This window comes from Magallana gigas, chromosome 7 (genome assembly GCF_963853765.1).
Source record: "Magallana gigas chromosome 7, xbMagGiga1.1, whole genome shotgun sequence".
NCBI lineage: Eukaryota > Metazoa > Mollusca > Bivalvia > Ostreida > Ostreidae > Magallana > Magallana gigas.
The window spans coordinates 19319926-19566386 of NC_088859.1; the positions used below are offsets into that span (position 1 = coordinate 19319926).

The 246461-nt window shown below is 33.7% G+C and overlaps 11 protein-coding genes and 2 long non-coding RNA genes across 14 annotated transcripts; 5 read left to right on the forward strand and 8 right to left on the reverse strand.

Annotated features, from left to right (window-relative positions):
- Positions 1–2719: 2719 nt before the first annotated feature.
- On the reverse strand, positions 2720–6421 carry LOC105324569 (uncharacterized). The gene is made up of 5 exons (XM_011423690.4): positions 6250–6421; positions 4041–4259; positions 3593–3752; positions 3375–3490; positions 2720–3047 (listed from the first exon to the last, which is right to left on the reverse strand). Exons 1-5 carry the CDS (start codon positions 6284–6286, stop codon positions 2824–2826), a joined length of 756 nt encoding a protein of 251 aa, XP_011421992.3. The 5' UTR covers positions 6287–6421; the 3' UTR covers positions 2720–2823.
- Positions 6422–15054: 8633 nt separating this feature from the next.
- Positions 15055–20984, reverse strand: LOC105324570 (uncharacterized). The gene is made up of 4 exons (XR_899584.4): positions 20779–20984; positions 16553–16724; positions 16175–16293; positions 15055–15385 (listed from the first exon to the last, which is right to left on the reverse strand). It is a non-coding gene; the product is annotated as an uncharacterized lncRNA (long non-coding RNA).
- On the forward strand, positions 17694–20095 carry LOC117686452 (uncharacterized). The gene is made up of 4 exons (XM_066066773.1): positions 17694–17935; positions 18349–18594; positions 18720–18956; positions 19062–20095. Exons 1-4 carry the CDS (start codon positions 17924–17926, stop codon positions 19323–19325), a joined length of 759 nt encoding a protein of 252 aa, XP_065922845.1. The 5' UTR covers positions 17694–17923; the 3' UTR covers positions 19326–20095.
- A 6568-nt stretch (positions 20985–27552) lies between the features above and the next one.
- On the reverse strand, positions 27553–34633 carry LOC105324572 (uncharacterized). The gene is made up of 7 exons (XM_066065907.1): positions 34571–34633; positions 33821–33934; positions 33416–33610; positions 30880–31092; positions 29868–30323; positions 28075–29774; positions 27553–27900 (listed from the first exon to the last, which is right to left on the reverse strand). Exons 1-6 carry the CDS (start codon positions 34623–34625, stop codon positions 29533–29535), a joined length of 1275 nt encoding a protein of 424 aa, XP_065921979.1. The 5' UTR covers positions 34626–34633; the 3' UTR covers positions 27553–27900; positions 28075–29532.
- Positions 34634–35649: 1016 nt separating this feature from the next.
- On the forward strand, positions 35650–55136 carry LOC105324573 (very long chain fatty acid elongase 4). The gene is given in 8 exon segments (XM_034457157.2): positions 35650–35732; positions 36145–36204; positions 36395–36582; positions 36868–36948; positions 37221–37277; positions 52001–52115; positions 52329–52456; positions 54729–55136. Coding segments are annotated over 7 exon segments (810 nt in total). The 5' UTR covers positions 35650–35732; positions 36145–36149; the 3' UTR covers positions 54915–55136.
- Positions 55137–55702: 566 nt separating this feature from the next.
- On the reverse strand, positions 55703–95538 carry LOC105327947 (uncharacterized). The gene is made up of 15 exons (XM_034457158.2): positions 94781–95538; positions 85695–85832; positions 84802–84971; positions 84562–84667; positions 84241–84341; positions 64418–64579; positions 64053–64146; positions 63717–63786; positions 63460–63575; positions 63047–63321; positions 62491–62548; positions 62001–62215; positions 60831–60921; positions 60561–60678; positions 55703–59288 (listed from the first exon to the last, which is right to left on the reverse strand). The coding sequence occupies exons 2-15, from the start codon at positions 85825–85827 to the stop codon at positions 59111–59113; spliced, it is 1887 nt and encodes a 628-aa protein (XP_034313049.2). The 5' UTR covers positions 85828–85832; positions 94781–95538; the 3' UTR covers positions 55703–59110.
- Positions 95539–100887: 5349 nt separating this feature from the next.
- On the reverse strand, positions 100888–103783 carry LOC136269962 (uncharacterized). The gene is made up of 8 exons (XM_066065910.1): positions 103604–103783; positions 103261–103354; positions 102952–103021; positions 102684–102799; positions 102276–102550; positions 101690–101747; positions 101197–101411; positions 100888–100980 (listed from the first exon to the last, which is right to left on the reverse strand). Exons 1-8 carry the CDS (start codon positions 103721–103723, stop codon positions 100936–100938), a joined length of 993 nt encoding a protein of 330 aa, XP_065921982.1. The 5' UTR covers positions 103724–103783; the 3' UTR covers positions 100888–100935.
- A 726-nt stretch (positions 103784–104509) lies between these two features.
- On the reverse strand, positions 104510–131402 carry LOC136269963 (uncharacterized). Its single transcript, XR_010707570.1, has 3 exons — positions 131225–131402; positions 105396–105533; positions 104510–104673 (listed from the first exon to the last, which is right to left on the reverse strand). It is a non-coding gene; the product is annotated as an uncharacterized lncRNA (long non-coding RNA).
- Positions 112108–127198, reverse strand: LOC136269961 (uncharacterized). Its single transcript, XM_066065908.1, has 14 exons — positions 126996–127198; positions 126094–126263; positions 125854–125959; positions 125532–125632; positions 120575–120736; positions 120205–120298; positions 119865–119934; positions 119608–119723; positions 119199–119473; positions 118643–118700; positions 118151–118365; positions 116978–117068; positions 116708–116825; positions 112108–115357 (listed from the first exon to the last, which is right to left on the reverse strand). The coding sequence occupies exons 1-14, from the start codon at positions 127126–127128 to the stop codon at positions 115180–115182; spliced, it is 1887 nt and encodes a 628-aa protein (XP_065921980.1). The 5' UTR covers positions 127129–127198; the 3' UTR covers positions 112108–115179.
- On the forward strand, positions 121195–123483 carry LOC117692838 (uncharacterized). Its single transcript, XM_066067492.1, has 3 exons — positions 121195–122017; positions 122186–122407; positions 122545–123483. Exons 1-3 carry the CDS (start codon positions 121357–121359, stop codon positions 123213–123215), a joined length of 1554 nt encoding a protein of 517 aa, XP_065923564.1. The 5' UTR covers positions 121195–121356; the 3' UTR covers positions 123216–123483.
- A 6143-nt stretch (positions 131403–137545) lies between the features above and the next one.
- LOC105341077 (uncharacterized) lies at positions 137546–155407 on the reverse strand. 2 transcript variants are annotated; one of them, XM_011447376.4, is made up of 15 exons: positions 155305–155407; positions 148305–148442; positions 144939–145108; positions 144704–144809; positions 144382–144482; positions 143451–143612; positions 143092–143185; positions 142549–142618; positions 142281–142396; positions 141874–142148; positions 141374–141431; positions 140884–141098; positions 140571–140661; positions 140295–140412; positions 137546–139007 (listed from the first exon to the last, which is right to left on the reverse strand). In XM_011447376.4, exons 2-15 carry the CDS (start codon positions 148435–148437, stop codon positions 138830–138832), a joined length of 1887 nt encoding a protein of 628 aa, XP_011445678.3. In that variant the 5' UTR covers positions 148438–148442; positions 155305–155407; the 3' UTR covers positions 137546–138829. The 2 variants fall into 2 exon arrangements, with proteins under 2 accessions (XP_011445678.3, XP_065923112.1); XM_066067040.1 differs by lacking the exon at positions 155305–155407 and adding an exon at positions 150138–150211.
- A 32753-nt stretch (positions 155408–188160) lies between these two features.
- LOC105341081 (uncharacterized) lies at positions 188161–216793 on the forward strand. Its single transcript, XM_011447380.4, has 14 exons — positions 188161–189051; positions 204665–204806; positions 205838–205905; positions 209280–209360; positions 209720–209893; positions 210322–210428; positions 210667–210769; positions 211556–211817; positions 212302–212372; positions 212644–212718; positions 213119–213274; positions 213492–213589; positions 213934–214042; positions 214308–216793. Exons 1-14 carry the CDS (start codon positions 188997–188999, stop codon positions 214520–214522), a joined length of 1716 nt encoding a protein of 571 aa, XP_011445682.2. The 5' UTR covers positions 188161–188996; the 3' UTR covers positions 214523–216793.
- Positions 216794–225709: 8916 nt separating this feature from the next.
- On the forward strand, positions 225710–241412 carry LOC105341082 (uncharacterized). The gene is made up of 15 exons (XM_011447382.4): positions 225710–225959; positions 227227–227385; positions 228311–228526; positions 229798–229990; positions 230859–230963; positions 231077–231113; positions 231623–231898; positions 232440–233179; positions 233562–233784; positions 235193–235296; positions 235381–236685; positions 236791–236827; positions 236941–237221; positions 239682–239709; positions 240027–241412. The coding sequence occupies exons 1-15, from the start codon at positions 225760–225762 to the stop codon at positions 240305–240307; spliced, it is 4185 nt and encodes a 1394-aa protein (XP_011445684.3). The 5' UTR covers positions 225710–225759; the 3' UTR covers positions 240308–241412.
- Positions 241413–246461: the final 5049 nt, after the last annotated feature.

Here is a 246461-nt window from a genome sequence, read left to right on the forward strand (position 1 = left end):
TTATGAAGAGTAGCCAGGCGTGACGGAGCCCTTTTAAAGCCCATGATAACAATGTTGGGTGACTTTTTATTTTTTTCAAATGCGTAGGCCCCTAGGATCCTCAGATGAAAAGAAGTTTTTTTATTTCAGGTTTATTTTGATATGGGTTCAATGTTTAGATAATTTTTCAGCTCCGTTTAGCATTTTGAATTACTCTCCATTTATAGTTTTAAGATCATGTATACATAGGATATTCATGCATAATTGTTCTATCTAAATTCTCTCTTGTAGTTTAATAAATTTTCTACTAACTGCAAAAATTCGGGTAACATTTTTTACAACCACGTAGGATGTACATGAATAAAAACGTCTGACAGTATTGATTTCTCAAGACAAACCGACACACACACACACACACACACACACACACACACACACACACACACACACACACACACACACACACACACACACACACACACACATATATATATATATATATATATATATATATATATATATATATATATATATATATATATATATATATATATATATATATATATATTTATATATATCTATCTCTCTCTCTCTCTCTATCTATCTCTCTCTCTCTCTCTCTCTCTCTCTCTCGAAGAGAGTAAATTTTGGGACGAGGTCGACGCATTTAAAAAAATATTGGTCGAAATACTTGATACTTTCTAATACAATTAATAATTAATTACACATTATTTAGCTCAAAAAGATATATCAAAAAGAGATCCTAGGGGAATATAAGCTAACTTGTTTCTTTCATATTTTTATCTTGTTAATTTTTATGCGACAATTATATTTATTCATTTAAAAAAGGATCTCTTATGCAAGAAAATAAATGGTTGTGTTATGAAAATAAATTTTTAACCTATTTCAAATGGATTTAATTTAAAATTGTTTTGAACAAACATGATGAGAAAAAATATACGTCATAAAGTTTATTAAACTTAAAATGATCGTACAGAATATCAGTGCAAGAAAAAACCATCCCCTACAGTAGTGCTTATTTTTTAGTTGATCATAATTATTCTAGTTGAAATCTCAAAAGAGAGTTTATGTTTAGATACCTACATATAATTTAACATACCACGGGGGAAACTATTGTGTGGCCAGCTCGTCATTTCAATCTCACTGTACTTTACTTAGAGCTGAATAATTCCTTTTTTCCATTCAAGTTTATTACAGTTTGCTAAGTATATACTTATGAAGAATAGATGAGGGGCATGGAGCCTTCTTGATTTAATCAATTTGAATGATGAATGGTAATTGAACTTTATCTTTGGGTGCCCCTTTCCCACTCTCAAAGACGGAAAATCATTATCATTACGTTTACAAATCACTATACTATCAACTTACTCAGTATAGAATCCCGGAATTTGATATTTATACATATTTTTTCAAAGTATATTAAGTGTCTCGATAATGAAAAATGTTGATGTATCTTCATAACGCGCTTTGAAAATTTGTATTCAATGCGCGTTAACTTGGTCCCAAATTTAACGCACTTTGATGCAATATTTAGAAAAGTAACGAAACATTTTGTGTTCTGTGTATTATTTATATTGAAAAGATTTTTCAAAGTGCCCTCCCACGTAAAATGTGAGAATAGACCAGCGCAGAATAAATTATGCTGTTAATCATAAATATTTCATTATTTATTGTAAACTCCTATACATGTATATAAGCTATATGAAAACTTGGATTAAAAAGGTGAATTGTATTCTCATTAAACATGATGAACGTATAGAAAAAGGTTTGTACTATCACAAAGGTGGTGGGGGTTTTTTTCACAGAAAAAATACCCTTCCAGATAAATATGAAACATAGAAAAAGCACAACATTTTGTACAAACATATGGCACCATTGTTGTGATGGACATAAACATGTACATGTATTATAATAATTAATGGAAGATTTTTGTCTAAAATTAGATATAATATCATTGTGATGAGGAGATATTTGTTGGTATAACATAGACCACTGTGCCCGATAATTATGTCAGCGCCAAGGTGGCATTTTTGCACTCGCTCAAAATGCAGTTTCGTATAAATTTATATCAACTAAATGATACTAGACTATTGTCTTAGAGAGTAAATAACCACTTTTGTTTTTATAGTGTGTCTCACCTGACAGGCAAGATATTTACCTTTAAAAACTAATATCCCATTGGAAATTAATAATTCCCATTGGAGAAATAATTTTCCTACAGGAAATATTGATAAATCCTAAGAATTTCTTAAAATCCTATCTGAAATAAATATCCTAAAGGGTAAATGCATTTCCCATGCACAGAAATTGAAATTAGACAGGTAGTTTTCCTGTAGGAAATTGAGATTTTCGATTGGATTTTAAAATCCTATGGGGATTTTGTTCAAATCTTATTGATACTAAAGGTCCTACAAGAGGTTCTTTTATTCCGGTAGGAAATTTTAAATATCCTATCGGAAAATTGCTTCTACTATGGGAAAAGTTATTTTCTTGTTGGAATTTTTTAAAGGTAGATCTCACCTGACATGTGAGATACACGTACCTTAACAACAAAGGTTGTTATAAGCTCTTTAAGCAATGAGCTATCATATCGATACAAACATTATGTACAGCAAAGACGGGTGCAAAAATGCCACCTTCGCATTGGCATAATCATCCGGCACAGTGTTATAGACGAAAATATTGATGATACAGAAATTCACAATCATTTGAAAAACTGAGAAAATCTTATATACAGTGTTTTGGTTCATATCAGAGTCTCTCTCTCTCTCTCAAAAAAAAGTGAGCCATTGAGATATTTTTTTAAACAATATCTGTTAAGTACTATATTTTCCAAGGATGTTGACCCCCTGTGTCGTCCTTTGTTGGGTAGGGGGCATTCGCTGTGGGTGGGTAGGAAGGATTAGAGTACCCCATCATATCACTGGTTGGGTATGGAGTTTTCCCGTTGGAATCCACACAGGACATTTCATAGGTAGGCGGTGCGTAGGCTGGTGGATAACTGGCATGCCCATTCGATGTGTTGGATATGTTGGATGTATAGGGACCTAGTTAAAACAGTCAGACGTGTGTGATAATGGCACATTAAAAAATAACCCCCAATTTTTTTTTTTTTAATTATGCAAATTACCCGACAACTTTTGCATTTTACTTGGTAGAAAACTTTGTTCTCTATAATTAGTAACACACACGTGGTCTACTTTTTAGAAAACAGGGTTTGTCCAGATAATATACATGTAACTATGAAGTAGAAGAAACATCACTGTCAAATGTCCAAAAAAGTAACTTTTCTCGATCGACAATATTATAGGGAAAGACAATCTTCTAAGATATGCTGTTACAGTAACTTATAAGTGACAATCAGTGAAACTTACGGTTGTGATTTCTTGATTTTGTCGTCTTCATGTATTTAATCACGCAGAAAACAACGACGAACAATGCTACAACGCCGGCTATTATCCCAAATACCACACCCACAATATGACCAGGTCTGGAATAAACAGTTTAACCAATAATTGTTAACAAATTGTTATAATAAGTGATAGAAAGAAGAATTGAAGAAAAAAAGATTCGTTTTATGTTTTAAACTTACTTGTCCCAGAATGTACAACAGTACTGTTGTCCCTCTTCTCCACAACAGTACCGATAGTCCTCGGACATGTTCTCATCAAGTGGACAAAAGAACCGGCCTTGGTACGATACGGTGCCATTAGTACTCCTGTTGTAACTGTCGTTGTAGCATACCTCTGGCACTGCAACAAAACAGGAAAGGTTACTTTCACAAATTTGTAAATTTCAATTAAAAAACAAAAGTTTTGTTTTCATTTAAAAAGGGCACAGCAAGGAATCTTAGACTACAATGTCATGCTGATTTTGTTCCTTGTATTTTTTACGGTATTTTTGATTAATTGTTTGGTCAATAGATAGGTGTGATTATGGGAATGTAAATGTAGCTGATTGTCAAATAAAACTACAAACAGTACTTTTTTTCTAGATTTTTTCTCAGCTCGAACTCATCAGACAAGTTACTATCTACTTACGTGTGCCATCGGCGATGTATCTGGCTCTAGAGCGATACCGCGAGGCTCCATAGACTGTCCCTAGCAGCAGGGCGGAGCGGATACTGCTGGAACTAGAGAGACGGTTACCGCTGAAGGAGGAACGGTATGACGTCGATCTACTTGAGCTACTGTAGCGACTCCTGCCGGAAAAACGCCCTCCACCGCCGCGCCCCCCACGAGCACTGACCAATGAAATTGCTTAAAAGGAAAATTAGATCAATACATTTACCATATTATAAAGTATAGCAGTTTCATGAATAATTTTTTTTTGTATGGGTGGTAACAGGCTTTAAAACACATCACTGGGTCTAATTAAATTAATTTAGTACGTTTGCTATATGTCTGTTCATTTCATTAAGTCTGTCTTCGACGAGCTGAATATTGTATATAGCCTAACAACAATCATCACTGTATGACGGGTTACTGAGCATGTTTTCCTTCGTTTTATTACAGCACAATTATAATTTGATGACATTTTATTCGAGGTTCACTGGCTACTAAACTGGGTTTCAAAAGCTTGTATTTGACACTTTGCAATTTATCAATATCATTAAGACTTAAGAGGATGGTATGGTCATGGCCCATTTTAAGCTATTATAATGAATATTTATCTTCTTTAAGTGAAAAGCTCTGTCTGAAGATAACCTTGAATGTTCTTAAGGTAAAATACTTTAATTTTGTTTAATGTAATAATAGTCAATGGCCAAAAATATCATATTTAAAAATTTAAAGCAGACCTGGTGGTTAATATGTTGACCATTCAACTTCCTTACACGAACAATAATTCAATAAAACCGATGTACAATATTCTTAATTAACATCATTTTGCAATGCACTGGTTGTAATAATTCATATCCGAGAAAAAAATTTGAAAATCCCCATTAGTCTCGAAAAAAATACATTTAGCTTACGCATTATAAATGACACAACTCCATAAGAACAAGAGGAGAATGAGAGGTAAACAAGTTAATATTTATTTAGTGTAAATATTATTTGTGCGTTATCTTTTTATTTTTTTTGGAGGGGTGGGGGTGGGTTGGGGGCGGTGATGGTAATTTTTTTTTTAAAGCGTGTATTAAGAAACTGAATTTTCTTCAGAACATGGAGGTGCCCCAACATTATAAGAGATGAATACTTAGCAAGTATAGTTAGTAAGTGTTCCAAATAAAACCCCCACAAAATTACAACTGTTATCTATTTTAACAATTTGGCTTGGAATATATAATTTAAGACTTTATTCATAAAATATTTTGTGTATTGTGTCTTCATGCATGGTTAAACATGCAAAGAGCAATAATAAGGACGTCGAGTAGGTGCTTCTGCACTATATTAAATGTCCTACTGAGGATACTATAAAAAATCATGGTGCTTCTGCACTATAATGTACTACTGAGAATACTATAAAAAAAATCATGATGCTTCTGCACTATAATGTACTATCCTATAAAAAAAAAACCCCATTCCCATGTTTTAGTTGAACTCAACTTCCTTGTGTAAACTTTTTGTGGTTGGGAAATTCCATGGTAGTTAAGCCTTTTCAGTAACTTAAAAGCTTGCACACGAAATGCCTGTAAACTACGAATATATAAAATACACTGTCCCTGCAGCTATTTATTTAAATAAGCAAACACATAATACCCTTTACACACATAAATATATAAAAGCTTTAAATATTATACTTTGAAATTCCTGTGGATTTTACACAATGTCATAACATTATCCATCCTTTAATATATCATATATTACATTGTAACGAACGTCATAGATAAAATTGACTTTTAACTTTGAAAAAAAAAATATTTTAATATATCATATAGTTTACTACAGTCTTAAAATGTTTAAACTTGAAAATTCATGTCATCCAAGTGTAAGAAAATTATAATGTATAACTGCATAATTCTAATTTAAAAAATGTCTTATAAAATATGAGGCCGATCATATGGTTTGAATGTGGGTATTGGGGTAATGTTAACTGTAATCAGGCGACTGAATGCACTTAAAAATGACCAGTGGTCACAAAGAATTTTCAAAACCTGACATATATACATATATACGTATGTCTTAATATACAAGTACATGTTGTCAACAAGAGAAATCAATGAACTCGAAGATAAACAATATCGCCTAGTCTCCATCTACCTGACAGTGTATTAAATCTTGCTTAATCAAAAATTAAAACATAACTTACCTATCGCAAGGACCACAATTAGAGTCCACCATTTCATCCTGAAATGTGTGTTATGTGGTCAACAGCTGATCAATATAGCGAGTTTGAGGAATGTACACAAACAGATCAAAATTTCGAAATCGCTGGTCACGACACACTGCGCTTTATCACAGTCAACCCGGATACGTATGTTGACAGTCACAGACAGTGGTATATCCTATTTGCTGTCGGAGCAGTCGTGATATTTTTCTTCGCCGTAGCAATTCGGGAGTTTCCGTACTATTTTGATTTTACCTTGTCTCAGACTGGAAGAAAAAATTGTGACGCCAGGTCAATTTCACTGAATATGGGTAGCCAGGTGTGACTGCGATCTATTTTAATCCCTTTATCATATTATGCAAAGCTTTACCTATATACGCTACCACTAATTTGATACATAATCTGCATGTATATACAATAGCCCGGGGTTGTCCCTGTAAAGACCCAGCGATATAAAAATTTCAAAAAATTCCATTCGCATAGTTTCGTTGCAGGTAAATTGATTATTGATCCACTGTTTAGATTTTATTTTCTTTAGGAAACGAGCTATTTGCAATGCCTGTAGCGTAGCTGTTTAGAGCACGTAACACATGAATGGTGTTCTGTATAATGTATTGTTACTTGTTTATTTTAAAAACAAATCCTAAACATCAAGAACCAATCAAAATAGCGAGCGCAGCGCCGGCGCGAAGCGAGCTCTACCGGCAAGGCGTGTGTGAATAGAAAATTCGGACTATTTGCACATTCATTCAACGGATTTTTTTGGCGTCAGTAAATCGGACCAGTAAATAAATGCCTTGTTTTAATCGTCCCAGTAGTTCCCTGTAATTATGGTTTCCCATTTCACACTCTCACGAGAACAAGATAATAACACAACGCCAATTTCCATTACTTTTAAGACTAACGGAGTTATCGTCCTTTCGAGTGACGTCACAATGGATTTCTTGCTCATTGATCCGACAGAATTTTTCGGAGTCAGTAAATTTCGACCCACAATGCAATTCCTCAATGTCGGCCGATCTCACTAGACTGGATACCATCTCGCGAGAATCAAAGTAAAACTTTTGAGAAACAGATAAATTGTGTAATTTCCAGAACATCATGCTTTTTAAGTAAACAATCAATATTTTTCGCGTAGTTTTTTCTAGTGTGTTTTCAAAGAGACAGACTACACTTGACCGACGTGAACTTTGACGTCACAATAAGGGGAAACAACTCTAAGTAGTTATTGTAAATCTGCTGAAATATAAATGCCAAAATCTTCTCAAAATCTTTCAGAGCTAACGAATCGAGACATTTCTTCAGAGATAGGAAACAGCTGTAACTTGCTCTCATTGGGATGAATGCTCACATTTATTTTATTCACTGTATTTACGGTAATTTCCAGGAACGTTTTTTTAAATGGGGCGTGGCAACATCATTCAAAAAATCTTCACAAGCAAAAAGAAAAATAAAATTCTCAAAATCAGGAAAATTCTAATCGGGGTGAGGAATGGGGATTGCGTGGTATGCCTTTAGCTCTTTAGCTGCTCAAAAGTGTCTTTATTTTCACTACTATTTACGGTATTACATGCTACCGGGGGATCCATTTTCCTTATGTGATCAACAAATTTTTTTATACGTAAATTTAATTTCTTTTTAAACGGGGGAGGGGGGATTCTGTGATAAGTCAATTTTTATTTGTTTAAGAAAAATGTCTGCTGCAAGAAAAGAAAAATATTATGCTAAAACATTATGTTAAAATCTTTATTATTCAACAACATTTTATCTGAGATAAATTCTATACTGGCGTGCGACCAGTATATAAACAATCTGATCAAAATCAGATTTTTGATCCGCTCCGACAAATTCTGATGTCGCTACACTTTGTTCAGCGGCTATCAGAATTTCGGAGCGTTATTAAGATCTGATTTTAATCAGATTGGTATATAAATAAATAAAAAATCTTATGAATTATGAATAATAAAAATTTACTGGAAAATTGGTATATTTATTTTATTTTGCATTCTTCATTTATGTGTACTTGACGTCACTACTTTTATTTTTATTGATTTATCATAATTCATTTTTGATCACCTGCTGCGCTCGCCCCAACGGTCGCACCGTAAAACATATTAATATGTTAAGTGTGGGGGGGGGGGCGATTTTGGTCGAGGTGAAAATTCCAGTTTTAGACGTAGAATGAATGCGTTAAACGCTAAGAATTATTTAATATCTATGCTTCAAACGAATAGAGCAGAGAGAAATCAGCTTGAAGAGGAACTTTAACAGGTATACTGAACCATTGTAAACCACAGCAGGGCACGAGGCCTGTTTACATGACAAAAAATTCTGTAAAAGTACAGAAGAAATTATTGTAAAATTTACATTTTAATTACTATGAAAATTCCAGTTTTAGACGGAGAATGAATGTGTTAAAAGCTAAGAATTAGTTATTTATGCTTCAAACGAATAGAGTGGAGAAAAATTCGCTTGAAAAAGAACTTTTACCGGTATACTGAACCAATGTAACTAAAAACCACAACAGGGCTCGAGCCCTGTTTACATGACAAAAAATTCTGTAAAAGTACAGAAGAAATTATTATAAAATTTACATTTTAATTACTATGTGCCCATAATAGCCTCACCAAAAGTCTGAACCTAAACAATTTATGGTCTTCATGAATATTATAATCATACATTCACTTTATGCTCCACTACTGTGAAAGTAGAGAAAACTCTTTCGGTGAAGTGATGAACTCTAAAGAGTATCGTCACACTTCGGCTTGTGCTCGGTGTGACAACAAGTGCATGTATATACAGCGCAGGTGAGGTTGAAAACTGGATAAATGATAATGGTATACTCTAAACTAGACTGCATGCCAGGACCTCATGTCTGAATTCATCCAGGGAGGTACTGTTTATTGCTCTACATGTGGCAAGTTGTTCTAGATCCTGGCACCATCTGGGAAAAAGGAATGCTTAACGGTATATAATAAAGTCCTAGCATAGGGAATTAGGAATATGTTGGTGTGGTTTCTGGCTGCAGTCATTCTTGGATGTAACCGGTTGTTGGAATAGCTATCAGTCCATGCACTGTCATGTACGTCATAACAACTTTGTTCCTGACTCGGCTTTCTTTTATATATGTCAACTGGAGAGTTTCAAGCATTGATGTTACACTGCTAGTCTGTGAGTAGTTGTTCATCACAAATCGAGCGGATCAACTTTGTACTGCCTTCAATTTCTAGATGTAAAGGGCTGTATGCGGGTCGCACAAAATAAATGCATACGCCATTTAGGGTCTTACAGTACCAATGTTGAATAGCGTGAGACCTGCGAATTACACTGGTACTGCTGCAAGTTACGTTGGATAAAAGCTTTGATGGAATTTGCTTTCTTCGTAATGTTGTCAATATATCATCTAAGATTCTTGTTGATGGTACTAACTGCAAGGTATTTGGCAGCTTCCACAACGTTTACCTTGTGTTCACGGATGAGTTTAAGAATGTAAGAGTTTACGTTTGTTGGTAACTTTCTGCATTTGGCATTTGCTGGGGCGGAACTCCATCTGCCAGCCTGTTTCCCAGTGTAATTAACGACAGATCTTCTTGTAGTTTTACGGTGTCTATATCAGTGCAGATGGTACGAGAAAGTACACAGGCTTCGTCAAAATTGGCATATCTGAGTAGTGGACATTCCGGGGGGGGGCATTAATGAAGAGGAGGAACATCAGCGGTCCAAGAACGCTCCCTTGAGGAACTTCTGACTAGACAATACAATGTAGCATTGCTTGAACTCTTCTCATCCACCAATACCCGTTGATTGCTTCCACAGAGGAAATCTATAATCCGTTGTAGACTGGACCCTCTAATTCCATAGTACAGCGCCTTATAAAGCAATCTCTCATTGGGGACCGTATCGAAGGTTTTGAGGTCCAAAAGGAGAAAGTCTATCTGTTTTTATACTCTTGGCTGTCAGAATCTCCTGGGACTCGCATGAACTATTCTTCTGGAATTCGTGTTAATTAAGTATCAGTGAAAAATCTATGCTCTTCCAGATGTTTTGGAATGCTACTGCATAAAACATGTTCTAGGATCTTGCACGTAACTACTGTAAGTGAAACAGGCATGTGATTTGAGCTTACATTTTTCTCCTCTTTGAGGATTGGAATTACATTTGCTTCTTTCCAGTCGACGGTAGTTTTCCTTGCGTAATGGAGGTCTGGGAGAATGTTGTAAACATGTGAGTTAAGTTGTCTCCTTGTTCCTAAAAAGGCGAGATGGTATATGATCTGGGTCACTTGCTTAATGGATAATCAAGGTACATAGCAGTTTACATACTGTAATCCATAGCAGAATGTGAAATTGGCCCTTTGTCTGGGATGGTGCCCACGTCTTCGTCGCTGTTAAAGACTGAAGAGAACTTTTGGTTTAAGATGTTCGCCCTGGACTCGTTGCCTGAGTATATAGGTTTAGCCATCTGTGTCTCTGAGTAATGCAATTCCCGTTGTTTCATATCTTCAATAAAGGTCTTATAGGCTAGTTACATTCTTTATCTTTTAGTTTTTAAGACATTGGTATCTTCTGCTGTCCGTCTTACTATCCCCTCGCGCAACTCTCTTTTTCGTCCTGATAATCCTTTAATAGCTTTTGTTGTTCATGCTTAGTGAAATCTGGTTGACGAGAGTTTTTATGTTGCAATATCCTCCAAGATCTTCAGTAAGTTCTTTTTAATAAAGTCTTACATTGCCTGGATAGGGCCCTGTGAGTGGAATTTTGAGTGGACACCGGGATTCATGCTTATCGTCATCTCTTCCAGTGTAGAGTTGTCTGCAATTTTACAAGTATTTTTTGCGCTGTGGTGGCTTGTTGATCTTTGCTGTTATGTTATTATCTATGTAAACGATCTCATAGACAATGTCATGATCATTCATTCTTGGTAAAGGCTCATCTGTTGACAAGTGTTGGTCTAATAGTAAAGAACAAGTCTAGCACATGATCTTTCCTAGCTGGACAGGAGACTATTTGTTCTAAGTTATAAAGTCCAGGAATTTCATATTAACCGATGTTGGATAGTAATGGTTTGTGTTGTCCATTGTATAACTGGTAGGTTGATGTCATCGCCTATCCAGAAGTCAGCTCCTTTACTTTTCTTATTCAATTTGTCCACTTGTTGCTTTATGTTCTCCATGCATGCCAAATCACTATTGGGTGGACGATAATACTTCCCACTATGATTGATTTATTGCTCTGAAATGAAATTTTCACAAAAATGAATTCAGTATCACTTTCGTTGTCTGGGTTCACTTTTTCACTGATGTAGGACCAGACCAACCAGCACACCTCCATAACCATCCCCCCTGTCCTTCTGCTGCCTCACCATTTATTTTTGAAAACATGTCACATGTATACGACAGTGTTATACTTGTGTTGAGATTGCATCGGTACAAGAGAGGTACCCCTTTGGGAGCCTCCCGCCCATCATTTTTACAATTTCAATAGCCGGATACCCTGTTAATATAAATGTTGTCCCTTAAAATGTTTTACATACCGCAACACATCTAATATCTGCACTTATGATACAGTTATGAATCTTCTTTGGATATTTTCGGCAATTGCAACTTTTGATGATGTCATGAGTGAGTCACGTGTTATACTTTCTTAATATGGCTACCAGTGAAACCGTTAGTATGCATTTTTGAAATGTTGTCAATTGAATTATCTGTAACGAACATTATTTTCTTTATTTTTGTAAGTAAATCTCCATCAAACCAACAGTTATAAACGTAGATATTTTATATTTTTCCCCATCTCTATTCCCTTTCTCTCATTTTTAGGCTTTAGTTAGTAGCAATCTTTTTCTCTTGTTTCTTTTTAGCTAATGTCAACAATCTGTGTGATGTAATTTGTCTTTTCTTTTATTTGTGTTGTTTTGGAGAAAAAGTATCTTTGATGTCTGTGCTTATTGGCAAATCAAAGTTAAACACTCACACAAGATGAAAAGATCATCAGTGGTAGCAATGCTAAACTTTCTATCTGTCGAATTCGGATCAGCGGACTGCAGAGATACTTCTGCCATCAATGTTCCAGGAGGGCTGTCTATGGAGTTTGTCAAATCAGATGATGGAACAAACAAGTACAGAATGTGGGAAGGGCTGATAAATTTAGAAGCAGTTGAGACACTTGTATGCTGAGGGTAAACAGAATTAGATTGAATCTCAGAATATGTGGTGAAGGAGGAAGAATGAGAAAACTCATCAGACGAGGAAGAGGATATCGTACAAATTGCTGGTGCATCTGAACCTGAAGTTGTTGCAACCAGTTGATGAGCCTCTGGCATATACGGCAGCAGTCTGACTATGAGATATAGGATTGCCAAATGGAATGCTTGAATGGAAAATTGTAATTTCACTCGTTACTATGAAATATCCATCATGCCTTGAATCCAGGTATGATGTTGTTCGGAGTCGCAGAAGATTCCGAAACAAAAAGTATAGCTGGCCATTTGGACTGTCTTTTTTTTCACGTTGGGGGGCTTCTTGCAAAGATACTCTAAGCTGAGCAGACTTTGTTGTAGAATCAAAATAGGAAACCATTGACAGATTAATAAGGTGTGTGAGGAGGAAGTGCAAGAATGCGGATTCCATTTGCTTGGGTCATCTGCAGTAGGCCGAGAACCTTCGGCGGGAATCCAGTGTCAGCAGTTACGGGTGATAAGGCCCGCAGTATTTGAGAAAAGCCTCTTCAGACCACTGCTCTCCAAGAGCATTAGTCAACAAGGCCTTTTTCTGGAATATTCTGACAGTATGGAGAGGAGCATCCGCTGTTTAAAAGAACTCCAGACTCCTTTTTGTCTTTCCTTTCAGGACAACTAAGACAGGCATTCGTTCACCAACAGCATTAAAAGAGGTAAGAACAAAAGTGATGATTCCCGAGAATTAGAGATGCGTCCAGGAAGAGAACGAGACTTTTTTGGCACAGACATAGGGGAATTGTTCAAATTAGAAACCTTTTTCATCACAGTTCTAAATGCATTATTGCTTGTCATGGAGATGAAGATATTGCTTGTCATGGAGACGAAGATATCAAATTCATTGTACATTGTGTAATGGTATGTGAATGTCTTCATTTTCGTAGAGTATGAAGTTTCCCGTCATATTTCAGCAGGATATAGGAATATGATGTCTTATATTTACTTGACTTGTCTTTGTTGGTTAATTTTCGAACAAATCTGTTTAAAAATCTAGTCCATTTCTACTAAATCTATACTGCCTTCTGAATTCTACATCTGACCAGCCTTGTAGGGGATCAGCAGCTGCTCGGGAGCAGCGCTTTTTTTTGTCGATGTGGCTGAAGTCCAAAGCAAGCTGCCATACTAATCACTGTTTGAAGTGTTTTAACCGCTTCGTGAAGTTTAAACACATATGCTGGCTTTCAGCATCTGAAGGGGGGGGGGATGATTGCCACCCCCTTCACTTTTTTCTATAGTAGCATGTGAAAATATAAAGTAAATATAATAAAGTTCCTATAGAATTATTTTAAAATCGTGGGGCCGAACTTTCGATTATGGTGGTGTAACGTGCCCGAGAGCCCTTGTATTACAATAAAACAAAGATGAATAATTTTAATGAATTTATTGGTGATTATGTTAAATTAATAACTTTTAAATTATGAAGACTCCTGGCACCCAACGTGTATAGACTGGTATAGTTTCCAATGTAGTGTTTGTTTCTCAACTTATATTCTGCTCTCCTACTCTGCTTCTCTCAATCTGCTTCTCTCAATCTCAGTCTCTATCCCCTGCGGACTGACCCTCGATCTCTGGATCCGCCTGATTTATATAGCACTTTGTGTCACCAATGTAAATACCGGTAATGACATAGTACTCAACTAACGTCACATTTTTGGTGACTTTACCAAAATCGAGGTAACCGGAAGTATGGTTTTCTTAAATTTGGACGAAACGCGAAATCTGATAAAATGTGAAAATTACGAGAAAATACAAGACACTGGTGATTTTAACAACATAGGGAGACAAGTAACCAAGCTATGTTTGAAGGTATGAGTTGTTTACCGAACCGAAATAAGCACTATTTTATTGACGTTTTCTACTTCACCAAATCACCAACTATAGAATCACTAACATCATACCAATACGAATAAACAGCAATCACCCTCACGTTCTTATATTATAACTAAGGTTTAATAAATATAACACACCAATCATCTGCAACACAGGCTTTTACACAGCATTCAAGATTGCGCTTATTCGGTAAACACAAGGGAAATGATAAATAAGAGCGATAACTCTAGACCGATATATTACTGTCATGTTGTAAATTTTGAATTTACTGGGTGGGTGTAAATACAAAATTTACAACATGACAACTTGTCATGTTGTAAATTTTGTATTTACACCCACCCAGTAAATTCAAAATTTACAACATGACATTACAGTGGGTTTATATTTGCTTCTTTGTAGGGGTGTAATTTCGTACAATGTAGATCCTCGTTTTCAGTTTCAGTAAAAAAAATATTACTCTTTCGAAATGTATATACCAGGGAGTGAGCTACCAACAAATACCATTAAAACTGAGCCACCACGAATTATAATGCGGACTCCACAGAATAGTAGCTATTCGCACTGCATTCCCCCTGCTCCGGCGATGAACATTTTTTTTTATGATTTGAGGACTTTAATTTTTAATTGCTTGTTTAGTATTTTAGGATTACTCTGGTCCTCCCACTTAGATAAGTGTTGATTTTGTACTTAATCAGACTTCAAGAACTAGTAAATAAGACAAAATCAAGTTCTAAAGGCATTTATTTCATGTACAATATACATACAATACATGTAGCTGCTAAACATGTATCTGGTATTTGTTATCCTTTCTAAAGTCGGTACATTGACATACGAGTCGTCCGTTGCTTGACCAGGAGCAGATGCTGTAGTCTTTGAAGGAAAACTATGGTGATTTCTGCAGATTCCTTCTTAAATCCCATTGGCTCATTTTAATAGCTTGTGGTGTCGCGCTTAAACTGCATGGTGGTTCACTGAAAATGACAAAATGATGCTTTTTTCCGCACCCAGGGGATAACTGTATCCTTGGTTGAATATGGCGGATTTCTTCTCAAGCCTAAGAAAGAGCATACTTTGTGAAGAAAATGTTTTATATTGAGAAAAAATAAAGAGATAAGTTTTTACGTACAATTATGTAACATTTGAGATATTTCATTTTTGTACAAAATTAACATTGTACATGGTTTTCCTTTCATGTTATTTATTTATGTATTTATCTATTTTCATGTATTGTAATTAGCCTTTACATTAGTGCAAAACTAAGCATGTTACTGAGTATATAAATTATATTGTTATACTTTCATGTTAAATACTGAAATCTGATTGGTTAAGACGCAGTTAATAATATTTACTATTACCCTCAGCGTTAGCAACGCACTTGGCAACGGGTAACATTAAAAAATGTTACATGCGCGAAAATTATGCGCGTACGGTTCGCTGTAGAATTCACGTTATTCCTATATAAAAGCAGTAAAATTTTCTTAAAAATTTTAAAAAAGACATTCAGTATAACAAAATAAATAGTGCCTGTTTGGGAGGATAACAGTTGAAATTGACACCCCTCGAAAACCATTGTCAACCTCCGCTTCGCGTCGGTTGACAATGGTTTTCTCGGGGTGTTAATTTCAACTGGTACCCTCCCAAACAGGCACTATTTATATATTATTTTTCTTGATATCAAAATAAATATTAACGACGTATTATATAATTAATGCATGTGGTTTTTTTAGTGAGTAATCGATGTTAAAAATCAAGTTCTATACAATAAATTAAACCGATTTAGATTTGTTTAAACAGTTGAAAAAAATATTAAAGATGACAATAAGGAGTAGTTGTGATTACTTACTGGTTCCATTGCTCAATCATGTCGACCTCATGTGCCTTCTAACACAGAAACCAATAAAAGCCAATACCGACAGGCCTGCTATGACGCCAAAAATGACGAAAAATATGATGTCATGAGATCTGAAATAGACAAGATGATACAAGGAATTTCGAAATTTTACGAGTAATGCAAACTCGAAAATTAAAAAATGTAAAAAATGTCATTTAATTTTCGGGCAGATACATGTACTAGTATAAACTAGATGAACTTCAAACTTTGCTAAAGTTCGCGAGTTTATGTTACGAAAAACGGTTGAGTCGTAGAATTAAGAACTGGCATAAAATAAAGGAATCTACACTGTTCGATTCATGTTTCGAAAGTTTCCAAAAGAACGTTTACCTTGATGAACAGCAGTATTGATGACCCTCCTCTCCACAGCAGTACGGATTGTCTGAAGACGTGCACAAGAAACTCTTTTTATACAGTATGGTGCCATTCCCACTTATATTGTAGCTAGTGCATTTTTCTGGCACTGGCTCAGCAGGATCCAAATCTTGACTATCTATAACTGCTAAAAAGAAAAAGTAAAGTGTAACATCAAGAACAAATACCTTATTAACTTAAATTCATGACACTTATCTGTAATATACATGTAAGAGTTATCATTATTGATAAATATACATAAAACGCAAGAACTTCCGAGGGTGTACAATATAATATTTTTGATAATTTTGCACATTACCTGGAAATACCAATTCCATCGTTTTTCTAAAAATATTAGTCCTTTTAGCATAGATCTAGAACTTTACCTATATTTTGGATATATAGTGATGAGCAGTTCATCAGTGCACTTCTCTTTTTTTTTTTTAAACTAAAGGTATTTGGTACATATTGTGTAGTGTGTTTACAAGTACGTGCATAAAACGATGCTTGGCAAAAATCTTTAGCTTTGAAAAATTATGTTTTTAGCTGTGACCAAAAACGTATAAGGAAAGGAGAAAATATTGATACCCGTACATAACCCATTTGAACACCATTCAGCCCCAGGGGGATCCTATCCCATTATCTCCACATATAAATTCTAATCGAAGTTTTTAAAATTGAAAACGCTTTACATGTATTTTGATTCACGCCTTTTTCTATTTCTGGTCATCTGATATACGAGCAAGATTTCAAGATTAAATCTTCTAATATCGTTGTCAATTCGATCAATTGGGCGATTTCATTCATCTGGAAAAGGGTTTCACTCGCGTGTACAAATGTAAATGTACATCAAACAATTGCTAGTCAATTAAGTGTGTATGTTAATTGGATAGATTTCTTCTAAAACATTCAATCCAAAGTATAATATATGTAGTTATATGTTCATGTACGTTTTAAGTAATAATGCACGATTAGCAAGTCAACAAATAGTTTGCATGGTTTTATGCAGCCTGATTTTTATTTTCTAGATCTATTATTTTTATTTTATTATTATCATTATTTTAGCATCGATTGTACAGGTAAACTACAGGAAATATGCAGAAAATGCACACTGGTTAAAGGTATATGTGGCGTATTTGGATTAAAATTTTTGACATGAGTTTGAGTAAATATTTACATCATGCTTGATATAATTAGACGTTTCACCAACTCTGGGCCCACAAAACATGTTCTTTCTTCAGTTATTTGTCTCTAAACTTTGCTACACTTCTGATGAATATTAATGTTATCCGCCATTTTTTACGCCACTGCGCATGAGAGCGGGAAAACCCAGCATTGAAAAACACGATGGAAGAAGAGGTAAGTGTAAAGTTTGTTTACAATATAGAATCACCTTTATCATGTCACAAATTAGATAATTCTTATATCAGATGTCACTTGAACCATTATAAGTCCGTGATTGATACATGTAGAACGATATGAATTGTTGGTTATGTGTAATAAAGGCGAAACACGATTTTAGCGTCATCGACAGTTTAAACAGAGTTAAACTATGGGGCCCCCTGAGGGATACATGTACTGAAAGTTTTTATCGGTCATTATTTTCAGAATTTAGATTTAAAATTGCTTTTTTAATATCGAAATAGTATTGAAACTGCGGAGTAGATATTTTAAATACATTCAATATTTATATCTATCTGGATTAATACGCTTTTTCACAATACGTACTGTATGTTGAAACTGAAAATGATATATAACTTTGATGTCTATAGATAAGTAGTGGAAGTTCAAGTCCTGTCAGACGACCAGGTTTACGCCAGATAGCTGAAAGGTTGGAAAGCGATACCAGTTCAACCTCAAGCCCAGTCAAAAGAGGGAGGGGGAGAGGAAGGGGGAGAGGAAGGCCAAGAGGGAGTGGAGCAAGAGGCAGAGGCAGAAGAGCAGACACACAAGAAAGAAGAAGGCACAGAGGGGATGAAGCAGCTGATGCTCTCTCTGAAAGAGAACGTATTTTAGAGGTAACACACACAATGCAGTTTAGTTTTTTTTTTTTTAGAAACAATGTTATACTGTACTCCTTTGCACCAATAACCATGATGAATTGGGAAAATTTGGTTTGATATTTATCAATCCCTTTTTTTAGACTCGGATTGAAGGAATGACTGATGAAGAGAGGAAAGATCTCCTCCTTAAAGCAGGAAAGAAGCATCCCAGTCTGTTTATGGAGCTGATTGAAAGAGTTCCACATGGTGGATATCACCCACAGCCTGGAGCAACTTCTCCGAACTGGTGTTCCTACATGAAATGCAGAGAAATGCCCACAGCAGTAGAGAGGGTCTGTTGTGGACGCCCCCCCAACAGTTGTCAATCTGACTTGCCGGTAATTTTTTCTATGAGTTAAATTCCATAAGACATAACAGATTTCATTTTTCACCTCCCTCCTCTTTCTTTACATCTGTATAATTGTCTAGTTTTTTTTTTCCAGGACTTTCGCCTCTTGGTTCTTGATGAACTAGTCCTGCAGATGGCACAGCTATATAGACAGGATGTATTAGCCCTTCCTGTAGATGATGATTATAACAAAGGGAAAAGACACGCGGCCTATCGACAATTTATATTGTGGCACCATGGGCGATTAGGAATTGGAGTAAGAAGAGTCATTCCAAGTTGTTGTGTATGGGCAATTAGGGACAAATTTCCGGACCAATTCGGACAGTATCATGGGTTTGTCCCATCACGGTTAGGATAAACCAAACTTGTGTATATACTGTAGTCCTTAATTTATGAATTTTATCATGTCCCTTGAAATTACTTCTGTGTATAAATCAGAATTGGTCCTTTTACTACCACAGGGTCCAAGCCCATTTTGACATTAATTTCATCTTTATTTATGGTTACATTGAAATTAATGTCAAAACATGCTTGGCCCCTGTGTTTACTACTATTCTTGAATCTTTACAGGGCTTGATGGTCATGGCTTGGTTTTTTTTTCGTCTTTATTAACTTCTTTAGAATAAGAGCTCTTCAGAAAGATGTAGAAAAATAACTCTTAATTTTTAATAATAGAAACTTTGGCATTTTTAACAAGCGTTGATAGCAAAAAAGGGCATTTCAATATCTAAAGTAAACGCTATGAGTTATACATTGACCATCCAGCCTGTAGGATGTTTGTGCATACTATGAAACTTCATGTTCTATTTTGTTTAGTTTTCATACTGTTCCTTTTTTAATAAACTATGTTGCATTGACATGGCATGTATGCATATATTATATTTATGATTCAATGTGTTTAGTTCTGCAACCAGTGTTCTTAAAAAATATTTGTCCTACATAAGTATATCTTGGTAATTTCATGTATCACTTTTCCATTTGTTTACATCTGCTGAGGCATATTATTGTCATTATCCATTTTCTTGCATCTGTTCTGCATTTGTTCAAATTGCATTCATTTGTCTACTATCTTAATTAAAAATTAGAATAAAACAACAAGTCTAAATAATACTTTCATCATTATTTTCATTATTTGTTATGATTCATTCATTAAACTGTACAAAAGCAATACAAGTCATACAACTTCAGCTGCAAGTCTATGAACTTTGGTCAAAGCGGGATTTCTTTTCGGCAGCTAGTTCAGCAGTAGGTGGTGGTGGCACGAGTGCAATATTTCCTGCCAATCTTCGGGATCCCCCTCTTCAAGATCCTGTTTTTTGTGAAAACCCTCTTTAAAAAAAAACTTTAAATTTGGCCAAACATTTTCGAAGGCATACGTGTTTTACATGCGAATGACAAAGTAGGAATATCATACTAGCGTCGATATCGGGGGCGAATCTTACAGGGGGCGAACCAACGCGTAACAATTTGTTTTGTAAACAAACGTTCCAAACAACAATCGGGAAAGATAATACATATACGATACCCGTCGTTTTATAGAATACATGTCATACAGATAAACAATCGAACCAACATTAATAAACTCGTCAAAAAATTATGACTAGGTAATTGTTTTTTATCTGCCATATGTCCTAAATAGAGCATGTTAATGTATGTAAACGTAAACAGATTGAGAGGGTTGATAAGATATAGGAGAACGATAGACACAATATAACGAAGGTAAGAGAAAAAAAATGTCGAGTAAACAATGAAAACAAGAGTGAACTTTTTACGTAACCTAAGTTTATTACATAGATTAGCATTATACTTACCTATGATCACAAAAGTTACAATCAATATCCACCATTTCATTCTGTAACGTGTCCAATATAGCTGTTAATGTCCGAAAATGTAGTCTGTTATTGTTGTTTAAATCTACTGACAAGCTGGTCTGCCTATATAGGGCGAAAGCGCCTTAGATGAATACCCCAACTTGGCCAACGTATACATGTAGAATATATATAGGTGTAGTGGGGTTATAATACAGGTTGGGAAAAATTCAGGTAAGCTATCGACTTTTATTTTTTACATCTAGATATCTATTGTAAAATTGATACTATTAGTAATTTAAATATATTCTTTAAGTACTAATCATGCATGTAAGTAGGAAATGCTAATTGTCAACAATTCATCATAACTTCTAGGTAGATAATCTGCAAGAATTGGGCCTTATTTTTAGCCTATGTGTAAGTTCAAACTGTACATGATAATTAAGTACTGGTGGTATAGACTTACGAGAGAGAGAGAGAGAGAGAGAGAGAGAGAGAGAGAGAGAGAGAGAGAGGGGGGGGGCTGAACCGAAAAAGTTTGGTCCTCCGCTTCTTAACTCTCTCATATGTCTGATACTCTCTCTGACAACAATTTCAAGATTTACTGTATACAAGGAAATATTCGCCCCGTTTTATTTTCGCCCCTTTCGTCCTCGTTTTCAGTGGGCGAATTTAAGACTGGGCGAATTCCAATTGTTCCAAGGTATTTCTTTAGTACACATGCGAGTCTGGACGAATTTAAAACGGGGCGAAACCATCCGCAAAAAGTATTCCTAAACAAGAGATATTTGTGAAACACTCATGCCTTCATAAGTTGGTGGTGGTAATTATAAAAATAACGGTAAACACGAGCCGCAGACATTAGGAATGTTCATGCACAGGAACTCGCTAATCCGGGCATTTGGACAAATATTAAAACACCGAATGGTTACATTCAGAACTTGTATAAATCTGAGAGCGTCAGAAACAAAGAAAACATAACAAATTAAATAAAGTACTAACGTATTATAAGTTTTTTAATTTTTTAACTGCTTTATTTCCACTCCAAGTGCAACCTACATTATGGCGGGTGACTGTAGACGCTGCTTTGGCAGAAAACAAAATCTGATTTTGAAAGAATTTGAGTCCAAAATATCGTCTATACAAGGGAGATGTAACCATATTGCTTTTAAATTAGAACACCACAGAGAAGGGCACAATATTTGATGACATAGTGGCCGACTCTTACGTTATAGAAACACAAATTCATCTTTTTCAATTGTGGATGAAGCTACACTAAAACACTAGTGAAAAAATTGATCGAACTACACACGTTGGTGTCCAGACAGTATTGCGACTGAAAACAACCAAAAACATTGATATTTATTACTTTTGTACATAGTTTTTGTTCAGCAAATAGCAGAATCGGCAGAGAAACGCCTGACGATAAGTTTGAATTTTGTTCAATTTGACGTCATTTTAAAGGACTAATGACCGTTTTGATAAGGCGTAAAATTCCCCAAACCATTTTATATCGTATTAACAAATGAATACCTATGAAATTCAAATAATCATAAATTTATGATCCAATCCCAAGAAATTGTGAGCCAGTACATGCTGTGTAGCAACCTCTAATGATACAACGTCCACTAATGATATAATGTTGCATTAGTGGTCAGGATGTTGACCACTAATGATATAATTTTATCATTAACGAACAACCTAACCGTCCGCTAATGATATAATTTTAGATTTATATCATTAGCGGTCAAAAACCGTAGCCTCTAATGATATGGGAAAAAAATGAGAAATAAGGACTACCTTGACCACTAATGATACACATTTGCACACATTTTTAATTGCATTAGTGGATGGATTTGCAACCTTTAATGATATAATATGATATAAATTAATATAAAATTGTGTATATATATATATATATATATATATATATATATATATATATATATATATATATATATATATATATATATATATATATATTTGATTTGATTTTCATACGATACTGCATAAGAATTGGTTAATTTTTTTATTATTTTTTTTTGGTTGGGGGGGGGGGGGCGGGGCGTTATTTGATCATATACATGTATTTTGTCCGTTATTGTAAAATACACCATTCTGACATTACCCTGATATTTTGCCTTTTTACTTGAACTGAAATAGTCGCATACAGACAAAATACATACCTTTTATGACTTCGTCTGTTTACTTGAAGATCCAAATTGATTATCATTAATCAAAAAGGAGTTGTGCTAAATATTTTTAGTTGAAGAAAGTTTGAAGAAAAGCAATTTTACGATATTAAAACATTATTGATAAACTTTTAGCGGGATTTTATTAACATGAAAAAGGTCCAATTCATAAGACTTATTCTGCCTGGTGCAGGCAGATAGCTATTCTTGCACAACGCAAACAAAAGTCACACGGGTTTCATATTTTATTTTGTGTGGAAACGTTGCCGTCATGAATAATATTGGTAAAAAACTACAACAAATAGAAATAACAAATTACTAAATAGGAATATATAGAATTTAACTTTATACCTTTAACTGTAAATTACTTTAAAGACCATAATGGTGTGCCATACTTTTAAGAATGTTTTATCTGTAAAATAAATTTCCATCTGTAACTATACTTCAAAAATACAATTTAATACTAACAAATTTGAGCAATTACTTCAATAAAAAAGACTTACTTAGTGGTTCGAGGCACGCATCTAACAAGATTGAAGACGATTGACAAAGTGAGATCGGACTGGTCAGTAAGGCTGACATGAAGTGAGTGATTGACCAGATATAGTTAACTTGTACCAAAAATGATTACCGGGTATATTAAACTCAAAGTGGTTAGCTTGTAAAAAAAATATTTCTGAAGAATTTTAAAATTAAACCATAGACAACACAAGACTATTTGCTATTATGGTCTGTAGCACAATTGAATCACTAATTTATTGTTAAGTTGAATATGTGGGTTTGTTAATTATACCTTAGAACAACAAAGAATATGAAATAATGTTGGTTGAATTAAAACTACTTCAACAATGGTGATTATGTCGGTGTAACAAAAAATGTTAACCCGGGTTAAAAATTGACCCGGGTTTGATAAAATTATATCATTAGTGGTCAACATTCTGTCCACTAATGCAACATTATATCGTTAGTGGACAGTGTATCATTATATAAATAGTGCCTGTTTGGGAGGTTAACAGTTGAAATTGACACCCCGAGAGAACCATTGTCAACCGACCGCTTCGCGTCGGTTGACAATGGTTTTCGAGGGGTGTCAATTTCAACTGTTATCCTCCCAAATAGGCACTATTTATTTTATTATACTGAATGTCTTAATTTTAAAGAAATTTTTCTGCTTTTGTATAGAAATGACGTGAATTCTACGGCGAACTGTACGCGCATAATTTACGCGCATGTAACAATTCGTTGTGTTACCCGTTGCCAAGTGTGTTGCTAACGCTGAGGGTAATAGAGCAAATTATCAACTGCGTCTAAACCAATCAGATTTCAGTATTTAACATGAAAGTATAATAAAAGAGGTTGCTACATACCACGTTTTCAGTCAAATGAAATATTAAATGATTGAAGTCAGAAAAATCAACCTTTGAAATGTCAAATTACCCAAGACGGCAAATATAGCGGATAGTATGAAAGAGTTAAAGTTTTGAAACCGAAACTTTTAAGTACACACATGTACAATTAAACTGTGAAGAGCAAGTTACACTTCTGTTCAAAGACAGTTCAAAACTCTGAAGTCGGAGTCAATTTTCAACAGGGTCAGTTTTCAACGTGTCGATGTCCTTAGAAGTTTGAAAAATATTTTTCAAGCTGTTGAAAACTGACCCCAGGTATAATTTCACGACTTTTGGTATCAATTTTTCAACGTTGAAAAATGATATCCGGGTCAAATTTCAACCCGGGTCAAGATTCCTCGTTACGCCGGCGAATGCGTCATAAATGTCCAATACTCCCTAAACACACCCACGAAAAAGTTTCTGTGTAGTGTTTGTATCTGTATTGAACACAATATTTTTTTCTGTCAAATCAAGATAAGTAGCTTATTAATCATAATTTTGTTAATCTTGCAAGTTTAAGAAAAGTTATTGCTAAGTTGAATTAATTAAATAATCACTGATCGCGACTTGTCTGATAAAAATATGAAAACTGCTCATTATTGTGCTGTCAGTTAATTATCATGATTTCTCAAAATAAATTTAAGTTGAAGCGATTTACCGGAAATATAACATAAACGGCCGGTATTGGTTTGACAATCTTAGCAAACCACGGTCAACATGAACGATCATGGTGGAGAGAGATATATATATAAACAGACACCGGACCATGGCTTGAGACGATGTTGTTTGACATATATTCCTTTTAGCTCTATCTACACAGTTTAACAACAAGAGACAGAGTTCTTAGTCTTAATAACAAACTGTTGCTATCGGGAAAAAAACCCGAAACAATAACAAACAAAAACAAAAATCCATATCAGCATGAATATCGGACAATATTAGGAATTTAAACATGGAGCTGAATTTTTTTATCAGATACAAAATAATTAGGTAGAGCAAGTTCCATTTCAGAGACAGTTCAAAAACCTGTAGTTGGTCAATTTTCAACGTGTGAGGTCATCGGAGATTAGAAAAAAAAAACTTTTTTGAGCGTTTGGTCGCAGTTTTAACGTTAGAAAAGCCCCCGCCCCTCCCCCCCCCCCCCCCCCGCCCTCCAATATCCCAAATCAATAATCAATGTTGAAAAATGAAATCCGGGAATACATTTCACGACTTTTGGTCTCAGTTTTCAACGTTAAAAAAGCCCACCACCCCCACCCTCTCCCCGAATCAATAATCAATGTTGAAAAATGAAACGCGGGCCAATTTTTAACTTGGGCTAATATTCTTTGTTACAACGACATGATCCCTATTGTTTAAGTAGTTTTATTTCAACCAACTTTAATTGATATTCCTTGTTGTTCTAATCTATAATTAACAAACCCACACACACACACACACACACACACACACACACACACACACATATATATATATATATATATATATATATATATATATATAATTTTTTATCATGTTATATCATTAAAGGTTGCAAATCCATCCACTAATGCAATTGAAAATGTGTGCAAATGTATATCATTAGTGGTCAAGGTAGTACTTATTTCTCAGTTTTTTTCCATATCATTAGAGGTTACGGTTTTTGACCGCTAATGATACAAATCTGAAATTATATCATTAGCGGACGGTTAGGTTGTTCGTTAATGATAAAATTATATCATTAGTGGTCAACATCCTGACCACTAATGAAACATTACATCATTAGTGGACGTTGTATCATTAGAGGTTGCTACAATGCTGCCATTTGGCAAAACAATATTTTACATTTTGCTTCGTTTAATCAGTCAATAGAGGGTTTTGGCAAAAACAAGTGTAAAACCATATAAGCACATCATAGTTTATCCTAACACAAAACTTTAGCTGTTTGAAACCTTTAATGGAATAAAACAGTGTACATGTCAGGGTGTTGAAAAGACATAATATCACAGAAATTTAACTAAACATGACTCAACAACAAGATATCTCATGCAAGACTTAGGAAAATTAAAAATAGATCTAGAAGAATGAAGCAAGTACAACACATTTTTTTTTGCATATAGGGAAAAAGAAAATAATCATGGTTACACAACCAAATATATTAGAATTAAGAATAAAGATTCCAAATGTTTTGTTGCTTTGATATGCTATGAATGTTCTGAGCTCGCATCTAGTCAATGAGTGCACTTAGCAAAATGATCGTTTTACACGTAAACAAATTTATGTTTTCATTTAATAAATATATTTTTTTATTGAATCAAATTTCAAATTCCTAGCAATAAAATTTTTTAAGGATCAATGCCTACTGCAAATTTTCTAAATCATTAATTAAGGTCAAATCAAAGTTCTCTCAAATGCTTTTCATCCTTGTGTGCATTACATAAGCGGACTCCGAGTAAATAAATACGCCCATCCCAACGACGTGTACTTTTCTCCTTATTTGTCCCAAGTTGTTTTTTCATAGCCTCTTTCTCATTTATTTATTTTCTCATAGTATAACCCTATTTTTTGAGTATTCAATGGTAATATAAAATCACTAGTAAACGTACAATGTCTTTTACATTAATTATTGCTCTGCATTTTTCGATTTGTATTTCGTTTTATGGATTTTTGAGATGGTTGACAGTTTGTTATTATTGTCATTTTATCATTGTATACAGGTACATGTAATTCATATATCTGATACCTTTTCTGTAATCAGTACTTTGACCAAATGAGTCGCCCGTTTCTGGAGCAGGAGTAGATGATGCAGTTTTTGAAGAAAACGGACGTTGCAAGTTGCAGGTATCCAAGATGATTTATTTATTATTTTTATGCAGATTCCTAATGACATCTTTTTTGATTCGTGTGCTTACACTGCAAACTGGAGCAATAAGATGAAAAATTGATGCTTATTTATATATACCCACATCTAAAGGAATAGTTAAACTGTTTCATATAAAGAAGAATATGTATCATAATAAAAACAAAAATCGACAGATAAACATAATTTTATAAGCAATAATTTGGATTTTAATGTGCATTTTAAAAAATGGTTATAAATATATATATATTATTATCTATGTTTGTATTTTACATGTTGTTGAGTAGAATATACCTTACTAAAAAACTAAAAATGCTTAAAAGAAATTTAATACATGTACAGTCATGAATTTAGCTTTACAAATCACATTTACTTGGAAATTTAAGGTAGATATGTTGGGTAATTTGTCGACCAACCATCCTCCTGAGTGATATCAAATTCAAAAATGACTGTCTTTACAAATCGATCAATGAGGTAACTTTTATAGAGTAATACATAATCGATGAAAAAAATTCATGTTTTATACATTTTTATACCAATCTGTCGTCACGATGAGGGACGATTGTAAATGCACGTAGTTACTGGTTCCATTCAAGCCCCCTTTCTTTTGCACATGTACCACCTAATACCGCAACCAATCATAATAAGTGTCGACAAGCCTGATATGACGCCAAAAACGGAATAAATTATGATCCTGCTAGGTCTGAAATAGTTCATGCCAAGAAATTAGAGCAGTATAATTACTGGATTGACTTTCCAATGGACAAAATTACATTTTTACGGTCATACAAAGACTTATAATTTGAATTATATTCGAAATATAATCAATTATTCCTCAATTTCCTGTATAATAATTTTAATTAAGACCAATGATAACCTTTCTGTACAACAGTAATGCTGACCATCCTCTCCACAGCAGTACGGGTAGTCATCAGTCGTGCAAACGAAACTCCATCAAAAACGACAAAAACTCCACGTTTGACGACAGGGACATAAGTTTGATTTCAGTTCCAGTTCCATTTCAAACTGACACAAGATATAACATAACGACAGTGGGTTTTTTAAACACGAGTTTAGGCAACGTCTGTAGGATGTGTGTACGACACTTTCTTCAGAATCGATAATTTTCTTTTGAGAATGTATGATCTCATGCGACTGTAGTCGCCACTTGCACGAATCCCTGCCGGATTGTGACAATTGTTCTACGAGAAATGTACGATAGTAGACGACGTAAATTACGACTTGGCTTTTCGTTTGTTTGATACTTATCTTAATGGCTCGTCAAGGGCTCAGAAACCTGTGCAATGGAGGTAGATGCTGCTAACGATGATCCGATGATCATCCACGTAATAAAGTGAAGAGATTTTTTTAATTTTGATCTAAAGAATAACTCAATCATAATTACAATGTCGAAAAAATGTAGAACAGAACACATACAAATTCTTTAGTTACAAAACTTTGATACTCGTTGCAAGTCGGGCGCATGTCAAGCAGAGATCGTAAAATGTTCTCAGAACTTGCATTAATGCAACTCATTGCATGTCGAACTTCTTTCTCACACGGCAAGAAACCATACGATATACTAGGCTATACGACATATAAATGCGAATTATCGCCGACATGCACACGGGATCGATTGTACGACATCAATTCAACATGTGCATGCATTCGACATTTGTTCGAGACTTAAACTCGCGCGAGAATCCAAAACTGTTTGAAATTCTGCTGTTTGGCGAGCACTGTCACATGTAGTCGAATTAGTCTGTTTTAAAACGGCTGAAACTTCAGACCATTCAGAAACATTTTTGGTGAAATAAGGTAACCAAGAAGACACCCTGTATTTACTCTAGAAAAAGGTTTTTCACTTTCTTAGAGGCATCCATGACGACATTTTCACTTAATTTCATGGAATTGAATATCATTACCAGATTTTATTGAGTTCAGAGTTTGGTATATTTCCAGTCAAACGCCGGTTAAAGCCTACCCGAGGTTTCAAGACTATTGATATAGTATTTCTAGTTAAAACATTGAGTTGTGGTCCTCTACGTAAAAGTTTATCCCGTTCTTACTTGTAAGTTTTGATATTTAAAGGCCTGTAACATTTTTTGTTGAAATAAATACATGTATTTACCTTATTTATCTTTTTCTTTTTTTCTCTTTAGCCTCTTCTTGCCTCTTTTATTCAAACATCAAATACCACACGTTTTTTAATTGAAAAATTCGACTATGGTCGAATACTTCAGTCCGTACATGAGCGATGATATATATAGAAAAAGTGGATTCTTGAACGATGTTCACGTATTATCTTAATATGTGTGTGATGCTTTTTTCCTAATTAGAAATTACTGGCATCAAAAACAATCAATTGCAAATTAAATGACTTGTTGTAAATGAAATAATATCGAATCATTTGAAAGTGTTCTAACTTACGTTTAAGTAATGCTTCGAATATTTGTCCGTTACAACTCCCGGAACGGAAATCGCAGGATTCTAAACAATACGGACCAATTTTACCAGGACTGCACTCAAAACAGTGGCCATTGTCCCTATAGCATGTTTTATTTCCACCGCATGTGTCTGGAGAAAAGAGTTAAGATTTTTATGTCAATGACAAACAAATTTTCCCAAATTTTGAAGGCGGTTCGTCATAGGTTGACGTTACACAGTTACCTTTGCAGGGTGTTTCACAAGTGTCTCCCAAAAATCCATCGTTACACCCGTCTCTGCAATGTCCAGAAATCCGATCACATTTTTGATTTCTGCAACCCTGTGGACAAGAAAGGTTGCAATCAAGTCCGTGGAAACCAGAAATGCATTCCTTACAACCCAGGACAGGATCACAGTTTTGACAATTTTTACAAGTCAAACTACAGTTTTTGCCATAAGTATTTCTTTCACACAGTTCGCAGTCAGGTCCACGGTGGCCAGACAAGCAGTTAGTACATCCTAGAACTGAATCACAAAACGAGGTTTCACAATTAGAAGAACATTTCCTATCACATTTTTCTCCATACCACCCATGGTTACAGCCTGATAGACAGATACCTGTGTACCCATCACATCTGTTGCCTTGACAATTTCGGCACTCATTCTCACATAAGGAGCCATATGTCCCTAAGCTGCATTCTATATAAAATAATTTATATATAACTGATGAAAATTCATCTTTTATTTTTGGGTTTACACAAAAACTATGTACGCCAGTGTTTGCATCATTTACATTTGAAAGTACAAAATCCGATTTCTTGTACATCATTACTCAATGAAAGTTGGAAAATCAAAATGCAAATAAATCAAATTAGTTTACACAGAATTTTTTTGCAAAAAGAGGTATACACATGTAGTGCACTTGATATAATAAAATTTCGCTTATAATATAGCTCTTGTGCAAACAATTGACATTAAATTGTAATGATAAACAAATTTGTCTAAGATGCGTAATTTTGAATTTTGTTCATAATTTTCACTTCTTTTTTTTTAAATTGTTTTCTATTGAATTTTTAATTCCTAATTTAGATCGCTTTTCGGAGCTACATCCATGTATAAACCGTAACAGAATACACTTAGTATAGGTTAACTAATTGAGCGAAGTTCTGTCTTAACCAATTCAAATTTGTTGAATGAATTATATATTTTTAGATATTTTTTCACATAACGGGTAAATATCTTTATACAAACTTACGATACACTTTAATCTCAAACACCTGAAGCCTTCCATTGTAGGTATCTCTCATAATTACAACTTGGTTCCCAGTCAAAATTCTGTTGTTGTTACATTTCAAGTTGACGTTGTATCTATTCCTGGTAGTCCTGTAGAACACCGTACACAACATGTCGTCAGACAAGGATAGTGACGTCGAATTTGTGACGTACACGTAGTAAGGGGAAGTAGCCTCTACAAGAAATTGATTCTTCATAAATAATATACACACTTATACACTTATTATATAATACAATCCACTTCCATTAAAACATTTACAAAACTTTGTACAATGTAAGTTGCAGGGGATGGAGAGTTATTAATGGTTGACCGTCCTTAACTTACACGTGTATCACACATCAAATGCTATTTTAAAGCAATTCATTATATGTATTATATTGACGTGTATGTTGATTATTTTGATACTTCATAATATCTTTCACTGCTTTTAAATTAACCTTTTAAAGAAGCCGGGGAAACAAAATGAAAATACTTTCTCTTTACTCCGAGTACCCAAACTCCGGCATCAAAGGCAGAAAGCATCTCGTGTTGCTCTGTAATTTTAATCTTTTTAATCTTCTTTTTTTTTCTTTGGGGGGGGGGGGGGTTATTTGCAATCATTAAAAAGAACTATTTTACATTATTGGGAGTTGATTTTAATCAACTCTCCTATGCAGTTACTCTGGCAAACCGAAAGTGAAACAGTGTTTGGACCTAGGCACAAATCATCACCGCTGACAAGACTTAGATCTTGAAAATAACAGATGAATTCGGTTTACTGTATGCTGAACCATTAATTTTCAAGGTAACCTTGAAAATAGTCAGATTTTAAATAATACGAATAATTTAGATATTTTTTGTAGTCGTATGTATTCCTACGCCAGAGTTCAATTTAGTCTCGTTCAACCAGACGCTCGGCTGTATCCGTAAATCTCAGACAAACAGAGTCTCTCTTGGTAGTCGGATTAACGGAGACAGTCGAGCATCTGGTTGAACGAGACTAGAGTTCAATATTTCTTGGATCCAGACATGTGTACAATTTTTAACTGGGTTTTCCAGCGGAAAAATCCGGTTATTAAAATGGTGAAAATGGCGGGCGGGCGGCTGCCAAAAGGGTACCCTCATTGTACGGATAACTCCTCCTACAGTTTTCAAGATAGTTCTTTGCACGCAAGTTGTTCTTTTGCAGATCAATTGTACATATATCACATGTGTGCATATTGCTAGGATTTAGATTTCTGATGATTTATGAAAAAATACCAGCTTTTGAACTTGGTCATTTTTTGACAAAATATTGCATATAGGGTACCCTCATTGTACGGATAACATCTCCAACAGTTTTCAAGATAGGAAATTGTTCATTTGCAGATCAATTGTACATATATCAAAGGTGTGCATATTGCTAGGATTTAGAATTTTGATAATTTATGGAAAAAAATACCAGCTTTTGAAAATATTGCATATAGGGTACCCGCATTGTACGGATAACTCCTCCTACAGTTTTCAAGATAGGGAGTTGTTCTTTTGCATATCAATTGTATATATATTAGAAGTGTGCATATTGCTAGGATTTAGATTTTTGATAATTTATGAAAAAAATACCAGTTTTTGAACTTAGTCATTTTTTGACTAAATATTGCATATAGGGTACCCTCATTGTACGGATAACTCCTCCTACAGTGTTCAAGATAAGAAGTTGTTCATTTGCAGATCAATTGTACATATATTAGAGGTGTGCATTCGCACATTTCTAGGATTTTGAATTCTGATAATTTATGAACTCATTTTTTGGCATAATATTGCATATAGTGTACTCCATTTCACTGGATACGGTCGGAAGTGTTTTTCAATTCAGGGTTGACATGGAATATTGATACAGTTCAAATAAAAGAAAACCCGGTTTGCTGTCACATTGACAGCTTTTCACTTGTTAGAAATATTTCGATTACTGATAGTTTGATGGAATTAATTCTATCTTTAAATATTACACAACATGATTCAAATGGGGTTTTCTCGAAATTCTTGTCGGAAAAGTTCGAGAATTCATTTTATTAAAATGTGTGTAATTGAAATACAGATTAGAAACTACTTGCCATGCAAAATAACATATCGTTGATTTTAAAATTAATAATAATCGATAAAATCAACTCCCGTCAGTACTTCAGTACTTTGATTATATATCAATAATTAAATTATTATAGCAAAAATATTTTATTGAACTAATAACGACACTAAAAGCAACGTTTATCGCACTTGCTCAACATATAAAATGAGCCTAACTCCGGCACTAACACAGGATCTATGATGTGTCAAGGATTAAAGATACACTTTAGTGCGCCCAAGATAGTTAAAAACTCAAGACGTTTTAACACATTCATTTGTTGAATTTGATCGTTGTAAATTGCTGACCAATGATTGCAGATTTGTGACATGCGCAAAAAAAAAAAAAAAAAAATCGCACTTGATTTCCCGAAAGTGTTGGAGTACTAAAGGGTTGTGAGAATTTTATGCGATATACCTATTGTTAAGCTGATGTAAATGTGTCCTATTTTGAATGTATCGGCCAATGTCACCGTCAGCTGAGGGTTTGTTTCGGATTTTGTCAAAGCATATGTATCAGAATCTTCGTCCACGGCGTTATTTGCAGGCCTCTCTATTCCCTGGTATGTTTCGGTCGACGTTGAAATTGCTGATATTCCATAGGCGATGTTTTCTAGAATTTACATTATTAAACGTTCTGTCTATAAATCAAACGAGGAACATCTATCCAAATTTTCTGTTACAATTGTAAAACAAAATTCAAGTTTTTTTAAGAAGGAAACATAATGTTGCCATAACCCATGGACCAATATTTTTATTGTTATTTACAAGTTGATGTCCATATGTAATGTAAATGTAAGCATTCAAATGTATAGGTACTTACTTCTCTGACAATAATTAGATGTTGTGCCGCTCCACCCCATTGCACAACTCGAACAAGTGCGCGAACAAGGAAATTGACAATGGCAATTACAACTGTCCTCGTCAGTGCATTGAGCTATTTGAAATGTTATTCTGTATCATTTCACATATACACAGTACATACATGTACAACAACACTGGTGAAAAATGTTGTTGAAATTAATGGGTTTTTAGAAGTTATAATTATCTTCACAGTCATTTTTTTTTACTTGTTAATCTTTGAAAGATAAATATTACTTTTTGAAAAATATGTACGAAAAAAAAATAATTCACTTAAAGACATCTTTTGTTACTGTAAATATTCTAGTATGTAGTCAAATTTTATTGGTGTGACAAGTTTTGAAATTTCGTGAACTTTTACCTCGAAATTACAATCATGTATTTATTGATATAAGTTTGCTGAATGCTGCAGGAAATACAAATTATGCATACATGTAAATTCATAATTTATTAGTGATTACTGTCACGTGTAAAATTATGAGTGAAAAAATAGAATTATTACATTGGTTTTTTCATCTCAAAATTGGACATGGCATACATGTATGATTGTGTGCTTGTTATTAATAACATTTTTGTAATTATAAGATTAAATTGTTCGTGTTTAGCATTTATAAGCATTGATAAAATTGAACACTTCCTTGCATTAATACCTTATGAATTTTAATAATAATATATATTCAAAATGAATTTTAATCTAAATTTAATTACTTACATTGAATGATCTTTAAAGACGAAAATATCGCTAAAAGTTGCAGCAAATGAAACATGGACTCCATTACGATATATATTTTATTTCCCGTTTTTTTATTTATCCAACTTTTAATACTTCCGGGTGTTTAAATTATTAAGATTATGTTCCATTATTAACACTTAAAATGAATTAAAGTGGTTTATCTGGTCCCATCAGAAATCGTTATCTCCAGGAAAAAACCTACACTATGAACAGACTAGAGAGATACAAAAACTGTTGAACCAAAAAATCCAAATGATAACAAAATCATAATTGAGTCTTGCATTTGGTAATAAATTTTCATTGTGATATAATTATCATTTATTGAGCATTTATTAAAAAAAAGTTTTATATGAGCACATTTTATCCATACATTTGTAATTATACATTCAGTTGACTAAGAATTCTCAAGTACATGTACATGTACTCTGAATCAACATAGCTACTAGTATGTAAAAAATATGTTTAATATGATTGATAAGTATCAACTTATTTAGTTTGTTATTGCTTGATTGAACGCAATTGAGGATCAAATTAAATTGAATTTAACACTGTCACCGAGATTTATATGGAAATCATTCTCTTTCCTAAATTAACCTAGATTACAATACCCCATTTTGTGTTTTCGTTGTATGAACTTTTAGTGTAGATCGGCACAAGTACATGTATATCATGCGAACAAATAATAAAGATTAATTTGAGGATTGCATTTATTACTTCCCGGCCGACGTGCATTGTTTTTATTTCATTTAACAGTAACATATAATTAAAGGATAATTTTGAACAAGGTGATGAGTACATGGCCAGTTCAAGTTATCTATTTTTCATCTCAAATAAATGGGTTTGATGCATTTCGAATTAAGTTCATGAAGGAATCTTCACAGACCACCGAACATCCTTATTTATATTATTTCCCCTTTACCTTACAAGCCCTCCACTGTCAAACTATTAAAATATTCCGGTAAAATAAATAGCTCCCATTTAAACCTGCTTACATATGTATATACTTGCATTGTTTTTTTACTCGAGGGGTAGACTGTTATCATTTGTCCAAACGGTCTTCCGTAGATGATAAAAAAAGGTTTAAAGGTCAACCAAACTTCAATTTATTTACCTGTATACGGAGCTAGCTTCAAATTATAAGGTAAGCAACATGCACATTTTGTTTGATAGCGAGAAAAATAAAAATATTGACATTCATATCAAATTTAAATCTATATAATAACTTATAATGGTTTGATTCTATTCGCTATATTGACCAGCGAGTCCTCGTGTTTAATGTTTGCATGCAGTTGTTCTCCAAAAGTATTGTTTTGTAAGTAAACGAATCAACGATCCTGAAAACGTGTGATTTTTTGAACGGGTTTAGTTACAATGAAATTTTATCAGTTATTATTTTTATATGGTTTCATCCATTTAAAAGTACGTAGGTAACATTTATGACAGTAAAGAAAGTACATGTATGGAGAACCGTCTGTGCGTGTAATTCTCTCTCTCTCTCCCTCTCTCATGAGATTGACAATAATCTAAATTGATAAATGATTACTCTTTGACAGAGAATATGGACTTCTTTGACTCTGCTAAGGCCTACTATTATGAAACGTTAGCCAGAGGAGGTATTTATATATTTTGTTTTTAATGGTATTGTTGACTAGATGTTAACTATATAGATATTTTTCGTTGAAGTTCGCTTTTTTTCGTATATGTTTCATAATGAAAGTTTCTCCATCATGAAAATCCGTAATTGTTGATGCAAAAAACAAAAAAACAAAAACGAACTGTGGAATTCTTGTGTTTTACCTTCAGACAAGAGAGTCGAGAACTGGTTACTAATGGCAACACCAATCCCAGTGACTATGTTTTTCTTGGCATATATCGCTATAGTTTTGATTGGGCCTCGTTTTATGGCAAATAGGAAACCTTTTAACATCAAGACATTGTTGTTTCCGTATAATGTCGCTCTTGTGATTTTGTCTGTGTACATGTTCACAGAGGTAAGAAAATATATATCATTTTAAAAATTCTCTAGAACTATTAGATGCAAATTACCACTTCTATCTTGCAAAATACCAGTAAACATATTAGTGCTGATTATTGGTAATATTTAAAAGCTTTTGCCTTTTGGTACTATGTAGTATTTACTTTCTTCTTTTCTTTTCTTTTTTTTTTGAGGGGGTGCACGTGGATATATGTTTTTTTAAACAATGGTAGTTGATTTAATTTTCGTATCAAAAATCGACAATCATAACCTGTTTGATATGACTGATAACCATTTTTAGTTTTTAGTAACCTCGATCAAGTCCAACTACAGCTATTTATGTCAGCCTGTCGACTATTCAGAAAGTCCATTAGCAATGAGGGTATGTCAGAATTCAGACTAACGGTTCTTTTAATAAATAGTTTATCTACACTTTCAGATACAAATCATAATAATAGTAAGAATTTCATGAAACTTATTTTTTTTTAAATGTGCATAGATTATAATCAAGATAATAATCAAATTACTATATTGATAACACTTTTTAAAATTCTTGTATATTGATATCTTCAATCTTTTGGTTGATTCGATCGCTTACGCAAAATATTGTCACTTATCGCTCCTGTTTTGGGGGTGGTTTTTTTTTGGTTATAGATGGCAAATGTCTGCTGGTGGTTTTTCTTCTCGAAAATAATTGAGCTGCTCGATACGGTAAATATTTTCAATTATAGCCATTGGTGCTGATATCAGTACCATGGTAGGTGTAACATAATTGAAATATAAGAATTGGTTCAAGAATTATTGTCATAGAATTTACAAATTTTCACGAAAATTATTAATCAATGAATTTAATAGAAAGAGCGTATTAAGATTCAATTTTAAAGGGCGTGTGTCTTAAGCGTTTTTTTAGTCCACACAATAGAGTGTGGATATGACAGGTACATGTAATTTATAACTTCTTCTTAACCAATATTTCACATATTTGGACCTGTTTATATATTAAGCATTCTTTACTGCAGTCCTAGAACTATTTACAGCGAATTACAGAATACCGGTAGAGTTTTCAATAGCTTGTTGGATTGCTCAATAGGGTATTCAATTTGGTCAGCAAGGTATCACATCAGGTTTAAATCTAGGTCCTGTGGTTACCCAAGTGTAGATTGTTATTTTGCACTCAAACAATTCATTTGGCACAAAGAAAACCTCTAGAACACTCTCTCCTATTGTTAGCTATTCTATTCATAGACCTTTAAAAAGAATGTTCACCTGGACAGCACTGGATTCTATAGAGCATCAATTCTGCTTGGAGTAAATTGAATTTTGTTTTTCAAAAAATATAATTCAAAAGACATTTCTGAAGAAACAAACAAAAGAGAAAAGCATAACTTTAAGAATTACGGAGATATTTTTTTCCTTTTTCCTGCAAAAAATCATTAGAACAGTGCGACATTTAAGTCCGGACATGACAAAGTCCGGGCTTTTAGCTACCATTTCCATTGGACATAGCTTACTTTTGTTTATATATCTTGGTGGGACATTTTCCTTTGATCCTATCATGTCAGCATGAATGTACACATCGCTCTAGTTTTCTTGTAATTGTCTCTCAAATATCAAAATCCCATGGGATTTTGGTGGGATTTTTCATCCCATCTCAAACCCCACTAAAATCCCATGGGAGAAAAAAATCTTTGTGGGATATAAACTCCCGTGGGATTTTTTCTCCCATCATTGGTGTTTATAGGATAAATAATCCTCTAAAAAGCTTTTATAGGATTTAAAATCCTATGAATCACCATGTTGGGATATTTTATCCCAGAGGATAAAAAGTCCTCTAAATATATCATCTTGATTGATTGTATGTTGGGGTTAACTAAACACTTATGATTCAATTGTCTGATCATATAGTCTAGTAAAAGCAATATTCAAACAACCAATGTATTAATTTATTAGATAATGTCATTATATCCATCTAATGAATTACACGTGCTAAATTATATGTACCATCAATAACATATTCTTCTTGAAATGACTTAATAGAGCTTATAACAATAAGATCTAACAAATTCTGAGAAAATAAATACCAAGAATTACCAATTCTATTGAATATTAAATAAAGTATTTCTGTTTATGTAAACCCACAAACTCTTATGATTCAATTGTCTGATCATATAGTCTAGTAAAAGCAATACTAGTATTCAAAAAACCAATGTATTAATTTATTAGATAATGTCATTATATCCATCTAATGAATTACATGTGCTAAATTATATGTACTATCGATAACATATTCTTCTTGAAATGACTTAATAGAGCTTATAACAATAAGATATAACAAATTCTGAGAAAATAAATACCAAAAATTACCAATTCTATTGAATACTAATGAAAATATTTCTGTTTATGTAAACCCATAAACTCTTACTTTTCACTGCTGCAAGGAGACTCATTTTTGTTTAAAATTTTGATTGATTGATATGATTTGATTTGATACTGTACATCAGGTGAACCGGCATGACCCAAGGAACAAGAAAATATATGATTAATGGGCGGGGATCTCGACTATTTTCAAGATATTTGGGCACTTCCTGTTCAAAGGGGGGGGGGGGGGGGGGAGGGGGGTCATGACCACCCTTGGGGCCCATGACCTATATACTATTTGATGCTCCTTAACACAAGGAACAAGAATATATTTAGTTTAGGGGTGGGGATCTCAACCATTTTTGAGATATTTGGGCACTTCCTGTTCAATGGGGGCCAGGAAAACCCCCAGGGCCCATAACCTACATACCATTTGATGCCCCTTAACACAAATGACAAGAATATAAGTAGTCTGGGGTTGGGGATCTCATAGGAATTTAATGAGATATTTAAATTAGGGCACTTCCTGTGTCAGGGGTAGACGGAACCACCCCCATATGGCCATAACCTATATACCATATGATGCCCCATTACACAAGGAACAAGAATATTTATGGTTTAAGGGTGAGGAGTCACGGTTTTTCAAATATTAAGTAATTTCCCATTAACCTGGGGGTTGGGGAATATATATAGTCCCCAGAGATCATATCTATAATGTACCATGTATTGACCATAATTAACACTCAATATATTTAGCATTTGAAAAATCCATGTCAATATCTTTAACGGTTTTCAAGTTATAACCATTTACAATATAGTGTATAATTTTTCCCTAAGGATTCAATGTTAGACCCCACCCCTATTTGACCCCCCAAAACTATGGTTGCCCAACCCCAATTTAAAAACAATAAATTCAAAATTTAAAACAGGGTATGCAGGCCTATCATATCCTTGAGTTGTGTACAACTCTGTTCAACCATCTCTGAGAAACGCGATGGACAAGTTCAAAGGCAAGAAAGAAGAAACCGCTTTCAAAAACAATGTCTCCAAACTTCTTTTGGGAGACTTAATTACAAAAGGTACAATGTAAACAATTATTTTTATATGCATACAGAAGGAGAGTTTATAAATACTCCCTCTTCGGTTACATGTGTAGAATGGCCACCACTTGAGTAAAATTTGGCCTACCCAGAAAGTTGGAATTTCCTATCCTGATGACAATTTATAGGCTTAAGTTAATTACTGAGATAAGCGATAAAAACAGTTTTTATCAATTTAATCATTAAATTTATAAATCTGCAGTGAAGTTGCTCTCTGGTTTTATGAAATAACATTAAGAAACCTGACTAATTATAAATACCCATTTTTTTTTATAAGAATATGTCTCTTTCAAATGTAGTAATTACATGTAAACAAATGTAGTTATCATAGTATCAACCTTAAAAACCCAAGTGTATGTATCCTGTGCAAAAGTGATATTTAAGATGTTTTTACATTAGTTAAAAAATCATCTCTCTTCTTTTATTACGCATATACATGTATGATATGTAAAGGTACACTTGACCTTCAAATAACATCTAGCTACTATATTTATGGTACTTCTATTGAATCGAACAAGAATCAACATATTTTTACCCTTTTATTGTATATATGCGTCAAAAATGTAGAAATACATGTAAAAATTGAACATTTTTCATGAAATTCTTATCCATCTCCAGCTACCCTGGTGTGTTTGAATTTTATTTAAATTAAAGGTAGGCATATCATACTTGCAGGTCCTACTGTTTTAGCATGCATATGGTTTATCAAAAGGAGACTAGAAACCAGAATAGATAAGATAAAATATGATTGTTAAACTTCCATTTTCATGAAAAAAAAAAAAACACATGCAGGATGGCATGTCTAGTTGTGAATAAAAATGCTGCAAATCATCCAATTTACCAAAAAAAGAGCAATTTCTGAGCATCAGTCATGCGCGGATCCAGAAAATTTTTCCAGGGGGGGTCCGAAGGATAATTGTGTTTGCCAGGGGGGGTCCGAGGCATATTTTCGCGATAATTTTACTATGTAAATTTAATAAATTTTCATTTTCCAGGGGGGGTCGGGACCCCCCCGACCCCCCCTCTAGATCCGCGCATGTCAGTGATGATTATTTCAAATATGTGTAAGAAATGACCCTAGAAAATTGCCACAAATTTCATAATATTAGGTAAAATATTTCAAACTATAAATGCTTTTCATGACAATCAAAATAGGGGGAGTGTAATACATGTAAGAGTATTTCTAAGTGATTTGATGCTTTTATCATGGTAATATTATGTAGATGTATGTAGTACTGTGAATAAGGTTTCTTATTCAAGGAGGTTGAACAACAATTGATGTCTAAAAGATTAAGTTAATATGTTTTACTAAAGGAGAGCCCCATGAATCTGTGTTAAATAGAGGAGTGGGGAAATGGTAGGTTCACTTAAATGGCTATATTTTTCTTAGACCTCAATGGAATTGGCAATATGATGCATATTTTTTCTCAGAATTGCATAAGCTTTCTAATTTCATCTTTTCATAGAATTTTAGTGTAAGTTAAAGAGAGCAAGTCACACAGTTTTGGATAATAATGAGAGTAACTCCCTCCTAAATGATTATTTTTTTAAAAATGAAATATGTTTAAAGATTTTAATTGTTCCTCTTGAGTTGAGAATTGTAACTCATTTTTAAAGAAGTGTTCATTCCACGGGTACCTAAGGAAGTTTTTGTCCCATGCTTTTCCTTTATGAAAAAGTAATTGTCCCATGCCTGTTAAATGAACTGGGTCCCATAATAGTGATAAATTTAAGGTTCTCAAAAATTATAGCTCGATCATACAGCCTCAAAACATTAGATTTGCTCATCTGATCGACTTATATTGGCATCATTATACCCCCGCAAACGAAGTTTAGGGGGGTATATTGGTTTCACCCTGTCCGTCTGTCCGTCTGTCCGTCTGTCTGTCCGTCCGTCTGTCCGTCTGTCCGTCTGTCCGTCTGTCTGTAGACGCAACTTTGTCCCCCCTATAGAATTTTTTATTACTGCATGGAACAGTTTGAAAATTTGTACATATGTTGAACACCATCTGAAGATGTGCACCTGCAATTTTTTTTAAGATCAGACAAGATTTAATGATTTTATGACAGTATTCATTTTCCTTATTCTATATATTGTACACTAATGTTGAAAAGTAAGGGAGGTAATCCTTACAGATTTTATTAATTAATTAATAGAAAACACTCTAAAATATATTTATATAAATACATCCAGATGGATTTTTTTGTCTTTATGTCTTAATTAATAAAAAAATAATTATTTTTTATAAGTATTCTATCAACTGACAATGCAAAGTTTTTGTTTGTCAATGATAAATTCTTAGGAGCTAATGAGAACATCAAAGACAAGTTTGGCTGAATTCATTTGTCCCAAGGGAGCCATTATCTGAGCCATGGCTCAGATGGAGCATGTGTTTAGGGGAAATTGATAATCTGTAAAATGGGTGATGGTTTTGGGGCTATTTTAAAACTGTTTCATGTAAACCAAAAGGTCTATCATTATAAGGAAATAAATAATATAATTATTAATAAAGAAGTTAAACTATTTTTAGAGGTTGTTTAAATTTATTTGTCAAGTAATTTGATGAAGTGACCCTATTGGGCATTAATTTAAATGAAATTCAAAATTACTGATATGATTGTAGTGTTTTGGCAATTTTAAAATTGTTTGTAATATTAAATTTTCTTTTTTACATATTTTTACATAGTATGGTAATTATGGTAATGTTTTGGGAGTTTATTAAATTTAACAAGCTCATCAAAGAAAATCATAGTCCTATGGGATCAATTTTCTGATATGGAGTTCAATTGTGCCATAGGAGAAAGTGAGGAAAATTTGAAACAACTAATTGCATCTGTCAAGACTCTTATTAGAAAGATATTGAAAGTTTTATCAACAGAAGAGCATTGCTTGGCTACCGGTATTTCTATTCACTGCAAAGGGAGGGGTTATTGTCATTTTGTTGGTTTTTCTTTAAATCAATTAAATTAAAAAAATATATCATCAAATACATACATTTGTAAATGTATTACTGTTATAGATATGTATTTACAGTGAAATTCTGACAATTTTGATTTTAATTTTTCTTTGTTAACTATTTTTTTTTTTTTTACAATTCTAGAATTTTTTTTTTGTATGTGTTCCAAACCTTAATTATTATTCAATTCAATTATTTGTCCCATTTGAAATTAGCCTAGCGGGGGTATTAGTCCCATTAGGACAGTTCTAGTTATTATATGACTGACATTTATTAGTCAAGATTGTTTTAAAATATCTACTGAATGGCGGATCAGAAGCTGGAACCCATTAATTTCTTAAATAACATTTATTTATTATGCAGTTGTATTATGTTGGTCTCAGTGGTACTTTTATGGATATTGTGAGGTTATACTATAAACACTTAAATGTTTATTCAATAGTTATGTTTCATATTAAATTTTTCCTAATACTCTAATTTAAGCATATTTTATTGAGTAATCAAATGGATTAGGCAACAGGCAAAGCCTATATAAACCCTCTCCAAAATAAAAAGTCAAGAAGTGGTGTTATAAAATAATCATAGAATATAGTATATAGTATGTAGTATAATTTACCAGTTTACAGAGTGATATGTTATTGATATATTTGTATACAAAACAAAGGATAATTGGATAATAAATAATAAGCTTGACTTTTGTCATATGATGATAAATTAACTTGTTGTTTAGCATATACATGAACACATTCATTCCTACATTTATAAACCCATCACCTCATTCATTCATACCGACAGACAGACATAGAATATTGGTCCTAATACTCTGCTCAATGAGCTTAATAAAGCTCTGAATACATACATGTATTTTTAACCAGTGAACCCTAATGTTCAACAACTCTCTCTCTCTCCCCTAATGAATGATTTCGGTTTGTTTCAAAGTTAATTAATATGAACATGATTATATATACCGGGTTTGTTTTCTTTCTCTCGATTCTCTGAAAATTTTTGGCCATAGGTTTTAAAGGATTAATTCTGATTTTTAACTTGCAGTTACCTACATGTAGTACTTAATTATTTCTGATCGACTTCTTCTATTCATTGACAAGATGTTTTAGTAACTAAAAGCCTTGTATTTATGTTACTCATTATTTACTGAAGTTGTTGTCTTTCTGGGCAGTCATATGGTATATCATGTAGATGAATATTGTTGTTTGACAATACACTTATTAAAATGTACATGTAGTAGTGTAACAAGGACTATTCATAAAACCACAATGTCTATTCTAGATGATGTAGATATACTGGCAGCCTATGGAAATATGCCCCCATGTACTTCATGTATATATTAACTCATATCAGTAAACAGCAGTTAGAACATGAACTAAGATGGCAAATGGATATCCACATTAAATACTCCTAAATTAAGAACATAAAAGCTATCAAAGGAAAATTCTTGCCTAGAAAATTATACATCTCAATGAACATTCCTAAACATATTGTTAGCTAGATCAACAATAGCACAGTTTCGATGTGGGGTACTACCCCTGAAAATAGAGACTGCACCATTTCAGGGTGAACTTGTCTAGACTGAGTGCACATGAAAACTCTGTAGATGAAATACATGTAGAGGACACATTCCAATTTCTTCTGAAATGAACTTAGATTACAGTCTCAGAAGAAAACTTTTATTTTAAAAAGAAAAAGAAAATTTTTATACACATGTATAATTAATATTATTCGAAGAATATAAGTTGATATATGAGTTTACTTTGTAATAGGAGTAGTAAAATAATTTGACTATAACAATAGAAACGGTTCCTAACAAAAGTCTTCACTCCCCCCCCCCCCCCCCCCCCCCCCCCCATGAGAGAATACAACAGTGCACAGTCTATAATAGACATGATGCCAGACTATATAATGTTTTTTAAAATGTTGCCAATTGTACTAATGACAAAATTAAAATATGGTTCTGTTCATATTACTTATAAATATTTCCTTAAAATGAAAACAATACAAGTATAGTAACAAAACTGTATTTAAACGTTATCAATTTAGATCAATGCATGTAGTTTTAGGAATGCAATGATTTGTATTACATTGACTATATATGATAATATACTTTTTCAACATTTTATTACTTGCACATTCATTTCATTTATAATATCTTTTTAATAACTTTTAAATATTGTGTTGATGTCAATTACAAATAAGCTTTACATGTAGCATCAAAAGTCTTTGTTGTGTTCATTATGAATTCCTTATAGATAAGTCAACTGACCAAGGAGACACATTCTGTGTATACCTAATAACTATCCTATTGTCCTAAAGCATCTACCAATTTACATGGCAGTATCTACAGGTGTCAGTCTGTGTATATTAATTAGCACCCTATTGTTCTACAAAGAATGGAGATATACACGTGTAAGACACGTGCGAGCAGAAACCAGATTGAACAGAAACACGTGACACAGGTGAACTCGCTTGGGGCTAAAATTGGGTGAAGAAAATAAATAAGAACAAACATGTACTTACTGCTCATGATAACAAAATTATTCCCCTCGTTTTTCTTCACTCCACTTCCGAGTTTTGGAAACTGTGAACCAGTTTATCAAGTTGCATGATAAAATGGAAATTTGGCACATACAAGGAGTGAATTGTGAATCTTTAGATTAATTTTGGAGTGTTTTTCATCCATTTTTAAGGTTCTTATTTTTTTTTTTACTGGAAGTTCAGAAGCGAGAAAGTTTTCACCGAACACTGTCTTATCATTAAGGTCTTCCGTCTCCACGAAACAAACACAGTTTTTATTACGTGAATGTAAACATTATTAACCAATTTTGTTAACTTTAATCGTTACTAGCAATATTAATGAATTATTTAATTTATTAATCAGATAGCTTTTGGCATAAGATATTTACGTGGATCAATGCGACATATATCATTTTAAGTAAATGGTAGTTGTTTTGCCATTGAGACACCAACGTGCCTGGTTTTGCTAATCCCGTTACAATGCTATCCCGAAACGAAGATTATTATATTCACATTTTGCCAATCAATACAAGTGTGCGTAAGTTTTAAAACACTGTTAATTATCGGGCTTCTTAACCTGTATTAAACGGGATCCCACAAACTTGGGCTGATCATTCAATTAAATTATTTCGTGTAAATCCAAGTTAAATGCAATACATGCGTGATTTTGAGCATCATTTTCAAGACATGAACAAGTGCTTCGGCTGTAATGAAAAAATATCATTGGTTTCTAATTAGAACGTATAAATGATCATGAATTTCAAAGCTAATGCTAAGCTGAGTATCAAAAGTAAATCTAAACCGGCAGTGACAAAACGCGTATCATTGACCGGACGGACCCCCTTGAAAATTTAAATATACATAAAGAAATATCGAAAATATGCCTCTGACCCCCTGGCAAACTAAATTGTCACTCCGAACCCACCCCCCCCCCCCTCCCCAAGGAAAAAAAGCTGGATCGGTGCATTCCGTGTCCATAGCACCGGTGATACATATATATACATAAATGTCCCTGGTAGTACATGTACTATAAAACATCGAAATGTAATTATTCAAGTTTTGAATAAAGAATCATAACAAGGGGTGAAATACTCTATATTTTTAAGAATATATTATTCCGAAGAAAAAATTAGCTTCACTTTAATCGAATTTCAGTTTATTTCCTTTTTAATAAGATAGCCTTACCTTATATTTAAAATAAAAGCCTTTCCAATTAAAGCGGGAGTGGCGCAGTGGCTGCGCGGAGGGCGGTGTAAGTAGCACTATTGTACTAGCGTGGGATCAAATCACGTTCGCAGCGCTGATTTTTCCCCAAAATTTCTTCATAATTAATACTTTATAATTTAGAGCAAATTTAATCACAAAATTATTCACTAGCTAATCAAGTTGAGAGAAAACAAAAATCTAGACAAAATCCACTGACTTGTGATTGACTTGTGATGTGTACACAATGACCTTCTCGATATACATGTACATACAAAACGACATGAATACAAAAAAAAAAACCAGATATACAAAGCAAATATATAGGAAATGGTGAATAATATATTTACTAATTCAGCATCACAAATAAAGATCTATGAAATGGAGTATTTACGGCATGAATGCTATCAGTTTGATATTATTGAAAATTATTTGTTCTACTTACATAATATAATTATAGTTAAGGCGACATATTTAACATTATTTGATTAATTTGCTTATTCAACATGCGGAAAAGAGGTTACGAGATCAACAGGAAGGGAATTACCTTAAAAACTTTACAAATTAAATACCATTTTGCAGTAAAAAATTACAAAAAATTGATAGAGCTCTGAAGTTTTGACGTATCTAGTTATTTTAAGTATTGTAGATTTAGAAATTTGTATCCGTAATTATTTTGGCACAATCAAGTTTCTTTATAGGGATTTTGGCTATTCTCGTCGCCTTTTTTACCGATGATTACGATATCTTAAATGCTTGCATGGACAGATTGATGTTCATTATTCAGTTGCTGATTACATAATCTCCCTTCACACACGAATGACCCGAGACGATGTCACCGGTAAACTAACGAAGCTACTGCTCCAGACACGTGTGTGTCTGGGGTATGTATACACATGGTACACGAGTCTGGAGAACAAAGAGGAGGTTTCACACCTCTAGACTGGTAAATTGATTTGTGTATAATAAGCTACTCAATCATTATCAGCTAAAACATAAATTAAATTAGACTGTGTAAAATAAGCATTCATTAGCTAATACACGGGTATAGTCCGTCAATCAGTGGTTAAAGAATCATGCATGAGACTATCAAAAAGAAACTAATGTTCAAAATATGCCTTAATTGTTACTTATCTTATCATTTAAAAAATGACAAAACTCACAATTCAGCAATTTAAACCTTGTTTAAAAAATGCAATCAAGTAATAATGAAGTAATAATTTCGGAAGTAATTACGTCCCTGGTCTTAATTTCTTGTCCAATAAAGAACTCCTTTCTTTCGAGCGCTATAGTCAGCAATTTAACTCCAAATAGCTTAAATTAAATTGTTATACTAACACCGAATCATTATTAAAACTGAAAGAAACTTTAACATATCTTGACAAAGGATGTAAATAAGTGTAAAATAAAATTCCATTATCGTATTTTCAAAGAAGTTACGAGACAAACTTCATCATGCGGCCATCTTGGACTTAAATTTCGCCTTGATCCATTAATAATCCCTCGATTGTTTGTTAAAATGTGCATGCTATTTTGATTGTTAATAGTCCGAAATCAATATTAAAATGAATAATCGGGCAATATTGATGTAATATCGGGCAGGTAGCATCGTTTTTGATTGCCCCCCCCCCCCAATTCAAAAAGGATGCTACCTGCCTGAAATTACATCTCAGACTCATCCAAAAAATCTTGACAAGCAAGCAAAAAAATAGAAAATAAAGGGGAAATTGAAATCTTAAATATCCTTATTCGTGGGGGGGGGGGGGGGGGGGGGCGGGAGCTGGCGTGGTATATATCTGTAACTTCGATTTCACTCTTAATTTCCTTAATTAATACTTACATACTCCCCCAAAAAGTGGGGGGGGGGGAGGCTCCATGATAATTCAATTTTTTATATGTAAACATGGTAAATGCAAGCTCCCCCCCCCCCCCCCCCCCGATGCTACGTGCCTGAATTTTATGTCTCATACGAGGAATAGACCCCCCACGTTACCTTTTACAAAAAAATATTTCAAAAAATATTTCTTATAACAACAGTGCCTTGATTGATTGTCAATTTGCTACATAGGATACACATGTGATGCAAAATGTGTCACACATTTGACTAAATTCATGAAGCAAACGTTAACAAGTTTCCAAATTCGGCATTTTTGTTCAATAAAATATGGGTTTAAACTCAAACGACATCAATTTAGTCATTCAGGGTCGATAAAAAAAAAATGTTCATATATAGAAAATGCAATGCAAGAAAACAAACAGTTTTCATACGATATTCTTGTTTCTCATATTATAGTAGTTGACCCAGTGACGCCACAGTTCATTCCGCGCCAAATCGGCTTGATTAGAAATCGTTCTGAAGGTGTGAAATCGGGTTTCCCCCAAATATCTCGAAAAGTACTCATGCGACCGCAGTTAAATTTTCAGGATGTTTTCACATATAGATCTCCATCATATCAAAAATTGACCGCACTTTACACGTAGGTAGTCTAAATACCGTTTGTCCCTGGTGTACTTTAAAGCAGTACTTAAGCAAACAAATAATGTGAGAGAGAGAGAGAGAGAGAGAGAGAGAGAGAGAGAGAGAGAGAGAGAGAGAGAGAGAGAGAGAGAGAGAGAGATTTCAAAAAATAAAATGAAACATTTGGTAAATGGTTAATTCATATATAATTTCTTTTATAGGGAAATAATATTGTAACCCGTTAATTGAATTTGAAACAAAAATTTCACTTTTGTGTTATCCTAGAACCGTACATCTCGGATTTAATTACAGGTAACAAGTCTTAAACAGTCGGGGATATAATTACATGTATATATAAAACGAACCACCGAGGGATAAGAATTTTAATCAAGGTGACAGTCTGGCAATTAACGGGTTGATGTATGCAACATTGCCACCTTTGATCTTCTGTACTATGTATGTGCATGTATTTTTAAAATACACTTATTTGATATACTGTTACTTACACGTATGCAGGTAATGTACACAAGTACAGAAACTCGCCCAAGCTGAACTCGGTGCAACCAACCAATAGAAATAGCGTTTGTGAAATTTATTAAACTTAGCGACAATTTGAAGTCTTGTTACCTTCTTACATGTATCAAAACAACAACAATCACATTGAAAAAAAAACCCCAAACAGTCTCACTATAATGACTTAATCAAACTACAAAACTTGATACAGTTATTTAAGCATGATTTTGAACTCAATATAAAACATTTTTTTTCAAAGGTTATATTTTACTCTCTTTTATTAAAAAAAATCCGTACAATGGGTAACAATGCGGCGTAGACAATCGCCGTTATTGACGATGTGGTTCTTGTTCTGTGCACCTGACTCCATGAAACATGATATGAGATTGTCCTAGTATTCCGAATTCTTTTAAAAGGGGGGGGGGGGGGGGAGGGGGGGGGGTGTATTTAACAATCGGGTTCGCAATTCAACATAATTATTACACTCCAAGATGGAAACTGGGAACATTGAGAAATGAGTACATGAGAAATATGAGAAGTTTATGAGCATTAGATATGAAAAAAAACGTCATCATTGGGTAAACATTTCGTTGTTTACAATCTGCATGAGGTATTTTTTTAGCGTTGCATTAGTACTGCACAGCAACATTTACAATGGTCATTCCTATCTGCTGAGGTAAAGAACTGCACCTGTTAGACGCTCACTATCTATACATCATTGTGCGAAATCTTCATCTCTTTTCGGATGGATTTTTAATACACTGATTTTAGGTGGGAAGCGCCTATGGTAATTACCAGAAAGAGCTATATAATATGTAATGAAATTATTAATTCTGTCTTCCCACAAATGTTTATTTAAAAATAAAATTTGGTGTTATGACTAGTCATAACACCAAATTTTATTTCTAAATAAACATTTGTGGGAAGACAGTTCCTAAGAAATAGGTAACAAGAAAGTCTAATTAGATGGATTAAAAATGAAGAACCAAATAACTATTTATTTAGGATTAGAATCTGCATTTTATAGCAAACATGCACCTACAGTATTTTGAAAAATCGACACAATACAATCTCACATGTCTTTAAAAGATTGATATCAGATGAAAATATGAAATGTCTGTACAGTTGTTGATCCAATCAATTGCCATGAGACAGAGTTTAATGTTATGTGCAAATTAAGGTGAAATAACAAAAGAAAATAATTTATTATGAGAAATCATGAGAAAGATATCTGTGATATATGGGAAAATTTATCCTATGTGAAAAATCATGGGATATATCCTATTTTCTTTATTATGTGGGATTTTTTGTCCTATATGGGAGAATTAATCCCATCTTTTATGAATGATGGGATTTTTTCCTCCCACATGGGACAATTTATCCCACAATACTTTTTCTCCCATGGGATTTTGGTGGGGTTTGAGATGGGATGAAAAATCCCACCAAAATTCCATGGGATTTTGATATTTGAGAGACAATTTCAAGAAAACTAGAGCAATGTGTACATTAATGCTGACATGATAGGATCAAAGTAAAATGTCCCACCAAGATATATAAACAAAAGTAAGCTATGTCCAACGGAAATGGTAGCTAAAAGCCCGGACTTTGTCATGTCCGGACTTAAATGTCGCACTGTTTTAGACATTTTGGTTCCCCAATTCCTGGTGCAACATACAGCACTAAGAGTATTTTTGTGCTGTGACTGCTTAATTAGTTCAGACTTTTATAGCAGTAATGTAGGACAACAGGGAGAAACAAAAAAGGCCCAAATGTGCAAATGTTTACTAGATTAACTCACTTTATCGCTGTCATACCTGAGTAATCACATGACCTAGATTTAAACCTCATGTGATACCTTGCTGACCAAATTGAATACCCTATTGAGCAATCCAACAAGCTATTGATAACTCTACCGGTATTCTGTAATTCGCTATAAAGAATCAAACAAACAACTATCTCGCAATTAAACTAAATTCGAACAAACTTGTTTAATTTTTCAGTGAGAGTTTTAAGCGCTTTCCAATTAAAATAATAATGTTACTGTAAATTTAACCCAGTTTTACTCGCGTGCGACAAATATTCGTGATATTCGCAAGAGCCTTGTCGTCACATATATTTTTCGCCGCAAACTGTTCGGATAATCTGCGTCTTGATCGCAAAAATTAGTTGCCAGGAACCAGTTTATCTCCAATAAACCGCAAAATAAAATCGTCGCGAAAAAAAATTGTTTACGGTATCTTTTTGAAAAAAAAAAGTTATTCTGAAAATTTCCTGAAAAAAAAACATCATTTATGAAGTTTTATTTTTTTTTAACAGGTGTTCTTTATCATGCGCAAGAAGTTTGATCAGGTGACCTTCTTACACGTGTATCACCACAGTACTATGATATATAATTAGTGGTTCGGGGTCAAATACGTCGCAGGGGGTCAATGTAAGTGTTGTACACAGGAGTAATATTATAAACTGTCAGTGTAAAGCATAAACAATGAAAACAATTGATAATTTAATTGTTTGTTAAATTTAAAATTGTTAAATTTTTAAGATTTAAAAAAAAAACTTTCATTCTCTCATTGATATTAAGTATTTTTTCCACGTGACTGTATAGTTAAGATAGCATTAGTACACGTATGTTTTGATTTTTTAGCGTTTTTCACTGGTATGCTGAATTCGTTTGTCCACATCTTTATGTATTCCTACTACGCCCTCTCACTTCTTGGACCAAATGTTCAGAAGTATCTTTGGTGGAAGAGATATCTAACGAGGCTTCAACTTGTGAGTAAACACCAAGCAGCATCTTAATAATAAGCAAAACATATAATTATAAGTATATTATATCTTTTTAATGCTAGTATTTCATTTGTAAAATTACATCGAATAAACATGCTATCCTATTCAACCGTGAAATAGTAAATTATAACCGTGCTATACTACCAAGGTGGATAATCAAAACTATTCACTGGCGGCATTCGATTACCCTCGTTGTGAATTTAACATAGCGATTCGGATCACATGTAAACTCGGAACATCTCGGGTTTACATGTAATCCGAGTTAACTCTTAATATTTGTTTACCATCAAGAGTATCTATACATCGCCGATATGCAAAGTTTTCTTCGGTATATTATAATACCTATCTTACTCACTATTCATACGATAGCTAGTTTATTGACCCCTCGAAAGCAATTATTTCACTCGGCGACGCCGCGTGATATTGCCGTTGTCTCCGGAGGGGGGTGGGGGAGGGGGGAGGAGGGGAATAAACTTGCTATCGACCTCATACACCCCTACGAATGTTATTGTCATTTAAATTTTAGACCACGTGGTTTTATTTGACTCTTTCTGTTTCGCATGCGCAGTAAAAATCGTGCCTCGTGTTTATCTAAGGTAGTACAAAACAGATAAGCTAAATTTTTCCTATTATTCAATTTTTCTGAAATTTTTATATTTTTTCTTTGGAATGAAATCTTTTAATATGTAATATTTTAAAAAAATCCGACCTCACAATTTTTGCCCCCATCGTCCCGAACCTACCATTGGGATCTCCTTTCAGTGGAGTGTAAGTGGAGTGTAAAATGAAATAGTCACTGTTATAATTTTATATGCCATTGAGTTATTTTTCAAGATATTACACATATCTGTGCTACTATTTAGACAGGAGACCTTATCGTTTTTTAAAAATACTGAAATAAAATCTAACTGGTAACTTAAGATAATTTTCATGCAATATAATGTAAAACTAGTGCTTGTGAATACTCTTTTAAGAAGAAAATTTGCAGCACTTAACGGTATCTAAAAAGAAAATGTATAATTCAAATTTGAATAAAATTTAACAGTATGATTGGCATGACCCTGTAATTAAAATATGTCAAAATAAAGAAAATTTAACCATTGGTTTTAGATTAAATAAGGTTTAAGTATGTTTGACATAAAGCTTAAACACTGGTGGTGGTTGTGTCTAAATTTCAGGTCTTTACTTTGAAAAGAACACAAGTTACGCATTTTTAAATGATATAAGGCTAAATTGCACAAAAATCATATGAACACCATCCAAATGTATGTTTCAAAATAATCGAAATACGTTGTATCCTAAATTGATTTGGCCTTGAGTAATTGCTGGGTATGATTTATATTTTTTTCTTAAGATAATGGACTGAAATAAACTTTTACATCATATTTAGTCATTATGTTGTGTATTTCAGAAAATATTTTAAATAAATAATTTCAGGGGTGTTTCGTACTACCTTAATAGTCTATTTAAGAGAATCTAGATAATTGTAGTCAAATATTAATTTTTGAGGTTTATTGATTTTAAACTTTATTTTCATTAATTGGTGGATAAAATATGTTCTACAAATAAACGAGACAATACAAAAAAGTGTTATTTTTCTGCTGTTGCGACAACTAGCATGCGTAGTAGTGATCCCCTCTAAGAATTAATTTTCGATCTGCGCCTGACCTAGTAATAACATCAATAGTGAAACAGACTATATTGCACACCACAAGCATCAAACATGGCTATGATTTTATTAAGCAACCCAATGTTTATATTATCAACCACTCTACACGTGGTTCATCACGAACGATAACTCTGTTCTAAATATCATCGTTTAATTTAAAAACCGCTAGATGGTGAAATAAGACATACATCTTAAAAGATGTTGATGTTTAACATAAATCAAAGTAGAATATGATATAAAAATCGACCAGTACTTACGTATTTTGAGAATATTATCCGAACACTTATACTTCCGCTCGAAATTTCACAGGAACTGAACAAATCTCAGTAAAGTCTCGTGAACTTTCATTCGAGCACCTCTGGATTTATTACATACTTAACAACGATAAAGAAAACATTCCGAACACATTCGCAGGGGTGTCATAGCCAGTAAATAGGTACATGATATGGTATTTCTAAGACGTAAAATGACGGCATGTCTTTGTGATTATCTTTGGAATTTCGATATGTAAATAAAGAGATTTTGTAACCGGCTGTAAACTATCTGCATAATAGATTAAAATTTATTTGTTTTGGGGTTTTTTTTCAGACTCAATTTTTCGCTTTTGTGGTTCATACCGGATACAATCTTGTGACAGACTGTGATTTTCCTCAGACATTTAACATTGCTGTTTTCATCTACGCGATCTCCCTCATTTTGTTATTTGGAAACTTTTACTATAGAGCTTACACGCTGAGGCAGCGGGAGAGCAGGGCAGACAAAAAGGCATCATAAACATTTAACATGTATATATTCAGACAATCATATATCTTAGATACCGGTAATCATTAATATGAATGTTTGGTCAGAATGTTATAATAATTATACAACAAAAGAAGTTGTATATAATTGTGTTGATTAACGTATATACATGTAGTTTATAAAATATCTTTTATTAGAAATAGTGAAAAATTACAAAACCTTATAAAAAATAAAAACATCACAATTTAAAACTTTGTTGGTTTTATTTAAACAATGATATGTTTTTTTTGTGATTCATGCGGTTTATGAAGGTGGCGACATTGCAGAAAAAAATACATAACTCGCGGTTATGTAATATTTTTTGCAATGATCGCTACCTTCATAACTCATATGATTCACAAAAGAAAGCATTATAATATTTATAATTACATCTATCTTTCAACAAAAGTAAGAGAAATTTACTAAATTATTGTTAATGTACATCAGTAGGTTAAAAGAAACGGTCATGTCGTTTTTTATTGGAATTTGAGTCGGGCATCATCATAATTATTTCGTACAGTCCGTGATTTTGTAAAGGTCGATGACGGTTTCAACCAATCGATAAAAGGGACGTGTAGAATTAAGTCCTGCATGTTTCTACAGAGCATAACTGTACAGTCAATTTTCGTAAGAAATAGAGGAAAGCATAATCGGTGGATGTAAATATTTAAACAAATAAAAACTTCTTTCACGCGGAATATAAAGGTGGCGACATTGCAGAAAAAATACATAACCCGCGATGATCGCTAGCTTCAGAACCTGCATAAATCATCTAAGAAACATTTCATTGTTTATATATTAATTACAACTTTCTTTTAACTAAGTAATAAATTCCAATAATTATAAAAAGTAAATGAAATTAACTAAATTACTGTTGTTGTACATCAATACGTTAGCTAAATGTAACAGACAAATCGCCCACTATGGTTTAAGTCTGACTTCATGATTATTTCCTGCAGTTCTTGATTTTTCTTAGGTCGCTGTAAGTTTTGACCAATCGAGAAACGGGACCCTTCCACAAACCACACTAACTCACCCTTCTCCCTCCCTCACTCAACTCTCTGTATCCCCCACTCACACGCCCTTCTCTTTTCCCCTCCCACTCACTTGTCCCTCTCCCTCTTCTTTTGCATGCCGCTCTCGTTCACTCCTCACTCGCCCCTTCTCTCTCAACCAACTCACTTACCCTGCTGTCTTCTTACCCCACTCTCTCCGCTGTCTCTTACCCCAGTCACTCACCGTAATCGTTCTTACCCAAATTATTCAAACCCCTCTCTCTTACCACAATCACTCACCCTGCTCTCCCAACTTACTCAAACCCGCTCTCGCCTACCCCATTTACTCTCATTCGACTCACCCACCCCGCTTTCTATCACCTCACTCACTTTCACCCCACTGATCTCTCAACCCGTTCTCTCTTTCTCTTTCTCTTTCCCTCTCTCTATCTCTCTCTCTCTCTCTATCTCTCTCACCCCACTTTTTCTCACCCCACTTTTTCTCACCTCACTAACTTGCCACACGTTCACACGCCCTTTCTCCGTCATTTGCCCTCTCTCTAACCCCACACTATCGCCCTCTCTCAGCCTGCTCATTCGCCCAGCTCTCTCTCACCACACTTACTTGCCCTACTCTCCTACCCAACTCACTCGCTCCACGCTCTCATACCTCTTTCCCAAATTACTTGTACTACTCTCTCAACCGCTTCTCTATCTCTAACCCCAATCACTCGCCCCATCTGCACTTTATCTCTCTCATCCCACTCACCCGCTTATCTCCTTCTCTTACATTAATTTCTCTCACCCCACTTACTCGCCACCTCTCTCTCTCTCATCCCAGGCACTCGCACCACTCTCTCATCCCACTCACTTGCTACAATCGCTTACCCCACTCACTCGCCCGTCTCTCATCCTTATCACTCGCCTCATTCACTCACCCTCTCTCTCTTGCTCCACTTACTCGTTCCCCTCTCTCTCGCCCATCTCTCTCTCTCTCTCTCTCTCTCTCTCTCTCTCTCTCTCTCGCCCTACTCTTGCTTGCCCCACTCTCACTCGCCAAGCTCTCACTCGCAACCCACTCCTACTCACACCCTCATCCGACTCGCAACCCACTATCTCTCTCTCTCTCTCTCTCTCTCTCTCTCTCGCCCCACTCCCTCGCACCCACTTGCTCTCTCTCGCCCCATTCTATCTCTCTTCCTCGCCCAACTTACATTCCACTCTATCTCTCTCGCCCAACTACCTCGCCCAACTCACTCACACCGGACTCTCTATCGCACTACCCACTCGCACCCCACTCTATCTCTCACACACCGCTCCCTTGCACCCCACTCACTCTCTCTCTCATTCTCTCGCCCCACTCACACACACTACACTCTCTCAATCAAATCTAAATAAGTTTGTAATTTAAGCATTCCAACAGCATACAATTGGATGTACGTAAATGACTTAATCTAACAAAAGAACAAACAAAAAAACAAATAACATATTTAAGTAAACAAATACATCAATCTGTTACATGTACTAAAAATTTAAAATGAACACATAATTATATGATCATATATAACTGAAAAGTATATGAAATATTGCCTATCAATGAAATATGACCAAGAGTTATAATTAATATTAAGTATACGTCTTTTATTCTCAAAGCGTCTAGCAAAAGTGAAGTGCTGGGCTTTTAAACAATAATTCCTCTTGGTCAACATAGGGTACAAGATTTATAATATATATTAATGTTAAGAAGGGAAATAATTTTCCCTATCGAGGGTCTCATACCCGAAAGGACTGATGTAGAGTGGAGACAACAAAAGCAGCCGGACCGTCACTGAGTACAGGGAATATCAAAAAGCTTTCTCAATTGATTTTCATTTGATTACGAAAATGTTTTTGATTGGTAAATCATCTCAAATTACTCGTGGCATCGAATTGTGTTAATAGGGTCCTAACATCAATACGTGTCCAATTTAAAAAAAAATATATTTATGCTTGACACAAGTTTCACAGAGACTTAGTTAAGAAAAATAGTAAAAATCATGGAAAGAAAAAATACTGTTCTTGAATAACTCTCAGTAAAGATATTTAATATGATATATTTATTCTTACATCAGATGGTCAGTGAGACTTGATAATTGTTAGAGGACAACACAAATGATATCAGCATGTAATGGACCTCTGATCAGCAATAAATCTAGCTTTGATGATAAGAATAAGGCCACCCCTCTAGATCTAGATATGGGAAAGACATATGTATAGCACCCATACATGTATTGATTATTATTTTAATATCTTATGTCATTTAAACATAAGTATAAGTATTTACATTTTATAAATAATGTAAAACCCTAAAAATGTAGGTAGAAACAGAAATTAAATTTTTCCTGACTTGCATAGAAAACCATTTTATGATTAAAACCATGATTCAATCATGATGACATAGTGTATACATGACGATTGAAGACCTTCGAAACTGAATGCATGAAACCTATTTCCTAGAAAAATAAATATTAAAATATCGGAGCGTTAAGCTTCTAATTTTATTGTTTTATTAGAAAAGGAAAGAGAGAGAAACTTTGGAGAACAACGATGTCCTTTATAGTTTGTACTTTGACGTTGGAGACAGAAAAACTTGGGGCTGAAAATACCCTAAAAGAAGGATACACAAAGTAAACCATTATGTTGACATCTATTTTAATTCCATCAATAATGGTTAATGTTTTGTGTATTCAATTTATTTTAATGTTATAAAACAAAAATCAAATGTTGGACGTTAGAGTTCAGGGCTCCTGGCCACAATTACTCAGGGTGCAGGGTTTTATCCGAAGAAAAATCAACTAATGTGCAGTAGTGCGCCCGAGTAAATATAGGTATAACTCATCAAATTAGAGTTGATACAATTTATTTAGATAAACTTATCTAACACAGCAGTGGGAGAAAGGTAAACGTTCAGGCGGACAACATTCCTCTTTTGAATTTTCTCATTATAGTGTCTGTTATTTACCATCAAACACAGTTAAACTTTCATCAAGCATGCTCTGTTATTTGTGCGGCATACAAACACTCACAGAAAGACTTAAACTGCAGACCAAACACTTACATATGAGATACTGGTATAAAACTTTATCTTTAAATTAGAAGACGTCATATTTAAGATCTCTCTCTCTCTCTCTCTCTCTCTCTCTCTCTCTCTCTGTTTTACAATCTGTATTTTAAAGCAAAATACCCCATGATACGTAATACCACAACCAATACAGCCATCATTCCAATGCTACAATACACAGGGATGTCAATCCCCAAACTGTGCAAAACGTCACTTCCGGTTACAAGTTCTGTTTCGTTTTGGCACTGTTTGAACGTTTGGGAGGACCCACAACTGCAAAAAATATTAAAAGTGCATTTAACATTTTTAGAAATTTTCTAGCATTCTATTTATAAACAAAACTTCATGGCTCATCGCCTATTAATTATTGTCATACATTATCATGTAAATTAAAATAATCACCCTCTGCATGCGCGGATCGGAAGTGGAGGAGCTCGGGCGGTCGGGACCACCCCTCCCCAGGAAAATTCAATCAAATGAAATTCCCATAATAATAGCCTCGAAAACGCTCCCCAGGGTAACACACGATATCCCCCATCCCCCGAAAAAATGTTCTGGTTCCGCGGATTTTTTGTTTATTTATGTGAGAATTATCTCTCTTTTTAAAGGGTGTTTGAATTGGTTCTTTACATAACTGCTTTTTCTTTAATGCATAGTGTCGCAACACCATACCACATGTAACGATTTGTTTCATATGTAATGGTGGTGTATCCTGATAAGGTTTATATCTTATTTTTCATAGTTCAAAAAACATGTAACATTGAGTTATTTTAATTTATTTTTCAGACAGTATCATAAACTTTGAAAGAATAAATGTTGTAAACATTTACAACATAATTCGCGTATGTTATGTACAATGAAATAATGAAATGATAATTTATAATGAAATAAAAAAATATAATGAAATAAATCATTCACATACAAAAAAGTCAATTATCATTAAACTTATTTATGTTAACATGCGAGATAATAATGTAAACAGCGACTTATTTATTTATGTGAGATATTTATGTCAGCGTGCAAATATTATGCAAACTCATTACTCATGAATTATTTATGAAAACATGAAACATCAATTATGTCTACATAATTTTCTTTGACATAGGAATTGTTTATTCTAATGCTGCATTTCAACATACATGTAGTTATATTGTATGTAGACGTAAGGAAGTTGCATGTTGACATAAATAAGTTGAATGTATCTTGCATGTAAACATATCTATTTTGCATCTTGCATTTTGCTCGTTGTCAGGAACTTCGTAAATTTTTCAGGTTTTAAAACAGATTTTCAGAATATAAATAACTTGCACGTCAACAAATAACTATATTGAATGCAGATATATCTATCTTTTCGCCATATTACCACACTACTGTCAAGGTTTTTTTAATCACAAACATAAGCTTTCAAAATTTGATTTCCATTAATAAATTGTTCCCTTTTAACGAAAAAAAGTCACAGGAAAGAGAATGGGATAACAATAATTTAGGAATTATACTTTGCATTACTATTTTAAGATTAAAACCACAAAATACTCAGTATATTACCTGAAAGGCTCAATGTCTCCAAATAACAAGGTCACAATGGCTGCAAATGGATAGTACAGGAAAGATATATATTTAGCCCAGGCAAACCAGCTAGGAAAATGAGTGTTGAAAAATCCACCTAAAACATAAAGTCAAACTATAGCATCTTCTCGTAATCTTAAAATGGTGTTTTGGGATCATGGATTATATAAAATTCAAGTTTTGCTGTAGTAGGTATGTGACGCGTTTTATGTATCATTAACGCGAATCATTTTGTCACAGGACAAATACCTAAAATGAAGAATAGGACCATTATTGTGTTTACGGCTGTTATGCTGTATTTGAACTTTGGAACACAAGCACCAATAATATATCCAATGCTCTGAAATAAGAAGACGTGATTCAGATTTATGTGGAAACATGACATTGCGTTACTATTTGCATATTCATGTTTTATCTCAACCTAAATTTCAACTCAACATATTTCCGGAAATTGATTTCTGGCATGTTTGAAGAAGTTTTCGTTTAATACTGCAAACTACATTGAAGCGTTTAATAGGCACTTACTCCAGAAAAGTTTCTACGTAATGTTTTGACTGACCTTTGTCCAATCAGATCGTAGTAGGCGGAGTTGAGACATTACCGCTCGTGACTTAATTTGAGAGAGAGAGTGAGAGAGAGAGAGAGAGAGAGAGTTAACTGGTGAATGGGGTAAATTATAGATGACAGAGATGAGAGAACTATCTATCACCAATAGTTATCCTATAAAGTGACAAATCACGGTCTAGTATACCTTTGTATAAAAACTTCCTTAATGGTTACTCAGTGTGAAACATTCTTTACCTTAGTACAAATTTGTCTGCCATTGTTTTACTTTTCCAATAAGCATCCGCCTGCGTTGCCTTTCCTTTACACTACATCTAAATTCATCATGTTCATAAGTGATCATTCGCTCGCATTTCTAAATATTTAATGTCCGTATTCTCGGACTCCATGCTAGGAAATTTAGTTGGTTAGCTACGTCATTCTCATCCATGTACATGTTGTCGACGGCGCGCGGCCAAAGAAATGTTCACAATCGTTCTTTAAAACGCTTTAAAGTTATACAATATAGGATATACATGTAATTTTTATATACAGACCTTAATTAATTTGTTTGCAAGTTTAAAACTAATGATTATTCCTTCATCGGCACCACTTACGATTTACTCAATTCACTCTCCCCCTCCCTCTCTCTCTCTCTCTCTCATTCAAGTCACGAGCGGCAATGTCTTGACTCCTCCAAGCTACGATCTGATTGGACAAAGGTCAGTCAAAACATTACGTAGAAACTTTTTTGGAGTAAACCCCTATTAAACGCTTCAATGTAGTTTGCTGTTGATAATTTTTATAACTGTATTCTAAGCACATTTGTCAATACAACATGCAAAACGATAACCAGTTAAACAAATCCTGACTCACCTGATTAGTAAAACAATTTAGAAGGTTGATCCCGATGAACATTACAAATGCTATAGGTCCTCCTATTCCAGCCATCCAATACATGGCAGAAAGTTGAACTATAGGGACTATGATGAGCATTGGCAGTTCGCTGACCATCTTGGCTATGTAGTACGCGGACAATCGGTATGCCCCTGCTTTTCTCTCCTTAACCACCACTTCGCGTTCTCCTATAACTGTTCCAAGATGTTTATTTATATGAGTCGGAATTTCATTGATACTTCGTGTCATTTTTTTTTAAGTCAAAAATTAAAAAAATTCTTTTCAAAGATTGACATTGTATTATGAAGGTTACAAAAAAAAAAATTTAAGAAAGAAATTATCAATTTATGTGATAATTCATACTTTAAACATTTGAAGAAAAAACCGGATATTGGAGATTTTGATAAAGAATAATGCTAATATTTTCTAATGGTGTAGTCATGTTAGTATCTAAAATGGTAACACTTACAACTAGTCACAGAGTCTGTCACCATAGCAAATCCCCAAAATAGTAAAGGAAAGAAAACCTGCCAAGTAAAATTTTTTTTTTCCTTAATCAAAAAAATGAACACTGACCAAAATTACTTGAAATCGAAATAAGAACTAGATTTTGAATATATGATATGGTCAAGTATATGCACACTCCCCTTCCCTCCCCGTTGTGAACAACTTTTAAATTGTATCTTATCAAAGTCAAATCTTTAAATTTGTTCAGAGGACGTCTTATCATAGTCATCATTGTCTAATGGCTGTTTATCTAAGACGTCACCAAAATTAGCTATTTCCCGTAAATTTGCAAACAAATGGATTAATTTGACAATCTTCATGAAGTCATGTCTACATAATGACGTCACTGGGATGAAAACGTTTAATATAAATAAATACATAATTTCAATATGAGTTTAACTATCCTTAATACTATTTTTAAAGCTCTCTATAGACCTTTAACTTGGAGGGCAAGAATTGCATAATACCGCATATAGTCCTTTTTGTCCAATAGTTCTCTCTAAAAGGATGTTACTTACGGCCCCCATTCTGTCGCGAAGCGTCTCAATTGTGCTGGGTATCTGGTAATACAAAACACAATACGCAATAGCAACGATTGCCGCATGCGCCAAGATGCATTCGTCAAAAATCCGCCATCTTGATTGTTTGGCATTTCGCCAAGAAAGCATTTTGCACTGTGTCCAAAACGAGGTTGGCCATTTATTGTTGTGCAATGGTCCTGTCGTGTCCACTCTTGCTTGAACACCTTTTTCCAAAGAGGAAATATCCAACACTATTTCGGATGTACATGCATCTAGCAAGACAAAAATATTTTGATGAAATATAACTTTAACCATTACATACATGTATATTGGACTTCAAGCTATACCAGGTATATTTGATTTTTTTTTAAGTTTTATTTATTCCAATGCATGTTCCTGTAAAAGCCTACCTTTTTTGTAGTAACCAAGACCTAACACGGAATCCTGGGCATTTCCATTTCCTTCTTTACTGTGAATACCGTTAACTACACCATTACCTATACAGTTTTTCTTCTCCGAGTTTTGTCTAAATGTGTTAATAAATTTACAGTTGATTATTGAACAGTAAGTTTTCATTACTCTATCGTCAAAACTTCTTCTTTAATAACTAGTGATAAAAACGAATAATGATCGATATTCTTGACAGTAAACAATACTTTAATATTACATTTTGCCTTTCAATGTCGATGCTTTTATAATTTTATTAACTACTTCTTTGTCTGTTGTAAGTAGTTCTACTGTAAAAAATGGAAAAAAAAGAAAAAAAAATGCAAATTAAAATCAAAGATACTGGTTGTTTCAAAAGCAATAATAATCAGTAACCTTAAATTTTTAGAACATCTTATGATAAACAGTCATGCTTATTTAAAAAAAAAATAACGCATATCATGTCTTGGCATATTTCAAAATCGTTTATCGTTTTATATTTTTGGAACTGAACTATAAATGATCAGAGGAGAAAAAGCAATCAAAGAATATGTAACGAAGCTATTGCTTAACATACACAGGATATCAGATGGATTATATTGGTCTGGAAAGTCAAGGCCGAGGTCACTAAAGTATTTCAATGCCATTTGCGCACCCCCAAAGTAGGCTGCCTGTAATATGAAACCAATCTATATTAAATTAGTTACAATCAAATGTTAAGCACAATTTTACTGAAAATGAGTTTTGATACTTTTAATATAATCTTTCCATATTGAAAAATCTATTATGCGCATTTACTTAAAAACTGAAAAATTACATGAAACATTCAATTTTAAGTGATTTGAGAAGGAGAATTTATACTAGACTTTTGTCAAAGTTATCACGTGTTTATCAATAAAATGTGTTTTCATGACAACCGATCATATTAGAAATAATACTCACGTGACCCCTGACAAGTAAGAGTAGTGTAGAGAACATGTGGAAGATTTGACTGGAAGGCTGGTGTATGGTAATCAGCAAAGTTTTGTTGTACTGAGAGGCAAAGTCCTTCAGTTCTTCCATCAGCACGTGAGCAGTGCTAGAATCAAGACCGGAAGTTGGCTCCTGAAAACCGGAAATCAGTTATTATGTTTAATAGAGCTTAATACCTTTTTCCGACATGCCGACACTTATTGAACATTGTCTTAAACCTGCAGCGGGTCGCTTCTTAGTAGAGATATTTTTCATAAAATATAATACATTGTAAGCTCTACCCATTCATAAAATATCAGATAACTACTGAATTCAAAATCCACTGATATTCCCAAAAATTGACAGTCATTGTCTGACATCCACTGTATGTTCACTGTACCCTACTGTATATCCACTGTACACCCATTGTACAGAGCTACTGTATCACACTGTACACCCATTGTACAGAGCTACTGTAGCACACTGTATCACACTGTACACCCATTGTACAGAGCTACTGTACCACACTGTATCACACTGTACACCCATTGTACAGAGCTACTGTACCACACTGTATCACACTGTACACCCATTGTACAGAGCTACTGTACTACACTGTATTCCACTGTACACCCATTGTACAGAGCTACTGTACGACACTGTATCACACTGTACACCCATTGTACAGAGCTACTGTACCACACTGTATCACACTGTACACCCATTGTACAGAGCTACTGTACCACACTGTATCCCACTGTACACCCATTGTACAGAGCTACTGTACCACACTGTATCACACTGTACACCCATTGTACAGAGCTACTGTACCACACTGTATCCCACTGTACACCCATTGTACAGAGCTACTGGACAAACACTGTACACCACTGTAACCCACTGTACCAATTTTTTTTTATAAGTTATTTTATATGGTTGAGCAATGAATTGAATATTTACTTTATTTGAGACCAAAATCTGGATTTGTTTTGATTATTTCTTATTGCTTACAGGAAAGAAAATGGACTTATATTTCTTTAAGTTCATATAAAATTACATGCTAGGTCAGGATCTTTTTCCAGGGAAAGGTTAGGGATATCATCGATTTCTGGGGGAGCTTATACATATTTTGAATACTAGTAGTTGTACAATGTAAGTTTTAAAAAAAACTAAACTATCGTCTGCCCCCCCCCCCTCCCCTATCCTCCGATCCGTGCATGTATTAAAAACCCAGAATCCAATTATCATACAAAATAAAGCAAATTATCCAATTTAAAGGGGAAAGTATTTATATATATTTCAAAATCAATTTTCTAGTAACTAAATATTTAGTTGTTTTTGTTTTGTTTTTTTTGTTTGTTTTTTTTTACAATGAATTTAATTTTATCAATATGTATTGTCAAATGAATATTAGTTTACATGTAACATTAAAGTTTTAAAATTCAGAGAATTTAAAACTATGTATTACATTTTATAGATAAAAAAAATCCACCATAGTGCTCAACATACTGATTTTTTTTTCAAGTGAGAGAACATAACTTATTGGTCTATACTTTAAAATGTCTTTGAAGTTTTACTTCAAAGGAAGATCCGTGAGTCAGTGTCTGTGTATAGTATACATACTTTCAGTAGATCAAAAGGTGTGAATGTCGCAATATTCAACCTTGTAAATTGTCGGTCTGACACCTTGTTCAAGATATTATGTAATTCCCTTATAGATCTTTAGAGTATTAAATCCAGTTGAAATATATAACATGGATGAATAAACGAAATTATCTTTATATTCATCATTTTAGATGCGTTTTTTATTATTTAAATCAAGTCGGATATTAAACATGTTAAATATTTATAAATGCCTCCCCCTTCCCTCAGCAGTTGCTGATATCAAAATAAGTATAGTGTTAAATTAAAAATGAAATGTGGTGATAACGAACAGTGTTCAATTAATATTTCACTCTGTTACGATACTTTAAATTATATACTATTGAATTCTAACACTGTTTGTTGTATCTTCTCTTGCACAGCTAAGAATGTTGCCATGATATAGATGATTTCTCTCTCTCTCTCTCTCTCTCTCTCTCTCTCTCTCTAAAATGTTGTAACTATCCTCCCAAATGTCCGGTGTCGTATAATTTAAGGTCCGGTCCGTAAAATGGTCCGGCCGGATCTTTAATGTTAACATTTAAGGTCCGACTTTCCTCTAAAGAAAAAGGTCCTACCCATAGTCACTTATTGCAATTTATATCAGAGTTATTATTCTTTTTGCTCATATGCATTTACATGTATATAAAATATGTCTTTGTTTATATAAACCAGTCGGCCATTAGCGTATGGTACATCACAGTATAGCCGTATCACTAAATTATTTTGTGGAATATTAAATATTGATAGCGGATTAGATTTTGACAAATTGTTTACGAATCTGAGTAAAAAAAGAAAATAAAAACATAAGTATTTTTACAATAATTTGAACACCCTATTTAGTCGCTTTGTTTTTAAATCTCTTTCTTTGTTTAATATAGTTTATGTGCAAGTTTCTTATTTTCGTATATATCATTTATTTTATTTTATCGTAATAATAATTCTATATCATGCAATAACAGTTGTAAGTTTTGTATAATTTTTCTATTTAATGGTAAAGACCTAGTAAGTTGTCAGAACTTGTGTCCAAACCACTTGTATATGTATTTTATATATATGTATAGAATAAAATAATTTATGTTCAAATCAAATCTCTTTTGGTGTATACGGATTAGCGGAGGTGTAAGCCTTCTGTCTTACAGGATCCTATTGAGGGTCAGCTCAAGCTTAGTGATGACAAGTCCAGTATTTCTTTCTCAAGCGGTTTTATTAAGCGTGATCGTATAGTTACAATTACATCAGCTAATAGCAGCCCAAATCAGGAGTCTCTGAATCTCTATAAGCGGAATCTATCTAAATCTAAATCTCAATCTCTCTTAATCTGTTCAACATCATTTTACATGGGTATATATAACATTTTACTTATGATAGACAGTTCTGACTAGTTCGGCCCATTTACGGCGATCATGAGTGAACATTTAGTGTTCAAAATTAAGATTAATATTTTATTTCTAAATAAAGTAACAAAACTGTCAAAACTGCCAATCAAAGAGTCTGGATGCAGGATGTGAGTCTCCGAGTCCTGGGTCTCGGAGCCCCCCCACCTAGTATGAGGCATCACTTACTCACAATACGTTCATGCATACACGGCATAAAAGGTTACAAAGGTTAATATATAGAATACACAATACATGACTCAATATAGAATACTAGAGCATTCGTTGCAGACACAGAATCGCCAAATATGACACTTGTTGTTAAACTCTCAATTTGGATATTATTATGCCCGTATTATGCACCTGGTTTCATAACATCATTTAGGAATACTACGCATTGCTACAAGAGTCACAGAGTTCATTCTGTCAATTATCATTAACACCATTCAGTGCGCAGCATCTAGGTACACATAAATATCATAGTGACCATTATGTAATACTAGCAATTCAAGGTCATAGCATGGCTATCTGTTTACATACGTCCCCCAAACAAAAGAAATATCCCGAAGGGAGATTTCTCATGCCTGGCGCCCGGAATAGGAAAGCGTCCTTGATCTACCCTTGATCAGACGAACTTCCTAGTGACATACCAGTCAGAACATCTATGTTAAGAGATAGTAACAAGTGACATGTTTCCACCTCCGGCTTGGAACACCATTCATCTATAAAAACAAATCTATACCCAGGATGTATACATGTTCATAAAATCATATAGCTTGATTATATCGCATTACAATCATGAAAACAATAATGAATAAAGTATGACAATAATGATCAAGATGAAAATAATCGTTATTCATCATCAAAGTAATACTAAGTATGGTTAAGCTTGATGTCACATATATATACAAAGTGCATGCTTGTAAGTTCACAAAATATCTCTTCCTTCTTAGGGGTGAGGTTTGCGTCATAGGTTCGGAGTCCATCGGTTTCTTCCTGAAGTTCTCCAGAGTGAATCACCAAATACAAAATTTATATTAGCACAAGATAACGCACATTTCTACTTTAACACATTTCACATTTTTTGATTTTCGTTAAATTTCACAATCCTTTCATAAGGAATACACAACTTCTTCGCGGCTGTAGCTTAATTATTCATCCATCATCGGCACCCGTGGATAGAGGGTCGGCGCGGATGGCGAGGCGACTTCTCGCGGAGCGTCTCCTGCGTTCCTCTGTTGCGTAGACATCGCGGCCTTCTCTTCCAGGTATTTACGTGCCAGCTCTGGGTCCGGTCGATAGTATTTGGTCCATGGATATTCTTCATTTTTCTCCTCTTCAAGTAATTGTTGTGCTAATTTGGTCGAAATTGTCCCCAAGTTACTGGTCAATTTGCGAGTTTCAAGTCTTCCGCTCCGTCGGGGTTTCTCTTGGATCCTAGTGTCTTTCGGGATTGGTTCAAGTTCAATAATGTCACTAGAGGTCCATTTCTCTGGACTCACACAACAAAACACAGTGTCTTTGGAAGAACCTTTCTTATCTCCGTCACTACCCCTTTTTCGACAACCTGTCCAGCAACCACGACAGCATATACCACCCCACCTTTTAATAGTTTTACGTTTCTTAATACAAAGTCCTATCGTTATTGTTACTGCCAAAGTTAAACACACATAAAACCAGGAGCTTCCCACCCAAGACGAGGATTTCATGGGTTGCAAATTAGTTACTGGCAATTCCGCCATTAGTGCATTCATAGGGAAAATTTTGATATATTTTAGTCTTAAGACATTAAACCATGAAAACCTGATCAACCTTGTCTTATAATCAAGATGTCGATAGCAAAATTAGATTGTTTTTACCAATAATCTTCAATCACATACAACAATCACACTTTAAAAAAATAATTTCTTACTTAGTGGCTGTTTCATGTATTTCGAGTATATGTTTTTATCTTTTTAACTCCGCATATGCATACATATAACCGAGGTGCTGAGTCCGCGTTTGCTAGTCGGCGTATCTCAATACATGTTTTATGTCACAGGGGGTCATCCTGTAATATCTTTTTAAAAGCGTGCTATATATATACAAAGCTAAGCTTATTCAAGATTATTTACATCTACATTATACATGTACGATAAATTTAACTTATTTATCCTACTAAATTGAGTAATTGCTTCATAATAGCCAAACAATCCTCAGTATGCCTTTGTTTGCTATTTTCCTTACGGGGCTTAGGGATTAGTTTACGCGGTTTAGGAATTGGTTTGAAGCCTCGACCTACTTTAGGGACTATTTCATCTATTTCCATATTTTCTTCTAAGGGTACATTTGGATTATCTAAGGGTATTTCATAGTCTTGACCACTATTTTCACCACATTGATTTGACTCATGGGTCTCATCCGATTCTGAATCTACGGTCTGATCATTCTCGTGTTTATACTGCTGATCATCCATGATCTTCTTAGCTCTTATACGTCTTTGAAGTTCTGCTAGGGGAATATCCTCTTCATCTGAAGATCCTTCTCTTTCCCATTGTTTGGACTGTATAGCTCTTTCCAATGGGTCTGGTTGCATGTCTTCATTTTCTGACGACGATTCATCTTCTGGTGGCACCACATAGTTAGTTTTTCTTAGAGTTCTTACACCATCTTCAGTAGTTGATGAAAGGGGCCAGTGCGAAATGTCTGCCAGTCTTAATTGTCGTGCGTGGCATTTGGTGGTTAATCCAGTCAATTGATCTCTCACCACGAAACTAACTGGTCCTTTCTGCTCAATGATTCGATAATATGGTAGCCACTTTTTATCTAATTTATTTTGTTTCCTGTTGTTCTTAAGGTAGACAGGGTCACCTACCTGAAAATTTTCGTCTTTGCTTTTCTTATCGGCCTGAGCTTTCTGTTTCTTCTTGGCTTCCTTCATATTACGATGTACTAGCAGGAAAGCTTTATGTTGTTCTTGTAGGGCGATCTTATGTTGATCTTCTCCCGCATATCTCCTTCGAGGTTTCATTAACGTATCAAGAGGTAATACGACATCTCTGTTGTACATAAGGTAGTATGGAGAAAACTTTGACGAATCGTTAGGATGGAAACGAATGGCTGCCAACGTCTGATTAAGATGAATATCCCATGTTTGAGCGTTGTCTGTTGTTTTCTTAGCCATCACGTCATGTAGAGTTCTATGAAATCGTTCTACTTTACCATTACCTTGAGGACTGTAATAAGATGTTTTGATATGGTTGATATTCAATTCTTTTAAAGTTTCTTCCACTTTCTTATTCACATTTTCTGTTCCGTTGTCTGTGAGGATTTGGAGAGGACAGCCATATCTTGGATATATTTCTTCTAAGATAAGGTGTACTATGTTGTCAGCTGACTTATCAGGAACGGGAAAAGCTTCTGGCCAACCAGAGTAAATGTCAATAAAAGAAACTATGTACTTGTTTCCCGACAAGGATGTTGGATATGGTCCTGATAGATCAAGTCCTACTTTAGCCATTGGAAAAGGTGGTATATCTGTCTCTTGAAGTGGAGGTTGATTTTTCTTATTGCTCCTCGTTTGGCATACTACACATCCTTCTATATAAGAGTATAACCTTTTGTACAAATTTGGTATGTAGTACTTTTGTCTGATTACGTCATATGTTTTGTCTACTCCCATATGTCCAAGTCCGTCATGATATTGCTGCACTACTAAAAGTTCTAACTCACGTGGTACATACAGGCGAAGTTTTGGGCCTTCTGAGTCTCCATCTGAAAGATAGTACATTAAACCATCAATTTCATAAAACTTCTTTTCTTCGGTTGCCGTTGCTGTTCCTTTATTTAACCGATTCTTCAGTTTCTTGATCTGCTCATCGTGTTGTTGACTTTCTTTGATGTTGATTTCTTCTGGTAGATCAATAAAGGGTTTGACCAATTCGTCGTGTTGTTTAACTTCACATCTGGCTAATCTCTTAGGCGAAAAGGCATTGGAGTTAAGTACGTTCACTTCAAAGAAATTGTCCTTAACATCTGGTTCATCATGCTCTGATTGTTCTTCCTCTTCACACTCCAGGTTGACTGTCGGTAATCTGGATAAGAGATCTGCACAGCAGTTAAATCTTCCTTCTATGTACTCTACTTTACAGTTATATCCTGCAATACTTAATGCCCATAGTTGAATTTTCTTATTTTGCATTGGAGATTCTAAGATATACTTGAGCGGCTTATGGTCTGTTCTTATAGTAAACTGAGCACCGTGTAAATAATGGTCTAGCTTCTGAAGGGCGTAATGGATTGCAAATGCCTCCTTTTCTATGGTTGACCACTTTTCTTGAGTTTTACTCAGCTTGTGTGATAAGTAATATATTGGCTTATCTTCTCCTTCATCTGTCTTTTGAGTAAGGCACGCTCCAATACAATTGTCGCTGGCATCGGTGTACAGGATGTAAGGCTTATTAGTATCTGGATATGCTAGTAAAGGCACTACCGTTAAACTTTCTTTAATAAAGTCCAACGCTTTTTGGCAACATTGCGTCCATTTGAACCTTGCATATTTTCGAGTTAAGTCAATCAATGGTTCCGCAATCTTAGAGAAGTTCGGTATAAATCTCCTGTAATAACTACACATACCTATAAAGCCACGAACTTCTCGGACTGTAGTGGGTGCTGGTAACTTTCTTATAGCTTCGACTTTCTTTGGATCAGGTGTAACGCCATGTTCATCAATGATGAAACCAAGATATTCTGTCTGTTCCTTGAAGAAACTACATTTCTTTAGCTTCATTTTAAGTCCATGCTTCCTTAGGCGGTTGAAAACGTCTTGAATATGCCGAAGATGATCTTCCGGTGTCTCTGAGAATATAAGAATGTCATCCAGGTATGCGATGGCAAACTCCTCTTGTCCTTGAAGAACTATGTTCATCAGCTCTTGAAAGACTGCTGGTGCATTACTCAACCCAAATGGCATCCGGTTGAATTGGAATAGTCCTTTGTGACATGCAAAGGCCGTTTTTTCTTTACTTGAATCTTCTAATTTCACTTGCCAATATCCACTCTTTAAGTCTAGTGCAGTGAAATATTTTGCCTTACCTAGTAAACATAGGATGTCATCAATCAACGGTAGCGGGAATGATACGGGTTTCACTATCTTATTCAAGCTTCTAAAGTCAACGCACATCCGGTCTGATCCGTCCTTTTTCTTCACCACTACTAAGGGAAATGACCAAGGCGATTGTGATCTCTCAATTATCTTTGCGTCCATCATTTCCAGTATGGCCTTGTCAATTATCTGTCTTTTACTTAAGGGTACACGGTAGGGTCTGTTCTTTATTGGGTGGTGATCTTCAGTTTCTATCTTCATTTTAACAGTATCAGTCACTCCAAGGTCACTGTCTTTCTTTGCAAATAAATCATTGTTTTTGCTCACAAGTCTTTTGATTGAGTGTTCAAATCTTCTAGGTACATCAATTTCTTCTTTTGTGTCTTGAGTAGTCTGTATTTCTGAGATTTCCTTCTGTTTTAATGCGGTAATTCGTCCTACTATGTAGCCTCTTGGAATTTTATAATTTTTGTTAGTTTGGTTAACGAAGATCATTGGAACTTTCTTATCCTTCCGAACTATACAAACGGCGTCTTTTAAATATAGTCCTGGATCTTCCATAATGCAGTTATTGTCTATGCTGTTCACTTCAACCAAGTCATTTTTTTCCAGAGGAAAATTGTTATTTATTTTTCCATAGAATACAGTCACCGTGTTTGGTCTCATAATAAGTTTCTTAGGAGTTCTTACAATAGTTGAGATGTGTAAATCTTCTTTAAGTTCCGCGTATACTTTGCCATCAATACGCATGAGTCCAAGATCAAAGTATAAACGAACATTGTTTTTCTTGAGCCAATCACGACCGAGAATCATGTTTCGGTTGAGTCCCTTTGTCACATAAAGTTTGTGGTCTAAAGTTAACCCTGAAATCTTAAAGGAAATATTTACATACCCTATCGCAATTAAAGAATTGCCATTTGCTGCTTGTAAAGAGGGGATGTCATTATTAAACAACTTGGGGCGGGGAAATAGATTATCATACATTTTCTTACTAATTAGAGATACGGCTGCACCTGTATCTACCAAAGCTCTAAATTTATTTTTTCCTACTTTTAATAAACAGCTACTGGGGTTGTTAGTAAAATTAATTTCATATGTAGGTCTTTGTTTAAAGTTCTTTCTTCGGGCTTCAACGAAGGAAGAACGTCTTAGTTTTCCTGTTTTTGTTTGTCAAAATAAGAGCGCGATTTGAAATTTTGAGACGATCCCCTATTTACTTGGTCGCTAGATTTATATGTTCGGCCTTGACGATTTGATGGTCTGCCCCGATTTTGCTGCGCTCTTTGATACATATGCGAGCTCCAACAATCTGCACGCACATGACCTACTTTACCACAATTCCAACATTCCACAGGCGAACGGGGTTTCTGCTCTATATTATGGACGGGTTTGTTTTGACTGGGTCGTTTATTTATTTGAGGACTGGACCTGACTTGGGGTTTATTTTGAGTACAAAATCGAGCTCTATGACCCGCCTGTTTGCATTTAAAACACCTACTATTACGCGCATGGTCAATTTCCATTGGTTCTACATGCCTTGTTTCTACTGCGGTAAGATTATCTGCTCTATCCTTTAATAAGGGAAGAGTAGTATCAAAATTTGAAAGAGTTCGCTTGTTGTCATTACTTTGTACAATTTCTGTCATATTTGACCCTCTTATCGCTAGCCTCTGTCTCAGATTTTGTTCTCGCATTGCTATTTGAATTGCGGATTCTAAATCTTTAGGGTTTTCTCGCAAAATTTTCATTCTGAGGTAGTCGAATGTCAACCCGTCACAAAAGATATCTACTAACTGTTGTTGTATCAAAGGGTCTTTTAGTCTGTCATTACTGTAGGCGTCTTCCGCGATTTGCAATAGTCTCTCGGCGAACAACTGAACACTTTCATTTGAATGTTGTCGAGTCTTACGCATTACTGCTAACGCGTGTTGGGGGTCTGTTATTTCTGCAAATCTATTTTTAAGGGATTCCTTAAGATCGTTCCAAGATGGGATTTCTTCAGACGCATCTGTTTCATCTAAATACCTTTTAATATAATCCCCAACTGAACCCTTACTCGTTATGTATGCAAGCATGGGGATCTCATGACCTTGTTTCCCAGACATAACACTGTACTTTTCAACTTCCTTTATCCACTGTTTAAATTTTTGAGCATCTCCCTCAAAAGGAGTTATCACAGAAGATAGGGGCACTGAGAGTGCGGCTGTTATAGCTTTAACTTGACCAATAAAAAAATCTTTTTCATCATCCTGATCTGGGACTCGGTGTCGAGTTTCACGAGTTTCATACGGCCTAGCATCATGATATGTTTCAAAAGTATTTTGTTTAATCTGCTCTTTTTCTGGGGATTTTTGACCTGTTTCTTGCCCTTTATTTTCATTGTTCTGACCCAACCCCGCGAATTGTTTTTCTAATTGCTCCATTTGATTTTTAAATTCTTTTTTATCAAACCCATCACCTGTCGCCATATTGGTTGCTTAGACAAAGTTGTTTACTTCGAGATAGCTATAAGAGACATATAGAAATGGTTCTTACCTTACTCTGTATTGAACTTCGCTCAATCCTGGTCACGGCACCAAGAAAGTTCATGTAAGCCTTCTGTCTTACAGGATCCTATTGAGGGTCAGCTCAAGCTTAGTGATGACAAGTCCAGTATTTCTTTCTCAAGCGGTTTTATTAAGCGTGATCGTATAGTTACAATTACATCAGCTAATAGCAGCCCAAATCAGGAGTCTCTGAATCTCTATAAGCGGAATCTATCTAAATCTAAATCTCAATCTCTCTTAATCTGTTCAACATCATTTTACATGGGTATATATAACATTTTACTTATGATAGACAGTTCTGACTAGTTCGGCCCATTTACGGCGATCATGAGTGAACATTTAGTGTTCAAAATTAAGATTAATATTTTATTTCTAAATAAAGTAACAAAACTGTCAAAACTGCCAATCAAAGAGTCTGGATGCAGGATGTGAGTCTCCGAGTCCTGGGTCTCGGAGCCCCCCCACCTAGTATGAGGCATCACTTACTCACAATACGTTCATGCATACACGGCATAAAAGGTTACAAAGGTTAATATATAGAATACACAATACATGACTCAATATAGAATACTAGAGCATTCGTTGCAGACACAGAATCGCCAAATATGACACTTGTTGTTAAACTCTCAATTTGGATATTATTATGCCCGTATTATGCACCTGGTTTCATAACATCATTTAGGAATACTACGCATTGCTACAAGAGTCACAGAGTTCATTCTGTCAATTATCATTAACACCATTCAGTGCGCAGCATCTAGGTACACATAAATATCATAGTGACCATTATGTAATACTAGCAATTCAAGGTCATAGCATGGCTATCTGTTTACAGAGGATTTCACGACACGTATATACACACGGGTAAATGAAGCCCTGCAGGCATTCACACCTTACCTAATCAGAATACACCCTTAATCTGAGAGAGAAAAAAAGGTGCCACTGTAGTGTTCTGCACAGGCAATGATATGCTTATTCTCTCTCTCTCTCTCTCTCTCTCTCTCTCTCTCTCTCTCTCTCTCTCTCTCTCTCTCTCTCTCTAAGATTTCAAAAAAAGATAGAAGGTATATAATTTGTGATAAAATTGCTATTATACAAAACGTTTTGATGCAGAAATATATTTGTACTCTGCCTTGCAATTATCTTCAGATTGCTGTCCGGGCGCCTTTAAGGCATCATTTAAATTTGTTTTACTACTTCACATTTCAAAACCTCACAAAATTAGATGCATTCCTTTACATAAAAAATTAAAGAATGATTTAGTTTAAAGCGAAAAGTGGAGAAACATTATGACATTCTTTAATCGGAGCTAGTAATAAATGAACACAAAATTATTTTATCAGTCAATTAATCTCTACATCATTCGAGCTTGACGTTAACGAGGCCGGGTCTAATTTGTTCTGCCCTAGATTTTTGAATTAAAATTTTCACATAAATTTCTACTGATACAATGATTATTTTAAGATAAATAAATAAGACATTTACCACACCGTTTGTTTAAGGGTTCATCTCAAAGTTTGTTAATTTTTAACATAGGACTCTATGGGATTTTGCTTGAAATGTATCAATTTTGCATATTTTTTACAATTTTTTTTAAACTTCTGCCCTAGGGATTTCTTTTTCTGTTCTACATATTAAAGTTATTGCTAAAAGGCATCAAATGGTCAAATAAAAAAATCCTTTCACCTCCTGGTTTGTTCCAGGGGTCTTATCAAAGTTGTTTTTTGTATGCCCAATTTCCCATTTTGTCAGAAAATGGTAATTTATTATTTGACAAAGGCGGAAATGATGATCTTTAAAGTATTATTAAAACATTCAGATATATTAAAGTAATAAAATTAATATATAACATCATATATTAAGGGTCATTAATATAAAACATATGGTTTCTGTCTTGAAATATATGAAATAAGCTATATTTAGGCGGGTTAAGAAAACGTGACAGAGGGCTAGGCTTGCTGAACCCTCTTCACGTTTTCGACCCGAGCCCAAATATAGCTTATACTTCGAGACATTTATGTTTAATCCACAATATAATATTAATTTTACGCATCAAACGAGCTATTTTCAACAAATTTCGCTGAATATCTGCAGTTGAAACTATCACGCCATGGCGTCAACAAAGCAAAAAGATGACGTCACAATACAAATAAAACGCTGCGCGAAAGCGTGCGTACTCGTTCTGTACTCGGCCTCGTTAAATGAGACTTTCACATGAATAGCATTCGGAGACATTTGCACTTTCCAGAACACCAAATACACAACACTGTAGGATTGATACGAGAGTTGCTCCAAAAGTAGTGTCACAGTTGCAATAAAATCATGAAAACTCGCTGTAATTACAAAATCTCGAACTGTATTATATTTACAAATATTTATTTAGATCTCAAAATTTTAGTGCAAAACGATATTTGTTTCCGAAGACAACATATATAGAGTTTTAGGTACATGTAAGGACAGTCGCCGCACGCCTGCGACGTTGTTTATGTATTTTTGACGTTTTGTTTTAAAATCTTACTTCAGAAATGGTTGGGATGCTATTATAATATCCACACTTTATTGTAATTTTTTCTATTACATGTAAATATCAATACAGTGTATTTTATCTGTAGCATCCGGTCGTGACGGTACCAAACAAAATTCTATGTTCTATTATTGGAATTTTCAATAGAATTTTTCAGATTGTTTTTAAAATATTACACAGTATTGAAATGGCAAATACTTGAAAAGTGCATTTCTTCTGTTGAGATATTTCAGATCTTATTGAGATGTTAATTTCCTGAGTTTGTCCGCGCGAGTTCTCAATAAAGTCTAGTGACTGAACAACCAAGCATTGCTATAAAATAGACCTTAACATGTTAATGTGCAGAATAGATACGGTATATACAGTGTATCAGTTATTAGTCCATCACTTCAGTAGTCACCGAAGGTGACACCAAAAATCGGCTTTTAAAAGATTTTGCTTTTTCAATGAAAATTTTATCTATTTTAGATCCTTTCGAATAAAATATACGTTATCCCCATTTGAGGTATTTCATATATCTATTTGATATGTTTCTTTTCTGATTTTGTACGCGCGATATCTCAAAAACAGTAAGTGATTGAGCAACCAATCTTTGTTTTACGATAGACCTTTTCATGAATGTGTGCAGAATACGTATCAATAACTTGTCTGTCAGTTCTGGTCGTAACCAGAAGCAAACAAAATTGTACTTTTTACTTTTATAATTTTCGATATGAATTGTCCAGACTCTTTTTTAAATTTCATCGCAATATTGTAATGGTATATACATGAATATTGCTTTTTTCTACTGAGGTATCTCAGATATTTTCAGAATCTTTTCTAATTTTTTCTGTGCAAGACTCAATAACGGAAAGTGATTGAGTAACTAAGATTTGCTATATGATAAACTTCAAGATGCAGATGTGCAGCAAAGGTATCAATGATTTATCCGGCATGTCCAGTCGTCACCGGAACCAAACAAAATTGTATTTTTTTAAACTTTCTAATTATTGATAGTATATTCCAGATTTTTTTCAAAAATTCAACCCAGGATTAAAATCCCATGGTAAATCATCGTGATGATAATTGCGTTTCTTATGTTGAAATATCTCGGGAAAATGTTTTTATTATTCAGTTATTGAAAATACGCAATTTATATTTGAATCAAGTTGAATGTTTGTGACATAATAAATTCCACGAAGATGAATGAGCATGCAGCCCAAATCATGCGTATAAAATTTTCTTTTTAAAACAAACTTATGAGCTATTAAAGCTGTATTTACTGGTTATACAGACAATTGGAACTTGTTGAACGAAAACGTCACTCCATTGAGAACGAACCCCATTAGTTGTCATCGTATAATGGCTGCTTTTATATTCAACATTTTGACTGATCGTATGGTTTTCTTACACAATTATATATGTTAAAATTAACGTCTTAAACAATGTCAAGTGCTAAACAGAAAGTACCAAATTAAATATTTGAGGGCAGAATTACATGTACACATGCAGTTTACTGAATTTTGCTTTACACACTTCGAGACGAACCACACGTAACATTTCCGTATAAAATCACTTCGTGTTGTCTTTAGAACAATAAGATATTCAAACAAAGACCAATTCTGACTAATCATTTATATCTTGTGTAATATTTGCTTCCTCTGTATAGTGATTAACAGCGTTCACGACCGCATACGGGTAGACTTCCAGCCCGAAGGTTTTCTAGAAATTAAGCCTCGCCCTCACCTGAGATTTATCTATGACTACAACTTCTCACTCTTTCGAGATAGATTTAGGAACAATTATCTTTGCTGCGAGAAAAAGTGGGGGGGTTGAACCCTCTATGATGCTATGTACCTAATGGTTAGGTCTAACTTTGCAAAAAAAGTGGGGGGGGGGGGGCTAAGCCCCCCCCCCCCCCCTCCCCGGTTCCGACGCCTATGGAATGTCCTAAAAATTCTTAATGAATGAAAGTCAACGCTAAAAAGTAATTTTTTATATCGACGATGTACTGTCTCCTTCTTTGTGTATGTCTACCGATAAAAATCTTGTCTGTCTGAGAACAACGGAAAACTCAGAACTAACAGAAAAAGGCGCAGACTATACACACGACCGGCTGACTGCGTCAAGGTGTGAAAGCTGACCACCTGTGTATATGTGTTGTAGCCTAGATATAAACAGATGTAAACGTCGGCGAAATACACTGTCAAAACAAAAATCTGAATTTTCACTTTTGATTTAAAAAACCATTACGGTTGCCGGGTTCCTAGGATCATAATCATTTAGAATCTCTCTTAAAAGATTATTTTTATTTACTTAAAGGTCGAACATTTTTACCGGGTGGTAAATCTCAGGTGAGGGCGGGGCTTAATTATTAGAGGTGTGAAAGCCTCCGGGGCTTGCAGTTTACCTGTGGTCGTGAACGTTGCTAATCGCTATACACAGGAAGCAAATTAATACACAGGAAATAAAGAATTAGTCAAAATTGGTCTTAGTTTAAATATCTTATTGTTCTAATGACCATACGAAGCGATTCTATACGGAAATGGTCTGTGTCGTCCGAATTTTCTCTAAGCACACGTGGGTAAAGCACAATTGAAATAATGCAGTAAATTAATTCTGCTATAAAAGTATAACTCAGTACACTGTGTTTAGCACTTGACATTGTTTAAAAAGTTAATTTTAACAATTTATTATAATAGTATACGAAAACCATACGATCAGTAAGAATGTGGAATGTAAAGACAGCCATTACACATCGACAATTAATGGAGTTCGTTTTCCATGGAGTGGCGTTTACACGCACCAACTTCTTACCAGTAAATATAGCTTTAGTAGCATATTATACGTTTGTTGTAAAAAGAAAATTGTATATATTTTGGAGCTGTCCATGCATTCTCGTGGAATTTATTAGGTCACACATATTCAACATAATTCAAATATAAATTTTTCGTATTTTCAATCACTGAATAATTATTTTTCAAAATTAATTTTAATACTGGTAATGTTTAAAAATCAATTTTCAATTCCCCCCTTTAATACATGACGGAAGATATCAAAGATAACGTTGTTAATTGCTAGTAAACAGAAATCCGCGGACCTGGCAAAATCACGCTCGGACGATCACGTCAATCAAACTGGGTGCTATTGTTTCAAACTTGATTGACATGCGGCATCATTTTGAAGTTTGTACAGACAAAAAAGGGGGCGTTTGTAAAATGTTCGGCCTTTAAAATTAGGACTACTTGCATGTAATGCTTACAAAAGTGGGATGGATTTATTATATCTATTTAATAGTTATTACACACCGAGGTCAAAATTAAACAAAAATGCATTAATTTTATTAACATAATATTCATGCTTAACATATTTCGTTTCGACAAAGCACAGTACTGCAAGGGGTATCAATTTGCAAGTAGATGAAGAAAACAGGGAAGTGTATTAAGCGTACTAAATTTTATTTTGCGACTTAAAGTTTGCAGATTTTTTTTTTAACCCGGAAGTTAGTTGAAAGATATAAACTTGAGACTTAAGAAAAATAATCAGTATGTAAAATAAGCACATTAATAGACAATCTTTTTTTTTTTACACCAATCGATTTCTGATTGATCTCTCTCTCTCTCTCTCTCTCTCTCTCTCCCTCTCTCTCTCTCTCTTATGAATTTTCTAGTGCTAAAAATTGAAGCCCGGACTCAGAACGGAATAAGCACGTTAAAATCCCCCTTACGGCATCACAACCGCCAGTTCCAGCATAGATTTTATTATGAGCTTTTCTACGACTACATATGATACCAATACAATGCAGTCAGAAAGTGATATACATGTAATCTCTCTCTCTCTCTCTCTCTCTCTCTCTCTCTCTCTCTCTCTCTCTCTCTCTCTCTCTCTCTCTGTTTAAAATTTAAAATGCATTCTGCAGTATACGTTATTTTGTAAAATTAAAACCCAACATTTGCAATGTATTTTCAAATATTTTAATCAAAAGAAATCAACATATGAGGTAGAAACTCGCACGCTTTCTTCAAAATGTACCGGAGCAGTCAAGCGCGCAGTCATGATTCATGGACATGTGTACACGAACAAGCATGAATATATTTTGTGGATTCAGTGTTTTATTGACAGTTTTTCAGTGGGTTAAAGACAGCTCATGAGACACAGAGACTTAACGACCCGATCATTTAAACGAGGGATTGTCGTATATCATCAATAAGGAATGATAATTTACCTTGCTGGTTGGGGGGGGGGGGGGTATTTTCCAATGACTGGCAGAATAAACATATTGACATGCACTTGTTTGATAATCAGATTCACCATGATAAATTCAGAACTTTCACCTGATAGCTAGGAACATTATCATAATTTTGTGATCGTAACATTCAATAACAATAGACGTTAATAAGTAAAACATAATAAATAAATTTAACGACCTGTTGCATTCTTCTGTCAAGTTGTATCAATGCATAATGTTAATGCTATATACAGCATAATTAAAATAAATATTGAAGAAAAAAAATATACTGAAGATTTAAAAATCATACTTTTTTTTTCAAATTAATAGTACAGTGGGGTACAGTGATGGTCAGTGCCCGGTACAGTGGCGTACAGTGGATACAGTGCTGGTCAATGCCCTGTACAGTGGCGTACAGTGGGGTACATTGGAAGTCAGTAGGACTGTACAGTGATGTACTGTGGGATACAGTGTTGTTCAGTAGAAATGTACAGTGGGGTACAGTGGGGTACAGTTGAAATCAGTGAAATGTACAGTGAGGTACAGTCAATGTACAGTGGATGTCAGACAATGTCAGTCAATTTTTGGGAATATCAATGGATTTTGAATTCAGTAGTGTTTTTTAGAGGAAAGCAATGAATCATGATAAGACCGCGGAACATTAACTGGAAAGATCGGAAATATACAGCTTACGTGTGTTCACTTGTTACAGTTAAAATATTTGAAATGGGCGGAAACAAATTGACACGGATGTCTGAGAAAACATTGGTATAGGAAATGTATTTTCAATCCACCTCAGCATTTCTAACTTGCATACTAATGTAAAGCGATCGAAAAACATTTTAATTAGTATCAGAAAAGCGGTTGAAAAACATTTTATTTTAACAATAAGTATATAATCAGCAAATGTGAAAAAATACCAATTCGAAGATATCATACGCAGGGCAAAGCATTGTCCGATGACTTCTTATATGAAACATTTTTAATTATATATTCTATTATTGGTTATAATTTTAATCTTATTAATGGGAACTTTGATTGTTCTTCTCTGGGAATAAAGCCCACTTGATATCAGACTTGTGACGACTGATTCGATTCTCTGAAGTCATCGGACAATGCCTTGCCTTGCGTATTATCTCTCCCGAATTGAGGTCTTCTCATATTTGCTGATTATATACTTATTGGTAAAATAATTTTTTTAATCACTTTGCTGATACTAAATATAATGTTTTTCGATCGCTTTAGTTAACATGTATATAGCAAGTAAGAAATGCCGAGGTGGATTGAAAATACATTCCTATAACTACTTGTACAGTTTCAATCGAATGTTTTCTCAGACGTCCGTATCAATTTGTTCCCGCCCATTTCAAATGTTTTGACTGCAACAAGTGAAATTGACGTACGCTGTATATTTCCAATCTTGCCAGTTAATGTTCTGCGGTCTTATTATAGCATTGAATCATGATTTTTTGAAGTATACACTCTCATAACTGCCGCGGTGTGTGCATACAAATTGAGTAACGCGCGTTAGCGCGTTATGAAAATTTGTATGCACACACCGCGGCAGTTATGAGAGTGTATACTTAAAAAAATCATGATTTAATGCTTATATTTACATTTTTTAACTTCTTGCCTTGTCTGCAAATGTGAATTATACCTTAAAATTCCGATCTTATCCTAAGGGTAAGTTAACATTAATGGAAGAGCCACAGTAACAGCCACAAGCGTGAACTTTGATTTTCGCTTGTGACGTTGCAGTTTACAGCGTTCAACGTTTGTGACGTCATAATAAAACTCGTCAATTTGACCTTTGACTACTTGTTGCATTTAGAGGCATTTAAACATCACGGAATTTAATGTAAAAACACAGTAGAATGTAAATATAAATACATGTTCATCCCACTTATTTTACCAAATGTTAACATAGCATTCACAAAAGTGCCGAGCTGTGCCAAGCTGTGTGAAGGAGCCAATCAAAACAGAGCATGAAGTAATACATGTAGCTGACAAAAAAAATTGTGATTTCGCAAAAGGACTCAGCGTTTGGGTTTACGATAATGTTTTTCTATTCTTTTATTTGGGTTTTTTTTATTATTTCTTGGTGGAAGTGTGTGTTTTTCAAAATAAGTAATTTTCCGCCATATATCCGACATATTTTTTTTTTAATTTCTTAGAAAACTAAGATTCATCTCTGTGTTAAAGAAGTTTCATTGAGTTTCTTGACATCGGTCTCCAAAGCGATAAACGTGCTTTACTGTAATTTTGTAAATCAAAAATGGAAGCTTACGGTCCAAAATACCCATTTCAAAAACGGACAACTTTCGCTTAAATAACAAAATATAGAATGTTCATTACACAACAGTATATCAAGATGTATTGTACAAGTAATCCATTAAGTACCGGTTAGCGGGTATATGATATTTGTAAGGATACGTACATCAATTAACATAATGTTAGGATCTGTGAGAAGTTCACACGCTATGTTAGCTCTCTTTTTCTCTCCTCCACTCAATCCACGATGCATGAAGTCACCAATGACTAAAATTAAATAATTTCATATAATATGATAATAGTACTGTCCTTTACAAAAGTTATCATGAACAAATTTTGATTTCCGCTAATCTAAATTTTTGTAAAGGACAGTACGACATATCTTCTTTAGAAAGATTAGTATAAAATGTCGCCAAAGTCTTTTTTATTTTCATCATACGTACATACATAGGTAAAACCAATACAAAAACCATTAAGATTGTCTTACTTGTGTCCAGACAATTTCTTAAATGAAGCGCATCCACAATTTCATCGATTCGCGCCATTTTGTCTGCTTTTGACACGTGATCAGGAAGTCGAATCATGGCGGTAAACTTTGAGTCGCATGAAAAAAACAAGGAATCACCTCTTAAATCTACACAAAATCATTCATCATTCATTTATTTTATATCTTTGAAATACATGTACATGCATTGTATGAAACGAAATACGACGCCAAATAACTTACGTATAATGTCTCCCTCAGAGTGAGTTTTGTCAAAAAAATGTCACTCTGTATTACGTAAGCAAGTTTTCGCTTTTGTAACTTTGTAAAGGGCTTTCCATTCACGGTTACAGTTCCTGATGACATTGGAAGATCCCCTGCCAGAATGTTGAGGAGAGATGTTTTTCCTGAACCTTGGACGTAATGAAATTTATTTTAACATTTTTGTATACAGTTTAATCCCTAGAATGCATGGTGGCTTAAATTTCAACGAATTTACACCCTCAACCCTAAATAAGCCCCCCCCCCCCCCGAAAAGAACACAATTTGCAAGCATTGGCCCCAACGAATCTAAATAATTTCACACTGTAATATTCTTCCGATTTAAACTTTTGGGACAAAAATGTACACATCTTGTACATGCATGTAATTTTGTGACACGAAATGTCGTCTACACCAGTTACAATGTAGGTACTTTGATGCAGTTTGCATAGTCTAAAACATCAAAACCACTTCTAACGTTTGTTTAAATTATCAGTGTATTACTAATACATTTACCAATTGCTAAATACTTATACTACAAAATTCTACATAACGAGTTAATAACTCGCAATAACGAAATCTTTTCTCGTAAAAACGAGATAATATACTAATAATAACGAGATTTTTTCTCGATTTAACGAGATATTTTCTCGTAATAGCGAAATAATTAACTCGTAATAGCATAACGTGATCTTTATGTCGTAATTACGATATCTTTTCTCGCTATTACGAGATAAACATACTTTTCTATATGACCCTATTCGTCTTTCGTATGTACGGGAAAAACCCTTTTAAAAGTTTTGAAACAGTTCCTACATGTGTTGTAAATCATTAATTATTTATAGTTTATCATTTAGAAACTTTTAGATTCTCACCTGAGGGACCCATGATCGCCAAAATCTGTCCACTTTTGGCTTCTCCATTGATGTTTGTGAGAATAGCCTTTTCTTTTAAAGTCAGGTTAATGTCAGTGAAAGTTAAAAGGGTGTCCCTCGCTTTCGTTTTCATTCCGACTGAAAAGAATATGATTTTTCTAAAAACTCAAAAACGTGATTCAATAACCCTAAAGGTTATAACAACATACAAAATGATATATTGCATCATACATTGATTTGAATGTCGGATGTCCAGTTCAGTGCTCTCATAATTAATTGAAATTTTATTTCGAGTTACAGTGTGACTTCAAATTTAATATATACGGCTAAATACGTGTGCATTGAAGAAAAAAAAATTTCAGACTAAATATGCAAAGGCAGGAACTTGCTACAGCATTATTGTAAATATTGTAATATTGTAAGATTTTCACAGTTCAGAAGTTAACTGCTGTGTATTATAATTGTATCTGATATGCATTGTTTGTGTTTTTAATTCAATGCATAGATTTGTTGTATGTCAAAATTCAGTTCTCATCACAATTCCCTATCATTTGTCTTATATTGGACATTATTCAAAGTGTGATTCATGTATAACATTTATCTATACTATGTGCATGATGTGGTTACACATAACATAACACAGGTCAGAAGTAAACTGATGTGTTTATATGCTGTATAGTTTGTTTTGTTTTTTTAACCATTGTTTCTGTTGTTTGATTTTGTCATTTGAGTAACATATGTGCCTACTGGTTCATCTGAAAATGTTTGATTACATGTATATCTGTCTTTAAAACATGTTTGATAGTATAACAAACTTTTAACATGTATATTATATAGCGGCTGTTATTTTAACACAGGGCAGAAGTCAACTGATGTGTTTATACTTGCAAGGTAATTAAAAATAAGATGTTCCTAGTGGTATTCAAACTGGTTTGGTTAATCTGTGCCTTCATGATATATTAATATCTATATCTCTATATAAGGCAGGGGTTAGTCATTGCCATATGTGTTGTATGTACTGCCATATTTCATTTTGTTGACTACCATGATCTGGCTAGTCCACTTTGTGTGGGGTCTTTTTGTGCAAACCTGCTGTTTGCTTTTGGTGGCTGTTTTTGTTCAACAATATTTTTGTTGCATGTATATTTGGTACATGTTATAATGTATACATCTTTGTTTAATATGGGGGAGGTCATTTGCTCACCTTTTATAACTTACATTCAATGTCTGGTAATGGATATTATGACTGTTTGAAGACCTCCCCTTATTGCCTAATTTTTCTTATTAGCAAAAATAAATGGCAGTACATACACACAACCAAGTTTTATATTTTTCTATCAATCCTAGACATATCAACAATATTACATAATACAGCATTATTGTAAATAATAGCATTTATGTAAATTGTGATATGTTATTTTTATGCTGGTACCAAAAATAGTAGTCTAGTCATAATATAATTGTAATTCTAATTGTTGAGTACTTTTGAGTATTTAGCTGATCTTCCTTTTTGTCTACATTAGCCAATCAGAGTGCGGCATTTAGTCGCGCGATGTTTTGACTACGTCACTTTAACTGTCAGCTGTCAACAATTTTGTAAACACCGCAGTCAACCCACCCTCCTTCCCCTTCATCACCAGTGTAGTTGGGGATTTATTTTGCAATGTATTATACATGTTTGTTGCTGTTGATGTATGAAATGCTGTTTTTGTTCAACAATATTTTTGTTGCATGTATATTTGGTACATGTTATAATGTATACATCTTTGTTTAATATGGGGGAGGTCATTTGCTCACCTTTTATAACTTACATTCAATGTCTGGTAATGGATATTATGACTGTTTGAAGACCTCCCCTTATTGCCTAATTTTTCTTATTAGCAAAAATAAATGGCAGTACATACACACAACCAAGTTTTATATTTTTCTATCAATCCTAGACATATCAACAATATTACATAAATGCTTATTATATTTTGTATGCGAGAAATACAATCGTTGATCGAAAAATAATGTCAAACAAATCCCAGTTAGCCCAACCTTACACACTCTCCACTAACGTGTGGAGTCCTAGTTAACCCAACCTTACACACTCTTCACTAACGTGTGGAGTCCTAGTTAACCCAACCTTACACACTCTCCACTAACGTGTGGAGTCCTAGTTAACCCAACCTTACACACTCTCCACTAACGTGTGGAGTCCTAGTTAACCCAACCTTACACACTCTCCAATAACGTGTAGAGTCCTAGTTAACCCAACCTTACACACTCTCCACTAAAGTGTGAAGTCTGTCACAGTTAGCCCAACCTGACATTACTTTTGGATGAACTCTCATACGTGTTTGTACAAAGACCGCATGCTGTGGCATAAAGAACAATTATGCAGAGGAAATGAACTTAGTATAGGCATACAACGCACGCACATGTAGTGTTAATTAATTTTTTGGCACAAAAACAATAATATATTACAAAACACAGTTAACAATGCACAAGGAAAAAAGTAGACTTGGCTAAAATATTTCAAAATCTTTGGTAAGTACATTCCATAAAATGCTAATATGTTTTATTATACTTTCATGTTATATACTGACATCTGATTGGTTAAGACATAGTTGACAATCCGGTCTATTACCCTCAGCGTTAGCAACACACTTAGCAACGGATAACACAACGAATTGTTACATGCGCGTAAATTATGCGCGTACGGTTCGGCGTTGAATTCACATCATTTCTATATAAAAGCAGTAAAAAATTCTATAATATTAAGACTTTCAGTATAATAAAATAAATAGTACCTGTTTGGGAGGATAACAGTTGAAATTGACATCCCTCGAAAACCATTGTCAATGTCCGCCTGGCGTCGGTGGACAATGTTTTCCTCGGGGTGTCAATTTTAACTTTTACCCTCCCAAACAGGCACTATTTATATATTGCAACATCTATCTAAAACTTTTCATAACGTGTAGATTTATCCCAGCACAACCTTGTCCAATGTTTACGAAGGTTTGGTGGCCGTCCCCGTTAACTCAAATTTTAATCAAAACACAATCTAAACAAAGAAGGATATTTCCACTTCATTGTAGTTTTTGATATCCTGTATGAGTAAGCTGAAAATCTGTTTTGGTTGCAAGTAAGAAATTGTAAAGTTTGAATATGTTAATAAATTCAATACATCAAATAACGGTAATATACATGTATTTAGTTAATTAGAATTAATTTGTCTAATAAATTATGTCTAGTAGTGTCAATTACACATTTTTTTAAAAATTGGCATCTATGAGAACAAAAACATTTTTGAAAAGAACGATAGATAGTTTTAAGAGCTAGGGCTCGATTGTCGCTGTCATTTTTAGACTGTTAAGATTTCTTTTTTAAGAAGAGCTCTATGTAAAAAGTCGTGTAGGAGTATTTCCAAATTTAAAAGGTAAAATAATCATATGATTTTTTCTTATTAATTAATAATTATTAATTAATGCCTGAACAAAACATTTCTGAAAGTTTAACGTAGATTTGATGGTTAATTTGTTTACTGGCAAGCATCCTTATCTTTTTGAATTCAAAAACTTTAATATAAATTATACTAGTTTTACATTTTGATTTCTGCAAGCTTAATTAAAAACAATTAAGAAAGAAACAGAAAAAAATAACATAAAATGATTGTAGTGCATTACCTGCATGTAACACTCCTTGTTCCTTTCTGATGAATTTTTTTTTTTGGGGGGGGATTGTTTTAAAAAGCCCAAGACTGCAGTGTGATTCTAAAAGGAAGCACAAGTTTAGCTTTTTTTTAAAAAGCTTACCGTTTTTAGAGCAAACCCTAAACAGAAATTAGTTATCAAAGACAGTTTAATTTTTTTTCATATAAATGTCATCTTCCTCTACATAGCATGGCGAGTGAAATATTTTTATGGCATCATGTGTCTTTTAAACCTGCATGTCTAAAATTGAGAAATGCATACCCAAACTTGTAAGCTGAGGTCAACTATAGTAGGGTAAAAGAGATCTTAGGAAGAACCGTAGACTCGAATTATTTTGATAAAATCAAAGTTATACCACTGCATTCATCTCTTATTTAGCTGATATTAGTTTAACATATCTAAAGTCTAATAACTTTACCGATATTAGGCATATCGCATCATTTTTTATTTTTTTTTACATTTTTGAATTTATATTTGAATAAACAATACTGAAAGAAAAAAAATTCAATCCAAGGAAGACGGTAATTATTTCATGGAAAGTGTCTTCAGAAACCACAAATGAAAGAATATGTTTCTTATGATACTTAAATGGTGTAGAAAATTAATTATATTTTATATCAAAATTTCAAGGGGTGTGGCTTGTATAATTTTAATGATAATTAATGTAGTGTCTTTCAGTGAATACATTTGTTACTGTTAAGTGCTCAGGATGTCACAGAAATGTTTTGATTCGCGAGCGAAAGACATTTTGTACTTAACGACGATAGTAACTTAACTAAAGGAACAAGGAAGCATTCTTTGAGTATTATAATTATGAGGTGATCAAATACGGCCGGGAGTGATCAAATCCAATAAAGCCCGAAGGGCTTTATGGTAGATTTGATCACGCCCGATCGTATTTGATCACTTCATAATATTCAAAGAATGATTCCTTATTGCTTTCATGTATATTTATATAATTTTCAGTAATTGATCGGTTAAATATTGAAATACATTGATGAAGTCATAGTGGACTATACATAACAAAATCTATTCGTTGTGTTATCTCAAAGACACTGGAAAAAGTAAATATATCCATGGTACACCATGTTCAAAGAATTACTTCAAAGCAAAGGCCTAATAGATCAACCAGCTAGAATTTGGAATGCAGATGAGACATTTATATTTCACATCTCATATCATACGTTTAGATGGATTTAATATGGATGGCAACAAGACCGAAGCCCTACTCGGGAAGACTTAAATGTTCCTCGTATTTCCTGTGGAAAGCAACGCCTAAGTGTCATGTTCTGTGGAGTTGCTGCAGGTCAAATAAATAAATAACCACATTTTGTATACCCTGATGAACCAAGCCCAAAAGGATATAACCCTCCGAACGGATCTATTGAGGGGTCTCAGATAGCATATACACCTAAGGGATGGATGGATAGAAGTACATTTTCACAATTTATGGACCACTTCGACAAACATGCTGGAATTGAACGTCCGGTTGTTCTATTGTTTGATAGCGTCAATATTGATTAGTAGGTGTTAATTATAATAAATGTTAAAACAGTAGGTCACTGCCTTTTCTGTTCAGCTTTTCATATAATATGATTTTAATGTGCGTACTACAAATAGCAAAGAGTACTAGAACATTTTAGAAAAGATGGGTGAATAAGGAGTGTAAAATGCATATATGAGGTGAGATAAGATACTGCAAAATTAAAATGTCAACAAATCTAATAATTTTTTCTATAAATTAAATTGTAAAAAAGGTATATTCAACAAAAGATCGGTTTGTAACACTGAAGTATGTTAAGTAGAAGGGTTGATCCAAAAGAAATGTCACTCTATGTACCGTGCTTCTTACTGGAGTTGTATTGTCAAAAATGATACATCAACATTTTCCGTATCTAAATTCTAATTTGAATTAAAATTTCTATTAAATTTTGTTGAACTCTTAATTAACAAGATATTGATGTTTTTAGTATGATATATACGTGACAACGCCGCGTCATGAATTTACGTCTTTTTTTAAGGTTTGTATTTTTCAATAAATTACAGCAAAGTACATTGAAGCGTTTAATAGGGACAAACTCCAGAAAAGTTTCTACGTAATGTTTTGACTGACCTTTGTCCAATCAGATCGTAGCTGGGCGGAGTTAAGACATTGTCGCTCGTGACTTGAATGAGAGAGAGAGAGAGAGAGAGAGAGAGAGAGAGAGAGTGAACTGAGTAAATTATAAGTGGTGCCGATCAAGAAATTATCATTAGTTATTAACTTGCAAACAAATTATTCAAGGTCTGAATATAAAAATTACATGTATATCCTATATTGGTATAACTTTAACGCGTTTTAAAGAACGATTGAGAAAATTTCTTTGGCCGCGCGCCGTCGACAACATGTACCTATATAAGAATGACGTAACAAACCATCTAAATTTCCTAGCATGGAGTCCGAGAATACGGGCATTAAATATTTTGAAATGCGAACGAATGATCACTTATGAATTTAGATTAAGTGAAAAGGAAAGGCAACGGAGGCGGATGCTTAGTGGAAAAATAAATCAATGGCGGACAAATTTGTCCTAAGGTAAAGAATGTTTCACACTGAGTTAGTATCCATGATGAAAGTTTTTATACAAAGTAAATTTACAACCTATGTTTAATTCCAGGAAGATTTGGCAAACTTTGATGAGGATACTAACGGTAACACTTGTAAGTAATAAATACAGTTTCTTAAATATTCGCACAGTCTTCGATGTTTGACATTACCTCCTCACATTACATTGTATCTATATATAGACATCGTTGTTCCCCGGTTAAAGAATTTAAAAATACTTCAAAGTTTCATATACTAGACCTTCATTTGTCACTTTATAGCTATTGTCGATAGATAGTTCGCTTATCTGCCTCATCTAGACTATAATTTTCCCCATTATAACTCTCTCTCTCTCTCTCTCTCTCTCTCTCTCTCTCTCTCAAGTTAAGTCACGAGCGATAATGTCTCAACTCCGCCCAGCTACGATCTGATTGGACAAAGGTCAGTCAAAACATTACGTAGAAACTTTTCTAGAGTAAGCCCCTATTAAACGCTTCAATGTACTTTGCTGTACAAGCTTCAAAATTTGAAAAAGCTCCAAACAACAAAATGTTTTGATATAATATAGACTTCTAATTGTTTAAAAAAATAATAGGGAACACTACCGTGCATTTTAGATATCTACGCAATGCCTTTTGCCTCTAGTTCAAGGAATAAAAAGGCTGAACATGCGAATAGTGATACGACCTCTGTGTAGTTCCAATATCTAATAAAAGCATATGTCATATAAATAAATACATTGGATAGAATGAAGACATGCTCTGAAGGAACGTACTGGCTAGGTTCTTGCATATTGAGCTATGTTATAAAGCTTCATTCATGACTTCTTGAAGGGACTGATCGCACATTAAATAATTCAAAAAATGTAAAAAGAGCTTCTTGGCCAATTTATACAGAGTACTAAATTATAAAATTCTACCAGAACGCCAATGTCTACTATTGAATTCGCTCACGCTCTACATAATATATGATTTTCAGAAAAAATTATCACAATGCATTTAAAATTTAAATTTTTATTTGAAATAGATATCTCAAAACATGAATTTTTGTCACTTTACGCCAATTTTTCACGATGTTATCGCATCTGATGAAACATTTAAACAACACATTTTCTTTGTGAATGAAATGGTTCAGTGGTTAGAGCACCAGATATAAGGGAACTTATAGAACTAGGGTTTTTTAGTTGTGGGTTCGATACAATTAAAACTGTATGATCTTTTTTCTTATCTTTAGTTAAAATATTCTAAACTGAATATAGTTAGGAATTTTCCCTTTGTAAACTTGTATTATAACATGTCAAATATACTTAAGTTAACTTATACTTAAAAAAAATAATTTTGAAATTGTATTTTACGACTAAACCATTTAGGTGTTTGCGCTACCTTATTCCCCCATCTTCTTTATCATGTAAAGACAAATAATGTGCTGTTGATATTAATGATTATTTTAATTTTATACAGGGCACAATGTTTGAATGAAATGAGCGGTTCCGAAAGCATTGTTACGAATACTGTTTTCCTCGTTAAAAAAGAAATAGGCGTGTCTTATGTAACACTTGACGTTCGATACAAAGTTTAGGACATTCCATTCAAACGAAAACTGTTTTCATTTCAATGCGCTTCATTGTATCATTAAAACTGAAGATGAGTCGCTTGCTGTAGAATAACATGTCAAAAAATATGCGTATTTCGATACGAGTAACCGGTTAATCGGTCTGAACGAATTGCGATTAACCGATTAGCATTTCTGCAATCGATTGCCATTCCTAGTATATTTATTATTGTAAAATTGAATGAAACTTTCAAATTTACATAACCAATATGATATGTACATGTACTTATAAAAAGTGACCGTTAAATCATACATACTCGTTATTTTTCTCTACAAAGTTTCTAGCACTATATTTTTAGTCGCAAACGCGAAATAAATGACATGTTTACTTAATATAGCTGTTTTCTTTTTCTTTTTTTTTTGTATGATTTACATCCCTGACTAAGAATTAAATAAAGGCTTCACTAAGAACGTAAATGAAGGCTTTAAAGCGACGATACAAATACTAAATGGAAATAAACATCAATATTAATATAAATTGAAGCATTAAATGCTTACTTTTGGATGTCGTCTGTCCTATAACACACCAAGGTTGTGCAGACAATTTATCATACCGCGCTTACTCTATTGTTTTTATTTTAAACTCCTCCTTAAACAAAACCATTTTCCGACATATAGCCAAATCATCAATATTCTTAATTCAAACTTACTTTATCTCCTTCGAATAAACACTTACCGCCATTGATTTTATTTTTAATTATTATGTACATCTTTTTAGTTTTTTGTTTAATGAAAACTCTGTTCATGACAATTTCTCTCGATATGTGTAACGTTAATACTGTCGCATACAAAGTCGCTCAATAAATTTGATAGCTGAACTTTTCTGCATTTTTTCTTCAATTATTTTGACGGTGTAATACTACTTGATATGCAGTTGGAAACGGTGCTACAACCGTTGCAAATTGTTTTTGCGCAACATTTGTTAACGTATCTTCTTGACAATACTGAAATATTCGCCCAATCTTGCTGGGTATATCTTTTTATTTGGATTATTTCTTGACGGCCATGGAGTCAATTTGCATTGTTATTATTTTATATAGTAAGTTATTACCCAATTTGGAGATACATGTACAGTGCATAGCAAAATATATTCTATCTATAATACTGATCAGTTTAATAATAATAAAAACGATGGTTTTATAACATTTAAGATAAGAATGATAATAAAAATATTTTAACATACATGTACTTACATTTAAAAAGGCTTTTACACTGAAATCTGAATCTGGACGTGGATCACCACACAATCAACGTACAGTTATGATTCGAAATTAAAACAAAACAAAATAGATTTATCCGAAGTTCCAACTTTATAACATCCTTTCCTATGCTACTTGTAATACAAGTATTTAAAAGCAATGCGCATTTTGAACTGCATGCATACTTTTCACAGCCTGGTAATTACGGGTACATCAAGGAAGGTAAAAAAAAGTAGGCCTTTCGCTAAAAATAACTTTTTTAGGCCTGCTAAAAATGTGCAAGGGTTAGAAGTTCAGAATATTAAATTATCAAAGTTTGAATAACAGTCAGTCACCTTTATGGTCGAAGATGATTGTAGGAGAGGAGTTCAAGATATTAAAGCAGGGATATACTGCAATAACCTCTGATTTTAAGTTCCCATTACCGAACACTCACCTCCTATTCCAACTGCCTACCTATACATTTTATCAACCTAATGTATAATTTTATCCAAAATATTTGATTGTAAGTATGTAAGAAGAAAACTTACGAGTTGAAATTAAATTGTTTTGGTGATTTCTTTTGTTGCAAAGGAAATTGGGTGTTTGTATTACTGGAGGTTACTCTACATGATTTTGTCAACAGGTTGAAAACAGATCTAAAACCTGTGTAATGCGTAAACACAGAGGTTGTAAATACTCAACCGGCTTCCTTCATCATACCAATTTAAGACCCAGCTGACATATTTAATGGTGTTTCTTTATTATAACCACGATTCGATTAGTTTTCTAAGAGGCCAAGAAGAACAGAGACAATATATGGCCAAGCTGTATGTCAAGGTCTGTTTACAGTTTTAATCGGTTAGCATTTTGAATGAAGTGTTGGTATATGCCCATATATGTTTGTTTACGTCTTGTTGAGAAATAAGCTTACAATGAGGTACCAGCTAAAAATGAATCCCATATTTGTAACGTGTAAATAGTGTAAAAATTAGTATCAAAAGACTGGTTTTTGTGTTAATACCCTTTTTTTTTTAATTTGTGATGATATAATTTGAAGTAATTAAACTTCCATTTTTTATATAATTATTATTGTTAATTTTTATTTCAATTGCTATCTACTATCATTATCTTATATTATTATTCATTTGTATACATAACAATTCAAATTCAAATAGTGTTCATCAAACTAGTATAGACTGTCAGCCATAGCAGAAACATACTTTATTTGGAAACTCTTAAAATTAAGTGATCTATATAATTTCAAACTCACGCAAAGAATATGTGCAAATGAAATGGCCAATACCACACTTTATGTTTATGTAGCTTTATAAAGTGGATTTGTAAAGATGTTAATCATTGAATAATTGAGAATAAATAACTAAATTAAATGAAATCTTGAGTCCACTTTTAACAGGTTCTTTAAGAAATTTTACGAGCCAATACCGGAAGAGAAACAAGTACAGACAACTCTAGTACATGCGCAGCTGGTAGAATTATTATTGTCAATATCAGCAGCTGATCGGAGAAGTAAGAGAAAAGTATTTTGCATGAATGTTGCATTAGTGTTCGAGTACGGTACGATGATTGTATATTGCATAATACACCGCAATTACTGTATACTTTGTCATTCCAACCGGAAACTTGTTTAGAAACAGACTTATGTTACACGCGGTAATTCATGATTTAATTCATATTAACGGTCAGCAATTTGTTTTTCCTACTACATATATAAATATTACAATAATTGTTTGCATCATCAGAAAAAAATTGTTAAAAGCATTTTAACACCGCATGTAAATAGACATGTATACGAGCGTGTTTCCCTCGGGGCTTCACACTTTATCATCTAGGTTCCATCCCCATCTGAACTAACCGGAGGTTAATCGACCGATTGAAAACCTGAAAATTATATTCATTACTTAATTTTGAAGATATAAGTTTTAATACGCTTAAAGGTATAATAAGTTTGTAACGTGCGTTTCACATATGGACTTGAAAAAATAAAGGTATTGAAATCATTAATGCGGAATGCAAACACACACAACATTACTGTACATGTATTTTGATTAAAAAGATAAATCAAAATCATAAACCATGCAATGATAATTAGTCCCAGAATAAATTACAGTAAATATATGTTTTTATGAACATATATCTTATTCCATTTAATTATCAAATGTATAGTATAATACTCAGTAAACAGTGCTTTCCCTATATTAAGTAGAAACATTTTCAAATTTGGCGGAAGCAAACTCGTATAAACAAAGCTCATAGTAAATTAAAACCGATCATGTGGCACTTCAACTTCCGGAAAGTGTTGTATAAAAATAATTAAAAGGGTAATTTCAGTATTCAGTTAAATCTAACAAAAGTCATTTTAGATGTTCCAATAAGATAAGATATTCAATCAAATCTAAATACGTTTGTACATTTAAGCATTCCAACAGCATACAATTGGATGTATGTAAATGACTTAATCTAACAAAAGAACATAGAAAAAACAAATAACAAATTAAAGTAAACAATTACATCAATCTGTTACATGTACTAAAAATTAAAAATGAACACATAATTATATGATCATAAGAATACATGTATGTACAATACAAATATAACTGAAAAGTATATGAAATATTGCTTACCTATAAAATATGACCAAGAGTTGTAATTTATATTAAGTATACGTTTTTTTTCTCGGAGCGTCTAGCAAAAGTGAAGCGCTCGGCTTTTAAACAATAATTCCTCTCGGTCAAGGTAGGGTACAAGATAGGAAATATATATTAATGTTCAGAAGAGAATGTTATTTCCCTATCGATAGGGAAAGGTGTAGAGTGGACAGAACAAAAGCAGCGCTAATCGTTATCAGGATCGGCATAGACTACAGGGAACATCAAAAAGCTTTCTCAATTGATTTTCATGTGTTAGTAAATCATCCCCAATTACTCGAGGCATCGAATTGTGTCAATATAGACCTAACATTTATACTTGTCTATTTTTTTTTATTAAAATATATTTTTGCGCTTGATACATCATAAAGAGAGACTAAGTTGAGAAATATAGTAAAAATCATGTAAAGAAAAAAACTGTTCTTGAATAACTTTTAGAAAGGATATTTAATATATTAAATTTCATATCAGAGGGTAAATGAATCTTGATGATAGTAACACAAGACAGAGCACAAATGATATCAGCATGTATGGAAGCTCTGATCAGCTTTGATAACCATGAATCTTGCTTTGGTGCTAAGAATAAGGCAACCCCTCTAGTTCTAGATATGGGAAATACATATACATTGCACCCATACATGTAACATAATCTGATCCCATTCATTTATATTTCATTTTATACAACATATAAAATATTACCGGTATTTGTGTGTTGGGGTTATCATTAAACAGATCTCAATACATCCTACTATATATTTTAACATTGGTTATTATTTTGATATCTTATGTCATTTTAACATTAGTATAAGTACTAGTATTTACATTTTTTAAATAATGTAAAACCCTTAAAATGTAGGTAGAAACGGAAATTATTTTTTTCCTAACTTGCATAGAAAAACATTTTATGATAAACTAAAAACCATCAATTCCTAAGGTTAAAACCATGATTCAGTCATGATGACATAGTGTATACATGACGTTTGAAGACATTCGAAACTGAATACATGAAACCTATTTCCTAGAAAAATAAATATGAAAGTATCGGAGCGTTAAGGTTCTAATGAGAGGGAAACTTGGGAGAACAACGATGTCCTTTATAGTTTGTACTTTGACGTTGGAGACAGACACACTTGGGGCTGAAAATACCCTAAAGTCAGTAATCAGAAAACAATGCTAGACAAAGTAAATCCATTATTTCAATTGCATTAATTATGGTAAATGTTTTGTGCATTCAATTTATTTTAATGTTTCAAAACAAAATTCAAATGTTGGGTGTTAGAGTTCAAGGCTCCTGGCCACATTTATTCAGGGTGCAGGGTTTTATCCGAAGAAAAATCAACTGATGTGCAGTAATGCGACCGAGTGAATATTTTATACTAAAAATGGGTATAACTCATCAAATTAGAGTCGATACAATATATTTAGATAAACTTATCTAACAGAACAGTGAGAGAAAGGTAAAGGTTCAGGAGGGCAACATTCCTCTTCTGAATTTTCTCTGTATAGTGTCTGTTATTTACCATCAAACACAGTAAAACTTTAATCAATCATGCTCTGTCATTAGTCCTGCATACGAACACTTACAGAAAGACTTTAACTGCAGACCAAACACTTACATATATAACTTTATCTTTAAATTACAAGACGTCATATTTAAGATCTCTTTCTCTCTCTCTCTCTCTCTCTCTCTCTCTCTCTCTCTCTGTGTGTGTGTGTTTTACAACCTGTATTTTAAAGCAAAATACCCCATGATACGTAATACTACAACCAATACAGCCATCATTCCAATGCTACAATAAACAGGGATGTCAATCCCCATACTATGCAAAACGTCACTTCCACTTACAACTTCTGTTTCGTTTTGGCACTTTTTAAACGTTTGGGAGGAGCCACATCTGCAAAAAATATGAAAAGTGCATTTAAAATTTTTAGAAATTTTCCAGCATTCTATTTGTAAACACAACTTTATGATTCATCGCCTATAAATTATTGTCGTAAATAATCATGAAATTTAAAATTAAGAGGAAGAGGAGGGGCTCAAGTGATCGGGACCAACCTTCCCCAGGAAATAGCCTCGAACACCCTCCCCAGGCTAACACACAACATCCCCAATCCCCCCAAAAAATGTTTTGGTTCCACGAATTTTTTTATTTATTTATGTGAGAATTATCTCTCTTTTTAAAGGCTGCTTGGTTCTTTACATAACTACCTAAACAATTTGTTTCATATGCAATGGTGTTGTATCCTGAAACGTGCATGTTGAGATGATGGAAAGATAATAAGGTTTTTATTTTATTTTTCATAGTTAAAAAACATGTAACATTGAGTTATTTCAATTTATTTTTCAGACGGTATCATAAACTTTCAAAGAATATTGTTGTAAACATTTACAACACACTTCGCGTATGTTATGTACAATGAAATTATAAAATGATAATTTATAATGAAATAAATATATATAATAAAATAAATTATTCACATACAAAAAAAGGTTATTAACATGAAACTTATTTATGTTAACATGCGAGATAATAATGTAAACAGCGACTTATTTATGTCAGCATGGGAGTTATTCATCATTATGTTAACATGTGAGATATGTATGTAAGCATGCAAATATTATGCAAACTCATTACTTATGAATTATTTATGAAAAAATGAAACATAAATTATGTCTACATAATTTTCTTTCACATACGAATTGTTTATTCTAATGCTGCATTTCAACATACATGTAGTTATATCGTATGCCGACGTAAGAAAGTTGCATGTTGACATAAATAAGTCGCATGTTAACCTAGTTATCTCGCGGGTTGACATAAATATCTTGCATGTAAATATATCTATTTTGCATCTTGCATTTGTTTGTTGTCAGGAACTTGCTTCGTAAATATTTCAGGTTTTAAAACAGATTTTCAAAATATTAATAACTTGCATGTCAACAAATAACTATATTGAATGCAAATATAGCTACATGTATCTTTTTGCCATATTACCACAGGATTGTCAAGTGTTGTTTACCACAAACATGAGCTTTTAAAATTTGAATTATTTCCTTTAATAAATTAATCCCTTTTAAGGAAAAAACAAGTCACAAGAAAGAGAATGGGATAACAATAATTTAGGAATTATACTTTGCATTACTATTTTAAGATTAAAACCACAAAATACTCAGTGTATTACCTGAAAGGCTCAATGTCTCCAAACAACAAGGTCACAATGGCTGTAAATGGATAGTACAGGAAAGATAGATATTTAGCCCAGGCAAACCAGCTAGGAAAATGAGTGTTGTAAAATCCACCTAAAACATAAAGTCAAACTAAAGCATCTTTTCGTACTCTTAAAATGGTGTTTTGGGATCATGGATTATATATAAAATTCAAGTTCCGTTGTGGTAGGTATGTGATGCATGTTACATATCATTAACGCGAATCATTTTGTCACAGGACAAATACCTAATATGAGGATTAGGACCATTATTGTGTTCACGGTTGATATGCTTTATTTGAACTTTGGAACGCAAGCACCAATAATATATCCAATGCTCTGAAATTAGAAGACGTGATTCAGATTTATATGCAAACATGACATTGCGTTACTCTGCATATTTATGTTTTATCTCAACCTAAATTTCAACTTAATATATTGCTGGAAATTGATTTCTGGGATGTTTAAAGAAGTTTTCGTTGAATAAGGTTATTTTCGTAACTGTATTTTAAGCACATCTGTCAATACAACATGCAAAACGATAACCTTACTCACCTGGTTAGTAAAACAATTTAGAAGGTTGATCCCGATGTACATTGCAAATGTTATCGGTCCTCCTATCCCAGCCATCCAATACATGGCAGAAAGTTGAACTATAGGGAGTATGATGAGCATTGGCAGTTCACTGACCATCTTGGCTATGTAGTACGCGGACAATCGGTATGCCCCTGCTTTCCTCTCCTTAACCACCACTTCGCGTTCTCCTATAACTGTTTCAAGATGTTTATTTATATGAGTCGGAATTTTGAAGAATTTCATTGATTATTCATGTCATTTTTTTATTTCTAAAATAAATTTTTTTTCAAAGATTTACATGGTATTATGAAAGTTACAAACAAAAATTTTTTAAGAAAGGAATTTTCAATTTATGTGATAATTCATACTTTAAACATTTGGAAAAAAACGGATATTGGAAAATTGGATAAAGAATAATGCTAATATATTCTAATGGTGTAGTCATATTAGTATCTTAAATGGTAATACTTACAACTAGTCACAGAGTCTGTCACCATAGCAAATCCCCAAAATACTAAAGGAAAGAAAACCTGCCAAGTAAAAAAATTGGGTTTTTTTCTTAATCAAATAAATGAACACTGACCAAACTTACTTGAAATCGAAATAGGACTAGATTTTCTATACATGTATATGAAATGGTAAAATATATGCATCCCTCCCCTCCCCTCCCCTCCCCGTTGTAAACAATTTTTAAATTGTATCTTATCAAACTCAAATCTTTAACATTGTTCAGAGGACATCTCTCATTAATCTTATCATAGTCATCATTCATTGTCTAATGGCTGTTTATCTAAGACGTCACCAAAATTAGCTAATTCCCGTTATTTTGCAAACAAATGGGTTAATTAGACAATCTTCATGAAGTCATGTCTACATAATGACGTCACTGGTATGAAAACGTTTAATATAAATAAATACATAATTTCAATATGAGATTAACTATCTTAAATATAATTGTTAAAACTCTCTATGGACCTTTAACTTGGAGGGCAAGAATTGCATAATACCGCATATAGTCCTTTATGTCCCATAATTCTCTCTAAAAGGATGTTACTTACGGCCCCCATTCTGTCGCGAAGCGTCTCAATTGTGTCGGGTATCTGATAATACAAAACACAATACGCAATAGCAACGATTGCCGCATGCGCCAGGACGCAGTCGTCAAAAATCCGCCATCTTGATTGTTTGGCATTTCGCCAAGAAAGCATTTTGAACTGTGTCCAAAACGAGGTCGGCCATTTCTTGTTGTGCGAGGGTCCTGTCGTTTCCACTCTTGCTTGAACACCTTTTTCCAAAGAGGAAATATCCAACACTATTTCGGATGTACATGTATCTAGCAAGAAAAAAAATATTTTGGTGAAATATAACTTTAACCATTACATATATTGGACTTCAAGCTATACCCGGTATATTTAATGTTTTATTAAGTTTTATTTAACCTAATGCATGTTCCTGTAAATGCCTACCTGTTTTGTAGTAACCAAGACCCAACACGGAATTCTGGGTATTTTCATCTCCTTCTTTACTGTGAATACCGTTAACTACGCCATTACCTATACAGTTTTCCTTCTCCGTGTTTTGTCTAAATGTGTAAATAAATTTACAGTTGAATATTGAACAGTTAAGTTTTCATTACTCTATCGTTAAAACTTCTTCTTTAATAACTAGTGATAAAAACGAATAATTTTCGATATTCTTGACAGAAAATATTTAAAAACAATACTTTAATATTACATTTTGCCTTTCCATGTCGATGCTTTAATGATTTTATTAATTACTTCTCCGTCTGTTGTAAGTAATTCTACTGTAAAATGAAAATTAAAATCAAAGATACTGGTTGTTTCAAAAGCAAAAATACTCAGTAACTTTAAATTCTTAGAACATCTTATGATAAACAGTCATGCTTATTTTAAGAATAACGCATATCATGTCATAGCAATATTTCAAAATAGTTTATCATTTTATAATTTTGGAACTGAACTATATATGATCAGAGGAGAAAAGCAATCAAAGAATATGTAACGAAGCTATTGCTTAACATACACAGGATATCAGATGGATTATATTGGCCTGGAAAGTCAAGGCCGAGGTCACTAAAGTATTTCAATGCCATTTGCGCACCCCCAAAGTAGGCTGCCTGTAATATAAAACCAATCTATATTAAATTAGTTATAATCAAATGTTTAGCACAATTTTACTGAAAATGGGTTTTGATACTTTTAATGTAATCTTTCGACATTGAAAAATCTATTAAAAACTTGAAAATTACATTAAACATTCAATTTTTATTGAGAGAGGGAATTTATACTGGACTGTGTCTTTTGTAACGTGTTTATCAATAAAATGTGTTTTCATGACAACCAATCATATTAAAAATAATACTCACGTGACCCCTGACAAGTAAGAGTAGTGTAGAAAACATGTGGAAGATTTGACTGGAAGGCTGGTGTATGGTAATCAGCAAAGTCTTGTTGTACTGAGAGGCAAAGTCCTTCAGTTCTTCCATCAGCACGTGAGCAGTGCTAGAATCAAGACCGGAAGTGGGCTCCTGAAAACCGGAAATCAGTTAATATGTTTAATAGAGCTCACCTTTTTCCGACATTCCGACACTTATTGAACAATGTCTTAAACCTGCAGCGGGTCGCTTCTTAGTACTATTAGTTTTCATAAATATAATACATTGTGAGCTCTACCCATTCAAAGATATCAGATTTTCTTACCTTTTTTAGAGAATTGAAAAAATTGAACCATGATATCAATACATGTACATCCGACGTATTTTACCAAATGTTAACCTAGCATTCACAAAAGTGCCGAGCTGTGCCAAGCTGTGTGAAGGAGCCAATCAAAACAGAGCATGAAGTAATACATGAAGCTGACAAAAAATTTAGTGATTTCGCAAAAGGACTCAGCGTTTGTGTTTTTCTATTCTTTTATTTGGGTTTTTTATTATTTCTTGGTGGAAGTGAGTGGTTATAATACGTATATTTAGAAAGAGGGGCTGGGTTTGTGGATATGTCTTTTTCAAAATAATTATTGTCTTACTTGTGTCTAGACAATTTCTTAAATGAAGCGCATCTACAATTTCATCGATTTGCGCCATTTTGTCTGCTTTTGAAACGTGATCAGGAAGTCGAATCATTGCGGTAAACTTTGAGTCGCATGAAAAAAAATAAGGAATCACCTCTTAAATCTACACAAAATCATTCATCATTCATTTATGTTACATCTTTGAAATCCATGTACATGCATTGTATGAAACAAAATACGACGCCAAATAACTTACGTATAATGTCTCCCTCAGAGTGAGTTTTGTCAAAAAAATGTCACTCTGTATTACGTAAGCAAGTTTTCGCTTTTGTAACTTTGTAAAAGGCTTTCCATTCACAGTTACAGTTCCTGACGACATTGGAAGATCCTCTGCCAGAATGTTGGGGAGAGATGTTTTTCCCGAACCTTGGATGTAATGAAATTTATTTCAACATTTTTGTATACAGTTTAATCCCTAGAATGCATGGTGGCTTAAATACACCCTCGACCCTAAATAAGCCCCCCCCCAAAAAAAAAAAACACAATTTGCAAGCATTAGCCCCAACGAATCTAAATAATTTCACACTGTAATATTCTTCCGATTTAAACTTGGGACAAAAATGTACACATTTTGTACATGCATGTAATTTTGTGACACGAAATGTCGTCTACACAAGTTACAATGTAGGTACTTTGATGCAGTTTGCATAGTCTAAAACATCAAAACCACTTCTAACGTTTGTTTGAATTATCAGTGTATTACTAATACATTTACCAATTGCTAAATACTTATACTACAAAATTCTACATAACGAGTTAATAACTCGCAATAACGAAATCTTTTCTCGTAAAAACGAGATGATTTACTAATAATAACGAGATTTTTTCTCGATATAACGAGATTAACAACTTGAGATATTTTCTCGTAATAGCGAAATAATTAACTCATAATAACATAACGTGATCTTTATGTCGTAAGTACGATATCTTTTCTCGCTATTACGAGATAAACATACTTTTCTATATGACCCTATTCGTCTTTCGTATGAACGTGAAAAACCCTTTTAAAAGTTTTGAAACAGTTCCTACATGTGTTGTAAATCATTAATTATTTATAGTTTATCATTTAGAAACTTTTAGATTCTCACCTGAGGGACCCATGATCGCCAAAATCTGTCCACTTTTGGCTTCTCCATTGATGTTTGTGAGAATAGCCTTTTCTTTTAAAGTCAGGTTAATGTCAGTGAAAGTTAGAAGAGTGTCCCTCGCTTTCGTTTTCATTCCGACTGAAAAGAATATACTTTATCTAAAAACTCAAAAACATGATTCAATAACCCTTAAGGTTATAACAACATACAAAATGATATATAGCATCAAACATTGATTTGAATGTCGGATCAGTGCTCTCATAATTAATTAAAATTTTATTTCGAGTTACAGTGTGACTTCAAATTTAATATATACGGCTAAATTCGTGTGCATTGAAAAAAAAATCAGACTAAATATGCAAAGGCAAGAACTTGCATGCTTATTATATTTTGTATGCGAGAAATACAATCGTTGATCGAAAAATAATGTCAGGCAAATCACAGTTAGCCCAACCTTACACACTCTCCACTAACGTGTGGAGTCCTAGTTAACCCAACCTTACACACTCTCCACTAACGTGTGGAGTCCTAGTTAACCCAACCTTACACACTCTCCACTAACGTGTGGAGTCCTAGTTAACCCAACCTTACACACTCTCCACTAACGTGTGGAGTCCTAGTTAACCCAACCTTACACACTCTCCACTAACGTGTGGAGTCCTAGTTAGCCCAACCTTACACACTCTCCACTAACGTGTGGAGTCCTAGTTAACCCAACCTTACACACTCTCCACTAATGTGTGGAGTCCTAGTTAACCCAACCTTACACAATCTCCACTAACGTGTGGAGTCCTAGTTAACCCAACCTTACACACTCTCCACTAATGTGTGGAGTCCTAGTTAACCCAACCTTACACAATCTCCACTAACGTGTGGAGTCCTAGTTAACCCAACCTTACACAATCTCCACTAACGTGTGGAGTCTGTCACAGTTAGCCCAACCTGACATTACTTTTGGATCAACTCTCATACGTGTTTGTACAAAGACCGCACGCTGTGGCATAAAGAACAATTATGCAGAGGAAATGAACTTATTATAGGCATACAACGCACGCACATGTAGTGTTTATTACTTTTTTGGCACAAAAACAACGATATATTACAAAATACCGTTAACAATGCACAAGGAAAAAAGTAGACTTGGCTAAAATATTTTAAAATCTTTGGTAAGTACATTCCATAAAATGCTATTATGTTTTATTATACTTTCATTTTAAATACTAATACCGACATCTGATTAGTTAAGACACAGTTGACAATCCGTTCTATTACCCTCAGCGTTAGCAACACACTTAGCAATGGGTAACACAACGAATTGATACATGCGCGTAAATTATGCGCGTACGGTTCGGCGTTGAATTCACATCATTTCTATATAAAAGCAGTAAAAAATTCTATAATATTAAGACATTCAGTATAATAAAATAAATAGTACCTGTTTGGGAGGATAACAGTTGAAATTGACACCCCTCGAAAACCATTGTCAACGTCCGCTTCGCGTCGGTGGACAATGGTTTCCTCGGGGTGTCAATTTTAACTTTTACCCTCCCAAACAGGCACTATTTATATATTGCAACATCTATTTAAAACTTTTTATAACGTGTAGATTTATCCCAGCACAAACTTGTCCAATGTTTACGAAAGTTTGGTGGCCGTCCCCGTTAACTCAAATTTTAATCAAAACACAATCTAAACAAAGAAGGATATTTCCTATTCATTGTAGTTTTTGGTATCCTGTATGAGTAAGCTGAAAATCTGTTTTGGTTACAAGATTGAAATTGTAAAGTTTGAATATGTTAATAAATTCAATACATTAAATAACGGTAATCTACATGTATTAAGTTAATAAGAATTAATTTGTCTAATAAATTATGTCTAGTAGTGTCAATTACACATTTTTTTTAAAAATTGGCATCTATGAGAACAAAAACATTTTTGAAAAGAACGATAGATAGTTTTAAGAGCTAGGGCTCGATTGTCGCTGTCATTTTTAGACTGTAAAGATTTCTTTTTTAAGAAGAGCTCTATGTAAAAAGGAGTGTAGGAGTATTTCCAAATTTAAAAGGTAAAATAATCATATGATTTTTTTTTATTAATTAATAATTATTAATTAATGCCTGAACAAAACATATCTGAAAGTTTAACGTAGATTTGATGGTTAATTTGTTTACTGGCAAGCATCCTTATCTTTTTGAATTCAAAAACTTTAATATAAATTATACTAGTTTTACATTTTGATTTCTGCAAGCTTAATTAAAAACAATTAAGAAAGAAACAGAAAAAAATAACATAAAATGATTGTAGTGCATTACCTGCATGTAATACTCCTTGTTCCTTTGTGATGAATTTTTTTTTTTTTTTTTTTGGGGGGGGGGGTGTTTTAGAAAGCCCAAGACTGCAGTGTGATTCTCCATAAATGTTTCCTAAATTACCTTGTATCTCATTTATCTACGGTGATTGAAAAAGAAGTTTAGATTTAAAGTTTACATTCTACACGCAGGTTACGTTATATTTATGATAATGATTCAAAAGGAAGCACAAGTTTAGCTTTCTTTCTTTTTTTAAGCTTACCGTTTTTAGAGCAAACCCTAAACAGAAATTAGTTATCAAAGACAGTTTAATTTTTTTTCATATAAATGTCATCTTCCTCTACATAGCATGGCGAGTGAAATATTTTTATGGCATCATGTGTCTTTTAAACCTGCATGTCTAAAATTGAGAAATGCATACCCAAGCTTGTAAGCTGAGGTCAACAGTAGTCAATAGTAGGGTAAAAGAGATCTTAGGAAGGACCGTAGACTCGAATTATTTGGATAAAATCAAAGTTATACCACTGCATTCATCTCTTATTTAGCTGATATTAGTTAAACATATCTAAAGTCAAATAACTTTACCGATATTAGGCATATCGCATCATTTTTTTTTTACATTTTTGAATTTATATTTGAATAAACAATACTGAAAGAAAAAAAATTCAATCCAAGGAAGACGGTAATTATTTCATGGAAAGTGTCTTCAGAAACCACAAATGAAAGAATATGTTTCTTATGATACTTAAATGGTGTAGAAAATTAATTATATTTTATATCAAAATTTCAAGGGGTGTGGCTTGTATAATTTTAATGATAATTAATGAAGTGTCTTTCAGTTAACACATTTGTTATTGTTAAGTGCTCAGAATGTCACAGAAATGTTTTGATTCGCGATCGAAAGACATTTTGTACTTAACGACGATAGTAACTTAACTAAAGGAACAAGGAAGCATTCTTTGAGTATTATAATTATGAGGTGATCAAATACGGCCGGGAGTGATCAAATCCAATAAAGCCCGAAGGGCTCTATGGTAGATTTGATCACGCCCGATCGTATTTGATCACTTCATAATATTCAAAGAATGATTCCTTATTGCTTCCATGTATATTTATATAATTTTCAGTAATTGATCGGTTAAATATTGAAATACATTGATGAAGTCATAATGGACTATACATAACAAAATCTATTCGTTGTGTTATCTCAAAGACACTGGAAAAAGTAAATATATCCATGGTACACCAAGTTCAAAGAATTACTTCAAAGCAAAGGCCTAATAGATCAACCAGCTAGAATTTGGAATGCAGATGAGACATTTATATTTCACATCTCATATCATACGTTTAGATGGATTTAATATGGATGGCAACAAGACCAAAGCCCTACTCGGGGAGACTTAAATGTTCCTCGTATTTCCTGTGGAAAGCAACGCCTAAATGTCATGTTCTGTGGAGTTGCTGCAGGTCAAATAATGCGACCACATTTTGTATACCCTGATGAACCAAGCCCAAAAGGATATAACCCTCCGAACGGATCTATTGAGGGGTCTCAGATAGCATATACACCTAAGGGATGGATGGATAGAAGTACATTTTCACAATTTATGGACCACTTCGACAAACATGCTGGAATTGAACGTCCGGTTGTTTGATAGCGTCAATATTGATTAGTAGGTGTTAATTATAATAAATTATAATAAATGTTAAAACAGTAGGTCACTGCCTTTTCTGTTCAGCTTTTTATATAATATGATTTTAATGTGCGTACTACAAATACCAAAGAGTACTAGAACATTTTAGAAATGAACATAGTTAGGAATTTTCCCTTTGTAAACTTGTATTATAACATGTCAAATATACTTGAGTTAACTTATACTTAAAAAAAATAATTTTGAAATTGTATTTTACGACTAAACCAAATAGGTGTTTGCGCTACCTTATTCCCCCATCTTCTTTATCATGTAAAGACAAATTATGTGCTGTTGATATTAATGATTATTTTAATTTTATACAGGGTACAATGTTTGAATGAAATGAGCGGTTCCGAAAGCATTGTTACGAATACTGTTTTCCTCGTTAAAAAAGAAATAGGCGTGTCTTATGTAACACTTGACGTTCGATACAAAGTTTAGGACATTCCATTCAAACGAAAACTGTTTCCATTTCAATGCGCTTCATTGTATCATTAAAACTGAAGATGAGTCGCTTGCTGTAGAATAACATGTCAAAAAATATGCGTATTTCGATACGAGTAACCGGTTAATCGGTCTGAACGAATTGCGATTAACCGATTAGCATTTCTGCAATCGATTGCCATTCCTAGTATATTTATTATTGTAAGATTGAATGAAACTTTCAAATTTACATAACCAATATGATATGTACATGTACTTATAAAAGCAATGCGCATTTTGAACTGCATGCATACTTTTCACAGCCTGGTAATCACATGTGCATCAAGGAAGGTAATAAATGCAGGCCTTTAGCTAGAAACAACTTTTTTACGTATGCTAAGAATGTGAAAGGGTTAGAATATCAGATTATTGAATTATCAAAGTTTGAATAACAGTCCATCACCTTTATGTTGAAAGATAATTGTCGGAGAGGAGGTCAAGATATTAAAGCTGGGATATATTGCAATAACCTAGCTCTGACTTAAAGTTCCCATTACCGAACACTCACCTCCTATTCCAACTGCCTACCTATACATTTTATCAACCTAATGTATAATATTATCCAAAATATTTGATTGTTAGTATGTAATAAGAAAACATACGAGTTAAAATGAAATTGTTTTGTTTGGTTATACTCTTTGTGACAAAGAAAATTGAGTTTTGGTATTATTGGAGGTTACCCTACATGATTATCTCTACAGGTTGAAAAAAGGTATATAACACCTCTGTACTGCGTAAACACAGAGGTTGTAAATACTCAATCGGCTTCGTTCATCATACAAATTTGAGATCCAGCTGACAGATTTAATGGTCTTTCTTTAATATAATCACGATTCGATTAATTTTCTAAGAAGCCAAGAAGAGGTACCAGCTACAAATGAATCCCATATTTGTAACGTTTAAATAGTGTAAAAATTAGTATCAAAAGACTGGTTTTTGTTTATACTTAATGTATTGTAGTGAACATATTTCAATTCATAATGAATGTTTATCAATATTTTAAATTGAATGGACATATTTGTAAAAAAAAAAAAAAGTTTTTAAATGTATAAAACTGTTTTATTCTTTTTATTTAAAAATACTAATTCCCTGTATAGATTGTTTCAATTTTTTAATAACTTAAGATATAATTGAGAATCATTGTTATCAGTTCATAAATTATATTCATTTTCTTATGAATTTGATAGAATTTTTTGAGCAGCATAAAATATTAATTCTTAATTTCAAAAATACTGCAGCCATTCTCAACTCTAATAGAAATTGAAAATAGGAGAGGGGTTTATTATTTCGCGGCCATAACATATTGAGCCTCCTCTCAAATAGCAAAGGAAAATCAAAGGGGAGGGAGAGGGGGGGGGTCAATATATCCCGGTCATAATAAAATGAACAAAGGTTCAATGTTTTTATGGGGGTTCAGAATTTTGCAGCGACATTTTGAACCTGGGTTCAATATTTCGCGGGATTTAAAGTATTATATGACACCAGTATTAATCAAAATCAGCTTTATAAAGGGGCTTTGTAAACACGTTTCTTATTGAATAAATGAGAATAAATAATTAAATAAATGAAATCTCGATCCACTCTTAACAGGTTCTTTGAGAAATTTCAGAAGCCAATACCGGAAGAGAAACACGTAAAGACAACTTTAGTACATGATTGCGCAGCTGGTAGAATTATAATTGTCAACATCATGATCAGCACCTGATAGGAGAAGTTAGAGAAAAGTATTTTGCATGAATGTTGCATTAGTGTTTAAGTACGTTACAATGATTGTATACTGTATAAAACATTGCAATAATACATAGTCAATCCCACTGGAAACTTGTTTAGACAAAACAGACTCTATCCGTGTGGCAGGCGGTAATTCATAATTTTAATTCATATTAACGATGAACAATTTGTTTTTCCTAATACACACACACAGATATATATATATATATATATATATATATATATATATATATATATATATATATATATATATATATATATATATATATATATATATATATATATATATATATATATATATATATATATATATATATATATATATATATATATTACAGTAATTGTCTGGATCAACCGACTAAATTTGTTAAAGCATCTCAACACCCCATGTAAATAGACATGTATACGAGCGTGTTTCCCTCGCGGCTTCACGTGTTTCCCTCGCGGCTTCACACTTATCATCTAGGTTCCCCCTCCCATTTGAACTGACCCGAGGTTAACCGACCGATTGAAAACTTTAAAACTATATTTATTACTTAATTTCTAAGATAAAAGTGTTAATAAGCTTTTAAGGTATAATGATTTTGTAACGTGGACTTTGCGTTTCACATATGAACTTGAATTAAACAAAGGTATTGAAATCATAAATGCGAAATGCAAACACACACAACATTGCTGTACATGTATTTTAATTAAAAAGGTAAATCAAAATCAGAAAACATGCAATGATAATATGTCCCAGAATAAATTACAGTAAATATATGTATTATTAACATATCTCTTATTCCATTTAATTATTAAATGTATAGTATAGATACTCAGTAAACAATACTTTCCCTATATTAAGTAGAAACTTTAACAAATTTGGCGGAAGCAAAATCATGTAAACAAAGCACATAGTAAATTAGATCCGATCATGTGGCACTTAAACTTCTGGAAAGTGTTGTATAAAAATAATAAAAAGGGTAATTTCAGTATTCAGTTAAATCTAGCAAAAGTCATTTTAGATGTTCAAATAAGATAAGATATTTGTTCAAATCTAAATACGTTTGTACATTTAAGCATTCCAACAGCATACAATTGGATGTATGAAAATGACTTAATATAACAAGAACAAAGAAAAAAATGACATAGTAAACAATTACATCAATCTGTTACATGTACTTAAAATTAAAAATGAACACATAATTATATGATCATAAAAATACATGTATGTACAATACAAATATAACTGAAAAGTATATAAAATATTGCCTACCTATGAAATATGACCAAGAGTTGTAATTAATATTAAAGGGGCATGATCACGATTTTGGTAAAAAGAAATTCAATTTTAATGTTTACGATGCTTCCGTAAGGCATTTTTAACATGTAACCAAAATTTGAGTGTCATTTGTTGAATTATAAGCGAGTTAGAGCTTAAAATTCTTCGCTATGTAAACAAAGCTTTTGTTTATATTTCGAATGTTGAAGTGAAAATTACAGATCAAATCAAATGCATGCGTTAAACATTAGAAACTGTTTATTTATGCTTAAAATGAATAAGAAGATAGACAAATCAGCTTGAAAAAGATTTTAACTGGTATATTGAACCTATGTAAACAAAAACAGGGCACGAGCCTTGTTTACATGACGAAGAATTGTGAGCCCTGTATCTTGCTTAAAACTCATCGACTGGCACCCAAATTTCATTTGATCATTAAAAATACATTCCTAAAGAATTGTAAATAATAAAAACAGAAAAATGAAATTTTACCAAAATCGTGACCATGCCCCTTTAAGCATACGTCTTTTATTCTCGAAGCATCCAACAAAAGTGAAGCGCTTGGCTTTTAAACAATAATTCCTCTTGGTCAAGGTAGGGTACAAGATAGGTAATATAAAATAATGTTAAGAAGAGAATATATTTTCCCTATCGAGGGTCTCATACCCGAAAGGAGGGTTGTAGAGTGGAAAGAACAAAAGCAGTGCTAATCCGTAATCTGGACCGCCACTGAGTACAGGGAACATCAAAAAGCTTTCTCGGTTGATTTTCATTTGAATACGAAAATGTTTTTTGTTAGTAAATCATCTCAAATTACTCGTGGCATAGAATTGTGTTAATATGATCCTAACATTCATACGTGTCAAATTTAAAAAAAATATGCTTGACACAAGTTACACAGAGAATTAGTTAAGAAATATAGTAAAACTCATGTAAAGAAAAAATACTGTTCTTGAATAAATCTCAGGAAAGATACTTGATATGATATATTTAAGCTTATATCAGATGGTCGGTGAGACTTGATGATAGTAACACATGACAACACAAATGATATCAGCATGTAATGGAGCTCTGATCAGCTTTGATAATCATAAATCTTGCTTTGATGCTAAGAATAAGGCCACCCTCTAGTTCTAGATATGGGAAAGACATATGTATTGCACCCATACACGTAACATAATCGGATTCCATTCATTTATATTTCTTTTTATACAACATATAAAATATTATTGGTGTGTTTGGGTTATCATAAAAAAGATCCCAATACATAATTCTATACATTTTACCATTGATTATCATTTTAATATCTTATGTCAATTAAAATGTTGATTATTATTTTAATATCTTATGTCATTTAAACATTAGTATAAGCATTAACATTTTTTAAATAATGGAAAACCCTTAAAATGTAGGTAGAAACGGAAATTAATTTTTTCCTAACTTGTATAGAAAACCATTTTATGATAAACTAAAAACCATCAGTTCCTTAGGTTAGAACCATGATTCAATCATGATGACATAGTATATACATGACGTTTGAAGACCTTCGAAACTGAATGCATGAAACCTATTTCCTAGAAAAATAAATATTAAAATATCGGAGCGTTAAGGTTCTAATTTTATTGTTTTATAGAAAAGGACAGAAGAAACTTGGGAGAACAACAATGTCCTTTATAGTTTGTACTTTGACGTTGGAGACAGAAACACTCAAGGGGCTGAAAATACCCTAAAGTCAGTAATCAGAAAAGAAGGATAGAAAAAGTAAACCATTATGTGTTATCTCTTTTAATTGCATTAATTATGGTAAATGTTTTGTGCATTCAATTTATTTCAATATTACAAAACAAAAATCAAATGTTGCATGCTAGATTTCAAGGCTCCTAGGCACAATTACTCAGGATGCAGGGTTTTATCCGAAGAAAAATCAACTGATGTGCAGTAGTGCGCCCGAGTAAATATTTAATATTAGAAATTGGTATAACTCATCAAATTAGAGTTGATACAATTTATTTAGATAAACTTACCTAACAGAGCAATGGAAGAAAGGTAAAGGTTCAGGAGTACAACATTCCTCTTCTAAATTTTCTCTGTACAGTGTCTGTTATTTACCATCAAACACAGTAAAACTTTCATCAATCATGCTCTGTTATTAGTCCTGCATATGAACATTTACAGAAAGACTTAAACTGCAGACCAAACACTTACATATATAACTTTATCCTTAAATTACAAGACGTCACATTTAAGACCTCTCTCTCTCATTCTCTCTCTCCTCTCTCTCTCTCTCTCTCTCTCTCTGTGTTTTACAATCTGTATTTTAAAGCAAAATACCCCATGATACGTAATACTACAACCAATACAGCCATCATTCCAATGCTACAATAAACAGGGATGTCAATCCCCATACTATGCAAAACGTCACTTCCGGTTACAAGTTCTGTTTCATTTTGGCACTGTTTGAACGTTTGGGAAGAGCCACAACTGCAAAAAAAATATTCAAAGTACATTTAAAATTTTTAGAAATTTTCCAGCATTCTATTTGTAAACACAACTTTATGACTCGTCGCCTATAAATTATTGTCACAAATAATCATGAAAATTAAAATTAATCACCCTCTGCATGCGAGGATTGGAAGAGGAGGGGCTCAAGTGGTCGGGACCAACCTTCCCCAGGAAAAAGGCCTCGAACACCCTCCCCAGGCTAACACACAATATCCCCCATCCCCCGAAAAAATGTTCTGGTTCCGCGAATTTTTTATTTATTTATGTGAGAATTATCTCTCTTTTTAAAGGCTGCTTGGTTCTTTACATAACTGTTTTTCTTTATTGCATGGTGTAGCGACACCATAATACATAAACAATTTGTTTCATATGTAATGGTGTTGTATCCTGATACATCCATGTTGAGATGATGGAAAGATAATAAGGTTTTTATTTTATTTTTCATAGTTAAATAACATGTAACATTGAGTTATTTCAATTTATTTTTCAGACGGTATCATAAACTTTCAAAGAATAAATGTTGTAAACATTTACAACACACTTCGCGTATGTTATGTACAATGAAATTATAAAATGATAATTTATAATGAAATAAATATAATAAAATAAATCATTCACATACAAAAAAAGTTAATTAACATGAAACTTATTTATGTTAACATGCGAGATAATAATGTAAACAGCGATTTATTTATGTCAGCATGGGAGTTATTCATCATTATGTTAACATGTGAGATATGTATGTAAGCATGCAAATATTATGCAAACTCATTACTTACGAATTATTTATGAAAAAATGAAACATAAATTATGTCTACATAATTTTCTTTGACATACGAATTGTTTATTCTAATGCTGCATTTCAACATACATGTAGTTATATCGTATGCCGACGTAAGAAAGTTGCATGTTGACATAAATAAGTCGCATGTTAACCTAGTTATCTCGCGGGTTGACATAAATATCTTGCATGTAAATATATCTATTTTGCATCTTGCATTTGTTTGTTGTCAGGAACTTGCTTCGTAAATTTTTCAGGTTTTAAAACAGATTTTCAAAATATTAATAACTTGCATGTCAACAAATAACTATATTGAATGCAGATATATCTAGTATCTTTTTCGCCATATAAATATATTACCACGGGATTGTCAAGGGTTTTTTTTACTACAAACATGAGCTTTCAAAATTTGAATTATTTCCTTTAATAAATTAATCCCTTTCAAGGAAAAAAAAATCACAGGAAAGAAAATGGGATAACAATAATTTAGGAATTATACTTTGCATTACTATTTTAAGATTAAAACCACAAAATACTCAGTATATTACCTGAAAGGCTCAATGTCTCCAAATAACAAGGTCACAATGGCTGCAAATGGATAGTACAGAAAAGATAGATATTTAGCCCAGGCAAACCAGCTAGGAAAATGAGTGTTGAAAATTCCACCTAAAATATAAAGTCAAACTATAGCATCTTCTCGTAATCTTAAAATGGTGTTTTGGGATCATGGATTATATAAAATTCAAGTTTTGCTGTAGTAGGTATGTGACGCGTTTTATGTATCATTAACGCGAATCATTTTGTCACAGGACAAATACCTAAAATGAAGAATAGGACCATTATTGTGTTTACGGCTGTTATGCTGTATTTGAACTTTGGAACACAAGCACCAATAATATATCCAATGCTCTGAAATAAGAAGACGTGATTCAGATTTATGTGGAAACATGACATTGCGTTACTATTTGCATATTCATGTTTTATCTCAACCTAAATTTCAACTCAACATATTGCCGGAAATTGATTTCTGGCATGTTTGAAGAAGTTTTCGTTTAATACTGCAAACTACATTGAAGCGTTTAATAGGCACTTACTCCAGAAAAGTTTCTACGTAATGTTTTGACTGACCTTTGTCCAATCAGATCGTAGTAGGCGGAGTTGAGACATTACCGCTCGTGACTTAATTTGAGAGAGAGAGAGAGAGAGTTAACTGGTGAATGGGGTAAATTATAGATGACAGAGATGAGAGAACTATCTATCAACAATAGTTATCCTATAAAGTGACAAATCACGGTCTAGTATACCTTTGTATAAAAACTTTCTTAATGGTTACTCAGTGTGAAACATTCTTTACCTTAGTACAAATTTGTCTGCCATTGTTTTACTTTTCCAATAAGCATCCGCCTGCGTTGCCTTTCCTTTACACTACATCTAAATTCATCATGTTCATAAGTGATCATTCGCTCGCATTTCAAAATATTTAATGTCCGTATTCTCGGACTCCATGCTAGGAAATTTAGTTGGTTAGCTACGTCATTCTCATCCATGTACATGTTGTCGACGGCGCGCGGCTAAAGAAATGTTCACAATCGTTCTTTAAAACGCTTTAAAGTTATACAATATAGGATATACATGTAATTTTTATATACAGACCTTAATTAATTTGTTTGCAAGTTTAAAACTAATGATTATTCCTTCATCGGCACCACTTATGATTTACTCAATTCACTCTCCCCCTCCCTCTCTCTCTCTCTCTCTCTCTCTCTCTCTCTCTCTCTCATTCAAGTCACGAGCGGCAATGTCTTGACTCCTCCAAGCTACGATCTGATTGGACAAAGGTCAGTCAAAACATTACGTAGAAACTTTTTTGGAGTAAACCCCTGTTTAACGCTTCAATGTAGTTTGCTGTAGATTATCTTTTAACTGTATTCTAAGCACATCTGTCAATACAATATGCAAAACGATAACCAGTGAAACAAATCCTGACTCACCTGATTAGTAAAACAATTTAGAAGGTTGATCCCGATGAACATTACAAATGCTATAGGTCCTCCTATCCCAGCCATCCAATACATGGCAGAAAGTTGAACTATAGGGACTATGATGAGCATTGGCAGTTCACTGACCATCTTGGCTATGTAGTACGCGGACAATCGGTAGGCCCCTGCTTTTCTCTCCTTAACCACCACCTCGCGCTCTCCTATAACTGTTCCAAGATGTATATATTTATATGAGTCGGAATTTCATTGATACTTCGTGTCATTTTTTTTTAAGTTAAAAATTAAAAAAATTCTTTTCAAAGATTGACATTGTATTATGAAGGTTACAAAAAAAAAATTTTAAGAAAGAAATTATCAATTTATGTGATAATTCATACTTTAAACATTTGAAGAAAAAACCGGATATTGGAGATTTTGATACAGAATAATGCTAATATTTTCTAATGATGTAGTCATGTTAGTATCTAAAATGGTAACACTTACAACTAGTCACAGCGTCTGTCACCATAGCAAATCCCCAAAATAGTAAAGGAAAGAAAACCTGCCAAGTAAAATTTTTTTTCTCCTTAATCAAAAAAATGAACACTGACCAAAATTACTTGAAATCGAAAAAAGAACTAGATTTTGAATATATGATATGGTCAAGTATATGCACACTCCCCTTCCGTCCCCGTTGTAAACAACTTTTAAATTGTATCTTATCAAAGTCAAATCTTTAAATTTGTTCAGAGGACGTCTTATCATAGTCATCATTGTCTAATGGCTGTTTATCTAAGACGTCACCAAAATTAGCTATTTCCCGTAAATTTGCAAACAAATGGATTAATTAGACAATCTTCATGAAGTCATGTCTACATAATGACATCACTGGGATGAAAACGTTTAATATAAATAAATACATAATTTCAATATGAGTTTAACTATCCTTTATACTATTTTTAAAGCTCTCTATAGACCTTTAACTTGGAGGGCAAGAATTGCATAATACCGCATATAGTCCTTTATGTCCCATAATTCTCTCTAAAAGGATGTTACTTACGGCCCCCATTCTGTCGCGAAGCGTCTCAATTGTGCCGGGTATCTGGTAATACAAAACACAATACGCAATAGCAACGATTGCCGCATGCGCCAAGATGCATTCGTCAAAAATCCGCCATCTTGATTGTTTGGCATTTCGCCAAGAAAGCATTTTGAACTGTGTCCAAAACGAGGTCGGCCATTTCTTGTTGTGCGAGGGTCCTGTCGTTTCCACTCTTGCTTGAACACCTTTTTCCAAAGAGGAAATATCCGACACTATTTCGGATGTACATGCATCTAGCAAGACAAAAATATTTTGATGAAATATAACTTTAACCATTACATATATTGGACTTCAGGCTATACCCGGTATATCTGATGTTTTTTTAAAAGTTTTATTTATTCCAATGCATGTTCCTGTAAAAGCCTACCTTTTTTGTAGTAACCAAGACCTAACACGGAATCCTGGGTATTTCCATTTCCTTCTTTACTGTGAATACCGTTAACTACGCCATTACCTATACAGTTTTTCTTCTCCGTGTTTTGTCTAAATGTGTTAATAAATTTACAGTTGATTATTGAACAGTAAGTTTTCATTACTCTATCGTTAAAACTTCTTCTTTAATAACTAGGGATAAAAACGAATAATGCTCGATATTCTTGACAGTAAACAATACTTTAATATTACATTTTGCCTTTCAATGTCGATGCTTTTATAATTTTATTAACTACTTCTTTGTCTGTTGTAAGTAGTTCTACTGTAAAAAATGAAAAAAAAGAAAAAAAAAATGCAAATTAAAATCAAAGATACTGATTGTTTCAAAAGCAATATTATAATAATCAGTAACCTTAAATTTTTAGAACATCTTATGATAAACAGTCATGCTTATTAAAAAAAAAATAACGCATATCATGTCTTGGCAATATTTCAAAATCGTTTATCATTTTATATTTTTGGAACTGAACTATAAATGATCAGAGGAGAAAAGCAATCAAAGAATATGTAACGAAGCTATTGCTTAACATACACAGGATATCAGATGGATTATATTGGTCTGGAAAGTCAAGGCCGAGGTCACTAAAGTATTTCAATGCCATTTGCGCACCCCCAAAGTAGGCTGCCTGTAATATGAAACCAATCTATATTAAATTAGTTATAATCAAATGTTAAGCACGATTTTACTGAAAATGAGTTTAATACTTTTACTTTTAATATAATCTTTCCACATTGAAAAATCTATTATGCGCATTTATTTAAAAACTGAAAAATTACATTAAACATTCAATTTTAAGTGATTTGAGAGGGAGAATTTATACTAGACTTTTGTCAAATTTATCGCGTGTTTATCAATAAAATGTGTTTTCATGACAACCAATCATATTAGAAATAATACTCACGTGACCCCTGACAAGTAAGAGTAGTGTAGAAAACATGTGGAAGATTTGACTGGAAGGCTGGTGTATGGTAATCAGCAAAGTCTTGTTGTACTGAGAGGCAAAGTCCTTCAGTTCTTCCATCAGCACGTGAGCAGTGCTAGAATCAAGACCGGAAGTGGGCTCCTGAAAACCGGAAATGAGTTATTATGTTTAATAGAGCTTAATACCTTTTTCCGACATTCCGACACTTATTGAACATTGTCTTAAACATGCAGCGGGTCGCTTCTTAGTACAGATATTTTTCATAAAATATGATACATTGTAAGCTCTACCCATTCATAAAATATCAGATTTCCTGAGCTTTAACTACTGAATTCAAAATCCACTGATATTCCCAAAAATTGACAGTCATTGTCTTACATCCACTGTATATTCACTGTACCCTACTGTACACCCATTGTACACCCATTGTACAGAGCTTCTGTATCACACTGTACACCCATTGTACAGAGCTACTGTATCACACTTTATTACATACTTACTAATAAATACAGTGTTTTTGCATACGCGATACAGCTAACTTTATAACACCAGTATCAGCCTCCGGGGCTGATACGGATTCTGCAGGGCTGATATCGATCTAGGCCTACAGGGCTGATACGGATCCGTATCGCACCCCTTGCGGAACCACTCTGGTTTTTACTCTTTCAGAAATGGGCCGTATTACAGTTACTCTTTTCGGAACACCTCTGCTTTTTACCGCTTCGGCGTTTGTGTACATTTGCAGACGGTAAAACTGTAAAATGGATCTCAATGAAAGAACATTCGAATTGCTTGGAAATAGACTAAGTGAATTGGAATACATGTCTGGACTTAACGACACTGTAAGTGAAAAAACTGATTATGTTACGCTGGATTTGTTAGATTCGAGTCTAGGCCTAAGTGTAGAGTCTGTAGATGAAAACCTCGAACTTGTAACGTCAGCTGGTATGCCCGATGTTGAAACTGAAAGGGAAAACGTGACAGACACACAAGAAGATTCTACATTTGAGTTTGTAAGGGGCCTTCAAAATACCAATACGCGTAGAAAAACTGAATCTGACTTGAGGAAATTTAATGATTACCTAACGAAGAACGGTGAACACAGAAACCCGGAGGAAATTCCGGTTTATGACCTGGATACGCATTTGGCAAGGTTCTTCATGAATGCAAAAAAAGCAAGCGGCGAGGATTATGAACCCGACACGTTAAAGTCTATCCAAGGGAGTGTGAACCGTTATTTGGCCGAGAAGAAGTTGAACATAAACATCATTACGGATAAGGAGTTCAAACATTCTCGCGATGTACTTTTGTCAAAACGAAAGTTGCTTAGACAGCTGGGAAAGGGAAATCGTGAAAAACGAGCAGACCCCCTAACGCCAGAGGAAATCGATCTTCTTTATGAAAGGAATCTTCTTGGAACTAGTAATTTATGATTTAGTTCTGACTCACTTAAACTTAATTTTTTTTATGTCAGATAAAATGTCAACAAGAAAAATACAAACTCATCAATTTGACAAGAAAAACTTACAATGTCTTTTTCTTTACATGTAATAGGCCAACAACTAATATTGTCTTTGAAATTGTTTTCAGGAGATCCCAAGTCACTGATAAATGTTTTGTATCTTAACAATACAATGCATTTTGGAATGAGAAGCGGAGCTGAACATGTCAGTCTTAGATGGGGTGATGTGCAGCAAAAGGTCACCTCGACTGGAGAGGAATATTTAGAATATAGAGAGAGATCAACAAAGACAAGAACTGGGGTCACAAGTGAGAGTCGGAGTTTTGCACCAAAGATGTTTGAAAATAGAGGTACATATTGCCAGATTTATGAAACCTTTATTTGTTAACCTGAGATTTATTCCTGAAACCTGAGTAGTTTGAATGTTGCATATAGATTAGTATATGGCTCTCTATACATAAACTACATATATGTTTTGTCATTTAAGATAATCCCCGATGCCCTGTGTTAGCGTATAAGGAGTTTTCAAGGAGAAGACCAGAACAGATGAACAACCCCGAGTCGCGATTTTACTTAGGAGTTTCAAGGCACCCTGAAAAAGCTTGGTATGTCAACCAACCAATGGGAAAGAATACGATTGGCAACATTGTGAAGGTCATGTGTGAGGCAGGGGGAATCCAAGGAAGAAAAGTTAACCACAGCGCAAGAAAGACAGCCATTAGTTCCCTAGTACATGCTGGTGTCCCCCCAACCATAATTCAGCAGCTGTCCGGCCATAAGAATGTTAACTCTATTAATAATTACAGCATTGCCTCCAATGAACAGCAGAGGCACATGTCTTCTATTCTTACAAACTATTCATCTAGTTGCTCAGAACCACCAGTCACAGAATTTGACAGTTCCTCTTCATCCCTTGATAAATGTAGCTCAGCTCTGCCATCCACCAGTGTGGTGCCTTCATCAAACACTGATGATATTATTCATCAAACACTGACTGAAATAAGTTCCTATGAAAATCAACCCATAATGAAAGAGCATGTCTTTGGCAATTTTAGGGGGGCCAATATTTCTGGCAATGTTATATTTAACTTCTCTTCCAAACAACCAAAATCCCTTAAGAGATGTAGAGTCATCTACAGTGATTCAGAGTCAGATTAAGAAAAAGGAACTAGATCTGTGATATCTTGTAAATATGTTCAAATATTCAAAGTGAAGTTGTGTTATAGCTAAAATAACTGTGATATTTTCTTTGTTATTAAATTTTGTTATTGTTAAAAAATATATATGATTATTTGTGTTTAAATTATCTGTTAAATTTACCAGTAATGTGTTAAATTTTGTCTTTATACATGTATCATATTGTTTAAAATGAATTTTGAATCATTTATGTTTATAAGAAAAAGGAACTGCAGGGTCTGTTATATCTTGTAAATATATATATATTTATGTTCAAATATTAAAAGTGAAGTTGTTTTATAGCTATAAATGTGATATTTTCTTTGTTATTAAATTTTGTTATTGTTAAACAATATGAAAGTTTATGTGTTCAAATTATCTATTAAGTTGTTGTTTGTTATAATTGTGTTAAATTATGTCTTTATACATGTATCATATTGTTTAAAAATGAAATATCATTTATGTTCATATTCTCTGTTGAAGTTGTTGTTATTAAACAAACTACATTGTTAATCTAAATTGTTTTTGTTTTCTGTATGTTATTAGTAAGTATGTAATAAATTTAATAATACATACCCTTTTCCATATCACACCCTGTATCAGCCCTCGACCAATATCAGCCCTCGGGCCTTCGGCCCTCGGGCTGATATTGGAATCTCGGGCTGATACAGGGTGTGATATGGAAAAGGGTATGTAATATTCTCTATGTATCACACTGTACACCCATTGTACAGAGCTACTGTATCACACTGTATCACACCGTACACCCATTGTACAGAGCTACTGTACCACACTGTATCACACTGTACACCCATTGTACAGAGCTACTGTACCTCACTGTATCACACTGTACACCCATTGTACAGAGCTACTGTACCTCACTGTATCACACTGTACACCCATTGCACAGAGCTACTGTAGCTCACTGTATCACACTGTACACCCATTGTACAGAGCTACTGTACCACACTGTATCCCACTGTACCCTACTGTACAGAGCCACTGTACTCTACTGGACAGCACTGTACCTACCCACTGACCAGCTATGTACCTCACTGTACACCACTGTACAGGGTACTGACAAACACTGTACACCACTGTAACCCACTGTACCAATTTTTTTTTATAAGTTATTTATATGTTTGAGTAATGAATTGAATATTTACTTTATTTGAGACCAAAATCTGGATTTGTTTTGATTCTTTCTTATTGCTTACAGGAGAGAAAATGGGCTTCTATTTCTTTCAGTTCATATAAAATTACAAGCTAGGTCAGGATCTTTTTCCAGGGAAAGGGCAGGGATATCATCGATTTCGGGGGAAGCTTAGACATATTTTGAATAGTTGTACAATGTAAGTTTTAAAAAACTAAATTATCTTCTGCCCCCCCCCCCTCCCCTATCCTCCAATCCGTGCATGTATTAAAAACCCAGAATCCAATTACCATACAAAATAAAGCAACTTATCCAATTTAAAGGGGAAAGTATTTATATATATTTCAATATCAATTTTCTAGTAACTAAATATTTAGTTGGTTTTATTTTTGGTTTTATTTTTACAATGAATTTAATTTTATCAATAAGTATTGTCAAATGAATATTAGTTTACATGTAACATTAAAGTTTCAAAATTCAGAGAATTCAAAACTATGTATTACATTTTATAGATAAAAAAAATCCACCATAGTGCTCAACATACTGATTTTTTTTTCAAGTGAGAGAACATAACTTATTGGTCTATACTTTAAAATGTCTTTGAAGTTTTACTTCAAAGGAAGATCCGTGAGGCAGTGTCTGTGTATTTTATCAGTCAATTAATCTCTACATCATTCGAGCTTGACGTTAACGAGGCCGGGTCTAATTTGTTCTGCCCTAGATTTTTGAATGAAAATTTTCACATAAATTTCTACTGATATAATGATTATTTTAAGATAAATAAATAAGACATGTACATTTACCACACCGTTTGTTTAAGGGTCATCTCAAAGTTTGTTAATTTTTAACATAGGACTCTATGGGATTTTGCTTGAAATGTATCAATTTTGCATATATTTTACAATTTTTTTAAACTTCTGCCGTAGGGATTTCTTTTTCTGTTCTACATATTAAAGTTATTGCTAAAAGGCATCAAATGGTCAAATAAAAAAATCCTTTCACCTCCTGGTTTGTTCCAGGGGTCTTATCAAAGTTGTTTTTTGTATGCTCAATTTCCCATTTTGTCAGAAAATGGCTATTTATTATTTGACAAAGGCGGAAATGGTGATCTTTATAGTATTATTAAAACATTGTAAGATACGTACATCAATTAACATAATGTTTGGATCTGTGAGAAGTTCACACGCTATGTTAGCTCTCTTTTTCTCGCCTCCACTCAATCCACGATGCATGAAGTCACCAATGACTAAAATTAAGTAATTTCATATAATATGATAATAGTACTGTCCTTTACAAAAGTTGTCATGAACAAATTTTGATTTCTGCTAATCTAAATTTTTGTAAAGGACAGTACGACATATCTTCTTTAGAAAGATTAGTATGAAATGTTGCCAAAGTTTTTTTTTATTTTCATCATACGTACATACATATGTAAAACCAATACAAACACCATTAAGATTGTCTTACTTGTGTCCAGACAATCTCTTAAATGAAGCGCATCCACAATTTCATCGATTCGCGCCATTTTGTCTGCTTTTGACACGTGATCAGGAAGTCGAATCATTGCGGTAAACTTTGAGTCGCATGAAAAAAACAAGGAATCACCTCTTAAATCTACACAAAATCATTCATCATTCATTTATGTTATATCTTTGAAATACATGTACATGTATTGTATGAAACGAAATACGAAGCCAAATTACTTACGTATAATGTCTCCCTCAGAGTGAGTTTTGTCAAAAAAATGTCACTCTGTATTACGTAAGCAAGTTTTCGCTTTTGTAACTTTGTAAAGGGCTTTCCATTCACAGTTACAGTTCCTGATGACATTGGAAGATCCCCTGCCAGAATGTTTAGGAGAGATGTTTTTCCCGAACCTTGGACGTAATGAAATTTATTTCAACATTTTTGTATACAGTTTAATCCCTAGAATGCATGGTGGTTTAAATTTCAACGAATTTCACCCTCGACCCTAAATAAGCCCCCCCCCCCCCCCGAAAAAAACACAATTTGCAAGCATTGGCCCCAACGAATCTAAATAATTTCACACTGTAATATTCTTCCGATTTAAACTTTTGGGACAAAAATGTACACATCTTGTACATGCATGTAATTTTGTGACACGAAATGTCGTCTACACCAGATACAATGTAGGTACTTTGATGCAGTTTGCATAGTCTAAAACATCAAAACCACTTCTAACGTCTGTTAAAATTATCAGTGTATTACTAATACATTTACCAATTGCTAAATACTTATACTACAAAATTCTACATAACGAGTTAATAACTCGCAATAACGAAATCTTTTCTCGTAAAAACGAGATAATTTACTAATAATAACGAGATTTTTTCTCGATATAACGAGATTAACGAGATATTTTTTCGTAATAGCGAAATAATTAACTCGTAATAACATAACGTGATCTTTATGTCGTAAGTACGATATCTTTTCTCGCTATTACGAGATAAACATACTTTTCTATATGACCCTATTCGTCTTTCGTATGTACGTGAAAAACCCTTTTAAAAGTTTTGAAACAGTTCCTACATGTGTTGTAAATCATTAATTATTTACAGTTTATCATTTAGAAACTTTTAGATTCTCACCTGAGGGACCCATGATCGCCAAAATCTGTCCACTTTTGGCTTCTCCATTGATGTTTGTAAGAATGGCCTTTTCTTTCAAAGTCAGACTAATATCAGTGAAAGTTAGATGGGTGTCCTTTGCTTTTGTCTTCATTTCGACTGAAAAGAAAATTATATTAATTTTTTTTAAAAGTACATGAGCGAGCTAACTTACCGCACTCTTATTCCCATTACCTGACAATGTTACACATAATGAATGACAAGGTACGCATTAAATACACACGGTTATATTTCGGTCGGAACGAAGGTAACGGTGTCTGATTTTCATTTTGGACGGCGTTGATACATGTATTTGTGTCATGTTATTTATGGTTGAATAAATTATACTGGCACTGTACCAGTTATCGGCTAAGACCAGTTATCGGCTAAACTGTGGGTTCGGGTTTATCACACGCAAATATCCGAGATTTTTTAATTCAGTCGTCTGTTTCGAATAAAGAAAAGGAAGTTTGCTTGAAAACTTTCTTCAATATGTTTTAAACATGTGCTTTAACGATCATTGTTTACCGCTGATTTACATCTTTGAACTTTCAGCTGTTGGGGAAGTGATGTAATAAGTTAAAAATAGAATATGACCTCTTTGTGATACGTAATTATATCCCTTCTTTGATTTGGCATATAATATCATTACATATAACATTTATAAACAAAAGGAACTCACTGTATTCCGAGAGATTCATGGCGCAGTTGAATGCCTGATTGTATAAATATGTATTGATTAGCGTAAGATTTTGTGTATTACCGTATGATAATAAACGAACAATTTTATGAGTTTTGTTTACGTATAATTACCCCTACGACCTTTAGGCTGACCCCGCAAGGGACATAATTCAATTTACACTTTGCAGAATATAAAATCAACATGTACAAGGATTATACTATGGTATTATCACGAAGCCGATAACTGGTACAGTAAATCATAAAACCTCGGCAAATTCGGGGCGTGCTAAAAAGCACAGAAACAATATGCTTTGGCTTCTAAATGATGATTTAATCTAACCGATGGATAAATAAAGAGTTCACAATTTAAAGTATGAAAAGTTTTATTCCAATATATCAAGAAATAAGGAAACACGAAAAGAAAACGTAAAATTATAGCCGATAACTGGTACAGGGCCAGTAAACTTTACATAGTTTGTTCTCAACACAAGGCAAGCGTTCCGAGCGTTACAGTATATTCAACAAAACATCGGTTTGTAACACTGAAGTATGTTAAATAGAAGGGTTGATCCAAAAGAAATGTCACTCTTTGTACCGTGCTTCTTACTGGAGCTGTATTGTCAAAAATGATACATCAAAATTTTCCGTATCTAAATTCTAATTTGAATTAAAATTTCTCACAGGATGAATCTCTGCCATTCCGTCAATTGAAAGGTGACTGAAGGGTAACTTAAAGGTGACTGAATGGCATATCTGTGCCATTCAGTCACCTTTCCAGACCATTCAGTTACCTTTCAATTGACGGAATGACAGAGATTCATCCTGTGTCTATTAAATTTTGTTGAACTCTTAATTAACGAGATATTGATGTTTTTAGTATGATATATACGTGACAACGCCGCGTCATGAATTTACGTCTTTTTTTAAGGTTTGTATTTTTTAATAAATTACAAGCTTCAAAATTTGAAAAAGCTCCAAACAACAGAATGTTTTGAAACAGATATAATATAGACTTCTAATTGTTTAAAAAAAAAAGTAGGGAACACTACCGTGCATTTCAGATATCTACGCAATGCCTTTTGTCTCTAGTTCAAGGAATAAAAAGGCTGAACATGCGAATAGTGATACGACCTCTACGTAGTTCCAATATCTAATAAAAGCATAGGCCCCTATGTCATATAAATAAATACATTGGATAGAATGAAGACATGCTCTGAAGGAACATACTGGCTAGGTTCTTGCATATTGAGCTATATTATAAAGCTTCATCCATGACTTCTTGAAGGGACTGATCGCACATTAAATAATTCAAAAAATGAAAAAAGAGCTTCTTGGCCAATTTATACAGAGTACTAAATTAGGAAATTCTACCAGAACGCCAATGTCTACAATTGAATTCGCTCACGCTCTACATAATATATGATCTTCAGAAAAAATAATCACAGTGCATTTGAATTGAAATAGATATCTCAAAACATGAATTTTTGTCACTTTACGCCGATTTTTCACGATGTTATCGCATCTGATGAAACATTTAAACAACACATTTCCTTGTGAATGAAATGGTTCAGTGGTTAGAGCACCAGACATAAGGGAACTTATAGAACTAGGGTTTTTCAGTTGTGGGTTCGATACCATTTAAACTGTATGATCTTTTTTCTTATCTTTTGTTAGAATATTCTACTTATACTTAAAAAAAATAATTTTGAAATTGTATTTTACGACTAAACCAAATAGGTGTTTGCGCTACCTTATTCCCCCATCTTCTTTATCATGTAAAAACATAATGTGCTGTTGATATTAATGATTATTTTTATTTTATACAGGGTACAATGTTTGAATGAAATGAGCGGTTCCGAAAGCATTGTTACGAATACTGTTTTCCTCGTTAAAAAAGAATTAGGCGTGTCTTATGTAACACTTGACGTTCGATACAAAGTTTAGGACATTCCATTCAAACGAAAACTGTTTCCACTTCAATGCGCTTCGTTGTATCATTAAAACTGATGATGAGTCGCTTGCTGTAGAATAACATGTCAAACAAGCATTCTGAGAGTATTGCATAAACAATACACGTCCCCTACCGGTTTGTGGAAATTGTGAAAACAATACACTGTTATGTAGAATATCGAACCCGAACATTAAAAAATTGGAATATAAAAAATTATTTTTCTCGAAAATATGTCAACCAGACGCTACAAAAGTGTAAACTTGTTCTGTAGTTTGACATTTTGAAGCTGTTCAGCAAATTTCATATTATTCCTCAAACGCATAAAGAAAAAAAGTGTGGAAAACTGAAGTGGGACAGACATACGGACGGACGGACAGACGGACGGACGGACGCAGAGCAAAGCTATAGTCCCCTCCGGTGAAAACCGGTAGGGGACTAAAAATATGCGTATTTCGATACGAGTAACCGGTTAATCGGTCTGAACGAATTGCGATTAACCGATTAGCATTTCTGCAATCGATTGCCATTCCTAGTATATTTATTATTGTAAGATTGAATGAAACTTTCAAATTTACATAACCAATATGATATGTACATGTACTTATAAAAAGTGACCGTTAAATCATACATACTCTTTTTTTTTCTCTACAAAGTTTCTAGCACTATATTTTTAGTCGCAAAAGCGAAATAAATAACATGTTTACTTAATCTAGCTGTTATCTTTTTTTTTCTTTTTTTTTTGTATGATTTATATCCCTGACTAAGAATTAAATAAAGACTTCACTAAGAACGTAAATGAAGGCTTTAAAGCGACGATACAAATACTTGATGGAAATAAACATCAATATTAATATAAATTGAAGCATTAAATGCTTACTTTTGGATGTCGTCTGTCCTATAACACACCAAGGTTGTGCAGACAATTTATCAAACCGCGCTTACTCTATTGTTTTTATTTTAAACTCCTCCTTAAACAAAACCATTTTCCGACATATAGCCAAATCATCAATATTTTAAATTCAAACTTACTTTATCTCCTTCGAATAAACACTTACCGCCATTGATTTTATTTTTAATTATTATGTACATTTTTTTTAGTTTTTTGTTTAAAGAAAACTCTGTTCATGTCAATTTCTCTCGATATGTGTAACGTTAATACTGTCGCATACAAAGTCGCTCAATAAATTTGATAGCTGGACTTTTCTGCATTTTTTCTTCAATTATTTTGACGGTGTAATACTACTTGATATGCAGTTGGAAACGGTGCTACAACCGTTGCAAATTGTTTTTGCGCAACATTTTGTTAACGTCTCTTCTTGACAATACTGAAATATTCGCCCAATCTTGCTGGGTATATCTTTTATTTGGATTATTTCTTGACGGCCATGGAGTCAATTTGCATTGTTATTATTTTATATAGTTACATGTAGTCATTACCCAATTTGGAGATACATGTACAGTGCATAGCAAAATATATTCTATCCATAATACTGATCAGTTCAATAATAATAAAAACGATGATTTTATAACTTTTAAGATCAGAATGATAATAAAAATATTTTAACATACATGTACTTACATTTAAAAGGCTTATACACTGAAATCTGAATCTGGACGTGGATCACCACACAATCAACGTACAGTAATGATTCGAAATTAAAACAAAACAAAAAAGATTTATCCGGATTTCCAACTTTATAACATCCTTTCCTATGCTACTTGTAATACAAGTATTTAAAAGTAATGCGTTTTGAACTGCATGCATACTTTTCACAGCCTGGTAATTGCGGGTACATCAAGGAAGGTAAAAAAAAAGTAGGCCTTTCGCTAAAAATAACTTTTTTAGGTCTGCTAAAAATGTGCAAGGGTTAGAAGTTCAGAATATTAAATTATCAAAGTTTGAATAACAGTCAATCACCTTTATGGTCGAAGATGATTGTAGGAGAGGAGTTCAAGCTATTAAAGCTGGGAAATATTACAATAACCTCTGATTTTAAGTTCCCATTACCGAACACTCACCTCCTATTCCAACTGCCTACCTATACATTTTATCAACCTAATGTATAATATTATCCAAAATATTTGATTGTTAGTATGTAATAAGAAAACATACGAGTTAAAATGAAATTGTTTTGTTTGGTGATACTCTTTGTGACAAAGGAAATTGAGTTTTGGTATTATTGGAGGTTACCCTACATGATTTTGTCAACAGGTTGAAAACAGATTTAACACCTGTGTAATGCGTAAACACAGAGGTTGTAAATACTCAACCGGCTTCCTTCATCATACCAATTTGAGACCCAGCTGACATATTTAATGGTGTTTCTTTATTATAACCACGATTTGATTAGTTTTCTAAGAAGCCAAGAAGAACAGAGACAATGTATGGCGAAGCTGTATGTCAAGGTCTGTTTACAGTTTTAATCTGTTAGCATTTTGAATGAAGTGTTGGTATATGCCCATATATGTTTGTTTACTTCTTGTTGAGAAATAAGCTTACAATGAGGTACCAGCTACAAATGAATCCCATATTTGTAACGTGTAAATATTGTAAAAATTAGTATCAAAAGACTGGTTTTTGTGTTAATACCCTTATTTTGTTTAATTTGTGATGATATAATTTGAAGTAAACTTCCAGTTCTTATATAACTATAATTGTTTATTTTTATTTCAATTACTATATCTACTATCATAATTATCTTACATTATTATTCATATGTATACATAATGTTTTATATTATTACATAATTATTTATATGTATACATAAACAATTCAAATTCAAATAGTGTTCATCAAACTAGTAGAGACTGTCAGTCATAACAGAAACATACTTCATTCGGAAACTCTTAAATTTAAGTGACCTAGATAATTTCAAACTTATGCAAAGAATATGTGCTGCGCTATCTGATTGGTTAGGTCAATAAAACTTCATATTTCCATGTCATCGACGTATTTTCCATTATACTAGTATTCAACCTTTTTCATTTTCATTTTTTAAAAATCCCGAGGATGAGGATACGATGTTATCAAACAATTCGAAAACATTATCAGATGATATCAACATTTTAAATCCCTTTTGTATTTAAAAAAAACTTACACAGAAAGAAACAGATAAACATTCACTACTTTTTTTGCTTTACAAGAGTTAATAAACAATTTAAACCTGATGTATTCTATATAATCACATGCCGTTCTGTATGATATACAATTTATTGCATGGTCGTTAAGGAGATATGTAGATTTATTTCCCCAGAAGATGATATTTTTCCCTCGGGCGTTGCCCTTGGGAGATATGATTTTCCTGGTGGAATAAATCTTCATATCTTCTTCACCATCAGCAATAAATGTATAAATATACATAATGTATTGTATTGAACGTTAAATATTTCAATTCATAATGAATGTTTATCAATATTTTAAATTGCATGGACATATTTGTAAAAAAAAAAAATAGTTTATAAATGTATAATACTGTTTTATTCTTTTTGTTTAAAAATACTAATTCCCTGTATTGATTGTTTCAATTTTTTATAACTGAAGATATATTTAAGTATCATTTTTATCTGTTTGTAAATTATATTCATTTTCTAATGAATTTGGTAGAATTGTTTGGGCAGCACAAAATATTTCTTCTTAATTTCAAAAATATTGCAGCCATAATATCTTGAACCCCTATCTAAGGGAAATTTGTAATTTCAGGGGGATCAATATATTCCAGCTATAATATCTTGATTCCCTTTCTCCAATGGAAATTGAAAATATGAGAGGGAATTCAATATTTTGCAGACATAATATTCTGAACTCTAATAGAAATTGAAAATAGGAGAGGGGTTTATTATTTTGCGGCCACAACATATTGAGCCTCCTCTCAAATAGCAAAGGAAAATCAAAGGGGAGGGAGAGGGGGGGTCAATATATCCCGGTCATAATAAAATGAACAAAGGTTCAATGTTTTTATAGGGGTTCAGAATTTTGCAGCGATATTTTGAACCCGGGTTCAATATCTCGCGGGATTAAAAGTATTATATGACACCGGTATCAATCAAAATCAGCATTATAAAGTGGCTTTGTAAAGACGTTTATTATTGAATAATAGAGAATAAATAATTAAATAAATGAAATCTTGCGTCCACTCTTAACAGGTTCTTTGAGAAATTTCACGAGCCAATACCGGAAGAGAAACAAGTACACACAACGCTAGGACATGCGCAGCTGGCAGAATTATAATTGTCAACATCAGCACCTGATCGAAGAAGTTAGAGAAAAGTATTTTGCATGAATGTTGCATTAGTGTTTAAGTACGTTACGATGATTGTATACTGTATAAAACATTGCAATAAAACATGATTGTCAATCCCACCGGAAACTTGTTTAGACAAAAACAGACTTTACCCGTGTGGCACGCGGTAATTCATGATTTTAATTCATATCAACGGTCAACAATTTAGTTTTTCCTAGCACACACTCATATATATATATATATCGACAATGATCTCAACTCAACATTAGATTAAAAAATTTCAATATCATGCGAGGAAATTCAACATCATATTAAATCATTATCCAAGGGAATAGCACCTGGTCCAGATTTTCTCACGAACGAACATATCATTTTTTGTGGCGATAAAATTGTTGATGAATTATGTGTTTTGTTTAACTCGATACTTAGATATGCACATGTTCCCGAAATGTTTAAAGTTGGAAAAGTTATATCAGTTTTCAAAGGTAAAAACAAAGATAAAAGTAATCCTACAAATTAAAGAGGTATAACTCTAACATCAGCACTTAGTACAAACTGTTTGAGAAGGTTATTCTGTCTCATATTGAAAATGATTTATTAGATAGACAAATCTTATTTCCACATCCATTACAATTTGGTTTTAGAGCTGATCATGGTGCTGTCCCTGCCTGTTATGTTATCAAAGAAATCATTGGTAATAATAATAGTAGAGGTTCACCAGTTTTCTGTACATTTCTTGATAACGAAAAGGCTTTTGATAGAATATGGCACAATGGTCTCTTGTATAAGTTATATGAACTTGGAATTGACAATTCCTTGTGGAAAATTTTGAAAAATTGGTACTATGATAGCAAATGTTTTGTATCTTTTGCTGGAGTCAATTCTGAACTCTTTAAAATATCTCAAGGTGTTGGCCAAGGTAGGGTGCTCAGTGCCTTTATGTTTCTTGTTTATATTGATGACTTATTGTATGAACTATGTACATCTACCAATTGTATACTGATGGGCAGTTTGCATATTCCAGGGATTCTGCTTGCCGATGATACAGTGCTAATAAGCAACTCGCCTCGATCTCTTCAAGAATCATTATATGTTTTTGAATTATATGCTTACAAATGGAGATTACATTACAATCCAAATAAAAGTGTTTCTATTGTTTTCAACAAACAGTCACATATTTCATTGAAACTTGATGTTCAACTCTTTGACAATGTGATACCCAATTGCAATGATGTTATTTATGCTGGCTGTTTATTGCAGGCTAATCTGAAAAGTGATAGACTTGTAGAACGAGCTTGCAAAAATGCAAGAAGTAAAATTCATTCACTCTATCCTGTTGGCGTTAATAATTCCCAAATCAACCCAGCTGTGTCAGCCAAAGTTTGGAAAAGAATTGTTCTTCCTTCTTCTCTTTATTCATGTGAACTTTGGACTGATATCACAAAAAAGGACCAGTCCAATCTGGAATACACCCAACGTCATTTTTCAAGAATTGTGCAAGGACTCTCGAAATACTCACCTTCTCTATCCTGTACATCAAACCTGGGCCTGTGGTCAGTAAAAGGATATACAGACAAAAGCCGCCTTCTATTTCTCGGTAGACTAATGAGAGCGGACAAAACCACTGTTCATGATAAAGTTTTTATGTTTTTATCTTCCGAGGATGTTTCAGATAAATATATTGTTACGAAGACTATTCAAAAGACAGCAATTGAGTATGATTTGTCTCTTAATGTTAATACAGATTATGTGTACAACAAAGCTATATTTTCAAAACAAGTGGTCAAGAATGTGTTTATTGAAGAGGAAACAAAATGGAAACAATTGTTGTACAGCACTCCTGAAATGTCAGCATATAGAAATATTCATTGTAAATTAATGCCAATTCATTTATGGGCAACTGTTAAAGAAAACCCTGGTCTGAGAAAATATTTTAATCGTTTTATTGCATTATTGTCTATGAAAACGGTTCCCAAATTGTGTAACCATTGTAAAAGAATGGAAAACAATTTTAACATACACATTATGCTCAATTGTTCATTATTTATGAATGAGAGAGACAAACTTTTGGAAGATTTATTAGATATTTTAGATGTATTTGAATGTTTCTTTTGATTTGCAAGATACCGAAATCCAATATTTGGCTCTATTAGGGTGCATTGCAAATACCAGTTTTGCCCAAATTACATTTGAAAAGTGGAAAAAAAATTATAATATGTGTATCGAAATTCGTATTTTTATTGTGGGATCATTTTGTTATTGATTGTAGAAAAATTTAAAATAATACTGTTTTCTCCTGAACTGATTGTAAATATGTTTGCATTTATGTTTATTTTTCTCCTATTGTTTTTTGTTATCTAGTTTCATGTTAAACATCATAATACTCTCCAATAATGTGGAGGAAATAAAGAATACCTTATCTTATCTTATCTTTTATATATATATATATATATATATATATATATATATATATATATATATATATATATATATAATTGTCTGGATCAACCGAAAAAAATTGTTAAAAGCATCTTAACACCCAATGTAAATAGACATGTATAGGAGCGTGTTTCCCTCGGAGCTTCACACTTATCATCTAGGTTCCACCCCCCATCTGAACTGACCGGAGGTTAACCGACCGATTGAAAACCTTAAAATTACTAGTATATTTATTACTTAATTTCTAAGATAAAAGTTTTAATAAGCTTTAAGGTATAATAATTTTGTAACGTGGACTTTGCGTTTCACATATGAACTTGAAATAAACAAAGGTATTGAAATCATAAATGCGAAATACAAACACACACAACATTACTGTACATGTATTTTAATTAAAAAGATAAATCAAAATCAAAAAAATATGCAATGATAATAAGTCCCGCTAATAAGCATATAGTAAATTAGAACCAATCACTGTGACACTGACTTTAACTTCCGGAAAGTGTTGTATAAAAATAATAAAAAGGGTAATTTCAGTATACAGTTAAATCTAGCAAACGTTATTTTAGATGTTCAAATAATATAAGATATTCAATCGAATCTAAATACTTTTGTACATTTAAGCATTCCAACAGCATACAATTGGATGTATGTAAATGATTTAATCTAACAAAAACAAAGAAAAACGAATAACATATTAAAGTAAATAACTACATCAATCTGTTACATGTACTAAAAATTCAAAATGAACACATAATCATATGATCATAAAAATACATGCTTATGCAATACAAATATAACTGAAAAGTATATGACGTATTGCCTACCTATTAAATTAGACCAAGAGTTGTAATTTATATTAAGTATGTCTTTTATTCTCAAAGCGTCTAACAAAAGGGAAGCGCTGGGCTTTTAAACAATAATTCCTCTTGGTCAAGGTAGGGTACAAGATAGGTAATATTTATTAATGTTAAGAAGAGAATATATTTTCCCTATCATGGGTCTCATGCCCAAAAGGATTGATGTAGAGTGGAGAGAACAAAAACAGGACCGTCACTGAGTACATGGAACATCAGAAAGCTTTCTCAATTGATTTTCATTTGATTACGAAGATGTTTTTGTTGGTAAATCATCTCAAATTACTCGTGGCATAGAATTATTATTATTATTTATATATATATATATATATATATATATATATATATATATATATATATATATATATATATATATATATGCTTGACACAAGTTAAACAGAGACTTGGTTAAGAAAAATAGTAAAAATCGTGTAAAAAAAAAATAACGTTCGTGAATAACTCTCAGGAAAGATATTTAATATGATATATTTAATCTTATATCAGATGGTCAGTGAGGCTTGATAATAGTTACAGGATAACACAAATGATATCAGCATGTAATGGACCTCTGATCAGCAATAAATCTAGCTTTGATGATAAGAATAAGGCCACCCCTCTAGATCTAGATATGGGAAAGACATATGTATAGCACCCATATATGTATTGATTATTATTTTAATATCTTATGTCATTTAAACATTAGTATAAGTATTTATATTTTTTAAATATTGTAAAACCCTTAAAATGTAGGTAGAAACAGAAATTAATTTTTTCCTAACTTGCATAGAAAAACATTTTATGATAAACTAAAAACCATCAGTTCCTAAGGTTAAAACCATGATTCAATCATGATGACATAGTGTATACATGACGTTTGAAGACCTTCGAAACTGAATGCATGGAACCTATTTCCTAGAAAAATATATATTAAAATATCGGAGCGTTAAGGTTCTAATTTTATTGTTTTATAGAAAAGGACAGAGAAACTTGGGAGAACAACAATGTCCTTTATAGTTTGTACTTTGACGTTGGAGACAGAAACACTTGGGGCTGAAAATACCCTAAAGTCAGTAATCAGAAAAGGAGGATAGAAAAAGTAAACCATTATGTGTTATCTCTTTTAATTGCATTAATTATGGTAAATGATTTGTGCATTCAATTTCTTTTAATGTTACAAAAACAATCAAATGTTGGACGTTAGAGTCCAAGGCTCCTGGCCACAATTACTCAGGGTGAAGGATTTCATCCGAAGAAAAATCAACTGATGTGCAGTAGTGCGCCCGAGTAAATTTTTTATCCTAAAAATGGGTATAACTCATCAAATTAGAGTTGATACAATTTATTTAGATAAACTTATCTAACAGAGCAGTGGGAGAAAGGAAAAGGTTCAGGCGGGCAATATTCCTCTTTTGAATTCTTTTATTATAGTGTCTTATTTACCATCAAACAAAGTAAAACTTTCATCAATCATGCTCTGTTTTTTGTCCTGCATACAAACACTTACAGAAAGACTTAAACTGCAGACCAAACACTTACATATATAACTTTTTTTTTAAATTACAAGACGTCATATTTAAGATCTCTCTCTCTCTCTCTCTCTCTCTCTCTCTCTCTCTCTCTCTCTGTGTGTGTGTGTGTGTGTTTGTTTTACAATCTGTATTTTAAAGCAAAATACCCCATGATACGTAATACCACAACCAATACAGCCATCATTCCAATGCTACAATACACAGGGATGTCAATCCCCATACTGTGCAAAACGTCACTTCCGGTTACAAGTTCTGTTTCGTTTTGGCACTGTTTGAACGTTTGGGAGGACCCACAACTGCAAAAAATATTAAAATTGCATTTAAAATTTTTAGAAATGTTCTAGCATTCTATTTATAAACAAAACTTTATGGCTCATCGCCTATAAATTATTGTCAAAAATTATCATGTAAATTAAAATTAATCACCCTCTGCATGCGCGGATCGGAAGTTTAGGGACCAACCCTCCCCTTGAAAATTCAAACTAATGAAATTCACATAATAATAGCCTCGAAAACCCTCCCCAGGGTAACACACGATATCCCCCATCCCCCGAAAATGTTCTGGTTCCGCGGATTTTTTATTTATTTATGTGAGAATCACTCTCTTTTTAAAGGGTGTTTGGTTCTTTACATAACTGCTTTTTCCTTAATGCATAGTGTCGCGACACCATACTACATGCAACGATTTGTTTCATATGTAATGGTGGTGTATCCTGATACGTGCATGTTGAGATGATAGAAAGATAATAAGGTTTTTATTTTATTTTTCATAGTTCAAAAACATGTAACATTGAGTTATTTCAATTTATTTTTCAGACGGTATCATAAACTTTGAAAGAATAAATGTTGTAAACATTTACAACATAATTCGCGTATGTTATGTACAATGAAATAATAAAATGATAATTTATAATGAAATAAAAAAATATAATAAAATAAATCATTCACATACAAAACAAGTTAATTAACATGAAACTTATTTATGTTAACATGCGAGATAATAATGTAGACAGCGACTTCTTTATTTATGTGAGATATTTATGTCAGCGTGCAAATATTATGCGAACTCATTACTCATGAATTATTTATGAACACATGAAACATCAATTATGTCTACATAATTTTTTTCTGACATAGGAATTGTTTATTCTAATGCTGCATTTCAACATACATGTAGTTATATTGTATGTAGACGTAAGAAAGTTGCATGTTGACATAAATAAGTTGAATGTATCTTGCATGTAAACATATCTATTTTGCATCTTGCATTTTGCTTGTTGTCAGAAACTTCGTAAATTATTCAGGTTTTAAAACAGATTTTCAGAATATGAAAAACTTTCACGTCAACAAATAACTATATTGAATGCAGATATATCTATCTTTTCTCCATATTACCACACGACTGTCAAGGTTTTTTTAATCACAAACATAAGCTTTTAAAATTTGAATTTTTTCCTTTAATAAAATAATCTCTTTTAAGGAAAAAAAATGTTTCAAGAAAGAAAATAAGATAACAACAATTTAGGAATTGTACTTTGCATAACGATTTTAAGATTAAAACCACAACATACTGAGTATATTACCTGAAAGGCTCAATGTCTGCAAACAACAAGGTCACAATGGCTGCAAATGGATAGTACAGGAAAGATAGATATTTAGCCCAGGCAAACCAGCTAGGAAAATGAGTGTTGAAAAATCCACCTAAAACATAAAGTCAAACTATAGCATCTTCTCGTAATCTTAAAATGGTGTTTTGGGATTATGGATTATATAAAATTCAAGTTCTGTTGTGGTAGGTACATGTTTGTGATGCGTGTTACATATCATTAACGCGAATCATTTTGTCACAGAACAAATACCTAATATGAGGAATAGGACCATAATTGTGTTCACGGTTGTTATGCTGTATTTAAACTTTGGAACGCAAGCACCAATAATATATCCAATGCTCTGAAATTAGAAGACGTGATTCAGATTTATATGCAAACATGACATTGCGTTACTCTGCAAATTTATGTTTTATCTCAACCTAAATTTCAACTTAACATATTGCTGGAAATTGATTTCTGGGATGTTTGAAGAAGTTTTCGTTGAATAAGGTTAACTGTATTCTAAGCACATCTGTCAATACAACATGCACAACGATAACCAGTTAAACAAATCCTTACTCACCTGATTAGTAAAACAATTTAGAAGGTTGATCCCGATGTACATTGCAAATGTTATTGGTCCTCCTATCCCAGCCATCCAGTACATGGCAGAAAGTTGAACTATAGGGAGTATGATGAGCATTGGCAGTTCACTGACCATCTTGGCTATGTAGTACGCGGACAATCGGTAGGCCCCTGCTTTCCTCTCCTTAACCACCACTTCGCGTTCTCCTATAACTGTTTCAAGATGTTTATTTATGAGGCGGAATTTCGAAGAATTTCATTGATAATTCATGTCATAATTTTTTATTGTAAAAAATTATTTTTCAAAGATTGACATGATATTATGAAAGTTACAAACTATTTTTTTAAAGAAAGGAATTATCAATTTATGTGATAATTCATACTTTAAACATTTGGCAAAAATACGGATATTGGAGAATTGGATAAAGAATAATGCTAATATATTCTAATGGTGTAGTCATATTAGTATCTAAAATGGTAATACTTACAACTAGTCACAGAGTCTGTCACCATAGCAAATCCCCAAAATATTAAAGGAAAGAAAACCTGCCAAGTAAAAATGTTTCCTTAATCAAATAAATGAACCTAGATTTTCTGTATATAACATGGTCAAATATAAGCACCCCTCCCCTCCCCATTGTAAACAATTTAAAATTGTATCTTATCAAAGTCAAATCTTTAACTTTGTTCAGAGGACGTCTCTCATTAATCTTATCAAAGTCATCATATGTCTAATGGCTGTTTATCTAAGACGTTGCCAAAATTAGCTAATTCCCGTAATTTTGCGAACAAATGGATTAATTAGACAATCTTCATGAAGTCATGTCTACAGAATGACGTCACTGGGATGAAAACGTTTAATATATTAACTATCTTTAATGCTTTTTTTAAAGCTCTCTATAAACTTTTAACTTGGAGGGCAAGAATTGCATAATACCGCATATAGTCCTTTATGTCTCATAATTCTCTCTAAAAAAATGTTACTTACGGCCCCCATTCTGTCGCGAAGCGTTTCAATTGTGTCGGGTATCTGGTAATACAAAACACAATACGCAACAGCAACGATTGCCGCATGCGCCAGGACGCAGTCGTCAAAAATCCGCCATCTTGATTGTTTGGCATTTCGCCAAGAAAGCATTTTGAACTGTGTCCAAAACGAGGTAGGCCATTTCTTGTTGTGCGAGGGTCCTGTCGTTTCCACTCTTGCTTGAACACCTTTTTCCAAAGAGGAAATATCCAACACTATTTCGGATGTACATGTATCTAGCAAGAAAAAAATATTTTGGTGAAATATAACTTTAACCATTACATATATTGGACTTCAGGCTATACCCGGTAAATTTGATTTTTTATTAAGTTTTATTTAATCTAATGCATGTACCTGTAAATGCCTACCTTTTTTGTAGTAACCAAGACCCAACACGGAATTCTGGGTATTTCCATCTCCATCTTTTCTGTGAATACCGTTAACTTCGCCATTACCTATACAGTTTTTCTTCTCTGTGTTTTGTCTAGATGTGTACATAAATTTACAGTTGAATATTTAACAGTAAAGTTTTCATTACTCTATCGTTAAAACTTCTTCTTTAATAACAAGTGATAAAAACGAATAATCTTCGATATTCTTGACAGTAATTATTTAAAAACAATACTTCAATATTACATTTTGCCTTTCAATGTCGATGCTTTTATAATTTTATTAACTACTTCTTCGTCTGTTGTAAGTAGTTCTACTGTATAAAAAAAAAAGAAAAATACAAATTAAAATCAAATATACTGGTTGTTTCAAAAGCAAAAATACTCAGTAACATTAAATTCTTAGAACATCTTATGATAAACATTCATGCTTATTTAAAAAATAACGCATATCATGTCTTGGCATATTTCAAAATCGTTTATGATTTTATAATTTTGGAACAGGCCTCAGGATCATGAAGGAATTTCAGACTTAAGTCAAAAATTCAGTCGGTCATAAAATGATTGTTTATCATAATATGACAAATGAAATTTGTAATTAACAGCATTATATTAAGATACTTTTGATAGCCTATGAATTATGTCCGAATTTTTATTCAATAGACACTGTGACAGTGTACAATTTTAGACTTAAGTCTAAGATTCTTTCATGATCCTGAAGCCTGAACTATAAATGATCGGAGGAGAAAGGCAATCAAAGAATAAGTAACGAAGCTATTGCTTAACATACACAGGATATCAGATGGATTATATTGGTCTGGAAAGTCAAGGCCGAGGTCACTAAAGTATTTCAATGCCATTTGCGCACCCCCAAAGTAGGCTGCCTGTAATATAAAACCAATCTATATTAAATTAGTTATAATCAAATGCTAAGCGCAATTTTACTGAAAATGGGTTTTGATACTTTTAATGTAATCTTTCGACATTGAAAAATCTATTATGCGCATTAATTTAAAAACTGAAATATTTCATTAAACATTCAATTTTTATTGAAAGGAGGAATTTAAACTGTTTTTTGTCAAATGTATCACGTGCTTATCAATAAAATGTGTTTTCATGACAACCAATCAAATTAGAAAAAATACTCACGTGACCCCTGACAAGTAAGAGTAGTGTAGAAAACATGTGGAAGATTTGACTGGAAGGTTGGTGTATGGTGATCAACAGAGTCTTGTTGTACCGAGAGGCAAAGTCCTTCAGTTCTTCCATCAGCACGTGAGCAGTGCTAGAATCAAGACCGGAAGTGGGCTCCTGAAAACCGGAAATCAGTTAATATGTTTAATAGAGCTTACCTTTTTACGACATTCCGACACTTATTGAACGTTGTCTTAAACCTGCAGCGGGTCGCTTCTTAGTACTATTATTTTTCATAAATATAATACATTGTAAGCTCTACCCATTCATAAAATATAAGATTTTCTGAGCTTTTTTAGAGAAAAAAAATGAATCATGTTATTACCAAATCTTATCTTAACATTCACAAAAGTTTCGAGCTGTGCCAAGTTGTGTGAAGGAGCCAATCAAAACAGAGCATGATGTAATACATGAAGCTGACAAAAAATTTAGTGATTTCGCAAAAAGGACCAAGCGTCTGGGTTTACGATGATGTTTTTCTATTCTTTTGTTTATTTTTTATTATATCTTGGAAGGGGTGAGTTGTTATAATACGTATATTTAAGAAGAGAGGCTGGGTTTGTGGATATGCTTGACTCAAAATAAGTAATTTTCCATATATTAGACATGATCTTTAAACACTGCAAGAAAAATAAGACTCATCTCTGTGATAAAGAAGTTAAATTGAGTTTCTTGACATCTCCAAAGCGATAAACGTGCCCTACTATTTTTGTTATAAATCAAAATGGAAGCTTACGATCCACAACGCCCATTTTAAAAACAGATAACATTTGCTTAATTCACAAAATATAGAATGTTCATTACACAACAGTATATCAAGACGTATTGTACTAGTAATCCATTAAGTACCAGTTAGCGGGTATATGATATTTGTAAGGATACGTACATCAATTAACATAATGTTAGGATCTGTGAGAAGTTCACACGCTATGTTAGCTCTCTTTTTCTCTCCTCCACTCAATCCACGATGCATGAAGTCACCAATGACTAAAAATAAGCAATTTTATATAGTATGATAATAGTGCTGTCCTTTACAAAAGTTGTAATGAGCAACTTTTGATTTCCGATAATCTAAATTTTTGTAAAGGGCAATACGACATTATATTGTTTAGAAAGATTAGTATGACATGTCGCAAAAGCTTTTTTGATTTTCATCTTACGTACATACATAGGTAAAACCAATACAAAAACCATTAAGATTGTCTTACTTGTGTCCAGACAATTTCGTAAATGAAGCGCATCCACAATTTCATCGATTCGCGCCATTTTGTCTGCTTTTGACACATGATCAGGAAGTCGAATCATGGCGGTAAACTGAGGGTCGTATGAAAAAAAAAACCCGATTCACCTCTTAAATCAACACAAAACCATTCACCATTCATTTAATTTATATCTTTAAAAAACATACATTTTATAAAACGAAATACGACGTTAATTACTTACGTATAATGTCTCCCTCAGAGTGAGTTTTGTCAAAAAAATGTCACTCTGTAGTACGTAAGCAAGTTTTCGCTTTTGTAATTTTGTAAAGGGCTTTCCATTCACAGTTACCGTTCCTGATGACATTGGAAGATCCCCTGCCAGAATGTTGAGGAGAGATGTTTTGCCCGAACCTATGACGTAATGAAATTTTCACTTCAACATTCTCATGTACTAGTATTGTTTTATCATTAGAATTCATGGTTGTTGCTGAAATTTCAACCAATTTACATCCTCCACAAAAACATAGGTAATCACAGATTACAAAGCTCACCGAGACAAGACATCACCCTTATGAGACTTCACCTTTATGAGACCACCTTTATCATATTAAATGAAAATCATACTTTATGATCTTTGATATTCATGGAATCTGTTTTGACACAATATCGTATATCATCTGTTAAAAAATTGTATGATAATCATATGTTCATATGATAATCAATACAATAATATAAAATTAAATATTGCATCCTATCATATTTACAACATATATCATATAATACAATAAAATACCATAATAAACAATGATGAGATATGATATTGTAATGTATGATATGAAATTGTATTGAGTTATACATTATTGTATTTGATCACAAAATACAATATCATAATATATAAAACAATATAGTATTATATTACAATATTATATTACATAATACATCATAACATTGGAACATATAATATTATATTGTATAATATAGTATGATATTGTATGATTTTTGATACATAATATGATATTATATCATATGATACAATATAATTTGATACAACATTGTATCATATCAAATGATACAATATTATGTGATAAAGTAAAATACTATATTATACAACATTATATTATACATATTGTATCATATGATACAATAATATATTTTACAATATCATACGATACAATTTCATGTGATGTGATAATATATCATATTATAAACCATAATCATATTATACAATATCATATGATACGATATTAAATAATATTACAGTATTATATTATACAATTTCATGTGATATAATTCTATATTACAGAAACTAATATCATATTATACAATATCGTATTATACAATATTATAGAATATACTATATTGTATCATATAGGATACAATATTATATTTTGCAATTTCTTATGTAATAGTATCATGTGATAAAATAATAAATTAATAATACAATATAATATTATACAATATTCTATCATAATATACAATACTACACATAATGATATCATGATACAATATAATAACATATCAAAAAAATTGATACAATATCATATCGTATCATATAACTTTTTATAATATTACATATAATATTATATTGTTTCATATTAAACAATAGTGTTTCATACCATACAATACTATCTCATAAGAATCATGTTATATCATTTATCAACAAACACATCTATCTATCGAGCAGGTTTGAGTGAGGTAGGAGATTTCTTTAGCATCCTTGATAATGGAGATCAGGCTCTGCATATGAAGCAACCTCTGCGTTTCATTTATAATATAGTTAAATCAACTATGCAAGCTATCATCTATAAAACATGTGACCTGTTCCAAAAAAACTAAACCTCATCCAGCATCCGAAACCTATGGCTCAGATTCAGCATTCAAGCCTGTCAGGTGCATAAGTATACATAAGACGCATCTCCATGCAAGTTTGGTGAAGTTCAGACCAGTAATAACTAAGATATCATCATCAGAGGGCACTAGCAATCAAAACCTTAACCTGCTCCAGCATCCGCAACCTATGGCTCAGATTCAACATCCATGCCTGTCAGGTGCATCTGTATCATAAGACACACCATCCATTCAAGTTTGGTGAATTTAGGACCTGTAATAACTAAGATATATTTTTTAGCATCCTTGATAATGGAGATCAAGCTCTGCATCTCAAGCTTCCTCTGTGATTCATTCATATTACAGTTTAATCAACTATGCAAGTTTGAAATAGTACTATTATCTATTAAACATGTGACCTGTTCCAAAAAACTTAACCATATCCAGCATCTGAAACCTATGGCTCAGACTCAGCATTCAAGCCTGTCAGGTGCATCAGTATCATAAGACGCACCATCCATGGAAGTCTGGTGAAGTTAGGACAAGTAATAACTAATATATAAACATCAGAGGGCACCTGTTTCAAAAACTTTAACCAGCTCTAAAAACCTTAACCTCCTCCAGCATCCGAAACCTATGGCTCAGATTCAGCATTTAAGCCTGTCTGGTGCATCAGTATCATAAGACGCACCATCCACGGAAGTCTAATGAAGTTAGGACAAGTAGTAACTAAGATATAATCATCAGAGGGCACCTGCAACAAATACTTTAACTAGCCCTAAAAACCTTAACTTCCTTCAGCATCTGTAACTTATAGCTCAGATTCAGCACCCAAGTCTGCCTGGTGCATCAGTATCATAAGACCCACCATCCATGCAAGTTTGGTGAAGTACGGACCAGCAATAACCTAGATATTGCTATCAAAGGGCACCTGCAACAAAAACTTTAACCTGCTCCAACAACCTTAACCTCCTCCAGCAACCTTAACCTCCTCCAGCATCTGAAATTTAGGACTCAGATCCAGCATCCAAGTCTTTCAAGTCCATAAGTAGGTCCAGATGCATCATCAATGCAAGTTTGGTGAAGATAGGACAAGTAATAGCTTAGATACAGGACCTGCAACAAAAACTTTAACCAGGTCCGGACGCCGACGCCGACGCCGACACCGACGCCGACGCCGAGGGTATAGCATAAGCTCCCCCTGACTTCGTCTCGGTGAGCTAAAAAATTAGAAAGCGTTATCTTTCTTACCGAAGCTGAAGAACTGAAGCATCCATGAAATAACATCCCCACAAATAAGCCCAAGAAACCTACATGTTTTCTTTCAGCAGACTACAATTTTTGCTAATTGAGGCTTAGAGTGAAAATACATTCTTTTGATACCTTTAATAATCAAATTGTGAATTGAAGAATTTATGTGAAAATTAAATAGTTCAATCTAATTAAAATTAGATCCTTCACGCTCTCGTATTTGATATGTCACATCGACATATCAAATACGAGAGCGTGAAGGGTCTAATTTTAATTAGATTGTTAAATAGTTAAAACTATCTTGGTAACTGGTAGTGCATACCTTTTAAACTGTCAATTTCGCTATATCCGTGTTCGTACTAAACGAGTTTTACTGTTACCGTAATTCTATCCGTAGTAAGTAGGGTCGACAATGATCATGGACTAATTTTCTGTACGTGAAAAAACGCTTTTTAAAAATCTTGAAATAGTTCCTACATGTGTTGTTACCCATTAATAGTTTATCACTCAGAAACTATAAGATTCTCACCTGAGGGACCCATGATCGCCAAAATCTGCCCACTTTTGGCTTCTCCATTGACGTTTGTGAGTATAGCCTTCTCTTTCAAAGTCAGGTTAATGTCAGTGAAAGTTAAAAGGATGTCCCTCGCTTTCGTTTTCATTCCGACTGAAAAGATTATGATTTATAAAAAATTCAAACGTAATAAAAAAAGCCATAAAGGGTATTACAACATACATATGAATACATGTATGGTTTGAATGTTGGATGTCAAGTTCAGTGCTCTCGTCTTTAATGGAGTTACAATGTACATGTAAATTTAAATAGAGTTCACGACTAAAGTGGGTGTGCATTGAAAATTGTGGATTTTTTTTTTTTGCAGATTTAATATGTAAAGGCAGGAACTTGCATTCTAATTATAATTTGTATGCCAGAAATACAATCGTTGATCGAAAACTAATGTCACACAAATGACAGTTAGCCCTGCCTTACACAATCTCCACTAACGTGTGGAGTCCTAGTTAACCCAACCTTACACAATCTCCACTAACGTGTGGAGTCCTAGTTAACCCAACCTTACACACTCTCCACTAACGTGTGGAGTCCTAGTTAACCCAACCTTACACACTCTCCACTAACGTGTGGAGTCCTAGTTAACCCAACCTTACACACTCTCCACTAACGTGTGGAGTCCTAGTTAGCCCAACCTTACACACTCTCCACTAACGTGTGGAGTCCTAGTTACCCCAACCTTACACACTCTCCACTAACGTGTGGAGTCTGTCATAGTTAGCCCAACCTGACATTACTTTTGGGTAGACTCTAGATCTCGTGCGTGTTTGTACAAAGACCACATGCTGTGGCATAAAGAACAATAATGCAGAGGAAATGAACTTATTATGGGCATACATTGTTTCTAATTCAGCGCACGCACATGAAGTGTTTATTTAAAAAAAATTACACAAAACTATAATATATTACAAAATACAGTTAACAGTGCACAAGAAAACAAAGTAGACTTTGTGAAGATATTTTAAAATTCTTTGGTAAGTATATTCCATAAAATGCTATATATTTTGCAACATCTTTTCAAAACTTTCCAAAACGTGTAGATTATGTTCCAGTTAGTGCAACCTTGCCCAATGATTACGAACGTTTGGTGGCTGTCCCCGTTAACTCAAATTTTAATTAAAACACACTCTAAACAAAGAACGATATTTCAACTTCATTATAGTTTTTGGTATCCTGTATGAGTAAGCTGAAAATCTGTTTTGGTTGCAAGTAAGAAATTGTAAAGTTTAAAAATTAATGTTAATAAATTCAATATATCAAATTACGGTAATCTACATGTATTTAGTTAATTAAAATTCATTAGTCTAATAAATCATGTCTAGTACATGTAGTGTCAATTACACACATTTTTTTTTTATAAATTGGCATCTATAAGAACAAAATCATCTTTTGTAAATATTTTTCAAACGTATGAATAAAATCTTTGAAAAGGACGATAGATAGTTTTAAGAGCTAGGGCTAGATTGTCGTCGCCATATTTAGACTGTATTGATCTTTTTTTAAGAAGAGCTCTATGTAAAAATGTAGGAGTATTTCCAAATTTAAAAGGTAAAATAATTATATGGATTTTTTCATTAATTAATAATTATTAATTAATACCTGAACAAAACATATCTGAAAGTTTAACGTAGATCTGATGGTTAATTTGTTGACCGACAAGCATCCTTAACTTTTTGTATTAAAAAAACTTTAATACACTTTTTACATTTTGGTTTCTGCAAGCTTCTATTTAAAAACAATTAAGAAAGAAACAGAAAACAAAATTACTATAAAGTGGTTGTAGTGCATTACCTTCGTGTAATACTCCGTGTTACTTTCTGCTGTTTTGATTAAATTTGTGAAAAAAATGTTTTAGAAAGTCCAAGGCTGCAGTGTGATTCTCCATAAATGTTATCTAAATTACCTTGCATCTTATTTATCTACTGCAGTAAGGTTATTGAATAAGAAGGTTAGATCTAACGTTTACTTTCAGCACGCAGGTTACGTTACATATAATTATGATAATGATTCCAAAGGAAGCATATTTTCTTGGTAAGTGTCGTCAGAAACTAAGGGTTGGAGGAAATATATATATGTCATCGAAACTACAAATCAAAGAATACATAAACGTTTTAATGTTTACAATGGTTTAATAAGGCATTTTAAATAGGCAACCAAAATCTGTTTATTTATGCTTAAAATGAATAAGAAAATAGAAAAACCAGCTTGAAAAAGAACTTTTACCGGTATATTGAACTAATGTAAACAAAAACAGGGTACGAACCTTGTTTACATGACAGAGAATTGTGAGCCCTGTATCTTTTCTTAACTTCACTACTGACTCTCCAATTTCATTTAGTCATTGGAAATGCATTCCTAAAGCATTGTAAGTAATAAAAACAGAAAAATAGAATTTGACCAAAATCATGACCATGCCCGTTTAAAACATAACCCACTTTTTCATTGGCCGATCAAAGGTTCTGCGCCAATCAGACATTATCTCTCTATTGTTTTCGGCTCTCTTAGCTGTCAATCGAAATGTTTCATTCATTCATTCATAGTTTATATCCTCCTTAAGGAGATAATGAAAATGCATACAAGTTATAAATTTTCAGAAAACATCAAATAATAAGGAAAAGGGTGAAAAGAAAAGAAAAGATGACTAACATAAACATATATACATAAAATATACATGATTGTATACTGCACTATTGTTCACAAAAAATTCGTCAGAACTGGAAGTTATGAGTTCACATTACACTTGAACGGAGGTCTCTGAAGTATCGGGCGGCACATGAATGCACTAAACGAAAATTGGTCAGGTAAAAGGACGAATGGAGTGACTTGTCCAGCGGAGTAGATGTATGGCGACCAATAAGAGTCATATATAGGTCAACTTCAGAGAGACCACTTATTTTTGCAATTAGTGGAATATCAAAAGAATTAATAATTACGCTCCACCACCTATTACGAAGATCGGAAGTAACTGGACACGTACATGAGGAGTGACAGAAGATATATAGATTTTCTTGATAATTACAATGCATATTTGCACACAATTCGGCAATAAAAAAGATGGGGGAATAAGATGGCGCAAATGCCCATTCGGTTTGGTAGTGAAATACAATTTTGAATTTATTTTTCCCCAATTAAATCTATTCAAATATATTATAATAAAACTTTGCAAAAGCAAAATTTCTAACTATAGTCAGTTTTTAATATATTTAACAAAATTAAGAAAAAAAAATATTGTCGGAAATTTTGGTGGTATCGAACCCGTTACATAAAAATCCTAGATATATAAGGATAGCTTATGCCAGGTGCTCTAACCACTGAGCCATTTCAGACACAACAAAGTGGGCTTTTTAAATATTATGTGTGACTAAGGCCACGAACTACCGGACTACGTTCAATTGTTGGGATACAAAATGATATTTTTAATGTATAGTGGGTCATCTCTCCACGTTTTTGTTGATTGAAATCGGTTTGTTTTCCAATAGACCTTAATTAGACTATGAGAAAAATATGGAGCACAGACCCACTCTATAAAAGAAAATGCCCCGAAGTTCTAAAAATGACAGTATTTGCAGGTTTTGATACGTACACGCCTGTTTGAGTCAACATATTCCAAGTATTGAACATACCTATAGGTTAAAAATCAATGATTTGTTAAATATATATCGTTTTCAATGATTTAAAAAAAAAACCATCAGATTTATTGATACTTCAATTTTTCAGTAGCCTGTCCGACCGCGTATGGGCATTTTACACGCCTTATCCACCCATCTTCTTTACACAAGTTGATTTCGTCGGAAGTTGATGGTAATTTCCATACAGATGAAGGTATAAACCTGGGAAAAAATTCTAGGAAGAAGGAAAAGTCTGAATCATAGGACATGGGAAAGTACCATAAAACAGCCAGTTTTATAAGTAGTCTGCAAGGTCATAAAGATGAAGGATTGTTATGATGTCCGGGATAAATCCTTTTTGCTTGTCCGACAAACCTAGCATAAAGGACATCAACCGAGTGAGAAAGATTTTTTTCGGCAGGGCATCGTAATCCAAGCGGCAGAGTCTTCCGAAGAAAAGCAGTTTTCTTGTGTCAATTTCTGTTGATATAGGTTGAACGTTGAAAAGTGATTCGGATATATCAGATCTGCATAGTTTGGGAAGTGAAGTTCCAGGGCATTTTTGCATACAAATGTTGAAATGTATTAAGTTGCTGTAGATCTGAAGAGGTCTTATTACTCCACAGTTCACAACCATAAAAAACCGATGGAAGAACTACACATTTATAAAGGTGAGACACTGATGCGGGGTTAAAGTACTTGGATCCAATGTCAGATAATGCAAAATAAGATTTTTTGCCCTTTTTACACGCATCAGATATCGCGACCGATAGTTTGCATTTAGAGTGGATGGTAATACATAGGTGGTTGTACGACTCCTCCTGTGGTATTTCAGTTTGTCCAAGATGCCATAAAAATTCACTTTTTCGATTTTGCACTTAGCAGAGAATGTTAATACGCAGGACTTTGACGCGTTGAATTTAAAACGCCACTTGCACGAATATGAGTACGCACCATCCAATAATCTCTGAAGCTGCGCTGGCGAAGTGGAGATGAACGATAGGTCATCAGCTAGCGAAGGACAGCTGCTTCTTACGCCAAGAACACCAGAGTTTGGACTGTTGAGTTCCAAGTCATTAATCAGATCATTGATGAATACCAAATACAAAAATGTAGATAATACCCCACCTTGCCGCACGCATTGGTGTACAGAAAACCATCTCGATCGTGTCTGATTGACAACCACTGAACTGACCGTGTTGGAATGGCAGTTTTGTATTAATGACCAGGTTTTGCCAGTGATTCCAAGATTGAAAAGTTTAAATAGAAGTCCATTTCTCCAGACAGTATCGAAAGCGTTACTTGTATCAAGAAAGCTGACGTAGACATTATTTTGTTCAAGGTTATGGAAAACTGTTTCCTGTAAATCAAAGGAAGCTGTTAAGCAGCCGAGATTTTTTTGGAAGCCTTGTTGCCATGGATTGGGGAATTTTGAGTGTTGTAGGATCTGACTATTTAATATATATGCGTGATAGAATTATCTTTTCGAATATTTTGAAAATGCACGGCAATAGAGCTACTGGCCTATAACTCTTACAGGAGTCTTTTGGTTTCCCTGCACCTTTATAAATTGGAATGATGAGTCCTTGTTTCCATTCAGTGGGGATTTTGCCGATGTCAATGATTGCATTAAACAGCACCGCAATACAGAGTATTAGAGAATTAGAGAACATCTTTTAAAAAAATATTTAGCGATCGATTGTTGATTGGATGAAAAAGTGGGATATGTTCTAAAAAATCATATAACATCTTTCTACATTATTTTACCTTCCAGTTTCATATCATAATATGTGATTACGGGTTCTAAATTTTGTAATGATGACTTGCAGATCGTTTGAAAGTTTGTGAGAACAAATTTCCTTGTCCACATTCTATATTCTTATAACCGGCAATCGGTTGTTGGAACGCAGTTTGCAATTCGTTATTTGCAATTCAAATGTGAACTATATTCCAGAATGCAGTTTGCAATTCAAACTTTATTTTTCATAATTGTGGGCAAAAAATTTTCAGGATCATCAACTAGTGGTAAACCACAACCACTGTAAAAATATGGTGATGTGGTCATATCTAGTTTCTTAGATATGGGCCCCTAAAGAAAATGCATTATTCATTATAATAGGATTTGCGGGCTGCGTTCCAAAAACATTACCTGTTTCATTGTCTAATACCGATTACTAGTAGTACGTCGCACATGCATGCATAATACTTTAAAGTGGCTCACTACACCTCGAAATATTTTCACAAATCAGCAGAAAAATACTAGATTATAATAGATGGCATGATGTATAAGAAGTATATTGGCCAAATAGGCAATAACATATGCAATGTTGGATAACAATTGGGATTTTTAACAATTTAAATTCAGTTAACATGAACTAAAGTCCCAGGCGTATTCGAACTCAGTATATGCGGTTCATAAGCCCTTTATTTTAACCACTGAGATATGATGATAAACAACAAAATGGATTGATCCAAACATTTTTAAATTCGCCATTTTGTGATGTTATCTCTTTAAAAAATATTCATATTTTTAAATATATTTATATATTTTTTAAAAAAAGGTATTGATGTAGCGTAGAGGGAGAAACCAGAAATATGGTCATATGATGCAAGTTTTCCTCGATTTATTGTCTTATATTTGCAATACCTGGACAGAGTGATTGGGTCTACAATATGATGAACGCGTCATGTACTCAGTGAGAACTGCATTCAACTATTTTAGTGTGCACAGGACATTAAAATCTGTGAAAGAAATATGGCATTTCTTGCAAAAAAAATAAGTTCAGAACTTTGTGTTGTTTCTTTATCTATTTTCCTTTTATTTGAAACATTCTTTCGTTCAAAATAAAGTGAATGTAATCAGAATTTCCCCACAATCTGCATGCAACCGACCGTAACCATCCCGACCGGTATATATATCTAGCACTTGAAGAACAATTGAAAATGATAACCCCCCCCCCCCCCACTTTTTTTGCAAACTTAGAAATAAGTCAAATAACCATAACCATATATTCCTTTTTTGCGTTTATCGTGACATTATATTAAAACCAAACTATCATAAATAAGCAGTCCAGGAAGGTAAACAATGTGTGCAAAGGGGGGGGGGGGATATTGTATTCGGACGATGGTTGGTATAAGCCTTTAGCTGACCATGACTAAATGTGCAAAGAATGGCAGTAAGCTCGACGATGGGTTTACAATGTCGTCGTTGCTAATCAGCCCTAAAGTATACATACAATGTCAGCGTAATTCGGGAAAAATATTTTACATACATCATATGATGATAATGATAAAACGATGTTTTTTATAACTTCAAGATAAAACTTAAGATTCTACATACGTGTACTTACTTTTACAAAGACTTGAGCGGTGATATTTATATCCAGTTGTTACGATTAATTTCAACGTAATAATCCGAAATATTAAAAGTAAAAGCTTTTAGATTTATCCCAATCTGCTATATGTACACCATTCAATAGTCCATGGACATATTCACGTGTTTGACCACATGTTGTTGTTTCGGTTCAATCCCGCCATTTAAATATCAATGGAAAAGAACCTTTGATACCCGTTTTGTTAAAGCAATGACCCATTCAAACTGCGTCAATGGTTGTCACGGTCTGGTAAAGGGATTCAGAGGAAGGTCACACAAGCCATTAAAAGTATTTACATTTTTTTAACGTAACTAATATGCTAAACTGTACAAGAATTAGAATATATAACTACGACTATTTGTGGGTTTTTCTTGGGGGTGTTGGAGTTAGGTGTGCGTTGTTTTGTTTGTTTGTTTGTTTTGTTTGTTTGGGTTTTTTGTTTGTTTGTTTGTTAGTTGGGGGTTTTGGGATTTTTTTTTGCGGGGAGGGTCCTTTTTCATTTCAGAACTGAAGTCCTGTGAAGAGGGTTTTTTTTTTGGGGGGGGGGGGGGGTTGGAGATGGGTCATTTGTTTTGTGACACTATGTAACATTAGATCTTTTTAAATATTTAACCCGAGTTATCTCTCTTTAACCTTCCTTCAGCAGCGTTAGACAACTCTACCATAAAAATATGATAATCCAGGCAAGCACGGGAAATCACACTTTACACATTAAGAGGACTCGATGATTGTGGCCATTTTTTTAACTATTTTATTTTCTTAATAAAGAAGAGCTCTGTACAAAGATAAAGAAAACGGTTAAAGCTAAAATATTTAGAATTGTTCTTTCCTAAATGATCGTTTTTTATGACCAAAGATATCATATTTAAAATTGTAAGAGAGATCTGGTTGATAATTGAGTGACCATTCAGACACATTAATAGGTTTAAATTTGTATGTTGAACTTTTTTTCATCTTTTTTTTAAATTTTGTATGTACTGTGTACAAATTTTTTCTAAAAAAAAACAAACGTTTTTTTTTAATAGCACCTTGCAAGTAGGTGGTGATGATAATTTAAACAAGCTGAAATTGATTATACATGTAGGTGGCCTAAATTCTTTTTCTTGTAACTGACTGAAATATTACAATCCTTCTCGGTTTTTAACTGGTTGTCTTATATGCAATACCGGTATATTGTCTCAAACCTTGTCCTTTTTTGCTTGCTCTCTCTCTCTCTCTCTCTCTCTCTCTCTCTCTCTCTCTCTCTCATTTTAATACATAATCTTGCATTTTGACCAAACCATCAGTATGCCAGTGTGCCAGTATAAAGTTAATGAGTGCGATTTCATGTTAAAATCATTCACCTAAAATTAAAAGCCTTTAATTACATACATTTATTCTTTCAAATAAATAATTCTTTTTTAACAAAGAAATCAAATGGAGATTATATTCATGCAAGTCAACTATTCCCAATTAAATATAAAATTAGAATTTAAATAAAGTATTATAGTTAAGTATAAAGTATAAAATCAGTCATACAGAATAGCAAGCTTGAACGCATGACAACCCATTTAATTCACATTGAAACAGGATAGATATTAGAAAATAATATAACTTGAAGATGTTGGAAACATTTGGTAGCTAATGAATAATTAGCATTCATAAAAATTTTTAAGATCTTTTATAAAATGAGCCCTAGAGTCGAACCAGCAACACTACCCAAAACTGAATAAAGGTTTAATCAATTTGATCATTATGTATGTCATTAATATTGCTTAACGAGAGAGAGAGAGAGAGAGAGAGAGAGAGAGAGAATCGTTTACTGAACAACTATATCCAATTCCCTAGACTCCATTAGATTCACGACTCTGTGATGCTATTTATAATGATGGCGTTGTGATCAAGCATTAGGTATTCTTTGCACCCAGTGTCTTCAAATGGATATAAAAACGGGACTGCTAATGAACTAAGTGATTTCGATAAAATTGTGGTCTAGAGAGAATGGAGAAAAATTAGGCACAAAACGAGTTTGCTTAATGACAGACTTAAGAAACTATAAATAATTCATGTAGCATATCCTTGGACACACGACCTGTTAGTTGGCGAAGAATGACAAGGTATGTCAGAAGATGAGAGTGATTTTTTATCAATCATCCACGTGATTTGAGCAGCAGACGAGCAAAAAGAGAGAGCTGATTGAAAGAGATCGCTTATGGTGCCAAAAAGACAAACCAGAGATGTTTTAAAACATGTATACCGGCTTTATTCCATGGCATTTACTAAAAGTTACTGTGATCTGCTCCCGTGGGTAAAGGAAAAAACATCGGGTTTTAACAACATTTTTTTTTTCACTATTTTTGATCAGTATCTGTATTATAATCTGTATTATAATCTGGTGCCCGGTAAATCTATGGTGCCTCATATTTGAGTCAGGAAATGATTTTATTCTCTTCATCATTCAACAATTCGTTGACTTGTCTTTGATTACTTTTGTAATTTAGAAAACTCTGTGTTGAATAAAAGAAAGTTAACACGTACAGCTTGTGAAGTGATTTTTTTCGAAGTCCAAAACAAACATATATTTTTGATGATTTAAGAGAAGAAAAAGGATGGGAAAGCTTAAATATGAATGTTTACATGTTTAGTGGAATAAAATAATAGTATAAAAGTGGAGATAACGGTAGAGATTTTGTTGATTTGCAAAATTGGTTTCGTTTTCCGAGCACCAAAGAAAGATTCGAATAATGACGATTATGAAAATTTTGCAAAGTTGGTTTTTCTTCTCTGAAGATCAAAGTAATATTGGGAAAAAAAATGACGTTTGTAAGAGATGTTAATGATGCACATTTTCTTTTCTGAACATCAAAGAAATATTTTCTTATGATTTTTTTTTTGTTGGCGTTTTGTTACAATTATCTCTCATCCATGGTCAAATTAATGATTTAGATCATCATACACGTCATTGAGACTCTCTTCTTCTTCCCTGTGAGGGAGGACCACCAAGTTTCTAAGATGACAGATTTAGTAGACCACGTGCAGCCGACAATCCCCCACCTCCTGCTGAAGACGCAGAAACCAATCTGCTCATTTCTTGTAGAAACGGGTTGGAACAGAAAATGATTTACAATGGTAGATACCAGTCTTCAACAGATTTCTTTATGATAACATTTTAAATTATGAATGACTTACGAGGTAAAGATTCTTATCCGCTCAAAAACGGAAACAAAACGGCCTCATCTGATGTTTTGAATTATGACGATTCTCCCTTCACAAGATTTGTGTGAAGGCATGCTGCTCGGTATTGTATTGCACTTAATTTATGATGGATGCTGGTAAATAATGATTTAAGATAACCGTGACAATTCGGACCGCTGTGTAGCAAGGGTGTAATATGCAGATAATTAATGATCGCGCATGGAAGACGATGCGATGAGTGAGCTGATGATACGATGGACGATAGCAGACGATTAAAACCCCATGTACACATATATTGCCATCAGTCAAAGTTGTCCGTTGTCCGAGGTTTTCCCATGATTCTTATTTATGACAGATTCGGGTTTAATCTGTGTGTGTCTGTGATAAGAGCACATATTAGCCAAAGTATGGCGCAGCTGCTTTTTTATGTCAACATCTCGATCTCGTCTGATGCCCGAGATTTGCATCACATATGCCGGTGGTGTCAAGAAATTTACAGTGCGATTTTAAGGTTTCTACCATGTAGGTTTTCTGGTACTACCGAATCTGTCTTGATTTATTGGTGCTGGTAAAAATCTTTGTTGCAAAACACGTGCAGTCATACACATATACATTACTTCAATGAAACTGACAAGCTGACAACATGATTTTAACGACAGGAAATAAAAGAAATAGACAGGGTTGTGTTTAGCAATAAACAAGATGCAATCCACATGTTAAATCTATATAGATGCATAAAAGTAAATGCTATTTAGTACAAGGTATCCATGTCTAACATAAAATGGTACCATCCTTCTCCCTGACCTGCAATGTATAGACCAGCTGACTTCTAGAAGAAGAAATGCATTTTGTGTGTTTTGATTATGCCAGTGCCAAGGTGCCATTGTTGCAACTGTCTAGGCTGCATGTATCGAAAAATTCATACTAGTATGCCATATGATAGACCATTGCTTAAAGAGTATATAACCACCTTTGTTATCATTGTATCTCACCTGCCAGGTGAGGTATTTATCTTTAAAAAATATATTCCAACAGGAAAATGATTTTTCTTATAGGAAAAACAAATTCCCAATATAAAGGATATTTGGAATTTACTACCGGAGTAAAAGAACTTTCTAAAGGAATTTAAATTCCGATTGGATTTGAAGAAAACTCCAATAGGATTTTAAAATCCGATAGGAAATTTTAAATTCTTATATATTGGAAAACTACCTATCGGAATCAAATACCTGCAAGAAATACTTTTTCCTATAGGAAGTATAATTCCCATATGATTCTCTAAAAAAATCCTATGGGATTTTTAATATTTCCTGTAGGAAAATTATTTCTCCTATGGGAATTATTTTTTCCTATGGGATATTTATATTTAAAGGTAAATATCTCACATGTCAAGTGAGACTTACTAAAAACAAAAGTGGTTGTATACTCTCTAGATAGTGGTCTATCTTTTAGTGTAAATGGATTTTCACGAAACTGCATCTTCAGCGGGTGCAAAAATGACACCTTGGCACAGGCAAAATTATCCGGCACAGTGTTATTTGTTCATGCATACCAAAAGTTTTTCACACTTGTATTGTCTTATATGGAAAGCTTCTTGTCATAAGAAACTATAAACAGACTTATCATGTCATTTTCAAAATAATTCCGGAAAAACAAATCATTGTTCCACTTTGAAATTGTTACCTCAGTTTATATCTAGTTCATGGTCTTGGGGCCAGATTGGATGAACCCCAATGTTGTAAAAAGAAAAATGAGTGAAATATGATTTATGGTTAGATATACTTTTGTATCAAAGTCTTTACATTGCATTCCAGATGCCGTGTTTCCGAAAAACCTTACATTCTTTCCTCGTAGATATTCTGGATTTTCATGTACATCCACTCAACCTATGACATTACCTGTTCTCCAAAAAATATTTGCCATGCATTCTTCATTAAGTCATCCTTTCAAAGCTTAAAATAAACTGCGTGGTATGAAACATGATGACAAGAAATAACTACTTGATTAACTTCAGTTCTGTTGTGCATGTAGATTCAATGTGTATACATTTTATTGAAAACTTTAAAAAAAAATTAATCAAATTAAAAGCCGTTACATCTATGGCAAGATTAACAAGTATAGCCAGATTTCAGGTCTATTTAAGGAAATTAATTTCCCTAAAAGGCTAAAAATGAAATTTCCATCTGTTAAAGAGACATTTGATAAAAGAGGAAGATTCTTCAATGTATTCCGGATAACCAAGGAAATGTGAAAGGCAATTAAGTCCAGGGGAACGATTCAATTTTCTTTAAGTAGCCTCAGCACAAGTAAAACTAATGTAAAATTAGACATTGTAAGAATTCATTTAATTCTGAAAAACATCGCCTCCAGAAATAGATGACTAATACTGGAAAAGACGAGACAATGAAACCAAACCTCTCTTTTTTGGTCCATCCTGCAATTTCTTGCCTCTGCAAACTCCTACTTCTAGCCTTTAATGAGATACGAAAAAAAATCTGCTTTGAAGAAGTAAACTATATTTTTTCTCCTTTAATTAGAAGACCCTGCTTTGTAAAGATTCTAAACTATCACCTGAGGACAATCCTTATGCGGACCCGTTGTCTTGGTTACAACAGAAACACTATTATTAACATAGATAATTTGAAGAGAAAGCAAAGGATTGAAAAAAGCCTTTATTTGATTATATGTGTATTATTACGTGAGTCTTCCTTTTCCAGTTCTAATTACGCTCAACGTGCTTTAATAGCGTTTCATAATGAATATCTTCTTTTTTTCTCTTTTTTCATTTGCGTTGCAAAAATAGATACATGTTATTACGCAAAAAGAATTTTGAAACCTTTGAAACTTTTCGGAAGGTATTGCGAAAGGAAACACAATACATGTACATACATCTATATAAATAAATCTTTAATGGACCCATGTTTTTACCGTTAGTCTCCATTTTGATAGAATGAATGGAGGGATAAATATATATAGAAAGAAAGTAGGAGTAAAACATTTTTACATGTATTCTGGTTTCTAGCTTTTTTTTTTAAATATATATTTTTTTCAACTCGGTAATCAGTATTCACATGTAAAACGGAAATCACTTTTACCTATATATAAAGTATGCAGGCGAATTTTAGACAAAATACGACTAGACCTACCTAATCCAATAAGATTACTATTTCTTCAAAAGTTTTATCCTTTTTAAAGTTATGCTAATTTCCTTTAAAATTTCTCACACTTTATTTTTTAATTTGCAAAACTGTATAAAAAAAGAATATGCGTTGATTTCTTGTATAAATCAGAAACAAGAATAGAGCTTGGGAAGAAATATCTTCAAATTACAATCTTATTTTTTTCAATATCCTTTATGTTGTCTAAAAATTGTACTGTCTTTAAAAGGATGTTCAAGGCTTTCAGAAAAAGACATATGATTTGCAAAATTACAGAAATTATAATCCTACCAAAGGAAGAAGATTATCAGAAACCGGTTCTTAGTCTCCAAAAATTCAATAAATTTCTCCTGTTTCTTTTGTGTCCTTTATCATCATTGAAATCTTTTGAAATCTTTTAATCTTTATTCATCTCCTTCTTTGAGACGGTTGCTTGGATGTTTTTTTTCTAATTAACTTTGTTAATGGTATAGGAATTGGAGGGAAAGATGAAATCTAGACAATGTAATATACATTGAAATCAATATTATCATAGGTCTATTGAAAAGTATCATTTGTTTGAAAATCCTCTTAAGGTACAGTGCTCTTTGTTTGCAGAAAATCAAAGCTGCATTATACTTGGAGGTTATCAAAACGAATTAGAAATGTTCGATTTTTCTTTTCTTTATTTGCATTTGAATATGAGATTGGTGTATCCAGGAGTGAAACTGTGGTCTTATATACTTATCCTAACAATCCACTGAAAAACCATTAATATAATGTCTGGTGATTTCAATGTAAAGCTCGGATTATTTGGTCCCTATGAATTAACATGGCCTTGCCATCCTCTGTTTTATACCCCCACCCCACCTCAAAATCAAAGACATGAGACATAATGTGTTATTCTTACATTCTGTCAGTCCGTGTACTAGTATCAACATTTTTTTTTTAAATATTTCGTTATAACTCGAGAACCACAGTACGAACACTCCCAAAGTTGCCGTGCCTTTTTTCTTCCTCATTAATAAGGGAAACAGCATCTTTAGAGCTATGGCACCTTAAATCATCATCACTCCGTATCCGGATTTGGACCAACGGTTCCATGCATATAAAATTTCAACGACATTTTGTAAGGCTTCGTCGGCAACAAATTGATAGAGATCGAGAAGACAAATCATATTGAAAATGGAGATGAGAAATGTTCAGATGGAAATTGTTATAAACTAAAAAGCACCTTCAAGAAAAGGCAACAACATTTTGCCCATCTTAGGGGATATCGAGAGCAAATATATGTATTTTGCTCCCGTCGTTTGTAATCTTTTTAAAGGAATACAAAATAAATGTATATCTACATGTATGTCGAAAAAATGTACGCAAAAAGAATTCGGAAGCCTTTTAGAATATATTGCGTTAGGAAATCAATGTAAAAATGTAAAAAGGATGTTCTGAATTCATTTCAAAGAAATATCGGTGCTAAATGTTTATTGTTTTGTGTTTTTCATAAATTTATCTGAAAATCAAAGTAATCAAGTTTTATTCCTTTTCTGTGTGAATTGTAAAGTAGCGATACATTAAAATATTTCAATATTATATGCCAATGTCCATTTCTAAGTGTTTTCATGATTTATTCATATTTATTTCATAAAATTTTAAAGCATAAAGCAGCAGTCCTAATGACTGAATGACTGATAATATTGTTAACAAACTTCTAGGATATTTGAATTTAAATGCCTTACATGCATAAAACCTTAGGCAACAAGAGCGTATGTTATATGTTTTTGCAACCAAAGAATGTCCCAAAAGAATATTGGATGATACACACTCGAGTTGAAAAGATGAATTCAAAGGGACAACAAAATAACCGTTACAAAATTATGATATTTAAGTTATATGTTCCTCAACTAAATTGTTACTTTTTTTGTTCTGCCTTTTAGGTGGCAACAAATGATGTCATTTTTAACTGGTTTTCGATTGCTGTTGAAATTGTTATTATCCCATCGCGCAACTTATTGCAAAGGGGATATGACATCGCTGCTGTGCGTGTGTGTGTGTATGTGTATCCTTTTCAGCCGTTTAAGCAAGATTCAAAGAAAACTCTCGCGTGCATGTTTATCAAATTTCGTACACTTTATAAGCATGGTTAAAGGACATACCCTATTCATTTACATGTGCTTTTGTTCAATGTTTAGTAAAATGTCGATAATTATAACACTTAAAATAGAATTGTAATGTACTACTTGACAATAGACATTTCCGGTTCGCAAATGTAAGCATTTCAAATCAACAACTGAATATTTTGTTGAATTTAGGCCTTGTAAAGCTAAGAAACAAACGGGTTTTTTTAGAAATGGGGAGTTAGAAGGATGTCCAAAGTGAAAAACTAAAAATAGCCTATAAAAATTTCCACGACCATTCAGCCTTCTTAAGATTTATTTAAAATAAATTAAAGTTGAATAACACGTTGTAAATGGTTTTTTCGTAGTGGTGTTTTTTAGTGGTTGTGACTTTAGTTATAATAGTTGGTTTTAGCTGGTTTTAGTGATGCCTGTTGCTTTGTGGATGTATCTTGCTGGTTCTTGGATATGGTAGTGTAAACCTTGGTTATTTTAATAATAAACAACAAGGATTATGTGGCTCAGCAATCTTTTATCTTTCGTGGTAATTCAATCATGTTATCGATCAATAAATAAATAAATGGCCCTGTAAAATATATTAATACAAGGAACATTGAATATAATATATAAATTATCTGATGTATAAACCATAAACATCAAATATTAAATAAACTGTGATACATGTATATACTAATACACTATACAACACTTGGATATTTCACTATATATTTGCATATGAATTCGATTCAAAGTGATCTCTGCTGAACCTACTTTAATAAAAATGAGATATTTACATATTTATTTACAAATTAATATATTGAAATACTGACTTACCAAAATTATGGAATTTAGGCTCTGACAGAAAAATATAAGTTTTTAAGGCCAGGTAGGTGCACTGCTGTTGTAAATGAATTAACCATGCAATTTGTTAAATATCAATAAATAAGCTATAATTAAATCCAAATCTCAATGACTGAATAACTGAAATAGAAAACTATATAGACTAAAACCAATAAAACCAAACATAGCAGATCTTGAAATCCTTCAGACAATTAATTAACACACCTTCTCCTACCTGGACTCTGAGCAAATATAAAGAACTACCTGGACTCTGAGCAAATATAAAGAACACCCTCAGAGTCAAACCAGTCTATCCGGTCAGTCATGTCACATGATAAATTGGCCAATCGCTTACCAAACTTTTGGCGGGAAAATATTAATTCAATAAAATTACAAAATACTTGATAAATGCCCTTAACAAACTCTCGTAATTAATAATCTAAGTAAAACTTTTATCAACACACACACTATTTTCTATATTAGAAGTAAATACAATAAAAACATAACTTTTAAAGTTTAAACAGATATTTTGCTATGTTACAGTAGTAATTGTGGTGATTATTATGATTGTCTATGATTTCTGTAGAGATTGTGACACATCTGATGCCATTGTTTGTCATGTTTAGTAAGTGGGAATTGTCTGTTGACGATGGTTTTGTAGTTGTTAAAGTTGGTTTTTTTAAATGTATCTTGTTGGTTTTTGTTATAATTGTTGTTGTGAAAGTGTGATACAATTGTCCATGGTTTTTATGGTTGTTGTTTCTGATGGATGTGACTATAGTTGGATAGCTGTGGTTTTATAGCTGTGGTTGTTTGATTTAGGTTGGTTGGTTGTAGTTGGTTTTTTAAAATGGTTGTGGTTGTGTCGAATGATCTGCTGTAGGTGGTAGAATTTGTAACGATGGTAGGAATGTGGTTGGAACTCGCTTACTGTGGATTGTTTTAGAGTGGTTGTGGTTGTGTCTGTTAATTCAAATGGTTGCCGATGGTTTGTGGAGTGTTTGTGACTGCATGGCTTGGGTTGGTCGACTGTCAATGGTTACATGTATATATGAGTGCCCGATGTTTTTGGTTATGAACTGTTGTTTTTGGTTGCATGGTTTGTCGATAGTTTTTGTTTTGGTCCTGGTTGTGTGGTAGGGAGTGGTTGAGCTTTTGTAGTCAAGATGGCTCGTATTAGTTTGATGTCAATGGTTTCTGAGGTCACGTGGGTTGTATATATTCATGTGATTGGTTGTGTCTGGCGACTTGTTGGTTTTGATATTCAATTATTCCGTGAATAAATGCTGTTTATGATTATTTGTTTATGAAATTTAAAGAATGCTGTATAACGACTTATATGATTGGTATATAATTTGAAATTTATTGAACCCCATAGTTAGAGATTTCGCATTATATCTATTAAGACATTTTAAAACCTTCACATTTACATTATATTAATATATTGATATAATTTTTCACTGTCTGCATGAAGAAAACTTGATGATAACGAAACACAAGGAGAAAACTGCCTAACGATTTTTTAACAATCATATCAGACCTCCCCACAACTAACGTGACGATTGTTGAGGGGTTAATGCAGGATCAATCAAATAACATTTTAAATAGTATTCGAAAAATATGTTCTGCTAATGTTTTTGTTGACAAAATGTTACTGTGAAAGCAAGATGCTTTTATATGGATTGATTCTTGATGAAAATAACGTGAACTTTTTTTTAGATTTATGCAACAGCTGCAGAATTTAAGATAATAAAAGCACTTTCATAAACTGGTTCACATATTTCATTATTCTGGAAATCAGTGCCGCTGCACTTATTTTCCATGAATTTTCCATTTTATTTTATTTCCTTTCTTTTCTTGAAAATTTCATTAAAATGATTCACGATACATATGAAACTTGCAATAATAATTGCGTAACATTGGTGATGTATATTTGTAATTTTGAGGACGTCCCGCTTGGTTTAGGAAATTAACACATTACCTCACAATCTATATTGTCTCTGAGAATACCATTCTCGTCGTAAATTTGCAGCCAACTTGCTGAGTTGATCAATTATGCATGGAATTTTGCGTTGAAATATGTAAGTCTGTGATTGATTTAAAAGAGAAATCGGGGTGAAATTACAGAAAGCAATTTTGAAAACAATTTAAAATGCCTTGTATTCGAAGACTGCAAAATATGAAATATTGAAATCATTTTTCAAAAATACCATTATGTGAACTTTTATGTGACGATTGGATTCATAGTATCAAAATACATTTCCAATAAAAACAATGTCCAAAAAATATATATATCTGTAGAAAACAAAATGTTTTCTTCTAGATCTTTGAACTTATTACGGGATTTTTTTTCAATTCAAAAGTAGGCAAGCTATTTATATTAAATGAAGTAAAAGTGTGATATCTTTATCATATAAAAACTAGACTAAATAACATCATTGCTGTATGAAACATGTTTCCAATGTAAATACATTTAAATAACATGTATTTAAGTTCGTTTTACGTAGCATAATTTTAAAAAAAACAATGGAGAAAATACCTTTTTTGAGGGGGGTATTTATATTTGGGGGATTCGGGAATTTGTAAAGGGGTAAGTTCTGTCGAAGAAAGCAGAGTTTGCTCGTTTTATTTGTTGACCGTTCGGGCGTCACCTTACGGTAAAGAAGCATTTCTACTGTGTAACAAGTCTGATTTTGACCTTTGAGGATACAATTGGAACGTACAATTTATGAAATCAAAAGAGGAAAACTTAGTTTTCACTTATCTTCAATAACAAGAAAGATTACAGATAAAAGCTCTTCTCTTGTAAAACTTAATCGCATGATGGGTTGTGAAAAGGGTGTAAGCAAGCGGATCAAACATTTGTTCTAATTAGATTGTATTGCTACATGTACATAATGGGTTTTCAAAAAATCCGGGAGAAAAATGCAGTCAAGTGTGTCCATGATTATCAACCGAATATTGAGGGTTTTTTTTTTTTACTTTTAAGTGCATCAGATTATCGTTTGAAGCAAATGAAAGTTGAAATATTAAATAGAATTTTGCAATGAGAAGTTTTTTTTTGATAGATGATTATTGGATTGACGATAATAATTTTTCATCCGTATTCAATTGAATTTGAGATTACACTTTGTTCAGTCGTATTCGGGGGCCCATAAACATGGACGAGAGAAACATGAAATCAAACTTAATCAATTATAAATGATGTGAGGAGTAGATTCTATATTTATTATGCAATTAAGAGTCGACCCGGCCCTTTTATTAAACAATCAATCCCAAGTAACATTACCATAGATCATAACGGTAAATTTGAGCTATACGTAATCATAAATTCAATTCAGGTTGGATAGACGGATGTGGCTAATGGTAGCATAATCGTTGTTAATTGCTTTCGAATGATTTCGCATCGTTTTTTCTCTATTCCATCATCGTCGCATAAAAGGATGACACTTCCATTGAAAAGCATGGCTAAACATCTTTGACATCAAAAGAAAACAAACAGATGGTTTCGGGACAAACATCTGAAGGAATGTGATCAAATGCAAGCATGCAGCGGAGGAAGATCTAAAAGGAAATATCGACAGAGATCACCATTTGGAGTGTTTATTTCCAATAAAAGCGGACGCCTTTGAAACATTTCTATCCGGATGCCTCTGGTACTGCAAACGGCCTAATTACGGGGTTGTGATTTTGGTGACAGTCAAGCCCGACGCATTTTGATTGAGAGGGACAGGGAAAAACACCGGTTCAGGTCTATCTCGGAATATCAAACAATTTTGACGGAGGCATGACCGGGTCAACTGCTGAATGAACCTGTCAAACTCGGGGTAGCTGGTCAAGAGAAAGGAAACTGAAGACATGGAAGGGAAATACTGATGGACAATTGGGACAAACGATGCTTTTGGCTGAAATTCGACACTAACAGCGATTGAACACCTGTAATGGTCATATATGATATATCTCCAACCATGGACATTAGTTCTGTCTTGTTAATCTGTTATCCAAAATAAGCGAAACCCAAACCTCTATTTAGCGAGTGGGAAAAATAATTACCAAATTATAACTAATCTGGCATGGTCACTCACAAGTGTCATTCAATTTGAATGTATCAATTTCATTTCTTATAACTTGGTACACGTGATTTACTCAGAGCAATTGCTTCTTCAATTTTTTTTTACCAAAATTTGTATTTGCTATTTAAAGTAAATGCATTCCTTTTTTAGACTGCATTAAACTAACATCGTACCCTTTCTTTTGTCATCACAAACAATCTTAAATCTTATCAAATCTCCATGAAGAAAAAAAAGGTTATTATTTGAAGTTTGACCTTATTTTTTCATCTCGGGCACTTGCTGAGAGAAGGTTTAATATATTTTTAAAGAACAAATAATGACTGCAGCAGAAGCGGTTTGATACTGTAGATGTGCACAACATGTGCTGTTAATCGGGTTTGTCTAATTGGTCTCCAGATCGCGAACAAGTATGATTACGTTTCCAACATTTTCTTAGCACGTGTTCGAGATTGCTCTCTCGGTGAGACGCGTTCCTCGGCAACACTGGGAAAATATTTTCTTATATAACTCCACTAGAAAAAACTACGGGGTATGCCAGAGATCTCTCCAGGTTTTTATGGCTGGGAATGGTTTTTCCCTGTCAAACTTGTTATTATACCAAGAAAATTCGTTAATTTTTTTTCCTCGTAATCATTTAGCAACATAGGAACGCTGTTAGCTGTTATACTTGAACAAAAGTACAACAATGTATAATTTTCTACGAGATATTCCACCCCTTTTTCAAGTTCAGAAAGATTTTCATGATGTAATGATAATTTAACAAAGTCTGTAATTTTTTTAAAACTGTTATTGCCTTCAGATCAGCTACAATATAATCGGGTTGGTTTTTTTTTTAGTATTATGATGGAATTGATCGAGCTCCTCATTCATATCTGATAATTCAAGCAATGTAATAACTGTTGCTTCTTGAAATTGCAAAGCCAGGGATGATCTCTCTCTGATCTTGTAGAAAATATCGCCGCCATGTACTCGTCATTAGAAGCGTCATTAATCACAGAGCAGGAAATAAAAGATTCGATCGTATACCGAGACAACAGAAAATGGCGACGGATTCTTGCTCTCCGACCAGCCGCAGAAAAGGAGAGGTTACATATGTGACATCTTGCAATCTGGACATTAGTGAAAAGGGGGACTGCTGCATGAAATCTCTCTAAGCCACGATGATCTCCGAAGCGTAAAACACCTAATCAAACCTTTTCAGAACCCTACTTATGTGTATTCCACTTCGAGAGATATCTATAACCGTACGGCTAATTCTGATGGCTTGGTCGCCCAGGCGTGGTCGTGTGAGCGGGCATCTGGATAATGCGACAACTACTGGCTTTAAATCTCACTTTTAATTATGTTTTGAGGTTGAGCATCTCTCACTTTATGATATTGTTATTGAATTTAACGTTATCTTCATACATCCTTGAATTTCACTTTGAAGATGATGCTTCTTTAAGTGTAACATTGATTTCGTTTTTAAAATTGAGGGGGGTTTTAATATCTGGCAAGATTTTGATCACGGGATGTAGTAATCGTGACCGTCGTTCTATCATTTTATTTTCTTTTTACATAAAGTGGAGCAAAACGGTGCATGAAGTTTTAGAAATATGGAAATATTGCACAAAACGTCTACAAATAAATTTCTGATTAGCTTGAACTGTTTGTAATACCAGTATTTATGCCCATCTTCCAGCATGACTCGCACTTAGAGTTGATCTGTTTGACGTTGTACTATATTATCATCAATATATCTGTATAAACCAACAACAAAAACAAAGTTGAAGTTGAAAAAAGATGAATATTAATTAATACCAGTTAATAGTTCAAAAATTCTGCTTGAATTTCAAAACGAACAATTTTTAATGAACATTAAATGGAGTTGTATAATCCTCTAACTATTTTTAGAACCGGTTGGACAACAAAATAGTTCCTATACTTGCAGAGTGTATATACATTTATTGGGACTTTTTAAATCAGAATGCTTGACACATGTCAGAAAAGAGGATTTGCAATTCAAAAAGCAAGTGTCAAAATTGAATTATCATTTAAAGAAAAGAATTAAAATTGTTTGATGTACACCCTTTCCAAAAATGTGAAATTAACTACTTTTACTTTCATTTTCAGAGTTTTTCAATACAGACGCATTTTGCCGGAAAACGGATCCGACTTCACACCACGAAATTTTAACAGGAAATAGACAATTCGATGAGCTTTCATTCAAGAGGTCCCGCGTTGCTGAACGAAAATTAGGGCCGGAGCTATGAACCCTAACCTTAACATGACCGCCTATGAAAAGTGCATAGTGGCTTATACCCAAACACTTTTAAATGCAAATAATTGAATTGAATGGAAATCATCCTACGCGTTATACAATATAATTACTTAGTAAACAAAGCAAACATCGTTTAAGTAAACACAGGCAGCTAATATACAATTCATGGATATAAATGTAATTTTATATCTTAAGTTTGTATTTTGTATTTAACAGTTAACGATGTAGAGAAATTCGATATAAGATTGTAACTAAAGATCCTTTTACATATACGTTAAACATTTACATGACTGACTCTCTCTCTCTCTCTCTCTCTCTCTCTCTCTCTCTCTCTCTCTCTCTCTCTCTCTCTCTCTCTCTCTCCAATTCTTATGACAATAACCACCAAAGCATGACAGAAGTTCTAGTATATAGTATATCATAAAGTATGAAACTGGCGTGTGTTGGAAATATTTTAATGGCTATTTTCTAACATATATTCACTCCCCAAACTAATAATGAGTACAGTAAATCTTCTATGAGAAAGCAATATCATCTTGTAAATTGTGTTGCCCGTGATAATTTAGCCTTTATAATAACGTGGAATTGATTTTCATAAATCATTGAGAAACATTATTAGTATCATAAAAATCTCTTTTGAAGTCTATCATATCATATACCTACATGGTTTTTATTTCAAAGAAGTTAAAATCAATGTTACCCTTTAAGAAAAAGGGTTATTTCATGAGACATGCGAGTGAGATATAGAAAGTAAATATGTTCTTGTTAATAATGTCCAGTGATAGGTTACAAATACAATCATGATTTCGAGATGGTTATCAATTTAATAATTATAAATTTTAGTCAACCGCGAATTTTAACGAAATAACTGAGCATGTGCTTTTTTCTAGTGTTTGAGTTGCTTAGTTCGTCGTTGAAATCTTTTGTGTTTCTAATTGATGTATACTTGGGGTACATATTCATTAATGATCACACGAATGTTTTGAGCTCGACTAAAATGAATGGTCCAATATTCGGTTATATTTTAAAGACATAACATCTTTCCCTGAAAAACATTGGTTCTTTTCTTCTAAAATGTGTTCAATTATAAAGTAGCCTACTTTAAAGCTATACACGCTATAATTTACGTCAATTTTGAATGACAATGAAAACGCATGTGTTTGTCTACTTATAAAAGTTATCCTTAATCTGTAAATTACAAGGGTGAATTCCATCTCGTTACAAAGATATAGATTTTTAATTGTTTATTTTCCTGCCAGGAAAATATACCTTTTCATGAATATTGATGAAGGAAGAGCAAACCGACCTCATTGCGCATGTCCGCAGAGAACTAGGTGGTCGTTATTGTTTGCCTAATTAAATATCCAACTTGATTTTTAATATGCTTAACAGTTGTTAATTTGAAATACATACATGTATAATGAGTAAAATACGTTTGTCATTCACGATACCCTTACTTCTGCATTAACACTTCAGGCACGTAGCATCAGGGTGGGCCAGGGGGGGGGGGGGGGGCCTGGCCCCCCCCCCCCACTTTTTCTCGCAGGAAGAAATTTTTTAAAATTTACATATAAAGAAATGAATTATAATGGAGTTGGCCCCCCCCCCCCCACTTTTTTGGAAGTTAGTAAAATATTGATATGAAAATAAGGAAATGAGTAGTCAAATTGAAGTTACCTCCCCTCCCCCCCCCCCCCCCACGGATTGGGAATTTCATGATTGTGAGGGAAAAAAATTTTGGTAGGGAAGAATTTTTTTTTGGAAGTATAGTTGTTGAGTTCCCCCCCCCCCCCCCCCCCCCACGGATTAGGATTTTGAAGATTTTTGGAAAACTTTAAATTTCCCTTTTTTTTTTTGCTTGTCAAGATTTTTTGGATGGGTCTGGCCCCCCCCCCCCCACTTTCAAAAACGATGCTACGTGCCTGCGCTTATAGGATCTATAATTAGCACATAGGGGGAAAACACAGGTCTACGTCATTTTTTTAAAGGAAGTATTCATATCTACTCACAGGCTTGTATTTTTTCTTTTGTTTGTACTCGTATATCGGACAAATTTATGCTTTACTGAAAATATCCTTTCCTTTGTGAAACTATCACAATTATGAAGATGTTGACCCTTCACCAGTTTTGGTATGATAGGCTAAATTTAGCTGTCGATATCACGTGATAGATTGATATTCACGAGGAGGCATTACTTTCCTGGCAGGAAAATAAATATTTTTTATTGTTTAATATTTGATATATTTGTTACGTGATCGAATTGAGCATTATAATTAACAGAATAAAGGTAACTTTTATTAGTAATCAAACACATACATTTTCCCCTTTATTCAAAATTGACGCAAATTATAGCGTGTATAGCTTTAATAAAAATGTAGATTCCAAAGGCATTTTAAAAGTTGTGTCTGTGCGATTGCATTGTTTCAATATGCAATCAATAAAAATCTAAAATCTAAAGATAATATCAAACTAAATTTTATCTTACAAAAATAAAAGATATCAAAGAGAGAAGAAAAAAATGTGAACTTGTGAACCATGGTACGTTTAAATGTCATTTACCTTTCCCAGGTATGCATGCAGCTAAATATTAAAAGACAAATCGCTAATGAGTCTGTAGGGATGTCCTCAAAATAACGTGACAATGGCAGACTACCGGAAGTACAACGGAGGATGACTTTACATATCGCTTCCTTTGGTGGTCCAATTTTGCTTTTTAGATTATTTGCTTTTTAGATTATTTGGATTTTAGATTCTCATTTCCTGAACCATCATAGTATTAGACGATAAAATGATCCTTTCTCTCTAAAATTCATTAGAAAAGCTCCATCCTCATTTTCATTTTTTTTTTTCAATATTGTACAGGGCCATTTGATGCTCTTTTGCGGGAAATATGATAACATTGGCAAGTTGTACGTTTAACTGTCGTTTTATTGACGACGAGTTGTGCTTGGATCGGTTTAAAAATATGAATATTGTATTTCGAATACTCAAACACTCAACAATTTCTATGCTTTATTGACACTATCGGGGATTTGTCTGATTTACTAATATAAAAAGATAAAATCTTACTATCGTTTTACATAGAGTTATTTCTTCTCTAGTATGACAGAGCTTTCAACGTAGGACTAAAATCATTAGGCATTAACGATTGTTTGAACTAATTATCTTGAGATGTCAACTGCTTTATCAGCAAATCTTTGTAATAAAAATAATCCTACCATTTGATATGAGAGAGCAATTAGCAAACTTTTTTTTTTCGTTTTGCAAGATGTACTGCATCAATCTTAAAGAAATGGATTTATAATCATTATGAATAAATCTTTTATCACGTACATCTACTACAAACAACACAATAATTTGAATCCTTATCGATTAGCAACTTCAAAATGTCTGATATTGATGGAAATTGATTTTTAAATTGGATGACATCCTCTATCAATTATTGATATGTCTTTCCTTTGTAAATCTTTGAACTGCGCGGGGGGATTATCAGAGTTTCTGCAATTACCAAACCTTGTCGAACAAATGCATGTAATTCCTTGCCTTTTGAAATGAGACTTTCATCGTTTATCACTGGGGATCAAATTGATATTTTATTCTCATAGAAATTGGAAAAAAATACAACTCAAAAGAGTTATTTGGGAACATTAGAAGGCGGCAGGGTGTCTGTCCACGTGTCCACAGAAGGAAACATAGAACACTTACTAACTGTCACAAGTATCCCACCTTAACTTCCAAAATATGCTATATCAAACGAAATCTTGAATAACAGAATACTCAAAATTATGATTTTTCTTCTCCTTCTTCTTTTTCCTCATGGCTTTGTGTGCAAAGCGGAAACGGGAAAACAAAAGCAGAGGGTTAAAAATAAATGTTTGAACCTTTTTGGATATCATTATACATGTACAGTTTTTGTAATCTAAAATATCGGTTTTCATGATCATGTGGGGGTTTGCGTTGGTAGGGTAATGCTCAGAATCTGAAATTGTACTTTGGATTTCTGAAAAAAGCTTTTAGTGATTTTAAAAATTTCTCAACAAATGATCATGAAAATTATCCAGCATGCACTGATCTGGACTGAATAAGACATACTATACTGACATTTTCCTTTTTTTCCGGTAAAATGAGCAAAAATTGACAAATGAGAATGAAGCATTGCTACAACAATACGTAACAAAAAATCCAATGTGAACCGCGTGAGCAAAATGGATAATACATGTATCTACAAGCTTATTTGTCTATGAAAGAAGATAAGATGCTCTCAGCTAGTATATGGAACTGTTATAGGAAATGAACCGTCGGAAAGATAAGGGTATTTTCCGTTTAGTTGAAAAGTGAGATGTGTGATGATTTATGGTCGTCCGGCGGCGATAATGAAATGTCGGACAGCTACACTGTCCATCTCTGTCCGCGAACTAATCAGCTTTAATGCTGAATTTGAGCCTCTTTCCCACCTTTTCCCCACCCATATCCGGTGTCAGAAATAATTAGTTTGTGGCCGTCATCTATAATATCACAGCATTTGTTTCTAAGATGATGTATACGCGGTTTTCTTTTAACAATTTCCATGAAATTTTTTCTTTAAATCCCTAATATAAATTATAAGGAGTCATCAACAAAAATTTTTAAAATTGTTTTTAAAAACAGTGTATTAAAGGGGAAATGATAAGAAGTGCAATCGAACAAAGAGCAAAATTATAAAGACTTTGTATAAAGACCTTTATTAATTTTATGAATCGTAGAAAAATTAGTTCGATTATTATTATTATTATATTAAAACATATGATTTACATTTTACTATGCATGTGTATTGTATTTCATTTTAAAATGATTGTCTAATTTAGCTGGATATGTGATGAAATCATTATATTTAACTAGGATAGTTATAAAACTTGCACTATGACAAATAAACTATAACCTTATAGTAGTGTCCTACACCAAAGTTCTTTAATTACATGTACCCTTGATACCCAACAATAACACGTCACTCACTGACCAAAATACCTCCGTTTTTTATTACAGGACTAATAAAGGTAGTGAACTTTAAAGACATTCCACCCTCCTTAATTGCTAGTTACTTTCTTCATGTAACGTTTTAATATCCTTGGGGTTTTCCTCTACCGGATCATATTCGAGATCATTAAACTTGTTAAGCAAACCTGGGGGCAGGTATTAATGTTTATACCTGTGTATAGTTTTAAAGTTTTTATATAAGTATATAAATGAATCACTTCACGTTTTAGTATTTCCTTGTGACGTCATAAAAGTCAGAAATTATAGGTGCCAATCACAGAATGACTTACTGCAATAATATTTTCACGCCTCTTTAGGAGGGATTTTAAAAACACCACAGGTTTAATCGTGAAAATTATACGCATAAAGTCCACGGTCGATTTTAACGAGCTTTAAATAAACTTAATAAAATATTTTTCTATTTAGGTAGTGGGCTATAAGAAGACATTAACCCGTATCTTAACAAAGATGCGCATAACTCACCAAATAATAAAACCGGTGATAAAAAGGTGAGACTATGAAATTCAATATCGATGCATTAACCTCAGATAATAATCTTTACAAACAGATCTTACCTTAGATAATAATATTACGCTTTGCCAGTACAAAATTAAATATTGAATTTCATCCTCATTATGTTAAAAGCGTCTTCGCGAAAAATGTACCAGAATGGTTAAGACCTTATTGAAAGGGGTGAGCACCAAGGGATGAAACATTTAGCATATGCTTTGAAATTTAAAGCTTTTTTGGCATATTTTTTGTCACTAATGTTTAATTGATATTCTTTTAGTGTTCATGCGAGAAATGTGCGTGGTTATCAATTACTATATTTCAAAATGTTAATAAGAATTGTATGCATATCTTACATAGGCGAGGGGTTTTTAATTTTGAAAGCCTTAAGCTGAGTCAAATTCCGGTTTGAAAGATTTATTATTAAACTATGTTAATCTCCATGACACAGGTATTCATATATTTCCTATTCAGTTTTATAGGAGACTTATTTTATGAGTATTGCTTTTGCTGTAGTTTCCATTTTTTGAAATTATAATTTTTCTCAAAAATCCACCTCAAGTTCATGTACATAATATACATGCGTAAGAAAATTCCAATTCATATTTTGTGCATATCAAAAAAAAGTACCAGTGTAATCGTTGTTAAGTGATGAAAACGTAGAAAACAAAAGGATACTGATCAATTTTATTTGAAAGTTTGAACGTGCATTTTGTAAATTTCGATATCAAAGCGTTATCACGACACTTTTTTCAATTACACCCACCTTTCAAGTGCAATAGGGGCGGATCCAAAAGAGAGAGAGAGAGAGAGAGAGAGAGAGAGAGAGAGAGAGAGAGAGATCAGTAGCTCTATTGTACCAAACTTACGCAATAAACCAAATGATAAAGGATCTCTTTACGTAAATTCATTAAAAACTGGCCGATATTATTTCTTTTGAACTGCTAAAAAGTTACAATTACAAATAACACAAACTTGATTTCAAATCGATTCCTTGTGACTATCAAAAAAGAAGTCTTTTAATAATTTTGCATCCGCTCATCGTAGTTTCTAATTATCTGCTCTTGCGCAAACATTCGTTATGAAGGGAATATTTTTATCTGCCGCGATTGTCAATATTTGCTCATTCCTGTGAAGTTTTTTTTTTTCATAAAGCCATTCTATCTTTTTATTTCCTCACTGCCCGTATGCAGTGTTGGGTTGCAGGACCCACTTCTTCAGCAAAAGGATCTCAGTTTGTTTTTGTATTCTCTCTCTCCTCCCGATCTCTACTCCTTAACTGTTTGGCTTTGTTTGTTTAAAGTTGTCTTCTCAGCGTTGTGATGCAATCAGATGTCGACATAATCACGCTGGTTTTGTTGAATGGTTTTTTTTAATTTTCTTTTGATGCTTTACAAGCCCCCTTCTGTGCTTAGAACCCACTAAGTCTGACTACCACGATGAGTTGATCAAAATTCATACAATGTTTTCCTTTGTTTCTCCTCTTGGAATTGGTAACTTTTTATTACTATTTTTTTTCCGTTTTCTATTGAAATAAAGAAAAAGGCCCGATGCATATCCACCGGATGTGCAATAGATGGCGTGTTGTTCTTTGGGGAAAAAAATATTAAAACCCCCCTGACTCGAAAGGAAATAAGCATTCTACAAACACTAGGCAACATTTTAGCAGGTCTGTGTTAAAAGCGACCTTTTATTCTTAATTACAGACATTTTTGAGACTTCAATACGCTTCCAACAAAGCAAAATCGTCATTACATAATGTCAAAAAAAAACTTTGAACCTAAATGTCATGATTCCGCGTCCTTCAAATCACTCTTATCTTTTCAAAAGATCTCAAGTTGTCTCTAACTGAATATCATTTAATGCTAATTAAAGTCAAAGACTGGGTGGCAAGTTAAAAAAAACACCAACCCAGCAACTCTCCATACTGACATCTTGAAACCTCAGACATGCATCAACCCTGGCGGCCTTCTTTGGATTATTTTTTCTCTCTCTCTCATCTCTCTCTCTCTCCCTAACCTCTTAATTCTTGCTTTTTGGTTCTTCAGTTTTGGCTTACAACGATCTGTTGAGTTTTGAATTATGATGAAAGGAATGTCAAGAGCATAAGGTTGTGCAATACGAATAGAAGTTAATAACGATTACTGCCTCTTCAAGTGGTTGTTGGTTTGGAAAACATCAATGCCTAAAATTCGAAGAGTAAACACTCGTGGTCTTCAAAGATTTAATGAACAATTGAGGTACAGGTTTCTCAGGTGGAAAAGCAGTCCCTTAACTCTGTGTTATACCCTGGTTTAAAGACTTGAATTTCATTTGAACTTATCATCCATAGAGTGAATTGACTCTCGAGTATAAATGTCTTGCTGTTAAAGTAAATTTTCGATTGTGGAAGACGAATGCTTTTGTGAAGATTATTTTATCGTTACAATGTTTAGTGGGGGATTTTCAATGATAAGCTAAGCTGTATGTCATATCTTTTCAGCTATGAATTCAAATGCATGATTAGAAAGTAGATGAAAACGGTAGAAGTATATTGCAGACTTAGTAATAAAACAGTCATGGGCGCAACGGCATAAGGGGCCTTTGCATGAAATGATACGATAAAAGTCCTCTTGAAAATCCATTTATCACACTTCAAAAAAAAAGATGTGTAAAACTCTGATGGATTTGTCATAGATAAATTAATTATTTTCTAAGATATGTCGATCAAATTATCTGATAAAACCCCAGTGAACTCGTGTCAGTACCAGGGCAGACATCCAATACTAAGCAGACGATCGACTCGGAAACGTGTGATACTGAATCTGTGATAAATTCTACACTGAATATTAAACCACCTTTTATTATAAATTTTATGGTGTGATATGCGCTTGACGACTGTGATAATGATTTCTTCTTCTGGGTAATACAGCCGTTAAAAATGTAGTTGTTGATTTATTTGATTTTTATTTCTCTTCCGTTATGAAAAATTCCTTTTCCGTTTAAAAGAAAAAAGAAATACCCCTTTTTGTGCACTTTACGATGAATTAAAATAATCAAGAAGCATTTTGAAAGTTTGGAGTTTATAAGAATTCCATTTGTATCGGGGGAAATTGATAAACTTCACGGCGCTTTCGTTTACATAATACATGATTTGTTTCAAAGTGTTCAGCAGTGAACTCCCTATACAAATGAAAGATTCCATCGAAGCTCAATAACAAACCTAAAAATTGAGCTCTTTTACAAAAAAAAAAACTAGCTAAGTACCATGCTATTTTCATAAAAAAATAAATAATTCTGCATTTCCTTAATTGAGACCGTGTTGCGGAATTAATACAACATTATCACATATTTATAATACGATTTTATCTACCCACGAGGAAACTCGAAACCCAATAAGACCCAAACAGGTCCATAAAATGGCCTTTTTCTCAGGTAATAATTGAACCTAATTAACCATTTTTTCCGTCAACCTCCTGGTTTTCTTTTTCTTTCTCTTTTTTTTCAAAAAATAAATTGTTCTACGTGGTCTGTTCAATCTATTATCAGTCTCATTTATTTTCTTATTTCGTTCTGGCTAGTCATAAAAGACGCTGGAATCCAACCAGTAATTGCATACTTTATTATTTTTCTGTCCAGTTTTAATGACATTGAAAGATGAAAAAAATAAAAATATTATTTCATTTTCCGATGTTTGTCACATTGCTGTAAGAGGCAACTTTCTTAATAAGGTAAAATGAGATATTTCTGAGATAAAATAAAGTTAATTAGAAGGCTATACATCTTGAAACCATCTGTATATCTATCTAGTTAGCATATTTAGTATGGTTTTATGATCTGACAGTTTTTCTAGGTTTTTCTAATTCCATTAGAAAAAAAAAGAGTTTATTGAAATCAATATAAAAGGATTTTTTTATATGAGAGAGAGAGAGAGAGAGAGAGAGAGAGAGAGAGAGAGTTTTCTATTCAATTTTCTAGACAAAAACATGCGAATCTTGTTAGGAATAAATTAATATGAAATCGCGAGTCGGCTATGTAAAATAATACCCACTGCTATAAAATCGGTACAAAAAACACTAAGGTTCACAGCAGATATTGGTTCTGATATTGATGGAGATATATGACATCCATCTCGCATTTATTGATATTGGGCAACCAATTTCGGGCCACTGAGAACTGAAGACGATTTATAGGCAGCTGACACGATATCAAGATCTATACGTAGGGGAACAACAAAAAACTTGTGGGGGAGGGGGGAGATGGAAGGAGGGTCCCTTATTATATGGTTCTCGCAATCTCGCTAAAATGATGATATACTTGTAAATATAGATCATAGTCAAAAACGATAATACATTACAAATGTAGACATGTTATTATTGATATTTGTGCGTAAATTGTTTGAAATATCAGTTATCCAGAGACGAGAAATGATTTTGAATTACTGTCCAGATGAATTTAGAAAACTATTTTTTTTTTCGAAATTGTAGAGGGCGTTAGATCAAATAGGTTCAAAAATTGTGTTCGATAAGTTTCAGAGTAAAGCTATGGCAACTTGATATTAGTCGGAATGAATTGTTTTATGTGGGTAAAACTGATAAGAATGTAAGTAAGTGGTCGTTGTTAAAAGTGATTTAGAATGGTGCCCTTAAATTCACCTCCAATTTTTCAACCAATTATCCAGAATATTAATTTTCCTCTCGATGCTTCTAACAAATGAGATGAAGGGAGAAATAAAAGTAACACATAGTAATTGGATACTCAAAACGCAAACCCTAGAGCTGAAAAAAAATAAAGGACTTTCTAATTTTCCTCTAATTGGTCTTGTAAAAGCGTTTAAAATCTATACGATATGCAGCTTTGCTTTAATATCTCTTTGATGCGTTAACCCCAGGTTGTGAAAAGCTTCCTTTTTTTTTTACTCCTACCTATCTTTTTCGGTATCCATGGTGACATCATCACTTATTATCGGAATCATATTTTGCTGTGAAAAGTAGTTCGATATGAAATTCTCATTTGTACCCAGTGTAAATGTCAGGCCTTGCATAATGCGCGAAAAATAACTTTTTTCTCTAGTGTCATGAGACTGAAACAGCAAGGGTTGTTTTTTTTTCCTTTTTCGTAATCAGACTTTTTGCAACTGTTTTATGATTTAAGAAAAAGCAATCAATACAAATTATATTCATCTACATTAACCAGCATACAAACCAGTGGGGATTTTTAATGTTGGTAAGTGAGATAAAAATAAAAAAAAAAAATTGTCATTTGTTTATTTTCTTTTGTTTTCGGTTTTAGTTTTTCATCAGTTTTTTCAGGGGATGGGGTTGTTCTCTTTGGGATTGCTTTTTTTTCTTGGTAAGCCATTGCTTTTATATATAGTCGTTGGTACCTGTAATTTAATCAAATACTTGTACATAAAAAAATCTAGATTTGTACCATTTTACTTACATTCGTTGCCATTTCATAATGAGATTTATGTTCTATATATTTTCAAATTCAATTTCAAATTCAACGAAGAACTATAACTTTCTATTGCCATTTAAAAACTTGACAGTTTTAGTTCACTTGCGGTTTATTTAGTTGTGTACGTCATAGCATTCAAACTTCTAAAGAAACCCATTCCTGTCGCTTTTTGTTTGGTTGCAATGTTTCATTAAATTCTTGTTTTGTACCAATTAGCTTGCATGGAAATAACTTTAAGACGTACCAAAAAATTGACATTTCTTGTACTTTTCTTTTTCATTAATATCCTCCTCAGAATATCAGTAACAGAAAAGAACACTGGGTAAATTAATACACCACTAATTCTTGTCTTCGGTGCTTTGACGTTTAATTCCGGTAAGGCACGTGCGCGCCATATATTAATAATCATGTGACAGGTGCCCCTTATGACTACATAGCCAATATACCCATTGCTAAAGCAGTTCATCGAAACCATGCAGAGATTTAATCAGTCTATTTATTGGTAGATCTTATCTTTATCAATTAACAGAATTTAACCTCGTGCACATTGTAAGGTTAGTGGTGGCCACGTCTGTGAGAAAGTCCCGGACCGGATCAACAACAATGGTGCAAATTTAACTTCCGGTTTCCGTTTACCGCTTTTCTCTGCTCATTTTTAAGACTCAATAACTAAAACAACGGTGATGACTCATTCAAAATATAATTCACAATGTTCAATGTGCTGACCGTCTCAAAGAGAAAAAGATATCTTAATTTTTTAGCCATGTCAGCTTCGTGGTACATGTATCTCTGCTTCTGAGACCAACTTTATAATGTACATTTGGCCGACTCACTTGGAAGTAGAAATGGTTATATCTACCAAACAACACGCTTCCAGACAAAAGACAAAATCTTGTCATCAGACTGTATTGGGAGTTTCGAAAAAAGGAAATCGTTATTGTAAAATGCTGGAAATTGCCTATGTAATGTGATAATGCCTGTATTTTTGGGCGTCTTCTAATGTAAATATGTTTGTCTCAGTCTGTTCATTGTAAATGGATGACGATATGTTAGTCACAAAGTATATAGTGGTATTCCTATGTGACACATAGATAAACAGAGTACACAAATCTCTCTCTCTCTCTCTCTCTCTCTCTCTCTCTCTCTCTCTCTCTCTCTCTCTCTCTCATATTGTGTAACGTGGCGATTTAATGATCAGATTACATTATCGTACAATTTTATTTTTTGTAATAGCATCAACCGTACAAAAACAAAAAAAGCACTTGGAAAATGAAAAGGGAAAAGGCAGGTGTTTTAAAATTCTTTATAAAAAAAAAATAAAAACACAAAACGAATCGGAGTCTTCTCAACAACTAGATACTATTCTTGCTCTGGCCCCTAGGCTTAAATTACTCTCTGTCTAAAAGACAGGGTACCCTGTGCCCTGTAATTCATCTGACTGTTTGCAAGAGATCAAATGTTTGAACCTCACAATGGCTAGGACTTAGTCGTTAACCTACCGCGAAATTACTGCAAAATGGAGAATTGGCCATATATCTCCATTAGCTTAAAAACGACGATTTAATGTAGCAGAAAATTTTTCAATTTTTCAAATCGGTTTGTAATGATTGTTATTGACAAAAGATTTTTTAAGCTCATGCTTGCCGGATTCTCCGACTCTGGAAAAAACCCCGTCTGTTTGTCATCTGTTGAATAATTCTGTCAAAAGAGCAAGTTTGACGATCAAAATTATCTCAAAATATTCATTATTGATGGTAGAAGTTGCTTTGCGTTTTAAGGTCGATTTATTAGTGAGGGGAAATTACGGGGATGTGTTCCTGTATTGATGTCTTTAAACGCCCCATAAGCTACAGATGCACAGGCATCTGGTAAAGACTAAAAAAACATCGAAAACCTGAAAACATCCAACTTAAGATTAGTCGTAAAAATATTTTTTTTTCTAACTACATTATTACGTGGCACGACATAAACAAGGTTAATCAAGTAACCATGTTCGGTATGTGGGAAAAATTATACGCGAGAGGGTGATGAAAGGTGTGTGGCAAACAGTGATTTCAACAAACCTGTCAACCGCATTGCACCAAGAGAGAGGGGTCAACCTTGTTATGGGGGGGGGGGGGGGAGTTTTCAACTTATCCCCGTCTAAGAAGATTATCGTTTATATACCATTTTTTCTTCCCGTCTTCCTGCCCATTAAACAAGTCATCCTGCCCCACGGTTTGTTAACATCATGATTTACCGCCTTGAAGTAATAATTACCGAAATGGCCTGAACGCGGCATTAATTATTACTTCAGCAAGAGCATGTTTTGGGTGGTTCCAATCGACTTGCTCGGTTTCGGATTGCGTGAGGCCAAGCCCGACCTTTTCAACGAGGATTGATAATTGGTACTTCAAAATATAAAGACTGGCCAAATCTTTTCTCTTTCGTACCTGCGCGTAACAGAAAATCACCTGCTGAGAGTACCTTCATTATTTTCCTTATATACCTGGGATAGGGTGACCAGGTAATACCAGGTAGGGATGCTCGGACAATCCCGATACCGGGTTTCGTTTTATTCATTTCCTATGTCAAATGATCGTGGTGTGGAATATATTACCTTTAATCTCCTTTGTTCGCCCCTCCATGCAAGTTGATTTTGTTCAGTTCGTAGTCAAATGACATCATATTTTTTTCCGTTGTAAAGTAGAAATTATTGTGGCTTTCTACGTTTTGTACCTCCTTCGTATAAAAGGGAGAGAGAAAAAATCATTAATAATGACCCGTCTTATTCATAATTACAAAGAAGGGTTAAATTGTATCCAATAAATCATTCTAAATTATTCATATACGGCTAGTATGGTGAGTCAGGTGAATTCATTTGCCATATTTGTTAATATGTGTTAGGATCACTGCTCATTCAAAACAGAAAAGGGTGGGGTTTGGGGAGGGGGAAGCAAATTGTGATGAATAAAGTTTGGATAGAATTTTTTTTTACTTTAGATTAGGAAAAACTCTTGAAATCCATCGCAATTAGATGCAAACAAACAAGCAGCGATCAATGGGGCTTAGCTCGGTGCGCGTTTCCGCTCTCTGATGTCTGATCATGGAAGTGAAAGAGACTCAAACATCAAATCCTATTATTTCAGATTTTCTTCCCCCAAATTGGAAGTCCATTTTGTCTTTCTTAAGGTCCAGCTTGATGACCAATAATATCGGAACCCTCGACTGTGAGCTTGATTTACACCGTGTGTTGTAGTATTGGTGATTCCATTTCACCAAACACCTGTCCTTCTGAACTGGGTCTATAATTATTGACCGAATTAGGATTTTTTCCTCTATGTGCCAGAAGATAATATTAACCCCCATTTTGTAAAAGATTTTTTGAACTAAAAATGAGCTTCTGTTGTCAACTGCTTCCTTTATTAAAGATCCTTAACAAAAGCAATGGCGATCGGTATCATGCATCAATAGGCCTGATGAAAGTTTGGATCAGCCAAATCTGCAGTACATGTTTCGCCTCAAGGTATATAGAAAAATGGGATTTTTAAAATTTGCCAATAAATCAGTCAATATTAGGCTTAATCTTATTGAGCTTCATCCATCCTTCGCTATTTAGTCTAAATTATAAATCTATTCAAAAAAGAGTATATATCAATATTTCTCTTTGAGTGACACAAAACTATTAAACAATGTGGTCTTTGTTGCCGTAAAATTCTTTGATATTGACAAAAACCACAAGCGATTGATGATTTTCAGAGTTCATTTGTCTGAATAACAAACAAAATATAGAGAATTTATGAGAAGGTTAGGGTGTAGATTAGAAGTATGTACAGTCTGTTTTATTTCATCGTTTAAAAATGATCTGGTCATATTATATTGCACTGTGCACTAAAATAATTGATGGCAAATACAATGGAATTAAATAAGCATTTTTCTTCTCAATCTTTAGACAGGTTAAGGACCTTTTTCTCAATGTATAAACATCGTGGTCGGTCTGATTTTAAGGTAGTTCCAAAGCCATCAATCAGTATCAAGTGTTAACCTTCAAAAGAAAGGGAAATATTTTCCTGCAGTGAATGGCAGCTTTCGCAAATGAATGTTCAAAAAATGTGCGAAAACAAAGTATACACAAGAAGGAAAACGTCAACTTGTCAAGATCAAATCGACGCTTGCAGGAGCCAAAGGCGCTTTTCTAGGTAATCGGCTTCATCTTGGTCATTTGCGAGTTTGACGTTACGTCACCTACATTATTTCGAAAACGATAGCAAACAAATACCTGTCTCTTTTTATTATTGCAAGAGAAGATTCGATTGTCAAAAATAATTCTAACTTGCTTTCAGAATCAGTATATCGTTTCTGTCGAAAATTATTATCGATAAAGCACGAAAATGTTCATGAGTTTTCGGGGGGTTTTTCACATGTAAGTGATATAAATATAGAGATATTTTTCCACTTAAGCAAACGGCGACAATGAACAATCATAAGGACATCGAGTATATCAAAACCACATAAATCCGCCATGTTTTAATTCAGTCCTATACATGATAATGGTCTAGTACACAAAATCTCATTATCGTTAGAAACCCCTTAATTCTAACTTCCACTAATTATAGGCAAGGCTTTCCCAGGGTATTAACTGAGCTTGTTAATTTTGAAATTTAAGAGACCTAGCAAGATGTAATTTTCCATGGCAAAGTCTGCTTTTTCTGTTCAATTACTGATATTACAGTGTCTGACTTTGACTTTGCATCTGTCGCAGTAATTACACAGCCACGCTTTTATAATTCTAAACATGTTGGTTTGCAGGTGAATTACACCGGGGGCGATTTTCACTTCTGATACGGTAATATATTGATTTTTGTAAGGAAAAGGACATTTTGTTTGTTGAGTAACATGTTAAGATCACTGTCACAAAACATATTTAATTTTTTTTTATGTTATGAACTGTGACATTTCAACGTTTAAAATGTAACAATATTAAATGTGACGATATTTAATGCAGTATCCTTTGCACATGCCCAATCCAAGTTATTCTGGAGACGATGTCACCATGAATTGCAATCCCCTTTTTTCTCAGGGTCATGCTAATTGACGAAATGACGTCTTTATCACCAACGTTTATCACTTTTTCTCCCAGATATTGAACAATAAATTCATCACCCGCCTTCCATTTCACCAAATATCATCACGTTGCTTGTTTAACAATGGAATATCGGTCTAAATCATAACAATCTTTTTCTCCCATGATGTAACAATATTTTTCGGCTTTTAGGGGGCCACAAAGAAAATTAATGTTCTTTCTCCCCCAATGCCCAGATGCGATCTGTCCTTCTGGAGAGTTATGATGTCAGATGCCTGATATTTTCTCTCTCTCTCTCTCCTTCCATCTTTCATTCTATGCACTCACAAGCATGCTCGACTTCTTCCCAATAATAATTAATGGGTGTTTTACGAAGCTCAACCTGACCTTTCATAAAATTATGGTCATTTTTGTCGACCAAAATAAATCATATTATTTCAATAATTCTGATTTAAGAGACAACCGTGTTAGGTATAACAAGGGTATTTCTATTATTCGTGGGCTTTAGTATGAGAATCTATTCAATTATTAAGTTATTATTTTCTTAAAAATTGTTTTTGTGAACAGCAAAAGAACAGTGTTAACCCTCCCACTACCTTTTCAACGTCAAGAACTTCACACTATTAAATCTTCAATAACTAATCTATCAAAAATGCGCTCTGGTATGAAACATTTCATTGAGAGGTTTTTTTTTCCTTACAGTAAAATGAACATCTGTCGACATTGCAAGCATATTTATACATCAGATTTATAACCCTAATTTGCATAATGAGCGACGTACATTATTCATCGTATTTACAAATGACATTTTGATTCGGGAGAAAAAAAATTGATTTCTTGCATGGTTTTTTGGATTTTGCTTTGTTTAACCCCCACACACGTACGTATTTCAATTCACCAGAGAAGAAATGGAAATAATTAAAAAAAAAATAAAAAAAAAAATAAAAACACAAAATAAACCCCCAAAAAGCAAAAAAAATATTTTTTTCAAAAAAACAACAAAGACAAAGAAAACACAAAATGTTGAAATAAGGAAAACATACATGTATTTATCATTTTTTGTATACTAATACATGTACTTGTGGATAGAAAGAAAGAGAGGACAACAATTGTGAAAAAAATATCTATATACATAGATAACGAATGATGTATTATTTACAAAAGCTTGGGTGATATAACAAAGGATACTATCGCCATTGAACTCTCTGAACCCTGAAGGGTGAAGAACAAAAGGTTGGGAAAAGAATTACTGCAATCACGGCGAGAAAAATGCTTGATTGAATTTTCACATCCCTGGAAATAGCGCTTGGTTGGTTGGTTCAGCCTTCATATTTGCTTCAGACAACGATACAAGCGCATCGGAGCGCGCGCGGTTTGATAAAATTTGTGCTGCCTAGGTCTTCGCATCGATAAGAGGGGAAAAAAGTAATTTGGCCGTTCAGTCGCGTTTTATAGCTGCTAAATCCAGCATCTTATCAGAGACCCCTTGTATCAGATATATACCTACAGTACAAGTGTTATTGTTTATGCAATGGACAATCATCGATGGAATAATTTCTGGTGAAGCTGAAGAACTCGCCCGCTCTCTTTTACTTCTGTGTCCAATCGCTGCGAAGAGATTGTGGACTCTGCCAATTTGCACTTTCTGCCTGAGGCGAGGAAGAGTTTTCAATGAAATATTTCGCCGTGTCGCCTGTACTCCATTTGTAAAAACCGAATGTGAGAGAGAAGGGACAGGCGCATAGTCTCTGTGTCATCGCTGAATGTGGAACAGGGCTAGGATCCCCCAGTTCATCGCATTGTTTGGGGTACACAAAAGCGTGCTTTTGTCACATGGTTTAAAAGACACCTCTTCTCGTGTGCGCTGATGTGTGGCGGCTTAAACAAAAATGTGGAACACACCTCCAAATGTGTGACAGAACTTAGACGTGTAGATTTCACTGTGGGATATATATTTATATGTTGTTAATTTTTTCTGATTTCTCTCAGTTTCAAATTCGACCAGTGTGTATAGCGTTGTGTGAACTGAAAGTACAGTGTTAAAACATGGAGGTCCCCTTGTGGAAGTTTATTTTATCCATACTCGTGTTCATTACTCAAGGTAGGTTTTGTAGTTATGTTCAGTGGTTTTGTTAGCTATTAATAATTGTTTCTGTTATCAGGGGATATATCTGCATGTCGATTAAATAATATACACTTGTATAGATAAAACATTTGCATTGTATCGCATGCATTACACAGGGACCGCGACATGGGGTTAATGGGGGGATAAAACATTAATCTACATCGATGTATATAAAATGAAATTAGAACTGAATGTCTATGCGGATGTTTCCCTATCTCAGAATTCGGAAGAATTATCTAAATCAAAAATGCTCTAGGGAGTTCGTAGTCGGTCATAACAAGACTGTTATGCCTTACAATATTAATGAAATATAACGGGATAATAAATATTGAGTTGATTATAAAACTTTGAAACAACATCCCGATGCCGGAACTGATATCAAAGTCACTTGTGATGAAAAGGAGAGATAGAGTTTTCTAATGTTTTTTCAGCGATTAAAGATTAAATTTATCTGAAAATTATAAGCGTATGTAACCACTGACATGAAAAATCACCAAACGGATTTTTTTTATTATTGAAAAAAAAGAAATAGGGGTTAAATGAACCAGTAGTAGTCTTTTAATCCTGTTATTTCGGTTAGTTTTCGACCCACGGATTAATCAGGATTCAAATGAAATACACCTGGAAAAGACCCCGGCTCGTGCATTTGTATTTAAACACAGTGAGTTCATTAGAAATGTGGGTGTGTAGAAGTTTCATCAACAGTTCAATATTGCCACTTAGATGTCGATATTTTATCTGATGAGAAAAACGTCAATAATACACAGGTAGAATCATCGAAATTACGACAACCGACAGCGGATACATGTATATTACGACATCAAAATGTCCACCCAATACCGTGTCCGTTTATATATCATGTAAATTGTTTTCATTTCTGAGATTTATTTTGAGTGATAAAAAACAACAGTCGACACTGCCATCGGAACTCATCAACTATTTATGCTAATTAGGTATTAGGATTGTATGAAAGGATTCACAATGTACGGACGCTGTATATTCCCCCATTATGTCATCGAAAACCTTCAATCTGACACTTCATGAATATGCTAATGGGAGGATGTTTTTCAACGAAATAAGACGTTATTATGAATTCCTCTTTATGTCAGGACACGACTGTATGAGAAAATGTGGACCAACCACAGAAAATTCCTATGCAGTATTAGTATTTTTTCTAATTATCCTACCTCCGAACTTCAAAGGGCTTTATTAAGGATACCAACGGGTGCATTGAAAGGTCAATTTTCCTTTCAATGAAAAAAAAAATCATTTGACTTGTGCAGCTTGTACAATAAAGCGATGCCAGTAGTCACACCGCTAGCTTTTTAATAGGGTCTTAGTTTAGAGTATTAGGAAAACTAACCTCGCCGTAACAGTTACAAAAGAGTGCACTATAATCCTATAGTCCCAGTTCTATTTGGAGGGACAAAAAAGGAAAAAATAATCAAATGAAACCCCGTAGTAATCTGGACCGTGTCTTTATTTAATTTTTTTTTTTTGCTGGTTCCATTGCGTGTATTACTGACAGGTTAATCAATTAATAATGGTACCAATACATATTCAACTAAGAATAATTTTTGTTGTGAGCGATCGATTTTTCTCTCGGTTTAGATGGCCAATTTTGGCTTCTACCATTTGCCAATCTGCAGAAAATCTCTTTCAGCCACTTTACAAAACGTAATATAACCAGAAAGCATTGATCACCCAATGTGTTTATTTTCCTACAATAGCAATAATTCATATGAAATATGACTTGCTGAAACAAAAAGAGAAATCGCGAATTTCTCGCATTTCTCAAATGGAAAGGAATTAAATTTCGAAAGTTCATTTTTTGAGCAAATTGGAACCAACGAAGTCGGGATATTTTAAACCCGAAAAAGTGAACATTGTAATAATTGATAAAGTAAAAAGATAGGGCAATCATGCAAGGAAATAATTTATCAGAAATATGAAATAAATGGCTAACAGATATGAGCTCTAGTATTACTATGCATCCTGTCTCCAGACATTTGCAGCACGGCTCTTATTCAGAGAGAAAGACCATTCCATAAATGAAGTTACATTGTATTGAGTAAACTCGTTGTCATTTTCTATCTCCATTTGCCGTAAAAGAAAGGCCAGCACGAACTAAGCTCTAAGTATCCTCTTGTGTAATTAGTACGACCAAAACATCAAGTAGCCTCTTGGTAGGTCTAATGACGCGAACAAGGGCTATTGATGGGAAAATAGACCAGATATAAAATGCTTTCACGAAAAAAACTAATCATAACAAAGGGAAGGGAAATTTGACCCTCCAAGCGCGTTTGCTGTCCAGTGGGGGAACAGAACATGGAGGGATATTAACGTGATGGTTTATGGTAGTTTCGCTAATTGTCGTGTCAGAACAGCTAATTGAATATCCGTGGTCACAATATGCTCGTTGATTTCACACCTTTCAGGTAACAATGTTGTCACTAGACAGATTTCGCCGACCATGAACAAAGATGGACAGATACACTTGTTAGCGACAATTGCTGTCATTAGACACAAATACATTCATGTCCTTTGTGGTTTATCATACCCCTCTATGCTTTTTTGCCTTCTATTTTTCTCTCTCTTTATTTTGAAAACAGCTCATAGGAATCCTAGTGCATTCAATGAAAAAGACTCCAAGATTGAAAACTTATCCCGTGCATTGGTAAATCACGATAAGATGAGTTTTTTTAAAGAAAAAAAAAGTTTCTTCTTTTTTTCGCCCTGAACTCTCTCGTGTTCTTTGGCTATTCTGATCGGTTGCACGCACGGAAAATCAATTTCAGACTTCCAGAACAATGCTTTAATCGACCTGAAACAACCAAGATCAACCTTTAATCGAAATATTTTTTTTGTTCGTTACTTGTTTTCAATTACAATATCCGCGATTATCATCTTTCTGATTGTTTTTCTTGCCTTTTGTAGCCCCTTATGTCAAAACGATCTGTGCCCCCCCCCCTTACCAATTTCCCCCCCTCTCCGACATATTTTCACGGCTGCCAAAAACCACTAACCTCCCAGAAATTTTGTTTGTTTAGTTCATTAAAAAAGAAATATTTGAAGGTAAAGCGCGCTCGTTTTTGCCTATACTAATTGTAATGCACGGTTTCTTAGATTTGATTTTGCGATCTCTCACCAAATCCTAGAGCATTAATAAAACGTCTGCAGAAGAAAAAAAAGAAAACATGTCAACGGTCAGGCAGTCGATTCCATTGAAACAACAAGCTTTTATTTACCATCTACATTTGTGGGCAAACATCAATGGATGCTTCGTATTACTACAGCTGGAATTTATTAGGGCCGCTGGAAAATTTACTCCCAATATCCCCGAAGTTTATTTTACATCTCTTGTTTCTTGTACGAAAACACAGTTTAGACATTCTTCGTAAAGTTGTACTACTTCTAAACCTGTATCATTGCGCGCGTGATGTCAGACACGAGATTTCCCCTGATTTATTATAGTACCATCCTAATTCGCTACACACGATGACAGTATTTATGTTAGATTAAAAGAATTATTTTTCTCCGACTTCCGATAAGACGAGTTTAATATGTCAAAACAAACCGGGGATGTGGTAACATTTAACACTTAATATTTGGCCAAACGATTAAGAGGTGATAGAAGCAGAAGTGTAAACACACGCGTGTTTGGAAACTCCCGAATACTCTTAATCTGTGAGCGACTCTCATTAGAAGTCAATAATCGGCTTAAGATCTAGCCTGGTACCCTGCTGTTCCAATGTTACGCGAAACTAAGTAAGTTGAAAACAAAAGCCAGCAGACCCCTACGCAGTGGGTACAAAAAATGTTAATTCCCCCGACTGTATTACAGAAGGTGGCTAGAAAAAAGAATTTAAACTTTTGTTCACATGAAAGAGAAGAAAAATTCTATCGACGTGTGAAAAGGTTTTTTTCTGTAAATAGATACTACTTGCTTTGTTAAATGCAAAACATTTTTTTCTATGGTTAAACTATTATGACTTTTGTATGTTAATCAAGATAGGAATATACTTTTTCTTATGAAAAGGCTTCTCAGAATCTTATATGGGCATTAAATTATGATTTGTTATTCTAGTAATGATAAACTATGACCGAAAAGATACATTTGGTGGGAGATGACTTGTGTAAGAAAAGGTATAAATCTTTTTTAATCAGGCGAAGGAATCCTCAATGAAAAGAAAGGGTCATTTGTAGAATAAATCAAGCGAAGCCATCGCAGGAAATCAATACACGTCAATGCTCGCTATCTGGTCTTTCTGGAGCTTCTTGTCAACAAGACGTCCATAAAAAAGACCGATTTTCTGTAATGGAACTTGTTTAATCAGATTTTTTACGAGTTTTCTCTCCGAGGTTTACCTACTTGGTTTATTGATTCACCTAAGCGCTTCATCTGCTGATCTGGGTCTTTTGAATGTTTGTTTGAGAGTATACATTGTCTTTACCAATGACGTTTCAAAGTCTTGCCTTTTTTGGAGGGAAGCGTCTCGGAGGAAATCGATAACTTTAATATAACATTGCTTTGTGTAGGATCCCTGCACGGACTTTTCTTGTCAAACAGGGAAGGATACGATGGAGGGAGACAATATGAAGACCGAGCGTCCCCTACCTGACTAAATCCCCGACTAATGCGAATTTGATTAAGATATTTTTCCCTCGCTGCTCAAAAATCCCAGGATATTTCAACTCGGTATCAGTACCTATTGTACTCTGCGAGAGACAGTAATTGACAATCCATGATATAGAGACGGGATAAAAAAAAATAGAATCATTTCATACAAGGGATTTATCATTGCGGACTAAAAGCTTCTCTACTCTTACTTTCTTAAAACCTCTAGATGTCGATTGTCAAATGGATGATGTCGTTGCGGTAGAGTGACAATAGAAAGAGAGATTAAAACTTCGTTGTTGGGCTGATATTACTGTCAAGAAATCTTGACAGAGAATTAGGGGAAAGATTTATTGAGTATAAGAGTCATCCCAAAGCTTGGTGTCATGGCTGGTGATTCACCCCCTCCCCTTGCTCCTCCATCCTGTAGGTAAAATAACATAGACCTTTTGTCATACTGTTGCGATACAGTCATTTTGCTGCAACCTTTTCTTTGTAATTTCGCCAATTTACCACTGTAATTTGTTAATAGCTGCTTTCAACGAATGTTGTTTTAGCTATAGCAAGGCTGTGGTCATCCAAGAAAGCTTCTTCTAGCATCCAAAGTAAGCAGACGACGACCCCCTATGCATGTTTCATTTCTCGCCAATGAAGACAGCTGCAAGAAATTCTTATATTCTCTACATCTTTCTTGTTCTCTCGCACGCCTATTTAGTTCTGAAAGTAGTGGCGATGTTTTAGAACATTTAAATCCATTTTCCTTGCGATAATGATTCAACGCTTCATTCAAGATGATGATAAACAGGTTTTTTTTTCAATTTTCTTCAATGTTGATTTTTATCATTGCTTTAAGAAAATGAAGGGGAAAAAATCTATATGCTTCGCTCCGATAATGAAGATTACAATGTGTTTTCTGTTGATAAAACTTTCTAGTCACCCAGACAATATACTAACGCAGATGTGATGTAAAGAGTTGTAATATACAGGACGAGCAGTGAAAAGATTGGAAAGCTGTTATCATAAGTTATTAGATTCAGTCAATCAGAGCTTTCATCTACCATTACGCTGGTATATGGAGAAAAGGATAATCAATATTTATTTGAAAGGAAACTGTGAAATGTACATCAATCCAAATAAATCCCTTGTTGTTTTGACAGATTTATAAGCAGACTATACACACATGTATTAGACTTTGCTTGGTATAAGAGAGAGAGAGAGAGAGAGAGAGAGAGAGAGAGAGAGAGAGAGAGAGAGAGAGAGAGAGAGAATTTTCAGAAGCCAAAGAATAATTAGACAATATCTTAAGTTTTCTGATTTCAATGTCATTTTTTTCCACTTTTTAAAGTTATGCAATAGAAACTCAATTAGTACGAGGGTGTAGCTGAGAATCAGTTTTTCTTTTCACAAAAATGTCAAACTGTGTGGTTAATTTGGAGTGGACTGCCATTGGCTAATGTCCCCGTTCTCTTTTTTGCCCGGGTTCTCGGTTATTTGTAAAAGGCAGAAATGGTGATGAAAGATGGACACTCCGGGTTCCCATCACTGCCATCTGTCTACTGTCACTCCAGTGAAATAGGGACTAATTAGATTCTACCTGTGGTTTACATTTAGTCTTAGCTAATTAGGTTTACTATCAATCGATGCCGAGTTGTATAATATCCTTTAATAAGCCCGGTGGCACCATCTGTCTTGAACTTCCCTTTCGTTTCCTCGGAGACCCCAGCCAATCAATGCTCTCTCCACAATATACTGCATCTTTAATTGGCTTAAATGGGCCATAAAGAAAACTTAGTCAGAGAAAATTCGGGACATATGCGGGTATGTAAGTATGATTGGCTGGGAGTTTTTGGTCTCTGTTTTATTGAAATGGCGGTCTGAATATCGAGAGAAGAGTACACTGTAATAGGCTTCATGCAGACAGTTCTTGGGAAGTTGGTAAAAACCAGAGATCGTAGAATCTGTATGTTTCCCAAGTGACTACTCGGATTAGAGAAAATGGGGGCTCGCCATTTAAGAGTATTATTACATCGAACCTAAAATGCCATCAGCCATTTGGACTATTCTTATCGTTTTCCTGAATTTTCCTTAGCTGTCATAAAAGCTTTGGATCAGACGAAGAAGTTTTTGGGGGTTTTTTTATATCTCGAGTACACATGTTTCAAGGACGATTTATTCATGCATCTTAATCGACAGTGTCGCTTTTTACATGGTTAATTAATAACAACGGATTTAGCAATAAATGTTTCTAGATGGTACATTTTACGACATATGCACGGCAATCTCGTCTAAACATGAAACTAATAAGATGGTACATTTTACGACATCCGCACACCAACCCTTAACTGCCAAACGCGTCACTCTATTTCAACACATGTTTTTCTTTCTTAAGATGAAGTGCGAATCTAAACTTATCAAAATTTCTTGAGGGAAACAAAAATATGTCTTTCTTGTCACCTCTTTTTTCAACTGTTTTGACAGTATTTTTGTATTCTATCGCAATGCTTTGTCACCTCTAGCGCCAGCTTCACGTTAATAAAAACATGTAATTAGGGACAGACCTATATACGTTTATGGGTAATTGGAGGTGGCTCGCGCTATCAAAGCAATTATTCCATCTGACATTTATTTACATTGCTTTTGTAGGCGATCTTTCCATTCATAAGTATGCAACTTTTTTTTACCTCAACAATAAGACAAAAATGCAACAGTTAAGAGTACATTTGATATGTCTATTTCATTGCATGCATAGGAGGAATTTTGCTTTTATTTATTTTTAATTACTGAAAACCTTCGTCTGAGGAACCTTTAAGAAGAAGAAAGCCCTCAAGGAATGTCTGTGTTGTTCTGTTTTTCTTGTCCAAATGGACTGTTTTCTTGTTAAATGTGTATAATCTTTGAATGAGAATGAAAAGACTATTTACTATTTAAATGAACCAATCGTTGGAAGATTTTCTTTCGGTTAAAGTAATAAGTATGTGTTGCTCTATTTAGCCTTTTACTTGGTATATGACGTCATAGCTTCTCATTATTGTCTACGAGACTTGATTGCGGTATTGCTTATTATATGGCTTCCGCGACAGACACCAACCCTGATATTGAGAAACCTAAGTAAGAATTGATGAACCACACAAAGAAAGAAAGAAAGAAATGAAGGGAAAAAAATCACATATAATCAGTGCAGGATAATTCGGGATCTCTTATTTCTGATACAAGAACGGACCATCTTTTTGCGAAAGCCTCATAAAAACCTTCTCCATTATATCCTGTGTATTATTCCATCGGTCGTACGATATTGAAATTAGAACCCGCCTGTGCATTAGCGATACTAGAAACCTTCCGAATACCAGTCGTCTTTACAAATGCAAATTAATCCAATTTAGACATGTATATTATGACCAACATTACGGGCGTACTTTTTGTTGCAAATTTTTTGGTTGCACTGTATCGCCAATGTTACGGAATACATTTGCGCAGGGGATGGTTATTTCCAGGGGTACTGACGTCATAAATTTGATCCTTATTGAAATTTTAGTTCCTAATTAAAGGACGATTAACAGACGCATATCCTCGTGATTAATTTTTTTTTTTCAAGAACGGAATCTTTAGGCTTGGAAGGCTTTTATTATTGGGTTTTAATGAAACATCGGAGTCGGCTTTTCAAAGCCTAGTGTTTCTGACGGCTAGGTTACCATAACTTGCATGGTTTTTGTTATGCTGAATTCTTCATAACTCCAGGCAACAACAGACATCTCAAAAACAGCATGGCTTCGTTTGTTGTAAGTGGGAGTTTTTTTTAGACTGACAAAGAAATTTAAAATTGTGTAACTTTGTTTCTCAAACTAACGACAGCTGATTAAGCTGGTTGGGGTTGAAGAAAATTTTTCTTGCCACCCACTGGTACCGTAATGAATACCAAGAATATTACGGAAATTGTTTTTTGTCATCTACAGAAACTTTTTTTTTAATCTTATTTATCGGTCAGATTTTTTCCCCTTAATTCTCTTTCCCAATAAAGTTCTATGAAGACAGATAAAAGTGAAAACGAAAAGTTTCGAAATATTTTAAAATAAGGTCAGATACAGACTCATCGCCCCACCTCAACGTGTTCAGAACCAGGAGAGACTCATAAATACCCAATTGACTGGTAGTTTTCTTAACATAAAACCCCCGAGAGATAATGGGACTTTCTCAGTCATTTTACAACAAAGTCTATTTTGTTTTATATTTATCCTGGATAGTTGGTAATCTTGCGGATAACAATCGTTTTTCTTCTTCTCGTATTTTACGACCACCGTAGGATTCCAAAGTTCGTTTTAGGCGCACTCTAAATTCTCCCAATTCGCTGATTGATGATATAGTTAGATCCCCATTTGCCGAGTGCGGTGATTTTCAGCGTTATTAGTTTATTATAACTCGCTGAATTTTTAAGTCGACATTGGGAATGAACAATGAACATTCATTACGGAGCACAACCGAATGTCTTAACGTTTAATAAAATCTTTTTTTGTTAGCGAGGCCTAATTCCCCTGATTTAAGCCCCGACGATACATCTCTCCAGCGAGATCCCTCGGATTCATTTGTGTAGATCAATCAACGTTAAGTCCGGTTTTGTCACGCTCCTGATAACCTGGCTACCGGTTAGATACTGTATCTGGCAGAAGCACTGTTCTCAGCACCAAAAATGCTCATTCGCTTGTCTTTATCTTATTTATCACCAAAGACATACAACAACGACCGCCCATTGATTGGTCTTCGGGGAAAATATTGATCAACAGTCCAATGCGTTTGTGAATTTGCCAAATCTTCTTTTTCAATTTATCTTATCTTGTCCTTTTAAAAATTGTTTCCACGTACGTAGATAGAGAATGTGCTGGAATGAAGCAGAGAGGGGAGGGAATGGATAAGCAATTTTTAAGCGGATGTGTTTGCGCGTCCCAAAGGAACGTATGTTATGTTATGCAGCCATATTCCTGCATGCTTATTACCAATTTAATAAGAACTCTGATAAGACCAGAAACTGGTGTTCGATGTTTTTTCCCCTCGGCTCGATTCCTCTTTCGTTACGTTATTTGGCCAAATATTCCTATGCTTCAAAGACGCAGACTCTCTCATTAAGCGCTTCTAGATATCAATTAAAACATACAGCTTGTCCTTACACAAACAATCTCATTATCTAAACAAGCTTTGATTTAGTCAGGCTTTGGGGAAATAAAAACAGGGTGTAAAGATACAATGGGCTGTCTTTTTGGAACAATGTACTCAGTTAATACGCCTACAATTTGGTTTATATCCCAGATTTTTTTTCTTCATGCAACAGCTATTCGTTAGAGGTAACATGTGTGCTTCGTCATCAGATCTCTTCGGATCTTATTTTAGGCATTTTGTCATTAAATCTGTATTCGTGTAACGTAAATCACGTCAATAATTCATAAGGAAAAAAAAACCTTGTCAAAAATTGAATTTGGCTTCTATGAGATTTATGTTAGAATAATTCAGTCAACGCTATTTGCTTTTGAGAAACACCGCAACTCATTCATAGCTCATCTGATAAGCATCTAAACAGATTCCTAATTAATTCAAAGGTCTTTGATGTTTAGCATTTTATATTCTATAAGATACATGTATGATGATTGAGGACATATTTAAAGGGTTTTTACTCGCTTTCTGCACAACGACATAGTCGTCTGAAGCCAAAGTGAGAATGAAATGGAATTTCGCTCACGCGCGCGACCGGTAGACTCAGCTTTCCGATCGGTGAAGCAAATAAGAGTTTCTAATTATTATAATGACCCTTCCAAACCCTTGTTTCATCGGAAATAGATAGAAAGCAGGATTGTGATTATTATGGCGTGTCTTGGAGTTTTCAGCATGATTCACGCGCATTTTCCCGATCAATATAGCATGCATCAGGTAGTGCTTGCTACTATCATCGAAAGCAGACGACAAGTAATGGACACAAATCTGATATTATTCGTGACATAATTGTTCCAAAGCAGAAAAGATATTTTTGATGATACTTTGACGAGGCTAGTATAGATGATGGATGCGAAATAAACATTAGGGCAACGATAGTCATTTGCTGGAGTAATTTATTGAGAGCGACTCTTTCTCTCACAGAACTAGGCCTTTTTGCCTTCGATACGTGGAATTGATTGGCACAAGATGACAAATTGGAAAACGACCTTCAGCGAAAATTACCACATTTTTCATACACAGCTTCTGAACTCGTATTTTATGTCTGGTAGAATAATCAAATGAAGAATTGTGTATTGAAAAGACAGATTTCCTCTCCTAAAAAAGTCATTTACAATCTACTTAATTATCTTGCTGTGCTAATTGCCCGCAAGAGTTGATATCTAGATTTGTTTTTCCTTTATAGTCTCCGCTGTGAAGCATATCTGGTGGAGAAAATACAGTCAATGCTGCGAAAAAAGATATATTTGTTTCAATAAAAACTCAATACTCTACCCCATTGCTTATATCGAACGCAAGCAGGGAGATAGCCGAGAACATTTTTGATATGTTTTTGACCTTTTCAGTTCTGGTAAAGGGAAACATATTACCATAATTGAGCTGCCGTACTATAAAATCTGTTCTTGAACTAGCTATCTCTTATTTGACTTTTAAATAGTTATCATTCCTGACTTAAGATGGTTATGCAATATTTTTCCAATGTAATGTTTAATTTCCAAGATAGTATAGAAGCATTTAATGGACACGCATGCTATGATAATTCAATGGGGAACATGATAATTCATTTTAGACCTCTCCAGAGATTTTTGTCTGAAAAGTGTTTTCATCCGCGTTTATCCGATTTTTGCGGTTCACAACAATATGGTTGTTCCGTGTATCTGTTTAACGACATTGCAATATAGCAATTTTTCGCCATTATTCATCCGATCATAGCATTTTTCTCATTACTCAACGCATGGTCGAACTAAATTATAATCGTTTTGTACCAGCAGCTGGTGCCGTTTTTCGTGTAGTTTTCAAAATGGAAACACACATCAACAGCCGGGTTTGTCACAATTGCAAATGTCTTACAAGAGTGTTCGAGGCGTATTTCCATAACTTTGCGCTCTCTCACCCGAACGCTTGGGTGAGGCGCTTGAGTAGTTATTACTTCTGTTATAAATAAAACAGGGGCACTTTGCAAAAGTTAAAAGAAGCGACATCGTGACTATGAGCAATATCTGCAAACAACGGGCTATACTGATGACATATAATCATGTCAGACATAACGTTACAACCCATATGACGATATGTACAATCCCAAGAGACTGCTTGGAATTTTAAACGAAATTATGTTTTTTTTAAAGTACGTGCACTTTTGTTTCAATTATGGAGAACAAATACACCGATATTTGCTTGTACCAATGATTGTAACGCTTTCATAAAAATACTAATGCAATACTAATGTTAAGATTTCACCAACAAAATGTTCCTTAATAAGAGCACACGCTTTACGCCGCATCTGCGACACGAAAAGTAGTTCTGGTGTGATTCGTGTGAAAAAACACGTGTATCCACGAAAAATACACTGTTTTCGCGGCACGTCTATGGAGGTTGTAGTGAGTTGGCTTCTAATCAATGACAAGACTTTGCCTTGGGGGAGTCGGAGCGGAGACTCATCAAGGGCCACAGACCCTCTCTTCGTCGCAGCCAAAACGTAGCTGAAACATTTTCCGCTTCCTTGAAACTTTTAATCATTTTATTGATTATGTCACGGGCCCTATCGTTATAAATGATTTTTAATTGACTTTTTTCCTCCCCACTTGTAAGTGAAAATCTTTAATGAAACTTTCTAATTTTGTAGAGGTTTTTTAATTTTGTGTTTCTGTCTCTGTTTCATTTACTGAAATATCCAAAGACACACACAGGCATGATGCTCTGCTAAATTTGCTTGTCAACCACTCAAAATAAATAGACACTGCCATAAATCTATGCACTTTTACAGATTAATGGCGTCACAAGAACGTGAATACAACTATGGAGGTTGCATGACGTGCATGTCTGAATATTATATGAGAGTTCAAAATGCATATCGAATGTCATCTAACCATGAGGATATGTCAAAACCATAGGGGATTGTGGGATATTGTACAACGTCTTCTTACTGTACTAGAAAGTGCGCAGTATACGAACTTTTATGCCCACCCCTCAGTCTGAACTTAATAAAAGTACTGTTAATAGGGAAATATAACGACTCAGTCGCGTTCGTAATTTTCGTTGCGAGCATCAAAAATAACAATCATCAACTTTTTATCGTTGCATGTGGAATGCATAATTTATGAAATAACAGTTCATTAGGAAACATCTATATGCTTTCTTTTGGCAGAATAAACGGGAATTGGGTATTATTTTTCCGTTTCAGTCCGACTTTGATTTTCTCTAATATGATTTATTTATTGGATTTACTGAGCAGGACCCAGGTAGATTCCGTGATTTCCTCTCAATCAATCCTCGTCTCCTCCGCCATTACAGGAAGGGTCCATAATCAAGTAAAAGTCAAACCGACACGGGCGCTAAATATTTGATTATTTCGTCTTTGCAGGACGCGGGTTCTCACGTGTACAGACGGAAGCTCTCGTTGCAAGTGTATCAGCTAAACAAACTCGGTAATTCTCCCAAGATGTCGACCTATCGTCACAATGTCATTACTGTTTGGCGGAATCGCGCAAAAAATGTTGATTATGGGGAGTAAGGCTACTGCAATATTAATCGATTTCATTTGCTCCGGAATTGCAACATACACATTTCTGGTATGATCCAATTATTGGTCAATCAACACCCGATTGGTCAATATCAGAACACATTATGACTTTGATTACCGGGAATCGATCCTCGTTCCTCTAAATAAACACAATTCAATCAAAATGCCTTACCGAGACTCTTTTGAATTGGAGGAGATGGCAAATACCATAATCATAATAGTATTTTTAATACTTGAGTAATGTATCCTTTCATACTCATGGAGACTTTTTTCTGCAACTGCCAAAAGATGCTTTGTGTAACAGAGAGCACACAGAGGTATTCATTGAATGGCAACAAGACTTGAGGGTTTAAGTAAGGTTCATTTTGCTCTTTGAGATTTTTCGTCTGTCCTTTTTTGCGGTATGGTTGAGATTGTTTACAAAATACATCGCAAACCTGTTATTATCAAAGCACATCGGTTATATATTGCTTCGTTCCATTACGAACACTCTCATCAAAATTTTTACGCAATGTGCTCTCTTCTCTTCTCTTTCAAACGTTAATTATGTTGTAAAAAGAGTTTTTTGTGTTGAAATTTGAATGCAGTATATCAGCTGCATGTTATCATCAATTTTTCACACATTGCACATAATGCTGCATTTCAAAATGATTGGTAGTTAACGTGCTATGGGCGATGCATTGAATAAAGAATGTATAATATTCTCATTAATAAGTAAATAAAGACTGGTCTAAATGGCCTTATTCTCGGTTTTAAATGACCAACTAGTAGCATTCATTCAGCTTAAAAAACCAAAACTGTCAGTCGTTTGATTTATTTCTTTCCAGTATGTTGTTAAATCCGAATAAAAAACAGAAATAAAAAATACTAGGTTTCAAACTTTTTTATCGGTGTGGTTGTTCTTGTCGAAATCCTACACGTCCCCGAACAATTACGGGAAAAAATTCAAACTTCGGAACCATCTTAGTTGTTTGCAGACGATCGGATGTCTGTGGCGGTAAAACGAAGCACCTGCTTCCTTCATTTTTTTCTCGCTGGAGTCACTCATCTTTAAGCAGACGTGGGGGTGACTTTTAGTGAAGAAGTCGGAGAAGAGTTTCATATGCCTTACTCAATAAACGTCCATCACACTGAACTCCTAGAACAAATATCCGTTACGTAAATTGCGAAAATATTTTTTTTTTTAAATTTCAAGAATGTTTGACAGAATGAAGGGACGATTTTTAATTGCGTTTTATAGTCTGTTAGATTGAGTGGATAGTTTGTGAGTCTTGCTCAATTTAATACTTATAGCTCGGGATCTGGCATCGGTGTTCGCGTGTTAAACATTTAAACGAATCTCAATAATATAATTGCAGGCATTTGTTCAGGTCTAGTATCTTTTACAGTTGTCTTTAAATGCTACTTCTCTGCAAATATGTAACTGAAAAGTATACTGAGATTTTCTTTCTTTTCCATAAATCAAGTAAGGCTCAAATTCAATTTAAAGGACTTTTTATTTCGAAGACAAAAAGTATGCACTTGTGTTTTGGAGCTCTGCAAACTTATTAACTGTAAATGAAATTCTGAAGGACGAAGGCTATATCGAATATCAAAGCCGAAGGCCAAATTAAGGACGGATTCTATTAACCTAAAAATCAGATTGGAGAACGCGACTCTGGCATTGCATGGCACGGTCACAAAAGAGATTTGCAATACTCCATGCACTTTATGACACTTTGAGGGACTTGAATGTCTTGGTCTCAGGTTATGAATTGTCCACAATGCAATAGGTTGATACTTAATGGGTAACCTTTACCTCACTGATAAGAAAGCTCGATTTTTTAAGAAATGTCAGTTACTATTGATAATTTTGGTCGGTATGTATCTTTAGCCCACAAAGAGGTGACAAAAAAGCCCAATTGCGACTAAAACTTAAACATTTTAGATTATTTGGTTTTTAATTTCTGACATTTGCTGGAATAGACATAACAATGAAAAGAATAGAGTGTCAGTTTTGTCAATAAAACATCTGTTACAGTGAATAAAAACGGAAGTCGTCCTGCTCCTAATTACGAGCGAAAATGGCGGACGTTTCATCATACGCCATCTTGCTTAATTCTTTTGTCAAGTTTAGATGTCTTTGCGTATTACATTTTAATTGTTATGGATGTAGTTTCTTTGTTTTGTCGCCGGCATTATCTCTTGTAATACCTCGCTCTCGGTCTAAATTGAATTCCCTGTCTGTGACTATTAATGATTCCTCTTGTATTTTGTAGCCTGGGCCTGCACGTTTCCGAAGGACTGGCAAGGGGCCTGGTACCAGAATGTGTTTGGGGAACTGACCATATCCGAGACCGAAATTTCCAGGAAAGGAGTTTGCACAGCAAACGTGGGAAATAAATACGTTGTCTATAGCAGGTATTCATCAACGAGTTGTGATTTCTGTTAAGTAATGTCTTCTGCGTTCACTGTGTTAGTTAGCTGGTCCCCATAGGTCGGAAATCAAATAAGGACCAGTAATTGAATGTCAGAGAAACGAATGTATACGTTGCCTTCGTTTTCCTTCAGAATCTTCAACTCTCTAGCATTGCTTTTTAGACACACTAATTGAGTTCTGATGTAGATTCTATTATTGTTGACATGCAATTGCTCTTTTTTTAATAACACATATTTGCGGGCATGAATGCAGCTTACTGCAAACAAATCGCTGTGGCGATAATGTTATATATAAGATAAAGTTCTTTTTCAAAAAAAAAATCTAATGCAATTTGTTGATCGAATCCTCATTTTTTTTTTACAAAAAAGGACGGGATATGACTTTAAAACAATCACTATAAATATATTAATTTTATCTTTTTATTTTTGCTTTTTCACACTTGCAAGGACATGAAGATTTGGACGCCAAAAAGGCATTTGTTTTCTATCGAAAAATGCTATTGTGGTCTGATAGGTTAGATTTGTAAGATGGATACTGGATGTGTTTATTGTGGCAATCGTTTGATTACATCTCGAAAGAAAACACATTAAAATGTTTTATTAAAATAGACGTTCGATAAGAGGTGTCGATTTAAAAACCAATTTAGATATGATTCCCCGTTTAGCCATTTCTATTCGTCCTAGTTAAGGCATTAATTGCACTCAATTTTAACATTTACCAGATATCTTTCATATTCTCAAATTATATTATTTTTGCAACTTGCAAACATACCTATTTCTACGGCTGGCTGGCACAAAACGTCTACTATATGCAGCCTAAAGGATTATTTTAGGGCAGCTTGTTTTTCGATAACTGTTTTATGCTCTGCATTTTCTCGTAAATGTCAAAAGCAAAAGTTGTTCATCCTTCTTATCTTATTGCCTGTGTCGTCTTATCTGATTGGTCAATCTAGAATTCTTGACAGGTTATTATTTTTATCAACTTTTTCATTATTATTTTATTTATTTTCCAGGGAACAAGAATGCTACAGGTGTCTCGTAATCTTTCCGTGGCACCAAAATGTGATCCAATATAAAGAGAGTGAGTAGAAGATTATAAACGCCATTTTGACGAAATTCGTATTGAGAATACGTATGTTTCATGATTATTGAGAGTTTTGGGTTTTTTTTTAAATTATTACCTTTAATGCAAGCATTTCTTTGCATCTTTGGCATCTCACTACTTAAAGAAAAAAATAAATGCTACATCTTTGAACTTGATAAAAATCAAAGCTATGTAAAATTAGATACACATGTGTACATTGTAATTAGACAAAATCGTAGATCTCAGCCGCCCCCCCCCCTTCCACACACACACACACATCAACATGAACAGTGAATTTAAATGCATGTAATAAACGTGTGTATATAATCCATCAGTATATTTTTACGTTTTACTGAAGTATAACCAACTTTTTTTTCAAAGATCAATCATAAAAATTTCAGGATGGTAAAATATTTTTAAAAGCATTTCGTTTCAAAGTTTTATTCATATCTGATTGGGGAAATCTATGTGAAAAGTGGCTAATTAAATCTCAGAGGGATATGTACGTTTTTAAAACGTTAAAAGATAAATCTAATAAAGCGATTGTGTGGCATGATAAACGTTCGTGTGTTTTTTCTCCAATAAATCGTTACATGAATTTGGTGCGGTTTTTCTTCAAAAACGGAATTTTACATAATGGAGTTTATCCATTTGTAAGGCTGAAGCCATTTTTCATACTTGGAGTGTCCCGGGGGCGTATCAAGCTAAAGAAAAAGATATCACATATATACACCAACAAAGACGAGGATTAACACTTTCTCTTCAGTTATTGGATATTATCACGTATTATCAAGGCGACATTTTGCGGGAATTCTCTCCTTTTTTTTGTCTTCAAGATGTGAGTTGCCTGTACGCGACAGAGGAAACTCGGGGGAATTGTATGCTTTTTACTTGACGATGCTATAAATATTTGATAATGAACACGATCCTTCAGGGAGATATGGCGTACATTTGTAAGTTTGTATTCAATCCGAGTGGATCTGATCGAGATACAAGCGATGGAGACTGATAGGCATTGACGATTGGAGTCTGGAGTCGATTTCATTTGAATAGATTGGAAATTAATCTTTCACCTTATCCTTATTCCTAATCCTAAAACGCTTCTACCTTTTTGATATATATGCTATCAATGGAACTAAAATCCCACTCATCCTTTTTATAGAAGTCATCGGAGACCATTTTACCCTTTAAATTTGGCTCAAGGATACTAGACGATGATAGATCTATAAAGTTACAAATAGAATCATTAGGCTTCATTTCTTCCTGTCCATATACAAGTACTAAAAGTCAACAGAAAAATAGTCTTGGAAACACCGCATATTTTCCATATTCATTTATGTAATAATGCCATTAATTCATAGCCTGATCAATATCGGAATACGACATGCCATCAAGAAGCATTATACGCGGATGAATAAGTCGTAATTCGAATTCGTCATTGTTATGAGTTTAAGTTCAAGTTATTTTATTATCCTTTCAATAAGATAGTAAATTGTCCGATTGATGGTCGTTTTCCCCGCAAATGAATATTATGTTCAGGAAGTACACCAGTAATTCGTTAAGCCTTTATAAGTCTGGCTCAAAAGAAAGACCTAGTTTCACAACCCGAACGCTGGGTCACTTGACCTTTGAATTTGATCTGCAGAGAATTGTCAATTACTGTAAATGAAGCATGAATATGGGTCGTTCAAATTTTAAATCTATTTACGCTTGCTATGTCGTTAAAAATTCAAATCCAAGTGGTCTGCATGCTTTCGGAAATTGAATAAGAAGTCTTTGTGCATTGAATGTTTGTTCTTTTCGTCCATTTACGCGTTTGGTCAAACGTTTGTGCGACATAGGGTGTCAGTCCATCTTTTTGTCATTGACACGTGATTAAATTTGGGGGGAAGCGAAAAAAGGATGCAGGACGCTATTTGGTGCGTTCTATGCCCTCCGGACCTAACATGGAAACTGTCCGCTGCATGGAAAAAGACAAAATAATTGTGTCCAATAAGGCGATGAAAATGAGACTGCCATGTTTAAGAGAGATCTTTTCTATTTTTGTTTTGTTCACAAGGCCTCAAGTGAGTAGCGAGGGTCTAATGATTTTGTGGGATGGTTGGCAGCTGTCTGTCATCTGTCCATACTCTTTGCATATTGGCTGGTGTTTTTTTGTATTTATTAAGTAGCATTGAGCATAAATCTGGTGAAAGAAATGAGTGTTATAGATCAAGATCGGGGACTGATTTCCGCTGAAATCAATAATGGTCCATAAAGTCGTAAGACGAGAATCATGGCCATTGATTTGTATGTACGATCAAATTATCCTTTACGATAAAACCTCCACAGCAGAAAACAGTTTTAAATGGCGGTCTCTTTTTTCTCAATCAAATGTTCTAGCCGTAATTACGTTTTTTTTCCTTCCATGCAGCGCATTTCTCTAATACAAGACGATAAACTCGAAATTAAACAAGGAGAATGAGAGAAAAAATTACCCTTTGAGGTAATTGAAATCGTACGTTGGTAGACTAATGTACGTCAGAAAGACCAAGAATTAGCTTTATTGCATTCATTTGTATTTATTTCCCATCATGAAAAACTACGCATTGTTGAAACTTTTATGAAGATCAACACTGAAGTTTTTCATGAATGGATATAAAAAGAATTCCTTGAAATTAATGAAAATGAAAAAAAATGGCGCGTATTTGTGAGGGAGTTTTATTTCAACCTCATGAATCTTCGTCAGTAATCGGAAAGTTAAGAAACCTTCTGCCTGCATAATTTCAACGGAATTACAGCAAATGTGAAGTGTCGAATGATCTTTAAAATCTCTAGTAATGAAAACGCTAACTACCGTAGACGATAATGGTTTCTTTCATCTCCAAAGTACCACACAACTTCTCCTCCTACATCAAAACATATTCCTCCGCCCTCTGAAATTAGTCCGTGATGATGGTTTTGGAACTCGAGTTCAATGCTCGGATACCTTTACCCTTGAATATAATTATAAATAAACGCCTAATTATTAATATAGCGCTACTTTTTATTTATTTCATTTTATGTTGAGTTTTTTTTGTTTTGTTTTTTTTGGGGTGGGGGGGGGGGGGGGGTGGTTAACATTCCTTATCTTATTAATGAATTCAACATCAGATGGTTCTGCAAAATAGAGGCTTTGGAATTGTAAGAAAAATATCTGCTAGGCTTTTGTGTAATGCACCATCTATAAAATGCCAGAAATGATTCAGTTGTATGATATACGATTGCAATTTCGTTTGAAGAGAATGTTGTGTAGAATACGGTGCTCTTCGTTAACATGAAAATGTGTTTGCTTTGGGAAGGGTTCGAATATAAAACGATTGTCATAACAATGTTTTACTGGTATTTTGCAGGCTTTTGTCAAAGAGAGAAATCGTTGGAGGTAGCTTGTCGGAGAATCAAAGGGGACGAACCGCTCCATACAATTGTCAAAGGTAAAAACTTGCTATAGTTGAAAACAATAGATACATTCGATAATTAAACTCTTGTGAGTTTATGATAATTTAATGACCAAAATAATAAAGTCATAGGTCCATGTTGCTGTCATGTTTTAAACAATTTTGAAATGGGTCTGTTTTACTTTCAAATTAAATTGTAATGATGATATCAAGGAAATATTCGCCCCCGTTTTATTTTCGTTCCTTTCGTCCTCGTTGCCAGCGGACTAAGCGAATGTGTGTCTGGGCGAATTCAAGATAAGCCAAAACTGTTTGCAAGTGAAGAAGGACGAAAATTACACGGGGCGAAAATAACCCTGTATACAGTATATATTGAAATATGTGTTTATTTGCAGTGCCTGGAAAACCTGAGACCTGTCCGTTTCAAGGGAGATATTCCTTTTCCTACATGCATAACGGGAAAGGACCTTGCAGTAACCCTCAGTCCGAAATCCACGCATGCGCTGACGAGTCTAAATTTAAGTTTATTTACAAAGCTTGCCCAGGAATCCCAAACACTAAAGAGAGAGGTAACATCTAAAATGAGGAAATTGCAAAATTTCGGGAGGGGTTTGTAAAAAAGTGGATTTGGGGTAGTTATAATTTAGAAAATATTAATGCTATATCCCTTAAACCCTCTAATTTACACTGCTAATAATATGAACACTGTATATCTACGTGAAAATAAGTAAATTGTGTAATATAAAATTGCTTTTCATCATACATGTACCTTTTTAAATATATAATCCGTTTAAGATACTCAAGTTAAGTTTCATTAGGTGAAAACGCCAGTATTGTTTAATTTGAAAGATCTGTTAGTTTGGATAATGTATGACTGTTCTAAAGCGTCAGAAAGATGAATAATATATTTCTGTTGCTGTACTTGTTTATCAAGCAATCGTGAAAAACACAAAAAAGAAGACCTAAATATTCAAAGATTTGCATCATATCATTTCAGAAGTATATTTCCAATGTTTGGCCACTTGGGAAAACGGCGAGAAATATTTGTATGGCAGATTTAGTGGGCCAGAGCTCTCAGACAGAGCCGATATGTACCGGTGTTTTGTGAGTAGTTTTTGCATCAACAGTGCATTAGCGATACTTGGGTTTCAAGGGTGTTCGGTGTGGATAATGTATTCTGAAGAGAGAACATCTTGAACTCGAGCAATTACGTAGAAATGCAATATAATATACATTCTTTTTTAGGCATCTTATCATTATGTAACTCATGACTTCACATTTCATAGCTAATGCGAAAAGTTGATGACGTAATAATATGGTCCGTGTCTTTTTTTTTTTTTAGATGCACAGCCTCTTTGGTTATGGGGGTGACATGTCTATGTCAGCTGATGCCTCTTGTCAGGGTCTCCAGAGCCCAACTGTAGGGACGTCAACATTGGCCTTAGGTCAGTCTACACCTCTCTCTCTCTCTCTCTCTCTCTCTCTCTCTCTCTCATATGCAAAGATCAGTTACGCCGCCCCGCTCTTGAAAAACAGTAACAAAAAATACAACCATCTAATTCACTCAAGTTTATCAACATTTAATGGAGAGAGATCTCTTAGATTGTTTGGCCACAATCAGAGAATTTATAATGGCATTAAAAGCAAATCTTAGGATCATAAACAGGCATTACTTCAAGTGTGTGCTAAGAGATCAGGTCTTTGTTTATATCACCTCGGGATAGATACCGACTGAGGAGTATTTGATCGGCATTTTACAAACGTGTTGATTACATAACCCTCCACAGCTGCAAACTTGTATATTTCCCCCGTGCTTCATTACTGTGTCGATTTGGGAGGGTCGTTTCCCTTTCTGTTGCTCCCGTTTAGAAGCAGACTGAAACTGCATCTGTTTCAGCTATTATACATAAAACCACACCATGCGGGGCCTTCATATACGTGAGAGAAAGAGAGGGGATTTTTTTTTACTTGTTTTGCTTTTAGTTGTATTGATGGTTCTTTCTCAAATGAGCTCATCATTCAAATATCTATTTTTTATTTTTTTGTCACTATGGAACCAAAGGTCATAAATAACTAAAATGTTTCTGATGTCGAATATCGTCGATTTGCGTGTTACATTTTTTCCAATATTTTTCAGAAGCATTCATTTTTTAATACCCCAAAGTTTCATTTGCATTTCACGAAACGATACATTTGTTTTTGACGTATTTGGGTTTTTATTTTATTCACAGAGAGGTTTCCTACTCCCGTCATGCAATGCAGATTTCCAGAGGTATTTGAATACAGGAAAGTTTGGCGTGACCTCTCTGGAAGCACGCAGATAGTCGTCGATGATCAAATGCAGGTCATCAGAATTCGAGATGCTTCCCAAAGTTACTCGCTAAATTCCGACGGAAGCGGAAGTCAGGAAGTCAAACTTGTCATGCGCTGTCGAACGTCTCATGGAACCGGAGGAATTCAGAAATATGTCGTTCACACGACGACAAGTGAATGGTACTGCAATGAAAAATTAACCTTGTTTTTGTCTCTATTACGTCAGAATTAAAAAAAATTTGTGATGCTCAGATAAAAAATGCACATTGAAAAGCAGAAAAAAAAACCATACAAATCAGGCAAGCACGTTTCTAAACATTAGAAAAAAAGGAATGATTTGGAATCTCGGATTGTTTTTTGGTCGATTCAGCATCTTCATACAATATGCAATACTAAAATATATCACATGTTTCGAATATTACATTTTTTTTAAAAAGAAAAATGCAAGTAATAACGGTGATATATGAAAGTTCTGTTCCAATAAATTTCGAATTTGGACACGTTTATGATAGCATTATCATGGCGCTGACGTTCGGTATTATGTTTTAGAGCGCTCTAACCTGCAAGTGATGATATTTAAATGTCAGTAGAACCACATGCTCACGTACATAAAAAAAATAAAATATCGATACATTATGAGTCAGAATTTTTCTCTCAATTTCAGCGAGTCTAACTATAGATGCCTACTTATAAAGAAGAGAGATTCCGAAGGCAAAGTCTTGGAGATGGAGCTAGGTATACATAAGTTCTTTAGTACTGACATTTTTTCCCCACTCAAGACAATAGAGATAGTTATCGAATTTGTGCGATATTTACAACGGTATGTAAATTCCCCGTAAAGTATTCATTTGATGTAGTTTCTATACCATTTGCTCTAATATTGTTATTTAAAATCGTGTATGTCTAACAGGTAACATAATGATATGTTTATTGTTGTTTAGTTGTAAACTGATATATAGAATGGTTGGCCTTGCCTTTACAAAAGTTTTAACTTATCCTTTACCAGGGCAGCCATTTAATGACGAGTTCACAGCTTGTGATGACAGAACCTTCACAACCGGAGATAAACGGATATTGATTGGTGAGTAATTTAGAGTCTTCTCTTTGTCAAAAGCTCAGCAACAAATGTCACATATGATTTATAAATATTTTTCATATTAATGTTTTTTTGTGTGTCTATAATAACTTTTATAGCAACGATATTGCATGATATTGATATATATCAGATATATTAACAAAAAGACATTGCCGAACATAAGGATCTATTAGACAATAAAAACGTTATTGAGTCTTATTATTGCGTACTGTCAAAACACACTATATATATCATGAATCTACGCTTTCTCGAATAAATGGTTAAGGCAGATTGTAACGATAAAGAAGATATGCCGATCTAAACTCCTGATTACGTATATAAAACTATTATACCAATTAGGAATAGGGGTACCTATAGTTGTGTTGATAATCATGACGATTTACAGGTGATGACGTCAAGCCAACAAATTGTCCCGTACAGGCTGCTGGCAGCTTTGGGTTCACAGACAAAACTTCGGACTGCAAAGGCCAGTTCATCATTGGATGCAGTTCACCGCAAGAAATTGTCATACAGAAAAAATGTCCCATAAACCTGGAATCAGGTAAGCTTTCGGTTTGAAAGTCATTTTATGAAGCAACCATTGAACCCAAATAAATTCTTTCTTTATTTGTTCGATCTTGGAAGAAAACAAAACGTTAAATATTCACTTTATCTCTAAGACCTACTAGTATTTAGCCAACCTTTCGATTGTTATTGATGTTACACATATACTAGTTTACTACAATTATAGTTTATTTCATTAATTACAATCTTCACAGTGAACATCTGGAGATGCCTTTCCGATTGGAAGGAAGGCAATAACACCCATTATGTGATGGTCCAGTCTCCAAAGTTACTCAAACCTGCCATGTGCCTGGTAAGCTTAATAGATCTCTATTTATAAAAAAACCTTTGAATCTCATGAGTTTTTTTTTCATTGCAAGGTGCCCTTTCTTGGCTTTCATAATTGACGAATGAGTAAAGAATCACTACCCATATCATTTCTATTAATGAACATACGATTTAAAAGTTTATGTTTACAATCTTGACTTTTTTTTCATCATTTGATGTTCATTTTTATCCAGTGATTATCTTGTATCAGAAAAGTACCTCTACCGTCCAGACAACTGAGTTCACTTTCACTTTTAGCCCGATTTTACGTGGCTTAAATCATCAAGGTTAATTAGTTAAAGGCATGTTCTTTTTTGGTCTCTTTATCAGTCTTTCACAATAACCGACAACGGGATTGAGGTGCAGGAGGATGAATACTGCATGAGGAAGGCCACAGTCAGTAGATCGTCCATCAATTACTTGCTGTTTCGACCTAAAGGTTCGTTTTTCCTCGGCCATTATGCTGCTGCTCTCTAAATTGACGTGTACAATCTGTAGCCTACACGTTGATTTATTTTTTGATTTATCTGTCTGTACTTCCAAAGGGCAGACATTGCACTGATGGTGTGAGTTTTATGTGGGGGTTTTTTTGGATTGCAAATGTTCCCCTACGGCTCACTAGAAAACCATAATTATCTTTTTTAAATTCGATTTGTCTTTAACTCTTGGTTAATTCAAGCATCTTTTCATTCCTTTATTTTTAGAAAATTGCAATCCAAACACGCATTCATCAATCACGGAAACCCCGAGTGACATGACGTCAGATCGTACGAAAACGTCACCAGACAAAACGGGAGTTGATCGTATTCAGGGTTCAGAGGGCGTCATAAACGCCGACAACGCCAGCAGCCGAATCTCTGTTTTGCCTTGTGTTGTTTTATTAATATCTTTTGTGACAATGTTATGCTTTGGTAGGTGATAATTGAACTCCCCCAAAAACAGTTCTCCTTTCTCGAAATGCCTCGTCCCCACGTGCTGTTCTATATGTGACTTCATTCCATAACAATTCACATGATACTAAGTATCGGACCAATCCGCATCATCCTTTTATCATAGTTTCGGTTCCAAGCCGAACACAAGTGAAGGAATACATGTTAAACAGCATAATATTTGAGCATTTGAATCTGAGAAGAAACTTCTGTAAGCAAATGACATGATCAACAAACTTTTAAACGTTGAGGACATTTGCGTGAGGTGAAAGAAACATAAAACAAACAAAAGGCAAAATTAAAACTATGAACTCTTGCCGTATCAACTTGCCAATAGTGCTATCGGTGTGCGACCGGAAGTGGAATCCATGGAACATTTATTTGGTGTCCATTGGAGGATTTATCTAATTGTGATATATTTATATTATTTGTTTTCTTTTTTTGTTTCGTGCTTTTAGTCCCAGATTGAATGGAACTAAGACACGGTGCTAAACCTATTTATGTTGTTGGATCTCATGGCAAGTTATCATCAGTATGAAATACAAACAACTCTTGTTCACTTCATTATCGCTGCTTTTTTACCATTCCTTCCATGGAGTCTTACCTCTGTGCACTGGGTTTACGTAAATGTAAAAGCTTCTCATTTATAGAATTTTTAAGCAACTAGGATATACATATAGATGTCAGAACAAGAATTGTAGATGAGATTAACTTTTTTTTCATTCATTCAAGGAAATACTCAACAACACAATTGTATGGCACTTCATTTTCAATTTTTTTAATATAAATTATTTCGAGGTTTTTTCGAAAATTAACTTAAAAGAATACTAAAATGAGATTAATTTTATTTTTAAGTTTGGAGGAAAGATACTCATGCAATTTATAAATTTAGGATACAGATTTACAAGATAACACAACGAGGAAGCCATTGGACATTCCTGGAATGTTTGACGGAATGGAGAAAATATCTGTGTGCCGTGTTTTTGGAACACCCTTTACATTCCCTTGTTCATTCATCTTTACAGTTAATAAGAAAATATTCATATTTTTTTTCATTGAAAAACGGTCTTGTGTGCAATAGGAATATCTGAGGCGAAATGTTGCATTGAATATTCAATATTCAGAAATCAAATTCTGTTTGGTTTCATTTAAGCATAATACATTGTCTATACATATATATACATACATGAACCTGTATTTCATATGCGGTAACTTACAATATTGTCACATATTTTTTGCAACGAAGAACTTTTGAGTTACCAGTAAGTATATTGTGTTTTCCAGGTGTATAAGTTGAGAGATAGAAAAATAGTGTATGTGTTGATTGATAGTTGATAGGTGGTTGATTGATTGGTTGATGAGAGTGTTCGGTTGATATCTTCTGTTATGTATATGAATGTGGTCGTTCCCAATTATATATTGTTTCGTATGTTTGCCATTCAATTGTTATACCGCTACAATTTTTAGTTCTCTTTGGATTCAGTAAACCTCGGGTGCAGGGTGGGGTCGAGAATGAAAGTTAAGGCAGGAAAAGTTTACACGTGCTCCGACAAATATCATTTAAAGTTAGGGAAAACTATTAGTATTCTTTTAAAAATACCAGTATCATTTAATACGTAGGAGTGGGTATTTTTGCTATAATTCTAAAGGAGATTTAATCACCTTTTTTTCTTCAAATTCCAAAAGTGTGTTCCGTTTCTATATCTTAGAATCGAATGGAATTCTATAAACTAAATCATTATGTAATGTCCCAAATGTGAGTATACATTTAGTATATTTAGGCCTGTATGGAAGGTGTTTCTATATATATTTTTCCTTTTTCTGCAATCAAATTTGACTCAAAGCCACAGTATTTGATAAATATAAGTATTCTGATACATATACTGAATTTAATTTTGGTTTTGGTTGATTTTGTTTATTATTTTTTTTAAAGTCATTATTTTGTTTAACCAAAGATTTTTATGCTTCCTGTAAGTGTTAAGAAAACCGCCATTGTATAATTTTGGTGTGTGCATTAAATCTTCAGGATTTGCAAGGAGCTTATACAGTGCCAATAATATGTATTTGAATGAATGAAATGAATTCATGTTGTATTTTTAAAAAAAAAAAAATAAATGATTGTTTTAACAGAGGATGGCAAGACTTTCATTTTTGTTGTTGAAACATAGAGAATATGAATAATGAAAGTTGTGACAACAAATTGATATATTGTAATATTGTACATTATGAAAATGAAAAATAAATAAAATACAGTTATTATATTTGTTTTGTTTACTTCGACTAGGAAGATTTATTTTTTAAATGTAAAATATCTGCAAAAATCAAACTATGGAATTATTTAATTGATGGGATGACAATTTTCATAGATTTTAACTTGTTTTACAGTTATCAAGTATTTCGCAGATGCGCTTTTTAAATAAAAGGTCATGTTTGGGGTAAGAAAGTAAACTCGTAGATGAAAGATACCAAAGAGATCTACGTAACGTAAGCCCCCACAAATATTAACGGTTCAAAATTATTTAAAAAATACTTGCTTTTGGACTTCAACATTAGATGAAATGGACATCGACTTAATAAACACTTTATACTCTAACTTAAAGGAAATAAAATCTATGATTGAAAAGTTACCATTTTAAACTGTCGACAGTGTGAAACGACTCTCGAATGATTAACATATGGGAATATGACAATGCTCAAAACCAAAAATCAAAGTCCTGAAACTACTTACGGGAGTTGCATTATGTCGGATTATTAACATTTCGAATGCTGACTCAGTGTCAGTTGTTACAGTTATTTATAGAGGAATGTCTCTGGGAAAGTCTCATAAGATTTTACCCGCTATTTTAGCCTGTTGCTCTTGAATTAAGCAAACAAGAAAACGTAAAAAGCAAATAAATCTTCAAGAAAAGTAAAGTCATTGCAGACAGACGTCATTATTGAATTTTTAAGAAAAAACGCCAGAATAATTTGCTGTTACCCACATGCATTGTAAATACAGTCATGTATATTTGCCTTACTTAGGTAAACTACCCCCCCCCCCCCTATTTAAGGTGAATCACTACACTTTTAGATAGTTTCTCAAATCAGTAGAAAATATCTTGATTGTAAAAGATATCATGATGTATATTTCAGTCAAATAGAAGATAAGAATTAACAAGAGCATTAACATTAGCAAGAGGCGGATTTGAACTTGTGAACTGCGATTCACATGCCCGATACGGCGATACCTTATAGTTAAGGGTGCTGTGTGATCAACAAATTAACCATCAGATCTGCCTAAATTTTGAAATGTGATTTTTTGGCCCATAAACTATAATTGAGTAAAGAAAAAATCCAAATATTTTAGTTTTGTAAATTGAACATTTTTCTATATACTTATACAGACCTCTTCGGCTAACGGAGGTTAGTATAGTCTAAAAATGGCCACCATCCTTTTATACTCTTAACCTCTACGCAATGATTATATTCCACGAAATCGATTGATTGATACCGACAATTAAACAAAACCATTAAAATCGCCATCTTGTGACGAGGCATTAAAAGTATAAGTCTTGATGTAGTGAGGCATCTTAACATTGGTTAATTTGCAGTATGTGTCATGCTTATGATGCGTCAAAGAAGGTTTGCTTTTGGAATTCTCCAAGTGCTGAAGAGCTTGTTGTAAATGTTTCGTTTTATTTAGTTTTTGGAGGTTTTTTAAAATATATAATTTGAATACATATTAAACTATCTAAGAACGTTACTCTTTTTTATTTCTTTTTTTTTTTCAAAGAAATACTTTATGTTGAGGATTCATTTTCTAATGATTGCACGTGTCCCCACCACAAGGGATTGCATGGAGGATTTTTTTTTTACAATTCAAATAAACAATTCGAATATTATCTTAATCGGAATGAGGAATAAGGTAGATATTTAGTTCAATACCAGTATTTATCTCAAATCAAAACCTATCCACAATGTTGTGATGACCTTTTACTTCTTTGAAAGAGAAGAGCAGCTAAGATTGAAGATTGATGTTCCTGGCTGGTGGGACAATCAAGGGTGTAGATTTCAGCTGTTATATATTTTCTCTTGTTTTCCACGCCGTCACATTTAGAACATATGTTTCTCTAACTGAGAAACAGTAAGAGGCTGTTCTGCTTATTTGACTGTGTTGATGAACCACACACTATTTGCTGCTAATGCAACTTCCACATTTATAAATGATTTGAAAAGAAGAGGGTCATTTAAGATAAGGACTTTTAGCTGGTGGTTGGTGATATGATTAATAATTGATCATATTATAGTTACTAGTAGGTAATGTGTGACAGCAACTATTAATTGTTATAACATGTTCAAGTACATCAATTATTTCTACTTTCAAACTAAATGATACATGTATTAACCTTCGTGTTAAATATTGTAACTTGTTTTGAACATAACGATCTAACATAATTTTAGAAGCCAAAAATATGACAAAATTGTGGAGATTTAGGGATTATTCATTGCGTCTCGAAAACTTTAAGACGTCTAATATTAATTAAGAACTATTACCTGAGTATCAGCCTACATGTATATACTCAATGTTAATTGATGTTGATAGAAGTTTGGCTCCTTAGCTCTGTACAATGTTATTAATATAATTCATTATCAAAAGATTTTTGTTATACGCTGTACACCTGTAAAGATGCGGGATGTTTCAAATCAACGTGTTAAGGATATACATTAAGCACTGTATATTATATGATAGATAGGGAAGAATCTGCAGAATTTGCTTTGGTTTGACGACCAGACAAAGAATCCACATTTTTTATTAGTAGAATGGGAGCATTAGAATATTGTCGAACGATGGCAATTATCTAAATCATTTCGTTTGTTTTCTTCGAACTACAAAAATATAACAGATTTTGACAGAGACGGGTTTTGGTGTTTGTTTCTCTCTCTCTCTCTCTCTCTCTCTCTCTCTCTCTCTCTCTCTCTCTCTCTCTCTCTCAATAAATCACACACAAACACATACACACTTAATTTCATTATGGAGAAATGGGGTTTCCTTCTTTACATTTTGCCAATTTCTAGATCAAAAAAGCTTGGAAGGTCAAAGAGAACAGAATATGGTTTTCCAATCAATGAAAATCCATATTGAAGACTAAACTTGGCCAGGTTGGGTCGCCATGTTTCTTTTTTTCAGATAGATAGGTTGTGGTGTTTTTGACAAACAAACGATAAAACCATCTGTGAAACGTCTGTACTTACAATACAAACACACCGATTAATTCATTTTTACCCTTCGACCATCAAATAAAGTTGAAGAACCAATTTATGTCCACGCATCAGTGCGGCTACCATGCATCATGATAATTCAATTTCATAATTTGATATACACACTACATGACTAGTGCAAATACTTCATATACATATATTTATGTACATGTGTAAACTTACTTAAATATTACTTTCAATAATATGGTTTTCCTTTTGGGATAGTAGTATCGCTCGCTCTTAAGCCCTCGCAACTTCGCACTTTCGCTCTCGCAACTTCGCACTCTCCCATCTTCGCCCTATAGGCGAAACTGCGGAGGTCGAAGTGACCCCAGCGGAACACCATATTTTTATGAGTTCCTCGGTTAGTATTGCATAGTTGACACGATTCATTCATTTTACCACTACAATGGCTGCTTTGAAAAGGTCAAGTTGAGTGGTGAAAATTCAATAGTGAAGTAGGATTTGGATAAAACTTCCTGTTTGTTTCATCAAGCTTACATGCGATATATCATAATGTATTTATAAGTGTTTCCTACTTTCGTTTTGACTTATGGACTGTCTTTTAAAAGTTATTAGTTACAATGTAGCTGACTGAATTAGTAATTAGTTAGCTAGTTAGTGGATAGTTATGCAGTGGTTGATTTGTTGGTTTTGTTAATTTGTCTGCTTACAGTGGTTTCGAGATTCTGCTATTTATAGCTTCGACAGTGTTAGCCGTTTTGTTATTTGGTTGTTTGGTCGTTTGGCTGTTAATTGACAAAATGAGTCTGATCTTTGGATACCTGTTACTTCAATCGCAGCTTCTCGGGCATTTCCGGTCGTGCTGTTTCTCCAAGCACTGTCCAAAAGGCCCGAGAAGTTGCGATTGCTGATACTTTTGGATTTGATTGTGGGCATGGCGCTTGGTTAGTTTACAAGTTGTTTGTTGATTGGTTATTCAATGGAATCGGTTTTTATCTGAATTTGTTGTGTTGGTTACATGTTCCTTGATTTGTTTCGTTTGCTATTTACAAATGTAGCTGCTCAACAGTACTTTGGTTGAGTTTTAGTTTGGTTGGTGGTTAAGTTACATTGTATTGGTGTTTAATCTGTACTAAAGGCTGACCATTTGGTGGGTTTGGTAGTTATATAATGACGTAATAGGTTTTTTTTCGATGGGGAAATTATTTTGTTGGTATTTCTTTACATCTAGATAATTGTTCATTACTCATATCTGACATGATAAAGGTGGATTATGTCAGTTATTTGGTTGTGTTAGTCGCAAATTGGTTGGTTGATTTGACCTATTTTGTAATGAATTGCTGAGGATTTAGTAACTTGCGCATGTTTGGTTTTGTTTACCTATTTTGTAAAGTTTTTTTTTAATTACAAATAATAAAACAAAGCAAAATGTGTCAAGTAGTACTGCAACGATATTACCTAAGTAATTTCATTCAATTGATTGCCAGATAGAATTTTCGAGTTGATAATTAATAATCAAAATGCAGATCTATAGGTTATTTAAATGTTTACTGGGAAAATTTAAATCAATTGCCTTATATTTGTGACAAAGATAAATGATATATATATATATATATATATATATATATATATATATATATATATATATATATATATATATATATATATATATATATACGAGGGTTGTTCGGAAATTATTGAGACATTTCCTCTTATTCTTTTAGTAAAAAAGATAAACCATTGAAATTTCACCAAAACGTAAATCAGGATAGAGACTATCAATGTGAAGAGTTTCTTGTTCATGGCATGAATAGATCATTCCTGGTAAGCTGACCAACCTACCTTCGTCCAATGACCCGGCGCAACCGCAAACTTTTTGCAACGTCATTTTAACGCTTCTTATTGCTCCTGTTGTTTTAAACACCTTACAAACCAACGGAAATAAGAACTATTCTTTATTTATCATCTTTTGTTTTCATTTCAAGATGTCATCATTTACATTTTCTGTCATTCTTGTTATTTTCAGGGTGAAAATCGAGTTATTTTTCCCGAAAGTCTAATTACTGCGAATGTCTCCTGCAGTTATTTTTTATATATGTTAGGACTGTTGACAACAGTTAGTGTGTCAAAAGTACTTGATAATTAATCCCTTTGGTATAATTCTAGTTAAACAATCAGTGAAAGAAATATGATGAACTGAAGCTCTATACCTTGTCTTGTCGTCGTATAGTTTTTTTTAAGCAATTGCTTGGCCTTAAAAGGTCTTCTTCCGAGATTTCCACCAGTTTGACGGTTTTTAATGCGCCGCCTTGACGTCAAAATTCAATGTAAAGTCGTTGTCAGATTTTTATTGTTTGGTAAATATATGTGTACCATATCCGTATTTCAACTCAAACATCAGTGAAACTTAATCAACAGTAAGTCGCAAAGAATAGCAAAATGAACATATTTAATTTGATTTCTTTTATCATTAACTGTAATTCTACGGACACTTATAAAGTAGATGTTTAAGTTATTAAATCTCCAAATTCATGGCTGCGCCGGGTACCCCGATCACCGACTTGTTTATCTATCGTCGTAAACAAAATATTAGATATTCATTTAATATCACTTTGTTTTATTATTTGTTGGCGTGACTTCAGTGTCTATGCCAATTTTTACCAAAATTCGTCAATTAGGAAAGAAAATATTCGAGTTGTCTCAATAATTTCCGAACAACCCTCGTATATATATATATATATATATATATATATATATATATATATATATATATATATATATATATATATATATATATATATATATATATATTTGCCAAGCTATATTTATTATAGAAACATGATCAAAGTGCAAAAACAAAATTACAAAATGAAATTATTTGTTAAATGTTTACTGGGAAATTTTAAATCAATTGCCTTATATTTGTGACAAAGATAAATGATATATATATATGCCAAGCTATATTTATTATAGAAACATGATCAAAGTGCAAAAACAAAATTACAAAATGAAATTATTTGGGTTTTTCTTATTCACTCGACTTTATATTATATATATCATAAAACAAGATGATATCTTTTTTTCTTTTTCTATCCTTTTTTGAATACCGATTTTCGTTGCTGTTTTTTTTATATTAATAAAATGTTGAATAAACAAGACAGTTGGAAAAGCAACTATAAATTGAAAATCCCTAATTACTCCATATTGATCAATTTCTCATTCCCATTCTAATCATACTAAAACAAGGAATTATAAAGGGATCTGAAAAGATATTCTGACTAACGATATTCAACATGGCGGAACTAATATTCCGAAGAGTCTTGTCATTTGGAATGAAGACTTGTAAGTCCGGTAACTTGAAAAAACCTGGACCCAATAGCTGCCTCATATTTCCTTGTCATTTCCTTAATGCTACTAGCCTATAATTAAAATGTCGTAAAATATGACGTCCAGTCTTCTCCTGTTTCCATGTATCCATAAAGACTGATTTGCGGCACTGTCAGTGTCGTTTATCTCCTAGATTAGTCCGGTTTACGGCACTCTTGGGACTTGACAACGCGCGCGCTTCCCGCCAGAAAATTGTTTTCCGAGGAAAGCGGGCTGGACAAGAGTAATCGGATGTGTCCGGAAATAATTCGTCTGTCCAGATTAGCTTATTGATATTCACTTGATTCGAACAATAATACTCACAAATATTTGAATCATGCCCATTCATCAATGGTAAGGTGTTAGCAGATGCCGAAAATTTTACGTTTCCCAAAGCTTTACCACAGTATCAAAACAACGCAGAGAATTATAATTACAGTTTGTTTAGAAAATGCTCTACGATTATTAAAGGCTGTTATAAAGGTAGAGATTGTAATATTTTATTTTACTTTTCTTTGGATCGACATCAAAAGAAAAGAGAGACCTTCTATTTAGGGCGATGGGAATGTAACTAAAGGTGATTTTCTGCAACAGTCACGAACTTTTTAATCAACCAAATAGCGACAAGTTTTTACAAACAAGACAAATCCAGTACCTTTATCTTAGACTTTAAAATTTTGTAAAAGATGGAACATTTTCTAGATGTTCCATCTAAAATATTATTTTAATAATGTGTGTCATTTTAAACAAGGGTTTATAAAGTTTAGAATTCCTCTCGCCTTTCTGGCAAAAGCTCGTTGTCTTTTTGATTTTCTGTTTTAGGTCTAGAAGATGAGATAGAGTACAACTCATTAACTCCTGAATGTTATAATAAAGTACTTCCCTAATAAATGATTTATATTTCTCAGAAGCTCTATACATTTGCTTAGCAAACTACTCGTCTTTTAAAGTGAGGAAATGACGCCTGGTTAATCAAACTTTAGGACTTTCCGTTTCAGTGTTTCAGAAATTTTTTAAATCAGCACTGTAAATAGCCTATTGAACTGATATGGTGAACCATTCAGTGCAACTTCTTTTTGAGATAAATGCACATGTTGGTTTCCAGGGACAGCTTTTTTATTTCAAGAGATATTGAAACAATTTTTTCTTTATGTTATTTGCCATTAAAAGTTATGGTACCAAATGACCCTTTGCTCGATAACTACCAGAACTTACAAAGTTATTGCCCTTGTGTACAAAAAGATTGTTATCGCTACTCCTCTGAAACCATAAGAGATAGAAACTTGGACCTTTTACCATTGTCTTCAGTACACTTAGAGGGTTCTTCAATCTATTCATACCGAAAGGATCTGAGCCCCCCCCCCCCCCCCCTTCAAGTAGTTATTGTCCCTGAAAGTATTTACATATCTATAAAATCACTTCCAACTTTTTTATTATTTGTCATAGAGACTTCGAACGACTTGGGATAAAAGCGTCTATCTTGGCCGAACAAAATGACATAAAGGTCAAAGGTCAAGGTTATCTGAAAATCTCTTAATTAATGAGTTTTTAGATCTCTTTTGTTTAGTGTTGTTAAGAAATACTTTTTCATGGATGTAATACGACATCTTAAGACATTTCAAAATATATCCCCTTGGCTCCTTCTTGTAAATAGTTACTTAGTTATTGCCCCTTTTGTACGAAAAGCTTGTTATCGCTACTCCTCTGAAACCATAAGAGATAGAAACTTGGAACTTTTACCAATGTCTTCAGTACACTTAGAGGGTTCTTTAATCTATTCATACCGAAAGGATCTGAGCCCCTCTTCTAGTAGTTATTGCCCCTGAAAGTATTTACATTTCTATAAAATCACTTCCAACTTTTTATTACTTATCATAGAGACATCGGACCACTTGGGATGGAAGCGTCTACCTTGGCCGAACAAAATGATATAAAGGTCAAAGGTCAATTGGAAATCTCTTAATTAATGAGTTTTTAGATCTCTTTTGTTTAGGATGGTAGAGGAAAAAAGTTTCATGGATGTAGTAGGACATCTACTCCTCATTAACCGTTAGAGATATAGACTTGAAACTTTTACTAATGTATTCAGTATACTTAGACGCTTCTTCAATCTATTCATACCGACAGGGTCCAAAGTCCCTTTCTAGCTGTCTTTGCCCCTGAAAGTTTCGAACATTCAATAAAAAACACAAATAACTTTTGAATCAATAATCATAGATACATCGGACCACTTGGTATTGAAGCGTCTACCTTGTCAGAAGAAAATGACATATAGGTCAAAGGTAAAGGTCAAGCAATAAAAAATTGCAAACTTAATCGTTTGACACTTTTTTATGAAGTAACGCAGAAAAAATACTTTATTCTATTGAAGCAATCTTATTTCAAACATAAAAAACAATGAGGTGGAAAGACCTCTAATTGTTCGAGAACAATTAGTCTACTAGCATTATATTAATATTGTTTTGACTTTCAATACACGTACATGCATTTCCTGTGATAAACACTATGGGTTATTTATCAATATCCCAACCACTTAATGATTTTCCCTTGGAATATACGCCATATTTCCATGTATATAAACTTCCTTATTTATAGGTTTTTTTCTATTCATCAACATTAAAACTGCGTACACAGTTCATCCCTATCTTCACACAGGGATATGTATCGTAGCGACGAGTACAGTACAGTACGAAGTACAATGGATTACCTTTATACGCCAATGCCATCGAAGTCTTACCAGAATGCCCCAAGCAAAGAGGGGCGGGATGGAGAGAAGAAACCATCACCATCGAAACAGTTCCTTACTATCCCAAATAAAGGGAGCCAAGACGGAGAGAAAAAATACAGAGAAACACATAGGTAAACTTGATTTTCAAATATTTTTCGAAAATTTGCTCTGCATGCGTGTACAAGTTACTTTAAAATCTTTATGATAATCAAGCGAGATAAAAAAAACAAAAGATTCGATGAATTTCGTCAGAGTGAAAATTAAATTTTTGTAGACGACAATATTGTAAAAGCCTCTAAATACCCCCCCCCCCCTTATACCAAGTAGATTTTTTCTAAACCCAATGGTTTATATTAACACAGTTTAGATTTACTGGACCATGGAAATGTTCTGTAGGAAGTGTAATATAAAATACATATAGTACTGATATGTAATAAGGCAATTGTAAACCGAATGCACAGATTATACGCGCAGTTTGTTTGTTTGTTTACATAATAACGCTACAGCAGAGAGAATTTAGTTCTGGAAAAAAACAAGAACATCATACAAGAGCAACATGTATTTTGTATCGTCATGAGACTTTAATTTAATTTCACTTAGTACTTTAATATGACACTGATATCAATAGTACTTTAACTTTCTTTTTTCGTCTGGGATAGGACATGATCACTGGGTATAAGTGCTCGCTTCCCTATGTTAAGGACTGGTCGAGCCGAACCGATTTTTCCGTTGAGATTATTTAGTTGAAGAACATGTACTTATATGTTAGTAGAATATAGTTTTCACTATAGTCCGTCCTAATTTACAGTTTCCGACACTTTTTAATGCATGGTTTATAAATAAACAGATATGCGTTTCAACGAAAAACAGTTGAAATTAAACTGTATGGCAAAAAATCTTAGATCTTTTCTAGTTCACAAGCTCTTATTTGTACTTGGAGAAAATTGACAAAAGTACATTACTTGGAGGGTTCATATTTATCGATTCGGAACTTTTGTTAAAACCTTGCACAATTTTACAACATTATAATATTAATATTTTGATTTTTGCAAAAACCCCCTATAAACTTATTTTAACCGTGTATTGAAGCCTTTTGTGCTAAAAGGGAGGGAGGCAAAGCAAACTGCCTGGATTTTTTTTTTCATTTTCTGAATGTATTTTGGGCAAAAATGTTCTTATGCTTATCGAAATATCAAGCAAAACGTGACGGAAACGATAACTCGGGGCAGAGTCATACTAGTATTAATTTCATGGTCATCGATTTGGAATATTTTGCACGCAAAAAAAAAAATCGCAATTCTTACGAAGAAAAAAAAACATATTTAATGGGGGAAAATTATGTACCTTTAATATATGTTTAGTTCAAGTTAAATTCAAATATTTTTATAAATGTTGTAGCATTTATGATTGGTACCATCCCGATCAAACGGAGGACTCAGCCAAACGTTTTCTTGAAGAGTATCCATATGAACCATTGGACCAATCCGCCCTTTTCTTAGTGCACCCGTACGGAGAAGAGATATATAAAGATGATGTTAAATACGTCATTTCCTGCAAGTAAGGCATTTCTCAACGGTTTAAAAAAAACCACTGGGGATGGAAGGGGAAAAAATGTTATGCAATATGTACTTTATGATTAATTGATTGATTTTTGTCAAGGACCGTCGGTAATTTATCAAAATTAAAAACTTGTGCGTACACGATGGGATTTTTGGGAGTTGATTTTAATCAACTCTCCTATGCAGTTACTCAGACAAACCGAAAGTGAAACAGTGTTTGGACCTCAGCACAAATCATCGCTGCTGACAAGACTTAGTTCTTGAAAATAATTGATAAATTCGGTGTAATGTATGCTACAGCATTGTTTTTCAAGGAAACTTATTTATAAATACCTTGAAAATAGTCAGATTTTAAATGGTACGAACAATTTAGATAATTTTTGTACTCGTATGTACTCCTACGCCAGAGTTCAATATAGTCTCGTTGAACTCGACGCTCGGCTGTCTCCGTAAATCTCCGAAAAGCAGAGAGTTTCTCTTGCTTGTCGGAGATTTACGGTGTCAGCCGAGCGTTTGGTTGAACGAGACTAGAGTTCAATATTGCTTGGATCCAGACAATTTTCGAGAAATATGTCTATTACTGATACATAGTTTGATTGAATTAATTTTATCTTTAAATATTATTTAACATGATTCATATGGGGGTTTCTCGACATTCTTGTCGAAAAAGTCCAAAAATTCATATTATAAAAATGTGCGTAATTCAAATACAAATTAGAAACTACATGTACTTGTCATGCAAAATAACATATTATTGATTTTAAAATGAATAAACATCGACAAAATCAACTCCCATCAGTTCTTCAGTACTTTGATTATGGTAAGGATCAGGGAGATAAAAAACATTAGTGGATTTTGTAAATTTTGTCAAGTAATGATATCTTGTTTTCAATATGGTAAAAATATGTGCATCTAAATAACAGATGGAGAATGAAAATTTATCAGTATCGGGTTCGGTACAAAAAGGAGGAAGGTGTGTACACAGTCCGTAGCGGTAAGGCCAGCAGTCTTTTGGATTTGGTGGAGCAGTATCGTCTAACCGCTGTGGGGATGGATGGTATTAAGTCTATCTACAGCAAAGACTCCGCCCTTTCTCATCTGTTGTACCCAATAGCCTGGCCCAAGAAGTACAAAGATCGGTAAGACAGCGAATCGAAAAGGAAGACCCCAAAACAGCCATCATTTTAACTATCATTCGACAGAAAGGTTTAATCTCAGTCAAAGAACTCGCTTAAAGAAATAATCGAGCTAAACCTATGGTCCAAAATACATTTATTCATTATTTTAAAGTGTTCTTTTTCTTTCTTTTTTTTTTAAAGATGGGGGAATATGAAAGCGCAAATGCCAATTTGGTGTAGCTGTAAAATACAATTTCATTTTTTTCCCAATTAAATCTATTTGGTTATGTTATTACACAAGTTTGCAAAAACACAATTTTTAACTAATATTCAGTTTTTAAATAACAATAAGAAAAAAACAAAATGCCTAACGTTTTGGTGATATTGAACCCAGGACATAAAAAGCCAAATTATATAAAGTTATCAAATGTCTGGTGCTCTAACCATTTCAGTCACAACAAAGGACTGCGAACGATAGCATTGTCTAGCCGCCTAACTAAAAGTCATTTTTTTTATAATTGTCTAATTAAATTCATTTTTTTATAATAATGTGAACATTTATGTATATTTTCATTAAGTATAAATGATTTGGTCTAACAAGGAGAGATAACTTTGTTTTTTGGGTTAAAATTGCTATTTCATAATAGAAACTAACAGAAAACGGAATTAAAAAAAAAAAAAACATTCCCCCCCCCCCTTCCCCTCCGTAAAACAAGAAATTCCTTTTGAGAACTTTCATGTTTTGTTATTCAGCATACTTATACCAAAGGGTTTGTTGTTTCACCGGGGGGGGGGGGGGGGGGCATATGTCTACAGACCGAAATACATTCCAAAACAAGCATAATTAATGCTTTGTAATGTTTCAAAAAATAATTAAAAAATAGGAATTTCAATGAAAATTTACTGTAATATCCAACGTAAACATGTGATTATATAAGTTTTTATGCACATATCGGCCGCTAAATAATATTTTCCTCACTCATATATATACCGAATACTTTGTTTGAAAATTAATAATTTGACTGCAAATTTTATTTTGATATAAATCTACATATCCCAAGTATTGAACATATTTAAGGATATATTAAGTAAGCTTTTAATAATTAAAAAAAATATCCAATTTTTTTTAGTATCTTATCCCTCCTTATATAGGCATTTTACACGCTTTATCCACCCATCTTCAAGTTTTAGATCTGTTTTTGTCGTCATTTTTTTTTGTGGGGGGGATAGTTACAGTTGTAGTACTTATTGCATTCTGAATCTGTAAACTTCTTAACATGTCTTTGTTTTAGATGCTACCATGGTTTACTTGGGCGAGAAGAAGCAGAGGGCACTCTTCGAGAGAGTTTTAAAAAACGAGACAATTGTAGTCCCTTTCTTGTAAGGGACAGCTTTTCAGAACCCGGAAGATTGGTCATATCGGGAATGTTTGTCAAAAAGTCGGATAAATCCGAGAAATTTCGTCATGTTGAAATTGGCTTGGAGGTAAATATGTTAGACAAATCAAATTTTAGCCATTGATCATGTACACATGTATTGTACCACGAACATGTTTAATAGGGCTTTTTAATGCTATACTATATAGATAGTGCCTGTTTGGGAGGGTAACAGTTGAAATTTACACCCCGAGAAAACCATTATCAACCGACGTTATTATTTTATTTTAAAAACTGAATGTCTTAATTCTAGAGAATTTTTTACTGATTTTATATAGAAATGACGTGAATTCTACGGCGAACCGTACGCGTATAATTTACGCGCATGTATTATTCTTTTTAAAAAAGTATTTTTAGAATGGAGCCAGGACCCATTCATACCTAATTTTGCAATTAAGAACAGTGAATGATCCAAGATTTAGGCAGCTTATATTGGAAATCAATACCTGCTGTGTTTATAGAATGAAAGCACAGTATTGACTTCCATCGTGAAATTTTTAATGAAAACGATGCATACAAGTTCAAAAATAATATTCTAACTTGAATTGAAATTCTTCCGTCTAAATTGCTCCGAGTGGGGGATATGCAACGCCTTTTACGCCCCTGTTCTTTCTTAATTGTAAAAGATAAATCAAAAGAAAATACCGGTAGTACTTCAAAAGGTGGTTTACTGGATAAAATAAGCTTATTTTTAAAACTTTCCAAATTCCAAGCACAAAGTGGTATTTTAGAAAAAAAATATAAAATAACTAAAAATATGGTTTTAGGGGGAGGGGGCTTCCGCTGCGCTACAAAGAGAGACAAACAAACAATTGAATAAAAAACTAATTCCTTTTGCATTCAGTTTCCTAGTTTTTATAAAAAGAATTATGGTATAGAGAAGTGGAGGACCCTTTTAACTATTCCTATCATTTCAGGATAAGATGTTTATGGCATTGGATTGCAGGGAGTCTAGTCTATCTGCGTTGGCCAAGAGCATTGAGGAAAAGTCCAGAAATTATAGTGACTTGCTGGAACTAAAGGTAAACTTTCAAAAAAAATTCATGTATTTCGGCTCTTGTGTCATCAAAATACATGTAATAAACAAAAAAGAGACACCTTCTGTAGAAAATACATTTGTTGAAATTCTTTAAAGGCAATCGCTCGAGAAGGATACCATGGTGTAGATATCGGTCAGTACTGCGCATGTCCGCTACAAATCTTGTATATAAATCACAGCATGAAATTTCTTTGTCATTTGTCTTTGTTTTTTTTTTGTCTCAATTGAACTGTTCGATAATGTTGGACCCACTCTCTCTCTCTCTCTCTCTCTCTCTCTCTCTCTCTCTCTCTCTCTCTCTTTCTCTCTCATTTTTGGTTTCTTATATTTCCTTTTTTTAATAGAAGTTAAACAATCGTAAACAATAGTAAAATTCACTCTTTTTCATATCAGAATCACATATAATTGCTGAAAAGATGATATTCATTATTATTAAATCATGATAAAACTCATAACAATGTAAGAGGGTTCGGACGCGGGTCCCTGGAAAACTTGTAAAAATAGACCATGGTCACTAGTTGGAAACCAAGATACCCTTCACTGAAATGTCCCATTTTCTTAAAAAAATTATTTCCTTTTTCAGTCGATGTTTTACTGTTGTCGATGTTGTTTTTCTACTAAATGTTTTTTTTCGCAACACAGAAGTTTTAGAAAACTTTCTTCCACCATCCATAAAAAAGATGGACGAATCGGCCATCAATGCCTATCGTGAGGCCCTTGAGGAGGGATCAGAAAATTACAACCACGTGCGCGTCATGGTAGTTGGCTACCACGGGGCGGGAAAATCCAGTCTTACAAAACGTCTGCTGAGAGAAAAAGTAGAGGACGTCCGGAGCACTGATGGAGTAGAGATTTTCACCAAGAGGGGGCGCTTTCAACTTAGTGATCATGCCTGGATCAAATACGATGGCAAACAAGGTATGGGGCAGTTTTCTCTGCTGGTACAGTGCTATCACAATACTGCACTTATAATACATGAATAAACTTCAAATCCACAAATTGTAAGCATATACAAAATCGTGACGGATATATAATTATGTCATTTAGCAAACAATAACGGCCGTATAATTTATGCGGACATGTGCAATGAGGTCGGTTTCGTTCATCAATATTCATGAAAAGGCATTACTTTTCCGGCATGCAGAAAAATAAACAATTAAAAATTCTATATCTTTATTACGAAATGGGATTCACCACTGTATTAATTTACAGAATAAAGGTGATTATTATAAGTAAATAACGACATGCGGTTTCGCAGTCTTTTAAAAATGAACCAAATATTAAAGCATATATAGCTTTTTAAAAGACGTCACCTGCAATGCAGACGATTTTAATTAAAAATGCGAGATATATTGATTCGTCGCAAACAAAACGTACATTGTGACAAACGAGTTAATATATATCTATGTATAAAAAAAATATAAAATTGTACATGTAATTCTTTACCAATATTTTGCAGAAAATGAAAACGAAACACTCGAAAGAATAGCAAGATATTTGACACAGAGATTCCCTAGAGGAGTTCCAGCCTATTTATCACTGGATGATGATAATTACGAAAGCCCAAAAATGGAACCGACACAAGCCATCGAGGAACCTACCCCAGATATACATATACCCACTGAATCTCCAAGACCACGTTCAAATTTTCACACAAAACCATGGCAAGAACCAGAAAATTTCAATGTGACAATTTCTCCAGCACAATATCATGTCACTCCTCGAAGAGGATTTGAGTTACCTTCTGAAAGCTCGGGATTTAAACGAAACAGAATACTATCCTCACTGTCTCCACAACCCAAAAGACCTGTATCATCGGCTTATAAATCTCATAGTCCAATCAATGCTAGGAAGCCACAGTCTGGACCACATTTCAAGGATCCAATAAAGATTAAATGTAACTCACCCCCATCTACTGACAGCGAATCGGAGGACGAGAGCGGAGGCAACAGAGCACAAGAATATGGAAATCATTTTACCACAGTAATTTCCGATCTAAAAAAGAAATTTGTCACGTCTAATAAAGAGTTAGATCCATCGGTGAAAAAGAGTTGTTCTATGGGCGAAACAGAAAATGACGATTTCCAAAAGGGGAGTGATTATTGCATAGAGGATGCACGCGATAAACCTCAGCTGGAAAGGGGCATTTCGTTCAATGATAGTCAAGGAAAACAAGCAATGAAGGATGATCTGGAGGAGGTGTACCAATTTATTTCATCTTCTGCGTCTTCTCGGCGCAATATTTGATTAACAAAACGAATATTTGTACTGTAAACAGGGAAATATTCGCCCAAGTTTTATTCACGTCCCTTTCGCCCTCCTTCTCAGCGGGCGAATTTAAAACTGGGCAAATTCCATGTCGCAATAATATTTCTGTTAACACATCTGTATTTGGGCGAATTCAAGACGGGGCAAAGCCCCGGTAGTGGAGAAGGGCGAAAATAACACGGGGTGAAAATAACCCTGTATACAGTATATCCCGTGCCTAATTTTTTGGGGTTTCTGAAATCATTCATTCAAACCATTCAAATGTTCACAAAAGTCTCTTTACTAATACATTTACCTTTTTTATCCTTGGTAGTTGCTTCAAATGTCCTCAAAGTTTCTACAAAATGAGATGGGTTCCATTACATTTTGGGACTTTGCTGGCCAGACGGTGTTTCAAACTACCCACCAAGCATTCATGTCGTCCAAGGCCGTTTACCTTTTGGTGACCGATGTCTCACGACCAATGAATGATAGTATTGGAGACGATGACGACGACGAATGCCAATGTGGATCTGACCATCAAAAGTCGGTGAAAGGTGAGCTGTAGAAAAAAGGGTATCCAAACACTTCGACCCTAAGGCATTTCGACCCCAAAACCTTGTCACTTGGCTCACACTGTTTGGCCCAAGCTTTCGGGAAGTTGAAAACAAACCTCTGGTTGGTTTTCCAAAATATTTTTTATTTATACTCTGTCCCGAGTTTTTGCTTCCACCACTTTTTGCTTGATATTTCGATTATCATAATTACCTTTGCGCTCAAACTACATGTATGTACATCCACTAATATGAAAAAATCTCCAGATTATCTGTTTTGGTCCCTCTACCGCCTAAGGATTCAATACACATCCAAAAATTGAAAGTCTACGGAAATTTTGCATTGCATCAGCCGTTATTAAGCCCGGATGATAACGTTGAAAAATTGCGCGATGTATCCCAAGTACTTCCGAATGGAGAAAAGATGTAAACATTTCCCATTATAAAACTCCGTAAGATATTTGTTTTCGTTTCTGTGAACTTTTATGAGTGGAAAATGATAATTGTTCAATGAAGATATCTTGGATATTTTCCCCTTTATCGATTTCAATTGTATTTCTTTCACAGGTATGTGTATTTGTATTAAAAGTCATTAAAAAAAGTGATGGAAGCAATAACTTGAGACATACTATAGCATTTATCCGACCTTAGAGGAATTTCCTGCCAATAAAGAAATTTATTGTGATTTGAAGTGATTTTGTCTCATGTTGAACTATAGTCAATTGTAACTAAACGGTTTTAATGTGTTGGGCCGGACTGTCTCAATTTTGAGTCGATTAGTCTTAGCCGAAAAATCCTTTAGCTGAAATGTCTTCGGGTCAAAGTATCTTACATCAGTTTTATTTAAAAGAATCATCCCTTGAGCACGGGATTACTTAACGCGTATTACAAATTACTTGTGTTTTTCGTTTGTTTTATTTCATGTATTTTATTCGTTTTATTCTAATATAGCATTGAATCATGATTCTTTGAAGTATACAGTATCATAACTGCAGCGGTGTGTGCATACAAATTGAGTAACGCGTGATAGCGCGTTATGAAAATTTGTATGCACACATCGCTGCAGTTATGAGACTGTATACTTCAAAAAATCATGATTTAATGCTTATATTTACATTTTGTTAACTTCTTGCCTTCTCTGAAAATGTGATTTATACCTTGAAATGCCTATCTCATCCAAAGGGTAAGTTAATATCAATGGAAGAACCACAGTAACAGCCAAAAGTGACGTCATAATAAAACTCGTCAATTTTAACTTTGAGTACCCAGTGATTAGTTGTTGCCTTTAGAGGCATTTAAAGCTCACAGAATTTAAGGGAAAACACGGTAGAATGTAAATTTTTTGTATTATGATATAATAAATAAGAATATTTTTGCATTTCATGGTTCCACAATTTCCGAATTTTTGTAGATTTCCTGAAGTTTTGGTTTAACACAATTCATACATATTCCTCCGAATCGCAAAAAGGTTCTCCAAAGATCCTAGTTGTGTCCACACACAAGGATAAAGTTCAGGTAAAATAAAAACACACGAAATTGCAGTTAAATTTTCTAATCAAAGCCACGATACCCTTTTTGAATTGTATTTATATCTTATAGAATGGTGACAAAGAAATTGAAGAACACTTCAGAGATATTAAAAGGGTAGCAAAAAAGAAAATGCTTTTACCCCATCTTGTACCAGAAATGTTTTGCGTGGACTGTAATGATAAAGATGAAGATGTTTTCGACAAAATACGATCCAAAATTCTTGAAATAGCAAAGGAAGAAAGCATTTTCCCACAGAGCATTCCAACAAGTTATATCTATCTAGAACGGAAAATCATAGATATGCGAAATAAAGGGAAAAAGGTGCTGAGTTTTTCGGAAGTGAAGAAGTTAAACAAGTTTTGTGCGTTGCATTTAAAGGATGAAAAGGAGATCAAGATTTTCTTACAGTTTCATCATGCTATTGGCAACATATTGTACTATGATGAAAAGGGTTTGGATGATATCATTGTCCTTAACCCTCAGTGGTTGGTAGATGCTTTTAAATGTCTGATCACGACCGAGAAGTTTCTCGATTCAACGACACACCAAGCGGACTTTTTACTGGAAGAAATGAAGAAAACTGGATATCTTAGCATGGAAAACATTGAAGCATTGTGGAGTGATCGGGAAGATTCTTCTTACTTGGAAAATAAGGAGCACATAATAAAAATTTTGGAGAGAATGGATATAATCGCCAAACCTACGCGATTTGAGCAAAACGGAGAATCGTCTCATGAAATGTCAACGTTTCTTGTTCCTTGCATGATGAATGTGGATTCTTCCAACGTAAGAAACAAATGGTTGCAGTCGAAGAATGCCAGTAAGATAGCAGTACCAGCTTTAGGGTTCTACTTTAAAGACGAGTTTATGCCCCCGGCTGTATTTTATCGTCTGCTGGCGGCTTGCATGGCAAAATTTCCCGCGGTCGAACAGAACGATGTTCCACAAGTGTTTGCCAACACTGCAGTCTTCCGATTAGATAAATATAACTTTCTTCTGCTTGTCCATGAAGATTTTCTCATTCGTGCCTGGGTGTTGTCATTTTCAAACACCGCGGAGCAATCCTCAATTCGGTATACAATCAGAAAGTTTTTGGAAGAAAGTCTGACGATAATACTGGAAATATATGCTAGCTGCACAGCATGCCCGGATCACAAACTCACCAAAAGGTGTTCAGTCTGTCGGAAATGCAACGTCAACTTTCCATTTCGAGTAGTTTTGCAATGTAGCAACTGTCTCTCGCAGGAGACAGCTTTCAAAGGACTGCACTTTTGGGGAGACTTGGAATCCAACGAAAGTGTCGTCTGCGCCGACCACGACGAGATCCATGTTATTGAATCCACAGACATGTTGAAATACTGGCAGTGCCCCAAGGTAAGTTCGAATGAATATAATCTGATATTCATATCTGCCTTTGAATCTCCATCCCCGGAAATAGGTTTGTGTTTTTATTAATATTTTGGGTTCTTTTCTTTTCAGGTAGAACACTCGGATAATTTATCGTTGTCTGTAAGAGGTAAAAAATAAAATAACTCAAGTTTTATGCTAACTTTTTATAAAATGCAGTTACTTTAATGTTAAAATATTAGCAAAAAGGAAAAGTAAGTGAATGTCGTCTTTGCTTTTTAGCATCAAGATCTTCTCTAGAGTCTCCCATTTCGAAGCCATACAAAACCTTGGGCCGCCTTGCCAGAAGAGTTTCGGGGTATTGGCAAAATATAGCTTATCAACTGGAACTTGGCGATAATTTTGTAGAGACCACCAAGCAGAATTTTCCACACTTGGCTTCAGATTGCTGCTTCCACACTTTGAAGACTTGGTATGATAAGTCTGCCGAAAAGGAACGTACTCTTCAAACATTGGAGGGTGTCTTTACGAATATTGACATCGACCGAGAAACTTTGCAGATGGTATGAACAAAATCTATTTTAAGGGGATTGGGTGCGGGGAAGTGGGGTTAGCATGTCTACCGTTTTCTTTGAAAAGAAAAGAGCGTTTTCATAATTGTTAAATTTGTTTAAGCTATATATGCCGTATTTAATTAATGTTGTTAAAGAAAGAATTGTTTGTGGGTTGGAGTCTTTTTTTAACAAGCTACATAAATTATAAACATTCTGCAAAATATACACTGAAAATTTAAACGCATTTAAAAGTGTTGAATATAATTTCTAATTATTATTTTCTATCATTCTGGTCCGGACTGTAAACGCCCCCAGTTTGAAATATTTAGTGTCACGTGATGTCATAAGGTAAACCAGTGTGTCCTTTTTATAGGTGGGGGGTTGATTTAAATGAAAGTGAAAAAACTAGGTCTAGATATTGTTCAAACTGTTGACATGCCATCGAGTGATCACTTGTGTTGAATGATCAAGTTATACCTTGGAAATTAGTTGTCAACAAATACAACAAATCGGTGTTCCACTTTGCAAACATCTGTTCTTATGAAAGGAAAATCATATTAATGCTTCCTGGTTTTTCTTTTTTCATACTACGTGTAAAAGATGCATTTCTAAGAATTAAAGGGTCAATATCCTGAATTATTCGTACATAATTTTGTCCCGTTATCTTACTTTTTTTTTTACATTTCAACTATATTTCAGATGCAAGTAACATTTGCTTACTTCACTGTTTAAAGGGACCTAGACACGATTTTAGAGCAAAATTTTATTTTGGGTTTTTTTTATGTATAAAATGGTTTACATGCTCATTTTGAATGATTGGCCAAAATTTGAATGTTCGCAGTCAAGTTATAAGAGAGATACAGTGGTAAGAATTAATTGTTATGTAAACAAAGCTCGAGTCTTTTATTTGTTTACAAATAATGAAAAGTATGGAATTACCATTTATTTGACAAAATGACTCATGGAAAACAAGGTAAACTGATTTAATGTGTTTATAATTCATAATATCAACTGAAGAAAGCAACATTTGATTGAAACTTATACCAATAAAACAAATATGTAAACAATAACAACACTCGAGTTTTGTTTACAAAACAAAGAATTTCAAACTCTACATCTTGCTTATAACTCAATATTTGACATTCAAATTTTGACAAAGCATTAAAAATACCAATATTAACCATTCTAAACATTAAAATTAGAAAACCAAAATATACGGTTTTTTTTTTTTTTTAGCTCAAATCGTGTCTAAGTCCCTTTAAAGAACGGAAATCTCTTTATAACGCAAAAATGTTTTAAAATATAATTATTTACACCGAGTTATCTCTCGTGTCGAAAAGGACAATATACCTTAAAGCAACTTCCTGTTGCGCGAGAGCCTCTTTAGCAAATATTTTAAAAAAGGTAATTGGGGGGAAGGGGTTCTATATATTATAATAAACGTTTTGGTTCCTGCCAAGGTTACTATATAAGACCGCGGAACATTTAACTGGCAAGATTGGAAATATACAGCTTACGTCAGTTTCACTTGTTACAGTCAAAACATTTGAAATGGGCGGGAACAAATAGACACGGACGTCTGAGAAAACATTGGATTGAAACTGTAGTTATAGGAAATGTATTTTCAATCCACCTCAGCATTTCTAACTTGCATTCTAATGCAAAGCGATCGAAAAACATTTTAATTAGTATCAGAAAAGCGGTTGAAAAACTTTTTATTTGATCAATAAGTATATAATCAGCAAATGTGAAAAAATACCAATTCGGAAATATCATACGCAGGGCAAAGCATTGTCCGATGACTTCTTATATGAAACATTTTATATATTCTATATATATTATTGGATATAATTCTAATCTTATTAATGGGAACTTTGATTGTTCTTTTTGTGAATAAACTCCACTTGATATCAGACTTGTGACGACTGATTCTCTGAAGTCATCGGACAATGCCTTGCCTTGAGTATTATCTCTCCCGAATTGAGATCTTCTCATATTTGCTGATTATATACTTATTGGGTTTTTTTAAATCACTTTGCTGGTACTAAATATAATGTTTTTCGATCGCTTTAATTAACATGTATATAGCAAGTTAGAAATGCCGAGGTGGATTGAAAATACATTTCATATAACTACATGTAACAGTTTCAATCCAATGTTTTCTTAGACGTCCGTGTCAATTTGTTCCCGCCCATTTCAGTGAAATTGACGTACGCTGTATATTTCCAATCTTGCCAGTTAATGTATTCTGTATTATTATTATTATTATTTTCTTGATGTATATGTCACTACAGCGTAATTTGACATTAATTCTAAATGCTATCTAACAATCATAATTGTTTTACCATGGTACGTACGAATATGCTATTATAAATGAACAAGTTAATTAAAGCTTTATAAATTTCCAAGTCTCTAGAGTACATTTTTTATTGAAAAAATGAAAACATCTATTTATTTATTTTTTTACAGTTAGACACAGCTGATATAGAGTGGCAAGGTTGGTATTTTTCGAGACGTGTAATTCATTCATTGAAAACTAAAACCTGTCAAAATTGTTTTATATACCATTTAGCAATTTTACCAAGTAAAATTAATGCTTACATCATTGGCTTTCTAATGCCACTCAATAAAGAAAAGATTCTTCGAATTATTTTTCCTCTTTCAAGATTTGTTGCTCTTCGTGATGTTAAAATACCGCTTATTTTAAAATGTCTCTATTTGGTCGATGTATACATGTACTTCCTTTGACATAAGATTTCGAAATCATTTGAGGTGTGCCCAATGACGTTTTTCTTAATATTTTTTTTTTTTTAGAAAACAAGTATCTAGAGAAGGAAGTCTCAGAACGAGGCATCGATATTATCTGTAACAAGCTAGGCAAGAAAAGCTACCAGCTTGCCATAGAGCTAGGCTTGCTTCCCGAGGAAATTGAACAGACTCAGATGGATTTCCGGTTGTCAATTGAGAGAAGTCGAGAGTATATCAAAAAATGGCGTCAAAGAGAGAAGAATAATGCAACATACAAAGTCTTGCTCCAGGCCTTAGCGACAGTTGAAGTAGATAGTTACAGAGAAATACTCTTATCAATATACTAAATTGTGTTCATACAATGTATACACAAGAACAGTGTCAGTATTAGTGCAAGAATTTTATTTATAATTTATTTTCATTATATTGCCAACACACACGTAATTATTTAACATATTTAGATCTTTGTGGTGCATCTTGGCTTCATTTACGAGGACTAATATAGTACAGCAGATTATACAGACAAAAAAAAACCCCAGATCCTGTTATGTTTAATATATTAGCATCAGGGAGTTACTGTGGAATCATTTGAATTCGTGGTGGCTCAATTTTCTCGGTAATCGTGGGTAGTCCTTCCCAACGAATTTACATCCTCAACGAAAACAAATTTAAAAGAGTGTTCTTTTTTTACTAAAAGTGAAAATCTGACGCACCCAAGAAATTAAATCCCCACAAATAAGAAAAAACAAACAATCCACGAAAATTGGCCCCAACGAATTTAAATGATTCCACAATATGTAAGGAGGCTGGATGGTCAAAATTTTTTAGACATGATTTCTTTAGACATTAAGTATTAGTAAGTAAAAATAAAACTAATATTATATAAGACAGTTGCATATATATTTATATATAGAACTCTTCTTCTAATGGAAATTAATTTAAAGTCTAAAAATAACCATACCCATTAAGCCCTCTTAATATAAAAACTATTCAAAAGTTACAATGTTAACTTGTTGATTACTTGTAAAATAAACATATAAGGTCCGTTAATAAACGGTTTTGGAGCAATTCAAAGCCGTAAAATCATGCTTTTGGAATAAGAATGGAACTGGTTATTCATTTCGTACCTTTAAGTGTAGCCTACTCTCTATTAGCAATATCTAAAGAAGGATAACTCTAACAAAAATTATGAATTCAAAACATTTTCAAACTTCGAAAATTCTTCTTTTTAAAATGTAATTACTTTTTTCAAAAGATAAATAAGCGGTTGATTTACATTGTCTGTCAATTACAGCACAGAAAAGGAATAAGCAGTTTCAAATTTTATTTTAAATGTGAATTAAAAGAAGGATTTTATGCTCAAGAGAGAGAGAGAGAGAGAGAGAGAGAGAGAATATCATTTCATGATGTATATGTGTTTATGTTAAGAATAAATTATATCATACATGTTAACCTTCCTGTCGATTTAAGATGGATGTCTTAAGAAGGGGTGAATTGTATTGGCCATTTTTATGCTATATCATTCTCCCAAAGAAAAAGAGCTTTGTATATGAAGGTATAGGAAAACTGTTCTCCTACAAAAAGAAATCAACAATAACTGCAAAAGGAACTAAGGCCATGTAAATGAGTATGTATCATTTTCATCAATGCCCGCTCCTCAAAATATGCAGCCGTGTAGTTGCTTTTTGGTTTCAATTTTATAGAATAGGTTTAGAAAAGCAATTAATAAATCGAGTCCAATATATCAAGCATCGTATCAAATGAATGATAATAAGTGTGAATTTCCGCGTATGCGCGGGATATCATCTAGTTAATACCTATTGCGACATGTATCTATATTTAGTAACAAGTACTTTCCGTTCAAACACGGGTGTAGGCAAAATGACGGGAAAAGGCGCGATAATTCTTTTAAAGGTGAGATATGAGAAATCTTTCTAAGTTAGAGTCTGATGGGTATTTGGTTTACCATCAAACCTCCTTACAGAGCGTACTAGTATCTTCCCGGCCACCATTGTCCTTACGCAGTTACCACTGAACAGAAAATCGTCGGAGGGTTTTTTTCGGGAGTGGTGGTGTCATTGTATTCCTTTATGGTTATCTCAAAAAAAAAAATTTTTTTTTGGGGGGGGGGGGGGGGGTAAGATGTTTAATTCTATTATACCATAGTTGGCATAGGCACTTGGAGCTTCAAGTATTCTTATGCATTTCATTTTTTTTTCAAACTGAAAAAGTTGAGTCCGACACACATTTTTCGAATATAATTAGCTGTATCTTATTCGACTCTATGGGCTACCTGTACTTTTGAAATAAAGGGTGTTAATCGAAAAACGCAATTAACACAAATTAAAACTTGCGTTTGTGAGTGTGCTTCTTTTGATAAAAATGTTCATTATCTGCACATGCCCCACACTCTTCTGCCCAGGACATATCTGCAGTTAATTGTTTTTAGACGTTCAATACATACAAAATCCGTTTTCTATTCATTAGCAGTCTTTATTATAAAAAAAACTGTGTTTTGTATCCGCTCTCGCTACTCAAAGATCGATGCTTGTACCGGATCTAAAACATCGACTGCCTTAGAAGAGTGCATTTTTATGAACACCGGACGTTTCATAGACCTGTAATAGGATTGCAAAAATAAGTGAACAACATTTTGTTTGGTAAAAAAGGTTTACCAAAATCGTCGATTTTCATTTTTTTCATCAATTTCTTTTTTCAGCATCACAAGCTCTGATATTTTCGCGTTAAGCTCCCAAAAATGTGTATTCGGCCATCTGGACCGATAACTCCAGGTGATATGAGTTTTGGAGTGCAGATTTAAAGGGGCATGATCACGATTTTGGTCAAAAATTATTTTTCAGATTTTATTGTTTACGATGCTTTAGTATGGCATTGTTAATAAACAACCAACATTTGAATGTCATTCGTTGAGTTATAAGGGAGTTACAGAGATTACAATTCTTTGCTATGTAAACAAAGTTTTTGTTTACATTTTGAATGTTGAGGTGAAAATTCCAGTTATAGATCTAAAATGTATGTGTAAAACGTTAGGAACTCTCTATTTAATGATGCTTAAAATGAATAAGAACATGGACAAATCAGCTTGAAAAAGATTTTTTACCGCTATATTTTAACATACAATGTATGTAAACAAAAACAGGACACGAGCCTTGTTTGCATGACAAAGACTTGTGAGCCCTGTATCTTGCTTAAAACTCTACGACTGACTCTCAAATTTGGCTTTGTAAAAAAATAAAATCAGAAAAATAGAATTTAAGAAAAAAGGAATGTAAGGTGATTATAAACATAATAATATTTGATACATAAATATGTTTCCTAATTATAAGAATAGAATAGCGAAAACGTTTATTCTGTGTGAACTTTTTAATGACGTCACATTGATTACCTCACACGCTTATCGTTCTGCATTATTGTTATCCTAAAACATTGTTATGTTAATAATTCTGGACAATTTGCCTTTCTCAAACGCAAATATAAGAAATTCTCAACAATATTCAAAGTTCAATGGGATATGAACATGGTTAGAACATGATCAAATCTTCAGAAAAGCCCTTCGGGCTTCACAGGGTTTGATCACGTAACCAACCACGTTCATATCCCGGTGAACTTTTAAACATGCTGTTTATTTCTTAAATATTATAGTGGTGGATAATAATATGAAGATGTATACATGTAGGTGGCGATGATGGAAATACAGTTGTGGTGATTTTGATGTTAAAACGGAAGGTGGTGGCATAACTAGAGATCGCGGTGGCAATAGTTCTGATAGACGTCGAAAATGATGGTGGTGACAATTGTGGTGGTGTATGATATGACAGTGTTATTGGCGCTTTTTATGTTGTTGTAGTTGATGATGATGATGATCCGTACGAATGCAAAAACCACAGAATTTATATTCATGACCAAAGTTTGTTTACTGATCAGTGTACATTTCCTTTCAATGTAATTCAGAATGACGGTAGAAAGGTCACCATCTATCAAAGCCAAAACTCTGTGATAATTATAAATACTTCCAGAATAATATTGGGAAAAGATTATAATAATACTTTAAGTACGTCTGAAAAATGCTGCCTTACATACATGTACAAGTGTAGCTTGAAAGTTGATCTAAAGTGCCACATATTGCAATGCAGTGAATTCACGGATATAGCAATACGATTTGCCAGTATGTACAAAACCATGAATTATTCATGAAAACGAAACCAATTTGGTCACAGTCATCAAGTGTATGCAAGAATGGCCGTGAGTTTCCAACGGTGAGTCAATTGAGCTGAAGAGCTATGTTTCTGCAGCGAATTTGGGCTTGGTATTCATAACAAGAGGCCAATAGGCCTTAACGGTCACCTAAGTAGCATAGCCCATACACAAAATTGTTGAGGAGTCTCATAAATGCATTTAATTGAGTTTATACAGTAGAAGATTATAATATTGTAATGACATACACCTCCCTGTCTGATATCTTTCGAAAAGGACTCTTAACCCTATAGTTTAGCAAAAGACTTTGAGCTCGTAACAGTGTATGACATACTACAGAAAAAGTGAACAGATTCCAATAACATTGTTTATCCCAGGTATGTTATCTGTCAAAAAACAGGTTTTATGTTTATATGTTTTCATAGATAAACTAAAACAAGGTGGCTACTAGTATACTTCTTATTACTTAACTATTAACAAATCTACTTTTTCATTTTAATAAAAATTTACACTGTTTTTGTTTTGAATGATAAAAAGACTTGCATAATTATTTTGATCATACAACTTCTTAATTACATTATATCTAATGATTAATTACTAAATATGAACAAGCAAAGGAAGATAACTCCATTATGAAGAAGAAAGGGAAGATAACTCCATTAACTGTTATAATCCTTTTCCCTGAACTCTTTTCAAATGCTTCATAATATCTTATCGATAACTTTTATGGACAGCTTCATTATTTTTTCTTTTCTAAACATATGAATTAACTCATTTCTTTCATTGAAATTCCTGAGCAGAATAAAATAATGAGACAAATTCATACCCCCCCCCCCCATTCCCGGCCATTACCCTTGCCTTACATGCAGGTGACATGAAATATTATTAAAGATGACAGGATATTTTTTTCTAAATATGCAGTTAGTTTTTATTCTGCGTTCTTTGTCTGTGGAGAAGAAGAATTTTAAACGTTATATGCATTAACACTATACGGCCATACCCCCCCCCCCCCACACCTACTACCTGAACGCCTGACCCAGGGGCCATGAATTTCACAATTTAAGTAAAGGAGTTTGTGGACATCATAACCATGCATTCATTTTTTCCCCCACATGTGGTCAAAGTGGCCCCACCCTAGAGCCTGAACCCCTGACCCAGTGGCCATGAATTTCACAATTAAGGTAGAGGAGTCAGTGGACATCATAACCATGAACTCAGTTTTATACAAATATATATGGGAGTAGAGAAGATTTTCTAAAATGTAATACATTTTCACTACATGGCCAAAGTGTACCCTAGAGCCAGAACCCCTGTCCCAGGGGCCATGAATTTCACAATTTTGGTAGAGCGCTTCATGGAGATAATAACCATGAGCTCAGTTTTTTCCTCACATGTGTGGAAGTGGAGAAGATTTTTGAAAATTTGGCTTTTTTGCGTATTTGGCCCCACTCCTGGCACCCCAGGGGTGGTAGAGCCATGAATTTCACAATTTAGATTCTTCTTACCATAGAAATGCTTCATACCGAAAATGGTAACTATTGGCCTTGTAGTTTTTAAGGAGTTAATGCACAAGGCACGACGCCGGACGAAAAACCAATTGCATTATGTCACCTGAGTGACCTAAAAATTAAAGCAATATGAGCTGCAATTTTCATGGGTTTTTTCCATGAATTTTTTCTTAAAGAAAATCTTTTATTTATTATTTTCATTTAATTTTCTACTAAAATGACAAAAATTATCATGGTTTTAAAATTTTTGTTAGCTCTGTTTTTGTGGGAAAAGCCATTAAGAAGCCTTAAAGGGGCATGGTCACGATTTTGGGCAAATTCTATTTTTCAGTTTTCATTATTTACAATGCTTTAGGAAAGCATTTCTAATGATCATATTAAATTTGAGAGTCAGTCATTAAGTTATAAGCAAGGCTCACAATTCTTTGTCATGTAAACAAGGCTCGTGCCCCGTTTTTGTTTTCATAGGAAAAATCTGTTTCAAGCTAATTTGTTTATCTTCTTATTCGTTTTAAGCATAAATAAACAGTTCCTAACATTTAACACATTCATTTAAGGTTTAAATTGGAATTTTCACTTCAACATTCAAATTGTAAACAAAAGCTTTGTTTACATAGCAAAGAATTGCAAGCTCTGTAACTTGCTTATAACTCAATGAATGACACTCAAATTTTGGTTGCCCATTAAAATGCCCTTCTGAAGCATTGTAAACATTAAAATCGGAAAAATAATTTTTGACCATAATCGTGACCATGCCCCTTTAATTGGAGCAAAATTG

Excerpts from the sequence above, each read along its gene's own strand:
- LOC105341082 (XM_011447382.4), top strand. The coding sequence starts at position 225,760 with ATGTATCGTAGCGACGAGTACAGTACAGTACGAAGTACAATGGATTAC. Across the intron at positions 231,899-232,439 it reads CAAATACGATGGCAAACAAG|AAAATGAAAACGAAACACTC; the intron begins GTATGGGGCAGT and ends AATATTTTGCAG. Across the intron at positions 235,297-235,380 it reads CACACAAGGATAAAGTTCAG|AATGGTGACAAAGAAATTGA; the intron begins GTAAAATAAAAA and ends TATATCTTATAG.
- LOC136269962 (XM_066065910.1), bottom strand. The coding sequence starts at position 103,723 with ATGGAAGAACTGAAGGACTTTGCCTCTCAGTACAACAAGACTTTGCTG. Across the intron at positions 103,355-103,603 it reads TCTTACTTGTCAGGGGTCAC|GCAGCCTACTTTGGGGGTGC; the intron begins GTGAGTATTATT and ends TTTATATTACAG. Across the intron at positions 101,412-101,689 it reads GACAGACTCTGTGACTAGTT|TTATAGGAGAACGCGAAGTG; the intron begins GTAAGTATTACC and ends ATCTTGAAACAG.
- LOC105324569 (XM_011423690.4), bottom strand. The coding sequence starts at position 6,286 with ATGAAATGGTGGACTCTAATTGTGGTCCTTGCGATAG. Across the intron at positions 4,260-6,249 it reads AATTGTGGTCCTTGCGATAG|CAATTTCATTGGTCAGTGCT; the intron begins GTAAGTTATGTT and ends TTTCCTTTTAAG. Across the intron at positions 3,491-3,592 it reads TGTTGTACATTCTGGGACAA|ACCTGGTCATATTGTGGGTG; the intron begins GTAAGTTTAAAA and ends TGTTTATTCCAG.
- LOC105341081 (XM_011447380.4), top strand. The coding sequence starts at position 188,997 with ATGGAGGTCCCCTTGTGGAAGTTTATTTTATCCATACTCGTGTTCATT. Across the intron at positions 189,052-204,664 it reads ACTCGTGTTCATTACTCAAG|CCTGGGCCTGCACGTTTCCG; the intron begins GTAGGTTTTGTA and ends TGTATTTTGTAG. Across the intron at positions 213,590-213,933 it reads TCAAACCTGCCATGTGCCTG|TCTTTCACAATAACCGACAA; the intron begins GTAAGCTTAATA and ends TCTCTTTATCAG.
- LOC117692838 (XM_066067492.1), top strand. The coding sequence starts at position 121,357 with ATGGATCTCAATGAAAGAACATTCGAATTGCTTGGAAATAGACTAAGT. Across the intron at positions 122,018-122,185 it reads AAGGAATCTTCTTGGAACTA|GAGATCCCAAGTCACTGATA; the intron begins GTAATTTATGAT and ends AATTGTTTTCAG. Across the intron at positions 122,408-122,544 it reads AAAGATGTTTGAAAATAGAG|ATAATCCCCGATGCCCTGTG; the intron begins GTACATATTGCC and ends TTGTCATTTAAG.
- LOC105324572 (XM_066065907.1), bottom strand. The coding sequence starts at position 34,625 with ATGTTTCATTTGCTGCAACTTTTAGCGATATTTTCGTCTTTAAAGATC. Across the intron at positions 31,093-33,415 it reads TTACATCAGCTTAACAATAG|AGGCTACTTCCCCTTACTAC; the intron begins GTATATCGCATA and ends AATTTCTTGTAG. Across the intron at positions 30,324-30,879 it reads GTTTGAGATTAAAGTGTATC|AATGCAGCTTAGGGACATAT; the intron begins GTAAGTTTGTAT and ends TATTTTATATAG.
- LOC105327947 (XM_034457158.2), bottom strand. The coding sequence starts at position 85,827 with ATGAAAACGAAAGCGAGGGACACCCTTTTAACTTTCACTGACATTAAC. Across the intron at positions 60,679-60,830 it reads GGTCCTATTCTTCATTTTAG|GTGGATTTTTCAACACTCAT; the intron begins GTATTTGTCCTG and ends TTTATGTTTTAG. Across the intron at positions 59,289-60,560 it reads GGAGACATTGAGCCTTTCAG|TTGTGGGTCCTCCCAAACGT; the intron begins GTAATATACTGA and ends TATTTTTTGCAG.
- LOC136269961 (XM_066065908.1), bottom strand. The coding sequence starts at position 127,128 with ATGAAGACAAAAGCAAAGGACACCCATCTAACTTTCACTGATATTAGT. Across the intron at positions 120,737-125,531 it reads CAAACATTATGTTAATTGAT|GAGCCCACTTCCGGTCTTGA; the intron begins GTACGTATCTTA and ends TCCGGTTTTCAG. Across the intron at positions 117,069-118,150 it reads TAAATTGTTTTACTAATCAG|AGCATTGGATATATTATTGG; the intron begins GTGAGTCAGGAT and ends TTCTTATTTCAG.
- LOC105341077 (XM_011447376.4), bottom strand. The coding sequence starts at position 148,437 with ATGAAAACGAAAGCGAGGGACATCCTTTTAACTTTCACTGACATTAAC. Across the intron at positions 144,483-144,703 it reads ACGAAATTGTCTGGACACAA|TCATTGGTGACTTCATGCAT; the intron begins GTAAGACAATCT and ends GCTTATTTTTAG. Across the intron at positions 141,432-141,873 it reads TTCGCGACAGAATGGGGGCC|GTTTTCTTTCCTTTAATATT; the intron begins GTAAGTAACATT and ends TTTACTTGGCAG.
- LOC117686452 (XM_066066773.1), top strand. Across the intron at positions 18,595-18,719 it reads AAAGAGAACGTATTTTAGAG|ACTCGGATTGAAGGAATGAC; the intron begins GTAACACACACA and ends CCCTTTTTTTAG. Across the intron at positions 18,957-19,061 it reads GTTGTCAATCTGACTTGCCG|GACTTTCGCCTCTTGGTTCT; the intron begins GTAATTTTTTCT and ends TTTTTTTTCCAG.